Genomic DNA, 281402 nt, shown 5'->3' with positions numbered 1-281402 from the left:
GTTCATGGTGTAATGGTTAGCACTCTGGACTTTGAATCCAGTGATCCGAATTCAAGTCTCGGTGGAACCTTTCATTTTGTCCCCCTTTCATTTTATGGGGAGGTGCAACGATTTCCGTTCAGCTTTCACTAATGGAATCAATATTTAATAAGTTACTGAATTGTCACCTTATCGAAGATGGCAGTGAACAAACACAAAATGAGGATGCTTGCAGCATTCTTATAACTTGAGATGAAAATATAAAGCTCTGAAAGTGACAACTTACATGGACCATAAATTAAACAAATGTCTTCACGAGGTTTGCATTGTTTTCTTTTGATGTACAACCCAAAATATCGCAACTTGTTAACTATCTTTGGTAGGGAGAAATAACCTACTTAAAGGATTGCTGGATAATCTTGGTTTAGTCTGAGAAATGATTTCTTTTCAAAATAATTTATGACATTTTTATTTTCTCTTTCTGCGCTTGTGTGTGTGTGTGGGGGGGGGGGGGGTGGGGTGGGGTTGGGTGGGGGATGAGTGGAATAGAAAAAGGAGGCTTTCAAGTTGCCAATTTTTTTGCATTCCGTGATGAGCATATCCTCTCACGATTAAAGCCGGATTTTGAGTTGGCTATTAAATTCCTGCGTCAATTTTCCTGTTGATGACACGGCGGTATAAACAAAATATAATTTTATTTCGTAAGTGAGGTTTTCTAATTATAACCCAATCCGTCATTTAATTAATAGCGTATACGTACGTTGATACACACACTGTATGTTACCGTTTTAAACATGTACGCTGGCTATAGCTAGGCAACTGAGATGTAGAGCTGAGATGCATGCATGCCGGTCATGACGTCACTTATACTCTCTGTGTCCGACGCTCGGTGACCAAAGATGTAACGTGTGTATTACGAATTAGTGACCAATCGTGTCTGCGTGTGGAGTATTCCCATATCACTGTTACAGTTACTAAGGTTATAATATCATGAATATGCACATGTACATACACGGACACACACAAACGCACGCACGCACACGCTGAAGTTTGTTGTAACTATACGCGTGATTTACGCATTTATTCAAATAAGCGCCAACGTCATAATTATGAGATGATATGCTGGTCAAGACACACTATCAACACATTACTGTGCTATCGCTTGACTCGGTTACTCTCTGTGTCTCTAAAGCTAAAGGTTATCCATCAAAATGGGTTGTGTTTCTTCAAAAATCCAGGTCGACTCATCAGCGACTCCATCGGCCCCTAGCGGACGATATGCCAACTTTAAACGGTGGATTGGCCGAAAACGCCGAGCACTGGTGAGTAAAACCATAATATCATATTAGTCACAAGTAGGTCAGCTGTATAACATGAAGCGGAATTTAATTTTACGATATAAGTGACCATATATAACAGTGTCGCATTAAATTCAGTTTATGAATACATATTCTATAAAGCAAATAAACTCTGTTAAAACTGTGGAGAGGGGAGGGGGACTGATATATGCTCCTGACTAAGCAAGTAACTTAAAATCAACTTTGTACCATATAGGCAATATATATATATATATATATATATATATATATATATATATATATATATATTTCTAATTGCCGAATAGATTAACTTGTTCTGTTTCTGTTTTAACAGTTCAAACCCACTGTGCGCCTGACCGATGTTCAGCCCTTCAAAGCATCAGAGACTGAGTGCAGAAGCCCATCTAGTACCTCATCTTGCTCTATCAACCTCTCAGACCACCCAGGAGAGGAATATCGTGCCAACACACCTTGTAAATATATAATAAATAATCAACTCTATTTGACAAAGTAAAGCAAATACATTCCAAATTGTTTCAAAATGTTGTAAAACTTCATGTTCGTATATAATGATATATATGTGCTTTCACTTTATTTCAGAATTAATGATTTGACGAGTTGACTAACAATAAATTACATAATACTTGTTTTCGATCCACACAAGACTTACCGAAATATTGAGGATCATGTAGATGTGTGTTTACACTGACTTGAGCAGGATTTCAAAAGTGGATTGGGGTGGGGGGGGGGGGAGGGCAAATTTAATAATTCCCTAAAAAAATAGAAATCAGTTGGTACATTCTTAGGCATATTTAAACTAAATATTAGATAAATCGAAATAGTTTGATTATACTAATAAATATTTTGTGTGATTTTGAGAAGCAGAGCTGGTTCCCCGTAATAGTGGATTATTTCTTTCCTTGTTGAATACAAAACATCCCCGACTGTACCATTTCCCCCGCTTGACGATGGGAGATGGCGACTAATCGGCACCCCTGTCATTGCGCATGCAAATGATTTTGTACTTCAGGAATTGCCATGCTTAACGAAACTATTTGTATTGTTATCCCGAAAATGTTCATATTTCCTTCTGCGTTCGTCTCATGTAGCAATTCAAACTGGCAATGCCCGATGTGCTACTCGCATCATCCGCCGCGGTCACCGTGAAACTCCAGTAGATCAAGCCTGCGCATGCGCCGCAAACACCCGAAGTTTGGCCAGAACTTCTTGCAATCATCACAGCGATAACATCCATCTTCTCCGAGACATCATGACTTTGAGTGGGAATGCCGTCGGTGAAGAAGAAGCTGAACACCTGCTTGATCAGATAAAGACACAAGTCGAGGGGATGCTCTCATTGAAACTGGAGCAAAGGAAGGTCAATGAGGCTGAGGAGGTGGAGGAGGAGGAGGGGGAGGAGGAGGCTGGGGAGGAGATGGACTTGGAAGGTATCCTCAAGATTGAGGTAGGTATTAATTCAGTTTAGTTGTGTATGTGTGTATTTCTATGTTGGTAGTATCCTTGCTTGTAGTTCGTCATCTTGAGTGACATGAGTGATTTCTGTTAACTGTGACAGAGGGCGCCCCATGCATGCCCTGTAATGAATTGTTTATACGAAATCCTGTCGGCATGATGATAGTTAGGTAGCTGCTCATAACATATGTTACTGCACTATTCTACCTTGAATTATAGTTGGTTTTGCTGCAGCGTTTGCCATGATTTGAAGAGTGAGAAACTTGATTAAGTAGGAATCGCCACCAACTATCTGAATATGCTTCACCTGTCAGAGAGTGTGATTTCCTGTCTTTCCTGACGGGTTTCTGGTTAGAGTCCCATTCTATCGGATAATTTTCTTCTGTCACAGAGCATGACACCTGCACCAACTACTCCCGCTCCGACCCAACTTTCTGGAAGAAAGAGTCGGTTCCAGGAGATGAAGGATGTTTGTCGTGAAATCTTTCAAGAGGATGAGGAACCGGACAATGAAGAGTGGCAGGAGGAGGTAATCGACATCGGCGAAACCGCTGAGATGTCCGAAGAGGAGATGGAGGAAGGAGAGGAGCCGAAATACGCTAACTCGACGGAGGAGTTGGAGGCAACCATCAATGCAATCTTCAAGAGATGGAACCTGTCGATGCCAGATGATCAGGGAGAGTTTGCCAAGATCGACGAGACTATTAGATCGTCCATCAGTAGAGCCGCATCTGCTCGTCCGGTAAGATAAATAGGATTTAAAGTTAGAGGGAAGCAGCTATAGGGGTTAGGCAGGGGGCCTGGAGAGGGGACATTCCTCGTCTCTTTGAAAATAGGCAAAAATATTCGTAAAGTTAATGAAACTGTCGGCATTCATTCCATATATTCCAATATGAAAGGACGAGTTTTGTCTTGTCCCCCCCCCCCCTCCCCTCCAACCTTCACTATCCCGATCGAGTTCCAGTTAAAGAATTCACCGACGACTGACAATTGGAATCGTAGAATGGAATGTACGCCCTTAAAATATCATATTGCATTGATGATTGATGATATTGATTTTCTTAAGTTTTGTAGTTACTTTAACATATATCTTTAATTATATGTAGTTGTTTTTGGTGCATAGTTTCATACCCGCTCACCTACCCCCTACCCCCCCCCGCCCCATCCTCTCTTTGAAATTATATTCTATCTTGAATGATTAATTAAAGTTAATTTCATTAATTTATGAACATCTCGAATCATTAGAAAAATTGACACGAGTTTGACTAACAAATTCATCAAAAGTTGAAAGTTGAATGAGTTTTGACTTTATTTCTGGTTAAACTACTTGTAATATTTTTCTCTCTAATGCAGAAAACGGCGGCAATTAGACAAGTAACTTCACAAGTCTTAGAGCCTCCCACAGCTACAGAAGCAGCCAGTAAACCTTCACAAGAAAAGCTTGAACGACCAAGAGCAGCTCGGTGGCCACGCACACCTTCCACGAAGTGTGGTCCCGAAAATGAGGGTCCCTCTTCCTTTAATAAATTTTAATATTTTTCTTTGACCCTCTATTTGAAAGACCGGAAGTGTAGACGAGACCTAGATTGTAGGAATATTAGTGGACCTAGATGACGTCATGTACTCAGCAGTTTTTGTGTATTGTTCTTTAGACAATGGTTTGTCTGTGGTTTTCGTCTTTGTGTGTATTATTGTTTGTTTGTGAGTATTAAGTAGTATAAGGTATAAGGTATTATATACATATAAATATATTTATAAGGTCAAGTATTATTAAGTAACATGCGAACACCAAAGTATGTAACAATTTTTTTATTTTTTTTTTTAAGTAAGAGTACAGAGGCATTTTTTACCTTTTTTTCCAGAATTAGTATTAACCTTTTTTCCCTAAAAAACATATTTTTTTAATACACTAATCTGTTGTACACACTTTCACACATTATACATTACGTAGACTATTATTATAAGTGTTAATAAGTATTTACATATATTTGTTGAGTATATGTTGAGTATTGTTGAGATATTTGTTAAGTATTTGTTTGTTTTCATGTTTGTTTGTCTTGGAAACTGTTGGGTCACGTGACTAGTGTAGGTCCAGGTATTTAAGAGGAGAGTGGTCTTGTCGAAACTTCCCGGTCTGGATATAGAGGGTCAATTAGGGTTAAAAGATTAAGAAAATTGAAAGCTAACATTAAAAATCGAAACGAGAGCTGCTATAAATAAGTAAAATTGGTATTGTTATTCCAAAATTGTAAATAAATAGATAAAAAATGCATCATATAATTTTTTTATAATTTTTTAATACAGTGAGGGGTGTCACTAAGGTTCGACGACTGGGGGGTGCTAGCATTTTCGTCTGCCAAAATGATATCGAAAAGTCTCCAATTTCTCATAAATTTCGAGATGAAAGTTAAAAAAATAAGTTAAGATGAAGTGTTGTAATGTCTGGCTAAGACATCGACTGTTAGCGATTAACCGTCAAATCTTCGATAGGAAAACGAAGCAATATTTTGAGATGTAGTTTTCTAGATAAAACTTCAAAATTTCGAGCTAACATTAGTTGCGCCAAAAATATAGAAATTTGGGGTTAAAACATCAATATTTTGCCATAAATTGTTAGAATATCAATTTAATATCTAACTGTCGATGTCTTAAACAGACCTGGGAACGTGCCTCCTCTCTTCCCCCCTCCCATTTCTCAAACTTCCTTTCAATACCTAGACACCCTCCCCATAAAATCGTAACAGAGGGTATCGCTAATATGGTGTCATGAACGGTCGTATTATTATTTAAAGCGTTATATACACACCTGCAGTGATAACATCATTAAATTCACTTGTGGAACCAAACTTGGGATAAGATATGCATCTCCACGGATTGCGATAAATTGAGGTAAAACGTAGAAAGTAAGTAAAATCGATAATTTTCGAGATGAAATTCAAATTGTGAATTTTTTATCTGAAATGTCGTAGTTTCGATAGAAAGCTAAACAATTTCGTGACACAACTAAAAAGTCAAAGTACTTAGACAAAACTGCAAAATATTGAGATAGATCTTGAAACGTGTTAGAGAAAACATCAAAATGTTGGGATAAATTGTCAAACTGTTGAGATGAAACGTCTTAATTTCGAGATAGCATCTACAAAATTACAAACACTTCTTTGGAACGGCCTCAAACCAGCTTTCAGCCTTTTTACGTTACTGTTTTATTCTTCTGGCTACATGAAAACTGATCTAACGAGTTCAAATACAAAATCTTGTTTAAATATACAATGTGTTCACATTTCAATATCACAAAATGTGCATGGTCAAGTGTGACCAGGGGCGCAATCACCATGTTTGTACTTGGAGAGTAAAGGGTAAGGTGATATTTTGTGCAAGGAATGGGTCTAAGGAGAAATCTTGGTAAAATGCAAAACGGTGCCATATATTTGCAACTTTGGAAAGTTGTTTAGGTTGTTCCACAGATACATTTTGTATATTCATGTATTGTACACTCTAGATTTTTTATATTCTGTCCACTGTTTTGTGTGTGTGTGTTGGGGGAGGTGAATCCCCCTTAAGTTTTAAGACCAGCCTCCCCGTCCACCCCAACCAGAAATATATGTGGTGGCGTCACTGGGTGCGACTAAAATCTGCCACACAACTGTGTCAGGCAGAAAACGCTCAATATACATATATCTTAGATAAAAACAAACGGTGGTCCCGATAAGTTTGGATCAACACAAGCTGACTGCTGATATAGAACTTGATCTATCGCATATAGTAAGGTTGTAGTTGTATGTCGCAGATATGATATGTACAATCCTAAGATGTACCTTATAAAATGATTGTCATTTATTTCGTAATCGTGTCAGCATTGTGCTCTATGAAAACAGTTCTTCCAGACAATCGGGCGACTAAGAATCAACAGCTTAGATGGATCTTCGCACTGATTTACATGACAATTATTTTTTCTAACAAACAACAGGATATGCCAGACAACCGTTGAGGTACAACCCATAGGAAAGTATTTTTGGGAAAGGGAGAAGCTTCTCTACTCACAACCCCCCCCCCTCCCAAAGTGACGTCCCTGGGCACAGGAACAGCGACAAACTCGCTGTGTATGGAGATCGTAAAAGATAAGCAATCAACTTGACACAGTCTTTCTTAGTGTTAACATGCATAAACATGTACCAAAGATGAAACCTCCCCCGATCATTGATCTGAGAGTGATTAATAGGGCTAAAGGTCACAAACAGTTTGTATCTAAGATGTCATCAGATGTTCGAAACCGTGAAGGTGACACCATTGACACCAAACTACCATTGGGAACCCTACCATCCCCACCCCAGAAGAAAAATGACAGGTAGGCAATCCGTGGAGTTACACATCTCACCCCAAATTTGGGTTTTATATGAGTAACATGATGTCATCATTGCAAGCGCTTAGCCAACATTCGTGGTGCGAGGTGGCCAAAGTTTTGTCCCCATTTTAAGGGTCAGGAAATTTATGTTAAGTAACGCTTTAATTGATGTGACTTTTCTTGTCACCATATAGGCTCTACCCTCTGTTACGATTTTGAATGTTAGGGGGAGGGGTCTAAGTTCCTTCCTTTTTGAGAAGTTTCTTTCGTTAAGGGGACTTTGTTTCAAAATGGTGCAATATGTTTCCATGATTGTATCTTCATTTGTGTACTACAACTTACATTTTGCCAGTGTATACAAATTAATTCGAAGAAAGTTTGCGATAGGGGTTGGAATGAGGCACGTTTACCCATTCCCCCAGTGAAAACGACCCTGTGTACGTTAACGAGAACATTTAAACATAATAATACGTGTGAGTATGTGCATGCAGGTATCTCATATCGCAATATTATATTGACCCAAATGGAGATGTTTTGTTTCTATTAAAGACGGCAATCAAGGAACTTTGATTAAAGTGTCAATAACTGAATCTTAGTTAATTCGTTCAGGGAAATCTCTCTCTTTATTAGTATTGCTAATTAGGACAACTTAGTGAGATGTAGATCACACCGTGCTATAAAGAAAAGTAGCTTAACCAGTATCATATTATATCATGGCTATTTATTTTCTTGTGGCATTTTTATTTTTTATTGCCGTCCACTTTTCGTCCTCGAAAATTTCTGGGAATTTTCCCTTTCACCCCTCCCCCACCCCATCTGGCTACGCCACTGAATTACTGGGTGTGCACATCGTTATACCAAGTTTTAATTATATGAGCCATCTTGTTTGGAGTTTACGGGGGAGTGGGGGGGGGGGCTCTGTTGAGATAATTCATCTTTGTTAAACACACAGTTGTATAAGTACAGAACAGGTTTATTGAGTTGGCTTGTAATTTTGTGTGATAGTTTTCTGTGGATGACTCACTGTTGTGCGCAGACGCAGGAGACCACCTCAACTCCAATCGTCAGTCGGGGAACAAAGTATTTATTAGCATGACATTGCGTTTACAGCTACTTATATAAACAGTATACAGTCTGCATATGCCTCAGAATAAACCATTTGAAGTTTTTCTTTTAGGGATATACCCCCTCCCCCTCTCCACTCTTAATGATCCAAGGGAAAACACCTGCTTTATGAAATCCTTGATTCACATCTCTTCCTTAAATAAAGGTTCGTGCCCCTACCTAAATCAGTTTTGAATTTGCCACCTCTCCCCCTCCCCTTCCCCCACTCTTTTAAATCCTACGAAAATCACTAGGATGACTTGAGGTATATAAGATATACTTCCATTTCGTTAGTGATGAGCTCTCCAGTGGCGTAGCTACGGGGGGGGGGGGCTGGGGCCCCATGAATTCGGCTGGCCCCCCACTGCCCCCCACTGGGATTGGGGTAAAAAAAATGTTGTAAAAAAAAAAACACTCATCAGTGCGATTCACTAATATTTTTTGTTCAATAATTTGGGGAATAGAGTTACACAATTTTCTCGTCTGCATCTGGCAGAATAAGAATAATACAATATCTGTAAGTAATCATGAGAATGGTCACACAGCATGGCATGGCAATGGTCGATGCGACGATTGCGACCATACACCACGAACCTTGTGCATGTGCTGCGCGATATCGATATCTGCTGAAAATATGTTCAGTGCTTCCACCTAGCGCAACAATCTATCAAAAGATTGGCTCCGTTTGTACTGATCATAATCAGTTCCTTTTATCTTCATCTGTCTGTGAAAATATGTTTATATGTATACATAACAGTGGCGTAGGAAGGTACTTTTGAGTGGGGGGCTGAAGACTGATGGCCGGCCTGAGGAGGGGTCTAAGGGGAGGGGGTGTTCCCCTCCCCTTAGAACCCTCCCCAGGAATTTTTTTGCATTTCCAGGTGGCCTCAGATGCAATTTGGTGCAATATAGCACACTTCAACACCCACTCCATTTTGTAAACTTAATTTTGTATTTTCACCTGGCCTTAGATGCAATTTGGTGCTCCAAATGAGGTTTTTTTTTTCTCATGTAGAAATGAAAAAGGGGTTTTCTGACTTGCGAAGCGGCGGGGGGGGGGGCGGAATGATACTTCCGCCCCCACATTTTTCACTGGGGGGGGGCTGGCGCCCCCAGCCCCCGGTTACTACGCCCTTGATACATAATACATTTGAGGTTGCAAGTGCATGGATATTGTTTTGTGTATAATTATGAGGAACTACTAACTACTATAGCATTGTTCTATTTTTGTTTATTAGTAGAAAAGCAGAATTGAAAATTGTCAGTAGCAGCCAGAGGTCTGGGGTTTAAATCTCAGGCTGGTCATAGCAAAGACTTGGTATGAATTGTCGTCAATATGTGCGTGATGCTCCGCTGGGTAAGTTTAATGTTTCATCAGTCTATCAACAATACTACAATATCCACATTGGAGAATTATGACCCTTCTTGTTTGTCAGATTCAAACTCCATGTACAGCATGTTGGTTCCTTCTCTAGGCAGGAATAAATGAATCCGCTTGCTAGGTAGGAGGTAGTCCGAGTAATCAGAGAGTTCGGATGGGCACAACTGCACAAGCTCCAGGCAGCACTGGCCCCGTAGTCTGGACATTAACAACAGTCCGGCTAGGGCTGAAGAAATTTACATACCAATATATGTTATCGGTCATCGATTGGCACAAAAACCCAGATTCTGATGACAGCTGCCTCAAGAAACCCAATAAATGGCCTAATTAGCATCGAGCCACCAATGTGGACCATTACTGAAACATCGATGCGTGTTAGTCTTCCATCCCCTTCCTCTAATGCTATTTAAGTCCACATGTGGGCATATCCTGCAAACCTACCGGTAGCCCACAGGGGTTTGAGTTGGGAGAAAGGCCTTGACACCTTGAAACGACAAATGATGCCAACTTCCCTCAAGTTAAAAGTCTGGCTGAGTTGGCAAGGCCAGTCAGCATGAAAGAGAAAATTTTTTTTTTGCATTTCTGTCACCAAAGTTGCACACCTTTTTGGTTGCTATTTTGCCTCACAGGTGCCATCTCCTGCTATCTGCTGAAATCTCAAATTTTCTCTGTACGCTCCGCGCCAACCAAGGTGGCGCTCCGCTTAGATAGTAACCTCCAGCGCCCCCCCCCCCCACGGCCCCCCACTCAAAAAATCCTAGCTACACCACTGGATCTCTCTAATTGTTTGCCAGCCTGTTTACAGGAATGCAAAAACCCACAAAGGTATATACGTATGCAAGGGGTGTAATTTTCCTCAAAAAGGGTCATGAACGAATAGGTCTGCCAAAGTAAAAGCTATAATCAAGGTCTTCATGAGAACCGTATGATCACTGTACTAAAATGAGTATTGAGAGGTCTGTTGTAATGTATTTTGAATCTGTTGCCTCCACTTTACCTAGAGATACATTTGGCATTGGCATAGTCCCCCTCCCATCACCCTAAACTTACAGGTAGTAACAACTCTACATGCATAATCAATGATTACTGAGTTCGTATCTGTATTGTCAATAATATGAAGTAAATATGTACATTTCTTTGAAAGCCAAATAGCTCATCAGATCTCAGCTTTTCTTGAAGTTTTGTATAATTCTATACATACATGATAAAGATACTATGAAGAAAACAGAAACATTTAATGACATTCATTCTGTTAATGCCAGATGCATTCACAACTTACTATGATCATATTTAACAAATTCATATCTTTCTACAAAAAAAATGGCTTTGAGGATGTGGTTTGACCAGAGGAAGCAGTAATTATCTAAGAATTGATTGAGCCACCCGAATATACCTTATATAAGTAGCCAATCTTGTTGGGAATTACTGAACATTTTTATGTAACAGGTTGATGTACAAACTGACACATCAGTCAAAGTGTGCAATATTATCCAACATTATAAAATGACAAAGAAATCTGCAAAAGGGGTCAAGATATTGGAAACTTTTGTACTTCTTAAGACACTATGTTTACAAAAGTTGTCAGGTTTCAACATCTGTTGACCTCAACATACCTTCATAAAACAAACCTGTTAGAGATTCTAAGAACAATGCATCTTCTACGGAATGCCAAATGTATCAAAAATGTCCAAAACTATATAAGCATGTCCAAAAAAATATAAGCATGTCCAAAAAAATATAAGCATGTCCAAAAAAATATAAGCATGTCCAAATTTATATAAACATATCGAAACTAATATAAGTATGTCCAAAAATAATATGATCATGCCCAAAATAATATGAGAGTGTCGAAAAATTATATGAACATGTCGAATGTAACTGCTAACTTCAACTTTTTAGTGAACATTTTGGCATCTGAATTCACGCCATCTGTTGCAAAATATCCAAAAAAATATAAGCATGTCCAAATTTATATAAACATGTCGAAACCAATATGAGTATGTCCAAAAATAATGAGAGCATGTCCAAAATAATATAAGAGTGTCGAAAGACTATATGAGCATGTCCAAAATATAAAAAAGTGTCGAAAAATAATACAAAAGTAACGAGCGTAACTGCTCGATTCAACTTTGTAATGAACAGTCAGGCGTTTGAATTTTACGCCATATGTTCCAAATATCAAACTTTTTATTTTGGTATGCTGAAAACAAAAACACCATATCCAGCGTAACTTAAGACGATATACAGTTCATCCATTACCGTATTAGTGTGTGTGTTAATATTTTAATGATATTTCGATCAAGAACGATTTTATTTTCGAGGAAATATTAGTTGAGTTGTTTCGTAGCGCGAGTGATCAACCTGGCCCCAAGGTGCTGTAACTATCAGTGAGTTTAATACGAAGAACCACTGTGTCCAACATTCCACGCGGTTTAATCAATAATATGTAGTTGGCGAGTTCTTCCCACGTTTCCATCTTGAAATTTAGTTTAAAGGTGAGAGTGAAGATTAAACGTTGAATACCCCTAAACTAGGCTTATTTTTTTTTTAATTCTGGGCTAGTGTCCGACTTCGCCTGGTAACCGTAATTAAGTGTCACAATTTTCCGTTAAAAAAGTAACACAGTATAGTAGTTCATTTTCACTGCCAACGTACGCATGTGTGATAACTACATGTACGTTGTTAGCGCTTGTGCATGTTTTACGTACTTTCGCACGTGAACTTCTTTGCCGTCGCAACAATATATGAATAATCTCAGCACCTCTAGGCAGGGCGAAACCACTCACATTACGTAGGGATGTAAAAAGGAAAAATGTTAGGTGATGGTCTTGTTTTTACATATTTTGAATTATTTGCGTCACAAAAACAGAAGAATGTTTCAATAATATATTGTCATAATGATAACCATTGTGTCAGTTGATACAAATTACCTCCAAAGAAGGTATTGTAAGCTAATTTTTTTCGACATACCAATATAAAAGTTCGATATTTGAAACATTTGGCGTGACTTCAAACGCCAAAATGTTCATAACAAAGTTGAAGTTAGCAGTTACACTCGAGACTTTTATATTATTATTCGACACTCTCATATAATTTTGGGCGTGCTCATATTATATTTTGACATACTTATATGTGTTTGGACATGCGCGTATTATTTTGGACATACTCATATAGTTTTGACATGTCTATATAAATTTGGACATGCTCATATAAGTTTGGACATGCTTATATTTTATTGGATATTTTGCAACATATGGCGTAACTTAAAACGCCAAAATGTTCAATACAAAATTGAATTAGGCAGTTACATTTGTCCCACTTGTATTATTTTTCGACATTCTTTTAATATGTTGGACATGCTCATATAGTCTTTCGACACTCTCATATTATTTTGGACATGCTCTTATTATTTTTGGACATACTCATATTAGTTTCGACATGTTTATATAAATTTGGACATGCTTATATAATTTTGGACATGCTTATATTGTTTTGGACATTTTTGAAACGTATGGCATGCCGTAATCTTCCATATGAAAACTGTCAAAGTTACTGTTGTTCTAATATAGGAGTTCACATGTTGCCATTTGCTGAACTTACATAACCTTCAAGTACCACCAAAACAATCACAACATTGTACTCACAATCAGGGGGGTAGGAGCCATGGGGGGGGGGGCACGTGCCCCCAACTATTTTGCAAAATAGCAAATGTGCACTACTGGCAAATAAAATGTGCCCATTTGATGAAGAAATGCATTTTGAATATCTTAAGCCTTTGTTAATTTTAATATTTTATTTTAATTATTCACTTGCACCATAATAGTATTGATAGCATACCAACACATCATATATATTTAAGTGATATGGCCGGCGTGTATCTGTTTATAGCATGACGAGTGGTGGTTGTGGAATGAGAAAATGCCACTCTGAAGTTGTGTTCCACATTTTTTGGAAGCTTCCTACCCCCTTGCTCACAATAGGGAAGCTATACATCCATATTATCAGGTTTGGGCCACATACTCGCACACGCACAAGCTGACATTTCTGTATATGTTACTGTAATTGTTTGCCTATTAAAGGCAAGTATACCAATATGGACTTAGTCACATAGAGTATATACATACATAACAGTGTTAGATAAGTGAAGTGAAGAATATTTTATGTAACTCCTGCAGGTGTAATTACACTTATATATAGTCCTGTGTTTATAGCTCTGACTGTAAATAACAGTTTGTACAAAAAGTCTCACCGACTCCGTCCCCCCCCCCCACCCCCTTAAGTGAATAAATTCCTGGGTACAGCTCCACTGGTAATATGATGTTCGTATTAATCATTATTTGGTTACAATAAACCAAATTATGAATTCAGTCATTATTCTTGGCACATTGTTGCTTGAACTACAGGATTTTTCCATCTGAAATCTCTGACAAGTTTCGCACACTCTTCATTTCCTTGTTCTGTTAGGGCATTTTCCAATTTTGTGATGTTTGTGGGAGATATCAGTGAATTTTTGGTCAGCTTCTCTAATAAAAGAGTTCCCGGTGTTTTGTGCTTCTTGATTTCAGTAATTCCTTCCTCGGGAAGTTGGAAAATATTTGCCAGCAGGGTAGATTGGTCTACATCAAGATGTTCTGATAAGTTCTGCTTTAGCTGATCAAAAGATTTGATGATGGCTGTGATGTTGAAAGAAGAGGTGGAACTTGCAAATACGTTAAATGCATTACTCTACATACAGTAAATTCCTCAGAACCTGTTTCATGCAAACAATATTCAGAATTGTGAGACAACAGTGATGTGTATCTTACACACACTGGCAAAATAAACCTTAAAAGCTCAGAGTTTTCAATGAGACTAAATTTAAAATCTGATATAACTCCAGAATGTATATTTTCAAACAGGTGGTTGAATTTCATTAATTTTTATTTTTTACTGCATTGAGACTTCAATACAGTGTATATACTCAGTCTTTAAGTGTGTTGCTTTGGTGTCAGAACTGATTTTCCTTAATATCGAGTATAGCAAATAGCTGATAGTTGGTCCACTAGTTGACATGGCAACTAAAGCCTGGACTCCTCTATGCAAAGTAGGATAAGGTGTACACATCTCATATGTAAGGATTGTAAAGCAAACATCAACACTTTACATATAAAGGCCTACATTTAATTAACATGATATTAAATTTTAATCATGTAACTAATTACTCACATTCAGGTAGGACGAGCTGGAATGGAGATGTGATTTGGTCAATATGTAGTAATTTGTCAATCTGTGAAGAGAAAAGGAAGAGGAAAGCTTGATGATTCTCCTAGAAAATTAGTTTGTGAATATCTCATCTCTATCAATTGACAGTGTGTATCAAAATGTGGTTTAAGTGATAATATTAAGATATGCTATTTAGTAATTACTTTTAGGATAGTTTGTACGTATAACATTTGTGATATAAAGACAGCTTGTCATAAAGATATTTGCTTTGTTGAAAATTGTATCATATTTCAAACTTGTATTATGGAAGACAGTTCAATAATTTAGGCAAACAAAGTTGAAATTTCAATAGATGTAAAAAAAATGACTTCATTAGAGAATGTAAAAATGGTAAACAAATAAAGAAAAGGTAAATATAAAAAGTCTCAGTAGCTTATATAAATCCAAAGTGAAACATTAAACTCCAAGTATTCAAATTTTTCTTTGTGTCAATTTAAACCAAAATCAAGTTACCTGCAACTGAATATTAAACTGGAATAGATTCTTCACTGACATCCCATATCTTGCTTCTATTTCCAGGTTTATAGTATCTTTGATCCCTTTGTTCTGAAGACGGAATTCTACCTTGTGCCTGTTCTTCAACCATAGGGTTTCCATAGCAACATCCTTGAAGAGAGAAAAATCAAGTGATGAGTATTCATTTATCAACCTTTTGAGAGCCTTTAACATGGTGGTCAAGTTGTTGGCACCAGGCTTGCAATTTAAAGAATGCAGGTCCCAGTACTGGTCGACTGGGTCGTTATGATCTGGCCTTGGGCAAGGGAATTAACCTAAACTGCCTGTCTTTCTCTCTCTCTCTAAAGGTGATCTGCCTTAAGGCAGGTCCCTCACCAAACACAAAATCATAATAACCGCTCTTCTGCATTCCTCTTCATAGTGAAATAATTTCTACCTGTCTTTATCCAGGTGTAAACATTGGAAAATGCAAAGTAATTTGTAAATATAGCTGTGTGTTTTACTTTGACAGCACCTATAACCCCCAGTGGACACATATATGGTACACTGAAGTACTCTATGACCAACTAATGGAATTATGCATATTGAGATTGATGGATGTTGTAAAGTCAAGGCGTTGGGCTTCAGGCAAGGCTATAAACTATCAACAAAATATTCTTTTCAGCTCTTATAAGCTATGAACAGAATGATTATTCGTACTACCAAAAAAATAAAAAAATAATAAACAAGAGCATCAATGACGCAGTATCTCAATACTGGAAGTTCTAATTTCAATTCCTAGTTTCATATCTTTGCTCTGTCTCTACAATTATCAATATCAATCATGGTACAACAAATACAGAACTTGCATTTAAGCTACTTTGCCACGAAAAGTCTATGCAGGTTACACTTCATCCTGAGAGTGTTGCCTTTAGAGCCCATTTCCTGTTTGTCGAGAGAACGGCGTTGCAAGGTTTAGTAATGTCATAGAATATTTAAGAACTTGTTTTTTATGTGGTATCCTTCATCTTGGGTCAGTCTCTGTTGGTCTTTTTGGTCATATAGTTTATGATGTATCAGGTTCCTAGACATCAATCAGCTTATCTTCGTGATGAATTGAAAAGTATTTTCGGATATGTGAAATGTACATCTTATGTAGGAACTTCTTGTTAATTTCTCTTCACACTGGTGAATATGGGTGTACGATTTAGTGCAAAAGAATATAACAGGAATGTGTTTTTTTCAAGGTTAATCAAAGTTTATTGAATCAAGGCAATGAATGTAATGGCGTGAAAAGTACTGAATTAAATTAAGAAGTCCAAAAGTTACTATTATCCCAAGTGCACACATAGGAGAAACCAACCTGCAGATGCAGAAAGAGTCCTGAAAATGAAAGAAACAAAAATAAATGTTAACAGAACGTTGGATAATAGGAGACAATATGTAAAGTCACATGACGAACGACTTCACATTGCTTTTAAATGCAACAGGCCCATATTACATAACATGTTGTAGTGGAACTTGTAAATACATTTTCTCTCTGAAAATGACAGAAACATACAGCATTACAGGGTGAAGAACTTCGAAACAAAGTGAAATAGGCACATGCACAACCAAAAACCAAAAAAAAAAAAATTAACTGCAATATGAATTCACAAACAAAAGAATACTGCCAAAATGCGTTGCAAACACTGTACGAAAATTCAGTGCACACTTATCCATTGGGCAAAGAAGAGAACCAATGTTAACTTGTCACTGACTCAAGCAACGTGTAACGTAGCCTACAGTGACTTTATCCAGAATTAGCAGGTGGGCCTATGTATCTGGGTACACCGGATAAAATCACACAAGGGTAAAACTATACTTAGTACTAACCAGAGCCGACCAAGGCAGTACTTTTTTTAATATAAGCTTATTTAATTTTCAAGTACTATTATATGTACTGGGCATGAAGGTATTGCCAGTGCTGAATACCACCAGTGACAGTTCTAGTAGTGTTACACGGGTCCAAAAAACAGGAACCGGATACCCGAGAGCCGTTACCCGTCGGTTATCCGGATACCCGGAAAAAATTGTTTACCCTCCAGTATCACGATTTTCAAGAAATGACATATTGGATGCTATTATAAATGAATCATATTCTCTACTGACAATGTTTTCATGTTCAAAAACGTAGGTGTAAGATAAGGTATAAAACTTTCCTCAATAATTTCTATTTGCTATTGTTTCTTTCATTAACTTGTTAATAACTTCATATAATTAACATTACTACTAACATCGCACTACCGTCGCTGCTTATGCTTGCTCTCCACGTTTATTGATCACACCATGTAAATATCCAATTTAGCTCGTAAACAGTTGTTACTACTACTATCTATTATGTAGGCCCAGGGTTCGCATTAGCCGCGAGATTGCGCGAAATTTGATCGCATTTGGCATAAACGATTAGTAAACAGCCACTTGCGATTATTATTTTTTAGTTATGCCGTCTATAATCCGTAAACATCTCGTAAAATTCCTTGTCAGCCTTTCCTTCCATGAAATAAACGAAGGAATAAATAATAATTTCTTCCTCATGGTAGCCTAACACCACACTAAGTCAATAAGAAATCTAGCTAGGCCTTACCATCTGTTTATTCGCTGAAATGGTGACGCAGTAATATAAGATATCCATGGATATTTTCATAATTGCTGTTACGTTCGACCACATGGTTGCCTAACACCACACTAAGTCAATGGGGGAAATCTAGCCTATACCGATGAAATTGTGACGCAGTTATAAGATATCGATGGAATACTTTCGTTATTGCTGTTATCTTCGACACATGGTACTGTAGCCTAACACCACACTAAGTCAATGGGAAATCTGCATAACCATCGGTTTGCCAAAAAAAAAAAATCACAATTTGCGTAGGATTCGGGTAACAATTTAAGAACCGGGTAGTATCGCGTCGGGCGGGTACCTTCGTAGTTGCTGTTATCTTCGACCACATGGTAGCCTAACACCACACTAAGTCAATGGGAAATCTGCCTAACCGTCGATTTGCCACTTTTTTTTTTTTTTAAATCACACTCCGTAGGATTCGGGTAATAAATTAGGAACCGGGTAGTATCGCGTCGGGCGGGTACCCCGATAACCCGTGAAAACACTAAGTTCTAGTCAGTAGTAAACTAATAATACCAGCATAGGCTTAGTATTGTGTAGTTGTACTGTCACTACCCTACTACTAAGTGCTTAAGTCCTCCAAAATTCAAGGCAACGACATTGTATTCGTAAACAATGTCTTGAAAGCAAACATCATAATTCATAAACACACGGTCCCGTAATATGAATACACTGCACTATAGAATACTTAAAACTACAACCATAGGCTACACACTATGGTAACGTGCATATTCAAGTACATATGCAATTAACCACGATAGGATACGTTGATGCCCGTTAACAAGTAAAACCTTAAAAATGTCACTTTAATTCAACCCAGAATGCTGGAACAACTCCGAATTTGGCCTCAAATCATTGTTTAACTTGTTTTAAACAATCGACCGGACGATGCAGGTGGTAATTTCTTGAAAACGGAAAATGTGCAATTCGAAAGATGAAAGGATTTTACTTACGTTTCGTTTTTATTTTTCAAGCCGAGGAAAAGAAATTTCCGAATTTCATCCACATTGTGAGTCCGACATCGTCGCAAACAGATATTTAATGAATATTCAACTTCTTTTGTTCAAAGTTTTGCTTGAAGCAATTCGATTGCTGCTTTATGAATATGTATTAAAACGGATTTTCAGACGATATCCAAGCCGCAGTGTACTAAAATATAGTGATGGGCTAAGCTCCTACAATGCATTTCACCGCTTTTGCGAAGTGTTTAACGATTGCGCAATAACACAAGTTTCGGAGCGTGTGCAAATATGGCTTGCAAAAACTGTTTTTGGGGCCGATTTGGACATAAATCGGTGAAAAAGTCATAGAATGAGATAAAATTCTCCAATAAAAAATTAGTAACTTTTGTCGGCCTATATGATATATGCTTGCTCTGGAAATTCCAGAGAAAAAGAACTTCGTATGAAGACGCTGAAAAATTTTTAAGAGAAGAGAGAGTCCCACTTACTGTTACAATATCTCACTACATGTAATGTATTGAGATAATAAGAGACCATAACAGTTACACACATTACAAAGTATTTATATAATCAATACATGGACATTCAATGAGGATGGAATGAAGGACTTGTCCAGAATGAAATCAACAGGAATAGACAACTGTAGCTGGGACCATCTGACCCCTTTTTATTAATTGAATATCATAGGAATGTCAGAAGGAGACAACTTTAAAATAAGATGATGTTTATTTCAATAACAACATATGCTTACACCATATGCATACCACTCAATAGATGCATATAGCTTTTCTTCCAACAAATGCAAATTACCCGTGGAACAGGAATTAGCTGCATTCTTTTCATGTTGCCAACAAAGAAATAAGAATATTTAACAAATATTACTAACCACTTTTCTAGGATGTGGGTTACACTGTGAGGTACTGGAGTTGGTGCTAACATGTAAAGTTGAAGTCATAGACTTGAGATGAACAAACACAGGATCATGAATTATGGTTCCCTTTTGCTGGTAGATTTCTTCATTGATAAGACTCTATTAATTTAAAAAAGAAACAATTTAATATTTTATTATTAGTATGTATGTAAATTTGAATATTAACATCAATTCACACACTGCTTTGTTGTTCTATGTAAGATCAGGAAGCAATAACTACTCCCTGGTATGACCCTCTTTTGGGTGGCTATTGTTTCATAAATAAGGGAGATGTTAAAAATATCTTATATAATGGAGTGTCTGGTAGGATGTATTATCAAAGACCTTTAATAGTCTGACAGCCTATGTTCTGAAATATAAATCTTTGTCTAATCTTGAACACCTGGACAAGGTGTGTTTACAAATGTGTCTGCACCAAGCTAGAACTTTATCATTTCCAACGCTACTAGCTATGGTTAACAATGTATCAACCCTGTACATGTCTGTGTATGAACCATTTGTCATTGTATTGAGGGCTCCTCTAGAAGCAGTGCTTTTGCACTGAGCAAGACTACCCTCATTAAAGATGACAATAATAAAAAATAAAAGTAAAAATAAATCAGAAAGGCAGACAACTGGAATCCATGAGATAATAAGCATTACCACTTGAGCTACCAAAATCTGCTACTTACTTTATGTTCCAGTGTGTCATCATTATGAAACCAAAGATGGATTGTCAATTGATCCCCTGAATCAAAAACTCTGTTTATAATCGGTAAAATACAAACACGCTTCCTCATCTTAGGTACGAAAGAGACATGAAGACCAATGAGACAGGGTTTCTGAGCTCCAACTGCAAGGTGCTGACTATTCATAGAGCAGCTGAGGTGTTTCCTTTCTAAGCTCCATTTGACAGATTTATCTGAAGGAAATTTTAAAACATTTTTCTAGTAAATTTTATAACATGGTGAGAGGTACAACACCAGTCCTAACCTATACCATAGATGACTTTAAAGGGTCAGTCTGGTGGTAGAATATGCAACATTGCATACATAGAACATCAAAATAGTAAAATATTATACTTCTAACTGTATGTATGGATGCATGGTCAGTTGATAAAACCCTGAAGTTTAACACAGCTTGAAGGGTATTATTTCCCTCTGGAAATATTGTTTATTTCTCCCTAAAATGTTTGCTCTCAAAGTTCAACTAAAAGGTTTCTTGAAATGGAGATGATATGTCTGGACCTTACCTCTAGCTTCTTGAGATATTGACTTTTACATTACACAGAGCCAGAAGGCTTAGTGATTTTCTTCCCATTATTGTGTTTGTGTACTTAGGTGGTTTCACATATCAAGTGTGACTTTCATTCTAGCTTTACTTTAGCAGTTATGAAGGCTTGGAAGGTTTTCAGGCTTTGACACATATTGACCTCAAATGACCTTTTGAGCACCACAAAGCACTTAAAAATTTGTTTTATAAACCCCACTAGATTTAAATAGTTCACACTTCCTGTTTTGAATGATTGTGACCTCTACAGAATAACGGGTTTTTTGTATTCATTTAACATCGAACCAAACACCCAGTGTCAAATAAAACCAATATGCACTTTTAGGCATCTCATGTTTTCAAGTCAAGACGTGGTACACACAAGCTCATATACATATTTATGTTGATTATACAAATGTTAGTGACTATATATAACGCTCACTGGAGTAGAAAAACACACGGCAAAAAAAACACAGACCTGTTTGTAAGACACCAGAGTACGCATCAATACCCATCTGGTTAGTTGTAGTAAAAGCACAGTGTGGAATAATCAAGGTGACAGGCTTGTGTAAGGTAAGGCTTTCTGGACCAAATTTCACAAAGGGGGTCAACCTTAGATTCTTGTTTGAGAAAGGTCCTTTAATGGCAGGTTCAGTAGAAACCCACAGACTAACAATCCTTCCAGTGTGTAGTGCCCCAGCTGGTATAAGGAGATTAACACCTGCGATAACCAACTCTCCTCCATGCTGATCAAAGTATTGTTCTTTATAAAGATTTGACCCAGGGAACAAAGGAAGTCTCTCTGGAGGAGAAAAGTAATATATTTTATGTGAAAGGTAAGTATTTTTGCCACTTTTATTAAACATGTGTTAATTGCATATACTGTTCAATTCACATTATGAAAATAGCCTCTTTTACACAAATCTGCCTTAATCTTTTGGCTATTTGTAGAAATTACAATAATGAAAGGTGGAACAGTGAACATACGACATATTTGATGTGATAAATGGAAATAGATGTAGAAGAGAATTTTTCATGAACAGTATCAAGACTTATTTACAAGGTTTATTTACAGCATCTAGATTATATTTCTATTTTTTCAGCTATTTTGTGCGTAATACTCCTACAAAAATAAATAACAAAATCCTTTTCCTTCCATGAACACTGAAATAGACAAGGGCATGAAATGTTGTCCTAGAATGTCATATAAGATTGCATGAGGTTGATTAAATCAGGAAGACATAAATAAGAAATACCAATGTAGCTGAATATATGGGTACTTTACCATGCTCTTCCTTAGCAAGCAGCAATAGCCGTCTTCCCAAGTCCAGTTTTCCATGAGACAATTTCAAGGCTCTTTGGACATCCAGTTTCTTGTATCCCTCTTCTATCAAAATGTTGAAGTTAACTGACAATAGTGGTTCCCTCTTTGAAATGACTACTGGTTTCTCTGGAACTTTTCCCTGAACAATAATGTTGAAATAGTACAAATTGTTTATAAAATTCACATTTGTTATCATTATTTTATGAAAATTACTGCATTTGGTTTGGCTAAGTAAATTTCTTCACAGACTTCTTGTACGTTTGATATCTATACACGTAACTTTAAGTAAACAGAAACTGTCACAATTAGTGGAAGGATGAATTTTCAGACAGACTTGCACGACAGCAAAAAGAAAACTTTTCATATCAGTAAGTACAGTCTGTACTAGACCTTCTAAACTTCTAAGATTTTGACTTCATTCAAAGTGACTTTTGTTTTGCTTCACGCTTAACATGTTAAGTCTTAACAATGTTTTACTAAGCACATACTATTTTCTTATCATCTTTCGCTCCTTCCTTTTCCTTTCCATTCTTCTTCTGTGACGTATCAATGTATTTCAGCACCTTTGTTGCCACCTTATTAAAGTGAATAGCTTTCAATCCTCCATACAGTCCAATCATTCTATCTGACATGATGAGCTCTCTTTCATCCAATATTTTCATCAGTATCTCTCCAGATTTTGCTGCTTCCTGAATTTTTTCTTTTTCTGCTGGTGTGAGCCCAAAGAACATGCCTAGCTGTTCACAATGTTGTTTATCCAGAAGCTTTGCAATCTCTCCTCTCAACTCTTCATATTTGTCTAAGTCTGAAAGTGAGGACAACAACATCCACATTACATTCAAAGGAGAGAAAAGACTAGATTCGCATGTATAACTAAGAGTGCATGAATCACAGGCTAATTGTGTGCCAGGTTTGAACAATGAGCAATGTTCACAACTAACATAAACAAGTAAGTACACAACTTGCCCACAAGAAGCATGCAACCTGCATGGAGGACGTTGGTGCGTGCATATAATAAATTGGTTAAGCTTATTGTCCAAAACTTTCGTGCAACTTTTCAACTATTAGCACTCGTCTTGTGCATAAATTCTAGTCTTGTATGCAGTTTCACTTTCAAAAGTTGCTTTGAGCTACAAAGTAGTTGCTGATTAAATGTTTCCCAATAACCTTAGTTGTTATAAGTGACACTTAGGTGTGTCTACTTCTAAAACCAAATGCTATTACATTTTCGCCTCTACTTAGACACTCACCTGGGTCCATGTTCTGTATGTATGCTTACCTTTTCATCTCCACTAATGCACACTTACCTGGTGCATATCTAAGATAAGGAGCATTCATTTTTTGTTCCAACTTCACTTAGAAGCAGGTCAGGGTGGATTTTAAAACTAAGTACAACCATTTGTTCAAATTCCACTTGAAAACTCACCTGGATTTTGTTCTCTAAAAAGAATTTCCTGGCTTTCTGGAGATAAGAGAATGTTTTTCACCTGAAGAAAAAAAAAACCCCAAAATGTATGACCAATGAAACTTTACATGTATGAATGTTTGACGTACAGTAGTGTTCACTATCTATCACACCCCTGTGACTGAATAGGATTAAAGAAGAAATGTAATGTAGAAAAATTGGGCTGCGTCAAACATGGAACAACACATAATAAATGAGTGAAATCCCAAGGAAAGGAATCTTGATGACAACATACCTATCATTTATGGAGTATCTAATTTGTACCTAAGATACCCACAAAACAAAGTTTCCAAAAACTGTTGACCAGTGCATTGAATAAAACACAGGTGATATGTACATTTTTTTTCAGCAATTCACTGCATTTTGAGTTACTCATTAATTACAGAATAACAGACTACTATAATTAAATTCAATTGTCATCCACAGTGAATATTACAAAGAAAAGGATCCATGAGAGAACATTTAGTATGTATTTTAGATCCTCCTGCAAGCAGGAACTCGCGCAGAAGCCATCACTGGCTTATAAAAGCCGAAAGCTGACCAAAGTCAGTCTCTTATATTCTTATTTAATATCCATGATTATGAATTGTCAACAACTCTGTAACTGGACGACATACATTAATCTGGAAGTGCCTCGAAACCGGGACCTTATGATTGAAAGGCACCGGCGTTAACCACTGAGCTAATTCACTGCAAACATGCCAACAAATAACTAAGAATTCAGTCTCAGCACTGACATCATTCAGTCAGCCTGAAAACAGTTGCAAGACTTCCAGCAGACAGGACATTACTAAGCAAAGGAATGATCAGAAGAGAGAATTATGTAATGAAGAGTCATATGAGAACACAAACACTGCTGGAAGAAAATTAGCAGACATAACTCACCTTTGATTGGAGGATAAGGGCTGTCTGGTTCTTCTCGTGTTGTGATACTTTTAGCTTCACATCAACCATGTCAGTGTTTCCATCGTTGTTTCTTTTAAGTCTGAACTGATGAGAGACTCTACTGGCAGCACAGAGGTGATCAATGTCTACATGCTAATGGATAAAAGATATTGAAGATCAATTATAATGAGGATGAGAATGCTTGATATGTACTCAAAGAAACAATTCCACACATATATAGAAACAAATTAAGGAAAACCTGGTAATTGTATCAAAGAATTCCATAACAAAATATTTAGGTTAATTTTGTCCAATGGGGTAGAAACCCTACAGGAATAAAGTTGAGCCATAGATGGTCCTGTCATTGTAGATGTATACCGGCTTATATCAATCCTTTTTTTTTTTGATAAGTGTTCAGAGAATTACTGGGAAGGCATGTAATTGTCTCACTCATTCCTGCTCACAGGACAGCCACCTAATCAACAACCCACCCCAGCAACTGTAAATTTGCCACAGCACCTGAACACTAACTAAAAATACAAAGGGAGGTGAATTAAAGACAACCTCATTCATGATCACCTAAGTGCAGCCATGGTGAGTGAAGCTTTTTATCAAACCATGTGAAAGAATATAGGATCAAACTTTACTTCCTACTTCATGAACTGAAAATACCATCCCTCACAAGATTCTGCTGTTACACTGCCCACCAGACGTTTGCATAGATTATGGTCACTGTTGGGTATTTTTAACCACATTCTAACCACTACAACATTTTGATCCACTTCAGGTAACCAATCCTTAACTACAAGTCTTACATGTAATGTTAGAAGACAAATTTTAATAGCATTGGTGATTACAAACCTTTCTTGATTCTTCCTTCGTCAGATGGTAACTATCACCGGGCGATGACATCATCAGATCAATGTAAGAAGCATAATCTCTGCCGTCATTCAATGTCCGGGTAACTTGAAATGTTGTATAGTTTCCTAGACTCAGTTTGGACTGGTGGTCCTCTAACAACAACTAAAACATAAGAACATGGATAAGTAATTGAAAAAAAAAGCAGAGTCAATTATGCAATTTGTTGTGCAGCTTCACTATTCTTCATCAATACTGCTATAGCAAGTAACAGCAGCTTCTGTTCCCTTAAGGCCTTAAATGAATAAAATTACCAATTAATGTTGCTTGTTTTTATCAGATCCTCTAAATCATGATTGCAAATTAAGAGTAAATGTTTGGTATTTCAAATGCAACAGTGTTTTCTTTTTGATAACCCATAATGAATCAATAAATATGTCACACAAATGTACCCTTAACCAATCACTTCATAATTTGCCAGTAATACATGATAACATTTTGTTATGCAAATCATGAAAGTAAGCAAGATTCCCAGTATCCGACCTACAGATCACAGCACAAAGCATAATTCACCTCAAACTGTTACACATATCACCATGGTAACAGGAGATTATCCTCACCTTGTACTCTTCATCACTGTCCTTACAGAAACAAACAGTTATTAAAACATCATCTTTGGCATCCAGTATCCCGTCAATAAATGGAACAATACGAAATATATGCTTCTGTTCTGTTTCTTGGCTGACTAAATTAACAAAGACGTAGCTCAGAATGTTAATATCAAGACTGATCTTCTCCGGTTCTAGCTTCCAATCAACAGATTTCTCTTCATTCCAAGTGATTTCACCTATAATAAGTAATATTATATAAATATTCAATATTAGTAACTTGGTAATCTTAAATACAGTAAAGACAAAAAGAGCTTATTAAATTAGATATAATTTACCGTACTGATTCTCAGAATTTAACTCAATTTACTTCTCCTTACATCAAATGCATTTAAAGTGCTCTTAGGTCACCATCTTTACCTTCTTGTAAATTTTCTTTCAGACCAGTGAAGATAATAACATCATGTCGATCTGGTTCAGGGATAATAGCCGAGTGAGGAATAATCAGCTGGGCTGGCTTGTTGAGGGCGAGTCCTTCTGGCTCTAGTTTTATCAGGGGTGTCATTCTGCCTCTATGAGCACTTCCAGGGAGGTGCATGTCAGGATCATAAATCACTTTAACAGAAATTACACCTTCATAGGATAAAGCGTCTTCAGGAATAGTGAGATGTACCCCCATGACGCTAATAGTTCCACCTTCACATTTTATCCTGTGTTCAATGTATGAGTGATTGTGCCTCATTCCAAGTACAGTTGAATCTTTTCTTTGTTTTGGTAGTTCTTCTCTCTCTGTTCTCTCCACCAAACTCTCCTTACTATGGTCGGGATCTTCCTCTCTTTCATCAGAGGCTTGTGATGGAGTTGATCCATCATCAGGTACAAATTTGACATTTTCAACTAAAAATAGAATGATATAAATACAATCACCAGTAACTAATGCTTTGATATAGAAACCAGAATACAAAAATGCATTGTAGTTTCGATGATGTAACATGAGCAGTTTTCTTCCTGAAGCTGACATGTTTACGAAGTGAGGGTCTACAACATACTTGATCTATTAAGAGTAGAGTGAAAAGCAGTGTGATATAACAACAATAACTTCGCAATGACACAGGCTGTCCTGAAATGACCATTGACCTAAACAACAGGCTTCTTGTACTAAATGTGATAAATAATGTACATCAACATACTAAATATGACATCTGTCCATGTTGAAATATTGTGTAAAGCATGGTTTTCACAATTTGTCCCCTGGTGAACTCAAACGACCATTAAACTCTTACTCTGCCCACAACATTAGGCTTCTTGTACTCAATGTGGTACAATAACATACCCAAAAAATGCGATCTATCTAGGCTTCCCTTGTGATATTATGTTTAAGAATACCTGTTAGTGTAAAGAGACAGGTAAGAGGGGAGTGAGGTAAATGTTTGGCATTTGTTGACTTCAAATGACTGTTGACCTTGTCCAAAAGCAATAATAGGCTCCTTAAATTTGATATGGTACATCTAAAAACCAAATATTATATGTGTCCAAGGTTTTTTTCTTGCAATATCAAGTTTAGAAGGCTTTCACAATTTGACATGTTGTCCCCAAAATGACCTTCGACCTCCACCAAAATCAAAAGCATTCTTTTGCTTTATGTTATACACCTTCATACTAAATATGAGGTCTTCCCATACTTCCCGTCTTGAGATATCATATTTACAAGTTTTCACAATTTGACCCCTGGTGACCCTAAATGACCTCTGACCTCCACAAAAAAAGGCTTCTTGTACTCAATGTGGCTTCTACTGTTTGTAGCTTTAATGTATTTTTCTATCCTTTTATAAGTTTTATGATATATACCTTAATAGGCAATATTTTTGTACTATTTGCTTTTGAATGTTTCCTGTATTTTATTTGTTTACTGTGTATTAATTGTTTCAATTCCTGTAAAGCGCTTCGACAGCCTTGCTGATGAATGCGCTATATAAGTACTATTTTATTATTATTTTTATTATTACTGTACTATTTTTGTTTTATGTATTCTGATTGCATCCTTTCATTCGTTCTTACCTGGCCAGTCAAGCAGTTCTGGTAATTGGTTTTCTTCAAACTGAAACGGGTCAACTTTAGACTGATATGGAGCTAAAAGGTTTTCATTTGTTTGGTTTAGCTGAATATAAACCAAACCCTTTTGTAGGTTAGTGACATCGTACATGTTGATGATGTTTCGTGTTTTCATGAAGTTAATCAGAGTGATTCCTGGTGTCTCTATCAGAGAAACCCGGCGTAGCATATCAGTTTCTGCCGGTGGTAGACCAAATAGAATTGCTAATTTCAGAGTGCTGTCTAGAGTAAGATCGTCGGCAACATCGACCATTAATCTACCGTAATCAGCTGAAATGTAAATAAAAGTAAGAATAAAATATAGTTAAAGATAACACTCAGCTCAACAAACCAATTGATAAAATTGATTATTAAATAATGCATGAGATCACATTTTCCAATTATTCATTTGATTATTAGATTGCTTTGTATCTCATTAATCTATAACAACAAAGTACATTTCTTTAAAATCAGTTCAATAGCAGAAGGAGATATAATCAATGAGGAATATGAATAAATTCCTGTTGATGTAACTCCTCATCTATACAACAAGCATCTGTGTTACCCTAGCAACTTTAACTGTCACCTTTTTTGATGAAAATTGATTTTCAAATCATAAATATACTCTTCAGCTTTTAGGAGGGTGTGATGACAGAAAAAGTAGAAACATTATAAAGAGGTATTAGATGAGGCTTTTATTTTCTACAATATTTTACAAGAAAGACATTGCAGGTGTTGATATGCCTTACGTTATTTGCTTTTTGACCCTGGCGATATGTATATAAATCTATATGTCACACTTTACACTCAGAAAACATACCAACCATCAGGGACTTGTGATGTGCCCCTGACGCTAATAACCATGTATGTTTTTAACACTTTGTCTTTTCGAAATTGTCAGAGTTTTGTATCCAACAGAAAGCACCTTAAACAGGGATTTACTGTACTTTTGATATTAATATCTTTAGTTTTGGATGATAACAACATTGAAATTGATTTTCTTGTGTCAGAAAATGCTTGATCTACGCTTGTAGTGCATTTAAGGCAATTAGGCTTGTGTTGCTAAGGAACTGTGAATCCTGTCGTCTGCTACATACGTCAATGTACACTGTACACATACAGTCCTGATATGCTGCATGTGTTTCATCTGCAGTTCAATCTTGTAAAGGAACTAGCGTCTTAGCAATTTAAAAATTGCAGTAAACATTGGTATGTGCATTACTTAGCTAAATTTCTAGGTTTCCCAAGTTTTTCTCAGGACTGTGGTAGTTATCTGATGATGACAATAGTTGTAAAAGGGATACATTTATACAATAAATATGATACCAGATTGAAATGTTACCCTGGAGCACATCACATGACCCTCCATGGTTGTTATACATTTCAAACATCTCCTTATTGACATTGAAGTGGTCTAGCCTTCCTTAATATGTCTATGATTGACTCCCAAATGAACTTAGTTTAATTGCAATAAATTTGTATCAGTTATACAACAGATACCTAGATGTGATATTTTGTTTTTATTCGATAGTGATCACACGACTACCAGAGGAGTAGTGCAAATTTTGAAGTTTCATAGCAGTTTGGTGATTAAAAGACTAAGCTAAATTAGTGACAGTGTATTGCTTCGGGTGAGAAAGAAGAACCAGGAAAAGATTAACAAGGAAGACTACGCATCTTGTACAGTCATTCCCATATCAAATCCGCATTGGCATTTAATGTCACAAATCAATTAATTCCCGGACTATCCATTTAAACAGATTTAACTTGTTTCCATGATACCCCTTGATTTATTTACACCTTTGCATAGCTCACTTGAATGTTCAATATCTCAACATGATTGACAGTTTGACAATGCATCTACACTAATTAAATAGACTCAAGGAACACCCCCCCCCCCCCACCTCCTATGTCCCTCTTCCTACATCTCCCCTGACAGCTTTGAAGATCTGCAGGTAAGACTATTTAAAAACAGACAGACTGATATAATGAAACATTGTACTGCCTGCTTGATATTTACATTGAGCAGCAGCAATTATCTTTTCATTGTGATCCTACCTGCCAAAGTTGATTCCTGTGATACGTCTGGAGTTTCACACTCTTCAAGTAGGGTTTCTTCCGCCGTAACAGATGTATATGAAGCCTGCAAATAAATACATAGAAAAGATATCTTATTTGATGAACTGAAACTTTGGACCAGAGGGAAACACCTCCCAGCGGTTACTTGCCTTGACATCCACCCAAAATGAAAGGTTTCTTGTACTCACTATAAACAAGACCCATGCCAGATATGAGCTTTGTTATGTACCACATTTTGATATATCATGTTTACAAGGTTTTTGTATAAGGCTTTAAAGAATATGATCTTTGATGATCCCAAATGACCTTTGACCTCCACCACAAGCAATAATGTTCTTGTATTCATTATAAGGAAGCAACAAAATAGAGCCAACAATGTTTCCTATTTTGAAGATATTTTTACCCCTGGTGACCTTAAATGAACTCTTGACGTACACCAAATTGTGAAGAAAAACTACATAAGGCTATCCTACAATGCATATGAACTCCTTTGATCTCGGGTTCTGGAGATTTTTTGAGATTTTCATATTTTGCCCTCTGCTGACCCCGAATGACTTTTTGACCTCCACCCAAACCTATAGGGTTATTTTAACTAATTGTGGGGAAGCCACGTGCCAAATATGACAACTGCAGAGGTTACTGATCTTTAGATATTGTGAATTACAATCTAGGGTGTCATATGTACACAGCACACCCGTGCGCACCAACACAACCCAACTTGACTGCATAGTCTGCCTATGATAAGTAACCAAAAGAACCTCAGTTTTCCTATCTATCAACTGTCAAGTTAAACCAATATTGTCTTTAGGTGATACAACTACTGATTTTAGCGTAGGTGAATGTACTCATACATACTTCACACTGCATGTAATCAAATCGAGCATGAATTTAGAACATTTTTAAACTCATTGAACTATTTTCTGTAAAGCTCAAGATTATGTTGTCACCTTGTAATACCTTCAACAGTGGAATATTTGTCATAAATTCAACACATTAATAGTTTAGTCACAATATGATCCTAACTTCATAAACTTCTTGTCTACTGGTGGTACAGTATACTGGCAACACATACCTGTACACACTGTTCTAAAGTAATAATTCACTTACTTACAGTAACTTAATCATACTTTTAGAGCACATTTCACACTTTCACAGATTGCGAGCCCGGTCTTGCCTGAACGGTAAATAAGGCACATGATCCGTGATCTGATCTACCATGAATTGGGATGTTCTGTAGCTATCTGTGGCAACCCGTACCGATCCGGCCTTCGGATACGTTGACAAATATTGAACTTGCTTTACAAAAATATGAGTCTAACCCACAGATAAACAAGAGCCCAAGGCATTGTGGTTCCTTGCGTAGGGGTATATGACAATTCACATAATATTATCATAGCAAAATTGGGTTCAAATAGTCCAAGTAATTGTGGTCCTACATGTACCCATAAAGGAACCAACACTATAGCCAACACTTTTGTGATAACAAATTGTGATCGGATTTTTGATCGGAAGGCACTTTTGAGATCTGAAAATGGCGTCAAAAATGTAAGAAATATAAGGTCACCTACAAGCGGGTCAACAGATATGATAACATTGGTGACCTTAGATCACATGACCGTTAAGTTTGAAAATGTTCCACCACCCCATTCACAACTTGTCCCAAAATATCAATCGTGTCAGACCTTGGCACTGAGAGTTAATTGCATTAAATGTCTAAAAATTAACTTTAAACTTGCACACCTGCACACACAAAGGTCACCCGGGGGTCAACCCATTGACATTTTTGATCGGTGAGACCTAAATAGAGCATCAAAATCTTTGATCTTCTGATTCAAAAAATGAACACGACAGGTCTGTACAGCCATCCTAACTCCGACCAAAATTTTGACCCCATTATAACTTCACACACAAAAGTCACACAGGGTCAACCTATTGACATTTATGATCAGAAGGTACCACACACATACACGCACACGCCAACCTGACTACATAGGTTCCTTTTGCTAAAGCAAGGAACCGCAACCCTATGTAGAGGACCTGAAGCAACCCATAGACGACCCATAGACAATATATAGCAACCCTATGTAGTGGACCTAGTAAGCCATGATCACATGATCTGTTGGTGCTGATAAAGGTACATATTGGTACATATGGAAAAGGATCGCGCCATGTATTGGTACATATGCACTACGGCTGATACAACTTGCTATGGGTTGGATCTTGTTGTGACAGCTTTGTAATAACCCGTCATGGATAAACAGCCTGTAGAACGCCGTAGTAGAACCCTAAGTTTTCTGTTCATATACGGGATAGACCGGGGAATCTATCTGTAACAATCCTTATCAACCCATAACAACGCCGTAGTACACCATACTGGACCCATATCAACCCGTCCTGGATACTCATCATCGCCTTGCGCTACGGATCGTTCAAAACTGTCACCCGATCTGGGAAAGTGTGAAAGGGCTTTACCAATTCTTGTTGATTCAAGGCTTCCCTAGTCTGTTTCAAGACCTCTTGTAAGGCCATGGATTCTTTGGCATATTCCAGTTGAGACTTCACAAGTTCATCTTTTGTAGCCCTCAGACTTGATTTAGCCTCTTCCAGCTCCTGTAATGTAAATAGCACAGTGAATGAGACACGAGGGACGCACCTCCCAGTGATTACTTGCATATATATACTAGCAGTAAAGTATGTCATGTCTGAAGGGAACATATTTACCAAGCTGACAAATTTATTCACATTTATTACCAGGCAGGCTGAACTGATAAGGTTTTGATCTTTACTTGAGGCCGAGTGTGTCTATTACAATATTATTAACTGGCTCAGAGTAGTCACTTGTTCAATGTAAATTAGTGCAGAGAACTAGGATCTCTTTCAGAGGGAACGGCCAGGAATTGTGGAATAACTGTTCTAGAAAAATGAATGTAGGCCTATCTTATTGTAGCACAAACGTTTGATTATATTAATATAATTCCTTTTGTTTAGTTTTGCATATAAACTGTAATTCTCTGAAAGATCTGCCATTTAGACAAAGGGATTAAATATTTTTACCTACAGTGGGTAAAGAGAGACCTGTATTCTAGGTGTAGAACTTAAAGATTTAAATACAAATGGGATCTTGTACTTGTCATGTAAAAGTTTCGTGCCTACAGTAGAAGAATCTTTGTCAAATTTCCACTTCTTGATTGTTCCACTCCTTGATCTTTTACAAGTTTTGATTTACCTCAACTCATCTTAATTAGTGTTCAACCGATTATGCATAACAGAAAATACCGATTACCGATTATTTTTTTCATAATCATTACGATTCCGATTATTTGAAAATGAGAAAATATCCCGTTTATACAAAATCGGCAATAAAGTTTGACAGAAACAATTATTGTTGTGATTTTCCCGTTTCCTTTTGCTTCGTTGTTATACAAGATTCTAAGGTATCATTTTGTATAACATGTACCAAATTACCTCTGGAGTTTCTCGGAAAGAAAAAAAAGGTTTTTGATTTAATTTCCAAAATACGGAGATATGACATCCTACCTAGTCAGCACTGTGCTAAGCGAATGGCCTAACCACCTCGACGTGAATGTCACCTGTTAATGGCTTGAAATGGGCTAAGAATAGTTACTCAAAATATCCATCTCAAAAAGTATCTCAGACAAACCATCCATCTTCAATCTTTACCAAAGTGTAAATTTTAATGACATATTGCCTTCATTCCGACATTATTTTGTACTTATTTTCAGTATTATACCATTTATGAACAAATAGAAATGTTACGAACTTGAAGTTAAACATACCTATTCGTTACCTACATAACTCCATTCAGGTTCAATCATAATATGTTCATCATTGGACCTCTACTGTTGAACATCATAAACATTCCATAATTTCTGAAAATACATGTTGTGTTTGCAAACTGGTAAACTACAAATTCACTTTAACACCACCAGATCAAACAGAATGGTCATCTTGTTGATAATAAATACATTTCTCATGACCCAAGTTAGGTAACTTGGTCATCAGATATCTATAATCATATGCTATGTGAAGTCTAACCTCTTTCTGCTGCTGCAGTAATTCTTCCTTCTCATCCTTCAATATCTTCAGTTTGTTCTCAGTTGTATTCAATCTATCGGAGAATTGTTGTCTTTCCTCCTCTGTTATATTTAGTCTTTCAGTCAGCTGTTGTCTTTCCTCCTCTGTTGCCTTCAATGCATCTTTGAATTGTTGTCTTTCCTCCTCTGTTGTCTTCAATGTATCTTTGAATTGTTTCCTTTCTCCCTCTGTTGCCCTCAATGTATCTTTCAATTGCTGTCTTTCCTCCTCTGTTGTATTTAGTCTTCCAGTCAGCTGTTGTCTTTCCTCCTCTGTTGCTCTCAATGCATCCTTGTATTGTTGTCTTTCCTCCTCTGTTGCCATCAATGCATCTTTCAATTGTTGTCTTTCCTCCTCTGTTGTCTCTAGTCTTCCAGTCAGCTGTTGTCTTTCCTCCTCTGTTGCCTTCAATGCATCTTTGAATTGCTGTCTTTCCTCCTCTGTTGCCTTCAATGCATCTTTCAATTGCTGTCTTTCCTCCTCTGTTGTCTTTAATGTTCCTTTCAGCTGTTGTCTTTCTCCCTCTGTTGCCTTCAATGTATCTTTCAATTTTTGTCTTTCCTCCTCTGTTGTCTTTAGTCTTCCGGTGAGCTGCTGTTTTTTGTCTTTTGATTCAATTAGTTTGTGAGAGAGTTCCTCCCTTTTTTCTTCTAATGCCTTTAGTTGATCTTTTAGTACTTTTTTGGTCAACTTTGAATCTGAAACAAACATATAACATGCAAAAATGGTTAAAGATTGTCTTCCACACAAGAAATTTAGTTATGTAAATAAACACAGTTCAATGTATCTTAATTATCTATGCTGTACAACTTCCAGGAAAATATTGTGACAAACTTACACCAAATTTAGTGAGCTCACTTTTTGGTCCAACTTTAGCATGTTATTTGAGGTGACACTGCAAATCTTTCACTTCCCTTGGTGCTGATTTTGCCCAGTTTCTGAGCAATTGAACAAAGTCAAGCCCCTTCAATGATCCTCCAACATACAGTATCAAGGATATTAAATTACAAATTTCAAAAGTTTACCAATCTTGTCTGAACATATCCCAAGTCAAACTTTTGAGTATATCCCATAATAAGTTACAGACTTATGCAAAGATTTGACTAATACACAAGACCTTGACTTTGCAGGAAACATGCAGTGTGGAATAATTACACTTCTGAACATCCAAATTGGATTCTCTTTCCGGGCTCGAAGTACTTTACATGCCATTGCAGTTATTGAATTTCTTGTCAATTTATTAATCACATTATTTGTATCAAATGGTATTGATGCATGGTCCTTCTCCTATCATCAATGGGTTAATTAAGTTAAGCTAATATAATGGTATATTACCTAAAATTGCATCTATTCTTTGTGTGGGCAATGCATTTGCCTGTTTGTCAATTCATAATATGTTAAGCTTGTGAAGCTCTCTAATATAAACATACCTTGAGCCTGTTGGTAGATGGTCAATACTGCCATCAATTTACTCAGTCCTTTGTCAGAGCATGCTGTCATTAAATAGTTGATGTCATCAAAATAAACCTTCCCTGCCTCTCTGAGATGGTGGACTAGAGATGAAAAGGGTGTATCACTCTCAATAATGTCCTTTGATTCCTTGGCTGGAACTTCAAGGTAGTCAAGTAGCTTCTGACAGTCATCTTTCTCAATCAATAACTCCAATGATGTGAGGCTGTCAAAGAAGATGTCACTCTGTAACAAAATCGAAAAAAAAAACATCAAATAAATATACGGGTGAAAGCAGACTATGAAACAAAATAGATGTTTGAGGCATTGAGACAGCAACACATATTCTTAGAAGGGATTTCTTTTAGTATGATGAAGGTGTGGATAATGTGACTGTGATTTACCTGAGTTACTTCAACTACAATATTTATTTTAGAAAAAAATAATAGTATTATAAGCTGACAATTGGATGGATTGATTGTTAAGTTGTACAGGTACATACTTCTATATATGAAGCTGTATCAGTCAGATTGTTGTAGATTTCCTTAATGATGCCACCAACTTATAATTATTCTTGATTGGGCTAAACTTTATTCTTTAAATTTAACCAATAAAGCTACATGTACAGTACATTGTGACCCATGTTTGCATGGGAATGTAATCATGGACATGGAACTACTTAAATTGTCTTCTACTCTGGGCAATGTACAGTAGGTGGTCAGTAACATTAAAACACACACAAATCACCCTCTCCCTACCCCCTTCTTACCTCTTACATTCTCCTTAATTATTAACAGTGTTGTTTTTCATGAGTTAACATATTAATTACTATGTCAACCATTGAGGCAGTGTTGTATTTTACACAGGTTTTTACTTACAGATTCATTTATTTAAGCCTACAATCTTGCAGAAGACATGTACTGAAGGAGTACACAACTTACTTAGAAGCACTATATAGGCTGGAAGATATGGTTTATGCTTGTAAGTTGTACAGCTGAACCACATGTGCTGCAGCACAAATGCCTGAATAATCAAAGTCCATGTGCACTGTCAAGACTTCTTTAAGATTGGTGTATACACTAAACTTTATGTGAAGCTACCGCACTATGAGCTTTACACAGCTTCATGACAAAGAATGCATGTGAAACATGTAATTATTGAAAACTGTTCGCAGTTATCAACTATACTGTAATGCTAAACCAAGTTTCCTGGGTTACTTAATCCTGTTAGACATAATTTACTAGTATATGGTGTGGCCTGGTGACATTAATAACCAGAATGCAAAATGAATAGTGGTTTCAATGATGTAACATTCAGCTATTTTCTGCATTAATCTGACGTAATGTATAGTGAGGGTGTACAACAAACTTGATATTAGTAATACAGTGAAAAGCAGTGCGATGTGACGAACAATAAATTCACAATGACACAGGCTGTCCTGAAATGATCATTGACCTCAACAACAAGCTTCTTGTACTCCATGTGATAGATACATCAACATACTAAATATGACATCAGTCCTTGTTGAAAGATTGTGTAAGACATGGTTTCACAATCTGACCCCTGGTGAACTTAAACAACCATTGACCTCCGCCCACAACATGGCTTCTTGTACTCAATGTGGTACAATAACATACCAAATATGCAATCTGTCCAAGCTTCCCTTATGATATTATGTTAAGGAGATGTGTTAGTGTGGAGAGACAGGTAAGAGGGGAGTGAAGTAAATGTTTGGCATTTGCTGACTTCAAATGACCTTTGACCTCCACCAAAAGCAATAATAGGCTCCTTAAAGTTAATATGGTACATCTACAAACCAATGAGATATGTCCTTTCTTGCAATATCATGTTTACAATGTTGTCACGATTTGACCTGTTGTCCCCAAATGACCTTTGACCTACACCAAAAAACATTACCCTTCCTGTACTCAATGTGGTACGTCTACACACTAAATAAGAATTGGTCCGAGCTTCCCTTCTTGAGATATCGTGTTTACAAGGTTTTCAAATTTTGACCTCTGGTGACCCCAAAAGACCTTTGACCTCCACCAAAAACAACAGGCTGGTTGTACTCAATGGGGTACGTCTAAACACTAAATATGAGGTCTGCCCACGCTTCCCTTCTTGAGATATCGGGTTTACAATGTTTTCAAATTTTGACCCCTGCTGACCCCAAATGACCTTTGACTTCCACAGAAAACTATAGGCTTTGTGTACTCAATGTGGTACTTTTACACATTAAATATGAGGTTTGCCCCAACTTCCTTTCTTGAGATATCGTGTTTACAAGGTATTGACATTTTGACCCCTAGCGACCCTAAATGACCTTTGACCTCCACAGAAAACAATAGGCTTCCTGTACTCAATGTGGTACTTCTACGTATACATTAAATATGAAGTCTGCCCAAGCTTCCTTTCTTGAGCTATTGTGTTTACAAGGTTTTCACAATTTGACCCTGGTGACCCTAAATGATCTTTGACATCCACAGAAAACAATAGGCTTCTTGTGCTCAATGTGGTACGTTTACACACCAAATATGAGGTCTGCCCAAGCTTCCCTTCTTGAGATATTGTGTTTACAAGGTTTCCACATTTTGACCCCTGGTGACCCCAAATGACCTTTGACCTCCACAGAAAACAATAGGCTTCTTGTGCTCAATGTGGTACATCCGCACACCAAATATGAAGTTGGTCCAGCTTTCCCTTCTTGAGATATTGTGTTTACAAGCTGGGAGTCACAAACGCACACACTCACACACACACATACGCCATCATGAATGCATGGGTTATGATATTCATCGAAACCAAAAAGGCCTTACATGAAGACCATTGTTCTTACACTGGTTGACATGTGGTATAAATGCTCTCTTATGCAATGGATATAATAGCAATGATCATGTTTAATCCATGTTCATAACAATTGCATACATTACACTGTATGCTTGGTCAATACAATTTAAAAGTACTAATTTACTGCATATTTAGACGATTGAGCAGGATATTGTGTATCGTCACTTGCACAAAGTGATGTCTATAATCGTTACTGTCACAAAATTGACAGGAATACACTGCACAGTCCATTTTCCATTTTTGCCTCCATTTTCCTGCTTATTCCTATATGACCTTCTTTATGAGTGTAGTACAACTAAATTGTACCTACTTGGAATTTCTCAGGAATTAATCCGAAATTTGTTACTTATATTGTTACTTATAAGGACTACATTACACTGCGCATTACTGGAAATCATTGGCCATCGGCGAAGTGAACTAATTAGAATAGAACTGACATATGACTTCCAACTGACTCAATACAATCCATATTAAAGTAAAGCCTGTACTTAACTACAACTTTCTCTCCTCAAAAGTAATGAAAAATGATTTCAATGGCTTTGTGAATTTTGCAGTCTTAACTCTGTTGACAATGTGAAAATTAGCACCACAAGGCTAAAATCAAATTTTTTCCCTTCTTTATCTGCAATTTTGACTAATTTGCACCTGAATAAACCACCCTAAATCCCAAAATAGAAGCAAGCTTGTGTCATATCATTTTTATCAAGACTTTACTACAATCATCAAATCAAGGTCTCATCACTACAGTATTTGCTATACATGTGCACTAGTGCCAAGCTAATCACCATGGCCTAAATTAAGATAAAAATATTGCCCATACTTTTTCTTGAAATTTACTTCATTTCATGGGAAATTGCACCTCTGGTGTTTTAATGATATGTCACATTGATTTATGTCACATTTGTATATTTGACAATCAAAAGTATTGATAAAGGAACAAATACTTTTTTGTCTGAGCTGTATGCAATGCAACATTCATCTCGCATCACTTTTCATAGAATTGTTGGCCTAGATTTTCATTAAATAGACATCATTGCAAAACAAAATAGCACTTATTGCACTATTGAGACTATTTTGCATTCACTTATACCAAATTTTGACAGCTTGTAAAGCTCAGAAAATAAGAAAAATTCTTTCCAAGTTTAGTGTATACTGTAGCTCTAATATTGCAAAGTGCAACAAGCATCCAATGGCCTAAACTTTTCATAAAATTTTGCACTCATTTTTCCACCATTTTGATCTCCCTCTGTACAAACCAGTAATAGTTGTGTTCTTAATAACATTCCACATTCACTGATACCAAATTTGTAAAAATTAGCAGCTTATAAGCTCAGAAAAAAAAAAATATTTGCCAAATTTATTGTGTTGCTTTAATATTGCAAAGTGTAAGAAGCATCCACTGGCCTTATTTTTCCTAAAATTTTGCACTATATTTTCCACCATTTTGATCTCCCTCTGCACAAACCAGTAATAGTTGTGTTCTTCATTATATTCCGCATTCACTGATACCATATTTGTAATAATTAGCAGCTTGTAAGCTCAGAAAGTAAGAAAAAATATTTGCCAAATTTAGTGTGTTGCTTTAACATTGCAAAGTGTAAGAAGCATCCAATGGCCTAATTTTTCAAAAAATTTGCACTCAATTTTCCACCATTTTGATCTCCCTCATAACAAACAATTAATAGTTGTGTTCTTAATAAAATTCTGCATTCATTGGTATCAATTTTGTCTACATTTGAAGCATGAAGACTGAGAAAATAAGGAAAAAAATTTCACTTTTATGAACATTGACAGAAACACTTCGATGACAACCTTACCAGAATCAGCAAATCCCAAGGAAAAAAATGTTCTTATTTTTCTTTAAATATTGCAAAGCAGATCTCAAAACATGTAAGAGTGTCTTCTCCTTACTTGTTCGCATAGAATGACACCCAATTTGTTGTGCTTCAATCAAAGGATTGCTTTAATAAAAGTGATAAATAGTCCTAATTTTTACCATAGGCCTATATATCCTGTATTAGTACTTACTGTGTGATATTCATGTACTTCTCCAGTTGTAGTAACCAAAAACAATCTGTTTATGTTATTATTGATCCTGATTCCCAAGAAATTACCAGGACCTTTAAAAGAAGCCAAGATATGACCCCCAGAGATGGAAGAATGACCTCCAGATAGAGAGTAAACAACAACTTGACTACCCTCACCACCAGCCCATAATATAAATATTAATCCGTTCTCTTCACTGACTGTTATACTCCAAGCACTGTACTGTGTGTGTGTATATTCCTGTTCTATTTCTCCCTCACTATTACACATTAAAGCTCTATCGTCCCTGCCTGTACAGATAAACAGTTTATTATTACTAACTGTTATCTCCCAGGGATAGTCTCTATCTTCTAATCCTGTTAAGGTGATTGTCTTCTTTATTCTCAATTCTCTCGCATCTAAGACAATCACCTCACTGGATGTTAAACCGACATAGACTAAACCATCTCTGGTTGTCATACAGTAGGCTTCACCGTTAAACTTCCCTCGATTGACCAGACCGCCATTACTACTATCGTACAATGCAATCGTATCATTACAACACGTTAAAAACAGACGATCATCCAGTAAACAAACAGACCGCAATTCTGAACCAAACTCGGTAAATTCCTCAGAATAATACGGCTCTGACGTCAATAATGACGGTTTTTCTTGAGAATCAGGATCAAATTGTAACATAAACAGATCTATAAAGCTGCATTCTGTCTTGTCATTATATCCAGCGACAGCCAAACGGCCTGTATCTAGCACGTCCATGACGAGCACCTCGTAACCATCTTGCACAGTGAATCGTGGTATCGTTGTATGCACTCTGTGTGTGTGGAAGGCAAAAAGTGAAAAGTTAGGTCAGGGTTGGAAGGTTGTATCCGTGGTAACGAAGAATTTAGAGTTGATTTTTAGATCGAAGGAATGATGATGATGAACAGCTCTCAGCCTGCGAAATATAGCCTAGGTCTTAAAAACCGCACTAATTTATTTGAAAAGCTGTTGATTTATGCATGGAATTACAAAGTCGAGAACCACAAAAGCACTAAATGTTCCCATCAAATTAGTCGGCAAGGAAATCTCGAAGATATAAAAATAAGACGTTCAAGACCTAATTATTAGGATACTAGCTAGCCTGTAGCCTGTTATGCTGTATTGGCCCCAAATATGCTAGATATTTAAATATGGTCACCTTTGGTCAAATTTTTTAAACTGATTTTATTACAACCTTCGAAAAAAAATTCCTCATTGGGACATTCAGTCATCTTGTGTATTCTTAAAAAAAATGTTTGAGAATAATTTGGAGAATAAAGACCTGCAGGAAAGTACTTTTCGAAAACTTCTAGCAATTATAGCATTTTCCAGTTAAGAGCCCTCTCCCGCATAAACGTGAAGAAAATACGTGTCCGCATGAATGTATATATGGCGAGCGGAGTAAAAAAGTGCTAGAAATTGGAGAATCGACCGAATAAAATAATTTCCTATTAAAGTATCCTCTTAATAGACAAACATTTGCAATTGATTACTGTGGATATTAAATATTCCTTTCACAAAATTTCTCTTACATATATATAACAACACCGACTATAAGCCTTGTTAATATGCAGTTTCAGTAAAATTGATGAAATTGCGTAGGCTATATTTAGTTTGCTTGAACACGATTTACTTATCTTCAATATTAATCGTTATAACATGTATGTACTGATGTAACGTTCTGATTCAACTATTTCTGTGTGTTGACCACACGCATGCAGTACATTCTAATTCATTCGCATTTAGCGCCAAAAACTGAGAGAAAGAGGCACATGCTCACAAGTTGTAAATGATGGCGCTATACCAAAAAGCTAACTTTGATAAAAGGCTCCGCTAATGATGATTGATGGCGCTATTAGAGAAAGCCAACTTGGTCTAAAGTTTTCACGGGGTGAATTCATACTGAATTTTAGGCGGTATTTAAAATAAGTCCTTTTTTGAGACATTTAGGAAAAATGTAAACAGGAAGTGTCCTTTTGCTAATACATTAAAGTAATCAATCAATAGGTGCTGCATCGTTGTCGTATTAAAATAATGGAATTTGTGGCACAGAATGCAGAGAGGATCCATTTTATCGGCGATTTGAGATGGCTTTGTGCTTTACCACCCCAAAGAATCGACGCAGTGATGTCTTACTACCCTTAGGAGTTTTGTGCCCCACCCCTATTCGATATTGAACTGTTTCCCACATTTCAGGAGTTCTTTATGTATGTATGTATGTATGTATGTATATGTGATCTTCCCGCAAGCAGGAACTCGCGAAAGAAGCCATGGAGGCTTATAGACTCGCAAGCTGACCGAAGCCAATCTCTCGGCACACATTCATTTAACGTCCATGTCAGGAAGTTGTTATTGAACAACACCCTTGCCAGACGACACACATTGCTGTCGGCGGGGAATCGAACCGGGGATCTCATGACTGGGAGACGCCGGCGTTAACCACTAGGCTATACACTCCGCCTTTATGAGAATGTCTTTTATCTGTTCATGAAAAAAAGGTCAGTTTATAACATTGCTTGTGCATAGATTAATGCAAAGTAAAGAAATAATACTTTTCTTAAATACTGTCATTTATAAAAACATTTAAATCTTGTATTAAAAAATACTTACGAGGTTTTTGTGCTGGCCATTTTTGATATGTGCTTGATTAGTTCTACGAGAATTATATTAAAGCAGCTGGAGTCCCGATCTGCGCATACAATTAGAACAAAATGTAAGAAACAAATATGACTTTCTAAAGAATATTCTTATCGAGGAATATCGCAATAGATACAGAGTTCATCGGAACGGAAAGAAAACTTCTTAAGGGGTGAATGTTGTGGCTTTTATTGAATGTATAACGAACAACCTTGAATTTAATATGATAATGAAATTATGGTTTTGGTCATTCCCGATTCTAAAATTACACTTTCCACGATCAATCAGGAATTTAACACCAAAGTTTTATATTTATTTCATGGTGAATTGCGAGGAAAAAAAAAACGAAATCGTGAGAAAATATGTGAAATTTCGAGAAACTGATAAATTCATGTATGCGATGGTCAAAAGTGGAAATTTTATTTAAAGAAATTATATTTTTATTCAAAATTTCCCGTACAGGCATGTTATACAATGTAGCTATGCTTACCTTCACTGGAGTGCTGTGAATAACCAATGCTAAATGCATTGAGGTTTCGATGACTTCAATGCACTAGACTTCTGCTTGTTAGTATATATAATCAGAACTAGCTGTTACAATACCACTATGGCAGAATAAACTCAGGTCAATCTACTGTACGTGGCTATACACACCTCCACCAAAAACAATAGGGGTATTGTACTCAATGTTATGAATCAACACTCCAAGTATAAGAGGAATCCACGATTTCATCGTTAGATACCATGTAAAAGGTTTTTCAGAGTTTGACCTCTGGTGACCTATAGGAGATTGACCTCACAAGCAATAGGATTCTTGTACTCAATATGGCAAATCCATATACCATGTATGAGAAGTATCCATGATTTCTACCATGAGAAAACAGGTTTTGAAGGTTTTCAGTCCTGGAAAAATATTTTTAAAAGTACTCGCTATTTGACAACCGTGGCTAAACATCTACTCGCCAAATTTCACTCGCCCACTAGGCCTATATGATTGTTGTTCAAGTCTCCAAAGTACAGAACTGCAAAATCAATACTTTCTATGAACAAAGTTTAGGCAGTTAGTCAGATACATGGCGCTACGTAATTGCGCATTGGAAAGTCATGTTTCTTTGCAGTATGAAATTTAACTTGAAACAATGAAAATCTAAGGTTTTAAGAGCCATCTATCTTCCAAAAGTCCTAGCAGCAACAACAGCAAGCTTTTCTCAAAACTCCTTAAATTGTTCGATACTTTGCGTATTATGACTGATAGCCAGTATGAAAATGCCTCAATAAATAATTGAGGAGATGTTTTGCCATCTTAAGGTGTATTAGTATTATGACTGGATTAATTCACGTTGTTGTGTTAACGAACCCTATTCTACCCAACCGTTGCTGGACTAGACAACATAAAATTGCTCACAGGCCTAGCCAGGTTTGTTCAAGTTGTCCCATAATCATAAACGTGACGAAAGTCGAACGTTACCAGGCGCGTATCCAGGATTTTCGAACCCGGGGGGCACGAATTACTATCTAAGCGGAGCGCCACCATCGGTTGGCGCGCAGCGTACAAGAAAATTTCTTGTTTTGAGACCCCCCAGATCACCGGAAACGGCACTTCTCGGGCTTGAAATGACCAACCAGATGTACACTTTTTGCCTGAGAACCAAGTATTTCCTAATTGTTGTTTTTCCATCCATAACCTTTTTGAAGATTGTCAACCCGACACACATCATGTTCGACCTGATCGCATCTCCTGTGGGTCTTTGCTTTTGTAGGTGATTCTACGTCGCGGCCCACAATACCCGTCAGCCCCACTTTTCAAGGTTTTAAGCCCCATATTTGTTCAGAATTTGAAAATTCACATTTCACTTCAAAACATACCCATAATGTTGTACAAAATTTCATCTATGGACAACCAATATAGAAAAAACTTCCTTCAACCCCTAACAGACCGGTCAAAATTGCACGAGTAGAGGGAAGTGTGATGCAGAATGTTGGTCATAAATTTTCTAAAATTCAGACACAGTTAATTTATTGGTGTACAAATATTAAAACCTCTTATTACGGCTATTATAAAACTTGGTTGAAGGAAATGAAAAAATAGCAGATATTTCCGAAACCGAACACTATACACATAGGCGTAGGAGGCGCGGCGGAAGTGGCGGAGCTAGGGGTATTGGTCAGGAGGGGCGAGAATGGTCTGTAGGGGCGCTTTCAACACTATCTAAGCGGAGCGCCACCACTGGTTGGCGCGTAGCGTACAGAAAATTTTTGAGTAAAGATACTCCCTATATCGCCGGAAATGACCCTTTCCGGGCCTGGCTAATTTGCAGATAAACAAAGAATAAATAGGTGTCATCTCCAAATTACACCAACAAAATGTGACAAATGTCAATAAGTAGATGAGAGCGCAATGAAAAAGTCAATAATCTAGAATAAGTAAAAAGTGGTAAAGAGCTGAAAAAGGCGCCAGCAGTCCATTTGAGTCCGTCAGGGGGAGGGGGCATGCGCCCCCTGACCGTATGGACGCTCCGCCACTGCGCGGCGGGGGTGCAGCCCCTAATTCGCCATTACTAATGTAAAAGAGAGTTTTGACATAATTGGACCTCCATGCTTTTTATACATCTACATGAGACATGTCGTTGTTTACATTAGCATCCCGCGGTTTACTGCGCAATTTGAACGGACCGTACGGTACATGATGGCATGCGATGTAATAACCGATGCTTGCTTATATGATATTGACATAAACACGTTGAATGCGCGCCTCGCGCGCGAAAATTTTTGGTTATTTTTTCAGGCAAGTCGGACAGTTTTGAGGCTTTTCATCCTGGAACGCCATTTTCATGCTCACTGATATGATGTGATATCTGCTGTTTGCGTTACAAATTCGAACAGGCACGTAGCGAGGAATTTGCCAAGGGAGGGGCGAAGCCTGTAGGCAAATTATCTAAGCGTAGCGCCACCATAGGTTGGCGCGAAGCGTACAAGAAATTTTGGCCGAAAATGTCTCCCAGATCGCTGGAAATGACACTTCCCAGGCCTTGTAAGTTGCCTCTAAGCACTTTCTATTTTGAAATTACTTAGCGATATCATTTAAAAAAATGCTGAATGGGGGGGGGCCGGCGGTCGCCCCCATTCCAAAATGCGTCATGTTCCCCGACGACACGGTCGAGTTCGAGACCAGCCACAGTTGGTTTCATAGCACAATTCTACACACGCGTTATGATAGACCATATATAGTATATATATAGATCATTAGTGAGAGAGAAAAATGGAAACGTCAAAAATGGAGTTGTCGGTGTAAGGGGTAGGGTGAGTCACGAAATCATTGATCCGTCACTGGCTACCCTTCAGCGCTGTAATGATGTCACTGTTCCTCTTTCTCTTCCCGGTGTCTTCGCGTTTTTCTTTTACTCCCTCCTTTTCTCCTTTTTCTCTCTTTTTTTCTTTTTCTTTTCCCTTCCTTCCTCTCCTCCTCCTCCTCTTTTTTCCCCTCTTTTTTCCTTTTTTCTTCTCTTTTTTTTCTCTCCTCTTTTTCTTACCTGGGGGGCGCGCGCCCCCAACGTCCCCCTGGATACGCACCTGGTTACTATTAGGGCCTAGCTATGCTGAAACTGGTGGAAGAGACTACACAAATTGAGATCAACAGCCGATGCAGACAAAGGCTCGTGAACTCACTGCCAAACTAAGACCGTCTTACATAATTATTTCGCATTGAGATTGGTCATAGTAAAAAATCTAACTAGACGAACTGTTAAGTTTCATTAACGCTGCCTGGTCAAAACGAAACTACATCCAACCTGAAATAAATACGACGGAAAACGTCCAATAGAACTGCTGTACTACAAAGTACACCTTTCCGCACGCGAAATAAGGCTTCCGAGCGGCACGTTGAAGCCAATGCAAGTTTGTTCGTATTTTCAGTTTTAGATTCTAAGAATGCCCATAAGCTCATTTCGAATCGCCAATAGGCTTCCATTCGTATGAGGCGTAACCCACATGTTATCTGATAGGCTGGTATGTGGGAGATACGGTAGCTAATAAAACAATGTTTCAACAATTTGGCGTCTGGTGACTCCGACTGACTTTGACCTCAACAAAATATTGTACTGAGCGTATACCAACTACATACTAAAAATGAGATTCGTCTGACCTTCCCTTCTTAAGTTATCGTACGTGTTACAAGGTTTTCACAATTTGAATTACAGTGACTCCAAATGGACTTGGACCTCCACCAAAAACAATAGGGATCTTAAACTCAATGTGGTACTCCTTCACACGAAATGCGAGATTGATCCAAGATTTTTCTTCTTGAGATATCGTGTTTACAAGGTTTACTCACTTTGACCCCTGGTGACCCCCAAATGACCATTGATCTCAAAAAAAAAAAAATAAACTATAGGCTGTTGCTCCTTAATATGGTACTGGTATACACCAAATATTAGATTAGTCCAAGCTTCTCTCCTTCAGATATGGTGTTTTCAAGCGAGGCGTCACGCACACACACGCACCCTCACATGTTTGTGTTTCATTCAGACCGAGGACCCCATTGTATTTTCCATTGTTCAAATCCACGTACCCTAACTTTAACAATACCCCATACAATAGAATTCTTCCGAGGACGTGGTGATTCTTTAGAAATCACAACCGAGGACCTGAAATTCTTTTATTCAAGTCCTCGGTCAGATAGCAAAACAAACGCACACATACACACACATACATCGTACGTACACACACTCTCCACATGCATGTGTGCATAGGTTACGATTATCATCGAAACCAAAAAATTCATAAATGTTTTACTTTACTTACAATGACAGACGTCTGTGTAAGACAGGTGCAGGTGATGTACAGCTAATATTCTTCGAAAGGTCTTGAATATAAACTTGTTCTTGATATAATTCGATACGTTTTTTTATGCTGAGTCGCTGTCCCGTTTACGAAGCGTGAAGTGATAACACAAATTTCAAACAGAGAGCCCTTAGAGATAATCTAAAAGACAACTAAATACTATGACTTCGATCAGAGGATGAGACAAATTCTCAACTGAATATTAGATAATAAACGCTGAAGAGTGGAGCACGAAAGAGGTAACGGAGGGTTGAATGCTGTAGTAAGAGAGGAGGACAGGCTTGATATGATTTGGTATCTAGCAAATGAATAAAACAATTTACGCCCACTAACCCTTGATCTCTTAGATATAAACCATATCGCGTGATGTTTGAGTCAATATCGAACTTAAAGCAGTTCAGTGAGATTTTTGTTTTTGTTTTATTGAACCTATATATTTGAGTGTTATCTTGAATTGTAACCTATGATGTACTTTAATAAATACATCGAATTTCCAAAACCGGAGGGAGAGGAGTGGAAGGGGGGGTGGCCTAATATTAATACAGGTGATCTGCCTGTAAAGTCTACAGACCATCGAGATAATCTTCCCCAATTTAACTTCCATTGAGTAACTGTGCCACCTTATTTGTCTCTCTAACCATCATTAGTCTGGAAAAGGTGAATAACGTTATAGAATCTTTCATATAGTTACGGACGACTTGTGTGGTAAACGGTCCCATAGTCTTATCTGATAGTGGACTATTGGAGAATTCTCTACGAATTTCCGTTATCATTCAAAATAGAAACCTGACAAAAAGAGGAGAGCTTTTCACATCAGAGGGGAGGGAGTGAGATTGGGGGATCTCAGACAGGAGTAAAGAGAGTGGATGAAAATATGTTCAAAAATTGGTTCATCGTGTTTGTCAGTGCACATGCAGGCAAAGGATGCTGAGCGTCCTGTATGAGCTTCGTTCTGATATGAATCATCCTTAACTTCCATTCCTATTGGGACACAATTACGCCCTCTAAATAAATTTAACATGGTAAACCCTTATCAGATTATACCGGTTTTTAATAGAAACCTTAAATATATTTATATATATTTTACTGCTTTAATTCTTAATTTCAAAAGTTCCCAGACAACACTGGCGTTATCTTGCACTTTGAACTAGCCATGCACTAACGAGGCTTTGTTTTAGCTCGAGCTGGTTGCTTAATTACACACTTCTTCAAGTCCAACAGTCTATGTGCGTCACCAAGAATGATAACAAATTCGATAACCCTGTCTTCTTCATTTAATAGAATTATAAAAATAGTTTTCTGTAATATTTTATGAGGATATTGTTTCGCGCTTACAACAGAAGAAGGGGGAGATGTGGAAGAGAAGGGGGGAGTGGTTCCTCAATCAATTCTGGTAATTTCCATCCAATTTTCGGTTACAACTTGTCCAAGAACCTATAGCTGTCGTGACTGTGTCGGGGAGAGCCTACAAATTATGATTTCGTATTCAAATAAAACTGTATTTGTGTTCAAAGATCGTATTGTTCTCACTTAAATATGGAAAGTAAATATTTGAGTAGTTTGGGTAATGCTGATGATACTTAGCCTATAGGACTGCAAGTTAATTGATTTCACACTGCTGTTCCAATACAGCATATTTAACACAATACCCTATACACTTGGCACCGTTTATGGAAAGTTCACAACGAAATTTCCTCATGCTGTATCTATATAGCAAGTCCCTTCCCATGCTGCGTGTGTACAAATAGAAACATCCGGATGAAGCTTAGCAGTGACGTAGATTTATTTTTAACCCCCCCCCCCCCTTCAGAAATTTTAGACAACCGAGGTAGTGAATTATGAAAAATGGTGAAATTTGGAGATGGTTTTTTTTTGCCTTTTTTGCTCACATATACCACACAAAATTTTCATATTGAGATGTGCAAATGAAAATATCCAACTTTGTAACAACTCAACACAAATTTAGCCGCTTCAGTCAATGTTTCAATGAGAGACCGAAAGTGTCTGTTATGGCCATATAATTTATCAAATTGATTGTGACCAATCGTTAGTTTGAAGATTATATTATTGATTGTATATATGAGACGGAGAGAATACATCATCTTGAAATGAAAAGAATTGTTTATGGTTTCTTTGAGTGGAGCTTCTTAAGAAATGGAGCTAGGCTTTCCGTTAATAGCCTACCAAATAACGTTTCCCAAGGACAACGATAGTACCAGTCTACCTACTAAATGCACAGTCATAGCTACATAGTCACGTAAATTACAGTATCTAACGATATCAACTTTGTAACGGGCTATCTGTACATGAGGGAGATGATTACATGGGTCACCCTCCTCCCCACCCCCCCCCCCTCAGTCAAATTTTGGTGAATACATTCCCATTCCCCTGATCTTGTAACCTTGTTTCAAATATTAAAAACACATTTTAAATGAACACTTTTTTAATTAATCATCATTTTTTTCATGTGAAGAAAAATATGCTTTCTGGCACACGCATATCCATAACATTGAGAAGGATGGATGATTACATGGGACATCCCCCTAGTCAGATGCTGGAGGATACGTCCCCCGCCCCCCCCCCCCCTCCCCCAGGATCTACGCCAATTAAGGTTAATATTAACAACGAACATCAAAAGTGATAATTCAGAATGGAATGAAACTAAAGATTACTCTTCGTGTTGTTTCACATACAGCATTGTCAAAGTTTAAGCATGATCATCGTGTAATATGAGGCATTCTTTCATTTCCTATGATGGCATTGCCGAACAAGTTGTCAAACATAGTTTGTTTGGTCAGACATTATTTCATTAGTAAACTATGGCAGGCCGTCTGTATCAAATCACAGAAAACCTATGAAGATCAATGTTAATCGATATATGTCCATATATGTCCATTTTACCCATGTATACTAGTTTAAATCTACATATCATGAAACAGAATTCCTCATTTATATATTAAATAGTATCGATGTCGAGAATGGCTTCCAGCCCTGACGTTTTACAGTTTATACGTAAGCCTGAATTTGGCTAGCGTGGAGATAGTATCTGGAAAGTCCCATTTTTTAAATCAACCCGCCCCCCCCCCCCTTCCCATACGCAATAAGTATATAAACTCAAACCCTTTTGTAGGTTAGTGATATCCAACATGTTGATGATGTTTCGTGTTTTCATGAAGTTAATCAGAGTGATTCCTGGTGTCTCTATCAGAGAAACCCGGCGTAGCATATCAGTTTCAGCCGGTGGTAAACCAAACAGAGTTGCTAATTTCAGAGTGCTGTCTAGAGGAAGTTCTTCATGAACATTGACGATTAATCTGCCGTAAACAGCTGAAATGTAAATAAAAGTAAGAATAAAATAAAGTTAAAGATCACACTCAGTACAACAAACTAATTGATAAAACTGATTATTAAATAATAGATGAGTGGACCCTAGCGCAATCTTAGTAAGGCATGATCACGTGATCGGTGACGGACCCACTACGGGTTGGTACGTATTGGTACATATATAAAAAAGATCGCGTGAAGTATTGGTATGTACACACTACGGCTTGATACAACCAGTCTCTTCAATTGTATCGCTGATATCAAGCAATGGTCCACTTGCAACAGTTCGCTCCTTAACGATTCAAAGACCAAAGTCATCCACGTCACCTCCTAGTTTAGAGATTCGAGTAACCTACCTGACCTCACTGTTGGTACAAATGTCATAACTCCTTCCGAAAGTACACGTGATCTTGGTGTCTTGCTCGACGATAAACTCGATATGCGAAAACATATTCAGAACACTTGTCGTTCAGCTGCGTATGGTATTTACAAAATTGGTAAACTCAGGAGGTATCTAGATCAAGGCTCAACTGAACGACTGGTTCACGCTTCTGTTTCCTCCTATTTGGATTACTGCAACAGTTTGTATGTGAATTTGCCAGTTTCTCATATAGCTCCCCTTCAGAGAATTCAGAACGCTGCTGCGCGCCTAGTCTGACTCACTAAAAAGTTTGATAACCTCACCCCTGTACTCAGTTCATTGCATTGGCTTCCCATCTCGCAGCGCGTCCAGTTTAAGATCATACTTCTCACCTACAAGCGATCAACGGGCTTGCTCCTCAATATATCACTGACCTTATTACTCCTTTGCGTATAGGTCAACTACAGTTACGCTTCACTCTTCCAATCATGCGCATTTGCAATTAACTCCTGGTCCACGTACCCGCACTCGTTATGGCGATTTCCTATTTAACATTCGTGACTCTCCCTACATTTGTATTTTCAAGAGACAACTTAAAACATTTCTATTCGATACCTAGTTTTTTTTCCCCCTTGGTTTCCTTTGTCTCTTTCCTACTTTGTAAAGCGCTTTGAAACGCTGTATTAATCGCTTTATAAGTGTAATTTATTATTATTATTATTATTAACTTGATATGGGTCGAAACGTGTTGTGATGGGTTGATACGGCTTGGTACGGGTTGCCATACGAATCGAGGCACCCGATGCTTGTATCAAGTAGTGAGGCTTGTTCAACTATTCAATCATTCTGCCTTTCTCCATTGATCAGAGCACATCTCTACGTCACAGCAGTTCATCATACCATACAAGAAGAGGTCACCACGAGGGAGAGGAAGAGCCAATATTAGCCGCTACAGAGTCATCAGAGGCTGGATGCAACGATGAATCAAGGCCTGGATCCAGATCTGCATCTACTTCTGGCGAGTTTTCCAGAGGTCCTTCAATGTATGAAGCAAGGTGTGGAATGAATGGCTACATCGGGTGGAAGGTCCCTTTGATAGTACCGTACCATGCCGTAATAACCCGTACGGAATACGTAACTGCCCGTAGAAAGCGGTAGTGGAACCACTGACATCAAACCGTAATTAAGAGAACCGTATAGCAATCAGAAAGCTGCATCCTTGCACATACTGATGGACCCCGGAAGCTATCCGTAACAATCCTTTGTTGCCTTCAATGTATCTTTGAATAACTGTCTTACCTCCCCTGTTTTATTTAGTCTTCCATCCCAGCTGTTGTTCTTCCTCCTCTGTTGCCTTCAATGTATTTTTCAATTGTTGTCTGTCCTCCTCTGTATCTTAAGTCTTCCATTCAGCTGTTGTCTTTCTTCAAAGCATAGAGAGAAGTTTTCAAATGGCATAACCTACCCACCACATGATAGCTGAGATCTTGGCCTATCATGGCACTCACAAACTTCCATATCATGACCGTTTAGATTTTGAGCTAGAAGATGAGCAAGTTTAGCATACTGAACTCCCACCCTTCCATCTGCTCGCTCGGAGTAATATCAACATTTATCAAAAGATTTTACAAAATGGTTTATATCACCATCGATCCTCCCTATATTTTCACACCATCTGTACTTTAAATTATGCTCTTTCATATAAAGGCAGAACAAACGATGATAGTAACTGATTACATGTTTAAACAAGCTTTACCTTAGGTACTTTTACCTCTTTCTCTGACAATGGTTAACCTTTCGAGCGGATGAACACTACTCTAATTGTGGTGCATTACCTTTGGCACAAAAAAGGAGAGAAGACAACTAGTTGTAAATGGTGGCGCTATTAAAGAACCCTAACTTTGTCAAAAGGCTCCGCTTGTGATGAATGATGACGCTATTAAAGAAAGCCAACTTGGTCTAAAGTTTTCACGGGTTGACTTAAGACAGAATTTCAGTCTTGAGTTCTTTGAAAATGAGCGCCCCTCTTCCTTTAATACATGTTAATTATTTTCTTTGACCCTCTATTTGAAAGACCGGAAGTGTAGACGAGACCTGGATTGTTGGAATATTAGTGGACATAGATGACGTCATGTACCCAGCAGTTTTTGTGTATTGTTTGGTATTGTTCAGTATTAAGTAGTATAAGTATATATATATGGAAGGTTTTTCACTGTTCTGGATTTTCCAGCTCACTACGATTTCAATTATATACATATATTCATTTGCCTTTGTCGTTTACCTTCATTTCATTAACAAAGTCTGTCCCAGGTATCTCTTGCGAGATCCGGCTTTAGGAATCACAAATGATTTCGAGTTGGTTAGCATCATGTTTGATCTCTAGGGTAAGGCAAATATGTCACCAAAACAGAATACTATTGTTCGATACAGGTGACAAACCTCTACAGTGGAATTAAGATCTTCCTTACCGGATTCGAACCTCTGGACGTACAATCAGCGTCCATATCCTAGTGGTTAGGGTATCCGCATATAAAGCGGGAGGCCCGGGTTCGAATCGCGGTGGAAGCTGGAAGTTTTTTCACTGTTCTGGATTTTCCAACTCACTACGGTGTCAATTAGATATATATATGACACATTGTTTTTCTAGCAGAAAATTATTTTCACATGTTTGTACATTGGCAAAATTATTATCTAACAAGTATGATTCTCTGCTATCATTAAGATAAAAGATATTTTCAATAACTTACTCTTTTGCTGTGAGCGAAACTATTTTGCATATATTTACTACGTTACTCTTCACACTGTCACATTGTTTGAAAGTGATATTAATGACCACATGCAAAATGAGATTTTACCGTATAAATGTAAATTACCAATATTGCCAGATTTTCTTCATGTGAAGAGATTGTTCATAAATTATGTACATTATTGTACGTTTTGTAGCAACAGCTGTGTGACTTCCGATATTATGCCGTTTGGATAGAGATATCGCAAACATCTAGATTTTTATATATTATATTCTCTCTTTGTTTCTTCTCAGGGAGGGTCATATTTATTTCTTTGTATTAAAAATGATCATAATAATAATAATAATCAGCAGTTATTTTTACGACGCTTAAGCGACCACAAATGTGGGAGAGACACGCAAGGGCTAATGGATTATAACTTACACGTCGGGTGGCTTCCAATGCAACATTTTAACTCAAATTTGGAATCTTTTCAATTTAGAAAGTCATTTCAGATGGGAAAACCGTACATTGCTCTTGGATGAAAAACCCGCCTTACTATGACCCGGCCGGGAATCGAACCTCCCGATTGGTAAGCCTCATTGCTTCAAATGCCACCGCCTTTATCCAATCGGCCACAGCACCAGTCTAAAATGAGTTAAGTCAACAAAGTTTCTTACTTCTCTGATCGTATTTTCGTAGAGGGAGGGGTGGAGGAGGGGTTGGATTGGATCAGGATGAAGAAGCATTGTATGTTCTTAAACTGGGAGAGACTTCTTAATCAATAATATCAAATTTCAGAATTTCTTTATATACCTCTTGCTTATTCAGTTTGCTGTTGATGAGTTGCATAGGATATTAATGTCCAGTATGTTAGTGACGAACTCTCTTAAAACGCCGCCTGTAATCAAACATAGTGTATACAGACACTGATACACATACAATATGATATGATATCGTTATTGAGAGTACATTGGCTATAGGCTATACGCTACTGATGTATAGAGATGCATGTATCCCAGTCGTGACGTCACTACCCGCTGTGTCACTCCGTTAGATAACGGTATGTGACTGTGTATTAGGAATCATTGACCAACACTTTCTGTGTGTGGAGTAGTACTTTATCTCGGTTACCATTACTAAGGTTATAATTTTCACGAATATGCATAGATACATGGTCGTCTACCCACAAATACACGCACCAACACGTTGAAGTTCTGTTGTAACTATACGCGCGTACGCGTGATTTACGCATCTATTCAAATAAGCGCCGACGTCATAATAATGAACTGATCCGCTGGGTTAAGGTAGAAAAACATTGTCAACACATTGCTGTGCTATGCTATCGCTTGACTCCGTTCCTCGCTGTGTCTTTAAAGCTACAGGCTATTCATCAAAATGGGTTGTGTTTCTTCGAAAGTCCACTTCGCATCAGTGAATCCATCCGCCCCAAGCGGACGATATGCCAACTTTAAACGGTGGATTGGCCGAAAACGCCGAGCACTGGTGAGTTAAACCATCATAATATATTAGCTGTAAACAGATCAGCTGTAACCACAGAGCGACATGGAACTCAACATTACAACATCAGTAAGAACGTACGTTTGATATTCATATTAATACAAGTTAAACCCTGAACTGGGGAGGTGGAAGGGTGGGGTAGGGGGATACATCTGTTTTGCAGTGGTACTATTTATCCCCGACAAAACGACATTATGTATTGCACTTCAAAACAAGTCTATACCATCTATGGGTTTGCGTTTACCTGTACAGCTGTAAATGCAGTAACAACTCTGTATCGAGATCGTCCTTCATAAACTATAATGATCGTTTGCTGTAGTGAAGTCATTCATAGCTAACTGTCCCACACTGAAATCCCTATTCGTCTGCCATCCTCTGCCCCCCCCCCTCTCCAAACACGACCCCGGCTAAGTGGGTTCTCAAATTCTCAATCAAGTCAATTGCCAACATACACACATACATACGCACACATACACACACATACAGCATTTATAGCTTCTAAACTAAACTCCCAGCTAGGAAAACGCGGAGCCATTTTCAATCCACAGTGCTTGTATTTCAATGTTTGATATCAATATTGTACATGTAGAAGTTAACTGAAATTGCCAACATGATACTCATATGAAGTTGCCCTTTTATCTCGTAGTACCCAGTGCAAATTGTTGAAAATAATGATTTTTGTGTAGTAAAATGTTTTTTGTTGTTGTTGGTTTTACTCAATCAGGACTGATGAAATGATATCATAATGTGTTTCAATGCTTTGTTTGGACAAGTTATCGGTACAAATGTTTGTCGTCATTTTATCGCTCTATGACCTTATATTTTTGGAATATAATTATATATTTCGTTCACCCTCATTTTTCATATAAACATAGGCCCTAAATATGCTAGGCAATCAGCTAATGGTCAACCCCCCCCCCCCCCCTCAAACAATATTCCTCTTTCTGAGACGTATTGCAATCATAACTCTTCGATGTCTGAGCTTAATTGGAGCTCTAGGTAAAGAATCTCCGTGAAAGTACTTTTGAAAAGTTACAGCAATATTTAGCAGCTGAACCTGGGTAACATTAAATTTATTACGCTTCTTCTGTTCATGTATATGTGCAGATAATGTTAGCATTTTCTCCTATAGCGGGTGATTCGTCAGTCCTACAAGAGGCTCTATGTAAATATTAATCAATGGATAGATGATTTGGGAACAATATGACGATGTTTATATGAGCGTGAAGGTAAAAAAATCCCACAAAAAATTGTGTAAAAATATGATATCATGACAAGTTATTTCTGTATTGTAAAACATACTTGTTTCACTGGGGACGCACAGTGGGTATAAAAAAGGTTCTGATAAGATAATGATCCTGTGCTACAGTGTATCGTTCATAATTGATTGCCCCTATTCGTCTGCTACCGTCTGAACACCCCCCCCCCACACTCTCTGCCACCCCTGCCAACAGATTCCCCAGTAAGTTTGGGAGAAACATGCAAATGGGTAAAAATTGAAATAGTGGGAACTTTTAACGTAGCTTTGCTACTAAATAAGAATGATTTATTTTTTTGTTAACACAACTGTTCCTTGGGGACGAAAAGTGGGCTGGACCGAAGGGAGGGGGAGGGGCAAGTTTGTTAATAAAGATCCTTGCAGGATAAATGCTGTTTTCAGCTTATTATTTTCCATCTTTTAAAGGGGGCGGTGTTACAGATAGATAAAATGGTTCTGTTTCTATTTTAACAGTTCAAACCCACTGTGCGTCTAACCGATGTACAGCCCTTCAGAGCATCAGAGACTGGGTGCCGAAGCCCATCCAGTAGTCCACCATGCTCTCACAACCTCTCCGAGCACCTAGGAGAGGAATGCCGTGCCAAGACATTTGGTAAAAAAGTATATATTTTCTTTCTATTTGAACTTGTACGTGACGCATTAAATGTGCTCCCATTTTATTGTGAAATGTGATCAATTTAATTGAGAATCTTCATTTGTCCATTAAAAATATAGAGGATAAGATTCACGTTCGCTTAATGTGACGCAAACTGTCCCAAAGGCAAACACTTACTCATACAGGACACGATAGGATAATTTGCTATTTAATTCATCTTGAAGTAGGGACAAACAAGACAACTTTTAATCAATCTTACGTAACAACCTTTTTGTAGTGAATGTCCTTAAAAAAACGTTGCACATGAAAGAATGGTTAATGATTTTTATCCTCATAAAAATCGAGTTATGTTGTCCAGATAGTAATTCCAATTTGCTTTTCTTTGTTCGTCGTAGCACCTGAAACTGGCAATGCCCAATGTGCTACCCGCATTATCCACCGTGGTCACCATGAAACTCCAGTAGATCAAGACTGCGCATGCGCCAACAACTCCCGAGGATTGGCCAGAACTTCTTGCAATCATCACAGAGATAACATCCAACTTCTCCGAGACATCATGACTTTGAGTGGGAATGCCGTCGGTGAAGAAGATGCTGAACACCTGCTTGATCAGATAAAGACACAAGTCGAGAGGATGTTGCCATCCAAACTGGAGAAGAGGAAGGACAAGGAGGCTGGGGGGGAGATGGACTTGGAAGGCATCCTCAAGATTCATGTAGGTCTTACATAGCAATCATACCGTGTTTCAAATTGCTTGATCCAGATATTCCAGTAAATTGAAAGAAAGAACTTACAAAGGCGTAGGAACCAGGGCCCCCCATTGAAAAATATGGGGGGCGGAAGTATCATTCCGCCCCCCCCCCCTGCTTCGCAAGTCAGAAAACCCCTTTTTCATTTCCAATGAGAGAAAAATCTCATTTGGAGCACCAAATTGCATCTAGGGCCAGGTGAAAATGCAAAATTATTAACAAAATGGAGTGGGTGTTGAAGTGTGCTACATTGCACCAAATTGCATCTGAGGCCACCTGGAAATGCAAAAAATATCCAAAGGGGAGGAGGACACCCCCTCCCCTTGGCTTCATAACAAGGGGAATTTTTTTCAGGCAAATGGGTTCAATTGTTGGAGGTACAGGGCTCAATCACTGCTGACGTCATTGGCGCGAATTCTGTTCCCCACAATAATTTCTGCAGTCTTTAAAACCATTCTATCGGACATTTTTTATATATCTTTATCTCACAGGGCATAACACCTGTACCTTCTACACCTGCCCCGATCCCACTCTCTGGAACAAATAGTCGGTTCCAGGAGATGAAGGGTGTTTGTCGTGAAATATTTCAAGAGGATGAGGAACCGGACAATGAAGAGTGGCAGGAGGAGGTAATCGACATCGACGGTACCGCTGAGATGTCCGAAGAGGAGATGGAGGAAGGAGAGGAGCCGAAATACGCCAACTCGACGGAGGAGTTGGAGGCAACCATCAATGCAATCTTCAAGAGATGGAACCTGTCGATGCCAGATGATCAGGGAGAGTTTGCCAAAATCGACGAGACTATCAGATCGTCCATCAGTAGAGCCGCATCTGCTCGTCCGGTAATTTGGAAAGATGTGATCCTCTTAGAATTACAATCAATTCCTTAGTTTAGTATATAATATATTGTTTCTCTCTATCAATTTCGCCCATACTTAATGAACAGGAATGGATACGAGATCATGAGGATCGGGGAGGGGGGGGGGGGGGTGATGTTACCAACATTTAAAGGCTGTCTTCACTTGATAAACATCTTGAAACATCTTGAAATATTTTCGAACATTTCACTGACAAGTTCTTTTGATAATCTCCAGTTGTTTTTCTTAGGTGCCTTTGTCAGTTCCATTTTGCGGACTTTTCTTTATTTATTCTCACACAGAAAACGGCGGGTATTAGATCAGTAACACCACAAGTCTTAGAACCTCCCACAGCTACAGAAGCAGCCACTAAACCGTCACAAGAAAAGCTTGAACGACCAAGAGCAGCTCGATGGCCACGCACACCTTCCACGAAGTGTGGTCCCGAAAATGAGGGTCCCTCTTCCTTTAATAAATTTTAATATTTTTCTTTGACCCTCCATTTGAAAGACCGGAAGTGTAGACGAGACCTAGATTGTAGGAATATTAGTGGACCTAGATGACGTCATGTACTCAGCAGTTTTTGTGTATTGTTCTTCAGACAATGGTTTGTCTGTGGTTTTTGTCTTTGTGTGTATTATTGTTGTTTGTAAGTAATAAGTAGAATAAGGTAATTATGTATATAAGGTTAGTAATATTAAGTATAAACTAAGTAGGCCTTTTTTTTAACTTAGAGTTCAGAGGCCTTTTTTTACCTTTTTCCGGGATAAGTATTAACATTTTTCTCCTAAGAACACATTTTTTTTTATTACAGCCTTTTTTATTAACACACGTATACATTACACACTTTCACACATTAATATTATAAGTTTGAACAAGTATGTACATGTATTTGTTTACTAACTATAAGTTAGTTTGTTTTCATGTTCGTTTGTCTTGGAAACTGTTGGGTCACGTGACTAGTGTAGGTCCAGGTATTTAAGAGGAGAGTGGTCTTGTCGAAACTTCCCGGTCTGGATGTAGAGGGTCAATTAGGGTTAAAAGATTAAGTAAAGTGAAATAAAAAATATTAAAATTGAAAACTGAAATCAAAGTTGCTATAAATATGAAAATATTGCATTTTAAATTAAAGTTGTAAATAAAATGGACATTCATTGAAAATAATATTATTGTAAATTCGAGTCTTCCAGTCTCGTGATGCGTATAAAAAGTACTAGCTAATAAATGCATCAATATAATGTAACTATATGTTGGTCATGGTTATTAATGACTTATTTGTGGTACATACTTGGCTACACATTTTGTAGTTAAGGTAGAAATGTATATAGCTATGTGGTCACATTGTCATGATGGTCCAACCGATACTGGGAATTAGGACTGAACACAAAGGTAGACGTTATCAATCATAACAAACAAGGTATGTTGGCTGTGAGATATTAATAATGTAGCCGTTTATTTCCCCCCATAACAAAAGGTGTCAGGGGAGGGGGTGAGACAATTTTTTTTAAATCCCCTTACTGATTTAGAAAAAAGCATGAAACTTTATGGATTGTCCAGTGGCGAATGAAGGATTTTATATAGGAGGGGCTATAGCCCTGATATTTTTTATTCTACTCCCACCTGGGGGTTGTACCTGGGTCCTCAAGCCCCGCCACTCACCCCCCCCCCGAAAAATAAACGTTTAGATGTCAAATTATGTATTTTGAGGCATGGCTAGATCAAAAATTAGGTTCATAATTAGCTATAAACGCAACTCTGTACTAATCAGGTCGGATGAGATTCCAAAGTTGATTGGGAGGGGGTGTACACCCGTAGCAGTTAGTCTCATTTTACCTGGCATATATAGCAAACAATCCGGACTGAACTGCTTTCTCTGCTTCAAAAATGACGTCAGCTAACCACATGTCGTAAGTCAAACAATTCCCATCTCTGCATATGAATTGTACACTTGCTCTTGGAGATTGTTCCGAACTTGGTGCAAAATTTCGGAGTGCCAAGCAGTTGGTTGAGTAAACATGAGAGGAAGGAGCAGGGAAGGGAAAACGATATTATGTTATTCCTGACGGGGGAAGGTTTTTAGAGAAATGGGACGTACAAAAGGCACAAAAGCGCCAGGTTTTCCCCTTCGTCGCAGAACTGTTACTAGTGTTGGCAGTACTAGCATCAGAGTAACTGCCAGTGTCGGCCACAGATGCGATCTGTTTAGCAAGCTCTAGGTCTCGTTGTCTCAGTTCTTTCATCGTGTATTCAGGCCCGATTTGATAGCAACCAAGTCCAAATGCATCCATGTTTTCTTTTTTTCTCAAAAATTCGGAAGAATAATTTGACTAGATATTGCAGTAGTTATTGTGAACGGCGCTTAGGAAATGTTAGTTCAATGTGTTGAAATGAGATATGTGGCTCGCCTACGTCACGAAACAAGTGGAAATTGCCGGAATTCAAACAAAATTGCGAATGCCATGGGTGACAATTAAATCGATTATTAAGGTTGAAAAGCATTCGTGTTGCTTCTGTCGAAAAAAAAGCGTACTTCAAAACGGTATTCTCTAAGCAGAAAAGGCTATAGCGTTTATTTCTCCTTTAATATGAACTTGATACTGAGCTGTTGATATCTACGGCTCTGTATCAAGTTAATATATAATAAAATAGCGCCATCGAAACGGCGTGATCTATCGTTTAGCATGGGAAACGCGAAATGTGTTTAGGCACGTACAGTATTACAAAGCAGTAATTCGTATCCATACAATGCTGTAAACCAAACTGACATACTGCCATCTCCAGTAAACTATCCCACTCTTGTCCCTAAGTAAATTTCTACAATTTTACATCTTGCTTAATGGGGCTGATGTCATTAGTCCAGTCCGACATCCTCCACCCCCCTACCCCCTCCCGCCAATAACAAATATATAAGAGGCAAAAAGTAGTCTCCGTTATGTTCAAACTTCGGCAGGCGTCTCACAGTTACTTTCAAAGGCACGCTGCATTTCCCTTCATTGTCTTCTCATTGTTTAATTTTACAATCGGTATTGTCTTCAAATATTGTACGTGCAGATCCTGCAAATAATGTACTTTTCTCAGCACCCTATCAAATATTACTAAGTGCACTAAAGTTGTGATGAACTTGGTTGATCACCTTAAGAGTGGGTGTCTGTATACATTAAGGGCGGAACCCCAGCTTGATGCGGACGCCTCAATCACTGTATAACGTGGGTGGTAAATTGCCAGCATAGAGATCAAATAATGAGAGTACCTGGGGGTAAATTAATAGGGGTATTGTTGTCTATATATTTACTTCAAAGTTTCTTTGTTCCGATGTTATCACGTGGTTAATGTACAGGAGGATGAGAAAATTATACATGTTTTTTCGGTGATTACAAACTTCCGAGCGTTTTTCTATCTTAACTGACATACTAAGTACAAGTGTGGTTTCTGTTTCGTTCACAGAAATCCCTGTTGTCATTTAATGTCATTCATTAGGGTATATTTAGTATTCGCAGTATCTCAACTTTAGGAATTCCATTGTTTTTTAGGTGATAAAGGATTCAGAGATAGTCATTCTTATAGTGTACCCACGATAAATTACGAGCTCTGAGCTGAAAGATTAACTCGAGAGAATGGGCGAATAAAGACCATATCAAAAATCCAAGTCCGAATCTAAAACATTATTTGAAAATTTAAAAGTGAAAACGACAATGACAATGACAACAATTTTGGCAAAATCTTGTGAAATCATGTTTCATCAAGGTTAAAGGCGGCTATCATTTAAGTCGTTCAAATTTGACAGATATGGTTGGGGTGAGATAGCAACGGTTTTCTGACACGATTCTTGTTCTTCAAATTCTATTCTAGCTGAACAAATTACAGCTTTGCTCATTCGACAGAACGACTCGGGAACAGCAACAATAACATAACGTTACACTGTGGTATACTAGGAAGCAAAACAGACAGAAAGAAGCCTTCTTCGGGATTCAACAATTATTAACCTGTTTTCCCAGGTTCTTTATTTTCTCTCCCTACGGACTGTATTCGTGTTCCCATACTCCTCAACTGAAGTGTCTATGTGTTCCATCGTGTTCTGTTTTTAAGCGAGGAATTTCGTATAAACCAAAACAAGAATATACAAAGTCGAATTCAGAATGTCGCTCATAATATTTGATTTAGTCAAATACATCAGATTTTCAAATATTTCTCGAGAAATGTAAATATTTACATTCCATTTTTTTTGGGGGGGGGCGGGGGGGGGGTAGGATGCATGAAAAAGAGTCTATATTAGTATAGTGTCTCAGTGGATCAATAATAGCAGTTATACGTGAAAGTAAATTTCACACAATGATGAAACATGATTTATAAGTTAGTGACGTAACTCCGATCTCTTGTTGTGATTTTCAAATACAGCGGTGCACATGCATATACGGTGGGGGTGGGGCATTGAAAGGAATTAATGAACGCGACTATATGTATTTAGCATTTAACAGCACACTCATGTTTAATTTTTTTTAGGGCGGGGGGGGGCAGGTCTCTCAGACCCCCTAAATTGGAGTTGGCATTAACAAACCCCAGGGTGACATCCCGCTAATGATGGATCCACCCCGTGATGTATAATTGATTTCATCCACGGACCGTATTGATCTCAAGAACAACGAAAGAGCAGCAGCGGACATCATTTTTCAAAAACGTTAGCAAATTTAACTTGTTGTCATGTTAATCTGCTGTTGCTGAAGCGCATAATACTGACGAATGTACTGGTGGTATGAAACTTGGAGAACCTGAGGCCATCTCGGGATATTTGTGCATTTTGGTGTCTGAGCAGCAAGAACTGTCGATGACGCAAGTGTCAAACTGTATTGGGCCATGTATGGTACACTCGGAATGCAAGCTGGAAGAGATTGTGAAAGGGCACCCTCTATTTTGGTTAAGACGCCGCCTTCTTCGCCATGCAATGAAACAACCTTGGAATGAACAAACAGTGTGTTTCCGACGATACCATGCAACATCACGCTGATTTTGAATGTTATAGCTTAAGTTAACTTGAGCACCTCTGTACATGTGAAATAAAAAAATTGTTGCATAAATGTTGTATACCATATATCCTTTATCGGCGTATATGAACGGAATGGATATGAAAGGTTGAAATGTGACAGCATGCATTTCCATATTTAGACAAATATTTATTGTATTGTACATATGTTTTCTGTAAAGTCCCCGTCTTGCGTTTTCATATTAATTTGGTATGCCATACATATTTACTAATGTTTCTCCGAAGTTATAGTTTTACTCATTTTCAAAACTTATTAAAAAAAGACTGTTCTTCTTGTATAGTTGTGTCACGACAATTTTGCTATTTTGGGTCATCCAGCATCACTTTAAGTTTCAGAAGACTAGCGCAAAAGAGTTTGTCAATACGTTGATATCAGCTTCTTCTTGCTACCAGCATGCACTGCGATGCTTCCACAATAACAGTCTCTACGAGTTGTGACAATTGTAACGAAGACTTCATAATAACCTAAAGTGCAGGCGCATTAAGTCTATTACCAAACACTGGATTTAATTAGCAAGCTTACATCCTATACGAGTTGAAAGTCTTCTTTCATTACAGAGTTTCTATGACGTGTCTGTACTATAGCCTCGTGTTTCTAATTGCTTCAGATAGTTAGATCTTCAGGCATTAAATTTCCTAATGAATTGAGGTTTTATCCACAACATCTAATTAGTGAAACCTTATGGCAATGACCATCATCAAATGTTGGTTCCCATTTTATATGGCTTCTCGTAAATTTAGTAACGAAATTGGTATTGCCAAGCAGGCTACTATATAGCAGACATATCACGCTGGAATAGAATAGAGTGTGTTAAAGTAGTTTTAATTTGAAATCTTCTTCAAAGGTTGTGGTTGAAGTGACGTGAAGAAGGGATTTAGGGAAATGTCTCAGAAAGTAAAAGGCGGTCTAATAATGTCCTCCTCAGAATTGTTAAATTGCCTTTCCATAGCCGAACAGAAGCAAACGTCTTGAAATATTCCAAATTGTTAAGATACTGAATTTGTTATAACTTGTTTGTGTGAAAAGGGTCGTTCCTGTTGCTTGGTTGTCATTAAATAATTGTCTTTCCTCTGAGTTGTCTTTCAGTGACGTAAAACGATTTGCCGATTAACCTCGGTACTTGAGAAAGTGGTTAGGCGCAAAGATTGTGCTCGTTCATGCATGATCATAACACGAATTTGAATTTTCAATGATTTGCGTGTATTCGTACAGGGCTACATGATCAATGATGCAAGTAACCTTCATATTGATTGACTTCTAATATATCCATGGATAAGATGAGACTTTAATACATCGTAACATTGTATCACTTATTTTTTTCCAGATATTACATAATAAAAAAAATACAATTTCACATTGAGCATTGTCAGTTCGAATAAAGGAAATGCTCAATAGAACATGAATGAATTCCAAAATATAAGCTGTATGGAAAACTGATATAGTGCAGGCTAACAGGGCTATAATGGTTGTCTACCACGCTTACTGGAAACAACCAATCAACGCAGCTTGTTCACTCATGTCATATATACTCGAAGCAACCAATCAGTGCAGCTTGTTCACTTATGTGATGTACTCAAACCATTCAATAAGTACTGCTTGTTCACTGATGTGATATACTCGAAACAACCAATCGTTGCAGCTTGTTCACTCATGTGACATACTCGAAACAGCCAATCAGCGCAGCTTGTTCACTCATGTGATATACTCGAAACTACCAGTCAGTGCAGCTTGTTCATTCATGTGATATACTCGAAACACCAAATCAGCACAGCTTGTTTACTCATGTGATATACTCGAAACACCCAATCAGTGCAGCTTGTTCACTCATGTGATATACTCGAAACAAATAATCAGCGCAGCTTGTTCACGTATGTAATATTCTCGAAACACCCAATCAGTGCAGCTTGTTCACTCATATTATATATATTTTTGGCAACGCGTAACATAACTTACCAGAAAGCGTTCAATTACGAATGTCATTCGAGTGTTACAAGCTACATTAAAATGTTAAGCCTTTTCTATGTGGTAACGTCACAATATATACATCACGTCACACTTTAGAGTTTTTAGATAAACATATGTATAACTTTAACAACAAATAACTGGTCTTTTTCTTTAATAAATCACATAACAATTATTACGACCTATCCACCGCCGGTCGCTGCACAGGGGAATTCTCGATTATGGGTCTAACCAAAAAGAAACGCATCGCAGATAACTGCGTTTCATGGAAATGGTTAAATTTCCGTTCATTTATTTTGGCTAAAAGCCCTCTCGCTTTGCGGTTAGCATAATAATGAGTTTAATGTGGATATTTTCCATTGACGCTATTAAGATAAATTGCTGCTGATTACATATTTCTCATGATATCTTGTTATACATATAAAGGAAAGGAACTGTTTATAGTAGTGTAGAATGTATGCATTGCATGCATGTGACTACAAGTATATAGCTTAAAGCCGAAACGATATTGTCCACATGGTGGGAGAATATATACCTTAATCTACATCTTACACCCCCTGGTATTCAAAGTGGGGAGGGGGGAGGGTCGCGGGCCTTTTATGGATGGAATTGGGAAGAAAACGTAATGTGCGTTATTGTGTTTGCGGGGGGGGGGGGGGCGGGGGTAAAAGGCAAAGTGAAAAACTCTTTAACATAAAATTACTTTAGAAACTGCAAAACATGATCCCTTAATCTTATGAAAATTCCCCAAAGGGAAGGGGATACCTCCTCCTCCTCATAGACCCAAAGTGCTCAAAACATTCGCCACCGGAGCATAGCCAAGATGATGGACAGAATTGGCGTTGCCAAGTAATATATAGTTTGAATACCAGGGGCCTACACGATTGAACACGCTTTGAAACTGTTTTAAGTAACACTATTGCAAAATCTTGGAAACCTGCTTTGTCGGTAAGGATTTTTAACAGAAATTTGTTTGTTCTAAGTTATCCTCTTTCAGTGCACTACTGTATTCATAATTTGCTAAATTACATCAATTGTATTTGAATTTTTAAGGGTTAGAAATTAACGAGTGTTTTAGGGTCACATAAATTCATGTAGGTCATTTCATTAAGCGAGGGCACAATTTCCAATGTAAACCTTTTCTCTTAAAGAGTGTGAAGACTCGCGCACAAAGAAACGCCTCATGCCCGTATTCTGACCTAGTTTCGAATGAGGTGTAACAGAAGTGTTAGACACCACCATCGATCCCAGAAAATACACACACAGCTTGCTGCCATCGGTATTTAGACACTAGTGTACATTCAATACATACAGCTACGGTCAATACCCACAACACAGTGTACATAGCAGCGTGGCCATCTCAGGTCTAGATAAAAGATAACAACGTAACACGTTTCATTACTGTCTGCATTGTGTAGCGACAAGAAGAAAACGTCATTTGTAAGCAACGGAAAGTTAACTTTTTCAGAGCGCGGCACGCGGTTTGGGGCGAGTCTTCGATGCCTTTAAATAAAATAAGTGTTTCATTGCCTGCCAGGGGGCAGTATCCCTGTAAGATGTATATGTGGTAACAACAGTAACGTTGTGTCACTTTCAGCAGGCCATATAATATACATAATTGGATATTCCCCCTAAATGGGCCCGCTGGACTGTGATTCCAGTATGAACGTTAACAAAATGCGAACATGTGTGACGACGTTTAAATGATACAAGATAAAACTGAATGATATTTACCTAACCGCGGTAACCAATGATTTTCATGTTACAACAAAGCTGTTTAAACTACTACGCGTCATATTTGAAGGTCAGGTCATGTGACACAAGCAAGCATCACATTTGTACCATGCCGCGTATTTATAAATATACAATATTCAACTTTCTTTTACATTTTCATGATACAGGCCTCATCTTAGCATCATAAAACGTCCAATTTACGGATAAAGCCCTCAGGTTAAATCACTCTTAATAGAGAGAGCGGCACAGATGACAGAAAGATGATGCACATATTCATAATTTTAACGTTACACCTGTTAGCCGCCCTTGGCCCCATATATATATATATTTATAGTATTGAGTTACATATATATATATATATATATATATATATATATATATATATATATATATATATATATATATATATATATATATAGTATGGAGTTGTCTGACGATCGCTAAAACGCGTGAAACTCCGAGTTACAACCTACTAGTGTTCCACTAGTCTCAACTAGTATCAACCCATATTCCGCTCTGTCCATTGGACATAGAGCACTCTGCGCCAAGATAGACGCCAACCAACCAACTCTAAATATAAATATATATATATATATATATATATATATATATATGTATATTTATACATATATATATATATATATATATATATATATATATATATATATATATATATATATATATATATATATATATATATAAATTTTGATTTTTGCAACCAAACCTCTACTCAGAGTTTCATGCTTACTAGCAATCGTCAGGAGGTGTACTAAAAAGCTATCTTAGTCTTGACTTTATTTTGGGGGTGTTTTGGTTGGTGTTTGCAGCTTGCAAGGATTTCTGATCTTTTGTTCAAGAGATTAGGGCTAGAATGATCTATTATTGCTAGTTTCTCGGCCTGGCATAGATTACAAGAACCTGAGCTGTTGATCAATGTGTTTGATCTCCTGACAATGGACCAGGAGATTTGGAAGGCTCTATTACCTTCTTTTAGAGACCAAACATGTTTTGAAAGCTCAGTTTCTCCGTGATAATTCTTCAAGTTGAACGACTTTTTGTGGTTATTGAACCTAGTTTTGAACTGCCCTCCGCACATACCAATATAAATAGACTTAGAATCCCCAGCAGTCACTTCAGCTTTGTATACTATGGAGGGGGTCAAGCACTCTCCTCTGAGGGGGCAGGTCTCTCGCATTCTGCAGTTGCATCCATGGTTGGGTGGGTTTTCAACGACCTTTGATAGAACTTTTTTATTGTGGCTGTTGATAATAGCATTTGCGTTTCTCATGCAGCTGTAGCTTTATTTGAGAGTATTTTTGTTGAATATTTGATGGAGCCTGTGTCCTGGGTGAAAGTGCTTGGCCACTACCTTCAAAAAAGTTTTTCCAATGTTTGTCTTTAAAGTTTTGCTAAATGGGGGGTTAAACCATGTGATTTTTCTGGTTCTTTTGTTCCTTTTTGTTGAGGCAGGCCGGGTTTCTGGTTCGAATTTGAGGTCGCAGTCGTAGCCACTTGAGTTGAGTGCCTCTTTGTATGCTGGTGACGCTTCATTGAATATGCTTTCTTTGCATGATAGGCTGCTTAATCTCTTGTTTACGGCTGGGGGATGTTCTTTATGATGCCTGGTGGGTGATCCGAGTGTGAATGGATGAAGAGGGGGTTGTCGCCTGGTTTCCTGTAGGGGGCGAACGATCCATTAGCAAGGTTCATTGTAATGTCTAAGTAGTTCACTGCCTGCAGGTTGGTTGCAATGGTGACCTTCAGGCCAAGCTTGATGAAAAGTTGAGTGACCTCTTTTCGTTTCTTGTCGCCTAATCGGCCCAAGCGGGTCCTAAGTGCGGCCAGGCCGTCATCACGGTACAAGCCCACGTCAGCTGGGTTGAGGTGCTGTTTCAGATTGTGTAAGATGAAAAGGCCAACTAGTTCACACACTTCCGCCCCATATATATATATATATATATATATATATATATATATATATATACATACATATATATATATATACATACATATATATATATATATATATATATATATATTGAAATAAACCAGACTGAGGTGATTATTTGCTACCCATTCGACACAATTGGATACCATAACTGTTGAAATAAATAAAATAAAAGTAAAAATTTCATTGCTGTGTGTTTTAGCGATTCTTATAATATTATTTTTTATTTATATTAAGCATCGTTTGAATATAATACAGAGACGATACAACGTAATGCATGCAATTTACACTTAAAGTTTAACTTAGCTTCAAGTAAAATGTACACACAGTATATCAAAAGATACTTTTATATCGTGTTTGTTGTTCTTATTATTTTTGCTCGTGTATAGTTCTTCAAATACTTAACGCTTTGAGCCCGTTCTACTCATATTTAACTAAGTGGGATGCCATGCAACTAACGATATTTCACAGTGGTGGGTCAATCGACTTGGAACAAGTTGAAGCAGTAAAATGAAGACCACGCAAACCTTTTGGTTAAGGCACGGAGTGGTTAGCGGTGGTACTTATGCCTGCATATATACATATATATATATATATATATATATATATATATATATATATATATATATATATATATATATATATATATATATATATATATATATATATATATATATATATATGTATATATAAGTCTATATATGTATATATAAAATATATATATACATATATTCATTTGCCTTTTATATATATTCATTTGCCTTTGTCATTCACCTCCATTTCAATAACAAAGTCTATACAAGTATTCCTTTCGATATCCGGCTTGAGGAATCACAATTGATTTCGAGTTGGTTGAAATAATGTTTGACCTCTACAGCAAGGCAAATTTGTCACCAAAACAAAGTTTGTTGATCTCTATTTATAATTAGATGCAATCGTACTTCGGGGTTAAACATAAGCCCGTCCTAAAATTTAAACTTAAATGTCTATGTTTTTCTTAGATAACGGTTCTTTTGTTTATTCGTTGTACGCAAATGATCTTTGGAAATGTTTATACAATTTGATAGTTTAGAACCTTTATTATAGTTTCAGTAATGACTATTTCATCATTTTATGTTTAAACCATTTAACAATCTTATTTCTTTCACTTACCATTTACCATATCATTTGTTTAATCTTAACAAGAACTGTTTTTTGATGTACGCCTATTTATAAATATTTTATACTTATACTGGTTTAAAATAAATCGAAATCGAATACAGATTATGATGGTGCACCAGCACATGTTCTCATAACCGCATATTGTAATCATGCATGTGTATCATATATATAACCAAGGACATAATAACATAAAGTTTGGTACATAATTGGTTCAATCATTCAATAATATCACAAAATCTTTGAAACGGAAAGTTCCCTTCATGACCCAATTTTTTTAAAGGTCATCATGATAATGCCTCATTTGAACATAATAAAATTACTAGAATTTTCAAAAGTTCTTTCATCCAAGTTATAACCCGCCAAATGTTCTCCGAATTATTATGTCACCTTCAATGTTAATTATCGATAGGCCCTTATTACACCACACAGCGATATAAGCGTATATATATATATGGTAGAATTATATAACAAAAATATATAACAAAAATAATACAAGAGGATATTATACGTCACGAGCAGAAACATGAATGAACATTAGCGAATGTGATATAATATGTAGCAAGGGGAACATGACTGTACTCAGTCATGGCCATAGTTTAAACATAACCTATAGACAAAGGTCAGCGATTTACCGCTTAAATATGGTTACTCGTTAGAGTTTTGAGGGTCATTACACTGTGATGTCGATCATTGCTGAGCATGTATTTAGTAAGGAAAAACAACAGTTATAGTACCTTATGCATGTAGCATAACATTTAAAACAATATGCGTTGGTGTAAAGATTTAAAAAAGAAGCACTTTCAAAATGATGAAAGCAGTTCGTTATGACGTAGAAAGTACGACGACGACGACGACGTCGTGAGATGAGACGTTACTTCAGCTTTTAAGACAACTTGGTCATTCGCAAGAATAAAATGTACAATTATTGTTTCTGTTCCGTTTGCAAAAATCCCAGAAATGTTTGTATATTTTCGTAAAATTTAGTGACCGATTTTATTCAAAAGGCAAACCAAAAAAAAAAAAGCAAAACGAAAAGAAAGAAGAAGTGACGAAAAGGAAAGAAACAAAATAATTGCTGGTTTCCGATTATTTAGAAAACTAACAATTTGGAAGAAACAACAAAGTTGTGCAACATGGCATCTCATTAACACGCTATTCCATAATTAAGGCCCGTATAGTAAACAGACATCATGATACAATGAATGCAGCCATATATTGCAGTGAACGCATATAATATACTGAAGGCATATCGCAGTATGTGAAGTATGACTGGCCGCTATAACCACTTATATCAATATGACCATACTGTCAGTTGGGGTTATCCATTGACCTCATTCAAAATAGACCAATTTCGATCGAAACACCAATATTATGAAATCAGTAATTAACAAGGTATGCAAGGTATACTTAAAGTTCCCGATAAATCGTGGCGCAAGATACGCACTATAGTAGGTATACGATGATCCTTCCCTTGAAGAAGAAAAAAACAATATAACAACAAAGTAAGAAAGAGAAAACAAAGAATGATAAAGATGATGAAAAAATGACCACCTCTTTAACATTTTCCTAAATTATATTCCCATTCTGGTTACATTACTAAAAAGTCTCCTACTTATTTACAATTTCCGTTTTTACTCGATTAAATCCAATCGGCGTCCCATGCAAGAGTTCTGCGATTCTTTTTGTCTCTGAATAAAATGCTGGTGTGTCCTTGGAGTACTGATCATTGAGCGAGTCACGTGTTCTCATCATCAAAAACCAACATCATTAACTCGATTCTTCTTCCTCTTCGATCAAATTGTTCGAGCTAGCCAAAGGCGATGCTGTAGACAAAAACATATACATATATGGATTAAGCTAAATATCTCAAATTATATATATATATATATATATATATATATATATATATATATATATATATATATATATATATATATATATATATATATATATATATATATATATAAATATATAAATATATATATATATATATATATATATATATAAATATATATATATATGTCATATATATATGTCACATATATGTCACTAGCACCCTTTAAATATTTCCAGCTTACATTCGTTTGAAAGACTTGTCGACTTCTCTGTCGGTATCTCTTCCAGGGCCAACATAGATAACTAACTCCGTAACTCAACTACATAAGGTTGTTTGAAGCTATCTAATATTTAACTATAGATGTGAAATTTGGAAGAAGTAGAATATTTGGAATCCAGTTTTCAAGACAACATTTGCTAGGCCTATATATTAAATTACACGTTGTTTTGCCTAGAGAGATAATACAATATATATATTTGCTGGTTGATATTATGTACATATCCATATTTGTTAACTATATTTATAACCAGCAAAATATGGTTAGCTACTGACTCATCTAAGCTCCTGTTCTATTTTATTGTTGTTATTATTATTATTATTTATTTCTCTGTTACCATATATACGGTACGCATGAGTTACAAGCGGTACAACACTGCAATATAGTAACGTTGTACACCTGTGCTATTGGAATCAGTTGATTCAAAGGAATTGTTGATGCTTTGTCAACAAGTTTGCCAAACCTTACTAGAAGTTCTAAAAATAACAGGCGTAGATCGGGGGGTGGGGATGTATCAACATTTGACTATTGGGGTTGGCCCATGTAATTATTTCCCCCCCCCCCCCTCCCCTCAATTATATGGATATGTGTGAGCCCGAAGTACAGTTTTTCTCCACATGAAAAATAAAGATAATTTAAGAAAGCGTTCATTTGTAACATGTTTTATATTTTGAAACAAGGTTACAAGATCGGGGAATGGGGATGTATCCCCTAACATTTCTCTGAGGTGTGACCAATGCAATCATCTCCCCGGTTTTATAGATAGACCATAACAAATTTTATATCGTTAGAAAGCTAAAAGAAACGTCAATACTGTAATGTACGTGACTATGTCGCTATGACTGTGTCTGTAGCTCGGTAGAGTTGGTACTATCGCTGTCCTTGGGGGTAATATTACTTGCTTGGCTGTTAACGGAAGCCTAGCTCCTCTTCTTAAGAAGCTCCACCCAATGAAACGATGAAAAAGTTATGTTGATTTCAAGATGATATATTCTCTCCGACTCATAAATAGATTATACAGCTCCTAACAGACACCTTTGGTCTCTCATTGAAAGATTGACTGAATAGGATAAGATTTGTGTTGAATTGTTACAAATTTCTTCATATGAAAGTTTGGTATTTTCATTTTCTCTTCCCAAATATGAATATTTTGTGTGATATATGTGAGGATAAAGAGCACAAAATGATCTCCAAGTTGCACTTTTTGCATTATTCAATATCTCGATTTTTAAAAATATCTCAAGGGGACAGCCCCTCCCCTCAAGCCCCCCTCCCCGGCGATCGCTTGGCGTGGTTCGCAGCCCCTCATCTCAAAATATGTGGATAACCTAACCCCACCCCACCCCCCTTCCCATGTAAAAAAGAAATCTACGCCACTGCGCCATTGATCAAACTGGACATCATCCTAATTTTTCACAAGCGTAACAGTTGAGATTGTTGTGATGAACATTAGACTCCGACCTAAAACAGCAAACAAATGACTCCATTTGGGTGATATCTAAGTTAAAACGTAGTGTAGTACCTGGGACTGTCATTTTGCAAATCTGTGATGTCATAATGTTAACATCAGGTTCTGAAAAGTTTGACGTTCTCTTTGTTTACCAATTTTCAAAATGAGGGTAAGCAATGAATTGACACTGAAACCAATGTAATTATTAGGTAACGAGCTCAAATACTTTTAGCTATAGAATTTACAAGACCAATTTTCATTACAGAGACTAAATATTGTGATATGTACGACAAAACATAAAGAAGAAAATAAACCATTGAAGCACATGTTTTGCTAGATGACGTCATATTTCGACTTACTCAAGTCTTCAGCTTTGTGTATGAACAGTGACGGTACATTACACCTATAGAATAGTATTTTGATAGCTGTTTTGTGAAGTTATTTACCACAGTTTTCACTATCATATAGAACAATGATGATGGTTGTCGGGTGTGAATCTCCTTTAAATAACAAAGCAAAGCACATGTATTGCTAGATGACGTCATATTTCGACTTACTCAAGTCTTCAGCTTTGTGTATGAACAGTGACGGTACATTACACCTATAGAATAGTATTTTGATAGCTGTTTTGTGAAGTTATTTACCACAGTTTTCACTATCATATAGAACAATGATGATGGTTGTCGGGTGTGAATCTCCTTTCAATAACAAAACAAAGCACATGTATTGCTAGATGACGTCATATTTCGACTTACTCAAGTCTTCAGCTTTGTGTATGAACAGTGACGGTACATTACACCTATAGAATAGTATTTTGATAGCTGTTTTGTGAAGTTATTTACCACAGTTTTCACTATCATATAGAACAATGATGATGGTTGTCGGGTGTGAATCTCCTTTCAATAACAAAACAAAGCACATTTACTGAGAGTAACGTCATATGTCGGCTTACTCAAGTCTTCAGCTTTGTGTATGAACAGTAACGGAACATTAAACCTGTTTCATACAGTATCTCCTAAATAGTTTTTTGATAGCTGTTTTGTTAAGTTGTTTGCCACAGTTATCACTTTCACTGACGGAACATTAATCTGTTCATATCTCCCAAATAAAATATTTTTTGGGGATAGATATTTGATGAAGTTGTTGACCACAGTTATCCCTTCCATAGACTCTAATGCTGACTATTGTCGTGTTTGTGTCTTCTCTAATGAATGAATCGTTCAATTTGTTCCTTGTTGAAAAATTGATGCCAACCAAATTTTACACCGCAGAAATTCTATTCCTTTTCATCTTTCATTTTAATAGTGAAAAGGAAAGTTGATTATCCAAGATAATTACCAATATTCTTTGCCATGAAATGTCAATGGCATAACATTGACATACCTATCAATTCGTAAACTAAAAACCCTCGCCTTTCAAGCTTCAATATTTAAACTTTACAGTTTACCCATCAAGTTTTTTCGTCTTCACAAATTGATATAAATTAATAATTTTCAGAGGGATCTAATATTTACTGATTGCACTCAACGGGACCATTAATCAGTCAATAATTGATGTGATATATATATATATATATATATATATATATATATATATATATATATATATATTCAGATGTGATAAGAAACTTGTCGGCCGACACTTATGTTTTTCGTTAGTATAATTTCAGCAGTGTTTAAGTTTTGAAAATATGCCAATAACTACTGTGTTATCTGATCGATTGCAGGTGCATTTGAAAAGTCTAAGGCTGACATAAGTACTAGTACTTCTGGCTAATTCATATGAAATTGAAACTAGATCGACTGATGTTTAAGGGCCATAAATATTCCCCCTAGTAAATGTAAAAAACTATAAAAATGTCTTTTACTTTTAAACGTCAACTTTGCATCCTTTTGTTGTAACCCTTCAAAAGCTTAAACTTGATTGCTTAATTGCCTAAAGAAATCCTCCTCAAATTTCAAGGGGAAACTATATTTCTGATCAATTTAATGATTAATAGCATGCTACAATAGAATAAACTGATATTTTGTAAAAAATGTGAAAACAAACACAGCTACATTGATACTTTTTGTATAAAAAAAATTAAATCTTTTAGAAATGATATTTAAACAACTGTGGTTCATCAATTAAAGTGACTGAACTATATATTCTAATATACAGACCATGTAGGTTAGTTCCTCAGATGCTAAAAAACAAACACACAAACAACAACAACAATGAATCATAGACCAACCCTAACATTTAAGCCTGTACCGAGGAGCTGACGTCATCATCAATTTAGTATTTAAGAAGCATTCGCAAGACTTAGTACATTTTAAAGGTGAATACCTTAAACAATGGAACAGCTATAAAGAAACATTACAAGCACTTCAACTTTCTTTGACTATATGTTATATGAAGACTAAACTTCTGCCCAAGTCACCCTTTAATGAATGCTTTGTAATAGTGGGGGGGGGGAGTGGGGGAGGGGAGGGGAGGGAGAAAGTTTCATTTTATACCACATGTCCTTGACAGTTACCTCACATTTTAAGAGTATGGCATCACCAGATTACGTTGTCAAGTTGACTCCAACTATTTTATCCATATACATTATTATTAGATATATATATATATATATATATATATATATATATATATATATATATATATATATATATATATATATATATATATATATATATGTATATATATATATATACCACACATGCACAACGGTGACACGTCCAAACTGGCGGTTGTTTTGAATATGAAAGTATTTGGGGTATCCATGTTTCTGATACTACAGTGTATTTTTTTTATTGTAATAGACGGTAAGATATAGAATGTCACATATATTATAGAATAGTGTGAGTCTATGTGTAGAGTAAGCTAGTTAAGTGACATTTTGAGCTGGAACTTTAATGAATGATAAAGGCATACTGTTAAAATGTATATTTAGTAAGTGATATTATACAATAAACGTCTAGACCACTTCAACAGAATAGCTCGAATGGGTGGATATCGTATCGGGATAATGCTGAGAGCTTAATATAAAACGCCCGTATGATGCAGCCTGCAGGTTTTATGATACTATGTAGGCATAGTGACATACTTTGTCATTCTTAAATATATCTTCACCATTCTTCGGAAACGCGTAAGTGCTTGATATTTGTAAAACACACAATTTGTTTATACTTACTCACCGAAGAAAGTTTCAGAGACAAGCCCTGGTTCAAAAGTTTCTTTTGTTTCATACATAAGTTTTATTTAACCGATGAACTGATCATATATCTGTACTACAGATAGAATATCGCGTGTTATTTTACTTGCGATGTGCATTGCTCTCTTTCTAGTCTTCATATATAGTGCTCAAACTATATAGTTTTACATCAGAGATATCCATCCACATGTCATTTAGCTTACGTGATATTGAAGCACACGTCATGTGTTGTTTACTATTCTATATGGGTCATTTTGAAGTCAGTCATGGAATGTGAAGGGATGATACTTACAGCTTTACCCAGTACAGTCTTTGAATGCAAAGTCTAAAATTATAAATGAGCACTTGGTGTAGTGCATTCGCAGCAAGACAACTAAAAGTCACGTATGGCTATTGTTAGATCTGTATTAGATCTTTTCTAGAGGAAAGGTAGAATACACAATCATGAGATTTTTGGGCCACCTAAGTACAAATTCGTGTAATATCACCCAAGGATAACTCCTCGATGCAACATAAGGCAAGATCAACAGGTTTCAACAAAGCAGAAACATTTCAAAAAATATATATATATATATATATTGTGAGGGTATTAACATATGTTTGGGTCGATCATTGCTACAAGTGTTTTTTTGAAGAAAAGATATACACTGTTAATGATATATTTGTTGAAGTTTGAAATTGGACTTGCTAGTATATTCGGAGGCAATACCGCACTAGCCTTTACATTAATGAAAACAAATTAAAAAAAAAACGTTCTTGGGCCTACATCTTTTACACCTTTTAGAAAAATGACAGATAAACAGAATTGAAGGAAACACAAACCTTTCTTGATGAGTCCTGGAGGTATTTTCAAGTTCATTGGCGTCGGCCGTCTAACGAGCGGTCTCATCGGAGGACCAACGATTCCATTGGCCTTCTTATCGGCGGGACCGAATACGTGCTTTTCCGAAATCTCCGTTCCATTCGAGGCACTCTGTGAATTTTGTGGGGCTACTCGGGCCGGTATACTCTCTGTTTGGGCACTCATGGTGTTTGGTATATATGCTAGACTGAACACTATATATGCAATAGTGATAAATGTATGATACAACTTCGTTTCGGGTTGGTTCGAGAAAACGTTTAATTGTTTATCTTCAATGTTAGCTGATGTCACAATAACTTTGTGGTTTTTAACAATTAACAGCAATTTTTCAGTTACCTGCAAAGAAAAGAAGAGAAAAACCTTTCTTCTGTAAAGTTTCGTAAAACTTAAAACTACAGACAATACATTGTGATTGACATTGTGAGAATTGTTTACTTAGCAAATATTATTCATAATGTGGTAAACACCACGTAGTTACCGATACCCGATACGTCTCCGTTTGATTCTGAACTATGGGCTCGTTAACCGGTTCAGGTTCGCAGAACATGTTGTTCACAACAAGTCAATTGTTTTGTTTTTTTTCTCCATGCAGGTAGCCTCACAATCGAAACCGTATTGTGACAAATATACATTACTCGAAATATGACATAATTTTAATGGAATGGAACGGAAAGTAATTAAAACAGATAAATGGTCACTCACTGATATTGAATAAAATTTATTCATGCCGTATACTGACGTTTCGTCCTTATTCTCCAAATTTTTAAAGCCTTACTATAAATGTCCATTATAATGTCCATTATTAAGGTGCTAACCAAATAGGACAAGCCCCAATCAATACATTAAGATACATAAATAATAATAATAATAATAAAACTGTTAGCAAACTGCTTATCCGCTAGCAAGCCCGTGTAAGAGAATGTGTCAAAGTAAGATCCTGCCAGGATCGAAACGTCAGGCCAACTTACCTTTACACATAAATAATAATAATAATAATAATAATAATAATAATAATAATAATAATAATAATAATAATAACAATAATAATAAACAACTCCGTTGTCTTTTCAATGTGTTATACTGTTTGGCACCAACTCAAAATGTCGAAGAGAGGGCGCTGTCGACAACCCTACTCGGGGGAGTGAAATATCAAAGACTTGATAAACCAACGACATAATGTAATATTCTGTTACATGTTATCGTGGTATTATATGAACTGTCCTAGTCAGTCAATTGTTATTAAAGCATTACACTTTCATTTTCGTCATTGACAAACCATTTACAACGTTCAAAGACACTTATGTCCTAAACAGTTTAATTTCATCGGCCAGACACTTAATGCATTAATAGCAGTCAAGTGTTATAATGCATTAGTAATAGTCACAGAGTCACTTTGACTCCATTATATGAAACAAATATTTATACTATCTAAATGAACTGCATGCATAATTCATAGGATTTATGACTATCCTTTTAGAATATGTTGAGAATCGAAAGAAAAAGTAGCCAAATCATTGTTAGGTTAGGTTGGTGCACGTAACTATTATTGGCAATCTTTAACACTCCATAACGCATATGTACCGGTATACATTGTGCTCACCCAAACAAACAATGTCTGTCTTTGTATTCTCGTTAATGTAATGGATATCGTTAATACGTAGTGTAAACATTGAATTATCCAGCACTGCAAAGATAATTAGCATAATGTTAGTTTTGTTACTTGTACACGTTCGCAAGACCTCGAGTGTGGAATTCATTCGATGTTCTGGGTCATTCTTCACCTGATAAACATGCTGGCTCATTCAGGTATATACAAAACGTAAAAGTGAGAATAATGAAATGAGCTGCGAACTTAGCCAATTTGAAATTAACATAAGGATGTAAATAAAGCTGATGAGTTTTATTCAAAACTTTGCTAATGTGTACATGTACAAATCTAATTTGAAAGGTAATATAAAGGTAACATGTATGCATTTCTTTGGAAAAGGTTAAATAATGTCACGGGGATCCAGTTGTAATCAAAGACGTTGATACGGTTATACCAACATAAACGGGGGCGGGCGTATATATGCTACGCCATGTTAACATTTATTCAATAATTAGAGATATCTTCAATTTATTTCAGTATCTCGAATTAAATTGAAGATATCGCTAATTATTGAAGATATCTTCAATTCAATTTGAGATATCAGAAATTGCATTTTCGATATCCTGAATTTTATTTAAGATATCAAGAATTGATTTAAAGATATCAAGAAAAACATTAAAGATATCAAAAAGGAAACATTATTTAAGATATCTCGAATTAAATTCGAGATATCAAAAATTGAATTCGAGATATCTCGAATTGAATTCGAGATATCCAAAATTGAATTCGAGATATCCAGAATTGAATTCAAGATATCAATAAGTATTCCAGATATCTCTAATTCAATTTTGGATATCTCTAAATCGAATTCTTGATATCTCGAATTCAATTTCTGATATCTCAAATATGTTTCAATTAGAGATATCTGGAAATGAATTAGAGATATCTGGAAATGAATTAGAGATATCTGGAAATGAATTAGAGATATCTGAAAATGAATAAGAGATATCTGTTATTATTGAATAAATGTTAAAATGGCGTTCCATACGCGCACATGTGAACATAACTCGATAGACATGAATTAATACGTGAAAACTTGAACAGCGTCACTCAGCTGTAATTTTCTTCTTAAAGGCATTCTCGTCGAATATAATGGAGATGAGAAATTAAATGAAACCAAAAGAATAACATAAGCAACTATATGAGAAAGAATTGCAAGCCTGGGACACACCAGGGATTGTGTTTGTTTTTGTTTTCATTGAGTATAGCACTGTTTTTTTTAGAATAATAACATTCAATACGGTCACACGTTTTCATCCTCTTACACTCGTTTGAAACTTAAATAGCAATACATAAGTATGCCTATTATATAACGGTACTGTAGACATTCCCTTAAATTTGTAGAGTGAAATTTCAATCGAATTGACTCAAATTTATATCTAAGTTTCAATGGAGTTTGTGATGGTTCTAATTGGATTAGACATTGTGTAGGCTTTGTCGCATTACGTGTACTTCGAAATAGAATATTTGATTGATAAAACAGTGTCATTTTTATCAGTTATACATTATAGGCCTTTGCCTAATAATTCGTTGATATAGAGTGCACTATTTGTCGTCCAATATAGTGTTACAGTGAATTGTAGCCTGTATATACATATATCTATAACACAAACGTATACCATTGTGTATGGGTGATTACGTCAATCACCTACACTGGTCTAGTGAACTTGTTTTTACTTCTAGACAAAAGCGCAAAAAACAAAAGCATTGTCTCACGAACAATCAGTCATCTCTACAATTCAATCAAATACCAAAGGCAAACACCAAACTACTGAATTCGCACAAAAGAAATCTAAAAATAAACCATTCTTTTATGCAAGTTTATGATTTTAGCGACTTTTCGTGTGAACCGCCTTGACTAAAATATACATTTACGTATATTAATGATATAATTTGACGTAATGGGTTCGTCTATATACCGCAGAGGGGAAAAGTTCTTAAGACTGCCCATAAATCACCATCAGGAAGTTGATAGTTCTTTTTCCCCAACAAACTGGCGTCACACAGTAACGATTAGTTGACTTTTAGCCTTGAATATATCTCTGTCATGTGTCATGTTTGTTGGCCTTACGATGCTAGATAAAATCTAAACAGTCTACGATAAGTTTTAACTTCAACTTTGTTACTTGTACAGTCACTTGAAGGGAAAAAAACACGAAAAAATTCAATTTGCATACCGAAGAGTGTGCAATGGTATGTTACGTCATATACAGACAACACAAGCAACAGCTTTTGTCCTCCTGTAAAATTGATATGATAATACAAATTTAATTAGCCTTAAACACAAGAGGATGTGTGAAGGGATGTTATTTCCGTGTTGGATAGTTATATGCTCAAGTAACCTCATCAACATTTATAACTGATTTTTAACTTTGGAGTAGCTCTAAGTAAGGTATACATTAATGAAAATCAATGGAACTCAAATTCAATTGTTTGGGAGTCCCATTTTTAGCAAACGGCTACATTTAAGGTTCAACCCAATTTATCATCGTCAAATATCGGGTAAATATGTATTAATATGAAATATTATGATTGTAAGAGTTTGTGAATATTCTTAACATTCGTAATACATATCTTTGTCGTCATAATGTCAAAATAAATCTAAGGAACGTCAAGGAATGCGGATCACAAATTTCGTAAGCTGCCATGGTAATGGAGAGGTGATACATTAAATGGAAATAATTGTAAATCAAGTTATACTGATCACTAATCCTAGACGATAAAACTGATTTATTGATTGATATATTGGCGGCTTGACTGATTGATCGATTGATATTTCAGTGATCTATAAAAGAGGGTGCATGAGGTTCAGTTGCAGTCTTCTCAGTTCAGAAGCATCGCTCCATCTTCTCACTTGGATCTGTCATATTTTGTAAAGGTGTGTTGAATATAACTAGTGGTTATTTAAGCAGAGAAATGGCAGATTTTGAGACCGACAGAATGACCACAGACTTACTTTAAGCATGCGGCTATTTTCTTTTTCAAATACGTGTCTACTTGTATAGCCTATCACGTCGTGAGAAGCGGACGGGAAGTAATAACCATGACCCATACCTAGTCATGATAACGGTTTACTTTCATAACGTCAACAGATCAATATAACCCGTACAGGGTTACTTTGGTAAAATACATGGCATTGGACAGTATGTGATCTAATAAACCCATTATTACGGTAACCTTGTGGTACGTATATATCCTATAATGAGCAGATATATACACGGGAGGCAATTCATTAGGAAAAACAATGTCTGCAGATTGGGGTGCTTTTTGTTTTGTTTCATAAGTGATCTAAATAACAGGTGCTTATTTTAAGTGTATGTTACGCTCCACCAAGCACACAGACTGCAGTTTTAAGTAGCCTACCTTAGTACATTGCACATTAGCGTCATCATATATATATAGTGTGTGTGTGATGGCCTAGATCGGTGCAGTTTGTGATAACTGCCGTATTGTTTTACGATAATTTGCGATGATATATACGGTGGTAAATTACTTCTCATTTATTTGCCATTTCTGTCACCTTTTGTTCTTGGGTTCATTACCTTAAAATTTTCGTTCTCTATAATAAAGTTAGCAATGAAAAAAATCGATTTCCCTATACTGCGTAAAGGCAATAGTAAAACTCGAGTTCTTATACTGAGTAAAGGCATAAAAATCGAGTTCTGATACTGAGTAATGACAATAATAAAACTCGAGTTCTTATACTCAGAAAAGGCAACAATAAAACTCGAGTTCGTATACTGAGTAAAATATATCTCGAGTTCTGATACTCAGTAAAGGCAATAATAAAACTTGAGTTCTTATAATCAGTTAAGGCAATAATAAAACTCGAGTTTATACTGAGTAAAGGCAATAATAAAATTCGATTTCCCTTTACTCAGTAAAGACAATAATAAAACTCGAGTTCTTATACTGAGTAAATGTCTTCCCATAAAGTACACGGTACAAACAGGAAGGCGAGAAGTGGTTGCATTTGTTGCAATGTTTCGAGTAGTTATGAATCATTGTAGAACTTGTTTCTTTGCGATGATCCTGAAAATGTCATGTTTGCGTCTAATTCACCGACATTATGTATTGATTTTCCATTAAAATCATTAAACATCCAATTTAGAGCAGGTAACAATATATAAAGTCAACAAATCTATAAGAATGATATGACGGACCATTTGTTATTATTAATAAGTACTTGTACTCTTTAACTGCAGTGTCCCAATTGCATTAAGAAGAACATATAAAACATGTCACATGATCTAATGCCTTCATGACGTAATTTGTTCAATGCCTCTATCACTTCCATCCCCAGTCCCTTTACTTCTTTTGCATTGCCAGATCCAATTAGGTCTTTTTGACGTAATTGGCCCGAATCTGATGTTAATTCCGGTCCCAGTCCCCACACCCTCCGACTCTTCATAGCGAGGATGTGCCTATAGGGCAGTTTCACGATTCCATTGGCAAAAATAAATAATTATTGATCTTATCAAAACAGTAAGGTTTGATAACTCTATAAATATAGTTGGCTTTGCTCCAGTGACGAACTAAAAGATTCAAAACTGATTAAGCTACAACCAAAATGAAACGGCTGACTAAGTACCTAACAAGTGTTTTACAACAATGAGATTATTATCAATGATCGGTGCTTGTCACTTCCCTATGGACAAAGCTGTTATCCTGCATCTAAAGCTATTTATAACAAGGTAGTAGAATACGCTGATTCTCTCAAATTGTGGCACGCTTACATTCATTCCGAGCAACCTGGCATTTTGTGCATCACAATTCACGAAATGGCAAATTCATCCCGTAAAACTTTGTTGTTGGATGCAGAAGAAACAACTTGGAGACTTGGAGATTTGAATGCGCTTGAAATAAAACTTACAAAAACTTGTTATTCTTATTTTTTCAAGCAAAACTTCAACCTGTAAAGGGAGGGGTAGTTGAGGGGTAGTTGACACATCACATTCATCAGTGGTTATAAATAAATTGTCCTGGTCCAGCTATTTTTATATGGACACTGGTACTCAACGTTTTTTTTCATAATCCATCAAGCTAAAAATAGATTTAACTTCCATGTATTCTAGATATGTGCAGTAAAAGTTAGTTGACTAGACCTACTAGCAGAACATATTGCTGAGACAAGCCCATACTCTACCCCATCACCTGTCTCCAAAATACTTTCAAAACAAAAATTAAAATAATTTGAATAACCAAACAATATATTTTAACTAATCTTTATACATAGTCAAATAGGCCAACATTATCATTGTCGTAAGTTAGCCTATACATACTACACACAGTATATAGTTGTCAACGCGAAAGGTTCATCCTACGTGGATGTACACGAAAACAAATAACACCTTCCGTAGGATTTGCTCATCGTTAGCTCATGCATGCACGATTTGCACTTATCTCTACAAATAGATAGGGCCATTACTTTACGATATGTAATCTTCTCATTTCGGCAAATCGTTTTAGTTTACTGTTTTTTTTTCATAACGGATTTTACTCCCGTTCTAATAAAAAGTTAAAAGAAAAAAGTAAAAAGTGAAATGAAGAAGAAAAGAAGACGAGAGAAAGAATTGCCTGAACCGGAGTAATCAATTTTCAAGTCCTAGTGTATAGTACTTAGGACTTCTATAGGCTTTGAAAGATCTTCTTTATATAACGACATTGCAGATGGAATGAAAGCAACACGAAACGTAGTAATTTATTGCCGGAGGGCAAATGGAAGTGATTTCAAAACAGAGTTGGCTGGACTAAATAATTACCTCCATGGAAAGTCATTTAGAAAGAAAGCGAAACCACGTTTATTAGAAGACAGACTTTGTCAAAGTGCTTTAACTGATGAATTGCTTGGTAAATTTCAGCATCGAAAGGTTAGGAAAACGTAACGAATAATAATTATACCTTATACATAAGCCTTGACCATGCAGCTTTATTTTTCGTTTGTTTTTTTGACGGATTGATTATATAAAGTATTATAGCAAATAATAGTCTTGAAAAGAGTCATGTCTGATTTATATATATATATATATATATATATATATATATATATATATATGCAATCCAATGCATTAGTAAGCGTAAAGTGCTGGGCCCCCATGCAGTATTGGCAATGTTTAATATGTGATATGCAAAACTAGAAATACGATCTGACTACTGATGAAGTCTTTTACACTTTCTCTTTTCAGTTTTTGATGTTGCAGTGTCTGGCTAAAGACAAGCTTACTGAAATAGGTTAATAGATGCATCAAAGTATATATACAACCATCGAAGGAACTAATAAATAATGTATATCTTACACCATATGTATAACTAAAGAATATACAGAACTTAAAGCAGCATTTTGCGTCCTTTTCTATGATTTTTCTTATCCTCACTGACTCCACTATGCCATAACGACATACATAACTAGCTTATCTATTCAAATCTTACTTCAAATGGGGGCATAAAAGTCGAAAACTTTGCAAACTTTCAACTTTGTTTTTCTCCAAGATATTTTCCGTTGGGATCACAATAAACCTCGCCCGTAATATGAATATTTAAACACTACGAACGTCATTGACCAATACGTAATACAACACCATGTTTGATTTGCGTACAGTCTATATGGCAGTTGTACCAGGGAGTTCCATAACGACTCCCTGGTTGTACCAACGCAAAGTCTTGAATCTATTTTAAGCAACAGCTCATAACTAAACCTGCATCTCTGATTGGTTGAATTCAAACTAGTGGATTTGGGGGAACTGTATGCGATTAATTTTAAACGTGGAATTTGTCGTCTCATTATCTGCAAATATCCTTAATTACTCGCCAATTAACGTTGTTGGCAGGGAAAAACTTGGCTAATATCTTAGTTTGCTGTTTCGTGATTGATATATGTAAAAAACTCGATGGACATGTCAAAAAAGTAGAAAACGGCGACCAAACGCAAAATGCTGCTTTCAAAACTTTAAAGTAATACGTGGAATGATCATGTGGCGGAGTTCTTAGCAGGGTAGTACAAATTTATGTATTAACAGAAACATAGATCATATACCCGAAACGAAGAGCTCCTACCGAGAAAACAGTGAATAGAAGTGTAAACATTGCAGAAAAGCACGATACTCTCGCGAGCATTATTTTTAGGATACAGAAGCGGGGTGAGGGTGCAGATGGCTGGGGGTTGGGGTATATAAAGGGGTCGCAAGGGACTAAAGATTTGTTATGTATAGAGTTACTCACGAAAAACTACAGTCGGGAACTGAAAGCGAGAAGTATTAGCTTGAATAATAAAATAAACCAGTAATAAACCAATCACTTGTATTCCAATTAACACATTACAGCGTAGAATAACTGATTATTATCATCGTCATCGTCGTCGTCGTCATCGTCATCGTCATCGTCATCATCATCATCATCATCATCATAGTTTTGTTTCTTGGGGGGGGGGGGTGGAGTTTATGGGGTTATAAAATCGAGTGCTACTGTCACAATCATAAATACCCAGTAGCTATTACTTCGAGAAAAAAAACCCCAGCAATCCTAAAACTGGGATTAATCACACAGTTCCAGTCTTTGTCTTTCACACTGTTCCTTGCGAGTGCCTACGTAATAGAATATTCGCGAAAGCAATTTATAATTCACTATCAACATATACACACCGCTTTCGAATGTCAAGTCTTGAAAGGAAAAGTGAGGAATCTTTTGAAAAACAAATTGACCCAGAGCGATATCATGGCTGTTAAATTTAAACATTTACGTCTTGTAGAAAGAAGATCATTTCGACACAGACGCAATGACGTCATAGTTCGCTGCAAATATCGAGCCCGAGAAAGGCTGGAATAAAATTCATAGGCTAAGTGTCGTCCATTATATCTGAAAGAGCGTCAAATACTTCTTTTTAAACTCTACACCTCCACTCTCACATACATTTTCTTCCCATCTCGTGAATAAATCTTTACAGTATTCTTTACCCATTTTTTGTTTGTGTTTTGTCAGAGATAAATGGCCACGGAAGAAGAATGGAACAAATTAGCTTTGTAGTCACGTTATAGAGTTACGCTAATAGCCAAACTACACATCAATGCCACGATTTTTAACGCCCTTAATAGTGAGTCGGAGAGCTTTTTGAATCGTATACATGAGAAGTCTTAAGTGAGTGTATTGTGTATAGACTGAAGAAAATCTTAAAAACACACACGAACAAATTTTGCGGAATGTTTAAAGAATATCGATCACAAAAAAGTTGACATGTCAACTATAACGTAGCGGGCAATAGTGTTAAGTTAATGTATTGGTATGTGTGTTTGCATTACATACATACATGAACTTGTCAATGCTTGTCAACATTTATACCTTTGTTTTACAATGGAACACATACCATAGGTATAACATTTCTAACCAGTAAGGACAAAATAGTTCCATAAAATCCTTACCTCTTATCTTATCGGTGGTTCCGCTATCCTGCATTAGTTTATACACAGATATTGAACAACACACTCACGCATACTCGCGCGCACAGCATATCTTGATTGTAGTACACATACACCTGCACAAAGATATTGTTGTTGACCTCATTAAGAGACAACTTGTTCAGGCATACAGAAAAGTGTTTGATAGAACACTCATGGAAAGCTAATCAGATGAGTGATTTAGTAGCAGAGAGGTGATATAAAATGATATATTGGAATGAGTCATTTGAAAGTCAATTATATACCCTCAAATAAAAGGTTTGCATGAATATCAATCATCGGAAATTAGAGAGTCAAAAACAAATTCAGTCATGCATTTTTATTCACAAGGTACATCATACACGCTCTCGTGTTTGTAGAATTTTCAAAATGAGCAGAAAATATACTGCACATTCGCAGTCGGACTCATGAAACGGATATTTGCGAATGCAGTTTCCATTACAAAATACATTAATGTGTAACAAGTGTCGTACAAAGTTCTATGTAGTCATGTCATGTGACGAGTGAGACGGGCCCGTAGCCAGAAATTGAATTGGGGAGATTCCGGGAGGGTTGGTTTGGGTTTGGGTTACGAGACCTTAGGTGCTTAATGGTGCTATAATTGTCATCACTTTAACGACATTTATGTAGTATACAAACTATTAGCACATGTTGCTAAATGTAAGGCATGGTAAGTTAAGTCTGTTTTTAGGAGTGTGTGTGTGTGGGGGGGGGGGGGGGTAAAGGGAAATATCACTCCTGCACTACGCTATACCGCCTTGGACTGAGATAACTTTCCAAATTATGTCTCTCGAACTGATCTGTTATGGATCGAGCAGGGAAGGCCCCGACGCTCGGTGGAAAACCGAAAACTCAACCGATTCCGAAACACGGGAAATATGTTTCTTACTTGTCTATTGAAATGAGCCTTCCTGTGAACTAACATCTGGAGGAAGTAAACTTGACTGAGACGAAGAAATGCGGAAATTAAGATTCACAGTGTTATGTGCGAATGCTTCGCTTGATTTGATTACACAGTCATAGTTTAATAAAAAGTTAATGCATACTAAAGAGAAATAAGGAAACGAAATAGTTACGTGCTCATGAGAATGAGTGGTTCATGTTACTTTAGACGCATATATATATATATATATATATATATATATATATATATATATATATATATATATATATATATATATATATATATATGTGTGTGTGTAAACGCAAACCGTATATGTACTAAGACGTTCCCTTATTGCGAATCTTTCGTAGTTACAAAAGAAAAATATAGGTGGGGAAAGTATTGAAATCGTTTGATTTGTATAATTCTCTCCTGGCGCCGTTCAAAATAATGCCGTAAGACCGACTTAAATTGTTGAGAAAAATTACTCGCGAAAGCGTTTCCAGAACAAATTAAAGACCCTAGTGTTATCTTGGAGTGGATATCTTCCTCAGATTTATTCATTGATAAACTATTTGTTTTTTCTTGTTGATACTAGCTTGATAAACGAGCATTTTGTTCCCTATTTTCCATCATAAGTATACTAACTTATCCTTGTACACCAGACACCTTCCTGCATTGCCTGTTGTGCACATTTGAGAAAATCAATTTGAATTGATCATTTTTAAATTAAATGTTACCAGCATTGCACCAGGAGTTTAGCTGGCTCAATTGCTAAAAAATAACAAAAAGGCCCGTTATAGGAGATTCCCTTTGTTTTGTTTTTTAATTATTATTTCAGAACATCGTGTTGTGTTCGATTAGCCGTTTACATGTTTCGGTACGCGAAACTAAGTCGGTGCACAGACAGTATACGATCTATTCTTTAATGTTATAGAACACCGCAAACCGAAGCTTACATTTAAGCTAGAAACATAAAGTCTGGTTTGTTTTGTTCGTGTAACGCAATCTTCACTCTATACGATATTAATCTGATAAAATAATAATTACATTAAAACTACCATCAAGCTTACGATTGAATATCGAATTTCGAGACGTAATACGTAATATTCGTCATGAGCTAGATATGATATAAGACCTTAAATTCCTGTTTGATATCGGTTTATTTGATGAGGCTAGACCTATATCAAACTTGAACGCCGACTCAAAGTGAAACAGTCAAATCAACTATAGACCCAAGTTAACAAATAATCCTGATCGTAAACAGCATCATTTTTTGACTGAAATGATTACATTCTAGTCTTCCCTTTTTACGTTCATGTATACCATTTTCTTGCCAAACCTATCGCACTCACTACATTAAACTTATCCATGTTACATTGCATTCAGCAGGTGGTAATTCAAACACTAGGTAGCTTACACATCTGCCTAGACACTGAAACCATTACATGATTTATACAGTATGTTAGGCTACAGGTCATTGTTTATCTACCTTGGCAATGAAACATGACATGCAGGCTAGAATAATGACAATAGGTGACCTATTCATCTTTTTTTAAGCATTACATGAAATGTAAGTTAGGCTGTAGAGTACTGGTAGCCTACATCTCCCCTGAACACATGTATATTGTAAGTATCAATCCATCAGACAGACTAAGGCGGTGCTTTCGGTAGCTGAGCATTTACTACACGATACTTTGCAATCCACGGAGAACAAGGCCTATTAGTTTTGACTCTTTTCGGGGTGGTGAACCGTACGATTTGCTATAAACAAATCAGTCACCTGGTTTCAACTGTTAGTCCTGCAGGCTCGTCAACCACTCACCTGTTATAATATCAGCATACTTTAACTTAGAGTAGGCTTAGTAAATACTGAAAGAGCTTCAAGCTTCAACACGTCATCCGGTTTATATTTGTTCGTACTGACTATATCTGTGTGACAGCATATACAAGGCAATATGTATAGGCCTACAAGGGTTGTATGACGCAAATGAGAAGTGGTTCTAGCCACACAGCAGGAATTACATATATATAGAGCTACCGGTCCCGTTTTAAAGTTTAGAGTATTTAATTCATACATGGTAATATTATATATAAACTTCGATATTAGCACGTCAGGGTTATGACATGCAAAACAAACATGCATCAAACTTTACTTATCGACTTTTGAATCTTTAATCAAAAAACGAATTTCACAAAAACATGCACCTATAAAGTCTATTTCGTTTGATAAACAGTACAATTATTCTGTTGTATATAGGAAATACCGCTATGCATCAATACCTCAGCTATTAGTACAATGCGTATGAGAAAGTGTCATAACCATTTACACATACTACTAAAAAAGAAGCTTTTCGTGTTTTCCTTGCCACTTATGCGGTCTTTCAGGCTTTCCGAGGGTCGCAGCAAATTTGCCTGGTTCCTCCAAACGGCCCGTACTTTGCCCACTTGTGGTCTATTATGATGATGAGCCAGTGATATGATTATTCAAATATTCTGAATTATTCATCGAAGAAAACTTTATTACCAAACGTTATGAACAATCGAGGTATTGTGTTTCAACTAAGGCGATTGCCAACTCATACAATTGAAATTTGCTGTATATGTTATAACAGTGTCGCATTGGTTTATACATTTCTGCACACCGACTTGCAGTCTTGCATATGCAAATTTATTTAACGTAAGAGATATTTACACGTCTCGCGTCATTATTCCCTAATTAGAGAAATACATAAACCGTTTAGTCAAATACTTAATATGTTGTGTCCCACAAAATTAATGTAGAGTTTTATCATTTTCATTTGCAAGCTTTTTGGGGGTTTTGACTTATGTTTATCTGTTTCCGTATTGGTGGAATATTAGCAACAAATTATGTTTTCAGTTTAAAAAAAAAACCCATCTGGGCCTATATCTTTCTTTAATAGCCAAGTACAGTATACCAACGTGCAGATCGTGACAAGTGCAACGCAAAATTCTTCTTTGATCCGAACGACCATGCCTGCTTGCAGTCACGAGAATGACGTCATAATGAAGGTGGTCCTTTTCACTTCCCCGGATTAATGTAGCAGTACGATATAGCACTGCACATAATGCTTCAGTCGGCCTTAACGCTACATGGAGTTACGGTATATACGTGCATCTGCTGTAAAACATCTAAATTGTGAGGCTTAAACCATCAAATGAACAATTAAACGGTAATAACATCAGCACAATAAAACAATGAGATGCTCGTTAGTGGAGGTAAAGTATATAGATACAAGTACGTTGCATGGTTAACTAATTGGATATAAATATACGTGGATTTAAGTCATTGAATTTAATGCAGTAGATATAGGCCTAAACAGAATAACCGGACAAGTGTATACAGTAGTATTAAACGTAAGAAGAATACAACAAAGTTGAGTGATATGCATGGTAACGACTGTAAGAAGGATCAGACCTCAAATTCTTGTCGACCGTTCATTCATACTTGTTAAAATCTCGAATCTGATTGGTCCGTTGTCGTCAGTTGACCGTTTAACCGTTGCATAATGCACTGTAAACTCACCGGCGGATGAATATACAATTGAGTTATCTCGGCCGAACGAAGTAAAAAAGCTAAGGCTAAATATTCAATGTGATAGGTTTACTATGTAACATAAAGTTATCCATTTGTATCATAACAATGTTTTAAACCTCTTAAGATGATAAAATACATGTTTCGTAATGTTCGTGTATTTTATGAACCAATCTGACACCGGTCCGAGACGTGTGGATATGCAGGTTTCGTAAGTCTGAATTATGAAAGTCAAATTATTGAAAGTATTTTACATTCATATGAAATTATTTATATTGTTTAAACCTGTACACTATAAGTTACTCGATAAGTAAACAGAACACTGTTTGTGACAATTCGTTAGCATTGCTAATATATGACATCTATGTAGGTGGAATATTTGCTTCTATAGTGAATTGGACAACAGTCTTAAAAAATTAGATAATTTCTTTAAATTCAACCTGTCTTTTAATTAATAACAAAGGTTGCGTATAAGTCAGTCGTATTTTTAAACGCAATAAGTACTGTCAATTTAGTGACCACATTCATTAAAAACTTCAGCTCAGACATTTATTGCAGCAGTATCTACTTTAAATCAAAGTCGTAATTTACTCAATTTGGGATAAAACAAAACAATAACATAAGAGGTGTATGTGTGAAGTTCGTATGCCTCCTAGATTGTTATACCACCTTTCTTCACTGATTTCTTATTAGCCTTTTTTCATGGGTGTCTCTTTTTTTTGTGACGTAAATCATTAAAAGATTCACTTTCAAACAAAAAAGGCGATAGCTAATTAAAATCGCCCGAAAGAATTGCTGACTTTATAATGTGAGTCAGTATATAAGAAGGACGGAGTTGTTCTCGCAGTTAGAGAGCATTTGTTTACTCTTCGCTTTAAAATGAAGGTAAGGTTTAGGTTACCGTGGTTACGGCTGATTGATATGTGAATAGTACGGGGCGAGACATCTGACAGTTAATTATGAAGTACACTGCAGAGAGTTACACGTTGTGCTGTTACGTGGCCTCTTATCCACAAGCATCCTATAACTAAGCAAATCTGCTGGTTAGGTTTGATGGAATGGCAGAACGTTTGCGTGTTCATACTGTATGCGAAATTAAGCGTCGATAACCTTTTTATCTCAATATGTCTTCATACAACTGTAGAAAATTCCGGTATGATAAACAAACATGAAGGCTTACAGCCTAACACTATGTAGCCATGAAGGGGAGACCTAGGAGCAACACCAACGATGAAGCTAAAAGACTCCTAATATATTGTTTTAGGGGTAACTAAGTTTTCATTGTCAAAAGGAAGCTTCATAACTCCAAGCACTGCATGGTTGTAGTAGCATAATGAACACTATACGTGATGTGTCGAGGGGAAATGATCATAAACAGTTTTCATTTTTTGGTTTCAGTCTTTTAGCTTTCTAATTGATCTCTTATTAACCTAATTAATCATTCCCATCAAATAATACGGTAGTATATGCTCATTAAAAGAACTACGTCGAACATCATGGAAGAACAAATTCTCATATCTCTTTGGGTTTCTTTTTCATTTTTTTGGTTGTTGTCAAGTTAGTATATTAATAACGTTGACCTTGGAACCGATCCATCTCATTGACAGACACAATTCAACATTGTAAGAAATATGGAAGAACATAGAAAATTGAGGCATGTGTGGCTCGATGATGTCATATTTAGACTTGATCAAGTCTTCAGCCTTGTGTAAGAAACATTTAATCTGCGATATCTCTCAAATAGAAGATACTTCTTGGCTGTTTGGTGCGGGAGGGGGGGGGGGGGGGGGGCTGTTCTTGACAATTATCTTGACAGTCGCATAGACCAAAAATGTGATTTGGTCTTTGTCTCCTTTAAGGCTTTTTCATCACTATTAATATTAATATATCTTTGTCACTGGCAGGGCCGGACTGGGTCTTAAAACCGGCCCGGGCATTTTTCACCTAGACCGGCCCATTATTCATTAATATATTACTAACATAGTAATCGCCGTCCTGGGGAGGGGTCTATAGGGAAGTTAAGGAATGCCTAGATGCAAAATGGTGCGATATTTCTCATTTTTTATGTTACAATAATCCTTTAAAAAAGACCCCAAAGTAATTTTCTAGAAGCAACACTTGATTAAACTGAAAAAAAAGTTAAAACGTTAACCAAAATAGACAGAAATATATGTTTTTGACTGGATTTTATTTAGTTTTTCAAACATTTTGTGACAACATGCTTGATAAAAATGAAAAAAAAAACTAATAAAATCCACTAAAACATATATGTTCAATAACACGAGCATAAGAGTACGAGCCTACGCAGTTCGCTGCTTCTGCATGGCAGCCACACCATCCATGATATTTTTAGTGTCAAGTTTGGCCAACATCCTCTTTTTCCACAGACATCAACATGAACGCCTCAAGATGTTCGTCGACGTGTAACATTCGTCTAATGTTGATAACCAAACAAACTGTATGTGGGTCATTTTTATTCATACATCATCTCTCGGGAATTAGCTACTGAGTGATATCCAAATAATCTAATAAGATTTTACCTTTTTTTACCTCCTTTTCTGGAGGACGAGGTGCAGATAAATAAAATCTGTATTCTCTGCCAATGAGATGTATATGTCACAATACATTGGTCATCGTACTTGTATATCTTGTCGTAAAAATATTAGCACGGACTGGTTGCCAATAGCACGTTCTTTTGTTACAAACTAACATACTAACTAACATGGTGATTTCATGAGCTGATTCCCACAGTTAAAAATATATTTCTACACATCCCGTCTGTATTCTATTAACTACTGTGAAAATGGGCTGTAATTTTTACCAGGCTCCCAGCCCACCGGCCCACCGGGCCACCGGGCATAGCCCAAACGCCCGTGTGGCCAGTCCGCCACTGGTCACTGGCAACACACATTTCAATGGCATCCTAAACGACGACTGATAGGACATTACAGCGAGGCCGAGATAAACTACAAATGAAGTCAGATATTAATTAATTAGGTCTTGCTTTTATAGTATAACTAGGACATAAACCAACCTCTGATATATTTTTTCTTCAGCCTAGCCCAACAAAATACAAATGTTATAGTAAACCATATTGTAACTTCCTTCAACTTTTGACGTATTTTGCAAACTTTCTGTCGATGAAATATAGTTTAGTTTCCGTTCCTGTCTTATTCAGCTGTTATCGTTTGATATATCATGCTTTAATATGCATGGACGGTAGAGAACTCTTTTTTGTTTTTATAAGTAGGCTTAATGCTGCATCTGAATATTACTATTTCAACAGATTGTAAACGTGACGAAAGCAATTATTATTTCCTAAAAGAGGATTTTTTTGCTCTCTATTGTAAAACACACCTTTAAATATGCAAGACCCACGGTGCATTTTTTTATACATTTTTTTTTTATTATCTTCCATGAATTTTTATTTCCCCCGGATAAAGAACTTAAATCTGCCATGTAAGGTTGAAGGTAAATATTTGCATATGCCTTGATATGTTCAGTGTTCCATTAAGCATCAAATGACGTACTTAATATTAGTATACAGGAAATTCTCATAAATAATAAAAACACAATTTGGGTTCTTTATTTTTTATTTTTTTTTATTTCCTTCTTGTTTGTCTTCTTAGAGTAATTACCGAGATGAATTATTTATATTGTATGCTGCTAGTGGTCGATGGGAGACCTGTTTAACGGTAACATTCAGTTGCACAATTTGATGAAGCATTTCACTAATTAGCATCCAAAGGGAAACATAAAAAGGTTGGACGTATATATGTAAACACATACAGTTGTCTTAATAATACACGAATGACTATTTAGTATATACTATACAACGGTGTAAACCTATATAAACCTATGTAAACCTGGGTAAGCCTATATAAACATTTGTAAACCTATATAAACCTATGTAAACCTGGTTAATCCTATATAACAGGAATTAGATCAAACGGAGAAGAAAGGGGATGGAGTCGGGATCATTTCATCCCCTTCAGGCCACTGTATATCGCTATAAGGCTGATATACGGTATCTTTATAGTGTGATATGATTAATACCCTACTTGCATGCGTGCAGTTTGAAACCGACTATATATATACACAAATACACACTATAGAACCCTTTATATAGGTGTTGAATTTTCATGAAGCAGTTCTTTGGGTTGCTATTACCTCACTTTAGCTTCCAAAATATGGAACGATAAGTCGATTACCTCTGTATATACCGTACTTAGTTTACACACAGGCTATATCCTTGTCCTTATTGGTTTGTGACGTTGCACAGTTAAAGATTGCGTCACATCAACGGAGGGACTCCCTCCATCTTCTGATTGCGATAAGTGACTTTGATTTACCCAAACAAGCATGTATAAGGACATCACCATCAAACCTGCATCGCCATTTTCTTTACTTTTCATAGAGACAAAGTCACGAACAGTTATTGAACACAATCATTAGATTTATGCATGAGAGCACAACACTCACTGTGCTGTACATCGCAATGCATGACAACCTGCCTATATTTTCTTCGCTAAAGTGCCTTTTATGTAAACAAACCAAAAGTCAAATTGCTTCGTCAATGCATGGTATCCAATTAATACGGTATATATACTCCATAAGAACGTTACAGCCAAACTAAAAAAACAAGAAATATACGGATTTATGCATAGAAAAAAAAATTAGACAGAGGCACGCATGTCATACCTAGAGGAATCTTAAAAAATTTAGATTTCTGAAATTACATCTTTTAAAATCTCAACATGATTTGTTGAAGTGTTTATATAATATTTCATCATTTTCATTCGTTATGATATATATCACATGTATGATATGACTGGTATAATACGAGTAACTGGTAAACTATTTATCAAAATATATATTCATTCTTTCCGGAGCTGTCGAAGTTGATTTTGTATCCGAAATGATTGCTTTTTGTTTAACTGATTTCAACAGTAACGAATTGCGAATACGCGTGTCCACAAATGTGAAGGACGTTTATGCAACGGTTCATAAATCATAAACCACTTTAGATACGCCTCAAATTGCCAACAAGGCTTCCATGTTGTGCACATTGGCCCTCGAAAGCAGAGACAGAATAAGATATGATAAGAAACATATCAATAAAATATTCAACATGATTGGATATCAAAGGATTCAGCGCTATAGTTAGAGGGGTGGGTGGTAAGTTGAGGGTCTGTGAGGGTTTTACTATACTATTTGTGATTATCTTAAAATGAAAAGTATAATCTTGTGTTCAAGAAGACTATGTAGTGTCATGTTTTGCTTCCTGCGATTTTTTTTTCTTATCATGTCTTTGTATTGCAATTGAATGATATAAGTCAACGTTTCCATCAGATACATAAAGCAAACACTTTGTCGTTTCTTAATAAATGTATTAAAAAAAATCACAATCAAATTCCAAATTACAAGCTATGAAATATTGTTTGCTAATATCGTGAATGGATTAGATCCCATCGTTTGGAAGTAATTTAACTTCACTAATTCAGTAAAATTTATACTTTGTTTTTATGGGCAAAAGTTGAACTTTTGCGTGCATGACATACATTATTCTTACTCCTGCTACAATTGTGATAAAAGTAAGGATGAAACGATTATATTACCCGTCTTCCTTAATCCTTTGGTACTCAACAACATGTCACTTAGATGACAAACAACCTGTAGTGTGCGAGCTCACACATGTAAAGTATATTTCCATTTTGATTTTGACTATATAGACACATCAACTGAGACCCTGAAGCAAATACTTCATAATATATATATATATATATATATATATATATATATATATATATATATATATACATTGGCTGTTTAACATATATATATATATATATACATATATATATATATTACTTGCATTACATATTATTATCCTACATACATACAAATACATACAAACAGTAATAGATAAGAACAAAAACAGGGTCCGATGACATGATCATAGCACAGACATTGTACACCAAATAGCTAATATTTCGGACACGCTTGTGTCCTACAGCGCAAGGAGTGAAGTGCAAAAAATAGCACAACACACAGTGCAATGAACTAGCAAATAAAACAATGAACTTGAAAATCAATATCGTGAAAATCAAATTTGTCGACACATTTGATCTATATCAGAACGGACTCCCAATGGACCTTTGAATATGGGTAATTAGATCAACGGTCAAGTATTGTATTGCTTGCCAAGTCTACACACTGTCAACAAAGCAAAATGATAAATCCGACAATCAAGCAAAACTTGCGATTTATTGTACACATTGTTTTATTGTTTGCTAGTCTGTAAAGATATATTGCATCTTTAAAGTGTACTGCAATATAAGCCCAGCATCGTATGTCATTTACAATGCCCCTAATATTCAGGGCTGCGAAAATCAAATGGCAATGCTAAAAGAAATCAAAACAAGAGTGGGTTCTAATCCTCTATATAATATCTAAACATATAGATGATTGTTAAATTAGGAAACTATACATATATATCAGTATGAACACTACATGAGGGGACAGGTGCAGTACCCATCCATTTTATAGTTTGAAATTGTGTAACTATTGTTTGACTTTTTATCATATTTGAGGATATTGTGCAAGCATCTGTAAAGAAATCACTTGTCCAAGACCTTGTGACTTGCCGTTAGTATAACCCATATTGGTTATTGAGTTGCTAACGACTCTCTTCGTATAACACAGCAGAATCCGCTATATCAATGAGACAACGTATGTTCCACTCGTCTGGAAGATTACGTTGTAAGATTCAAGACTAATGCTTTATGAGTGAGTTAGTAATGTATGTCTAATCATTCGTTTAGGACATCTGTCCCGGTCTGGATGTTTAAGAATGAAGAGCTTACCTGTCTGCCTCACACCGAAAGTATTCTAGATTACAAACAGTTTCGTAAGATTCGACCAGATAAAATCCGAGTAGAACTAACAACAACAAAACAATGCTCTAAGCAGAAGGAAAGTCATTGACCGACGAAAAGGGTCTGGTCAAAGAGGGTGTACAGTGCTTAAAAGATTACCAGTCCACTCTAGCCACGGCAGAGCGAGAGTGATTAGGTTGTAAGGAGACAGGTAAGCGAGGAGTGAAATAAATATGGGGAGTACAAAAGAAATATAATTCAGCGTGATAACCTTTCTCAGTTGCTAGCAAACGTTTAGGCCCACGACTCAGGAGCTTCCATGAGGACTGAGCAAGGACGCATCAGACACCCCCCCCCCCCCCCGCCTCTCACTATGACGAATCATTTTAGCTATTGATACATGACAAATCTGCAAAATTGTGTTCAGAATGTGACAAAGAATTCAAGTGAATCGTAGTTATTACTTCGACTAACAGGTCTTTATCATCTATTGCTAGAGCAACAAAATAGTATTTTGGCACTATTCCAGCCGGAAAAAAAAACAAGTTTGCAGAATGTATTGTGGGTTATTTATACCCGATTGTTGTTTGTTGTTTTTGTTGTTGTTGCTGTTGTTGCTGTTCATTTCTTTCCTTCTTTCTGATGGGGTTTATTCATGGAAGTGTAATGGTAATACTTCCATAGTGTATTCTTGTACCGAATACAAACGCAATGTTACAGCATGTGGACGCATCGAGCTTGTTTCCAACAATCACTGCAGTGGTTTCTCGTAAACAGACGCAGCAATCAAAAAGTGCAGCCTAAGTGACAGTCTGTCTAAACGCCGATAAATGTCCATTGCTGTTTCGTTGAATTTTCATCAGTTACCATGACAACGTTAACTATGTTTGTAGCAACCTTTAGAGTGCTAATATTAGAGCTCATTAGAATTGTGTTTGACAGATATAAGAGAGGTACACATACAGTAGGCAGTCTATATATATATATATATATATATATATATATATATATATATATATATATATATATATATATATATATATATAATTAGAGAAAACCAGAGAAATAAGATATGACTCATAATTGACAAATAAGGAGTAAGTTTTACAAAATATATTGGAATTTTCGGTCCCCCTGGAACCTTCGTCAGCAATACTTGGCAGTCGAATGAGAAGTACAAAATGTGACACAATGAAAGTATGACGCTAGATAAGAGTAAGTTGCAATGATGGAATTAAAACCAAATAAACCATGACTATACAGGAAGCGGATTAAGGAGCAAAGAACGGATTACATATGCTTGTAGAACTGGTAGTTGTTAAGGGGTCCCAAGTCTTTGTTGAGGCCGGTGATGTGAGACTTAATACGAAAGATCCAATCGATTTCTTTACGTTTACGTTCAGTAGTTGATTTGAAGTTCGAGGCAATTAAAATACATTTTAGGTTTTTTAGAGAATGACCATGAAGATTGAAATGTTCGGACACTGGGAATCCTGCAAAATTATCACGAATAGATTTTTTGTGATTATTAAAACGTAAGCGGAATCGGGAGCCTGTTTCACCTACATAATTGCCCTCTTTGCAAAGTACACAATAGAAAATGTAAATAACATTAATAGAATCACAAGAGAGGGAAGGGGGTCTAAGACTAAAGTCAACATTGGGAATCTTGACTACGGTGCCTGGGGTAATATGGGGGCATATTTGGCATCTAGGTTTACCGCAAGGAAAATTGCCTGCGGAGGTGGAAACTGAGCGGGGGAGTCTGGAGGAAGTGAGAAGAAATTTAAGGTTGGGGGGTTGACGAAATGCTAGCATGGGGGGTACCTTAAACGATTCTCCTACAGACTGATCGTCTTGAAATACAGCAAATTCCTGTTTGATGGAGCGAATGAAAGATTTGATGAGGGGGTTGTAACTGGTAACGAACGGAATGCGTGTGTTGGGACTTTTAGACTTGTATTTTAATAAGTCCTCACGGCTCAACTTGTCGGCCCTGGAAATACCCTGTCTAATTAAGTGAAGGGGGTATCCGACGTTCAAGAAATAACCAGTTAATATGGATACCTGGTGTTTAAAATCACATGGGTTGGAGCAAATGCGTTTAAGTCTAAGGCATTGGCTGTAAACAATTGCTGTATTTCAAGACGATCAGTCTGTAGGAGAATCGTTTAAGGTACCCCCCATGCTAGCATTTCGTCAACCCCCCAACCTTAAATTTCTTCTCACTTCCTCCAGACTCCCCCGCTCAGTTTCCACCTCCGCAGGCAATTTTCCTTGCGGTAAACCTAGATGCCAAATATGCCCCCATATTACCCCAGGCACCGTAGTCAAGATTCCCAATGTTGACTTTAGTCTTAGACCCCCTTCCCTCTCTTGTGATTCTATTAATGTTATTTACATTTTCTATTGTGTACTTTGCAAAGAGGGCAATTATGTAGGTGAAACAGGCTCCCGATTCCGCTTACGTTTTAATAATCACAAAAAATCTATTCGTGATAATTTTGCAGGATTCCCAGTGTCCGAACATTTCAATCTTCATGGTCATTCTCTAAAAAACCTAAAATGTATTTTAATTGCCTCGAACTTCAAATCAACTACTGAACGTAAACGTAAAGAAATCGATTGGATCTTTCGTATTAAGTCTCACATCACCGGCCTCAACAAAGACTTGGGACCCCTTAACAACTACCAGTTCTACAAGCATATGTAATCCGTTCTTTGCTCCTTAATCCGCTTCCTGTATAGTCATGGTTTATTTGGTTTTAATTCCATCATTGCAACTTACTCTTATCTAGCGTCATACTTTCATTGTGTCACATTTTGTACTTCTCATTCGACTGCCAAGTATTGCTGACGAAGGTCCCAGGGGGACCGAAAATTCCAATATATTTTGTAAAACTTACTCCTTATTTGTCAATTATGAGTCATATCTTATTTCTCTGGTTTTCTCTAATTATATATATATATATATATATATATATATATATATATATAGACTGCCTACTGTATGTATATATATATATATATAAATATATATATATATATATATATATATATGTATATATATATATGTATATATATGCCCAAATTATTGACCTTAATAAAAACTATAAAAAATAAACCTTTTAATAATATTGACGTTGTTATGCATGCATTGTCAAATTTATCTTACTCGAGAGTGTTCCAAACAGACTGCATATCCATATGTGATATATTGCCACATATGTTTTATTTTACGACTATGACATCTCATCCAGTTTTCTACAAAATTATCTGAGTGAACTCCGGCAATGTAGCAGAGCTTATGCAGTCGTTGAACGTATACATTGACACGACAAAAATAAGTCGCAAATGATAATAGCAATAATAATAATAATAATAATAATAATAATTATATATATATATATATATATATATATATATATATATATATATATATATATATATATATATGTGTGTGTGTGTGTGTGTGTGCAGTGTGTGTATATAAAGTAATCAATTCTGCTGAACTACATAAATGCATTACTTCAAGAAACGCCAAGGAAATGATTGGAAACCCATCGTTTGCCAATGTGTCGTCCATTCAGTATAACCTTTCATGGAATGTCAAACATCGAGCGCTGATATTTTAGGTCAACCACTCCATTTTTTTCCCATTTCGATAAGCTTATATGTTTCCCCTGTCTATCACGTCATGTTAACACAATTTACATAAAAGGTTTGTTCAAGATGTCGCATAAATGGTAAACAATCGATTGTATTCAGTCACTTAATGTCAAAAACACCGGACGTTTCCTAACCTATAATCCCTGGAGGTAGAAGTCAAGGCATGAAAGATATTCAGCGTTTAAAAATAGCACCTTAAACGGAAAAGGATCTGACACCCAGATTGTGAGAGATTTTTGTTTACAATTTTGAATAACTTCATTTATGTGCATTTGCAACAGGTGATTCTACTAGAAACTGAATCTCAGTCATAAAGTGGTTATTACTTTAGAGTTCGATGCGTCAATACCAAATTTTACTTTCATAAAGAATAAAGTAACTATTTCACTGTTATTAATTAACTTTAGATGAAATAGCACCTGCACTTGTTGCAGAGCAACGGATGTTATCACTAATTGTTTAGCTGGTACAGGGCGGGTTGCAGGAGTATCGTTCAAAGGGGTTTCAGTTAAAGTAGTTGCTCTGTTGTTGCAGTAATAAGATTAACAAAAAAGTTAACAACATAAAAATTTTTAACAATGCTCGTTTTTCACCCATGCTGTAGATGCATGAAGTTGTGAACTATTCGGTACAGAATAATGAAATCATTCCTTTCGCTATCAAAAAAAAAGTATATACATCCACATTAAGGCAGTTCAAGTAGTAAAACAGCAATAACCTTTGGCTTGTATTACCTTCATATATGCAAATTCAATTAAGGTGTATGTAGGTATATACATCTGTATGTAGGAGTCATATGTCCATATGTTAGGTTATGACTAAATGCATAACATTAACCTTACTAATTATCAGGCACAGGAAGCTTCATCGATGTTACACATGTTTTGTGTCTCTAACAACAAACTAGAAAGTATCTGTTTACAAACTAGAATACAGTTTATGCCCAACCCTGCGCGTAGGGAAACGTAAAGAAAAACTGAAGCCGTTCAGATGCTTGGTAACGATGGACAGTCGAAGACGTAAACAATAATGTAGTGTGCATAGACAATTGAACACATTCGTGCGTGTAACGAAACCATTGCGTCTACGGCATGATAAACTGTTCATTAAGAAAGTATCATGTCGACATATATGTTATTTGTACCGTTTGTGAAATATGACGTCATACGACAAGGCTATGACTTCAACCTTTAATAAGATCATGTGATCACTTGTAAACAGCAAACTCAGGAGATCGTTCAGCACCCTCTAACCGGATCATGTGTAGATTATGTATTCTCTTTCAAAGGTACTCGTGATTTTGACGCTTGATTTGACTTCGACATGATTATATGGTTACAGTCTCGATGTAAGTGGATTGTGGGTTGAGAGTGGATCCAGTTGAGAAATGTCAAATCGATCATGCTTGGTAATTGGTGTTTCAGCCTACCTGACAAGATAATGTAACTTTTAGTCCTTTCTAAACTTAGTTTCCAGTGAGAAAGAAAGGATCGGTTCAGAAAAAGTGAAGGAATGCTGTTTATGAATCAGTTTGATGATAATAACCCTATGTAGGTGTGGTAAACGGGGGGAAAGAGTGCAATCCAGGGGGGTGGGGTACTACTCGGGTTCAGGAGGCCAGGGGAAATATAGATAAAGAAGAATGTATCTCCATTTACAAAATGAACTTAAGAAATAACTGAGGCTTCAAAAAGGGGATCCGGTGACATTTGTCCTCGACCCCGACCTGGCTAATGATTCTACTGCCCCTATATAAACTATACAAATATAGTTACCTATTACTCACGAGTCCCTCAGTTGAAGTTGGAAGAGGTGTGCAGACTTATATACCAGCACTCCCCTGTGATACTGTATTTACACTCCGTGTTTCCATAGGCCTCAGAAAAGTATATAAATATTCCAAACAAAATTTACAGAAACGCCAGACATCTTGTTTACACAAAGGTGCACCGTAAAGTTAAAACATGAATATGAAATGAACATTGGAAGAATATATAACAACATGGTATCGACATGAGCTGTTCATGGATGCAGTGCAGAATATTAGTATGACCGTGTACGATCAGTATATGAGAACCTGCATATCGAGTTGTATATTGAGCCAGGTTGTAAATTTGTGTCTCTCTGAAGCGGACATGCAATATTCACTCATAAACTTGTTTGTAACAATCACTTGTTTGTTCCTTTTAATCACCGTTTAATATATGATTAAACATGAATAGAAAAAAGTGTGTCCCACAAAGTTAATGTAATAATGTGTTTTTGCGTTGTACAGTTTGTATATAGGGCTCATTGAATAATTCCCTGGGGAAACATTGATGGTAAGTGAGATATTATGTTTCAATGATGGAACTTTCACGACCCAGTAAGATTCAAGGAGGGGAATATGGGGGGGGGGCACAAAATGCCACACAAATGTATATAGCTGTAACATGCAATTAATAGCTAGATTCAGCTAGAAAGTTGCACATAAACTGACACTATTTATATAGAGTTTGCTCATAGCAAATACACGAATCTTCAAATAGGACAGCGAGAAATTCCCATCATTTAGTGAATGTGTTTTCTCTATGGGAGTATTATGCATTGTGTATAGAAGCTGGTGGAGTTTCTCAATTACAAACGTGTGATAGCAACGTTAATCATATATGCTGAATCGATGCATTCAGATTCTTTGATTTAGATACGAAATACTTTTCTCTCGATCGATGTGAAATTTCTTCAACGCCCTTTTGCGCGAACCAAGAGAAGGGACTATAGACATCTGTTCACTCTTGTGCTTAATAAGTCAAGTGACATTAATTTGAAATCTAATTTCTTCTATGAGAGCACGAATTAGTGAAATATTTCATAATATGAACTATGTAGCCGGATTGTATATATATAAGCGTACAACAATACCTCAAATTACAAGAACACGTATGATCGCTTCGCACTCTAGCCAACTCTGTTACAGATTATGTACTGGTTTGTAGTTTATTGTTGCATGTTATTGGTCAAACCGATGTCCTGACCTAAGTGTTTCAGTATTTGTCAATGACACGGTACTAACGGGAGCACAATTGCCATTAAGAAGCAATTCTGGTGTCTATTTAACACAACCATATCCGCTGTAGTTGGAAACGTACAAATAAGAGCACTCAGGGATAATTAAAGATTCACTCACATAGTCTTATACACTGCTATACACTTAACAAAGCTGGTCAGTCGAATCGTTACACTAAACACTAAAGCTTAGTTGAGTTGGTGCAGGAAGAATTAAACAGGCTTTATAGCATCTAAAGCTTAATATGCATCAGTTCATATATACATGCTGGCTATTCTGTCTTTACGTCACAGCTTACTGTTATTCTGTTGTAAACAGCGTATAATATGCCGTTCAAATTATGACGTCACACGAACAGACGGCCGTGGTCCTTGGCAATCACAAATACGGAGTACAACCTGGTTCTAATATAAACTAACTGTACATCTCAGTTGAGGTCATTTATCCAGGCCAGAACGTATAAACATAGTTCAATCTCTTTTCGCCCATCCCGCCCCCATCCCCCAGGCATCTTCGCGCCCCCTCCATCTCGTCTAAAATCATTCTTTGTACGTATTTTGTAGCTATATTAATATATGCTTATGCGATACTAAGATCTCATAGCAATTCCATTCATTATTTATAGCAGAGGCGTTTCAACATTGGCTTAATAAGTGACTTCCGTGCAATAACATAAACTCATTCCTTGATGTTAACGTTTCCGCATCTTTCTTAACCATGAGAGAAAATAGGTTTGATTGCGCAAGGCAGAACGTAACGTTATATGACGCAGCAGTAGGTGAACTACAATGTTTACAGGAAATTTGAACATTACTTATGACACCCTGGTTTTGAGGCATTAACTATTGTTAATTTCTGAAGTGATTTACTCATAGCGAGCATTAGGACAGTTCATACTTTCATGTATTACTCAGTCACTATATACTAACCCATTGGGTCTCTTGTCTTTGTTGTATAGAGAAGTACTTTTACTTGTGTCGTAGCAATGTGTCTTAGAAACTGCGCATTCAAGCACATTAGTCGAGAAGAAGGCCAGACTGTTTCACATATATCACTGTTTACTTGATAAGGAAGCATTTGCGCCCTTAGGTTACATTCTGGTAGTTGTCGTACATATGTTCATATGTAGTAGAATAAAGAGGCTTATGACTTTTAAATAGCAGTGATAGTGTGGTAACCTATATTTATCATAAAAACATATGGTTAAAGTTCTTGTACATATTTCTAATGGCTGTTCTCTGCTAAAATTGTTCGAAGTTTTGTCATTCCTTAAAGGGGTACATTGTCTTCTTCAAATTACAGAAAGACGATTGCACTCTATATAGAAAATTCACTGGAAAATGAAAGTTAAAGTAAATATTTGGCATTTTCACAAATACTTAAATGAAGATAATATCGGGGCGAAAGTTTGCGAACAAGCGAAAAACCAGATCGTTGCATAATTGTTATCATCATCTAGAAATATTCATTCTTCAATTTAACTCGTATAAAACTACTATTTCATAAGTTACTTGCGAGGCGTAAAAGTCATTCGTCATTTGTGTTGCTGTCTTTATTTCTCACTCTTAAGCACACTGTGTCATTCTTCAAAGTATAGTACTACCTTGCGCTATGTGTAATACATGCTTACGCGCAATACATTTACAAACTGAAGTTGATGTACCTATAGGTATATAGTACAGAGTGATGTATACCATATACACATGCAACTTTGACGAAGGTTGTCATAAAGACATCAATTTAAAGGTACAGTAGGTGACAAATCTAATATCGTATGGAAAGTTAGCTAATTACAGAATATATATGACGAAGTTCATATGAAATATGACCTTGATTTTACTGTACATACATTACTAAAGTCCTTACACTTATCTTACATGACTTCATGATCTCCATTTTGTGATTTTTAATAGCAGGTATAGATGTAAACCGCACACTACTTAAAACACACATGTGTGTATTTATTATTCACGCTTCCATTGGCTCCCTGTTGCTAATGGTGTGTTGTTGTTTGTTTTTCATTTTTTTTTTGCTAACAGTCATCCGTCATATAGATTTATAATTTTCCTAGAGATATACATAAACATTAATTTGCAATAAGTCTTATCGGAAATGTTAATGTTACATATAATGCACAGTACAGAGATCCTTATCAGAAATTCGCATATATTAATGCGAGATTAGCTACAGTATTTGCATTCAAGGGTATGTAGTGTGCGTAAAGCAAGAATGAACACCAATTTTAAGAGCCCTAAAGTATATTTGCATAACAACGATTTAATAGCGGAAGTAACAGGGCTATTTCAGTGCGAACTTTTCTTTGGTACTTACTTTATTTTATTTGAAATATCCTTACATGCTCCAAAGTGTCCTTAAAGTTTGTAGCGCGCAGTAGCTGATATATGTAACATTTCTAATGGCAACACAGTAGTCTTTATCACGTGATCTTCACAGACTACAGACCAGTGTCATTATACCTACATCGTCTGGTTCATTTCAATTTCACTTTCAACTAATTTTTCCAGTATAAATATAAACAGATTTATACAAATGAGCAATAAAATACAATTTTAAAGCAATATACACAAAATATAAGTTCATGTAAAATATAGGATATAAACTGCAACAATTCATTTAATTTTTTCGATATAATTGAGAAGTGTAGCTCTATTTTAATAAAAGAAATTCTTAAACACTGTATTTTACTGTGGCAAAATATTTGGATTTCTGTTTGATTGCACGTTAAGACTCCTTATAGGAAGCATGCAAGGGGTGATTTTATTCATCATAAAGTGGCCATTGTTATAAATTCAGCTCTAGCATAAGCTGCAGTCACTCTCGTTGCAACGTGTTTATTGTCTGTGATTGGCTTAAGTTGATTTGCAGACTCGTGCAGACTCATGCAGACTACGATGGTGTATATTATAAAGTTTGCTTGATTGCAGACTTATATCGTTAGTGTCAATGGCTTTTGAAACAAATTTAAACATGCAAGATTATGTACTCGAGGATTATGTACTTGAATTGCTTTATTAACTTGGATGTATAACAACCACCCCCCCCCCCCAAAAAAAATATTCAGTTCTCGTAATGTCTCATTTCATTTGCTGTAAAGATTCAGACAGCCACTTGGAGGTGAACTGTGTTGACGGGCATCGTGTTCAGATGCGCAATTAATTTAATGTGACCATTGGCAACTGGCAGGATAGACTTTTGACTGACCTGGTCTGTGTGCACGTTGTCAATTGTATTTCACTGGTTATGTCAATTAGGGAATCGATAAAGAGGGAAGCCATTGACCTAGAGATAAATCCGTCACTCAATCCAAACGCCAACCCCTCTCCTACCCCTCTCCAAAAAGATCCCCTAAATTCTATTCTTAGATAGAAACAAAATCAGCTCGAATTATAACACCCACTCCACTCCTACACACACAAACACGCGCACAAACGCACATCCTTACTTTCACTTTCTCATAACGTTTTAAATGTTGCAACTGGAAATTCATTTACGACAAAAATAACTAAACAACTAAATAACTAAATAGGTAAATAAACTTGAGACAAGAAAAGAAAAACATCTTTTACCCTGAACGTCATGATTTAGCATGAGAATCGACGATTGTCCAACTAGGGCTCTATATTGTTATGAGATTTTAGTATCGAACAAATTCATCAAAGCCCAAACCTTAATAGTAGTTCGCATGTTGCAGTTATGGAGGCATTTAGTGTGAATTCATTTAGAAGTAGGTTTCTGCTCTTGGTCAACATGTTAACTAACCTACCGTACCGTGTATAACTCAAAACAAGGTTGCCACTGGAGTCACATTAAGACACTTCTGTAGATTATTTTACGACCCTCGAGTTACTAGTAGCAGGACAAACTGTACAGCATGATTAACCTCCAAAACGTTCGTTTCTCTTAAATACCAAATCACTGACCGCAATCCTAATCCTGCAATGTATCTTACACATAAATCTTTGCACATGTGGAGTCGAGGACTAGAAGTTTGATTAAGTTTCAATTTCAGCTCATTGGACCTTTGAACAGTTACCTCGTGAATGAATCTAATTGAACATGAACATGACTGTATAGACCATACTTATGTAATGCTAGAAATGAAACGCAAAGAGCTGCATGCTCCACACGTTTAAGACCGCGTATGTATCCTACCGTTGACTTGTATAGAGCTTAGGCTGGTATACCTACAGTATTCTATGATAAGAGATTTTCTTGAAGGAACAACAGAGAAATATATCTGTAACAGCAAACCTATATAGAGGATAGTGTACTTGAGGCATATACCATAGGCCTATACCATGTACCACACTGCACGGATATGTAACTATAAGTTATAAAGAAATGAGTAAGAATACAGGCCTAGTCTATAGGCATATATAATTTGAAACAAAATGTGTACAAATGCTGTACAGCCTAGACATCGTATATAAAATAACAAAATGTACCTGTACACTGTGTCATCATCACAACGGTTTTTTCGTGCGTTGAAGACAATAACTGGAAAGCTTTTCCTTGTACAAAATAATTGACGTACTGTAGTCTACAACATCAATGTATATAAGTGTGTAACAGTATGACCTATTACCCGAATAGGGATATAATTAGAGCTGTCTATGTGAATATATAAACAGATAAATAGGATGTGCAGGAAATGAAAGACGTTACCTTATCACTTATATTTCCTTAGAATGACAAGTATACTTGTGTATCTATAAGAGTTATCAATGTCAACAGCGGTGACACGATTCCTGGGAACAATGCTCCATTGTTCGTAAGTGTGAGGTACTAGTTTATAATTCAAAGTGTAGTTTGGCACTTTCTGTTGGCTTAGCAGAATTATTATTTTGTAATAATTGGCACTCGTTTGCAAGTGCATCGATAATGCATTCTGTTCTCATTTACAACCTCCTATTGAAAATTCTGGGCAAGTCTTATACAACATAAGCGGAGTAATATGACTTAACGTCGTTTGGATATAAGACGATTTTATGAAGTAACAGGCATTGAATGTGTTCTTTTTTTATAGAACAAGTTGAATTACTTTCGAAGGAAGATCACAGGTGGGACAAAGCTTAAAGAGAATGGTCCTGGGTGGGACCTGCTGTTTCCATGAGAGAGCATTCAAATAGCCGTGAACGATAGCAATTTCAGTGAGTGAGAGTAACAAACTTCACTATATCATTTTAATTAAATTTGGAACTCTAACTTCTTTTGCGATGTTTCTTTCTAGGCAGTATGGACTCGATAAAAACTTGTTTTATCACATACGTCATATTAAGTATGTGTCTTTCTTATAGTTACTACAAGAACCCTATTATGTTGGTTGGAGGTCAAAGGTCATTTGGGGTCAGCAGAGGTACATCAGAGTACTTAATCTTGAGAACTTTACCTTCAAATGGAGGTTATATATGCATGGTAGATCACCGAAATGATAAGTAAAATTGCTGCACTATTTGGTATAGGTGAAAGCTCATTGGAGGTTTGCAGAAGTCAAACCTTACGAACTCTCTAATGGTCCGGTCTAAATGAAGATGTGAAACTTATGCTGATTTTACTTCCCTGTATGTAGTAGAAATCTCCTTGCTGTTTGTCTGCTGAGGTATACATGCAGTACGAACTTCAGCCAGGGTTAGCTTGAAAACTACTCTTGTGCTGCATATGTAATCTATTTACAGGCAAGTAACGGCTGGGAGGGGTTTCCTTCTGGATTTTCCATATGCACTTTCGATTACTTTGTATTCATCACATCACGACAGTCAACAAAACCGAAAATGATACTTAGCCTATATAGTAGCCTACCGCATTAACACATACAATGCATTAAATGACATTGGAATTTGGTAAATTATGAGATTTTGTGCTTAGTTAACTGTTGCAGCAGAAAATCTTGAGGATGTATCAATTTTTCTCTAATGTCGGTAAACTATTAAGTATTCCAGTTTAAATATATAAAATAGTGAAGGAAATCATAATTTACTTAGATTGAACAACCCCCCTCTCTCTCTCCTTAGACAATACTGTATAAGAATTTCATGTTTGGTCAAAAGGACCATACCACATTTCAAATCAGAAAGCCAAAATGCTTAGTGATTCCTTACCCAAATGAATATTTTTGAATTACTGTGATTTCAAATTGACATCGTTTCCATCGTGAAGTTACTTATACACTAAGGTATAAAATGCTTAAGATCCATGGGCATTGACTAATATTTCTGTGAACCATGAATCCCAGTATTAGTCATCAAAGGTTTACCACTGAGATATCCTGTTTACAAGGCTTCCACAGTTTGACCTATGATCTCCACCATTTTTTAATAGGGTTGTTGTACTCACCACAGGTCTTTTTTAATAATTAAATGATTTAAGATCAAACTGGATTTATGTCATGCTCACATGGTCATAAACCAGCTTCTTGTATTCAATTTCGGCATTACATGCCCAGATATAAGATCCAGACATGTGTTCCTGCTTGATATACCGTGTTTACAAGGTTTTCACCTCGCATAAATTCCGTTTGTCTACGGCAAGGAATCAACAACCAGGAAACTAATAAAGCCTGGCAAGTAAAGAACGGTTAATTCGGGAATTCCTCATTTGTCTAGGGTTGATCATCAACGAAAACATAGAGTAGCATCGCCTACCTCAGATTTACCCAAAACAGAGACCATAGTTATTTTACATACACTGGTACTATCGTATAGTGTTTAAATTTCCCAACCAGTTGCATTTGAAAGAGAACTTGAAATTAGTAGGAATGAGTTCTCAGCATGTTAGAGTAACTACTTTAGCCAACAATAAGCTGGAATTTTTTTCACGTATTGTGTTTGGTGATAACGTCACCCTAAACAAGCGAAAAAAATATACGCCGTCACACTTTACCTGATTGAAAATTAATCGTTTAATGTTTGTGAATGTAAAACAAATTTCAGTGCTTATAGATTGTTTGGCTGCTGTTTTGTTGAGGGTTGTTATGCTAGTATAACTGACGTGATGAAGCAATGTTAATTACATAACGAAGGCAATGCTATTCCAATACGATCCAAACGTGTTACGTTACTAATTACAACGATGCCTCTCCTAACCCAACTAATCATGAACATGTAAGAGGCGGGAGATGAACGTATCATAGATGACCTCAGCCAAATTACCGTGACGTCATATTTAAGTATGAGCGATACTCTACCGGATAGTGTCTTCCCTGACAGGATACTGTCAGTCCAATTCCCAGAAAAATCAAGTTTGTTGCGAACATAGGGCAACCTTTTGAATCCGAATCTTACTAAAATACCCGCTTGTATATTTCTGTTATTTATTTACCCGTACTAAACATAGTTGTTCTGGGAGGGGCATATATAAAGGTTTCGCAGAATGGGTGCATACAGTGACGAAAAGCCTATGCTTGTATTTTTTCTTTCCTTCAATGGATTCAGCACATGAACGTACAAGAATAATTGAAGGACTCATAAACGGACATATGTGTGTATGATCTCGTAATCACACTTACACTAGACGGTTTATTGACAGAGTTTCGATAAGCCTGTTGTTCTCAGTCCCGCCATCCTGTAATAGCCTAATAGATACTGAAGGCTATACTTCTACGTTAAGCCTTTCTACAGTCGAGTAATTAGTGTAATGTCCAAGAGCAATTTGTTTAAAAGCTGCAAAGAGCACCGAATTAGTTTTATTAACTGAGCATAAAACAATGTTATATTATACAGATATGTATTTGGTAATATTTATAAGAGGACGGGGATATGTTTGAAGGCGGAGAGGAGGGAGACTTGGAAAGAAAATCCAGAGTCGAAAATATCCTTGAAAGTGGACTTAATAACCGAATTCTAAATATATAGTGAACAGGTATCTATATCATTGCAAATAACTGAGAAGTTAGGAGAGAGGGAAGGGGATCTCCCTTCAAGGCTTCAACCCATAGCAAAGTGTTTATAAAGCCACAATAATAAGTACTATATATGATTCCTTGCGTTTAAAATCCTGTCAGAAAGTGATTTATCAAACCGTGAACAATGTCTACGCCTAACACTGTATAATTGCATGATTTGCAGGTTTGGTAACGGTATATTGATTGAGAATATTTCACTATAACTAACAGCTCGGTATGAAACGGGTTACCGAGCCCTCTTTGTACCTAAGCTAATTCAATTCCCTCACGAAGCTTATAATAGTTAGTTGTCACGGTGGTCTATTGTCAAAATGTTTCAATGTTACGGTTAGAGGTCATAAATCATTGAAGTTTATCAACATTGCGTACAAATTCAAAAATACTTTCTTATAAATTCTACCCATTAATTCCAAAATATTCTCAGATATAGATAAAGATGTGTGTATTTTATCTCAGACCTTTTAGAAGTCTCAGTGATGGACATGATGTGTGCCGTCACATTGGTTGTAATATGATATATGCTGTATGATGTATCTTGTGTGACGTTAAAGTGTAATACGCGGTAACAAGATACAGTTTAAACATTGTGACTCAATGCATGGACAACCCACTTTTCACTCCAGCCGACCGATTGAAAGCAGAATGTGATATCGAACATATTTATTAAACTTTCATCAGATACACATATAATGATACTAACATGAATAAGGAAGTTTTTGCAAGGCAAAGCACGATACACTCCGGTAATCTGTTGAACTATCAGGATACTATTACACAGTAGCTGATATATATATATATATATATATATATATATATATATATATATATATATATATATATATATATATATATATATATATATATATATATAATATATATAATAATAATATGTAATAATATGTGTGATGTCTTGCACTGGACACAACAAGGATGAGGTCGTTACATTGTAGAATGGTCCATTGCACTGTTGAACTATCAGGATACAGACGGTACTGTGTTGTACCGTGCCGTGAATATGAAGGACTGTACATTGTCTTCTACTGAATCTAACCAGGGAGTTCCATAACAACTCCCTGATCTAACAATGGTGAGGTCGTGGGACAAACAGAAGGGTTCACCTGGTCTAAATCTAATGCCCATAGACTCAATAATACAGCCTGTTCTGGTAATCTCCCTGCAGGATAAAGAGTATGATCTTTGAATGGCAGCAAGCAGCTTTTTAAAGGGGTACAACTGGAGCCAAAATCACGAAAAATACACCATGATTGTACGCGCCGATTCATAGCGTGTTCAAGTGGAATAGCTTATCTTGGTACAGACTACGCCGGTATATCAGTGCTTCGGTAGAATCCGAAAGTAATAAATGCTTAAACTCATCAGTATCTGAAGTCAATAGACTCCTTTAAACATTGTTAAATTGGGGGTAATGCATTGATTATCAGCAACGAACTAATATTTATAAGGTATACCCGGATGGTGAAAACTGCGTGATGATCCTTTGTTTTCTTTATAGGTTCTTCCAGGGTGTGCCTATTGCAGTACTACTTTTGTGTGAATTCGGTACACAATTTTACCTAACCTATACCGAGCTAACCCCCCCCCCCCCCTTCAAAATAATAGATCAATATTAATGAGGAACCATGTTAATTTACTCCATTTGATGCTCAGCAATTCGTCGCACAGACACCTGTATAGTATAGTATTATAATTACACTTAATAAGGAAATTGGGTAATTAAAATACTTCCGGTTTTACTGTACACATTCTTAACTGTACTTCACTATTCGATATATATATATATATATATATATATATATATATTTGTTTATGGCATCGATAACCTGTAATGAATTACATTGTAATGGGAAATATCTTCTTCCGTTTGAGAGATACTTGCTATTGTATTATTCTTAGCCACAAAGTAAACACAGTACACACTACACTAGATAATGTACAAGTGATTCGGATCTACGAGGGAGATGTACCTCCCTTGTCCATTTTCAATCCCTCACCAAATAAATGAAAACAAATTAAAGTAGTTTTTGGCACAACTTTCCATGTAGACATATCACTAAATATCTACATTATATATCGTATAAAGATGCCTCGGATCGCACCATTTCACTCCTAAAATATCATTCTCCCTCTATATTAAACATTGCATATGAAGGACTAATTGACGAACCATGAAATGAATTAAACTTCAAATTTTCCATTTTCCCCCTTGGTTTTCCCCCCTTAGTCGTCAGTATTCTTTTAATCTCTTCTGTCCATTTCACTTTAACTATGCTCTCATGTGGTTTGGCGTCTGACTGCTATTTGACCCTGCATATTATGTGGTCGGTTTATACGTTGACCGCCTAACCCGAAAATGTCATAATACAATATAAACACACACACACAAACGCATACATCTACGTAGAGAGAAATTGCTATCCCTGTTCATATATATGGCCGAGTCATATCCTGTTTTCATTAATACACTAACGTTCAAATAGTTTTTATTTTCTTTACAGAGCAGGAAAGGGAAATAGTGAGGGGTGGGGGTAGACGGAAAGAAGACTGTTGAACATCTAAGTGCGCAGTGGGCAGTCTAGAAGAAGTAAGCTTGTCCAACGTTGACATCAAGGAGCCCCCTAGTGTTCGCAGAGTCCCGGAGGTTGAAGAGTTCCCGGTTAATTAATATGTCCATACGGTCATGCTACTACTGTACCACCACGACTTCACTAAAGAGCAAACATTAAACTATATATCACCGAAGACATACCCATTTGATATCTCCCATTTTAAGCCGAAAGGGCATATGGTGGGGGGTGCAGGGGGAGGGTATATTATATATATTAAAAAATATCTCTGTAAGATAGTGACATGGTAATTGGGTTTGTTGCTCCACCACTATATCGTCCACATGTGGAAAATATCATTGCAATGAGTTTGTATACGTTCCGTATATTCATACAAATATGATGTGACATAATCACAAGATCAAGGAGTGATGACCTTTATCATATCTACTCTTCCCCACCCCCTCCATGGGCCCCTACGAAGGACCTACTGTAGTTTGACCCCATCATCGATCGTCGAATCTCTATAGTCGTCACCGAATCAACCACAGGTCCTGCATGCACCTGTACCTGTCGAGTTCTCACAAGTGTCAACTACCATGACATAAAAAAGTTACGTTGCTGTTATGGCCAACTTCGACAGATATCGTAAACTGTACAAATAAAGACTGATTTCTTGCATACCCCAGCATCGTTGACTTCTTAACAAATCAAAGGAAACACACCACAAGTAATTACATACTACAGTACACAGATTGGTACGTAGCATATATATATATATATATATATATATATATATATATATATATAATTTTATATACTCATAAACCACACAGCCACCCCTGCACGAAGCGGGGCTCACTATATATAATAGTGTGTACGTTTGTGAACCGTTATCCATGTGGCAGCTCGCTCATCTGGTACATAGCAAATTCTTTAACAGTTGATAAGTTGCCCTTGATCGAAAGTGAGTTGCCATTACCTGCCTTCATTGTCAACGTATGACGTTCATAACACGTAGTTGGCTGAGCCCTATGATGTATTACTTTGCAAATAGGCAGCTATTCATCTCGCTATGCTGTATGCCCGTTTACACCTCACATGAAGTTTATGACAGATACTTGTCTTTATCGGGCAACCGTTGCTGAAGCAAGTTGGCAGCAGGAACGTAAAAGGAATTGCGTGTGGCTAATAAAGACCCCCCCCCCTCACCCCCTCTCACCTTCTCCGAGCACCCATTGGCCCCTGACTTGAAAAATATCCATATTTGTCGGTTAAGTTAAGGTGATTTACTGGCATATTGCTGTCAGTGGATCGAAGCTATCAGCAATGAGCGTATACTGACGGTCACAAGAACGTGCCCCCCCCCACCCTCCCTTCCACCCTCCTCACCCTTTCCATGGATTCGACCGAACGACGTGGAGATGTCACTGCTCCTTCGCCTACTGTAACAAAACTCCTCTAACTGAAGAAAAACGAAAGTCGCAGTCACGCCATACAGAAATTACCACGTTTCTGTGTTATTGCGTACGTGGTATGATGTTGACACTATTCATTATTTTCAATTAGTACCTGTATGTTACCCACGAAAGGTTTGTTCAAGGAGAAACATTTCCTTGGACAATCAGTTTCAACTGAACGGAATACAAATTAATCAACAATTAAAGCCGTTGTGGTGACGCAATAAAGATCTACCCTGAATTATAAGAGTGTTATGATTTCAATGTTATAGACTGGTCTGTTGCTGTTTGCATTCTCATTCCTCACACATAAACAGTAAATCACGCTGACGAGTAAGTTAAGCAAATATTTCCTTAATAATCAAAGATTTTAACTTTTATTATAAAAAAAATAGGCATAGATTCTTACCTTTGTATGTATTCCCATAGATCCAGCCACGTGAATATATATATATAATCCCTTGTACATTTGCTGTTCTTTAATGTACACTGCTGAAGTCAACCCGACAGAGTGTTCATCACCATACCAAGGTAAATATCGCTAAAGTGTGACGTAAGTAAAAAAATATATTCACAAACCTGCACAATATCATAAAATCCTGTAACTGGATATAGTCAGTTCTATAAAGTGTTTACGAACTGTACTTACTAAGCTACTGGTATGTGCGTCCAACATACAATTCAGTCCAGTGTGCGCACTTTGCACCGAGCTATATACGGTTAAGTTGGTAACAGTCCGGGCTCTATTGTTGCGGGTTTGAAATAAGAATGCCCTGGTACGGTACAGTTTTATCTTTCCACGCATCACTGGTTGGCTTCACACACTGCAGGAAGCTAACCCATCGACCAATTAACTGATACGGTGAATGATTTCCGGCCTTATATATGTATAAAGTAGCTAATAGGGAGGTATAAAATTTTAGTCAATGCCGGGTGAAATATCGAAAAATGAATAGTTCTTTATACGTATGATACCTTGGGGGGGGGGGGGGTTAAATGGAAGAACTTGTGTGTAAACTGAATAAGAAATATTTCGACTTGTACCTGTTGGCCGTGATTTGGTGAATGAATGATATTACAACGTCAAGTGTAATAATTCAGTAAAGTATTCACAGGAATATAATAACAAGCAAGAAAACTGGGAGGGAGGAAATGGTGGGGGGGGGGGGTATCAGAGGGAAACGCAGCACAGGATAGGCCTACACGAAATCGGATCACTTGCATACCGTTTCGATATCACACGGCGTATATGCACACTGTAAACACTCTTCGAGTGTACTAAATATGCGTACGTTAGTGACATCAGTAATAGAGGACGCACTGTACTTTTAGGATTTGCAATCTCGTTCGTGGTTGCGATCTTATTTCTGGTGCATGGGTGTCTTTGTAAATTCAGGAGTAATAATATTCACAGGGAAATGCTACAATAACACGAAAATGACAAATCATAAAAGGATTAAAGGTTATGTTGTGATATAGAATGTGTCAATTTAGCCATGTGCTGGGAAATAGCTAATGAAGGAGATTTTCTTCAGGCCTAGGGTGAAAGAAATCCAAAGCCATTCTTACTATTAAGCAACATATGGATTTTATTCCAATGGCTGCTATTTAACTCACACACAAATTGCACTTTTTGTTTTGATGTATCATTTAGTTACCAAATATACAAATTACTACAATTTAATATGCATATGTTAATGGTTGTTTTTTTTTTTTGGGGGGGGGGGGGGAATGATATTACAAATATGTTGTATTAAGAGAAAATTACTGGTATAACAGTACTTTATAATGAGTTGCTTATTCCTGTAGGTCTATAAACTAGAATAGAAGTGTGTGGGAAATTGTCAACGGATATTCGACTGGATGGAAATCGTTGTACCTCCCTGAATTGAAAGGAAACAAGAAACAAAGGTTCCACTACGCGAACGTGGTGAATTGTGTGAATATCAAGATCCATTCAGAATTTGATTTAGCGTGTCACACTTGGTGGGAAGAAAAATATAGTCAGTTCTAAACTATTCCACACTGTTAGTGAAATTTGGGTTTTTAATATAGGCCTATTCACGAAATTTGTTTGAAGGGGACTAATGCATTCTATAGACAAACCTGTAAAGTGGACTGGATTTCTTGATACCACCTTGTCATGTGAGCGATGTTCTTTTTATTATTCAAGGTCCCGTTGGATTCCGATCGATCTAAGTTCGATTCCACTTTCTCTGAATGTCAACTTGGAAGCAAGTTTCACGCAATAATATAGGTAATCAGTAATTAAACTGATGACCGAATACGTGTTCAATGCCATCCAAGTTCCAGGGCATGAAAGAGGGACATATATACGATTACCGTATCCTATATTAGGGAAACGTTTTTCCAATTGCTGTTAGGATAATGTTTACTGTGTTTGAAAATACAAGTTTAGATCTTCGTGTTAAGCAAATGATAACACTTTGTATTTCCAATAGTTGCCAATAAAAAATGTGGTTACAACATCCCTTACAACAATGTCCGAGAGTATTGCTCCTTAGTGTTTGTTTATGGTGTTGGAACCTATGAAATTCGGTTGTACGTTACCATTAGCCGTTTTTCCTGTACGTCGTCGAAATTGGTCACTTTCACTGATGCTGGCGGCAAGCAAGATCTTGGCGATTTACATTTGCTTATCCCGAGAGTAACTGGTCGAAATTTCCACCCAGTTGTTTTCAATAGTTTAAATACATGTCGTACATCTGCCATTGAACGAGTTCATTTCCTGCCAACTGGTGGCGCTAACAATGTATATCAAATGTTACAAACACATTGGTGTGCATTTTTATTCCCCGACTGCCGACTATGCAGGTTATAAAGCAATAACAGGTTTAAAGGTGACTCTGAAAGGAAGACTCACCACTCTTTAATATCCGTGAATTTCAATGTACAATTAGTATCTATTGGAATGTATACTCTTACAAATTTCAAACAGGTTTTACGCCTTTTGTTAGATGACACTTGACCTTAAAGGAGTCACACACCCCTTCCATTATTATTGGTCTATGCGATAAAGATAAATGACAGGAACAACTTCCCCGATCTTCGAAGAAAATCTTATGTCATTTGTTAGATATCATGGGTTTAATTGTTTTCTTCTTTAAGTTTCTGTGTTGCAATGAATGGCAAGACACCAAAGTAAGATAAGTGCCTCCTTTTAACTTAGTTTTTGAAAAATAATTATATCGAAGTTGTAATTTTGTCATCAACAGTCATAGAATATTGCTAAAACCCTTGCTTTAGTTCGTCATAAATGAGACACGATGTCAGGCCTCCGGAGCTTAACGATGATGGCACAGAATGTTGGGATTACAATACCGCCGACTCGTCAAGGTATACCTTCGGTGTGTGAGAGGATTTTGTTTGGTGAATCTGGGACATGAAGTTAAAAAACTAAAGGGAAGTGATGTTTTCTCCACTATTCTTGTAAATACTTGGCTTTTGTAAGCATATCTTTACCTATAACCTTTTGTTAATCGCGTAATAAGGCAAATATGACAAAGTATAACAAGATAAATAATAACGGAGAAGAATAAAGGAAAACAAATGTAATAACTTCCGATCACCTCCAATCACGAGGGCATGGGCTCGAATTCAAGCTTTACCAAGAGACAAAAATATATGTCATCTGTATATGGTACAAGTTAGCATGCTTTTCAAAGGTATTTTTCTAGAAATTGTATCTTTATAGTGGTGTGATCCCCTGATTAATTTATTCCTCTGTTACCTGACAGTTCACAACCTCCCGACCCCCCCCCCCTCTCCCCCTCTCTCTCACCCTTTCTTACCTCTTCGTTTCATTTACCTTTCTTTTTTTCATATTTCGTCATCGTCCGTTGACCATCATATCCGAGACGTCATTCATTGTGTGACACTAGTTGACTGCCACGTATGTGACTTAAATGTCCAATTCACTAGAAAGATACCTATATCGGATATTAGGGGTTCCTGGCATTGGTGACCTGCGCCTTGAGAGTGTTTTAGAAGTAGTTGCAAGCTGTTTCCGTGATGTCAGTTATTTTCTCCACTGCACAATAATCCAGTTCTCTTAGGGATGTCTCTGTGTTTGAGACTGCCCTTGATATAGTCCTTGAAACGTTCGTAATGACGTGCTATCTTGTTTTGGGCCATGCGTAAGAACTCTATAGAGGTGCTGGCGTATTATGGGGGGGGGGGGGGCTTGGCTAGGCGGAATCCTGTCGTTGTAATGCACAAGATGGAGCGTATAGAGCACTCCTGTTAGAGCTGTCCTACTTCTTGACACTACAGATGAGATGACATTTCTATAGTGCGGGAATCAAAATCGACTTCATGCGTCGACTTTGTCACAACACCTCCTAAACAGACAGTATTTTCGGGGGTACTATTGGAAATGCCATCAAAAAGGCCAAAAGCAAACCCCGTACCGAAACTTTGACGTACAAAACTCGTCAAAACCGGTTCCAAAAGGGTACCATTGGTTACTGAATTCCCCCCTGGTCTCCCCATTACTGGCTAATATCATTCAGAAGAATTTTTATCTACTTCAAAGCACCGAAACGCCTGATATCAGTTTTCTCAGAACTACCTGTCATCTCATTTGAAAGACCCAGCAACCTACGGGATATTTTAGTTCGGGCATCCTATCAGGATGACAACTCATTAGGGGAAAGCAAAACATAAACTACAGGATCATCGCCCTGTACACAAAATTGCCAAACGTGCTTACATGTCTATTCGACTGGGGACTTTCAGAGCAACCAAACCAAACGCACGTTCCAAATTCGGCATAAAATAAACTGCCTATCCAAAAATGTCATTTACCTCATCTACTGCAAGATTTGCAAGTTACAATACGTTGGAGAGTCAGAAAAACACTCTAAGAAAGAGAGGCGATCAAAACAAAAAAGAACAACCAACCTGTTGCAAATCACTTCAATCTCCAAAATCATTCAATTGAGAATTTGCGTGTTATTGCCATTGACCAAAACGATTCTTGGACAAATAAATCTAGAAAAGGGAAAGAAAATATCTGGGAACTAAACCTCAAGACAACGACAACATTCGGTTTAAACATAAGAAACGATTTGCCTTCCTAGATAAACCAAAACAATTCCTTTGAAATTACGACGGAATCGGATTAAAATAATCCGACACTGATTAAAATAATCCGATTTTCCAAAACTTCTGCTAAATCCAGCAGAAACCAGTAAGTCGCATTGACTTCACTGCCATGCCGACACTCTTCTCTATAAAATAGTTTCAATTCCTGCCACTCCTTGTCAACAAATATTTCCTCTCCTGGGAAAGATGGGGTAATGTACATAATGCTAAAAAAAACTGCCCAGATAACTCTTTAAAACTAACTCAACATCTCTTTTACGAGACACTCGGAACAGGTTTTTTTCCAAAGCCATTGAATCATGCGCTTACAATATTGTTACAAAACCCGAACAAACCAAGAAAACTGCAGACCTATAAGCCTACTTTCAGCAATAGATAAAATATTCGAGAAAAAATGATGGATAACAGAATAAGAACCCGCCTAGAAAGCAATAATCTCTTAAATTACTGCCAATCCGATTTCAGAACAAATAAATCTACATTAAACCATGCATTGCTAGATTAACTGAAGGAATCAAAATAGGATTTAAAAAGTAAACTAAACACATGCAGCGGCAGTCTTCCTTGATGCACAAAAGGCATTCGATTAAAACCTGGCATGATGGTCTAAAGTACAAATTATTAAAATTTAACCTTAAATACAATTCAATCCATTCCGATCCTTTCATTCTAGAAGCTGGCACTCCCCAAGGCTCAATACTAAGTCCTCTATACTCTTTGTATGTAAACGACCTACCCACTAATAAAGTCAGTACTACCAAAATTAGCCAATTCGCCGACGATATAGCCACGTGGAACACTTGTAAAACAGTCACAAATGCATTCAATTATCCACAAAACTCAATTTATATAATAGAAAAATAGTGTTACCAATGGCGAATAAAAATAAACCCAATTAAGAGTAAATTCAAAATTTTAAAATATCCGTTTAGTAAAAACGATATAAAAACCAAGAAAATCAACCTCTTTAATCATACAATAACAAATAGCAAAGTAGCTTTTTTTTACTAGACGTAACAACAGAACTAACATATAAAACTCATATAAATAAAGTTGCGGGGATAGCGTGAAGAACTCTTAAGACTCTAAGAATAACTCTCCTCAAAATCAACCACGCCAAAATCAAATCTATTCTTTTGTATGGTAGTTTCGCCTTTATAAGCTTTCCGAATTTAACAAAAAAAAATACGTAGAATACAAAATTCTGCCTACCGTATCTGCCCCAAAACCCAAGGTTTACTTCCAATAAACAACTTAACGAAATTGGCAAAATATCCAGCATTAATATTACTATCAAAAACTTTGACACCAAATTTCTCAAAAATAACTTAAAACATGACCCTCTAATACAAAATCTACTCCTTGATTATATAATCTCTACTACCCATTCTAAGCTTAAGTCAAACAGATTTAAAGTACCCAGGATATCCTTAAGCACAGCCACCGGGAGGGTTCTGAATGTTCCTTCTCTTGAAATTACTCCAGCCAGTATATAAGACAGTACATATAATGAGTATATATATATATATATATATATATATATATATATATACACATATATAAATATATATAGGCTATATATAGCCTATATATATAGCTTATATATATAGCCTATATATATATAGCCTATATATATATATATATATATATATTTATACATATATATATATATAGGCTATATATAGCCTATATATATAGCTTATATATAGCCTATATATATAGACTATTTATATCGCCTATATATATAGCCTATAGATATTGCCTATATAAATAGCCTATATATAGCCTATATATAGCCTTTATATATAGCCTATATATATCGCCTATTTATATCGCCTATATATAGCTTATATTTAGCCTTAATATATAGCCTATATAAATAGCCTATATATACCATATATATATATATATATATATATATATATATATATATATATATATATATATATATATTTATAGATATATATATAGGCTATATAAAGGCTACTTATATAGGCTATACATATAGGCTATATAAAGGCTATTTATATAGGCTATATATATAGGCTATACATATAGGCTATATAAAGGCTATTTATATAGGCTATTTATATAGGCTATATATAGGCTATACATATAGGCTATTTAAAGGCTATTTTTATAGGCTATATATATAGGCTATACATACAGGCTATATAAAGGCTATTTATATAGGCTATATATATAGGCTATATAAAGGCTATTTATATAGGCTATTTATATAGACTATATATAGGCTATATATAGGCTATATATAGGCTATATATATATATATATATATATATATATAATATATATATATATATATATATATATATATATATATATATATATATATATATATATATATATATATATATATATATATATATGTATATATAGGTTCCCTTACTGGGGTGAATGAAACCCCAGTGGGTGCGTGAGTCCATCCCAGGGAGATGTTTCTGAAAGTCAAAACTAGAGTACTTTTTGTTGAATTAAAATATACAAAAGTCGTACCTATCGACACATTCCTTTCGCTTTCCATAAGCATATTTGCCATAGTAGTACCGTACTGTGAATGTGATAAATAACTGAACTATGAAATAGACACAGACCGCATGACTTTGGTGGAGTTGGTGTACGCATGGCAGTACGTCGTGAAGATACATTCCGTAACTAAAACGTGCCTTGCACTTACAAAAACGTTATCGTTACACTGTAAAGATGACATATGTTTTGTCTCTGGTAGGGGAGGGGACCCAGCGAAAGAGGTCATTGAAATAATGCCGGTAGTATGGACGCAGAGGATCCGTGACGTCACAGCCATGTCCGTATAATACTTGACGTTTTGAGGGTCTGTGGTATACAGTTTTCAACTTGTAAATCAAATCAAATTTTACTGTTTTTTCTAGGTTAGCTATGGTTAATATGAGAACCACTGAACTGTTCTTTTAAATTGAAGTAAGATGTGCCACTTCCCTTCCAAGTCCGTGCCCCCCCCCCCGCCCCGTCCCCCAAAATACCCTTCTTCAAGATGGAATCCTCCTCTGTCGTCACTGTTGCTTGCTTATTTTGTACGGCCTCCTACTCCGGGAGGCTTACCGCTGTTCGTTTTGTCTCGCTACATCTCTCAATGCTCTTTGTGGACAGCAGCAGAGGGGTAGGGGAGGGGAGGGGAGCAGGTGGTATGCTTGTCATTAATATTAATTAGTAGGTAGATGAAACATTTGTACCAATGAAATACTGCACTGTAATAATTAGATAAATCTAAGGGAGGGTGGATTATGAATTTTAATTAAATTACAAAGATTGCAATGATAAAATATTTACAAATTTGCATTCATGATTCTGTTTATTTACAATTTTGAATATTTTCATCTTTATAGCAGCTCGTATTTTTAATTTTAAATGTTTGCTTTGATATTTCTTAATCTTTTAACCCTAATTGACCCTCTACATCCAGACCGGGAAGTTTCGACAAGACCACTCTCCTCTTAAATACCTGGACCTACACTAGTCACGTGACCCAACAGTTTCCAAGACAAGCAAACATGTAAACAAACAAATACTTAATCAACTAATATATGTAAATACTTCTTTCTACTTATAATAATAGTCTACGTAAAGTATATTGTGTGAAAGTGTGTACAACAGATTAGTGTATTAAAAAAAAATATGTTTTTTAGGGAAAAAAGGTTAATACTAATTCTGGAAAAAAAGGTAAAAAAATGCCTCTGTACTCTTACTTAAAAAAATTACAAAAAGGTGTTACATACTTTGGTGTTCGCCATGTTACTTAATAATACTATACCTTATATATAACTATACCTGATACTACTTAATACTCACAAACAAACAATAATACACACAAAGACGAAAACCACAGACAAACCATTGTCTAAAGAACAATACACAAAAACTGCTGAGTACATGACGTCATCTAGGTCCACTAATATTCCTACAATCTGGGTCTCGTCTACACTTCCGGTCTTTCAAATAGAGGGTCAAAGAAAAATATTAATATTTATAAAAGGAAGAGGGACCCTCATTTTCGGGACCACACTTCGTGGAAGGTGTGCGTGGCCACCGAGCTGCTCTTGGTCGTTCAAGCTTTTCTTGTGAAGGTTTACTGGCTGCTTCTGTAGTTGTGGGAGGCTCTAAGACTTGTGGAGTTACTTTTCTAATTGCCGCCGTTTTCTGCGTTAGAGAAGAAATATTACAAGTAGTTTAACCAGAAATAAAATCAAAACTCATTCAACTTTCAACTTTTGATAAATTTGTTAGTCAAACTCGTGTCAATTATTTTCTAATGAATCGAGATGTGTATAAATTAATGAAATAAACTTGAATTTATCGTTCAACGTGGAATACAATTTCATAGAGAGGAAAGGAGTGGGTGAGCGGGGTATGAAACTATGCAACAAAAACAACTAAATTAGCAAATAAAGATATGTTTCAAGTATCTACAGCATTTAAAAAAAAATTATTACTTTGATCGTTTAAGGGCGTACATTATATTCTACGATTCCAATTGTCAGTCTTCAGTAATTTCTTTAACAGGAAATCGATCGGGATAGTGAGGGTTGGAGGAGGGGAGACAAAACTCGACATTTCAGACTGGAAACTATGGCATGATCGCTTCTAGCCGACAGTTTCATTAACTTTACGAATATTGCTGCCTATTTTCAAAGAAAAGAGGAATGAATCCTCTCCAGGTCCTCAGCCTATCCCTATACAGCTGCTACCCTCTAACTTTAAATCCTATTTATCTTACCGGACGAGCAGATGCGGCTCTACTGATGGACGATCTGATAGTCTCGTCGATCTTGGAAAACTCTCCCTGATCATCTGGCATCGACAGGTTCCATCTCTTGAAGATTGCATTGATGGTTGCCTCCAACTCCTCCGTCGAGTTGGCGTATTTCGGCTCCTCTCCGTCCTCCAACTCCTCTTCGGACATCTCAGCGGTTTCGTCGATGTCGATTACCTCCTCCTGCCACTCTTCATTGTCCGTTTCCTCATCCTCTTGAAAGATTTCACGACAAACATCCTTCATCTCCTGGAACCGACTCTTTCTTCCAGAAAGTGGGGTCAGGGCAGGTGTAGAAGCCACAGGTGTTATGCTCTGTGAGATAAAGATAAATCAAAATTGTCCGATAGAATGGTTTTGAAAGACTGAAGAAATTATTGGGGGGTGTGGGGGGGGGGACAGAACTCGCGCAAATGGCGTCAGCAGTGATTTAGCCTCGTTCCTACAACAATTGAACCCATAGTCCCCTGGTTGTGAAGCCAAGATGAAAACATAAGTTCCCTTTTTTAATTTACGGGAATATCTGTATCAAGCAATATGAAACACGGTATATGATTGCGCGGTAAGATCTACCTGGATATTGAGGATGCCCTCCAAGTCCATCTCCTCCCCAGCCTCGTTGTCTTTCCTCTTCTCCAGTTTGGATGGCAACATCCTCTCGACTTGTGTCTTTATCTGATCAAGCAGGTGTTCAGCCTCTTCTTCACCGACGGCATTCCCACTCAAAGTCATGATGTCTCGGAGAAGTTGGATGTTATCTCTGTGATGATTGCAAGAAGTTCTGGCCAATCCTCGGGAGTTGGTGACGCATGCGCAGTCTTGATCTACCGGAGTTTCAGTGTGACCGCGGCGGATAATGCGGGTAGCACATTGGGCATTGCCAGTTTCAGGTGCTACGACGAACAAAGAAAAGTAAATTAGAATTGAAATTATTATCTGGACAACATAAATCGATTTTCATGAGGATGAAGCTCATTAACCATTCTTTCATGCGAAACGTTTTTTATTTAAGGAGATTCACTACAAAAAGGTTGTAACGTAAGATTGATTAAAATTTGTCTTGTTTGTGCCTACTTCAAGATGAATTAAATAGCAAATTATCCAATCAGTATTAGTTACTGTTTGCCTTTGAGCCTCAAAATAAATTACGCCACATTTTAAGCGAACATGAATCTTATCTTCTGTATTTTTAATGGACAAATGAAGATTCTCAATTAAATTGAATATATTTCACTAAAATGAGACCACAGATGATGGAAGTTCAAATGGAAAGAAAATATATTTCTTACCAGATGTATTAGCACGCCATTCCTCTCCTAGGTGGTCCGAGAGGTTGGTAGACCATGAGGAGGTACTAGATGGGCTTCGGCACCCAGTCTCTGATGCTTTGAAGGGCTGAACACCGGTCAGGCACACAGTGGTTTTGCACTGTAAAAATAGAAACAGAACCATTTTATCGATCTATAACACCTCCCCCTTTCAAAGATGGAAAATAGTAGCTGAAAACAACATTTATCCTGCCAGGAACTTTATTAACATTCTCCCCCCCCCCCCACCCACCCCTCGGTCCAGTCCACTTTGCGTCCCCCGGTGAACAGTAACACAAAATAAATCATTTTTATTTAGTAGCAAAGCTAGGGTGAAAGTTCCCATTATTTCCAATATTTACCCACTTGCATGTTTCTCCCAAACGTACTGGGGAATCTGTTGGCAGGGGGATGCAGACGGTGTGGAAGGGGGTAGTCAGACGGTAGCAGACGAATAGGGGCAATAAATTATGAACGATACACTGCAGCACACGATTATTATCTTATCAGGACCTTTTTTATTTAACATACTAACTGTGGACCTTGCGCCACCCCCCCCCAACCTACTGTGCGACCCCAGTAAAAAAGATATGTTTACAATACAGAAATAATTTGTCATGATATCATATTTTTACACAATATGTTTGTGGAAATTTTTTCTGTTTGTGGAATATTTTTGACTTTCACGCTCATATAAACATCGTCATATTGTTCCCAAATCATCTATCCATTGATTAATATTAACAACGTGGCTTTGTCTGGGATAAATAGTACTAGTGCAAAACAGATGTATCCCCCTACCACCCTTCCACCTCAGTTCAGGGTTTAACTTATATTAATTGAATATCAAACGTATACGTTATTACTGATGAAAGATTGAGTTCCATGCCGCTTTGTGATTACAGCTGATCTATTTACAGCTAATATATTCTGATGGTTTTACTCACCAGTGCTCGGCGTTTTCGGCCAATCCACCGTTTAAAGTTGGCATATCGTCCGCTTGGGGCGGTTGGAGTCACTGATGCTAAGTGGACTTTCGAAGAAACACACCCATTTTGATGAATATCCTTTAGCTTTAGAAACACAGCGATGAACGGAGTCAAGCGACAGCACAGAAATGTGTTAACAATGTTTCTTGACCTCCAGCGGACTAGTCCATTATTATGACGTTGGCGCTTATTTGAATAGATGCGTGAATCACGCGTACGCGCGCATATTTACAAGAGAACTTCACCGTGTGGGTGCGTGTATTTGTGCGTATACGGCCATGTATATATGCATATTCATAAAAATTATAACCTTAGTAACGGTAACGGAGATATAGTACTACTCCACACGCAGACAGTGTTGGTCAATGATTCTTAATACACAGTCACATACCGTTATCTAACGGAGTGACAAAGCGGGTAGTGACGTCACAACTAGGATACATGCATCTCTATGCATCAGTATCGTAGCCTATAGCCAGTGTACTCTCAATAACGATAACATATCATATTGTATGTGTATCAGTGTTCGTATACACTATGTTTGAATAGCTTTACATGCGGACACCCAACCACTAGGCTATGGACGCTGATTGCATGTCCAGAGGTTCGAAACCGGTAAGGAAGGTCGTAATTCCACTGTAGGCGTTTGTCACCTGTAACGAACAATACTCGTTCTGTTTTGGTGACATATTTGCCTTACTCGAGAGATCAAACGACAAAGGCAAATGAATATATATATATAATTGAATTCGTAGTGAGTTGGAAAATCCAGAACAGTGAAAAAAAGTTCCATACATATATATATATACTACTTTATACTGAACAATACCGAACAATAAAAAAAAACTGCTGAGTACATGATGTCATAAAAATAATAATTATAATAATAATAACGCCATCTATGTCCTCTAGTATTACTACAATCCAAGGTCTCGTCTACACTTCCGGTCTTTCAAATAGAGGGTCAAAGAAAATAATTAAAATGTATTAAAAGAAGAGAGACACTCATTTTCAAAGAACTCAAGACTGAAATTCTGTCTGAAGTCACCCCGTGAAAATTTTATACCAAGTTGGCTTTCTTTAATAGCGTCATCACTCATCATTAGCGGAGCCTTTTGACAAAGTTAGTTTTCTTGAATAGCGTCATCACTTACATTTTGGGGTCGTATCTCTCTCTCTCTCTCTCTCTCTCTCTCTCTCTCTTGGCGCTAAAGGCGCTCTAACACACTTAGAGCAGTGTTCATCCGCTCGAAAGGTTAATCATTGTCAGAGAAAAGAGGTAAAAGTACCTATGGTAAAGCTTGCTTAAGCATGTTATCAGTAGCATGTTATCAGTTACTGTTTGTTTAAGCATGTTATCAGTTACTGTCATCGTTTGTTCTGCCTTTATATGAAAGAGCATAATTTAAAGTACAGATGGTGGGAAAATAGGGAGGATCGAAGGTGATATAAATCATTGTATAAAATCTTTGGTTAAATGAAATTACTCCGAGCGAGCAGATTGAAGGGTGGGGGTTCAGTATACTAAACTTGCTTCTCTTCTAGCTCAAAATCTAAACCAGGCGCGTATCCAGGATTTTCTAACCCGGGGGGCGCGAATTACTATCTAAGCGGAGCGCCACCATCGCTTGGCGCGGAGCGTACAAGAAAATTTCTGGTTTTGATACCCCCCAGATCACCGGAAATGGCACTTCTCGGGCTTGAAAATGAGCAACCAGATGTACACTTTTGCCTGAGAACCGCAGTATTTCCCAAAAGTTTTTTTTCCATCCATAACCTTTTTGAAGATTGTCACCAGTTACACATCATGTTCGACCTCATTGCATGTCCTATGGATCATTGCTTTTGTAGGTGATTCTACGTCACGGCCCACAATATCCGAAAGCCCGACTTTTCAAGGTTTTAAGCCCATTATTTGTTGAGAATTTGAAAATTCACATTTCTCGTGAATAAAATCACTTCAGAACATACCCATAATGTTGCACAAAATTCAATCTATGGACAACCAATATAGAAAAAACCCCTTCAACCCCTAACAGACAGGTCAAAATTGCACGAGTAGAGGAAAGTATGATGAAGAATGTTGGTGAGGAAATTTTCGAAAATTCAGACACAGTTAATTTATTGGTGTAAAAATATTAAAACCTCTTATTATGGCTATTATCAAACTGCGTTGAAGGATATGAAAAATACCAGATATTTCCGATATCAGGTATATCGAAACCAAACACTACACACATAGGCGTAGGTCCCGTAGGAGGCGGGGGCTGCAGCCCCCCCCCCCCCCCACCCCAACCAAATTTTCCCCATCTTTTTCTGGCACCTACTGAAAGAAAAATAAATAGCAATGAATAGCTTAAAAATTATCTCCTTGGTAATTAAAATGAAGTTCTAAGCTTGGCCGATATTACTACTGTAAAAGAGAGTTTTGACATAAATGGATCTGTATGCTTTTTCTCCATCTACATAACACATTTGGTTGTTTACATTAGCATCCGGCGGTATACTGTGCAACTTTCACGGACCGTACGGTAAACGATGGCATGCGATGTAATGACCGATGCTTGCTTATATGATATTTGCATCGATATGTTGAACGCGCGCGAAGCGCGCGAATAATTTTGGCTTTTTTTTCGGGCAAGTCATTACAGCCCCCAAATCCAATTGGGCTCCTACGCCTTTGACTACACACATAGACAGTTTTAGGGGCTGTTCATCCTGGAACATGCATTTCAATGCTCACTGATATGATGTTATATCTGCTCTTTGCTTTACAAATTCGAAAAGGAGTGTAGCGAGTAATTGCCAAGGGAGGAGCGAAGCCTGTAGGCAAACTATCTAAGCGAAGCGCCACCATGAGTTGGCGCGAAGCGTACAATAAAATTTTTGGCCGAAAATGCCTCCCAGATCGCTGGAAATGACACTTCCCAGGCCTTGGTAAGTTGCATCTAAGCATTGTCTATTTTGAATTACTAGCGATGTCATAAAGAAAATTTGCTCGGGGGGTTGGGCGGCCGCCCCTTCCCGAAATGCGTCATGTTCCCCGACGACTCGGTCGAGTTCAAGACCAGCCACAGTTGGTTCCATATAGCACAATTGTACAATTGTTTAAGGCGTCCATACACACACACACGCGTTATGATAGACCATATATAGTATTTATATAGATACATTAGTGAGAGAGGAAAAATGGAAACGTCAAAAATGGAGTTGTCGGTGTAAGGGGTAGGGTGAGGCGCACACCCCCTCCGTAATCCTTGATCTGTCACTGGCTACCCTGTGTATATAGTAGGGATCAGCGCTTTAACTATGACTGTTCCTCTTTCTCTTCCCGAGGTCTTGGCTATCTTCTACTCCCCCCCCCCCCCTTTTCTCCTTTTTCTCTTTTTTTTCTTTTTCTTTTCCCTTCCTTCCTCTCCTCCTTTTCTTTTTTCCCCCCTCCTTTTCCCTTTTTTCTTCTCTTTTTTTTCTCTCCTCTTTTCCTTACCCCCCAACGCCCCCCCCCCCCTGGATACGCGCCTGTAAACGATCATGATATGGAAGTTTGCAAGTGCCATGATAGGCCAAGATCTCAGGTAAGACATTCAAGAAGTGGAAATTTGACAAAGATCCTTCTAGGCTTGGAACTTTTACATCACGAGTACAAAATCCCTATTGTATTAATCTGTAAGTGAAACATCTAGCCTACACGTCTCTATTTTCACCCACACGGTAAAAATATTTATTCACTTTATCTCATGAACAGATCTTTCAGAGAGTTTGCAACGCATGGCGGAATGTGTTGTTGATGGGGAAGTTCTCTACTGAACTGAAGTTACACCGTATTGTTCTAATTGTTTAGTCGCAACTGATAGTTTAAGTTAATTAACAAAACAGGAATTCTGCATGTGCTATGGCAAAATATGAGTAGATTGAAGCATATTATGGGACTTATTGATAATCAAAAAATAAAATTAATAAAACAAATTGATTTAAATGAAGGTTTGTCCTTCAATGTGATAGGCCTACATTCCTTTTTATAGAAAAGTTTTTCCACCATTCCTGACCGGTTCCTTTTGGAAGTATGTATGTATTTGTATGTATTTTAGATCCTCCTGCAAGCAGGAACTCGCAAAGGAGCCACCATTGGCTTATCAAAGCCGCAAGCTGACTAAAGTCAGTCTCTTACATTCATATATAACGTCCATGATTATGAATTGTCAACAACTCTGTAACCAGACGACATACATTAATCTTGGAGTGACTCGAACTCGGGACTTATGATTGAAAGGCACCGGCGTTCACCACTGTGCCAACTTTTCTTACAGAACTTGTGAAGTCTTAGCCAAATAATCCATGGCCTTACAAGAGGTCTTGAAGCAGAAATGGGGAGCATTGAATCAGCAAGAATTGGTAATGCCCCTTTCACACTTTCCCAGATCGATTGGAACGATCCGTAGCGCAAGGCCATCAGGCAGCCTCCGTGACCGGAAAGGCGATGCTGCTAATCCAGAACGGGTTGTTACGGGTCATATGAGTCCAGTATGGGTTACTACGGCGTTGTTACGGGTTGATATAAGAATTGTTACGGATAGCTTCCGGGTCTACTCATTATATGCAAGGATGACTTACGGATAGCTATACGGTTCTCTTAATTACGGTTTGATGTCAGTGGTTCCACTATCGCTTTCTACGGGCAGTTACGTATTCCTACGGGTTATTACGGTTTGGTACGGTAATATCAAGAGGACCTTCCACCCGATACAGCCATTCATTCCACACCATACTTCATACATGAAGGACCTCTGGAAACCTCTCCAGAAGTAGATGCAGATCTGGATCCAGGCCTTGATTCAACGTTGCATCCAGCCTCTGATGACTCTGTAGCGGCTGATACTTGGCTCTTTCTCACCCTCGTGGTGCCATGTTCTTTGATGGTATGATGAACTGCTGTGACGTAGAGATGTGCTCTGATCAATGGAGAAAGGCAGAATGATTGGATAGTTGGACAAACCGCACTACTTGACACATGAATCGGGTGCCTCGATTCGTACCAACCCGTACCAATCCGTATCAACCCGTCACAACACGTTTCGAGCCATAGCAAGTTGTATCAAGCCGTAGTGCGTACATACCAATACTTCACGCGATCTTTTTCTATATGTACCAATACGTACCAACCCGTAGTGGGCCTGTCACCGATCACGTGATCATGTCTTACTAGGAGTGCGCTAGGGTCCACTAGGGGTTGCGACATATCGTCTACGGGTTGCTACGGTACTGGTTCACTCAGGGTCCTGTTCGTGCTTTTAATCCGTGGTTGGACTCGATTTCTTTTTTAAACATGTTCAAACTTTTCCGGATCGGAAGGCCACTATGGATCGGTACGGACTGCCATAGATAGGTACGGAACATCCCGGATCATGCCGGGTCAGACTATGGATCATGCCGGATGTACATGTAGCCTCGATCCGGCAAGACCCGACGCGTGATCCGGGAAAGTGTGAAAGGTGTCTACGTATTATTACGTATAGTAAGTGAAATAGGACTATAGAACAGTAGACCTATTTATTATTAGCCATCATACCATCTTTAGAAAAGAAGTGTGTATTTATAAAGTTAGGAAAATATTGTGACTAGACCATTAATGTGTTGAATTTATGATAAAATATTTCAATGTTGAAGGTATTACAATGTGACAACATAATCTAGAGCTTTACAGAAGTAGATCAATGAATTAAATAAAATTCATGTTCAAAAAATGTTACATGTAGTGTGATGTGATCATGAGTACATTCAACTATGTAAAATCAGTTGGTTATATCAACTGAAGGCAAGTGAATATACATTCAAGTTCGTGTGTATGTTAACCTATGCAGTCAGGTTTGCGTGGGTGCGTGTGTTTGTGTGTTTGTTTGTAACATCCTAGACTGTAAACACAATATCTCAAGATCGGTAACATCTGCAGTTAACATATTCATCATGTGGCTTCCCCACAATCAGGAAAACGACCCTATAGGTTTGGGTGGAGGTCAAATGTCAGTTGGGGAAAATGTGAAGATCTCTACAAATCTCCAGAATCTGAACATCAAAGGAGCTCATATATGCATTGTAGGATAGCTTTATGTAGTGTAGAGTTTTTGCACAATTTGGTGTACCTCAAGAGTATATTTCAGACTCACCAGGGGGCAAAACGTCAAATCTTTGCATGTAGCTTTCCTACAATGAATTCAAGAACCTTATTGTTTGTGGTGGAGGTCAAAGGTCATTTGGGGTCATCAAAGGTCACAATCTGTAAAGCCCAATAAACACAAGCCTTGTAAACCCAAGATAACCCAAGAAAAGTTACATCACATAGCTTATATTTGACATATGTCTTCTTATAGTGAGCACAAGAACTCTATAATTTTGGGTGGAGGTCGAAGGTCATTTTGAGTCACCAAAGGTCCAAATGTCAAGATATCGAATGTCCTCATCTTGAAAACTTTCCTGTGAAAAAGATAATATATGCAAGGTAGATATATTCATGGTAGTAAACTTGCTGCACAATTTTATATAGGTGAAAGCTCATATACGTTTGCAGAAGTCTAACCCTAAAAATGTCTAAAGGTGGGGTATGGGGTATGGGGTATGGGGTGTGGGAATGATTGTACAAAATATGTAGTCTTCCTCGTTAATCTATTCCTGGTTTTGGTGGATCTTCGTTCTCACCTGAGATCATTGAAGCAATACACTGCTACTAATTTACTCCTAAAGTTTCTCCTTTCCCGACTGTGTATTGATGAGTGTTTATGAAGATGGAAACAATAATTGTAGGTATGTGTCAATGTTCACCTGGGTTTAATCATCAAGCTGATATGAAACTTTAAATGTTGCACTATTCCTCTGGTAGTCATGTGATCATTATCTAATACAAAAAAAAAATCTGGGTATCTGTTGTATATCTGAAACAAATTTATGGCAACTAAACTAAGGTCATTTGGGAGTCGATTATAGATATACTAGTGAAGGCTAGATCACTTTAATATGTCAATAAGGAGATGTTTAAAAAGTAAGCATAACAACCATGGAGGGTCTTTGATGTGCTCTATGGTAACACTTCTCTAACTTATATAGTATTCATAGTATAGATGTATCTCTTCTACAACTAGTTTCATCATTGGACAGCTGTAAAAATCCTGAAAAAAATAGCAAACCCAGAATATTAGCCAAGTGATGCACGTATCAATGTTTATTGCAATTTGTCAATTGGAAAGTTGCTTGTTCCTATAAAAAGATTGAACTGTAGATGAAGCACATTCAGTCTATTGGGACTGTGTATGTACAGTGTACATTGACGTAAGTAGCAGACGACAGGATTCACTGTTCCTTAGCAACACAAGTCTAATTGCCTTACATGCACTCACAAGCACAGATCAAGCAATTTCTTACACAGAGAAAATTAAATTTCAACATCGTCATCATCCATTTAAGTGCAGTAAATACATGTTAAAGGTACGTTCTGTTGGATAACAAAAGTCTACAGTGTCGAACTGACAAAGTGTTACAAATGACATACATGTTAAGAAGCGGTGGGGGCACATCACAAGACCATGATAGTGGTTGGGGTAAACAAGCAAATAACATAAAGCATAACAACACTTGCAATGTCTTTCTTGTAAACTATTGTAGAAAATAAAGCCTTAGCTAATTCCTGTTTATCATGTTTTTACTTCTTTTTTCATCAAGTGAGGTAGATCACACCCTCCTAAAATCTGAAGAGTATATTTAAGATTTTGAAATCCTTTTGTGTTAAATATTATCTTAAAAGGTGGCACTTAAAGTTGCTATAGTAACACTGATGCTTGTTGTGTAGATGAGCAGTTACATTTACAGTACTTCTAAAAGGAATTTCTTTATTTGTATTCCACATAATCGTCTCCCGCTATTGAATTGATTTGAAAGAAATGTATTTTGTTGTTATAGATTAATGCGATATAAAGCGATCTAAAACTCAAATGATAAAGAGGAAAATGTGATCTCATCGATTATTTTTTATAATCAGTTTTATCAATTGGTTCTACCACCGGCAGAACTAATATGCTACGCCGGTTTTCTCTGATATAGACACCAGGAATCGCTCTGATTAACTTCATGAAAACACGAAATATCCATCAACATGTAGGATGTCACTAAGCTACAAAAGGGTTTGCGTGTATATCCTTATTGCGTGTGGGGGGGGGGGCGGGATCATTTAAAAATGGGACTTTCCCGATACTATCTCCACGGCCTAGCCAAATTCAGGCTAACGTATAAACTGTAAAACGTCAGAGCTGGAAGCCATTCTCGACATGGTTACTATTTAATATATTGATTAGGAAATCTGTTTCATGATATATAGATTTTAACTGAGTATACATTGGTAAACATGGACATATATCGATAACATTTATCTTCAGATATTTCCTGTGATTTGATACAGACGGCCTGCCATAGTTTACCAGTGAAATAATGTCTGACCAAACAAACTATGTTTGACAACTTGTTCGGCAATGCCATCATAGGAAATGAAAGAATGCTTCAAATTACACGATGGTCATCCTGAAACTTTGGCAATGCTGTATGTGAAACAACAAGAACAGTATAAGCTTTAGTCTCATTCCATTCTGAATTATCACTTTTGAGGTACGTTGTTAATATTAACCTTAATTGGTGTAGATCCTGGGGGACGTATCCCCCAACACTTGAATAGGGGTGATGGCCCATGTAATCATCCACCCCCCCCCCCCACACCCTCAATGTTATGGATATGCGTGTGCCAGAAAGTTTATTTTTCTCCACATGAAAGAAGTGATGATTAATTAAAAAATTGTTCATTTAAAATGTGTTTTAATATTTGAAACAAGGTTACAAGATCAGGGGAATGGGAATGTATCCACCAACATTTGACTGAGGGGGTTGGGGAGGGGGTGAACCATGTAATCATCCCCCTCATGTTTTAGATAGCCCCTTACAAATTTGATATTGTTGGATGGTTAAAACACGTAAATGCTGTAATCTACGTGACTACGTAGCTATGACTGTGCCTTGAGCTAGGTAGACTGGTACTTTGGTTGTCCTTGGGGAAACTTTATTTGGTAGGCTATTAACGGAAAGCCTATCTCCACTGCTTAAGGAGCTCCACTCAAAGGAACGATAAACAATTCTTTTTATTTCAAGATGATTTATTCTCTCTATCTCATAATTAATCAATTAATCAATAATAATACCTACTTCAAGATAATCATTGGAAACAATCAATGTGATAAGATATATGGCCATAACAGACACCTTTGGTCTCTCATTGAGACATTGACTGAAGAGGCTAACTTCGTGTTGAGTTGTTACAAAGTTGCATATTTTCATTTTCACATCTCAAATATTAAAATTTTGTGTGGTATTTGTGAGCAAAAAGAGCAAAAAACCATCTCCAAGTTTCACCTTTTTACATAATTCAGTATCTCGGTTGTCTTACATTTCTGAAGGGGGAGGTGTAAACATAAATCTACGTCACTGTTAAACTTTATCCAGATGTTTCTATTTGTACACGCGCAGCGTGGGAAGGGCCTTGCTATAGATACAGCATGAGGAAACTTCGTTGTGAACTTTCCTTAAACGGTGCCAAAGTGTATAGGGTATTGTGTTTAATATGCTGCTTTGGAACAGCAGTTTGGAGTCATGAACTTGTAGTCTTATAGGCTAAGTATCATCAGCATTACCCAAACTACTCAAATATTTACTTTCCATATTTAAGTGAGAACAATGGCGATCTTTGAACACAAATACAGTTTTATTTGAATACGAAATCATAATTTGTAGGCTCTCCCCGACAAAGTCACAACAGCTATATGTTGTTAGACAAGTTGTTACCGAAAATTGGATGGAAATTACCAGAATTGATGAGGAACCACCCCCCCCCCCTCCTCTCCTCCGTTCTCTTCCACATCTCCCTCCTTCTTCTTGTGTAAGCTCGAAACAATATCCTCATAAAATATTACAAAAAAAACGTTTTTATAATTCTTTTAAATGAAGAAGACATGGTTATCACATTTATTATCATTATTGGTGACGCACATGGACTGTTGGACTTGAAGAAGTGTTTGATTAAGCAACCAGCTCGAGCTAAAACAATACCTCGTTAGTGTATGGCGAGTTCAAAGGGCAAGATAACGCCAGTGTTGTCTAGGAACTTTTGAAATTTAGCATTAAAGCAGTACAATATCTATATATTTATATATTTGAGGTTTCTCTTAAAAAACGGTATAATCTAATCAGGGTTTACCATGTAACATTTATTTAGAGGGCGAAATTGTTTCCCAGTGGGAATGGACGTTAAGGATGATTCATATCAGAACGAAGCTCATACAGGAAGCTCAGCATCATTTGCCTGCATGTGCACTGACACACACGATGAACCAATTTTTGAACATATTTTCATCTACTCTTTTTACTCCTGTCTGAGATCCCTCAATCTCAATTCCTCCCCCACCTATCCAAAATGCAAAAAATACTCTCATGTGAAAAGCTCTCCTTATGTTTTCAGGTTTCTATTTTGAATGATAACGGAAATTCGTAGAGAATTCTCCAATCGTCCACTATCAGATAAGACTATGGGACCGTTTACCACACAAGTCGTCCGTAACTATATGAAAGATGCTATAACGTTATTCACCTTTTCCAGACTTATGTTGGACTGGTTAGAGAGACAAATATGGTGGCACAGTTACAATGAAGTTAAATGGGGAAGATTATCTCGATGGTCTGTAGACTTTACAGGCAAATCACCTGTATTAATGTTAGGTCAACCTTCCTTCCCCTCCCCTCCTCTCCATCCGGTTTTGGAAATTCGCTGTATTTAGTAAAGTACATCATAGGCTACCATTCAATATAACACTGAAATAGATTCAGTAAAACAAAAAGATAAATCTCACTGAACTGCTTTAAGTTCGATATTGACTCACACATCAGGGGTTTTGGTTTATATCTAAGAGGTCAAGGGTTAGTGGGCGTAGCTTGTTTTATTCATTTGCTAGATACCAATTCATATCAAGCCTGTCTTACTATAGCATTCAACCCTCCATTACCTCTTTCGTGCTCCACTCTTCAGCGTTTATTATCTAATATTCAGTTGAGAATTTGTCTCATCCACTGATCGAAGTCATAGTATTTAGTTGTCTTTTAGATTATCTCAAAGGGCTCTCTGTTTGAAATTTGTGTTATCACTTCACGCTTCGTAGACGTGACAGCGACTCAGCATAAAACACGTATCGAATTATATTAAGAACAAGTTTATATTCAAGACCTTTCGAAGAATATTAGCTGTACCTCATCTGCACCTGTCCAACACAGACGTCTGTCATTGTAAGTAAAGTAAATCATTTATGAATTTTTGGTTTCGATGATAATCGTAACCTATGCACCCATGCAGGCGGAGAGTGTGTGTACGTTCGATGTTTATATGTGTGTGTGACGCCTCGCTTGTAAACACGATATCTCAAGAAGAGAAGCTTGGACCAATCTAGTATTTAGTGTATACTAGTACCATATTAAGTAGAAGAACACAACTGTTTTGTAGGGAGGTCAAAGGTTATTTTAGGTCACCAGGGGCCAAATAGTGAAAACTTGTAAACACGATATCTCAAGTAGGTAAACATGGACAATCTCATATTTCGTGAGTAGGAGGACCACATTTAGGAGCCACAGCCTATAGTTCTATTTGGAGATCAATGGTCATTTGGGGTCACCAGGGGTCAAAGTGAGTAAACCTTGTAAACACGATATCTCAAGAAGAAAATCTCGGATCAATCTCGCATATCGTGTGAAGAAGTACCACATTGAGTTTAAGATCCCTATTGTTTTTGGTGGGGGTCCAAGTCCATTTGGAGTCACTGGAGGTCAAATTGTGAAAACCTTGTAACACGTATGAAGGTTGGACGAATCTCATATTTAGTATGTAGTTGGTACACGTTCAGTACAAGATTTTGTTGAGGTCAAAAGTCAGTTGGAGTAACCAGACGCCAAATTGTTGAAACATTGTTTTATAAGCTACCATATCTCCCACATTTATACCAGCCAATCAGATAACATGTGCGTTACGCCTCATACGAAGGAAGCCTATTGGCGATTTGAAATGAGCTTATGGGCATCCGTAGAATCTAAAACTGAAAATACGAACAAACTTGCATTGGCTTCAACGTGCCGCTCGTAAGCCTTATTTTGCTTGCGGAAAGGTGTACTTTGTAGTACAGCAGTTCTATTGGACGTTTTCCGTCATATATATTTTAGGTTGGATGTAGTTTCGTTGTGACTTGGCAGCGTTTATGAAACTTAACAGAAGTTAGATTTTGGGCCAATCTCAATGCGAAATAATTGTGTAAAACGGTCTTAGTTTGGCAATGAGTTCACGAGCCTTTTGTCTGCATCGGCTGTTGATCTCAATTTGTGTAGTATCTTCCACCAGTTTCAGCATAGCTAGGCCTTAAAAGTAACATTCAACTTTCATGACGTTTATGATTATGGGACAACTTGAACAAACCTGGCTGGGCCTGTGAGCAATTTTATGTTGTCTAGGCCAGCAACGGTTGGGAAGAATAGGATTCGCTAACACAACAATGTGAATAATACCAGTCAGAATACTAATACACCTTAAGATGGCAAAACATCTTATTAAGGCCTTTTCCCACTGGCTATCAGTTATAATATTCAAAGTATCGAACAATTTAAGGTGTTTTGAGACAAGCTTGCTGTTGTTGCTGCTAGGAATTTTGGAAGATAGATGCTCTTACAACCTCAGATTTTCATTGTTTCAAGTTAAATTTCATACTGCAAAGAAACATGACTTTCCAATGCGCAATTACGTAGCACCATGTATCTACCTAACTGACTAGCCTTTGTTCATGGAAAGTATTGATTTTGCAGATCTGTTCTTTGGAGAATTGAACAACAATCATAGGCCTACTGAAATTTGGCGAGTAGATCTTTAGCGGTTGCCAAATAGCGAGTACTGAAAACCTTCAAAACATGATTTCTCATGGTAGAAATCATGGATACTTTTCATACATGGTACATGAATTTGCCATATTGAGTACAAGAATCCTATTGCTTGAGAGGTCAAATCTCCTATAGGTCACCAGAGGTCAAACTCTGAAAAACCTTTTACATGATATCTAACGATGAAATCGTGGATTCCTCTAATACTTGGTGTGTTGATCCATTATAACATTGAGTACAATACCCCTATTGTTTTTGGTGGAGGTGTGTATAGCCACGTACAGTAGACCGACCTGAGTTTATTACTTCCATAGTGGTATTGTAACAGCTAGTTCTGATTATATATACTAACAAGCAGAAGTCTAGTGCATTGAAGTCATCGAAACCTCAATGCATTTTGCATTGGTTATTAACATCACCCCAGTGTAGGTAAGCATAGCTACATTGTATAACATGCCTGTACGTGTAATTTTGAATAAAAATATAATTTCTTAAAATAAAATGTCCACTTTTGACCATCGTTTACATGAATTAATCAGTTTCTCGAATTTTCACATTTTTTCTCACGATTTCGTTTTTTTTTTCTCGCAATTCACAATGAAATAAATATAAAACTTTGATGTTAAATTCCTGATTGATCGTAGAAAGTGTAATTTTAGAATCGGGAATGACCATAACCATAATTTCATTATTCATATTAAATTCAAGGTTGCTCGTTAAACATTAAATAAAAGCCACAGCATTCACCCTAAAGAAGTTTTCTTTCCGTTCCGATGAACTCTGTATTTATTGCGATATTCCTCGATAAGAATATTCTTTGGAAAGTCATATGTGTTTCTTACTTTTTGTTCAAATTTTATGCGCAGATCGGGACTCCCGCTGCTTTAATATAATTCTCGTAGAACTAATCAAACACATATAAAAAATGGCCAGCACAAAAACCTCGTAAGTATTATTTTTTATTCAAGATTTGAATGTATTTATAATGACATATATAAGAAAAGTATGATTTCTTTACTTTACATTCATCTATGCACAAGAAATGTTATAAACTGACAATTTTTCATGAACATATAAAAGACATTCTCATAAATAACTCTTGAAATATGGGAAACAGTTCAGTATCGAATAGGGGGTGGGGCACAAAATTCCTAAGGGTAGTAGGACATCACGGTGTCGATTCTTTGGGGAAGTAAAGCACAAAGCCATCTCAAATCGCCGATAAAATGGATCCTCTCTGCATTCTGTGCCACGAATTCCATTATTTTAATACGACAACGATACAGCACCTATTGATTGATTACTTTAATGTATTAGCAAAAGGACACTTCCTGTTTACATTTTTCCTAAATGTCTCAAAAAAGGACTTATTTTAAATACCACCTGAAATTCTATTTGAAGTCACCCCGTGAAAACTATAGACCAAGTTGGCTTTCTCTAATAGCGCCATTAACCATCATTAGCGGAGCCTTTTGACAAAGTTAGCTTTTTGGTATAGCGCCATCATTTACAACTTGTGACCGTGTGTCTCTTTCTCTCAGTTTTTGGCGCTAAATGCGAATGAATTAAAATGTACTGCATGCATATGGTCAACACACAGGAATAGTTGAATCAGAACGTTACACCAGTAGCCTACATGCGTATGATAAACGATGAATATTGAAGATAAATAAATCGTGTTCAAGCAAACAAAATATAGCCAATGCAGTTTCATCAATTTGACTGAAACTGCCTATTAACAAGGCCTATAGTCGGTGTTGTTTTATATATGGAAGATAAATTTTGTGAAAGGAATATTACATAAACACACAGTAATTAATTCAAAATGTTTATCTATTAATAGGATACTTTAATAGGAAAGTATTTTATTCGGTCGATATTCCCATTTCTAGCACTTTTTACTCCACGTAAAAAAAACCTCCTACGTATTTTCTTCACGTTTATGCGGGAGATGGTTGCGGAAATGCTACATTTGCTAGAAGTTTTCGAAAAGTACTTTCCTGCAGGTCTTTACTCTCCAAATTGTTCTCAAACATTTTTAAGGAATACACAAGATGACTGAATGTCCCAGTGAGGAACAATTTTTCGAAGGTTGTAATAAAATCAGTTTAAAAAATTTGACCAAAGGTGACCATATTTGAATATCTAGCATATTTGTGGCCAATACAGCTAACTTTAAGTCACGGATCTACAGGCCAGTATCCTTATTATTATATTAGGCCTTGTACGTCTCATTTCTTGTATCTACGAGATTACCATGTCGATTAATTTCCTCTGGACATTTAGTGCTATTGTGGGTCACGACTTTGTAGTTTCATGCATAAATCAACAGCTTTTAAAGAATTTAGTGCCGTTTGTAAGACCTAAGCTGTATAGCTACTTCGCAGGCTGAGAGCTGTTCATCAACATTTCCTTCGATCTAAAAATCAACTGTAAATTTTCTTCGTTACCACGGATACAACCTTCCAACCCTGACCTAACTTTTCACTTTTTGCCTTCCACACACACAGAGTGCATACAACGCTACCACGATTCTGTGTGCATGATGGTTACAATGTGGCGGTGATGGATGTGCTAGATACAGGCCGTTTGGCTGTCGCTGGATATAACAACACGACAAAATGCAGCTTTATTGATCTGTTTATGTTACAATTAGATCCTGATTCTCAAGAAAAACCGTTATTATTGACGTCAGAACCGTATTATTCTGAGGAATTTACCGAGTTTGGTTCATCATGGCGGACTGTTTGTTTCCTGGATGATCGTCTGGTTTTAACGTGTTGTAATGGTACGATTGCATTGTACGATAGTAGTACTGGCGGTCTGGTCAATCAAGGGAAGTTTAACGGTACAGCCTGGTGTATGACAACCAGAGATGGTTTAGTGTATGTCGTTTTATTAGATTCCAATGAGGTGATTGTCTTAAATGCGAGAGAATTGAGAATAAAGAAGACAATCACCTTAAAAGGATTAGAAGATGGACACTATCCCATTGATATAACAGTTAGTAATTATAAATTGTTTATCTGTACAGGCGGGTATAGAGCTTTAATGTATAATAGTGAGGGAGAAATAGAACAGGAATATACAAACAGACAGTACAGCCGTGCACGTAGTATAACAGTCAGTGAAGAGAAAGGATTAATATTTATATTATGGGTTGTTGGTGGGAGTAGTCAAGTTGTTGTTTACTCTCTATCTGGGGGTCATTCTTCCATCTCTGGGGGTCATTCTTCCATCTCTGGGGGTCATATCTTGGCTTCTTTTAAAGTTCCTGTTGATTCCAGGAGAATCAGGATCAGTAATAACATAAACAGATTGTTTGTGGTTACCTGGAATACTGGAGAAGTATATGAATATCACACAGTAAGTACTAATACAGGATATATAGGCCTATGGTAAAAATTAGGACTATCACTTTTATTAAAGCAATCCTTTGATTGAAGCACAACAAATTGGTTATCATTCTATCTGAACAAGTAAGGAGAAGACACTTTTACATGTTTTGAGATCTGCTTTGCAAAATTTAAAGAAAAATCAGAACATTTTTGTCCTTGGGATTTGCTGATTCTGGTAAGGTTGTCATGGAAGTGTTTCTGTCAATGTACATACAAGTGAAATTTGTTTTCCTTATTATCTCAGTCTTCATGCTTCAAATGTAGACAAAATTGATACTAGTGAATGCGGAATTTTATTAAGAACACAACTTTTACTTGTTTGTTAAGAGAGAGATCAAAATGGTGGAAAAGTGAGTGCAAAATTTTATGAAAAATTAGGCCATTCGATGCTTCTTACACTTTGCAATATTAAAGCAACACACAAAATTTGGCAAATATTTTTTCTTATTTTCTGAGCTTAAAAGCTGCTAATTTTTATAAATTTGGTATTAGTGAATGCGGAATTTTATAAAGAACATAACTATTACTTGTTTGTTACTTGGGAGATCAAAATGGTGGAAAAGTGAGTGCAATTTTTTTTTCTCCAAATTTTAGGCCATTGGATGCTTATTGCAAAGTGCAATAATAGAGCAACACACAAAACTTGGCAAATATTTGTTCTTACTTTCTGAGCTTACAAGCTGCTAATTATTACAAATATGGTATTAGTGAATGCGGAATATAATGAAGAACACAACTATTACTGGTTTGTGCAGAGGGAGATCAAATTGGTGGAAAATAGAGTGCAATATTTTAGGAAAAATTAGGCCAGTGGATGCTTCTTACACTTTGCAATATTAAAGCAACACAATAAATTTGGCAAATATTGTTTTCTTATTTTCTGAGCTTATAAGCTGCTAATTTTTACAAATTTGGTATCAGTGAATGCGGAATTTTATTAAGAACATAACTTTTACTGTTTTGTTACGAGAGAGATCAAAAATGGTGGAAAAATGAGTGCAAAATTTTATGAAAAGTTTAGGCCATTGGATGCTTGTTGCACTTTGCAATATTAGAGCTACACACTAAACTTGGAAAGAATTTTTCCTATTTTCTGAGCTTACAAGCTGTCAAAATTTGGTATAAGTGAATGCAAAGTAGTCTCAATAGTGCAATAAGTGAAATTTTGTTTGGCAATGATGTCTATTTAATGAAAATCTAGGCCAACAATTCTATGAAAAGTGATGCGAGATGAATGTTGCATTGCATACAGCTCAGACAAAAAAGTATTTATTCCTTTATCAATACTTTTGATTGTCAAATATAGAAATGTGACATAAATCAATGTAACATATTGTTAAAAACACCAGAGGTGCAATTTCCCATGAAATGAGGTAACTTTCAAGAAAAAGTAAGGGCAATATTTTTATCTTAATTTAGGCCATGGTGATTAGCTTGGCACTAGTGCACATGTATAGCAAATGCTGTAGTGATGAGACCTTGATTTGATGATTGTATTAAAGTCTTGATAAAAATGATATGACACAAGCTTGCTTCTATTTTGGGATTTAGGGTGGTTTATTCAGGTGCAAATTAGTCAAAATTGCAGATAAAGAAGGGAAAATTTGATTTTAGCCTTGTGGTGCTAATTTTCACATTGTCAACAGAGTTTAGACTGCAAAATTCACAAAGCCATTGAAATCATTTTTCATTACTTTTGAGGAGAGAAAGTTTTAGTTAAGTACAGGCTTTACATTAATATGGATTGTACATATTGAGTCAGTTGGCAGTCTTACTGTATGTCGAGTTCTATTCTAATTAGTTCATTTCACTGATGGCCAATGATTTCCAGTAATTAATGCACAGTGTAATGTAGTCCTTATAAGTAACAATATATAAGTAACAAATTTCGGATTCATTCCTGAGAAATTCCAAAGGTACAATTTAGTTGTACTACACTCATAATGAAGGTCATATAGGAATAAGCAGGAAAATGGAGGCAAAATGGAAAATGGACGGTGCAGTGTATTCCTGTCAATTTTGTGACAGTGACGATTATAGACATCACTTTGTGCAAGTGACGATACACAATATCCTGCTCAATTGTCTAAATATGCAGTACATTACTTAATTGTAGTGACCAAGCATACAGTCTAATGTATGCAATTGTTATGAACATGGATTCAACATGATCATTGCTATCCATTGCATAAGAGAGCATTTATACCACATGTCAACCAGTGTAAGAACAATGGTCTTCATGTAAGGCCTTTTTGGTTTTGATGAATATCGTAACCTATGCATTCATGATGGCATATGCATGTGTGCGTTTGTGACTCCCAGCTTGTAAACACAATATCTCAAGAAGGGAAAACTGGACCAACTTCATATTTGGTGTGTGGATGTACCATATTGAGCACAAGAAGCCTATTGTTTTCTGTGGATGTCAAAGATCATTTAGGGTCACCAGGGTCAAATTGTGAAAACCTTGTAAACACAATAGCTATAGAAAGGAAGCTTGGGCAGACTTCATATTAAATGTGTAGAAGTACCACATTGAGTACAGGAAGCCTATTGTTTTCTGTGGAGGTCAAAGGTCATTTAGGGTTGCTAGGGGTCAAAATGTCAATACCTTGTAAACACGATATCTCAAGAAAAGAAGTTGGGGCAAACCTCATATTTAATGTGTAGAAGTACCACATTGAGTACACAAAGTCTATTGTTTTCTGTGGAAGTCAAAGGTCATTTGGGGTCACCAGGGGTAAAAATTTGAAAACATTGTAAACCCGATATCTCAAGAAGGGAAGCATGGGCAGACCTTATATTTAGTGTTAAGACGTACCCCATTGAGTACTACAAGCCTGTTGTTTTTGGTGGAGGTCAAAGGTCTTTTGGGGTCACCAGAGGTCAAAATTTGAAAACCTTGTAAACACGATATCTCAAGAAGGGAAGCTCGGAACAATTCTTATTTAGTGTGTAGACGTACCACATTGAGTACAGGAAGGGTAATGTTTTTGGTGTAGGTCAAAGGTCATTTGGGGACAACAGGTCAAATCATTATACATTGTAAACATGATATTGCAAGAAAGGACATATCTCATTGGTTTGTAGATGTACCATATTAAGTTTAAGGAGCCTATTATTGCTTTTGGTGGAGGTCAAAGGTCATTTGAAGTCAGCAAATGCCAAACATTTACTTCACTCCCCTCTAACCTGTCTCTCCACACTAACACATCTTCCTTAACATAATATCGTAAGGGAAGCTTGGACAGATCGCAATTGTTTTGGTACGTAATTGTACCACACTGAGTACAAGAAGCCATGTTGTGGGTGGAGGTCAATGGTCGTTTGAGTTCACCAGGGGTTCAGATTGTCAAACCATGTCTTACACAATCTTTCAACAAGGACTGATGTCATATTTAGTATGTTGATGTATCTATCACATGGAGTACAGTACAAGAAGCTTGTTGTTGAGGTCAATGATCATTTCAGGACAGCCTGTGTCATTGTGAATTTATTGTTTGTCACATCGCACTGCTTTTCACTGTATTACTAATATCAAGTATGTTGTACACCCTCACTATAATTACGTCAGATTAATGCAGAAAATAGCTGAATGTTACATCATTGAAACCACTATTCATTTTGCATTCTGGTTATAAATGTCACCAGGCCACACCATGTACTAGTAAATTATGTCTAACAGGATTAAGTAACCCAGGAAACTTGGTTTAGCATTATAGTTGATAACTGCGAACAGTTTTCAATAATTACTGTACATGTTTCACATGCATTCTTTGTCATGAAGCTGTGTAAAGCTCATAGTGCAGTAGCTACACATAAAGTTTAGTGTATACACCAATCTTAAAAGAACTCTTGACAGTGCACATGGACTTTGATTGTTCAGGCATTTGTGCTGCAGCACATGTAGTTTAGCTGTACAACTTACAATCAAATAACCATATCTTCCAGCCTATAGTGCTTGTAAGTAAGTTGTGTACTCATTCAGTACATGTCTATTGCAAGAGTGTAGGCTTAAATAAATGAATCTGTAAGTAAAAACCTGTGTAAACTACAACACTGCCTCAATGGTTGACATAGTAATTAATAAGTTAACTCATGAAAACAACACAGTTAATAATTAAGGAGATGTAAGAGGTCAGAATGGGATAGGGAGAGGGTGATTTGTGTGTGTTTTAATGTTACTGACCACCTACTGTACTGTACATTGCCCAGAGTAGAAGACAACCTAAGTAGTTTCATGTCCATGATTACATTCCCATGCAAACATGGGTCACAATGTAGCTTTATTGGTTAAATTTAAAGAATAATGTTTAGCCCAATCAAGAATAATTATAAGTTGGTGGCATCATTAAGGAAATCTACAACAATCTGACTGATACAGCTTCATGTATAGAAGCATGTACCTGTACAACTTAACAATCAATCCATCCAATTGTCAGCTTTATAATACTATTATTTTTTTCTAAAATAAATATTGTAGTTGAAGTAACTCAGGTAATCACAGTCACAATATCCATACCTTCATCATACTAAAAGAAATCACTTCTAAGAATATGTCTTGCTGTCTCAACACCTCAAATTTCTACATCTATGTTGTTTTATAGTCTGCTATCACCAGTATATTTATTTCATTTTCTTCTTGCTGTCTTTTTGCTATAGAGTGACATCTTGTTTGACAGCCTCACATCATTGGAGTTATTGATTGAGAAAGATGATTGTAAGAAGCTACTTGACTACTTTGGAGTTCCAGCTAAGACATCAAAGGACATTACTAAGAGTGATGCACCCTTTTCATCTCTTGTCCACCATCTCAGAGAGGCAGGGAAGGTTTCTTCTGATGATATCAACTATTTAATGACAGCATGCTCTGACAAAGGACTGAGTAAATTGATGGCAGTATTGACCATCTACCAACAAGCTCAAGGTATGTTTATATTAGAGAGCTTCACAAGTTAAACATGTTAGGAATCAACAAACATGCAAACGCATCTATTCTTTGTGTGGGCAATGATGTAATATACCATTATATTAGCTTAACTTAATTAACCCATTGATGATAGGAGAAGGACCATGCATCAATACCATTTGATACAAATAATGTGATTAATAAGTTGGCAAGAAATTCAATAGCTGCAATGACATGTAAAGTACTTCAAGCCTAGTTAGAGAACCCAATTTAGATGTTCAAAAGTGTAATTATTCCACACTGCATGTTTCCTGCAGGTCTTGCATTTTAGTCAAATCTTTTCATAAGTCTGTAACTTATTATGGGATATACTCAAAAGTTTGACTTGGGATATGTTCAGACAAGATTGGTAAAATTTTGAAATTTGTAATTTAATATCCTTGATATATTGGAGGATCATTGAAGGGGCTTGACTTTGTTCAATTGCTCAGAAACTGGGCCAAAATCAACACCAAGGAAAGTGAAAGATTTTGTCACCTCAAATAACATGCTAAAGTTGAACCAAAATGTGAGCTCACTAAATTTGGTGAAAGTTTGTGACAATATTATCTTGGAAGTTGTATAGCACAAATAATTAAGATACATTGAACTGTGTTTAGTTACATACAGTAACTAAATCTCTTGGGTGGAAGACAATCTTTAACCATGTTTGCATCTTATATGTTGTTTCAGATTCAAAGTTTACCAAAAAAGTACTAAAAGATCAACTAAAGGCATTAGAAGACAAAAGGCAAGAACTCTCTCAAAAACTAATTGAATCAGAAGATGAAAAACAGCAGCTCACTGGAAGACTAAAGACAACAGAGGAGGAAAGACAACAATTGAAAGGAACATTAAAGACAACAGAAGAGGAAAGACAGCAATACAAGGATGTATTGAAGGCAACAGAGGGAGAAAGACAACAGCTGACTGGGAGACTAAAGACAACAGAGGAGGAAAGACAACAATTTAAAGATACATTAAAGGCAACAGAGGAGGAAAGACAACAATACAAGGATGCATTGAAGGCAACAGAGGAGGAAAGACAACAGCTGACTGATAAGCTTAAGACAATAGATGAGGAAAGACAACAATTGAAAGATACATTGACGGCAACAGAGGAGGAAAGACAACAGCTGACTGGGAGACTAAAGACAACCGAGGAGGAAAGACAACAATACAAGGATGCATTGAAGGCAACAGAGGAGGAAAGACAACAGCTGACTGATAAGCTTAAGACAATAGATGAGGAAAGACAACAATTGAAAGATACATTGACGGCAACAGAGGAGGAAAGACAACAGCTGACTGGGAGACTAAAGACAACCGAGGAGGAAAGACAACAATTAAAAGATGTATTGAAGGCAACAGAGGGAGAAAGACAACAGCTGACTGGGAGTCTAGAGACAACAGAGGAGGAAAGACAACAATTGAAAGATGCATTGAAGGCAACAGAGGAGGAAAGACAAAAGCTGACTGGGAGACTAAAGACAACAGAGGAGGAAAGACAACAATTGAAAGATACATTGAAGGCAACAAACAAAGACTTCAGACATACATTGAATACAGCTGAGAACAAACTGAAGACATTGAAGGATGAGAAGGAAGAATTACTTCAGCAGCAGAAAGAGGTTAGACTTCACATAGCATGTGATTATAGATATCTTTTGACCTAGTTACCTGACTTCATGAGAAATTTATTTACTATGAACAAGATTACCATTCTGTTTGATCTGGTGGTGTTAAAGTGAATTTGTAGCCTACCATTTGCAAACACAACATGTATTTTCAGAAATTAGGGAATGTTTATGATGTTCAACAGTAGAGGTCCAATGATGAACATATTAACAGCTCTTTGTCTCAAGATTTGATAAAAGCATGATATTTAGTTCATATGATGTACATTAACTCTTTACATATTAATAGAGGTCAAAGGTCATTGAGGTTAAGTGAGGTAAATCAAAACATGTAAAGGATCAAGGAGTGGAACAATCAAGAAGGGGAAATTTGACAAAGATCCTTCTAGGCACGAAACTTTTACATGACGAGTACAAGATCCCATTTGTATTTAAGTCTTTAAGTGCTACACCTAGCCTACAGGTCTCTCTCTTTTCCCACTGTAGGTAAAAGTATTTAATCACTTTATCTCAATGGCAGATCTTTCAGAGTGTTTGCAATGCATGGTTGTATCCTTTGTTTATATGCAAGTTCTCTACTAAACTGAAGTTAAACCACATTATTCTAATTGTTTAGTACAAGTTACAGTTTAAATTAATTAGCTAAATAGAGGAATTCTGCATGTGCTATGGTACAATATGTAGTAGATTAAAGCATATTATGGGACTTATTGAGCATCAAAACATACAATTAATCAAACAAATTAATATAATAGAACGTCTGTCCTTCAATATGATAGGCCTACACTCCTTTTTCTAGAACAGTTGTTCCGCCATTCCAGGCGGTTCCCTTTGAAAGAGATCACAGTTCTCTGCACTAATGTACTTTGAACATGTGACTTCCCAGAGCCAGGTAGTAATATTGCAATAGATACACCCTCAAGTAAAGATCAAAACGTTATCAGTTCAGCCTGCCTGGAAAAAAATGTGAAGAAATTTGTCAACTTGGTAAATATGTTCCCTTCAGACATGACATACTTCAATGCTAGTATAAACTTTAATATGTTGCAAGTAATCACTGGGAGGTGCATCCCTTTTGTCTCATTCACTGTATGTCAGGAGCTGGAAGAGGCTAAATCAAGTCTGAGAGTTACCAAAGATGAACTTGTGAAGTCTCAACTGGAATATGCCAAAGAATCCATGGCCTTACAAGAGGTCTTGAAACAGACTAGGGAAGCCTTGAATCAACAAGAATTGGTAAAGCCCCTTTCACACTTTCCCAGATCAGGTGTGGGTTTTGAACGATCCGTAGCGTAAGGCGATGATGCGTATCCAGGACGAGTTGATATGGGTCCAGTATGGGTTACTACGGCGTTGTTATGGGTTGATTAGGATTGTTACAGATATCTTCCCCGGTCTATCCCGTATATGAACAGAAAACGTAGGGTTCTACTACGGCTTTCTATGGGCTGTTTATCCATGCCAGGTTATTACAAAGCCGTCACAACACGATACAACCCATAGCAAGTTGTATCAGCCGTAGTGCATATGTACCAATACTTGGCCCGATCCGTTTCCATATGTACCAATACGTACCTATATCAGCACCAACAGATCATGTGATCACGGCTTACTAGGTCCACTACATAGGGTTACATATTGTCTACGGGTTGCTACGGGTCCTCTACCGGGTTTTTCATCTGTGGGTTAGACCCATATTTTTGTAAAGCAAGTTCAATATTTGTCAACGTATCCGAAGGCCGGACCGGTACGGGTTGCCACAGATAGCTACGGAACATCCCGATTTATGGTAGATCAGACCCACGGATCACGTGCTTGATGTACCGATCAGGCAAGACCGGGCGCATGATCTGTGAAAGTGTGAAATGTGCTATAAAGTTAAGTCAGTGAATTATACAGTGTGTATGTGTAGCCAGTATACCACCAGTAGACAAGAAGTTTGTGTTTATGAAGTTAGGATCATGTTGCGACTAAACTATTAATGTGTTGAATTTATGATAAATATTCCACTGTTGAAGGTATTAAAAGGTGACAACAAAATCTTGAGCTTTTACAGAAAATAGTTCAATGAGTTAAAAAATGTTCTAAAATCATGCTCGATTTGATTACATGCAGTGTGAAGTGAGTATAAGTACATTCATCTATATTAAAGTCAGTTGCTTATATCACCTAAAGACAAATTTGGTGTCATTTGACAGTTGATAGATAGGAAAACTGAGGTTCTTGTGGTTACTAATCATAGGCAGACTATGCAGTCAAGTTGGGTTGTGTTGATGCGCACGGGTGTGCTGTGTACTTAGACACCCTAGATTGTAAACACAATATCTCAAGATCAGTAACCTCTGCAGTTGTCATATTTGGCACGTGGCTTCCCCACAATTAGTAAAATAACCCTATAGGTTTGGATGGAGGTAAAAAAAGGCATTTGGGGTCAGCAGAGGGCAAAATGTGAAAATCTCAAAAAATCTCCAGAACCTGAACATCAAAGGAGTTCATATGCATTGTAGGATAGCCTTATGTAGTTTTTGGTTCCTTGCTAAAAGCAAAGGAACCTATGTATTCAGGTTGGCGTGTGTGTGTGTGTGTGCGTGTATGCATGTGGGTGTGTATGTGTGTGTGTGTGTGTGTGTGTGTGTGTGTGACGCTTTAGCTTGTATGCACGATAACTCAACAAGGGATTGACTGATCATGATCAAACTTGGTGGGTGGGTGGCCCATAGTGAGTAGATGAACCCTATTGTTTTTGGTGCCCACAAAGGTTACCAAAGGTCAGTTATGGTCCAAAAACCCAAAACACTATAACTGCAATAACTCCCAGTGCCAATGTGCGACAAGGTTGATATTTTGGGACAAGTTGTGAACTGGTTAGGGGAACATTTTGAAACGTAACGGTCATGTGATCTGAGGTCACCAAAGGTCAATTAGTGTTAAAAACTAGTATTTTTGCGATAACTTGAAAACGAATTGTCCGTTAGGGTTGGGAGTTGCTTCAATGTAATCCAATTGTCGACCCGCATCTGGGTGACCCTTGACCTCAATTTGACCTCTGGTGACCTATAGTGTTTTGGGGATTTTTACAGTTTCGATGCTATTTTCAGATGTCAAAGGTACCTTCTGATCATAAATATCGATAGGTTGACCCCTGTGTGACCTTTGTGTGCGAACTTATATGGGGACAAAGTTTTCGGTCGGAGTTAGGATGGCTGTACAGACTTGTCGTGTTGATTTTTGGAATCAGCAGATCAAACTACATTTGAAACCAAGGTCAAAAGGTCAAAGGTCACATTAGAAAAAATGTGCTTAGTTTGGGAGAAAACGGGCGAAAAAGAAAATGTTTGGTTTTGATGCTAGATTTGGATGTCAAAGGTACCTTCCGATCAAAAATGTCAATGGGTTGACACCCGTGTGACCTTTGTGTGTAAAGTTATACAAGGTCAAAGTTAATTTTCAGACATTTAGTGCAATAACTCCCAGTGCCAAGGTGTGACAAGGTTGATATTTTGGGACAAGTTGCAAATGGTATAGAGGAATATTTTCAAACTTAACGGTCATGTGATCCGAGGTGATCAAAGGTCAATTAATGTTAAAAAACTAGTATTTTGGGTGAGAAAATGGGCAAAGAATTTTTTTTTGAATTTTTATAGTTTTGATGCTATATTCACGTCTCACCAATCAAAAATGTCAATAGGTTGACCCCAGGTGACCATTGTGTGTGAAGTTATATGAGGTCAAAGTTAATTTTCAGACATTTAGTGCAATAACTCCCAGTTCCAAGGTGTGACCCGGTTGATATTTTGGGACAAGTTGCAAATGGTATAGGGCAATATTTTGAAACTTAACGGTCATGTGATCCGAGGTCACCAAAGGTCAATTAATGATAAAAAAAACTAGTATTTTTGCGATATCTTGAGAACAAATTGTCCGTTAGGGTTGGGAGTTGCTTCAATGTAATCCGATTGTCGACCCGCATCTGGGTGACCCTTGACCTCAATTTGACCTCTGGTGACCTTTTCATGTTTTGGGGATATTTTCAGTTTCGATGCTATTTTCAGATGTCAAAGGTACCTTCTGATCATAAATGTCAATAGATTGACCCCCGTGTGACCTTCGTGTGCGGAGTTATACGAGGTCAAATTTAATTTTCAGACATTTAATGCAATAACTCCCAGTTCCAAGGTGTGACATGGTTGATATTTTGGGACAAGTTGCAAATGGTATAGGGGAATATTTTCAAACTTAACGGTCATGTGATCCGAGGTCACCAAAGGTCAATTAATGATAAAAAACTAGTATTTTTGTGATAACTTGAGAACGAACTGTCCGTTAAGGTTGGGAGTTGCTTCAATGTAATCCAGTGGTCGACCCGCATCTGGGTGACCCTTGACCTCAATTTGACCTCTGGTGACCTTTTCGTGTTTTGGGGATTTTTACAGTTTCGATGCTATTTTCAGATGTCAAAGGTACCTTCTGATCATAAATGTTAATCGGTTGACTCCTGTGTGACCTTCGTGTGCGAAGTTATACGAGGTCAAAGTTAAAAAAAAAATTTAATGAGGTCACGGGTCAAACGTGAAAAACTCCCAAGTTGCAATAACTTGGCTACTATTTATTGGAATTTCGTCAAACTTGGTATGATGATATTGGTAGATAGTCTCCACACACTGATGTGTGTTGCAATTGATATCATGCATATTTATGGGGGGGGGGCCTAGCAATATTTCGTTATGAAAAGTTTGTATGCACAATAACTCAACAAGGGAATGACCAATCATTACCATACTTGGTGGGTGGGTGGCCCATAGTGAGTAGATTAACCCTGTTGATTTTGGTCATGAATATTACTGAGGTCATGGGGTCAAACGTGAAATACTCCAAATTGCAATTACTTGGCTACTATTACTAGTCGGAATTTCGTCAAACTTGGTATGATGATAATGGTAGATAGTCTTCACACACTGATGTGTGTTGCAATTGATATCAGGGCTTAGCATTACTTTGGCAACGAAAGTTTGTGAGCATAAATTGCTGTTGTTGTATTAGGGCTATGTTAGAAATTTCCCTATGAATGGAACTAATGAACAGCAGCAAGGAACCATGAAATGTTTTCATTCTGGTTCTTCACAGTTTGGTGTATGTCAAGAGTTCATTTAAGGTCACCAGGGGTAAAAAATGTCTTCAAAAAGGAAACTTTGTTAGCTCTATTTTGTGGCTTCCTTATAATGAATACAAGAACATTACTGCTTGTGGTGGAGGTCAAAGGTCATATGGGGTCATCAAAGATCATATTCTTTAAAGCCTTATACAAAAACCTTGTAAACATGATATATCAAAATGTAATACATAACATAGCTCATATCTGGCATGTGTCTCCTTTATAGTGAGTACAAGAACCCTTTTATTTTGGGGGAGGTCAAGGCAAGTTACCGCTGGGAGACGTTTCCCTCTGGTCTAAAGTTTCAGTTCATCAAATAAGATATCTTTTCTATGTTTTTTATATGCAGGCTTCATATGCATCTGTTACGGCGGAAGAAACCCTACATGAAGAGTGCGAAAGTCCAGACATATCACAGGAATCAACTTTGGCAGGTAGGATCACAATGAAAATATAAATACTGTTGCTCGATGTAAATATCAAGCATGCAGTAAAATAATTCCATATACAGTCTGTCTGTTTTTAAATAGTCCTGCCTGCAGATCTTCAAAGCTGTCAGGTGAGTTGTAGGAAGAGGGACACAGGGGGTGGGTGGGGGTGGGGGGGAGCCTTGAGTCTATTTAATTGTTGTAGATGCATTGTCAATCATGTTGAGATATTGAAAATTCAAGTGAGCTGTACACAGGTGTAAATAAATCAAGGGGTACCATGGAAACAAGTTAAATCTTTTTTAAATGGATAGTCTGGGAATTAATTGATTTGTGACATTAACTGTCAATGCAGATTTGATATGGGAATGGTTGTACAAGATGCGTAGTCTTCCTTGTTAATCTTTTCCTGGTTCTTCTTTCTCACCCGAAGCAATACACTATCACTAATTTAGCTTAGTCCTCTAATCACCAAACTGCTATGAAACTTCAAATGTTGCACTACTCCTCTGGTAGTCGTGTGATCAGGTATCTGTTGTATACTTGAAGCAAATTTATAGCAATTAAACTAAGGTCATTTGGGAGTCGATCATAGACATATCTTGGGAAACCTAGAATTTTAGCTAAGTGATGCACATACTAATGTTTACTGCAATTTTTCAATTGCTAAGATGCTAGTTCCTTTCAAAAGATTGAATTGCAGATGAAACACATGCATTGACGTAGGTAGCAGACGACAGGATTCACTGTTCCTTAGCAACACAAGCCTGATTGCCTCACATGCACTAACAAGCACAGGTCAAGCATTTTCTGACACAGAGAAAATAAATTTCAACATTGTCATCGTCCAAAACTAAAGCAATTAATATCAAAAGTACAGTAAATCCATGTTTAAGGTGTGTTCTGTTGGATACGAAACTCTGACAATTTCGAAAAGACAAAGTGTTAAAAAAGCATACATGGTTATTAGCGTCAGGGGCACACCACAAGACCCTGATGGTTGGTATGTTTTCTGAGTGTAAAGTGTGACGTATAGATTTATATACTGTACATATCGCCAGGGTCAAAAAGCAAATAACATAAGGCATGTCAACACCTGCAATGTCTTTCTTGTAAAATATTTTAGAAAATAAAAACCTCATCTAATTCCTCTTTATAATGTTTCTACTTTTTCTGTCATCACTCCCTCCTAAAAGCTGAAGAGTATATTTATGATTTGGAAATCAATTTTCATCTAAAAAAGGTGACAGTTAAAGTTGCTATGGTAACACAGATGCTTGTTGTGTAGATGAGGAGTTACATCAACAGTACTTCAAAAAGGAATTTATTCATATTCCACATTGATTATATCTTCTTCTGGTATTGAACTGATTTTAAAGAAATGTACTTTGTTGTTATAGATTAATGCGATACAAAGCAATCTAATAATCAAATGAATAATTGGAAAATGTGATATCATGCATTATTAAATAATCAGTTTCATCAATTGGTTTGTTGTGCTGAGTATTATCTTTAACTTTATTTTATTCTTACTTTTATTTACATTTCAGCTGATTACGGCAGATTAATGGTCAATGTTGCCGACGATCTTACTCTAGACAGCACCCTGAAATTAGCAATTCTATTTGGTCTACCACCGGCAGAAACTGATATGCTACGCCGGGTTTCTCTGATAGAGACACCGGGAATCACTCTGATTAAATTCATGAAAACACGAAACATCATCAACATGTACGATGTCACTAACCTACAAAAGGGTTTGGTTCATATTCAGCTAAACCAAACAAATGAAAATCTTTTAGCTCCATATCAGTCTAAAGTTGACCCATTTCAGTTTGAAGAAAACCAATCACCAGAACTGCTTGACTGGCCGGGTAAGAACGAATGGAGTTATGCAATCAGAATACATAAAACCAAAATAGTACAGTAATAATAAAAATAATTATAAAGTAGTACTTATTTAGCGCGTTCATCAACAACGCTGCTCGAAGCGCTTTACAGGAATTGAAACAATTAATACGGTAATTTGAAGTCAACAAATGCCAAACATTTACCTCACTCCCCTCTTATCTGTCTCTTTACACTAACAGGTATTCTTAAACATAATATTACAAGGGAAGCCTAGATAGATCACATTTTTTGGGTATGTTATTGTACCACATTGAGTTCAAGAAGCCTAATGTTGTGGGCAGAGTTTAATGGTCGTTTGAGTTCACCAGGGGACAGATGTCATATTTAGTATGTTGATGTACAGTACCTCTCACATTAAGTACAAGAAGCCTGTTGTTCAGGTCAATGGTCATTTCAGGACAGTCTGTGTCATTGTGAAGTTATTGTTGTTACATCACACTGCTTTTCACTGTATTACTAAAAGATATGTTGTAGACCCTCACTACGTAAACATTATGTCAGCTTCAGGAACTACTCATGTTACATCATCAAAACTACAATGCATTTTTGTATTCTGGTTTTCTATATCAAAGCATCAGTTACTGGTGATTGTGTTTCTATTATTCTATTTTTAGTTGAAAATGTCAAATTTGTCCCTGATGATGGATCAACTCCATCGCAAGCTTCTGATGAAAGAGAGGAAGATCATGACCATAGTAAGGAGAGTTTGATGAAGAGAACAGAGGGAGAAGAACTACCAAAACAAAGAAAAGATTCAAATATACTTGAAATGAGGCACCATCACTCATACATTGAACACAGGATAAAATGTGAAGGTGGAACTATTAGCATCATGGGGGTACATCTGACTATTCCTGAAGACGCTTTATCCTATGAAGGTGTAATTTCTGTTAAAGTGATTTATGATCCTGACATGCACCTCCCTGGAAGTGCTCATAGAGGTAGAATGACACCCCTGATAAAACTAGAGCCAGAAGGACTCGCCCTCAACAAGTCAGCCCAGCTGATTATTCCTCACTCGGCTATTATCCCTGAGCCAGATCGACATGGTGTTATTATCTTCACTGGTCTGAAAGATGAAGAAAATTTACAAGAAGGTAAAGATGGTGACCAAAGAACACTTTAAAATGCATTTGATGTAAGGAGAAGTAAATTGAGTTAAATTCTGAGAATCAGTACGGTAAAATATATCTAATTTAATAAGCTCTTCATATTTACTGTATTTAAGATGACCAAGTTAAATATTTATATAATATTACTTATTATAGGTGAAATCACTTGGACTGAAGAGAAATCTGTTGATTGGAAGCTAGAACCGGAGAAGATCAGTCTTGATATTAACATCCTGAGCTACGTCTTTGTTAATTTAGTCAGCCAAGAAACAGAACAGAAGCATATATTCCGTATTGTTCCATTTATTGACGGGATACTGGATGCCCAAGATGATGTTTTAATAACTGTTTGTTTCTGTAAGGACAGTGATGAAGAGTACAAGGTGAGGATAATCTCCTGTTACCATGGTGATAGGTGTAGCAGTTTGAGGTGAATTCTACTTTGTACTGTGATCTGTAGGTCGGATACAGGGAATCTTGCTTTCTTTCATGATTTGCATAACAAAATGTTATCATGTATTACTGGCAAACTATGAAGTGATTGGATAAGGGTACATTTGTGTGACATATTTATTGATTCATCATAGTTTAACAAAACGAAAACACTGTTACATATGAAATAACAGACATTTACACTTAATTTGCAACAATGATTTAGAGGATCTGATAGAAACAAGCAACATTTATTGGTAATTTTATTCATTTTAGGGAACAGAAGCTGCTGTTACTTGCTATAGCAGTATTGATGTAGAATAGTGAAGCTGCACAAATTGCATAATTGACTCTGCTTTTTTTTCAATTACGTATCCACGTTCTTATGTTTTAGTTGTTGTTAGAGGACCACCAGTCCAAACTGAGTCTAGGAAACTATACAACATTTCAAGTTACCCGGACATTGAATGACGGCAGAGATTATGCCTCTTACATTGATCTGATGATGTCATCGCCCGGTGATAGTTACCATCTGATGAAGGAAGAATCAAGAAAGGTTTGTAATCACCAATTTAATTCACCTCCTTTTGTAGTTTTAGCTATTGTTCAGGTGATGTGGCAGATTTGCAGTTGCGGGAATGGGTTGTTGATTAGGTAGCTGTCCTGTGAGCAGGAATAAGTGAGACAATTACATGCCCTCCTAGTAATGAAACTGAGCACTCATCAAAAAGAGAAGGATTGATATATGCCAGTATATATCTACAATCACAGGACCATCTATGGCTCGACTTTATTTCTGTAGGGTTTCTACCCCATGGGACAAAGTTAACCTAAATATTGTTATGGAATTCTTTAATACAATTACCAGATTTTCCTTAATTCGTTTCTATATTTGTATGGAATTGTTTCTTTGAATACATATCAAGCATTCTCATCATCAGTATAATTTATCTTCAATATTTTTATCCATTAGCATGTAGACATTGATCACCTTTGTGCTGCCAGTAGAGTCTCTCATCAGTTCAGACTTAAAAGAAACAACGATGGAGACACTGACATGGTTGATGTGGAGTTAAAAGTATCACAACATGAGAAGAACCAGACAGCCCTTATCCTCCAATCAAAGGTGAGTTATATTTGCTGATTGTCTTCTAACTGTTTGTGTTCTCATATGACTCTTCATTACATAATAAACAGCGGCGTCTTCTCTCTTCTCACCATTGCTTTGCTTAGTAATGTCCTGTCTGCTGGAAGTCTTGCAACTGTTTTCAGGCTCACTGAATAATGTCAGTGTTGCGACTGAATTATAATTATTTGTTGGCATATTAGGAGTGTTAGCTCAGTGGTTAACGCCGGTGCCTTTCAATCATAAGGTCCTGAGTTTGAGTCACTCCAAGATTAATGTATGTCATCCAGTTACAGAGTTGTTGACAATTCATAATCATGGACAATAAAATATGAATCTAAGAGACTGACTTCGTTCAGCTTGCGGCTTTTATAAGTCAGTGATGGTTTCTGCGCGAGTTCCTGCTTGCAGGAGGATCTAAAATACATACTAAATGTTCTCTCATGGATCCTTTTCTTTGTAATATTCATAGTGGATGACAATTGAATTTTATAGTAGTAGGCTGTTATTCTGTAATTAATGAGTAACTCAAAATGCAGTGAAATGCTGAAAAAATGTACATATCACCTGTGTTTTATTCAACACACAGGCCAACAGCTTTTGGAAACTTTGTTTTGTGGGTATCTTAGGTACAAATTAAGTACTCCATAAATGATAGGTATGTTGTCATCAAGATTCCTTTCCTTGGGATTTTACACATTTATTATGTGTTGTTCCATGTCTAACTTTGCCCAATTTTTCTACATTATATTTCTACTTTAAACCTATTCAGTCACAGGGGTGTGATAGAAAGTGAACACTAATATATTGTATGTTAAACATTCATACATGTAAAGTTTCATTGGTCATATATTTGTGGGGTTTTTTTTCTTCAGGTGAAAAACATTCTCTTATCTCCAGAAAGCCAGGAAATTCTTTTTAGAGAACAAAATCCAGGTGAGTTTTTAAGTGGAATTTGAACAAATGGTTGTACTTAGTTTTAAAATCCACCCTGACCTGTTTCTAAGTGATGTTGGAACAAAACATGAATGCTCCTTATCCTAGACATACACCAGTTATTGTGTATTAGTGGAAATGAAAAAGTAAGCACACATAGAGAACATAGACCCAGGTGAGTGTCTAAGTAAAAGTTAATGTAATAGCATTTGGTTTTAGAAGTAGACACACCAAAGTGTCACTTATAAAAGATAAGTTTATTGGGAAACATTTAATCAACAATTACTTTGTAGCTCAAAGCAACTTTTGAAAGTGAAACTGTATACAAGACTAGAATTTATGCACAAAACGAGGGCTAATAGTTGAAAAATTGCAGGAAAGCTTTGCACAGTATACTTCACCAATTTATTGTGTGCACGCACCAACATTCTCCATGCAGAGGTTGCATGCTTATTGTGGGCCAGTTGTGTACTTACTTGTGCATGTTAGTTGTGAACATTGCTCATTGTTCAAACCTGGCACACAATTAGCCTGTGATTCATGCACTCTTAGTTATACATGCGAATCTAGTCTTTTCTCTCCTTTGAATATAATGTGGATGTTGTTGTCCTCACTTTCAGACTTAGACAAGTATGAAAAGTTGAAAGGAGACATTGCAAAGCTTCTGAATAAACAACATTGTAAACAGCTGGGTATGGTCTTTGGGCTCAAGCCAGCAGAAAATGAAACAATTCAGGAAGCAGCAGAATCTGGAAAGACGCTGATGAAAATATTGGATGAAAGAGAGCTCATCATGCCACACAGAATGATCGGACTATATGAAGGATTGAAAGCCATACACTATAATAAGCTGGCAAGACTGGTGCTGGAATACATTGATACGTCACAGGAGAAGAATGGAAAGGAAAACGAAGGAGAGAAAGATTATAAGAAAATGGTTTGTGCTTAGTAAAAATTTGTTAATTAACATGATCACGGTGAAGCAAAAAAAAAGTCACTTTGAATAAAATCAAGATCTTAGAAGCATAGAAGGCCTAGTACAGACTGTACTTTTTGATATGAAAAGTATTTCTTTTTGCTATCATGCAAGTCTGTCTGAAAATTTATCCTTTCACTAATTGTGACAGTTTCTGCTTATACCTAAAGTTACGTTTATATATATCAAATGTACAGGAAGTCTGTGTAGAAATTTACTTAGCCAAATCAAACGCAGTAAATAGTTTTATATCTTCATAAAGAGTTATAAAAAATGTGAAATTTATAAACAATTTGTACTATTTCAACATTATTTTTTCAGGAAAAAGTTCCAGTGAAACCGGTAGTCATTTCAAAGAGGGAACCACAATTGTCAGTCAATTTCAAAATTTTAATAGAAGAGGGATACAAGAAACTGGATGTCCAAAGAGCCTTGAAATTGTCTCATGGAAAACTGGACTTGGGAAGACGGCTATTGCTGCTTGCTAAGGAAGAGCATGGTAAAGTACCCATATAGTCAGCTCAATGGGTATTTCTTATTTATGTCTTCCGATTTTATTAACCTCAATCTTATATGACAATCTAGAACCACATTTCATGCCCTTTGCTGCTTCAGTGTTCATGGAAGAAAAAATATATTTTTATTTATATTTTAAGGAATATTATTCACAAATTAGCTCCAAAATAGAAATGTAATCTAGATGCTGTAAATAACCTAATTCTTGTTACTCACTGTTAATGTATAATTCTCTTCTACATCTATTTCCATTACTTACATCAAACATGACTTATGTTCACTGTTCCACCTTTTATTATTGTAATATCTACAAATAGCCAAAAGATTAAAGCAGATTTGTGTTAAAGGGGCTCTTTTCATGATGTGAATTGAAACAGTATATTTAATTAACAGATGTTTAATGATAGTGGCAAAATACTTTCCTTTCACGTGAAATAAATTGCCTTTCTCCTCCAGAGAGACTTCCTTTGTTCCCAGGGTCAAATCTGTATAAAGAACAATACTTTGATCAGCATGGAGGAGAGATGTTTATCGCAGGTGTTAGCCTGCGTGTACCAGCTGGGGCACTACACACTGGAAGGATTGTTAGTCTGTGGGTTTCTACTGAACCTGCCATTAAAGGACCTTCCTCAAACAAGGGTCTCAGGTTGACACCCTTTGTGAAATTTGGTCCAGAAAGCCTTACTTTACACAAGCCTGTCACATTGATTATACCACACTGTGCTTTTACTACAACTAACCAGATGGGTCTTGATGTGTACTCTGGTGTCTTACAAACAGGTCTGTTGTTTTCTTTTGCCGTGTGTTTTTCTACTCCGGTGAGCGTTATATATAGTCAATAATATTTCTTTTATCACAGAAATATGTTTATGAGCTTGTGTGTACCACCTCTTGACTTGTAAGCATGATATGCTTCAAAGTGCATAATGGTGTTATTTGACACTGGGTGTGTGGTTCCATGTTAAATGAATAAAAAAAACTGCTTTTTCTGTAGAGGTCAAAGTCTGAAACATTGTAAGCAGAATGATTCAAGAAAGGTTGTGTGAACTTCACATGTACTATTTAGAGTCACACTTGATATGTGAAACCACCTGAGTACACACACACAATATTTGGAAGAAATTCACTAAGCCTTCTGACTCTGTGTAATGTAAAAGTCAATATCTCAAGAAGGTGGTTATGTCCAGACAAATCATCTCCATTTCAAGAAACATTTAGTTGTACCTTGAGAGCAACCATTTCAAAATAAAATAAGCAACATTTCCAAAGGGAAATACCCTTGAAGCTATGTTAAGCTAAAGGGTTTTTTCTAGTGACCTTGCATCCATACATATATAGAGTTAGAAACATGATATCGTACTATTTTGATGTTCTATGTATGCAGTGCTGCATTTTCTACCACCAGACTGTCCCTTTAAAGTCATCTATAGTTTCGATTATGATTGGTGTTCTACCTTACATCATGTTATAAAAACTTACAAGCAAAATGTTTCAAAATTTCCTTCAGATAATTCTATCAAATGGAGCTTAGAAAGGAAACACCTCAGCTGCTCTATGAATAGTCAGCACCTTGCAGTTAAAGCTGAACAACCCTGTCTCATTGGTCTTCACGTCCCTTTCATACCTAAGATGAGGAAGCGTGTTTGTATTTTACCGATTGTAAACAGAGTCTCTGATTCAGGGGATCAATTGACAATCCATCTTTGGTTTCATAACGATGACACACTAGAACATGAAGTAAGTAGCATATTTTATCAGCTGAAGTGGTATTTTTAATTATCTCATAGATTTCAGTTGTCTGCCTTTCTGAATGACACATGGTTCATACACAGAATTGTACAGAGTTGATTCATTGTTAACCAAAGCTATTTAGCGATGGAAATGATAAAGTTCAAGCTTGATGCCATACAGGGCTGAAACATCTCCGCAGTCAAATAGTGATGAAAACGTTAAGGGAAGGGTCAAGTGAGATAAGCTGGTTAAGGCTTTCTATGGTGATTAATTGGTGAAAATTATAATTTTGCAGTGGTCAAAACACACTGATCCGATGTCCTAGAACAAAATTGAATGTTCATAACTTATTGCGGGTGGTCATTGACAACAAGTCACTTGTAATTACAGACACATTTGTAAACACACCTTGTCCAGGTGTCCAAGATTATACAAAGATTTATATTTCAGAACATAGGCTGTCAGACTATTCATGGTCTTTGATTATGCATCCTATCAGACACTGCGTTTTATTAGATATTTATAACATCTCCATTTATTTATAAAACAATGGCCACCCAAAAGAGGGTCACATCGGGGAGTAGTTATTGCTTCCTGGTTATACATAGGACAACTAAGCAGCGTGTGCATTGTTGTTAATTTTAAAATTTGCAAAAGTAATAATATAATATTAAATTGTTTCATATTTTATATTAATAGAGTCTTATCAATGAAGAAGTCTACCAGCAAAAGGGAACCATAATTCATGATCCTGTGTCTGTTCAACTCAAATCTATGACTTCAACTTTACATGTTAGCACGAACTCCAGTTCCTCACAGTGTAACCCACATCCTAGAAAAGTGGTTAGTAATAATTGTTACATATTCTTATTTATTTGTTGGCAACATGTAAAGAATGTAGCTAAGTCCTGTTCCACAGGTAATTTGCATTTGTTGGAAGAAAAGTTATATGCATCTATTGAGTGGTATGTATATGGTGTAAGCATATGTTGTTATTTAAATAAACATCTTATTTTAAAGTTGCCTTCTGCTGCCATTCCTATGATATTCAATGAATAAAAAGGGGTCAGATGGTCCCAGCTGCAGTTGTCTCTACAATTGATTTCATTCTGGACTAGTCCTACATTCCTTCATCATTGACTGTCCATGTATTGATTAAATAAGTACTTCGTAATGTGTGTAACTGTTAGGGTCTCTTATTTATTTAGTTTCATTTTGTTGCTTATACCAATAATCATTCTGTTCAAAGCTTATAAGAGCTGAAAAGAATATGAAGTTGATAGTTTATAGTCTTGTCTGAATGCCAACGCCTTCTCAAATGGCTTTACAACACCCATAAATATCAATACGCATAGTTGGTCATAGATTACTTCAGTTTACCATATATGTGTCCACTGGAAGACATGAGTGCTGTCAAAGTAAAGCACACGGCTATATTTACAAATTACTTTGCATTTTCCAATGTTTACACCTGGATGAAGACAGGCAGTTGAGGTTAATTCCCTTGCCCAAGGTCAGATCATAACGATCCTGTCGCCCAGTACTGGGACGTGCATTCTATAAATTGCAAGCCTGGTGCCCTAACAACTTGACCACCATGTTAAATGCTCAAAAGTTTGATAAATTAATAATCATCACTTGATTTTTCTCTCTTCAAGGATGTTGCTATGGAAACCCTATGGTTAAAGAACAGACACAAGGTAGAATTCTGTCTTCAGAATAAAGGGATAAAAGATACTGTCAATCTGGAAATAGAAGCGAGATATGGAATGTCTGTGAAGAATCTATTCCAGCTTAATATTCAGTTGCAGGTGACTTGATTTTTGGTTTAAATTAACACAAAGAAAAAATTGAATACAAGGAGTTTAATATTTCACTTTGGATTTATCTAAGCTACTGAGACTCCTTTTATATTTACCTTTTCTTTATTTGTTTACCATTTTTACATTCTCTAATGAAGTCATTTTTTTGTTTGCCTAAATTATTGAACTGTCTTCCATAAGACAAGTTTGAAATATGTTACAGTTTTCAACAAAGCAAATATCTCTATGACAAGCTGTCTTCATGTCACAAATGTAATACATACAAAATATCTTAAATAGTAATTACTAATTAGCATATCTTAACATGATCACTTAAACCACATTTTGATACACACTGTCATGTGATAGAGATGAGATATTCACAAACTAATTTTCTAAGAGAAACATCAAGCTTTCCTCTTCATTTACTCTTCACAGATTGACAAATTACTACATATTGACCAAATCACATCTCCATTCCAGCTCATCCTTCCTGAATGTGAGTAATTAATTACATGATTAAAATTTAATAGCATGGTAATTAATGTAGGCCTGTATATATAAAGTGTTGATGTTTGATGCTTTACAGTCCTTTCATATGAGATGTGTACATGTAATCTTACTTTTCATACATCAACATTTAACATACTGCCTGCAATTCCTTACACATCAGATGTGTGCACCTAATCCTACTTTGCAGAGAGGAGTCCTGGCTGCAATTGCCATGCCAACTGGGGGACTAACTATCAGCTATTTGCAATATTTGATATTAAGGAAACATCAGTTTTGACACCATAGCAATATATAATATATACTGTATTGAATTTCTCACTGCAGTGAAAAATAAAATGTAATGAAATTCAACTACCTGTTTGAAATTACACATTCTGCAGTTAAATCAGATTTTATGTTTAGTATCATTGAAAACTCCAGTGTGTGTAAGAAACACATCACTGTTGTCTCACAATTCTGAATATTATTTGCATGAAACAGGCTCTGTTGAATTTACTGTATGTAGAGTAATGTATTTAACGTATTTCCAATTTCCTTTTCTTTCAACCTCACAGCCATCATCAAATCTTTTGATCAGCTAAAGCAGAACTTATCAGAACATCTTGATGTAGACCAATCTACCCTGCTGGCAAATATTTTCCAACTTCCTGATGAAGGAATTACTGATATCAAGAAGCACAAAACACCGGGAACTCTTTTGTTAGAGAAGCTGACAAAGAATTCACTGATATCTCCTACAAACATCACAAAATTGGAAAATGCCCTAACAGAACAAGGAAATGAAGAATGTGCAAAACTTGTCAGAGAATTCAGAAGTAAAAATCCTGTAGTTCAAGCAACAATGTGCCCAGAATAATGACTGAATTCATAATGTGGTTTATTGTAACCAAATAATGATGAATACGAACATCATATCACCTGTGGTGCTGTACCCAGGAATATGTTCACTTGAGAGGTGGTGAGGAAGTCGGTGAGACATTTTGTACAAACTATTTTTTTACAGTTGGAGCTTATAAACACAGGACTATAAGTGTAATTACACCTGTAGGAGTTACATGAAATATTCTCTTCCCTTGTCTAACAATGTTATATATGTATATACTCTATGTGACTAAGTCCATGTTGGTATACTTGCCTTTAATAGGCAAACACTTACAGTAACATATGCGGTCATTTCAGCATGTGTGTTTGCGTGTATGTGGCCCAAACCTGATAATATGGATGTATAGCTTCCCTATTGTGAGCAAGGGGGGTAGGAAGCTTCCAAAAAGTGTGGGACACAACTTCAAAGTGGCACTTTCTCATTCCACAAATACCACTCGTTATGCTAAAAACCGATACACAGCGGCCATATCACTTAAATATATATGATGTGTTAGTATGCTATCAATACTATTATGGTGCACGTGAATAATTAAAATAAAATTTTAAAATTAACAAAGATATCCAAAAGACAGTTCTTCATCAAAGGGGTACATTTTATTTGCCAGTAGTGCACATTTGCTATATTGGAAAATAGTTGGGGGCATGTGCCCAGTGACCCAACTACATCAACCTATTACTTAAAGATGATTTTCAGTAATTGCCATCAAGATAGGCTACTGATAAAGGTATATTCGGGTGGCTTAATCAATTCTTAGATAATTACTGCTTCCCCTGGTCAAACCACATCCTCAAAGCCTCTTTCTTTTTAGGAAAGATATGAATTTGTTAAGTTTGATCATAGTAAGTTGTGAATGCATCTGTCATTAACAGAATGAATGTCATTATGGTTATTGAGCTGAAAATGTTTCTGTTTTTCTTCATAGTATCTATATCATGTATGTATAGAAGTATACAAAACTTCAAAAAACGCTGAGAGCTGATGAACTATCTGGCTTTCAAAAAAATGTAAATATTCACTTTATTTCATTGGCAATACAGATACAATCTCAGTAATCATTGATTATGCATATATAGTTGTTATTACCTGTAAGTTTAGGGTAATGGGAGGGGGACTATGCCAATACCAAATGTATCTCTGGATAAAGTGGAGGCAACATATTCAAAATACATTACAACAGACCTCTCAATACTCATTTAAGTACAGAGATCATACGGTTCTCATGAAGATCTTGATTATAGCTTTTGCTCTGGCAGACCTATTCGTTCATGACCCTTTTTTAGGAAAATCACAACCCTTGCGTACGTATATACCTTTGTGGGAACAGAATGAATGATTTAGGTAGGGGCACGAACTGTTATGTAAGGAAGAGATGTGAATCAAGGATTTCATAAAGCAGGTGTTTTATCTTGGATCATTAAGGGAGGAGGGGGGATCCTTGAAAAAACAATTATTTAAACTTCAAATGGTTTATTCTGAGGCATATTCAGACTATACTAGGTCAATATAAGTAGCTGTAAACGCAATGGCATGCTAATAAATACTTTGTTTCTGACGATTAGAGGTGAGGTGGTCTCCTGCGTCTGCTCACAACACTGAGTCAGCTACAGAAAACTATTACACAAAGTTACAAGCCGACTCAATAAACCTGTTCTTTAGTGATACAATTCTGTGTTTAACAAAGATGAATTATCTCAGTCCGGTACATTGATGACATTCACCGATGTGTATATGACAGTCGACAGTCACAGTATGTTTGTGTTGAGATCAACATACCTCAATATTCAACAGACCCCCCCCCCCCCGTAAACTCCAAACAAGATTGCTCATATAATTCAAACTTGTTATAACAATGTGTACACGCAGTGATTCAGTGGCGTAGCCAGATGGGGTGGGGGAGGGGTGCAGGGAAAACCCCAAGAAATTTTCGAGGACGAAAAGTGGACGGCAATAAAAAATAAAAAAATGCCACAAGAAAAATAAATAGCCATATCATATGATACTGGTTAAGCTATTTTTCTTTATAGCAAGGTGTGATCTACATCATGATCTCACTAAGTTGTCCTCATTAGCAATACTAATAAAGAAAGAGATTTCTCTGAACAAATTAACTAAGATTCAGTTATTGACACTTTAATCAAAGTTCCTTGATTGCCGTCTTTAATAGAAACAAAACATCTCCATTTGGGTCAATATAATATTGAGATATGATACCTGCGTGCACATACCCTCACGTATTATTATTGTTTAAAAATGTTCCTTAACGTACACAGGGCCGTTGTCACTGGGGGCATGGGTGAATGTGCCTCATTCCATCCCCTGTCGCAAACTTTCTACGAATTAAATTGTATACACTGGCAAATGTAAAGTTGTAGTACACAAATGAAGATACAATTATGGAAACATATTGCACCATTTTGAAACAAAGTCCCCCTAAGCGAAAGATACTTCTCAAAAATGAGGAAACTTAGACCCCTCCCCCTAACATTCAAATCGTAACAGAGGGTAGAGCCTATATAGTGACATGAAAAGTCACATAAATTAAAGTGTTAATTATCCTTAATATTCTGACCCTTCAAATGGGGACAAAACTTTGGCCACCTCGCACCACGAATGCTGGCTAAGCGCTTGCAGTGATGACATCATGTTACTCATTTAAAACCCAAATTTGGGGTGAGATGTGTAACTCCATCATCCATGGATTGCCTACTTGCCATTTTTCTTTTGGGTGGGGATGGTAGGGTTCCCAATGGTAGTTTTTCTCTATGTCACCTTCACGATTTCGAACATCTGATGACATCTTAGATCCAAACTGTTTGTGAACTTTAGCCTTATTAATCACTCTCAGATCAATGATCGGGGCGGTGTCGTCTTTAGTATATGTTTATGTATGTTAACAGTATGAGAGACTGTGTTAAGTTGAGTGCTTATCTTTTACGGTCTCCATACAAAGAGAGTTTGTCGCTGTACCTGTGTCGAAGAGCGTCACTTTCGGGGGGGGGGGGGTGAGAAGAGAAGCTTCTCCCTTCCCCGAAATTACTTTCCTAGGGTTTGTACCTCAAAGGTTGTCTGTCATATCCTGTTGTTTGTTAAAAAAAATAATAATTGTCATGTATATCAGTGCGGAGATCCATCTAAGCTGTGGATTCATGGTTGCCCGATTGTCTGGAAGAACTGATACCGTAGAGCAAATTGCTGATACGATTACGAAACTAATGACAATAATTTCATCTATACGGCACATCTTAGGACTGTACATATCATATCTGCGACCTCCAGCCATAATCTTACTATGTGCGATAGATCAAGTTCTATATCAGCAGTCAGATTGTGCTTATCCAAACTTATCGGGAAACCCGACAGTTTTTATCTAAGATATATGTATATTAAGCGTTTTCTGCCCGACATAGTTGTGTGGCAGATTTTAGTCCCACCCAGTGGCGCAACCACATTCTGGTTGGGGGTGGGGGGGGGTGGAGGGGAGGCTGGTCTCAACAATTAATGGGGATTCACCTCCCCCAACACACACACAACAGTGCACAGAATATCACAAACCTATTGTGTACAATACATGAATATACAACATGTATCTGTGGAACAGCCTAAACAGTTTGAAATTATTTTCTTTTTCCAAAGTTGCAAATATAGCACCGTTTTGTACTTTACAAAGATTTATCTCCTTAGACCACTTCCTTGAACAAAATATCACCTTACCCGCTCACCATCCAAGTACAAACATTGTAATTGCGACCCTGGTCGCACTTGACCATGCACATTTTGTGATATTGAAATGTGAACACATTGTATATTTAAAAAATCTACATTTTGATTTTGTATTTGAACACGTCAGATCAGTTTTCATGTAACCAGAAGAATAAAACAGTGACGTAGAAAGTCTGACAACTGGTTTGAGGCCGTTCCAAAGAAGCGTTTGTAAATTTGTAGATTACATCTCGAAATGACGACGTTTCATCTCAACATTTTGACAATTTATCCAAACATTTTGATGTTTTCTCTACACGTTTCACGATTGATCTCAATATTTTGCAGTTTTGTCTTAGTTATTTGACTGTTTAGCTGTGTCACGTCATTGTATAGCTTTCTATTGAATCTACGACGTTTCAGATAAATTCAGAAAATTTGAATTTCATCTCGAAAATTATCGATTTTTCCCTTACTTTCCACGTATTACTTCAATTCATCACAATCCGAGGAGATGCTTATCTTATCCCAAGTTTGGTTCCACAAGTGAATATAATGATGTCATCACTGCAGGTGCGTAAATAACGCTTTGATTAATATGAATTTTCATGACACCATATTAGCGATACCCTCTGTTACGATTTCGAATTTTATGGGGAGGGTGTCTAGGTATTAGAAGGAAGTTTGAGAAATGGGAGGGGGAAGAGAGGAGGCACGTTCCAAATGTCTGTTTAAGACATCGACAGTTAGATATTAAATTGATATTCTAACAATTTATGGCAAAATATTGATGTTTTAAACCCAAATTTCAATATTGTTGGCGCAATTAATGTTAGCTCGCTATTTTAAGTTTTATCTCTAAATTTAGCGATGTTTTGCGGCTTCGTTTTTCTCTCGAGGTTTTGACGTTTAATTGCTAACTGTCGATGTATTAACCAGACATTACAACACTTCATCTTAAATTGTTGTAATTTTCATCTCGAAATTTATGGGAAATTGGAGACTTTCGAGATCATTTTGTCAGACGAAAATACTAGCACCCCCAGTCGTCGAACCTTAGTGACACCCCTCCCTGTTTTGCTTCCAAACTCTGTAGATGTTCATGGCGGATGGCAGTATATAGGGGAAGAAGGGAGGTGTGTGGGTGGGGTGTTCTTTTCAGTAAAATGAATGACTAGGTAGTTGAGATGATTGCTTCTTTTCGAATATTGCACTGTAATAACTTGAAAATCGCTGATGGGAAGTGGAATATGATTCTTAATTAAAGTCATAAATACGTAACAAACTCTATACTACAGTACAAAAATTACAATCCACCCAAAACGTTTGATGATGCATTTATGATCTATATATTTACAAATTTTGGAATAACAATACCAATTTTCCTTGTTTATAACAGCTCTCGTTTCGAATTTTTGCTTTCAATTTTCTTAATCTTTTAACCCTAATTGACCCTCTATATCCAGACCGGGAAGTTTCGACAAGACCACTCTCCTCTTAAATACCTGGACCAACACTAGTCACGTGACCCAACAGTTTCCAAGACAAACGAACATGAAAACAAACAAACAAATACCTTAACAACAAATATTTGTAAATACTTATCCTTACTTATAATACTAATGTGTGAAAGTGTGTAATGTATAAGTGTATTTAAAAAAAGGCTGTAATACAAAAAAAGTTGTTCTTAGGAAAAAATGTTAATACTTATGCTGGAAGAAGGTATAAAAAAATGCCCTCTGTTTACTTTTAATAAAAAAATATATAAAAAAAATGTAAAAAAGTAAGTTGTTACATAGTTTGGTGTTCGCATGTTACTTAATAATACTATACCTTATTTACATAATACCTTATACCTAATACTACTTAATACTCACAAACAAACAAAAATACACACAAAGACGAAAACCACAGACAAACCATTGTCTAAAGAACAATACACAAAAACTGCTGAGCACATGACGTCATCTAGGTCCACTAATATTCCTACAATCTTGGTCTTGTCTACACTTCCGGTCTTTCAAATAGAGGGTCAAAGAAAAAGATTTAAAATTTATTAAAGGAAGAGGGACCCTCATTTTCGGGACCACACTTCGTGGAAGGTGTGCGTGGCCACCAAGCTGCTCTTGGTCGCTCAAGCTTTTCTTGTGAAGGTTTACCGGCTGCTTCTGTAGCTGTGGGAGGCTCTAAGACATGTGAAGTTACTTGTCTAACTGCCGCCGTTTTCTGCGTTAGAAAAGAAATATTAAAAGTAGTAGTATTAAAAGTATTTTAAACAAAAATCAAATCAAAACTCATTCCAACTTCCAACTTTTGATTAATTTGTTAATCAAACTCGTGTCATTTTTTCTAATTATTCGAGATGTTCATGAATTAATGGAATCAACTTTAATTAATCGTTCAAGGTGGAATATAATTTCAGAGAGAAGAAGGGGCGGGGGGGGGGGGGGGTAGGTGAGCAGGGTATAAACTATGCAACAAAAACAACTACATTAGCAAATAAAGATATATTGAAGTAACTACAGCATTTAAGAAAATCATTAATTCAATATGATATTTTAAGGGCGTACATTCTATTCTACGATTACAATTGTCAGTCTTCAATGACTTCTTTAACAGGAACTCGATCTGCATAGTGAGGGTTAGAGGGGGGGGGGGCAAGACAAACCTCGTCCTTTCAGACTGGCATATATGGCATGAATACCGACAGTTCCATTTACTTTACGAATATTGTTGCCTATTTTCAAAGAGACGAGGAATGACCCCTCTCCAGGCCCTCAGCCTTACCCCTATAGCTGCTACCCTCTAACTTTAAATCCTATTTATCTTACCGGACGAGCAGATGCAGCTCTACTGATGGACGATCTGATAGTTTCGTCGATCTTGGCAAACTCTCCCTGATCATCTGGCATCGACAGGTTCCATCTCTTGAAGATTGCATTGATGGTTGCCTCCAACTCCTCCGTCGAGTTGGCGTATTTCGGCTCCTCTCCTTCCTCCATCTCCTCTTCGGACATCTCAGCGGTTTCGTCGATGTCGATTACCTCCTCCTGCCACTCGTCATTGTCCGGTTCCTCATCCTCTTGAAAGATTTCACGACAAATATCCTTCATCTCCTGGAACCGACTCTTTCTTCCAGAAAGTGGGGTCGGGGCGGGAGTAGTTGGTGCAGGTGTCATGCTCTGTGACAGAAGAAAAGTATCCTATAGAATGGGACTCTAACCAGAAACCCGTCAGGAAAGACAGGAAATCACACTCTCTGACAGGTGAAGCATATTCACATAGTTGGTGGCGATTCCTAATTAATCAAGTTTCTCACTCTTCAAAACATGGCCATCGTTTAACCAAACTACACTATAGTTCACGTTGTAATAGTGCAGTAACATATGTTCTGTAACAGCTACCTATCTATCCTCATGCCGACAGGAATACGTAACAATACGAAACATTTCATTACTAGGGATGAATGGGGCGCCCTCTGTCACAGTTAACAGAAATCACTCAGAGTCACTCAAGTTGACGAACTACAAGCAAGGATACTACCAACATAGAAATACAACTAAACTGAAGTCAGACCTACCTCAATCTTGAGGATGCCTTCCAAGTCCATCTCCTCCCCAGCCTCCTCCTCCTCCTCAGCCTCCTTGTCCTTCCTTTGCTCCAGTTTCAATGAGAGCATCCCCTCGACTTGTGACTTTATCTGTTCAAGCAGGTGTTCAGCCTCTTCTGCACCTACGGCATTCCCACTCAAAGTCATGATATCGCGGAGAAGTTGGACGTTATCTCTGTGATGATTGCAAGAAGTTCTGGCCAATCCTCGGGAGTTGGGGGCGCATGCGCAGTCTTGATCTACTAGATTTTCAGGCTGACCGCGGCGGATTATGCGGGTAGCGCATCGGGCATTACCGGTTTGAAATGTTGTATGAGAGGAACGCAGAAAGGATAATGGTAATTTTAGCACTAATAATACAAATCTTTTCGTTACGATTGGCAATTTCTGGAGGGAATCTTATATAGCTAAACAATCCTCAACATTTGCAAACTTTCGTGTGAGTCGAAATCAAGTATTATGGATCTTAGTTAGGAAGCCAGTCAAATTATTTCCCTCTACCATCACGTGAAATAAAGTGCAAGCACATATATCATCGGGAACATGAACTTACAAAACACTTGATTTTTTACACTCTGGAATACATTTGTAAGATTGTCATAGCAGACAGCAGACTTTTGTTTCACACTGTTTTCACGATGAGACCATTTTTCACCTATAACTCTTTGCTTCTTTACACGTTACTGTACCGTCTGATTAAAATGTCTTTACTTTGTAAAATAGAAATTAAAACGTTTTAATATATATTTACCAGGTGTCTTGGCACGGCATTCCTCTCCTAGGTGGTCCGAGAGGTTGATAGAGCATGATGAGGTACTGGTAGGGTTTCGGCACCCAGTCTCTGCAGAAGCTTTGAAGGGCTGAACACGGGTCAGGCGCACGGTTGGTTTGAACTGTTGGTGCATAAACCAAACATAAACAGATCTTAACAGAATTCGTCTCCTTTCATATTATGGTTGTGGCGGGAGTGCCATGGTGTGTTAAATGTTAGAGCGAGGGAAAAGGATCAAGGGGTGCCACTAAGATGTCACCATTATCTGCATTAAAACTATTGATCTGTTGGTCAGCGATCTCTCTGTCTGAATGGCAGGCCATTTTTGGTCATATTCAACCCACGCTGGTTTGAAGTTAATGAGCATGACGATCAGCGATTTGTCACAACGGCACATCGCGGTAGTACGGTATCGTCATACTTTTAGAGCTCGCTTGATAGATCTTGAATGAAGTCGCTACAGCCAACGATAATGTAAGATATCTAAACAGAGCACATAGTATAGTTGCAGCTGTGCCGCTAAACGCAGATGTAGGCTACACCAAAATATACCGTCGTATATGCGTATCATAAATTTAAGGGGGGGGGGGGGGGGACTGACGTTTCGATCCTGGCGGAATCTTCGGAGGCAGATTGAACCAAAGCAGACAAAAAGTTGTCAAGTATTCACTCATTGCGCGCGCTGTATAGTTGCAATTAATAAAGATGATGTGCTTGACAATTGTTTTTTCTTTCTTTTCTACTCACCAGTGCTCGGCGTTTTCGGACAATCCACCGTTTAAAGTTGCCATATCGTCCGCTTGGGGCGGATGGAGTCACTGATGCGACCTGGACTTTTGAAGAAACACAACCCATTTTGATGGATAACCTTTAGCTTTAGAGACACACAGTGAGTAACCGAGTCAAGCGATAGCACAGAAATGTGTTGACTATATTTCTTGACCTTAACCAGCGGATCAGTTCATGATTATGACGTAGGCGCTTATTTGAATAATGTAGAGACCATGAGCACACGCATTTCAACAACAGACGTTACACGTGTGGGTGCGCGTACGCGTTCACGTATACATCTCCATATATAGACATTGCATTGATATAATCACCTTAGAAACAGTAACAGCGATACGAGAGCGACGCACTGAATACTGACGTAAGATTGTGTGTTGAACGTACATGTGTCGGCCTGGCACAGAAAGCATAAGTCGCACAATGTACTTTTGCGTAGACTCACTAGTAAACAGCGCCAATTGAGCTATAGGCCCTATACTGAACTTCTTACTGAAAGTGAAACATAACTGTTAATGTCTTTCCGTATTAGAAATATGGTTTTAAGCAGTCCACATACGCGTATACACGTACGCCTCATGATTTTGTGTGTAAGAAGTAGGCAGTCATCAATCTAGAGCTAATTCTTATAATATTAAATATATCTATCGTTTCATAGGGTTCATGAAGAAAAGAAAAAGACGGACTTTATTTTGCAATATTTATTTTATTTGTGCGATTGTTTCTGTTTCTACTAACAATTATTAAAATGAAAGCTTGGTGTAAATCGGTGTTCATCCATTCGTCCTTCGGATAGAGCTTCGCAGATCCGTAGAAAAGCATAACATTATATATAGGGACAAACTGCGACTACTTTTCTTGTGGGTGGGGAGCGGAAGGGATAAGATTCGAAGGGGAAACAAATTGATCAATCGGCTACTGATTATATGTTGGCTATGCAGGGGCGTATCCAGGATTTTCTATAACTGGGGGCGCGAATTACTATCTAAGCGGAGCGCCACCATCGGTTGGCGCGCAGCGTACAAGAAAATTTCTTGTTTTGATACCACCCAGATCACCGGAAATGGCACTTCTCGGGCTTGAAAATGACCAACCACATGAACACATTTTGCCTGAGAACCAAGTATTTCCCAATAGTTTTTTTTCCCTCCATCATCTTTTTGAAGATTGTCACCAGTCATAAATCATGTTCGAACTCATCGCATGTCCTGTGGATTATTGCTTTTATGAGTGATTCTACGTCGCGGCCCACAATATCCGTCAGCCCCACTTTTGAAGGTTTTAAGCCCATTATTCGTTGAGAATTTGAAAATTTCCATTTCTCGTGAATAAACTCACTTCAAAACATACCCATAATGTTGTACAAAATTTCATCTATAGACAACCAATATAGAAAAACCTCCTTCAACCCCAAACAGACCGGTTAAAATTGCACGAGTAGAGGGAAGTGTGATGAAGAATGTTGGTCAGAAATTTTCGAAAATTCAGACACAGATACTTTTTGGGTGTAGAAATATTAAAACCTCTTTTAACGGCTATTATAAAACTTGGTTGAAGTAAATGAAAAAATAGCAGATATTTCCGAAAACGAACACTATACACATAGGCGTGGGAGCCGGGGGGGGGGGTTCGCCATTACTAATGTAAAAGAGAGTTTTGACATAATTGGGCCTACATGCTTTTTCTCCATCTACATAAGACATTTGGTTGTTTACATTAGCATCCCGCGGTATACTGCGCAACTTTCACGGACCGTACGGTACACGATGGCATGCGATGTAATAACCGATGCTTGCTTATACGATATCGATATTAATGTTGAACGCGCGCTTAGCGCGCGAAAAATTTTGGTTATTTTTTTCGGGCAAGTCGGACAGCTTTATGGCTTTACATCCTGGAACGCCAATTTCATGCTCACTGATCATGTGATATCTGCTATTTGCTTTACAAATTCGAACATGCGCGTAGCGAGGAATTTGCCAAGGTAGGGGCGAAGCCTGTAGGCAAATTATCTAAGCGTAGCGCCACCATAAGTTGGCGCGAAGCGTACAAGCAAATTTTGGCCGAAAATGCCTCCCAGATCGCTGGAAATGACGCTTCCCAGGCCTTGTTAGTGCATCTAAGCACTTTCTATTTTGAAATTACTAGCGATATCATAAAAAAAAAATATGCTGAAGGGGGGGGCGGTCCCCCCTTCCCGAAATGCGTCATGTTCCCCGACGACACGGTCGAGTTCGAGACCAGCCAGAGTTGGTTTCATAGCACAATTCTACAATTGTTTAAGGCGTATACACACACGCGCGTTATGATAGACCATATATAGTTTATATACAGATCATGAGTGAGAGAGGAAAAATGGAGTTGTCGGTGTAAGGGGTAGGGTGAGGCACACGCCCCTTCCGAAATCCTTGATCCGTCACTGGCTACCCTGTGTATATAATAGGGATCAGCACTGTAATGATGTCATTGTTCCTCTTTCTCTTCCCGATGTCTTGGCGTTTTTCTTTTACTCCCTCTTTTCTCTCTTTCTTCTTTTTCTTTTCCCTTCCTTCCTTTCCTCCTCCTCCTCTTTTTCCCCCTCTTTTTTCCTTTTTTCGTCTCTTTTTTTTTCTCCTCTTTTTCTTACCCAGGGGGCGCGCGCCCCCGACGCCCCCCCTGGATACGCCCCTGCTATGACAGGTCAAGTTGCAAAAACCTAACTGTCATTTAAAGTGACTACTTTAGAATGCCAATGGTTAAATTAGATACCGCGTTTATAATTCCATTCTAAGCGTTACAGAGAGAGTCGTACTTCCGGTTAGGTGGTGTGGTGGGTTTCGGTGACGTCACGTGTTTCCTAACTTCGCGTAGAGCCTTTTGTTTTATACAAACGTAGCTGCACTGATAGACAGGGATGAGACTGAGCCGGGGAAAAAAATCTGAAATTTATCGATCGCCGTCCTAGGGGAGGGGTTTAAGGGGAGGGGGTGTCCCCCTCCCCTTTAGAATTTTTTTGTCAGGTAAGGAGGGCTTAAATGCAAAATGGTGGACTCTAGATGGAATCTATCACATCACGTAACTCGCCAAAAAAGTGTGGAATTTCTGCTTATATAATTTATCCATTAGCTTTTTTGAACCAAAAAAAGGCTTTTTTGCTTGCTTTGTGCTACTTGATTCCACCACTGGTCAAATTCGGTGTTCCTTCCCTTCACAGTCCAGCATGTTCGGCAAAAAAAATATTAAAAAAAATAAAAAAAAATTAATAAAAAAAATTAATAAAAAAAATAATAAAAAAAAATAAAAAAAATTTAATAAAAAAAATAAATAAAAAGAATAATAAAAAATAATAAAAAACGCGAATTACGAGAAAAAACGCGAAAATGAAAAAAAAAAAAATCGGAAATCCGCGGAAGAGTCTCATGCCTGGATAGAAAATGTCTGTCGTGTTTGATAGTCAAACATGTAATCACTTTTCCGAGCGTAATTTTAATCCAAACAGTATCGACGAAACCAGCTAAAATTTGTACTCTGAGGCATTTACCCGAATTACACCTCAAAATGTAAGATTTGTACGAAGTTAGGGAATGTTGTTCCTTGCTGAGACTAATATATTGACTCAAGAAACTATACAAGCATAACAAAGATATATTTCTTGCAAAATTTGATAAAAGCCAGCAATTAAATCACAAACTTGAAGGATAGAACTTAACCACAGAGCAAATCACAGGTATCACTAGTACATTTCATGTTTGTATACCATCCTACAAACACAGGTAAGCTTTTTTTTCTTTTTTTTTTGTTCCTTTCTTTCCAGTGTTTTGCTTTAATTGCATGTCTGACGCTTACCCACCCAGACTGCATAAGCCGGTCCAGGGTGTGAATCTTTTTTTAAGGATTTTGGAAGCCGTTCTTATTACTACTATTATAACCATATTTAATGCAGTAGATTAGGTGAGTTTGCTATATGCAGTTGTGTGATATATTGTCTCATATAGGGATATATTGTCTCATATAGGGATATATTGTCTCAATCGAGAATAAAAAGACAGTTGGATGCAAGAAATTGTTTACATTGACGAGTCACTGCCTTTAATTACGACCAATGAAATCTTAGGAACTCAACCAATAGAGAAAAACGAGAGAAAATAATGGAGATAAAATATGTTTTCTGTGTAGCATTTTATTCAAAAATAATGCACTCAATCCTGGGAGAAGCTCTTTACAAACAAATGTTATCGTTATCTTCAAATTCTATGGTTTGGTAAGATCTTTAATAAGGAGCCTGCAAATATTATAACATGGATATCATAAACATGGACATATTATATTGTCCCTTACAACTTGTGAGTCGAATACAGCCTGTTGCTCACTAGTCTCAATAACAAGATGAAATGAGAAGAAAAACAAAACTTTTGCTATATGTAATGGTCTTTGGAAAAGCTTAAGATGTTATTTCGTTGAGCCAATATACTTCATTGGGGGGTTAAGAATAACATGAATACATTAACTGCTTGAACCTGATTGGTTAAAATTAAAAAAACAAAACAAATATAATTCAAAAGGACAGACAACATGTGTGACTCTAGACATTAACCTATACCAGTAAACCTTGAAAGGGCAAGAACAAAAGTAAGGCTACAGCTGAATTACCCTTTCTCTTCTTTACCCCTGGACGATATTCATTTCTGTATCCTTGCATGGGGGAGGGGGCAGGGGATAGATGGGGTAGGTTTCACAACCTTTTTCCACATCTTATACGCAAAAAAACCCCATCTCGATCTTAGCATGATCCTCATCTTGTTGGTATTCTAACTTCCTATGCTCAGTCACCTGCAGCCCCTCCTTCCCCTCCATTGCACCTCTCCATTCATCTGAGACCACCATCCTCCCTTGTTCAAAGCTTTCAAGATGATGAGATCAAATGATCGCTTTGCATTTTCTTCCTGGATCTTACCCTTCATCTTCCTAAATGCATCACTACCTCAAACAACTTCAATATGATCCTCCTACTAACATTCCTGCATAAATTGAATCCCTCATGACCCATCATGTGTCCTCTGTATGGTCATTGGTTCCCCCCCCCCCCCCGATGATCATGGTCACTCAATTTGGTGATTGTATGCTCCTTTGTCCAATCATCGTCCATCTCTGCAAGGTTCCAGGAATGGGTACTACACCATTTTACTTGTAAGATGCAGCTCTACCACTATTCATCGTGAGTTATGTCTCATTCTTCGGATCTTCACTTTTCGTTTTCTTTCTACAATATCTACATCTAAATGACTTTCATAAAACCATTCTACATTTGAAGTATCTATTACATAACCTTCCAAGGTTAGTAGCTCAATAACTATAACCATTACTAATTCCAGTTTTTACAAATCAATTCATTTATCCTTTTTCTAACCATACACATTGCCACACAAGTCACGACATAAGATATTTAAAAACATATCTTTACAATTCTGTCAGCATGCTAAACGAATCCAAAATATAACATGGCATGTTAACACAACACAAAAAAAGTAAATGCTGTACACAATAAATAAATAGCCAGGGCGTGATATACATTTATGTCGGTTTCTTTGTACACCTTGTTTACTTTTCATGCACATATTTGAGCAAAAGCATTTAAAATTACATTCTACACAAAGCTCTTTTTTATTTTCCTTGTAACATACAAACTAAAATTTTTATAGAAAACAAAAAAACTGATATAATGCAAAACAAAGTATCACCCCAAGTTATAAAATCATCATCTAATAAAATATTTTACACTCTGAACTATCAAACTAAAACAATAATGGTTGAAAAAATTTATATCTTAAAAGTCAAAAAAATTAGTTTGCTTTGGGGTTTTGCCAAAAATAGTTGTTTCCCCCCCCCCCCCCCCTGCTTTTTCTATAAAACAAAAAGACAAATGGATAAATTCATTTCTTGATGAAATAAAACAAAGAAGTTTCTTTAAGAGTGGTAACCTATTTTGGCCCAAGCCAAGGGTTTGCTTCTTAAATATGAGTTTCTTTCACCAGATGTTGTTTATGATCTTTTAAAATGGTTACTGTGTATATTCTATGTAGCATATATGTTGTCTTTGGTTTCTAAAATCTTCACTACACTTTTGTCTTCCCACAATGTGGGAAGAACTGGCAAATCAGCACACATATTGTTCCAAAAATGCAAACCATATTTGTATCAGCTTTATATTAATATCATTCTTAGAGTAAATTTTTAGTTAGACAATTATAATAACCTATTAGTTATAACATACAATTATTCTTAAATTAGTCAGAATCCAATTAAGTTAAAAAATAATATTAAAGTTACTCACTATATATTTTGCATTTCAGAGCTAACTCTCCAATAATATGATGGTACAGGAAAAGAATGCTATTTTGCATAAAATTGAAAGGGTGCAATCTTCATCGATATTTTCACTACAGTATCATTAAACATGCACCTTTTTTAAGAAGTAGGCCTTATTTTTTCCTTACCCTTTAAGGTTAGATTAAAAGATCACTATGACTAAATACAGTCCAGAAGAATCAAGTATAACTGGAGAAAACATTCAAGTAAAAGCTACAAGTTGGATAAATGCATCAAAAATACTGAATGTAAATGTTCAGTGACACTTTTTGTTGTTGTGTTCACATAAGGCATACTCCAGATCCAAATATCTGATCTTCATATTTTTACAAAAAATTTCCCGAGAATTTATCTCTAAAATTCTTGTAAAATGAAGGTTATGCAAAGGTCTTTTGGAATAACTTTAAAGATAAACAAATGATCAAAAAGCGTACAAGGTTGAAAACTAAAAGCACCAACCACAATAAAACTCCCTGAATCGACGATCTTAGATTCATAGTTCATAAGAAACACTAACGAAAACTTGTAGCAATTCATGGTTAGTTAGCACTAGAAACAACAGCTTTTTGTTAATGAAAACAAAACTCCAACCTTTGCAACTTGATTTTTATGAAATTTAAATATTTTCCTTTTTTTTTATTTGTTTTGTGGTTGTTACATATTTACCTTATTTGACTAACAATAGACAAGGTGTATGCAGTTAACATTTGGAAAAGCACTGTACAAGAAATGCTGCACGCGAACTATTGAATACTGAATTGTTGACAATTATTTTAACTTTTTACAGAAGTTCACAAATATTGTAGAAACACCTCCATATAAAATAAATTTCAATGTGTCACATTTAGGCACTTCCTTGACTCCCGAGTCCATTCAGTGGTTTAGTTAATTGAAGAGGTTACTAAAGTCACTGTAGTATTTAATATAGCATAATACAATCGTGAATATTCATCACTTTACACCGCTCAATTAATATTTCAGCCATTTTAAAAGTTCAAACTAATTCCTTCCTCTTCTGTCGCTCACGGCGTCTTGATCTGCTTTGAACCGAGGAGAACCTTGGTGACAAAACTAACGATGGCCGAGGCCGGCTGCTCCACTTCGTGTTCGGCAAATACCATGCACTGGTTGTCTGTGAGACTGCCCGGCTTACGAGAGACAAAACCGAAACACCTGAATAAAGGAGAAAGAGAAAAATCAGTGGGATTGAAAAGGTTTCTTAATTTGTAAGCTTCTTATCACATTCAGCAGTAAATATGCCACAAAGAAGATAGTTTGCTGCATTGTGAGGGAAAGCTGTACCTTCATTGGGGAACTAGCAACCCCAACGGGCGAGTGGATGGGTAAAGAGGTTTTAACGAGGAAAAACTAAAGAGAGGAAGATGGGTGAATTGTGAAAGACATACAGGATTGATAACCTTTGAAATTGTCACAAATTGCTTGTGCAGCTTTTTGTTTTGCGATTTGTTAGCCATTCCTCCCCTCTATCTCTTGATCAAGAGAATCATGTGGAAAATCACATTATAAATAGTGTGAACTAAACATACAATGTTAGCACTAGTACACCAAAAATGGCTAGTGCCCCCTCTATCTCTAATAGCTAACTTTCAAGTCTCAATCTCCCTCTCAATCCCCCCCATAATCTTGACCACCCACCCACCTTAACCCCCCCCCCCCTCCCTCCCTCCTCCTTGATCCAAAAAAGAGGACAAGTAGATCATATGAAAAGGGTTAGACGTATTTATGGAAACACCACACTGATCATTTGTGTAAGAATTTAATCAGAACTTAAATATATATGTATGTATGTGTCAATTATAGGCTTGAAATCAGGCAATGTTAGATTGCTTTCCCTGGAGTACTTACACCAACAAACTCACGTTTATTTACTGGGGTCAGAAACTTCAAAAGCATCATTGTACAATTTGCCTCGCCTTCCTTATATCAATGATCACAATGTGCACAAACCCTCCACAGACTGTAGCAAACATTATTTTATATGGCCGGCAGACGATACAAGCATCACATGGGAGGAATCTACATTTCAGGAATTATTTCTCCAGCCTGTTTGCATTTTCATTCATTTTTCCCGTCTCTACAGCGAGCTTTAGTATTTACTTACTTGGCATCAGGGCTGTCTTGGCCTTCCATTCTTGGAAACCTGAAATTGAATAGCAGAGCATTGGAATGTGTTAGGCAAGCAGTTAGGAGCGCCCATGAGAGACCAATAATACAACATTTTCTTTTTCCATTCCAAAATGTCCTGATGTTACCATGAATGTGGACATTTCTTGGCCTTTTGACTTGCTGCAGAGGTGCAGGCTCAATGATTAGATGGGTTGAACAGGTGGGTTGGAATGAATATGTTAATACCATTAGTACATGAACAATAAGGATTAAGCTAGCGCGAATATCAGATGTGTGTTCGCACTTATCAAACAAGCATGGTTGCATCTGACTACCCAACATAATATGCAAAACTAGGGCACTTTCCAACAAATTCACTAGTGTTTCAATCAAATAATGAGTGAATTGTTTTGTAGACTATGGCATTCTTCTGCCTATTCCTCGAGATGGTGAAATTAAGTGGAGAATTAACAAGACTCCTCCCTGAACAGACTTTGGTCTTCAAATTGAGGTAGGTCTGGTAGGAATGTGTTAAGGATCTAAATAATACTGACTTGCTAGAGGACTAACTCTGCAAATTACATCATTGACTTTGTTATCCAATCATAGTATGGAAGGATGTGTCACCAATCAAAACATGATCAGTCCTGTTATCAAACTAACAGAAAGGTGGCCCATATTGTCAAGAATATGAGAAAGGTATCTTATTGGACTAGTCAATTTAATACAGCTAGTACAGCATTCAGGGTTAATGCAGAGTGCTTGACAAATAATACAAGGATGATATTTCTGCCAAGTGAAAAAATAAATGTAGAAATATCCTTTTTGAAGGATTAACTAAAAGTAGTAGCTGGTTACCTCCGATAACTAACTCTGTTTACTTACCAGATTCACTAAATCTGGATAGGCTTTTTGTTCAAAAAGACAAAGTTTTTATCAGGAGTTAGCCTAAACAGGTTCTCACAAAGAGGTGATAACAATTTACAAAACATGTTTACTATTCAAGCAATTTTTGATGAGGAGAGAAATTAAGCTGTAAACACAAGAAACTGACTTAAGCCGCTGTCACTTATCAATTGGGATAAATGTATGACGTAGGAAGGATGCAGGAAGGAAAAATCAGCTGGAGAGGATGGAAAGGTTTATGAAACACGAGGAGTCTCTGTGTCTGAAGAAATAGCATGCAGCTACAGCAACAGAAGGGTGGACACATTATACGGTGATGTGAACAACAGATTTGTTTAAAACAGTGTAAAGGAAAGACGGAAGTTGTGCAGACAAACTCTGAGTTAAGGTAAACGACCTTAATAAACTTTTACTGTTAAGTGTAAAGTGAAAAAAGACTTCGTCTATGCATAATGAGGCATGAGTATTTGGTTAAGAGTATATCAGAGGTCTTTGACAGTTATTCAAGAAGAGCAGGAAAACATAAAGAATGAAGCAGCAACTCTTAATTCCATCATTACAAAAAATGATTATTCTGAAAGTAGAGCCATAGAAACTACTAACTGCGGAAGCTCTTGAAACTAAAAGGATTATTTTAACGCAAATATTAACAACACTTTTTGCCTTGTCACATTTCATGATTCTTGTCAAATATATATATATATATATATATATATATATATATATATATATATATATATATATATATATATATATATATATATATATATATATATATATATATATATATATATATATATATATATATATATATATATGAAATATATATATATGTATGAAATATACATCATGAATCTTTTAACTTTTGCAATATAAACCATCTTAGAATTCCATCTATAATTTGCACAGTCAGAATGCCTGTGACTTCAATTGTTCAATAGTTCCATGTTACTACCCCTTCCAAACTTTCCCTGGTTTCCTTTTCTTTCTTTTTTTTCTTTCCTTTTTTCTTCTTTGCTTTGACATTACTTGAAGATTCCAGCAGACTTAAGAGAAAAATGATTCTATCACTGAATGGTCTTACCAGAAGGTGCATGCACATTTGGAAAACATTTTGTACTACAAATCAACATCCTTGATATCACTGTAGCACTCAAAATCATTCACACACTTTTGCTTTTCTATCCACAAAATGAAATTTGAATGAAAGATGGCAGAACCCAACATGACATAAGACCATGATAACCAGCAGATTGCACACAAACCATGCATTTGTGAGAGCAGGGGTTAAGGCAGAGCAGTAGTTGAGAAAAACAGAATTACTCACTTCCTGGAACCGGGATCCATTCCACAGTACAAGATGGACTCCACTGGGTAATGTTTACGGAAAAATAGTCTGGAGGCCAAGAAAAAAATACATGTTTTAAAATAAGAGGTCAAAGGGTATCAAATATAAAATATATAGTGGAAGACATTCATGAAAGTAACAAAATATGGAACAAAATAGAAAATCCTGTGACCATTGCTGATGTTGTCAGTCAAGAAATAAATTGATGTTTGAATTTAGCAAAGTAATTTTTGGCTGATTCTATTTCTGTTATAGAAAAATATTGGTACAATGCTGAGCTTACATGTACAAAATAAGCAATGAATTTTTGTATTTGTGCAAAACTTTGACAATGGTGTATTGTTGTCAATGAGGTGATGCTGGATAAATTATTACCAATTAATGTCTTAATGAAACAGTCTGCATGCTTTCCTCAAGATGCTGTTTGAGGTGAATTCTACTCACCCCCCCCCAAAAAAAAAATGAAGAAAAAATAAAGAAAAGTGAAAGAATAAAAAGAAAGATATTAAATACCAAAAGAGTTCAATGACTCCAAACATTCTTCCAAATTAACTATTTCATTATTAAACATTCATTTTGAAACAGACACTTACTTCCTCCCACTGTCTGTCAGGGTCACACCTTTCAGAGAAACTTTAAAGTGAACTTTGACCCCTTTTGGCCTATCCTTCTGATTCATGACCCTCGTTATGGCCTCCCTTACTGCACTTGGGCCGGTCAGGGATTCCATGTCCACACACTGAAGATACAGCACACTACATGCTAGAGGGGAGAAAAGAACAGAAGTTTATCATAAGAATAATAATAATAATGATAATAATAATAATGTGTCTCTATGACCTGCATTCTTCCCTTCCATAAGGGGATGGGAGATATCTTTCATTTTCCATTCCCAGCTGTGAGTATTGATTTTCTTTTTATCTGATTTGTTTTTACCCTTGTTGTACTTACCAGCTCCTTGCTGAAGCAATGCTGCAGCTGATTTAGGGTCAATGGCATCCGGAGAGTCAACTCCTCCAGCTGGATCTGAAAAATAAATAACAACAAAAGCTTGAGGTTTCCTGTGATCTAATGCTTCCCACATCTACAGACATTAGCACCTCCTCCCACTACCACAGACAATACCCATTCCAATACTGCAGACACCTGAACTTAGCCCCTCCAACTACCACACAAAGGTTACCAATCAAACTACTGCCAACAATAGTCAAATAGACTACTAATTAAATGAGCCTCTCCCACTACTATAAAGATGAGCCCCTCCCAACACTACAATGCAAACCTCTTTTCCACCTATTCCAGTCCACCTACTTCAGCAACAGCCACTCCCAGTCTTAAAAGTATTTGCTTCCCCATTAACAATGATCCTTAGCCTCAATTACTACTAAACACACAAAACTTCCCACTACTACAACCATTACCTGCTGCCTCTATTACAAGTATTATCCTCCCACTAACCACAAATATTACCCCCCCCCTCCAATATTACCCCCCTACAAAAAAAACCCTATAACTAATTCACCTATAAAATCACCTATAACTACTACAAACTGGAAAACATGCATGATTAACCCCTATCAAGTCTGTAGACACAAAGTCTTGCAACATGTACTCCAGCCATTGCCACAAACATGTCCCTTCCACTTTCTATCAAAATATATTCACTTTAACTGAAGTTGTTAAGCATTTATCAATTGCTGACCTCATACTCTCCTGATTTCACCTAAGCTTGCAGACATTACAACAGCATACACATTAAATCCCCTAAATGAGTGATGTTATACTTGTCGTTTTTGAGAAATATGATTCTTTTTCAATTTTTGGGTAATCAAAACTGAACTGTATTAAAAGTTGCTTCAATATTCTGCTGCCTCAACACATTTATATCCTTTTCATGCTGCTATTATATGTCTGTTAGTTCAGGCTTCAGGGCTTAGAAACGCAATCCTTTGCTAACTAAATGTCAGATCTTTACTTTCCCCTACACTTGTAGATTTTTGAAATTCCTTCCAGGTCTCAAACAATTACATGTTTCTCCCCTCATTGAAAGTTCACACAGCCACAAATGTGGCAGTGCAAGTTACAATTTTTGCTGCAGTGTACAACCTTTTCAAATCATATCTGTCTTAATTTCTTATTGAGGATTAAGTAAAATATAAAATTTAATTCCTCATTTACACATGTAAGTATCTATAGAGTCGCCATAATTTTCTTTAAATCTATCCTGCCGCTTTTTATGTTCTTCTCAACAAAAAAAAAATTGATCTCATGGTTTCTACAGTATATAGTTTTATACAGTTACGAGTAAAGCAACAATGAAAATTCCTTTCCTGTTGATGTCTGGGATGTATGAAACTATAATGTGTGGTTGGACAGTCTGCAGAGGTACTGTGGGTTTTGACAGCCACTATCTGAGGTAAACACTGGTTATACATGGAGTAACTAAGGGTAACTAACTGGTTATACATGGAGTAACTAAGGGTAACTAACTGGTTATACATGGAGTAACTAAGGGTAACTAACTGGTTATACATGGAGTAACTAAGGGTAACTAACTGGTTATACATGGAGTAACTAAGGGTAACTAACTGGTTATACATGGAGTAACTAAGGTAACACACTGGTTACACATGGAGTAACTAAGGTAACACACTGGTTATACATGGAGTAACTAAGGTGACACACTGGTTTAATATACATGGAGTTACTAAGGTAACACACTGGTTATACATGGAGTAACTAAGGTAACACACTGGTTATACATGGATAGTAAGCATAATAAACACTTGACCAACTTTGCATTGCATATGAAGTCTGGTGGCGTTATAGATTTTGTTAACCTTTCATAACAAATATTTCACCCACCTTGGGAGATAATAGATAAATGTTCTCAACTTACCAACATCAGGCAGGACTAGTTTACAGGGTAAGGCAAGCTGAGTGAGGGTGTGTTGGTAAATCAATGCAGAAAGACTGCCAAAGATTGGTTCGTTGGTACAGCCTTTCAATCTTACACCTCTCGTGTTGGGTTCAATCAAAAAGTGTCTGATCAGCTCATTCCCTGGATCTCCACCTGTTGGGATGTAAAATGATCGTTTTAGACATCAGTCAATCCATCTCAATCTTTCTGAAATATTTGATACTGCACTGATACTTGTGTCAGCACTTCATAGCAAGACTTTCAGATTACAGTTTTTACAAACATTTTGGTATTTAGTTCCTTCAACCCTCTTCTTGTGGGTGAAAGATTGGAGGGTATGTTGGCATAGCTGTATTATATTCTGTTTTTTCTGGTTTTATTATCTCTGTTGAGTAACTCCATAAGGTAACTCCACAAGGTTTTCCTACATTACTACGTATTCACACTTCACTCTACTCCTGCTATTTCACTCCTTCATGAAGAAGGAAGAAGGAAAAATGCATCTGCCAATTTTCATATTTGTGTTTGGGTTTAGTATTAACACTATGTTAGATATTTGACTTTCCTTAAAACCATTTAAATATTACAATCAAACTTGTGAAACAGGAATACTTTCATAATAATCATTCCCTATTAAGACCACATACCGGGGGCCAGTCTCACATTGTAAGGAAATGGTACAGTATATCCTGCCTTTTTCACAAGATATCAAATTATTAATAATATTAGTAAATGCAACCTGGACATCTTACCTCAAAAACCTTATTTATTATTATTCTTATTATACAATTATACCAAAAAAAATTCTATAGCGCCTTATCCAATCAGAAATTGCTCTAAGGCGCTTTACAGTAAAATACATACAAACATGATATACAAATATATAAATCGATAATGTAAGGTATAAAAGGGTTGAAAATTTGTTATATACAATCTGACAATAAATTGTATAAAAAACTGCAAATGTGAAATCAAAAATCATACAAATTCTTAAAATTTAAAATATATATAAATGTGAACAATTTTAAATTTTAATACCACTATAAACGCAAAATGGAAAATGCGTTGTAATAATGTGGCAATATATAGTATAGAAAGCACAGTTAATGGATTGTAGATCTAAAAAGAAAGGTTTTGACTAGTTTTTTAAATTCATATATATTTTTGGCACACTTAGCTTCCTCCGATAAACTGTTCCATAATGTCGCAGATGAGTAATCGAATGCCTGTTTCCGTATGTTGAAGTTTTAATGACAGGTTTGGTAAGTAAGGACTTGGATTCTGAGCGTAGAGATCGAGTAGGCTTGTATTTATGTATTAATTCAGAGAGGTAGATAGGGGCTAAACCATTAAGTGACTTATATGTATATAACAGAATCTTATAATTGAACCTGCAATGAACAGGCAACCATTATATTTGTGAGAAAATCTTTTGAAACCTTTGGCAAGCATTAACTAATAATAGAGTGATGCAAAGATACATCTTCCCTAGATTTTCTTTCATTTTTCACTAATTACCATGGAAACATCTACAATTAAACATAAGAGACTTTCTTATTGGATAATATCAATGCTGTGTATGGATAATATGAGTGTAACCATAACCTATGGCTTAATCACTCTGTTTGTTACAAACCCAAATTTCTGAAGATTATTGCACCACGATGAGATCGTAGCGACCAATAAGTCAAAACTTGAAGAATTTACCCTTTCCAAAACTTGTGCACTACATATGCATCTTTGAAAAGTCATTTGAAAAAGAACTCATAGTTTTGTTTTCCACTGCATGGATTTATAATCAAGAAAATTCTCTGTTTACAAAATAAGAAAAATTTTTGTTCTTTTCTCTTGTTTCTTCATTGCAACCTCTTTAAGTTAATGTTAAAAATAATGAGGGTAAATGTTGGACATTCCAGAACATATGTTTTTCCAATGCAACATCCTACCATCTGGTAAAGGCCCTGTTTCCAGTGGGTGTGTAAAATGATTACAAAATGAACATTTTTCCCTACCAAACCAAATGATTTCTTGTTGCCATCTTTTTTCTGGTCTCTTACCTTTCTTCGGAGGTGCATTAACTGGAGCTTGGGAAACTTTGATAGCTAGTCCAAATGCTCCTGGGAAAGAATTGCTATCCCTCACCACAAACGTACCGGGTTGTTTATCACGCAACAGGTGTATAGCTAGTGACAAGAACAAACAGTAAATATATATCACATTGTGGCCACCAATACCATCTACTAGTGTTACACACTACACAAACAGTAAATATATATCACATTGTAGCCACCATTATCACCTACTAGTGTTACACACTACACAAACAGTAAATATTTATCATCGTAGCCACCATTATCACCTACTAGTGTTACACACTAGACAAACAGTAAATAAATATCACATCATAACCACCATTATCACCTACTAGTGTTACACACTAGACAAACAGTAAATATGTATCACCTCGTAGCCACCATTACCACCTACTAGTGTTACACACTAGACAAACAGTAAATAAATATCACATCGTAGCCACCATTACCACCTACTAGTGTTACACACTACACAAACAGTGACTATATATAGCATTGTAGCCAACATTATCACCTACTAGTGTTACACACTAGACAAACAGTAAATATATCACACTGTAGCCACCATTATCACCTACTAGTGTTACACACTAGACAAACCATCAAAACCATAACAATGTTTAGGGAAACCGTGGCTATGAGTGAAATCAGTTCAGAGACAAGAAAGTGTCTCTACTTATTGTGAAGTTTCTATCGCACGTATTATAATAAATGTTGCAGTGAAGCACTTACTATTTGTAATAAAGAATGGAAACTTTTACATGAAAGAAATATATTTCACGCATCCAAATACTTTATTATAAGTGATGATGTAAGAAAACTTACAAAATAACAGGGCTCACTAAACCTGAATTTGTCTGTACATAGCTCAGGGTACAGAATAATACTCTTCAATTTCTCAGAATGCTCAGAAAGCGCCCCCCCCCCCCACAAAATGTCTACCATCACTGTTTGCACATTATTGTCATAATGTATGCCACTGACACTGCTGTACTGTGTGAAATTGCTAAACACACTCTGGCTAATGATTAATTGAATATCAACATTTTGTAAAATAATAAATAATACTAATGAAAGGAAAGAAGTTTGCATATTACAATGTTTTCTTCCAAAAAATGAAAGGATTATAAATACAGGGATCTGACAGAGTGGCAAACCTGAATATTTAGGGAGATACATATTTATGAAAATCTGACTGTTTCATGCTATATATTGAAAATATTGAGTGAAGTGTATTAAGTCCTATCTAGTGTGGTTGTCCTTAGCTTAGTTTTACCTTGAAGGGAACCATCTGTCCCATTACCTTGTTCGGCTATCAGTCTGAAAAATTTAATGATTTCTTAACCAATACACTTCAAAGTGTACCAGAGATTGGCTTACCATCTTCTCTAGTGATGTGTGGCTTGTACCACCATGATGATAAGTCTTTTACAAACCTCACATGTTCCTTGTTTGGATCTGTTGAAAAAAAGAACAAAAAAAAAAAGAAAAGTCTACAATGAATGATTTAGCCTCAATAAAGTGGTGTGCTAATGGAACAGTGAGACACACAGTAAAAGCATACACTGAATCCATCTGACAGTGCCCAAGTCCTGACCTGGGACTCCTGTGTGGTATAAGATCCATCAGCAGTTATGAATTCATGTAGAGGGATATTAATTACCTGCTAGAGAGTTGTTGCTTCCATACGGTGAATTGAGGGGCATGAGATAGAAGTTAGAGGGTGTGCTACGACCACTCTGTATCGGTGATGGGCCAGCAGGGGACACAGCCTGTCTTACTGGGCTTGTAGTACCAGGTGAAACTGCAGAACCGTCACTGTGAAATAAAAATCACAATTCATACTCAGATGAATTTCGAAGAGTTTTATGAAATAATACAGGATACACAAGAACTGATGAATGAAATATGCCTTTGTGAATTGTACTAACTTAAAAGTCATTTGTTAGATCATCATATTCAATACCATATTTACAATTATACTGACCTAAAGAGCAAAACATTAGAATATTATCAACACATTAATCAACAAAAATATTTGATAAAAGGTTCACATTGTGCACAAATAAAGCAAAACAGAGAAGAGCAGGTATGAATCATCTTTGAAGTTTAGTTAAACTCAATTCTTTTTTCAAATTAAACAAAGATTTTAAATTTGAAAACAGATGTGACTGTTCACTGAATACTTGAGAGAATCCTAAGTTTTAACCAAGCTTGCCTAACACCATAACATTCAGCATTATATCAATGGTATGATGACATTTTGGAAACTTGCAACTATCTAAACAATCAGAAACTGTCTGTAAGCTGTCACCATGGAAACTGAACCTAAAATAACAACCAACTTGTTACCTTTATTGTACATATTATGGAATTCAACGCCATATTTTTATTCAACAAATAACTCCTTGTGCTTAGCTTTTGCTGCATATTTGAACGATAACAAATTTCAATTGGAATAAAATTTTCTCTTACAACAGCTAAATTAGATTACTTACTTTTTCATTTCAGAGAACCTTGTGATATGAAGAACTATTTAACATCTCTGAGTTCAAAAATAAAATCCTCAAGATTTGTCCTAACAAAATATCACAACAAAGCAAACTGGTAAACACTTCCCAGCATTCACCATCATTCTCGAAATGAAATGGGTAAACTGGAAGTAAATGACTTCACGAGCAGCAACGGAAGATATGAACGAGGGGATGACAGATACTCATTAGCTAGGAACTACAAAAATGACCCACTGACCTCGCTCGACTGAGTGATTCAATAACAAGGATTAAAGAAAGCAATGCCACAGGCAATTGAATTGGATCAAAGGTCGGCAAATCAGCTTTGAAATCAAGCAAATTAAAAATGCATTTTTTAATTTGATACTTGACAATATGTCTTGCTCCAAGATGGGAAAAATTATTTTTAGATGTTCCCTTTTATTCCTTGGAGAAGACAAGGCAATTACCCTTTTATGGCAGAATTAGCTATATTTGATGTTAAATTTGTAGATATTATCCCATTATTATTAATTTGATACTTGACAAAATGTCTTGCTCCAAGATGGGAAGGATTACTTTTTTATGTTCCCCTTTAGTCCTTGAAGAAGACAAGCCAATGTCACAATCTAACCAAACTCTTGATTTAATCCATATCTTAACATGAAATATGATTGTAATGGCTTTGAGAGACCCCTCACTATTCCATTTTTCAACAACTACAAATATCTTACCTTCCTGAAGAACCCCTTCCTCTATTACCACTCCTGTTGTCATACAGTGTTTTGTAATTCCCGTTTGGTGGGCTAGCGAACGACTCGTCTATCCGTGGATGGCCTCTCCTGTGTCTGTCACTGAAAGTGGGATAGAGAGGTTGTGGCTTGTTCTTCATACGATCACTGTAGGTAGGATACACTGGTGGCGGTCCACTTGTCGGTTCCAGACTCTGGAGATCCGGTGACCTAGCTGATTCCTCCCCTCCCACACCCTGCTGGAAAATGGGAGACTCCTGTTGGTTGACGTGTTTTGGAGGGGGCGTGGCCTCAGAGAAACTAATAGCAGGTGGTTCGCCTCCTGGACTCTGTTGCTGAAGTCGTTGCAACTGAGGATGTTGCTGCCGATGTTTGTATGTTGTCTGCTCTTGTTGTGGCTGTTCTCGTTGATATAAATGCTGTTGCTGTTGTGACTGTGGCTGTTCTCGTTCATATAATTGCTGTTGCTGTGGCTGTACAGGTCGCTGTTGTTGTTGCTGTTGAGGTTGTTGCTGCTGGTACAATGGCTGCTGCTGTTGTTGAGGGGATGCTGGTTGCTGTTGTAGTTGCATCCGAGGCTGATACTGTTGCGACTGCACTGTCTCTTGTTTGATCTCCTGAGTATACAGCACCCTATGAGGTGCATGTTGTTGTGTCGGTTGTACTTGCAATGGTGAAATATGTGCTTGAGGAGGAGAGGCATACTGTTGAGGGGAGGCATACTGTTGAGGAGAGGGATACTGTTGAGGGGTGTGTTGGAGAGCTGTCTGCCTGGGCACATGTTGAGGGGAACTATACGGTGACTGCTGCACAGGCACATTTTGACGTGACCGGGGAACAGACTGCTCTATAACGGCACGCTGCGGCTGTTGCATGTAGTGTGGTACGACTTGTTGAGCATTTGGTGATCGACTTGATGGTGGATGTGGCCCAGGGTTGTCAAGCTGTGCTGTTGGTTGTTGACCTGGGTAAACAGTTGTTGATGTTGGTTGCATCTGTCCTGATACAGCAGGTAGGGACTGTGATGGCTTGACATAAGCAGGAGAAGAGTTCACCACTTGTTGTCTGTTTTCAACCACAACTTGGGCATCAATGGGCATTGTACCAGAGGATGGTGTCGTCTGACCATCCACGGGTGATGGGCGGTTAGGCTGACCCAATCTGTTTGATGGCAAGTCCTCAATGACCACCTTGGTAGGTGACAGCTGAGTTTTGGAGATTGGTTCCTCTACTGGGTTATGAGGCTGTTGTGGAGATGTAACAGGCAATGGGTAGGATGGCTGGGAACCCGCTGGTACATGGTTCCGACACCTAAATGAGGGAGGCTGTGAAAGTTCTAATGATGGCTGTGACATATGCTGATTATTCGTCGGTTTCGCCTGGATGTGGGCATACATTACCGGTTCAGCTGGCTGTCGACTTGGTTGTCTAGATTTTGTCAGCTCAATGTCAACTTGTGCATAGTGAATCTCGGGCTCTTGAGGTCTGTGCTGACTAGAGGGGTATTGAGGTCCATTAACTCCCCTCCCACCCATATCATTATAAGACCAAGGGCTGGTTGGCCTGTCTGGCACTCCCCCTCTGGTCCCCGTGGGTGACACACTCTCCAAAAGTGCCTCCAAAGATTTCACATCCACATGTACATTATTTTGTGGCAATGTTCTGTTTTCATTACTGACAGGAGTCCTCCTCCATGGTTGACTCTCAGCAAACTGACTAGGTTGGGCAGTAACTTTATCCACCTTTGCTTCCAATGGGTATGACTGCCTTCCATCACAGGTCTGGTATTAGTAATACGTTCCCTGGCTGGCTCGGGGTATCTCGGAAACGAGGCATCCATAAGGTCCTCGTTAGCAAGTGTTTCCCTATTCGGGGAGAGTGGGTGAGGCTCATCAGGACCTGTAGATGGAGTTAACAGAGTTACCACTGAAGATCATCAGCACATCTTAAAGTTTCAACATGGCAAATTTACTATTATCCTAGAAAATTACACTTAAATTTACTATACAGGTAATCCGAGAAAATTACACTCCTACTGTATTTACTACAATTCGAAAAAGTTACACTCAAATTTACTACAATCAGTTATGCAATACAATACGTTGTAGTTATCTTCATCTGTCAATCCAAAAAATTAAAAGTCAACATAAATAAAATCAAATACATGCATGAAGGCATTACCACACAGAGTCTGTGCAACATGATGACAAATGTAACTCCCAATTTGGCACTGTCTCAAAAGTCATTGATAGTAATAATTATCACCATATTCAAGAGAACAATTTTTTCAAAACCCCTAGATTTAGCCAACTATGAACGAAAAGAAACATGCTACAGACAGAAAAAGTAACAAAGAAAAATACACACACTAATGCTGGTCACCACTGTCTGAAGTATGGGGAAAATAACAAATATCAAAAGTTGTGAATAATGTTAATGTCTCGATCAATCAACAAATTCCAACTATAGGTTACATAACATACTATAGAAGCAGAGTAAGACAAAATGCAAACGATTTGAGGCTATATCTTAAAAATGCCCCTTTTATCTGATACTAGTTTCAAGGCTTCTTGGCAAAGGTGGGAGGGGGGATGGCTGTGAAGTTGACCTTTGTTTGGTGTTAAGTTCACTGCACAATTATTATACGTACAAATGCTACTCTCCAGAGTTTGTTCCACAGATGATGGGCCAAATCAACTAGGGATCTCCCATACTGTATATGCCTTGTCCTCTGACATATCCACATGAATTCACAGTTAGGTTAAAGGTATGCAATATTGCCCCCAAATATGCCAGAAATTTAAATATTGTCACCTCGGTCATAATTCTCAAATTGGTTTTATTAGCACCTTGGAGAAAATTTTTCTCAATGGGATATTCTGTCATCTCAGGTATACATGTAGAATGACTGAGAACAATTTGGAGAATAAAAAGACCTCCAGCAATTAGCAATTATAGCTCTAGTGCAATAATTTTGGGCCTACACAGACTACCTTTAATTACTAAAACAACTTACATGTACATGTGCTACAAAAGAGAACAAAACAACAGAAAGATGCCCCATATTTTGAACAGTGGCCGTAGCTTTCAGAGCAGTGTTTATTTTAAAACAAATTCAGTAGGACTCAGAATTCTCATCACAGGAACTTCAGAATTTATAAACCTTAGCAAAGGTCAATTAAACAAACAACACATAATGGCTATACCAAGTTTTTTTTTTGGCAAGCTGACTGGAACATTGGTATTTTTACATATTGAAAGAGCAGTTCATAGATATTTTAAACAAATATTTTGCATGGAAACACAAGGCTAAACAGTCAGTAAAGTAGGATATTTTGGTTGTACCATTTATGAAAATTGCACCTATGTAAGTTGGTTTGCATGAATAGGACAATATTCCATGAAAGCACTATTCGCATTGGTAAACTGTGGCCAGGTGACAATATATACAAAACTATTATACTGTACTGTACCTTTGTGTTTTTCAATGGATGCTCACGTTGTGGAACATCTTTAACATCTGACGCATCCAGCAACATAATTTCCCTGTCTGTAGACACTGCATCTTATTTCTCTAACTGTAAAGATGCAGTTCTTTAAGTATTCTGAAAAGAAAGAAATGAATATATTTTATCCACTATTATAAAGGAAAATACACCATTAATGCTACTGGAGGAATAAGTTTTCAGTTTCGAGCATATTGCCATATAGCAGCTAGGTAGCCTACTGTAGGCCCCTCAAGTGGATCATACACTGCATTAAGGAAAGCAGTATGTTATCATTATCAACCACGTCACAGTCCAGAGGGGGAAAATGTAACAATTAACACTAATATAGTAATATTGCAGTTGACACCTACAGTCCCCCACTTCCGCAGCAGGGGCGACTAGGGGAAGTTGGGGGAATTCAATCAGTCAGTGACGACACCAACACGTCTCAGGAGAAAGCAAGTCCTGCCTCACCAGTCACCATCTCTGACTCCTATGCATGCTACTAATGGTGGGGAGGGGGGGTGGGGGTTACAACCCAAGGTGCCGTAGCATTTAGCATTAATACTCAGATAGTGATCAAGAGAAATCATTTTAAACACACATAGACCACTTTTAGAGTTTATTTAGGGTTGAATTACGCCATAACTGGTTTACTTAAAAACAATACCAAGGAACTTTAAATACAAGCCTTGGCTGAGGTGTTAATCTTTGATGTGAATGATATAAGAAAGCAGTCACAGTAGTGATTGAGGTTATCCACTGACTGTGGTACAAGAAAAAATAAGTGAAATGCAAACAAAGACTGGATTTACTGAAAAGCTTTTTTAAATTGTAATGGGAAGCTATGGGAAAATATGCTGATAATTTCATTATTTGTGTCTTAAGATCAATTGAAGTGTAAAGTACACACTAAAGCAAGTTCACTTCAAATGCTGAGCTAATTGCAGGTGGCAAAATATTTCATCCTAATAGTTTAAGGTACCTCTTCTAGTAAGGAATATGAACGATGGGTGTATTCAACCTTCAAGTACTGTACTGTTGTTTCATAATGGCTGATCAGCGACTAGTTCAAATTGTTTACCTGGGGGCTTTTATCTTCATTTTTTGCCCCAAGTTCCCTCAATCATATATTTATAGGCTAGTTTGGGTAGGTATAGTAGCCTACTTGCTCCAGATGGGCAGAGTATAGCTAAAGCACTGCAGAAAGAATAATTTAACAACAACTTAGATTTAGCTCTGGCATTGGTAATTACACTTACAACATTTACTGTGCATCCACGCATCAAGCTGTACAGGGAGGGATGTTTTCCCAATTTCAGTGTATGGCCCTGTATTCTACCTTTACTCTGTTGATGCAGAGTGGTGCATATAAATAAATGAAAGTGAATTGTTCCAATGGTAACTAACATTGAGCAGAATGTATAGCCAACAATTGTTGGAAAAAAAATGTAGTATGCTAATGTTCACATAATACCTGAGTTGATTAAGGATTCACCTATCTTGATGCAGAGAACAAATTATGAAAGGACACCCTGTACAATATTTAGGCTAGACTTTTGTAGGCTTATATTATATAGGCTACAGGTTCATTAATATCAACATGTACTTTAGGCCTCCTTAGTTACACAAGTTACAGACCGGGCACTACACAATAGAGTGAAAGCAGAGATACATCTAGGCTCATTTTCCAATTTAATGTCAAGAGCTAGCAGCACTGTTGACAGTGTTGTTACTTCAACCTCTATTCAAAACATGCCAACACTTGCCTAACTAGTGAAAGTCCATGATAACTCTAACGTATTTTTTTCTAAGCCTATACTATAGCCTAGGTTAGTTCATTACATACCTCAATAACAGTCTTCTTTCTTGTCTTGAATGGGAGAACGAGATGTTCGATTTCTGACTCCATCCATCGAAAGAGACGAAAGCTTCTGTTACAATCTTCCAATTCATTTACTTTTCTATTTTACATGGTGCCCAAATACCCGCTACGTCCACCGCTTCTGCATATTACCAATACAAAACCTAAATGATAGAGGTTTTCGCCATTTGAGTCACACTTCGCAAATCACGAAAGGGGTATATCGTTGCACAGTCTGGTATGATTCATGGATAGGGATGGGTTCCACTACTACTGGTAACGTAAGTTAGCTCTATACATTTTCCCCCGCTGACGCACGAAAGTTCTGTACAAAATGACGTAACATTTACTTTTGACATGTTCGATGTTGATAAACTATGGGGGAAAGTGATTTTTATATAATCCTTTTATTAACTGTAAATTCTGTAATGCGCTTAAATCATTACATACATTAATGTCAATCACTATTGAATTATAATTTATTAAAAGCAGTGGAACTAAATATCATATTAATCTCTTTAATGGCTTTGTCATATTTCAATTCATAACAATGTATATTTTCAACACCAAAAGGTAATGATACAGTCCATGTTGAACTGACGAGATTCAAGTGAAAATAAAGGTGGGAAGGAAGTTTGCCGTGAAGAATATCTGTTTTGAATTGTAAACCGGATTACAAGTTTCGTGAAAAATGCTTTATAGACGACTATTCTTTCGTTATAAGGGTACAATTTCGTACTAAATCGTTCGAGCATTTCAAATTTTGGCATCCAAAATACCATAACCGAGTTTCGTCTGTCGGATTGGAAAGGAATGGAGCATAGGCAATAGCTACGGAAGATCAAATTTCCCGCGAATGCCGCAAGATCCTTATTGAATGCCCGAGGCAGCAAAATCCTTATGTCCGTACCACTAAGGACGGGTTTTCAAATGTGACCTTCAATCGTTCAAAAATTTCTCAATTTCTCTCAGGGGACACCCCCTCCCCTTACACCACTCCCCCATATCAATCGCAAAATGTGCTCCCGCCACCTTGAAATTCCTGGCTGCGTCGCTGATATACATTGAACTGTATTTATTTGCATCATTAAATCTTTTCGGTGGAAGACACTCTTTAGCCATGTTTGCAGTTTATATGTTTATTTCATATTCAAAGTTAGTACCGAACAAGTACTAAAAGCATTGGAAGACGAAAGGTAAAAACTCTTCTCATAAACTAACTGAATCAGACGATGAAAAACAGCAGCTTATTAGAAGACTAAAGGCATCAGAGGACAACAGCTCACTGGTAAACTAACAATATCAGAATGTGAAAAACATCTAATTACTGGAAGACTTCAAGCTACAGAGGAAGAGAGACATCAACTCAGTAATAAACTAAAGGAATCAGAATATATGAGACAACAAGTTAGATGAAGACTAAAGACAACAGTGGAGAAAAGACAGCAAGTCAATATGCATTGAAGGCAAGACAGAAAGAAGGAAAGACAACAATTGAAAAAGATATTGAAGACAACAGAGGAGGAAGAAACAGGTGAATGGAAGACCTAAAACAACAGAGGAGGAAGGACAACAATTGAAAGATACATTGAAGGTAACAGATGGAGAAGAACAACCACTCATTGGAAGACTAAAGACACCAGAGGAGGAAAGACAACAATTGAAAAATACACTGAAGGCAACAGAGGAGGAAGGGAGACAACAGCTGAATGATAGACTGAAGACAACAAACGAGGAAAGATGATAATTGAAAAATACATTGAAGGCAACAGAGAAAGTAAAACAACAGCTGAATGGAAGAAGAAAGTCAACAGAGGAGGAAAGACTACAATTGAAATAAATATTGAAGACAACAGAGGAGGAAGAGAGACAACAGCTGAATGGAAGAATTAAGACAACAGAGGAGGAAAGACAACAATTGAAAAATACATTGAAGACAACAGAGGAGGAAGAAGAATAACAACTGTATTGGAGCATTAAAGACTCCAGAGGAGGAAAGACAACGATTGAAAAATACATTGAAGGCAACAGAGGAGGAAGAGAGACAACAGCTGAATGGAAGAATTAAGACAACAGAGGAGGAAAGACAACAATTGAAAAATACATTGAAGACAACAGAGGAGGAAGAAGAATAACAACTGTATTGGAGCATTAAAGACACCAGAGGAGGAAAGACAACGATTGAAAAATACATTGAAGGCAACAGAGGAGGAAGAGAGACCACAGCTGAATGGAAGACTAAATACAACAGAGGAGAAAAGACAAGAATTGAAAAATACATTGAAGGCAACAGAGGAGGAAGAAGAATAACAACTGTATTGGAGCATTAAAGACACCAGAGGAGGAAAGACAACGATTGAAAAATACATTGAAGGCAACAGAGGAGGAAGAGAGACAACAGCTGAATGGAAGAATTAAGACAACAGAGGAGGAAAGACAACAATTGAAAAATACATTGAAGACAACAGAGGAGGAAGAAGAATAACAACTGTATTGGAGCATTAAAGACACCAGAGGAGGAAAGACAACGATTGAAAAATACATTGAAGGCAACAGAGGAGGAAGAGAGACAACAGCTGAATGGAAGACTAAATACAACAGAGGAGAAAAGACAAGAATTGAAAGATACATTGAAGGTAACAGAGGAAGAAGAACAACAGCTGAATGGAAGACTAAAGACAACAAGGGAGGAAAGACAGTAATTCAAAGATACATGGAAGGCAACAGAGGAGGAAAGACAACACTTCTTAGATAGATTGAATACAACTGAATAGAACTGAAAACATTGAAGGATGAGAAGGAAGAATTACTTCAGCAGCAGAAAGAGGTTAGACTTAACATAACATGTGCTTATAGATAACTAATGACCAAGTTACCTGACTTGTGTGTAAATTTAAGTTTTAATTTACATTTGCAAACACAATATGTAATTTCAGAAATTAGGGAATGTTTATGATGTCCAACAGGAGAGGTCAAATGATGAACATATTAACAGCTTTTGTCTCAAGAATTTTATACAAGCATGATATTTAGTTCAATGATGAACATTAACTCTACACTATATTAATAAAGGACAATGACACATGTAAAAGTAAGAACTTCAAGAAGTGGAAATTTTACGAGTACAAAATCCCTATTGTATTAATCTTTAAGTGATGCACCTAGCCTACACGTCTCTACTTTCACCCACAGGTAAAAATATTCATTCCTTTTAAGAACAGATCTTTCAGAGAGTTTGTAACGCATGGCGGAATGCTTTGTTGATGGGAACGTTCTCTACTAAACTTAAGTTGCACCGCATTGTTCTAATTCTCTAGTCACAAGTGATAGTTTAAGTTAATTAACAAAACAGGAATTCTGCATGTGCTATGGCACAATCTGAAGTAGATTGAAGCAATATGGGACTTATTGATCATCACAACGTCTGTCCTTAAATGTGATAGGCCTGCATTCCTTTTTCTAGAACAGTTGTTCCACCGTTCCTGACCGGTTCCTTTTGGAAGTATGTATGTATTTGTATGTGATTTAGATCCTCCTGCAAGCAGGAACTCGCGAAGCCATCATTTGCTTATCAAAGCCGCAAGATGACCGAAGTCAGTCTCTTAGATTCATATTTACCGTCAATTGTCAACAACTCTGTAACTAGACAACATACATTAATCTTGGAGTGACTCGAATTCGGGACGTTATGATTGAAAGGCACCGGCGTTAACTACTGAGCTAACACTCCTTAAAGAACTTGTCTTAGCCAAATATTCCATGACCTTACGAGAGGTCTAAAAGCAGAAAAGGAAAGCATCGAATCAGCAAGAATTGCTAAAGCCCCTTTCACACTTTCCCAGGTAGTTTGGAACGATCCGTAGCGCACGGGCATCCGTCAGCCTCCGGAAAGGCGATGCTGCTAATCCAGAACGGGTTGTTACGGTTCATATGAGTCCAGTATGGGTTACTACGGCGTTGTTACGGGTTGATATAAGGATTGTTACGGATAGCTTCCGGGGTCTACTCATCCCACACCTTGACATTGACCTCTGGAAACCTCGCCATAAGTAGATGCAGATCTGGATCCAGGCCTAGATTCAACGTTGGATCCAGCCTCTCATGACTCTGTAGCGGCCACTGGCGGATCCAAGGGGGGCCAAGGGGGCCATGGCCCCCAAAGGTGAGCCAAAAAGTGTTTCCGAACATCCGCTAAATCATTGGAAATTAAAAAAATCAAGAGGAATAGCAGTGGTAGACTAGTCTAAACTTTTTCGTTTTCTGGTTTAAAATTAAATGCAGAGCTCCCAACTGACCCGCAATTCGCGGGAATTAGACCCGCATTCTAACACCCAAACCCGCTGACCCGCACAAGCGTCCGAAAAAACGCATTGTAATTGTCAAGTATACATAAAAAAATTTGCATCAAATTTTGACTTAGCAACCATCATTTCTTTAGCATTTAGCATAACAGAGTATAAAACCTCCTTTACAGCATCATTTGAACCTCAAATTAGCCTATAATTCTTTTCATTGGGGCGAGCAGCGAACATTTTCATGCCACGGGAAAGAATGAATTATCACCTACTATTCAATTTATTGATGTTACACACAAAAAAATGCATATTTCTCAGAAAATTGTGGGTGACAAAAGCCTTTCTAAGTGCCACCATTTTACATGTAGGCATCACCAGGATTAAAAAAAAATCAAAAGGGGAGGGGGACACCCCCTCCCCTTATACCCCTCCCCAGGACGGCGATTCGTGGCATGGACCAGCATTTGCCTTCTCAAGAGTTGGGAGCTATGTAAATATATGAGCATGAGGATTTACAGTTTAACACCATTTTGCAGTTACAGGCTGGTTGTAAGAAATTTATAACCTATGAGAAATAAAATTTCTTGAGAAAGATGATCCCAACTTTGTTTTATAAATATTTTAGAAAATTACACCTGGGAAACATTTTTTTTTAGAAGTAAATTAACATCATCATTGTACACTTTTGTCGCACCAAATTGCATTTGAGGGCATTCAGCAATAGAAAATTTCCAAAGGGGAGGGGTGCACCCCTCCCCTTAGACCCCTACCCCATATCACTCTAATGCCACTTTGGCCCCTCCCAAACAAAGGCCCTGGATCCGCCAGTGGTAGCGGCTAATACTTTGCTCTTGCTCTCCCTCGTGGTGCCCTCCTGTTTGATGGATAAAGGAACTGCTGTGACGTAGAAATGTGCTCTAATCAATGGAGAAAGGCAGAATGATTGAATAGTTGTGCAAGCCTCACTACTTGACACAAGCATCGGGTACCTCGATTCGAAACAACCTATACCAAGCCGTATCAACCTCTCACAACACGTTTCGACCGATAACAAGTTGTGTCAAGCCGGAGTGCAGACATACCAATACCAATACTTCACGTGATCTTTTTCTTTGTTTCAATTCGTTCCAACCCGTAGTGGGTCCGTCGCCGATCACGTGATCATGGCTTACTAGGAGTGAACTAGGGTCCACTAGGGGTTGCGAAATATCGTCTACGGGTTGCTACTGGTCCGCTCATGGTCCTCTTCGGGATTTTAATCTGTGGTTGGACTCGAATTTTTTTAAACATGTTCAAACTTATTCACGGATCGAAAGGCCACTATGGATCGGTACGGACTGCCACAGATAGGTACGGAACATCCCGGATCATGCCGGGTCGGACCAACGATCATGCCGGATGTATATGTAGCCTCGATCCGGCAAGACCCGGCGCGTGATCCAGGAAAGTGTGAAAGATGCCTAAGTATTATTAAGTATAGAACAGATCATAGAACAGTTTGTATTATTAGCCAGTAAACCCTTAGTAGAAAAGAAGTGCGTGTTTATGAAATTAGGAAAATATTGTGACTAGACCATTAATATGTTGAATTATGATAAAATATTCCAATGTTGAAGGTATTACAAGGTGACAACATGATCTTGAGCTTTACGGAAGTAGATCGATGAATAAGAAATATGTTCAGAAAATGTTACATGTAGTGTGAAGTGATTATAGGTACATTTAACTGTGCTAAAATCAGTTGGTTATATCAACTGAAGGCAAGTAACCTATACAGTCAAGTTCGTGTGTGTATGTTAACCTATGCAGTCAGGTTTGCGTGTGTGTGTGTATTTGTGTGTGTGTTTTTTGTGACATCCTAGATTGTAAACACAATATCTCAAGATCGGTAACATCAGCAGTTAACGTATTCGGCATGTGGCTTCCCCGCAATTAGTAAAACGACCTTATAGGTTTGGGTGGAGTTCAAATGTCATTTGGGGTCAGCAGAGGGCAAAATGTGAATATCTCCAAAATCTCCAGAATCTGAACATCCAAGGAACTCATATATGCATAGTAGGATAGCCTTATGTAGTGTACAGTTTTTGCACAATTTGGTGTCCGTCAAGAGTTCATTTCAGAGTCACCAGGGGGCAAAACGTCAAATCCTTGCATGTGGCTTGCCTACAATGAGTACAAGAACCTTATTGTCTGTGGTGAAGGTCAAAGGTCATTTTGGGGTCATCAAATGTCACAATCTGTTATGCCTTATAAACACAAAAATTGTAAACACGATAACCCAAGAAACGTTTCATCACATAGCTCACATTTGGCATATGTCTTCTGGTAGTGCACAAGAACCCGATCATTTTGGGTGGAGGTCAAAGGTCATTTTAAGTCAACAGAGGTCCAAATGTCAAAATATCGAATTTCCTCATCTTGAAAACTTTCCTGTAAAAAGATAATATATGCATGGTAGTAAACTTGCTGCACACTTTGGTATAGGTGAAAAGCTCATTTACGTTTTGCAGAAGTCAAACCCTACATATTGTCTAAAGGTCAGGTATTGGTTATGGGTGTGGGAATGATTGTACAAAATGTGAAGTCTTCCTTGTTAATCTATTCCTAGTTTTGGTGGATCTTCGTTCTCACCTGAGATCATTGGAGCAATACACTGGTACTAATTAACTCCTAAAGTTTCTCCTTTCTCTACTGTGTGTTGATGAGTGTTTATGAAGATGGAAACAATAATTGTAGGTATGTGTCAATGTTCACCTGCGTTTATTCATCAAACTGCTATGAAACTTTAAATGTTGCACTATTCCTCTTGTTCTCATGTGATCACTATCTAATAAAACAAAATAACACATCTAGGTATCTGTTGTATATTTGAAACAACTTTATATCAACTAAACTAAGGTCATTTGGGAGTCGATCATAGATTAACTAGTGAAGGCTAGACCACAGTGGCGGCGGAACCGGGGGGGGGGGGCTTGGGGCGGCTCAGCCCCCCAATGAAAAAGTTGAGGGGGCAAATGCATGATAAGTCCCCCAATATTTACCAAGGCTCCGAAACGTCCATCTGCCCATTTTTCAATGCATACTTGTCGATCTGTCCGATGCACACGTATACTATATAGGTGTAATAATTTTAGTAATTGCTGGGGGACCCTCGGCCCGTCCTCTAGCTAAAGACCACATTGTCACCCAAACCGCGTCTTCACGCCCCGTGAAAAGTGGAAGCAGTGAGTGTGAGTACCGGTAAGCGTAACACAACTTCGTCTTAGGCCAATGACTTGCCTCATTTCAGCCAGTTCTCCAACATCCCCTTACTTAGTGGCGGAGCGTCCATATATACAGTCAGGGGGGCGGATGCCCCCCCCCCCCCCTGACGGACTCAAATGGACTGCTGGCGCCCTTTTCAGCTTTTCACTACTTTTTACTTATTCGCGATTATTGACTATTTTATTGCGCTCTCATATACCTATTGACATTTGTCATATTCTGTTGGTGTAATTTTCCGACAAAATGGCGACGACACCTATTTATTCTCCGTTTATCTGCAAATTAGCAAGGCCCGGAAAGGGTCATTTCCTGCAGTCTAGGGAGTATCTTTACTCAAAAATTTTCTGTAAGCTCCGCGCCAACCTGTGGTGGCGCTCCGCTTAGATAGTGTCGAAAGCGCCCCTATAGACCATTCTTGCCCCCCTGACCAATACCCCTAGCTCCGCCACTGCCCTTACTACACTCAAAAACGCCTTTGCGAGTACACTACGAGTAATAGCAACTCTCTTAAAACACTATCGAATATACAAATTACAATGTTTTTACAGACTTTAACGTGCAATCTGAGAAATTGCAGGCTTGAGACCCATATTTTAGGGCTAGGTATTCGCAGCATAAAACATTCGGGAAGTGCCGTTTCCGGCCATCTGGGGGTTTGAAAAAACCCAAAATTTTCTTGTACGCTCCGCGCCAACTGATGGTGGCGCTCCGCTTAGATAGTCTCCACACATTAGCCCCCCCCCCCATTAATTTTTCCGTTCCGCCGCGCCTGCTAGACCACTTCAATATGTCAATTAGGAGAGGTTTAAAAATTAGATGAAGCATTTTCTGACACAGAGAAAATAAATTTCAACATCTTCATTATCCATTCAAGTGCGGTAAATGCATAATAAAGGTATGTTCTGTTAGATATCGAAACTCTACAGTGTCGAACTGACAAAGTGTTAAACATAATATACATGTTTAGAAGCGGTGGGGCAAATCACAAACCCTGATAGTTGGTATGTTTTCTGAGCAGTGGCGTCGCCAAGGGGGGGGGGGGGGGTCAGGGGGGCACGTGCCCCCTCTGGAAAACCTAGTGTCCCCCGAGTGCCCCCACCCCCAATCTGAGATTTGGGTTGGTAAAAAATATATATATATATTTTGTTATATTCAACTCCCATCATCTGAGTTGGTTTTTCATAAGGACAAAGAAGCACAGTAATTCGTATTTTCTTCAAATGAGCTGCGAAAAAAATGAAAAAGTTTATCCTTGACCGTCGGGTATCGAAGTCGTAACCCGCGCCATCACAACAGATGTCGATATTTACATTGAATGTGTCAGTGCCCACGCCATACCAGCGGCTATACACGTCCGCTTCGCGAGCTACATGACTGTGAGAAGGGAGGGTACTGCGGTATGTTGCCCTGGTCTGAGGTTGACAGGTTAGGAGCTGACGAAATGTGAGAATGTGAGGGTCCGCAGGCACCATACTTGCCTATATTTGTGGACCCATATATTGACCCTATTGTGTAGGGGGTGCAGAGGTCATTTGAGGTCAGATGCTTGTAGGAACAAATGGCGAATGTTCACACCTGCATACTGAGCCATACTCGATGTGTGATCAAACTTTGGATTGCATGGTGAGATCTCTGATAGGAGCCAAAAATAACGATGCTGGAACCTGTTACATCTTAATAGATAATGGGAGAAAACGAGAAGGACAAGAAAGGAGTCGGGGGTCATGCACACATTAATTCAACAAATGTAGGTTCTATTGATAGGGTTAGGCATAATATCGACAGCATGTGGTTCATATCCTCTGCAAAATTCTGCGCGTTGTTAAAATCATTACCTCAAAAATAGCAATTTCTGGAGATATCTTCAGATCGAATTAAGCATCATATGTGGCACCATTTTGCATCTAGCCTATCCTCCGTATGCGAAAATTTTCCAACCCCCTCCCCTTAGACCCCTCCCCCAGGACGGCGATCCGTATCCACCTAAGTGCCCCCCCCCATCAAATGCTGGTGCCCCCCCTGTGCCCCCCAGACTAAAAAGTCTGGTGACGCCACTATTTCTGAGTGTATGGTGTTACCTCCAGATTTATTTATATGTGGCTGGGGTAAACAAGCAAATAACATAAAGCATAAAACCCTTGCAATATCTGTCTCGTAAACTATTGTAGAAAATAAAGCCTTAGCTAATTCCTGCTAATCATGTTTTCACTTTTTTGCATCAAGTGAGGTAGATCACACCCTCCTAAATCTGAAGAGTAAGATTTTGAAATCAATTTTTGTTAAATATTACCTAAAAAGGTGGCACTTAAAGTTGCTATGGTAACATAACACTGATGCTTGTTGTGTAGATTAGCAGTTATATTAACAGTACTTCAAAAAGGAATTACTTATTTATATTCCACATAATCTTCTCCCGCTATTGAACTGATTTTAAAGAAATGCATTTTGTTGTTATAGATTAATGCGATAAAAAGCAATCTAAAAATCAAATGATAAATAGGAAAATGTGATCTCATCTATTATTTTTTATAATCAGTTTATCAATTGGTTTGTTGTGCTGAGTGTGATCTTTAACTATTTGTTATTCTTACTTTGATTTACATTTCAGCTGATTACGGCAGATTAATGTTCAATGTTGTTGAAGAGCTTACTCTAGTCAGCTCTCTGAAATTAGCAACTCTGTTTGGTCTACCACTGGGAGAAACTGATATGATACGCCGGGTTTCTCTGATAGAGACACCAGGAATCACTCTGATTAAATTCATGAAAACACGGAACATCATCAACATGTTGGATGTCCCTAACCTAAAAAAGGGGTTTGAGTGTATATACTTATTGCGTATGGGGGGGGGGGGTGATTTAAAAAATGGGACTTTCCCGATACTATCTCCACGGCCTAGCCAAATTCAGGCTAACGTATAAACTGTAAAACGTCAGGGCTGGAAGCCATTCTCGACATCGATATTGTTTAATATATTGATGAGGATATCTGTTTCATGATATGTAGTTAAACTAGTATACTGTACATGGGTAAAAAATGACATATATCAATTAACGTCGATCTACATAGATTTCCTGTGATTTGATACAGACGGTCTGCCATAGTTTACCAATGAAATAATGTCTGACCAAACAAACTATGTTTGACAACTTGTTCTGCAATGCCAACATAGGAAATAAAAGAATGCTTCAAAGTACACGATGATCATGCTAAAACTTTGACAATGCTGTATGTGAAACAACAAGAAGAGGAATCTTTAGTTTCATTCCATTCTGAGTTATCACTTTTGAGGTTCGTTGTTAATATTAACCTTAATTGGCGTAGATCCTGGTGGGGGGGGGGGCGGGGGACGTATCCCCCAACATTTGACTAGGGGATGTCACATGTAATCATCCAACCCTCTCAATGTTATGGATATGCGTGTGCCAGAAAGTATATTTTGCTCCACATAGAAAATGATGATTAATTAAACAATTGTTCATTTAAAATGTGTTTTAATATTTGAAACAAGGTTACAAGATGAGGAGAATAGGAATATATCCACCAACACTTCACTGGGGGTGGGGAAGGGGGTGACCCATGAAATCATCCCTCCCCTTTTATAGATAGACAAATTTCATATCGTTAGAAAGCTAAAACACGTAAATACTGTAATCTACGTGACTATGTAGCTATGACATTCAGCTAGGTAGATTGGTACTATCGTTGTCCTTCGGAAACGTTATTTGGTAGGCTGTTAACGGAAGCCTAGCTCCACTGCTTAAGCAGTTCCACTCAAAGAAACGATAAACAATTATTTTGTTTCAAGATGATTTATCATCTCCGTCTCATAATTTATATAATCAATAATATTATCCCAAGATATCGATTGGTAACAATCTATTTGATACATTATATGGCCATAAAACTATGACAGTTTTGGTCTCAGTGAAACATTGACTGAAGAGTCTAAATTTGTGTTGAATTGTTACAAAGTTGAATATTTTCATTTTTACAAATATGAAAACTATGTGTGGTATATGTGAGCAAAAAATCATCTCCAAGTTTTACCATATTCATTATTGTACCTCGTTTGTCTAAATATTCTGAAGGGAACCCCCTCCCCCCTAATACCACTTCCCGGCGATCTCGTTAGTCTCAAAATGTATGGATTACCCCAAGTGTTAGATAACCCCAACCCCCCCCCACCAAAATGTAATAAATAAATTAAATATCAATAGATCTCGTCACTGTTAAACTGTATCGCTATGCGTTCATTTGTACACGCGCAGCGTGAAAAAGGCCTTGCTATAGCTACATCATGAAGAAACTTCGTTGTGAAATTTCCTTAAACGATGCCATGTGTATATAGGTATTGTGTTAAACACGGTGCATTGAAACCGAAGTGTGAAGGCAATAAACGTGTAGCCCTATAGGCTTAGTATCATCAGCATAACCCAAACTACTCAAATATTTACTTTACAACAATAAACACAAATATACAGTTTTATTTGAATACGAAATCATAATGTAGGCTCTCCTCGACAAAGTCGCAACAGCTATAGGTTCTTGGACAAGTTGTAACCGAAAATTGGATGGAAATTTACCATAATTGATTGAGGAACCAATTCCACCCCACCCCACCCCCCCCCCCCCAATCCTTCTCTTCCACATTTCCCTGCTTCTTCTGTTGTAAGCTCGGAACAATATCCTCATAAAATATTACAGAAAACTGTTTTTATAATTCTATTAAATGAAGAAGACAGGGTTATCGCATTTGTTGTCAATGGATCAATGGACACATGGACTGTTGGACTTTCAGAAGTGTTTGATTAAGCAACCAGCTGGAACTAAAACGAAACCTCGTTAGTGTTTGGCTAGTTCAAAGTGCAAGATAACGCCAGTGTTGTCTAAGAACTTTTGAAATTTAGAATTAAAGCAGTAAGATATCTATATATTTATATATTTATGGTTTCTGTTAAAAACTGGTATAATCTGATCAGGGTTTACCATGTTAAATTTACTTAGAGGGCGAAAGTGTGCCCCAATAGGAATGGAAATTAAGGATGATTCATATCATAGCGAAGCTCATACTGGAAGCTCAGCATCGTTCGCCTGCATGTGCACTGACACACACGAAGATAACATTTTTAAACATATTTTCATCCACTCTTTTTACTCCTGTCTGAGATCCCCCAATCTCACTCCCTCCCCACCTATCCAAAAGGCCAAAATACTCTGATGTGAAAAGCTCTCTTCAATTTGTCAGGTTTCTATTTTGAATGATAACGGAAAATCGTAGAGACTTCTCCAATAGTCCACTAACATATACGACCATGGGACCGTTTACCACATAAGTCGTCCGTAACTATATGAAAGATGCTATAACGTTATTCACCTTTTCCAGACTATATATGTTGGACTGGTTATAGAGACAAATATGGTGGCACAGTTACAATGAAGTTAAATGGGGGAAGATTATCTCGATGGTCTGTAGACTTTACAGACAGATCACCTGTATTAATATTAGGCCAACCCTCCTTCCCCTCCCCTCCTCTCCCTCCGGTTTTGGAAATTCGCTGTATTTAGTAAAGTACATCATAGGCTACTATTCAATATAACACTGAAATAGATTCAGTAAAACAAAAAGATAAATCTCACTGAACTGCTTTAAGTTCGATATTGACTCAAACATCATGCGATATGGTTTATATCTAAGAGGTCAAAGGTTAGTGGGCGTAGCTTGCTTTATTCATTTGCTAGATACCAATTCATATCAAGCCTGTCCTCCTCTCTTTCTACAGCATTCAACCCTCCATTACCTCTTTCGTTCTCCACTCTTCAGCGCTTATTATCTAATATTCAGTTGAGAATTTGTCTCATCATCTGATCGAAGTCATAGCATTTAGTTGTCTTTTAGATTATCTCAAAGGGCTCTCTGCTTGAAACTTGTGTTATAACTTTACGCCTTGTTGACGTGGCAGCGACTCGTATCGAATTATATCAAGAACAAATTTTTATTCAAGACCTTTCGAAGAATATTAGCTGTATCTCACCTATACCTGTTTTACACAGACATCTGTTATTGTAAGTAAAGTACGACATTTATGATTTTCTTTTAACAGCATTCCAATGTAGGGAAATTTAGCTAAATTGAACAACATGCCTGTACGGCACATTTTGAATAAAAAATTTAGCAAAATGTAAAGAAACTTTTAAACTTTTGACCATCGTATACATGAATTTATCATTTTCTCGAAATTTCACCTATTTTCTCACGATTTCGTCGTCTTTTTTGCAATTTCCCATGACATATATAAAACTTTGATGTTAAATTCCTGATTGATTGTAGAAAGTGTTATTTTCGAATCGGGATGACCAAAACCATTATTTCATTCATCATATTAAATTCAAGGTTGCTCGTTAAACATTAAAAAAAGGCCACAGGATTCACCCAAAGAAGTTTTCTTTCCGTTCCGATGATCTCTGTATATATTGCGATATTCCTCGATAAGAATATTCTTTAAAAAGTCATATTTGTTTCTTACCTTCTTTCTTATTTTATGCGCAGATCAGGACTTCCGCTGCTTTAATATAATTCTCGTAGAACTAATCAAACACATATAAAAAATGGCAGGCACAAAAACCTCGTAAGTATTATTGTTTTTTGATACAAGATTTGAATGTATTTATAAATGACATATATAAGAAAAGTATGATTTCTTTACTTTACATTCACCTAATGCACAAGCAATGTTGTATACTGAAAACTTTTCACAAACAGATAAAAGACGTTCTCATAAATAACTCCTGACATGTGGGAAACAGTTCAGTATCGAATAGGGGAGGAGGCGGGTGGCACAAAATTCCTAAGGGTAATAGGGCACCACGGGTTCTATTCATTGGGGGAGGTAAAGCACAGAGCCACCTCAAATCGCCGATTAATTGGACCCTCTCTGCATTCTGTGCCACAAATTCAATTATTTTAATACGACAACGATACAGCACTTTTCGATTGACTATTTTAATTTATCAACCAAAGGGCACTTCCTGTTTACACTTTTCCTAAATGTCTCAACAAAATGACTTATTTTAAATAACACAAAATGAAAACGTACGGTACTTGTCCAAAATGGGTACGGTACATCTAATCAATGCAACAGAGCATTTTTTAACGTCTTTGTTACAAAACATGCCGAGGAACGTTGCCCGTATCCTAGGCATCAGGCATCATCATTGAGCCTGGTAGACATAGAGAATGAATATAGGTGCATCATTAAAGTCGATATGTTTTAGACCATTAAAACAAATATGTTTTCAGCCCATGTTGGATGTATATAATATTTTTCATTTTAAAGAAATTACCCTTTTTACAAGTGAGGTTCATCCCTCTGAAGTGACTGGACCGAATTTAGTCTTAAATACAAAGACCTTTAGGTCAGTTTCCCAAATATAACACAAAACTCAACGTGAATACGTTGATGGCCTCAAATCCATGTAAAGATACATTGCAAATTGTTCACGCACATGTTCGATGTCATCCAAGGAAAAGGGCGGCGGAAGCACTTTTAATCTGGGGGGGGGGGCACCGACGTCAAAGAGCACTTTGCAAAATTCGATTGGACTGATGCAGCCTGATATTTAGTACCCTTTATAACTTTATAGTATTATGTTATTTGCGTATACACATCACTCCATCAAGCCCCCCCCCCTCCCTTCCAAGGGAAAAATGCATACTAGCACTGCAATATCCAATGTGCAAATTGGATAAAAAAAATGCTAAAGTAGGAATCTGCCGAATTAGAGTTTATTTCTTGTTAAGAGCTTTACAAATTTAATAGCTTTGAGTTTGACCCACAGAAATTTATTAATAGTCAGGGGCGTAGCCAGGATTTGCAAAGTTGTAGACACGACTATCTGAGCGGAGCGCCACCATCAGTTGGCGCGGAGCGTACAAGAAAATTTTGGTTTTACAAACCCCCAGATGGCCGGAAACGGCCATTCCCGAGTGTTCATTCTGGTTCTCTGGCCTCTTGCCTACTTGAGACACCTCATTCAATATCACTTTTAAGCCCCCCCCCCCCCCCCCAAAAAAAAAACGAATTAAAATAGTACGTAATTCAATACTACATAATGTATTTAAAATTAGCAAGGTACATGTACAGAGTAGTCTTACTTTTCAACTTCTGATATTTGTAGATACAAAGATAGGCCAGAAATGTCTTTGATACAACTATAGCCAGTATTCGTCTTTGGTACAACTGTAGCTAGTAAATGTTTATCGAAACTTGGAACGCCGATCGTGACAACAACAGGCAACAAAGTGCTGCAGCTCTATACATATAAAGTCCGTTAATCAACGATATAGGCTTATTTGACTGTGGAATGTTGCTCAACTGATATTTTATCTGCGTAAACGGGTTCTTAACTAGATGTTAAAAAACTGACAAGATCGGATCCTAGTCTTTTTTTCGGCGGGTAGAGTGTTGAATGAAACGGCAGGCGATAGAAATGACAGCTTAGATGACAGAAGAATAGGTCACCTAATTTAGCCATATTCTTGCTACGTACATTTCAATAGTTTTTCCTGTCTAGACTCTTAAACTCGTCCAGCAAGCTTATGGATTTGAATTATGGGTGTTTTAAAAAAAGATAACTTGGCCAAAACAGTGTAGGCCCGGGCCTACAGTGCTACATACTGGCTACGCCCCTGATAGTTCTAAATTAGGATTAGATCTCTTACTGAAATATGGCTGACCTAATAAGGTGATCAAGAGTACAATTTTTATAAAGAACAAGGGCACAATTTTAACCTGAGGAAAAGTGGGGGAACGTGGCCCCTGTGCCCCCCCCCCTCTCCCGGTTCCGCCACCCTTGTCCAAGGATGCTTTTTTGCCTTTATGGAGATCTAAGAACTTGTTTTGGTGGAGTTATTAGAATTTTAAAAAATGCATTAACAATGATTTTAGGATTGCATTGAGGCGCTGACGTCATCGATCTCTGGACCCTTTAGTGAGCATTCCAGAGTTTTAGCATATTTTCAAGGTAAATATTTTGGAAACCTGTGTAGTTATAGAAAAATTATATCTAGAAGTCAAACTTGTCCTTTGTTTTTCTTGGACTATATTATGGGAAAGGACTCACGACTAAAATGCTGTCTAAAGTTACCCGTGAAAACTTTAGACCAAGTTGGTTCACTTAATAACGCCACCATTCATCATTAGCGGAGTCTTTTAATTTTGTTTAGCTTTTTTTGAATAGCGCCACCATTTACAACTTGTGACCGTGTGTCTCTTCCTCTCCTTTTTTGGCGCTAATTGCGAATGAATTCGAATTTACTGCATGCATGTGGTCAACACACAGGAAAAGTTGAATCAGAACGTAACATTATGCATATGATAACAATGAACATTGAAGATAAATAAATAGTGTTCAAGCAAACTAAACATAGCCTATTCAATTTCATCAATTTGACTGAAACTGCATATTAACAAGGCAATTATAGTCGTTGTTGTTATATGTGAGAGAAATTTTGTGAAAGCTATATGTTCATAAACACACATGAATTCATATTATGTGTTTTTCTTTTTATAGGATACTTTAATAGGAAAGTATTTTATCGGTCGATTTTCCAATTTCCAGCACTTTTTACTCCGCTCGCCATATATACATTCATGCGGAAATGTATTTTCTTCACGTTGTAACACGCTAAGTCTCACATAGGTTCTTAGTAGGATGGGCGGTGAAATATGATTCAAGGAAGAAGGGACAACGTAAGCAAAACGAGAGTCAAGCACAAAGAATTACAATCGACACAGCATATTCTAAAGATCAAAGTATTTACAGATCGGAAAAATTACATATAAGATCAAATTCAAAATAACACTGTAGGTAGGATTCCATAAGCACGGATACGGATACGGATACGGAAGCGGCAAAATACGCTCTCATTGAATTTCAACGGTTGTGATTCCATCTGCACGGATGCGGATGCGTTTTCGAATGCAGATACGCATGCGGTAACTTTGATCGCTTCATGTAGCGATTGGTACGGCCATCCGGATGCTAGCCGCATACGATGAACAGTTGATATGACGTCATCATGTAAACAGGCAATACTATTTCGACACCACGACCACTTGTGACTTGCAAAACGAAGAAAAATGCCACCAGGAAAACACGATTTAAGTGTCCTAGAAAATGAAACGCTCATCGAGCTGGTTAGGAAGCATCCATGTCTCTATGATGTGAGACTTCCTGAACATAGGTATGCCCAGCTATGTTTTAACGTTTGGCAGAGCATTGCCAAAGTTATGAACAGAGAAGAAATTGACGGTGAGTAGGTCTGAGGCTTAACCTAACGTAATTCATGGTATTGATGCCTAGGTTAGGTCTAACGTTAGAAGTCTGGGCCTACTTCGTGTTGCTCGCATAGTCGGTTTATGGCCTATTCAATATCATCATTGACCAAGCTTTGTCGTTATCACCGAATTGTGTATGATGGCAAACATAAGACCTGTTTTGTAAGATCGGACGGTTTTATAGATCGGCAGTTATACATGGTATTTACTAGTGTTTGCACGGGTTATCCGGGTACCCGGGTACCCGCCCGACGTGATACTACCCGGTTCCTAATTTATTACCCGAATCCTACGCAAAGTGTGATTTAAAAAAAAAAATTTAAAAAAATTGGCAAACCAACGGTTAGGCAGATTTCCCATTGACTTAGTGTGGTGTTAGGCTACAATGTGTTCGAAGATGACAGCAATAACGAAGGTACCCGCCCGACGTGATACTACCCGGTTCACTGAATCCTACGCAAAGTGTGATTTAAAAAAAAAAATGCAAACCGATGGTTAGGCAGATTTCCCATTGACTTAGTGTGTTGTTAGGCTGCCATGTGGTCGAAGATAACAGCAATAACGAAAGTTTTCCATGTATATCTTATAACTGCGTCACAATTTCAGCTAATAAACAGATGGGTAGGCTAGATTACCCCCATTGACTTAGTGTGGTGTTAGGCAACCATTTGGTCGAACATAACAGCAATAACGAAAGTATTCCATGGATGTCTTATAACTGCGTCACAACTTCAGCAAATAAACAGATGGTTATACTAAGCTAGATTTCTCATTGACTTAGTGTGGTGTTAGGCTACCATGTGGAAGAAATAATTATTTACTCATTCGTTTATTTCATAGAAGGAAAGGCTGACAAGGAATTTTACGAGATTTTTATGGATTATAGACGGGATAACTAAAAAATAGAAATCGCAAGTGGCTTTTTACTAATTGTTTATTCCAAATGCGATCACTTTGCGCGAATCGCGCAATATCGTGGCAAATGCGAACCCTGGGCCTGCATAATAGATAGTAGTAGTAGTAACAACTAACAACTATATTGGATATTTATATGGTTTGATCCAATAGACGTGCACGAGCAAGCATTAGCAGCGGCGGCAGTGCGATGTTAGTAGTAATGCTAATTATAATTAAATAATTAATTTATTAACAAGTTAATGAAAGAAACAAAAGCAAATAAATATTATTGAGGAGGGTTTTATACCTTATCTTATACCTACGTATTTGAACATGAAAACATTTTCAGTAGAGAATATAATGCATCAAGGGCGTAGGAACCGGGGGGGCTGGGGGGCGCCAGCCCCCCCCCCGGTGAAAAATGTGGAGGGGCGGAAGTATCATTCCGCCCCCCCCGCTTCGTAAGTCAGAAAACCCCTTTTTCATTTCCAAATGAGAAAAAAATCTCATTTGGAGCACCAAATTGCATCTAAAGCCAGGTGAAAATGCAAAATTATATACAAAATGGAGTGGGTGGGTTGAAGTGTGCTATATTGCACCAAATTGCATCTGAGGCCACCTGGAAATGCAAAAAAATTCCAAAGGGGAGGGGGACACCCCCTCCCCTTAGACCCCTCCCCCAGGCCGGCCATCAGTCTTCAGCCCCCCCACTCAAAAGTACCTTCCTACGCCACTGTAATGCATTTATTACAGCATCCAATATGTAATTTCTTAAAAATCGTGATACGCGAGGGTAAACAATTTTTCCGGGTACCCGGATACCCGACGGGTAACGGCCCTCGGGTACCCGGTTCCCGATTTTTGGACCCGTGTAAACACTAGTATTTACTGTTACTAGGCTAGGCTAACATGTAGAAGTACTACTAGTACTAGCATCATCATTGATTGAGAAGCTTTGACTATGATGATTATGAATATGATTATGAACTCACCTTTAGCTTGTTAGATGTATGAGCCTAGTCCTGGTCTATGTTGCATGGGGGAGAACTAAATATAGGCCAAAATAATGATGAACTCAGAAATCAAATTAAGTAATTTCTGTGATAATAGAAATGCCAACATTTGAACTGTAATAACAATTATCAAATTAGGCCTAGGTCTATGTTTGGAGTCCCTTTTTCCAAAATTGTGCGCAAAATAACGATTCCTTTCGACCGAATGAGCTAATTATTTAATCAATGCAGTTCACATTACTGTTAAAAATGCCTATGGTGCCTAATTTCATGCATGGTGCTTTGCTTTCTCCAAAAATCCACAACAGTTTAAACTAATTACATGATCTTTATTTTCTGTGCTGGTTTAGCCAACCTTAGAACAAAGCTTAGGCCCAGGTCCCACATGCTTATAGTGGCATCAAAGCAGACAATTTTGGAGTTCTAAAACATATTTACATTAGGAGTCATCATTTTCTCAAGACAAACACCGCAGGTTAATGTAGTTATAGTATAGGCCTCCCTCACTAGGTGCAAACAGTACACATTGGGGTGCATGAAATTAGGGGACACACGAAAATAGGGACATTGCTGTATATATAGTAAGGGCATATGTAGTAAGGACTGGTCATTGTGTTCAAGTACAGTTGCTTTATAGCCATCAGATATTTGTGTAGTGTTAAGATACATATTTAGCGATTGAATTAGCAAATGTGGAGAATTACAGTCCTTGTTCCTTTCTTTTCATCTTTATCAATTAGCATATATTGATACACTGGAAAAACTTATGTAGGGTATTTCCTTCATCATTTCAGCACCGGAGTGGAAGAAAAGGTGGCGAAATCAAAGGGACAGCTATATGAAGAAACGACGCGAATTCAAAACAAAGAAAAGTGGACAGGCTGCCGAAAGGGCAAAGAAATGGAAATATTACGAGATGATGTCTTTTCTTGACCAGTTTATAGAAGAAAACAAGTAATAATTTAAAATCAGTAAACTTTCTGAGATAATTAAACAATTTTCATCAAAAGTCCATATCCTGGCTATATATTAATTGGCAATGATCTATTTGAAATGCTGACAAAATTACATTTTGTGCTTGCTTGCTGAAGGAAAAATTAATTTGGCTTTAAAACGTTGGTAATTACTGCAGTCAAACTCAATGGGGGGATATGATCAGATTTTTACAGGGTTCACTTTGTTTTATAACCAGAACAACCATCCTCTGTTATTGAAAAGGTCTCGTACAACTGAAGCAATATGTTGTACAACACATTTGCAAAATCTTAATCTCTTTCTACTACAGTACTGAGAGCAACGTTCCATCTGGGGGTGAGCTATCTCTTGATGGTGAAGTGTATGGTGGTTCGACTTCAATTGGAAGGTAAGCATATTCTGCTGGGGTATGTTTTCAGTTTGACACTTCATGCCATGAAAATACCTCGAGTCACGTGGGATTCTTGCCATTCAACTGGAGCTACGTTGCAGAAATACTCCTTAAATATTTCCCTGCATTGGATGGCCTCTACCCCAGCTCTGTTTCCAATCCGAGGAATGTCTCTTAGGCCTTCTACTGCCATTCTTTCAGATCCTTGGTTTAGTTCAGTAATTTGGGCTGGGGTTGTATCTCTTTGTATAAGATTGTGAAGAACACATGTTGCCTTGACAATGTCGTTCACCCATTCTGCTCGAACAGCAATTTTTGTGTGGTAAACTCTCCACCGAGCAGCCAGTATACCGAAACAGTTCTCAACAATCCTTTGTGCTCTTGACAATCTCATATTAAAAATTTGCTGATCGTGCCGACAACCCCTCCCTGGGTATGGACGAAGGATATGCTTTTGTAGTGGAAACGCCTCATCACCTACAAACACATAAGGGACTTTTCCAAGGTGTTCTTCTTCTGGTAGGGTTGAATCATCTGGTACCTGTAAAGTATTGGCTGCAATAGCTTTTCCCAGGTTTGAATTGGCAAAGACACCACCATCACTATTTCTGCCATATGCACCAATATCAATGCAAATGAATTGTAAGTTCGCATCAACTAATGCCATGAGGACTGTAGAGAATGTGTTCTTATAATTGAAATAAAGTGATCCAGAATTTGGTGGCGCCTTCATAACAATATGTTTGCCATCTATAGCCCCCAAGCAATGTGGGAATTGCCACTTTGTCAAAAAATTAGCTGCAATCAATTTCCATTTGCTACTGGTGTTTGGAACTGGCATGAAAACGGTTGACAACCGATTCCATATCACCTTACAAACTTCACCAACAATATTACCAACTGTGGTGTATCCTACGCGATAGTCAAATGCGATGGAACGAAAAGATTCCCCAGTGGCCAGAAATCTGAAGAAAAGGGTAAATATTGAGGAGAGTTGTCAGTCCATTTTTTTTTCAAGGAACATTGAGATTGAAAACAAAGTATGGAATATTGAAGTGAGAGGGAATTATTGCTTTGTTTTATTATTGGCTCTTTTCACAGCACAAGTGAAGCAGTGTCGCCTGCCCCGTCACCATCACCAGGCGAGCCAACCTTGGACGTCAGACCATCCACAAGCTCATGTGATGCTGATGAAATGCCTGTTCCAATTAAAACTAACAGAAGGAAAACAGACGGACAAGAAATGGATAGTGGGATAGAAAATGCACTAAAAGGCCTCATACAACAACATAAGCGCCGTTGGGAGGATATGGAGAAGGCTATGCAGGAGCCACTAGTAAAAGATGGCGATGAGTTATTTTTTCAAAGTTGTTCAGAGAGAATTAAGAGGCTGTGTCCCCAATTTAGATCCTGCTTAAAAATGCAGATTTCCCAACTTTTGTTTAATGCAGAAAATCCAGATTTGATTCAAGTCCCCATTATGCCATTGCCATCGCAACTTACAGCGACCCTTTCTACAGCATTAATAAATGAATTATAGGATGCATGAACCACTTCAATTCTAGATTTGTTATGGATAAGTACCACTTTGGTTACAATAAGCCTATTGTTTTTGGTGGAGGTCAAAGGTCATTAGGGATTACGGGGAGTCAAATTAGGAAAACTTTGTAAACATGATATCTTAAGAAAGGAAGCTTGGGCAAATCTCATATTGTTATGTAGGTGTACAAAACCTGACACCACACTAAGTCAATGGGAAAATCTAGCCTAACCATCTGTTTATTTGCTCAAATTGTGTCGCAGTAAGCTGGCACTAAAAATTTACACCGAATACTTTTGTTATTGCTCCTATCTTCGACCACATGTTAGTCTAAACAACACACTAAGTCAATGGGAAAATCTAGCCGTTTGGTGACAATAATAGTGTGCCCTAATGGTAACATTGATGATACAGGTGATTTGCTTTCTCTGTAATAACACTTAAGGTGGCATACTCCTATTAGAGTCTATATCCATCCGCTCGATTATTCTCCTTCAGGAAAAGTGCCAAAAAGCAGCAGTAGAACATCTTTTTTGACCTGTTATCAATCATAATCTAGTTTTTTGTGGCTTGCATGTTAAAGAACTTGAATGGAAGTACATGTGGTGCAAAAATTGGGTCAATTGAGGCAATTTTAGACCCCTTTAGGCCTTCCAGGAGCAGCGTAGGAAAATTGTTAACTACTGAGTGAAGAGGTTTGTTTACAAGTGACGAAAAAACTTCCGGCTCGGTCAGCCAAAAATCTACATGGTCATAATACGGAAAATTGATAATGTCATGAAAGGCCTTCTTGTTAGCTATCTGGTGATGGGTAGCGTTTAGCTAGTGAAAACTTCTATCTAGACTAAAAGACCACATTACTTTTGTGATTTAGTGTGTAAGTCAATGGGGCTTTAAATGGGCGTATGCTACCTTAATATGATGGAATTTTTAAAAGTAAATTCAAAGTTAATCTCTTGAAACATGCGTGAAAGAACGACGAATTATATTGTTTTGTTTCATATTTTGTTCTCATAGTCTTATCATTTTGTACATACCTTATACAAATTGCAAGTCTTTGTCGAGGGCATATAACTTCCCTGCTTCTGCAATGCTTTACTAAAGCTTCTTCAACCGTTGACAGGACTTGTGCAAACTGATCTTTAGTTAGACGAAAATATTGCTTGAATTTTTCGTTGTCAAACCTGAGCTCATTAACCAAAGTATGATAGGCCCCATATCTGCGTCGGGTACGGAACAGTTGATGAACCCACCATCGGTGTTTTCTGTTTTTCACTTGCCGTTTCTTCAAATGAAAACCGAATACAGTCATTGAATACAATCATTTAATAATCCAGTATTCTCTTTCGGGTGCTTAGTCATTTTTAACGAGGGGCAGCTAGCTGGGGTTGAGTTGGTTAAATTTAACAAACCTTTTAATAAGTGTGAACAGAGAAATAAAGAAAGACACGATTAAATAGCTTTTAACAACGAATTGGACTCGAGCCAACCATGGGCGGCGATCCTGGGGGGAGGGGGGATATCCGCCCCATGAAAATGGGTGGAGGGGATGTAATACACCATATCCCCCCCCCCCCCACCAAATGCCAGGGATAAGCATATTTTCATGCCTACATTTATGCATCATCGTGAATGTACGGCTCTTTTTTAGCTTCATTTCTCGCCTACCATAAACGCAGTGCGATCTTTTCAAATAAACCGTCTTTATATAGCAAGTATATTTGACTGTAGGCTTCATTGGCCCTATAACAACAAAATGTATTATTGCGCCCACAGTATTGATATAGTACATATATGCACCCTCATAGTATTCATATAGGCCCTATAGTAGGCCTACAAACGTACATGTTCCCAGCTGAGAATCTCATGTTTCCAGGGTAATGCTTAATACACGTTTCACCTGGATGCCCTAGCAATCGGTACCTAGGAATGTAATTATGTGTAATTGTGTATTGCATGTGTATAGGCCTATCATAGCCTGCAGGAGGCCATTTTCTTCATCGAATAATATGAAAGAGCTCTCGAACATTCTAACGTAGCGCCTGAAACAAGATTGGATAGGGCAAGTTTCCCAAAATAACACCCAAAATTAAAAAAAAAAAGTATTTTGGATCCTGATTATGAGATATTTCGGACATGATATCCCTATTTTAAAGTTGGGTATATGCCGCTTGGAAACCTCGGGAAGTGCCTTTTCCGGCCACCTACAGGGTTTGTAAATCCCAAAATTTTCTTGTACGCTTCGCGCCAACTCATGGTGGCGCTACGCTTAGATAGCCAACAAGGTCATATCCCCCCCCCCCCCCACTCGGAAGTACGGATCGCCGCCCATGGCTCAGCCAACAAATCTCTATGAAGTCAAGAGACCTTCATATACATAGGTCATAGCTAGGATATTAGACTTTTGAAAAATACGACTAGTGCATGAACTGCGCCGGGCATATCACACCTCTGCGGATTAAGGTATATAATGGAGATCGAATGTTCTGTGATCCTACATGAGGAGATTTTCTGGATAACAACCACAGACGATGTAAACTACGGCAGTTTCAACGTATTTAACATAAGCCTAGGCTATTATAAAACTTTCTTATGGAACAGGTGAAACCTAGAAATGCTTCCATTGATGATCAAAACTGTTTCAAACACCAACCTTCATCGTCAGATACATCGAAAGCATCAAGGTCAGGTGTTCTTCCTGTGCATACAGTCGATGTAAACGCATTCTCGACGTGTTTGGTGCCATATTGCTCGTATATATTCAGATCCCTTAAGCACGGTCCCTTAGTAACGACCGCATCAGTATCAGATTTTTATCCGCATTGTTGGAATCGCAAACGTACGCATCCGCACACCGCATGCCGCAACCGCATTCCGTATCGGTATCCGTGCTTATGGAATCCTAGTCGAACTCCTATTCTTTATACGGTAGCTGGTCGTCGCGGACGCACGCACCCTCTGTAAGTACAACTTCCTCTCGACGTGACGCACGCACGCACCCTCAGTGAGATTCCCTGTACGATGGACGCACGCACGCACCCTCAGTGAGATTCCCTGTCAGTGGCGGCGGAACCGGGGGGGGCTTGGGGGTGCTCAGCCCCCCAATAAAAAAGTTGAGGGGGCAAATGCATGATAAGCCCCCCCCCCCCCCAATATTTACCAAGGCTCCGAAACGTGCATCTGCCCATTTTTCAATGCATACTTGTCGATCTGTCCGATGCACACGTAAACTATATAGGTGTAATAATTTTAGTAAATGCTGGGGGACCCTCGGCTCGTCCCCTGGCTATAGACCACATTTTCACCCCAACCGCCTCTTCACGCCCCGTGAAAAGTGGAAGCAGTGAGTGTGAGTACCGGTACACTACGAGTACACGCATTGCGTGGAACATGTCTCTTTGTTTAAACGCAATCAATTATTAAACGAACAAACTCACAATATTAGCATTTCACCTGTACTGTATAGGGTACTAAATCGCGACAGTGCGTGGTTCATAGAAATTTGTTGGCAACTGCACATAGTTTTGGACTTACCCATTTGTTGACATTAAGGAATGCTTTCTGTTTTTTCTTATGACATTTATTTAATTATTGCATTTAATTGCAAGTAGTAATTTACTACACTCAAAAACGTCTTTGCGAGTACACTACGAGTAATAGCTACTCTCTTAAAACACCATCGAATATACAAATTACAATGTTTTTTACAGATTTTTACGTGCAATCTGAGAAATTGCAGGCTTGAGACCAGGGGCGTAGCGAGCGGGGGGGGGGGGGGGGTGTCACACCCCCCCCCCCCAATAATTTGGTCGCTGTCGGCAAATTTTGGGTCTGTCGGCAAAAGGAGAAAAGGTGAAGAAAGCGGAAGGGGAAGAAAGAAGGAAAGCTGAATAGAGAAAAGGAGAACGGGAGCTTCTTCAGCGCCAAATTTGACTTAAAATATGCACCAGATTGCATCTAAGGACGTTTCAAAACTAAAAATGTTCCAAAGGGGAGGGGTAGACTCCCTACCCTTAGACCCCTCCCCCATTTTAGTCACCACTTCCAGATCCGTCGGCAAATCAAATTTGACTTAAAATATGCACCAGATTGCATCTAAGGACGTTTCAAAACTAAAAATTTTCCAAAGGGGAGGGGGATACCCCCTCCCCTTAGACCCCTCCCCCATTTCAGTCACCACTTCCAGATCCGTCGGAAAATCAAATTCTCCACACCCCCCCCCCCCCCAACGAAAACAACTTCGCTACGCCCCTGCTTGAGACCCATATTTTAGGGCTAGGTATTCGCAGCATAAAACACTCGGAAAGTGCCGTTTCCGGCCACCTGGGGGTTTGAAAAACCCTTGTACGCTCCGCCCCAACCGATGGTGGCGCTCCGCTTAGATAGTCTCCACACATTAGCCCCCCCAATAATTTTTCCGTCCCGCCGCGCCTGTTCCCTGTGCGATGGACGCACGCACCCTCAGTGAGATTCCCGTTACGATGGACGCACGAACGCACCCTCAGTAAAAATCCCTGTACGATGGACGCACGCACCCTCTGTAAGTACAACTTCCTCTCGACGTGACGCACCCTCAGTGAGATTCCCTGTACGATGGACGCACGCACGCACCCTCAATGAGATTCCCTGTGCGATGGACGCACGCACGAACCCTCAGTAAAAATCCCTGTACGATGGACGCACGCACCCTCTGTAAGTACAAAAAAAAAACTGCCTAAGTATTTAGAGAGACAAAGATACAAAAATCTCACCCATAAGTGATGACAAACATCCACCAAACCCTTTTTTTTTGTCAACCAATTAACGGTGAGGGCCTCGCGTCCGCACTTGTTCGAGTCTTGCCGTGCACTGGCGATCTATTCAGCATGAGGCAGATTATCAGAGACGCGCAAGTTGCATGAGTGTCCACATGAGTATAACATGTCACGCTAGTGAATAAAGAAAGGTGTCGGGCGCCCTCGATTCAGTTAAATCGGGATGATCCGAGCTTCGTTACAACGTTTTATGCGGAAGAGGGTTCTTAATAGGAAAACGCTAGCATTGCTAGAAGTTTTCGACAAGTATTTTCCTGCAGGTTTTTATTATCCAAATTTTTCTCAGACATTTTTAAGGAACACACAAGATGACTGAATGTCCCACTGAGGAAAATTTCCTCGAAGGTTGTAATAAAATCAGTTTAAGAATTTTGACCAAAGGTGACCATATTTGAATATCTAGCATATTTGGAGCCAATAAAGCCTAAGTTTAAGCCATGGATCTACAGGCTATTCTTATTATTAAATTAGGCCTTGAACGTCTCATTTCTCATATCTTCGAAATTACTATGCCGATTAATTTGATCTGTACATTTAGTAATATTTTGGTTCTCGACTTTGTAGTTCCATGAATCAACAGCTTTTAATGAATTTAGTGCCGTTTGTAAGACGTAAGCTATTTAGCTATTTCGCAGGCTGGGAGCTGTTCATCAACATGCTTTCGATCAAAAATCAACACCGTTGTGAAGTTAGATACTTATTCCCCGTTCCTCGTTCGACATTCGCAAATGAGTAACTGCTACCTATTCAGTTACGTATTCGACAATGGTATCGACGTAACACCTCTGGCAAGAAAAAAACTTTCTTACAAGATGTTCAACATTTGGTCGTGGAAAGAGGTTTATCTATGGGTCATATGAACTCTAATGACTATGTAGAAGGGTACCATAATGCATCTTGCCCTGTCCAAAGAGTGCTTGACCAATTTAAATGACCACTAAATCATTACTTCTTCAATGAGTATAACGGGACCACGAAAAAAGCTTTGGGCCCTAATCCATGCAGAACGCCTTGGAATACCCAACCAATGGGTCATATGAACTATAATGACAATGTAGAAGGGTACCATAATGCATCTTGCCCGGTCCAAAGAGTGCTTGACCAATTTAAATGACCACTAAATCATTACTTCTTCAATGAGTGTAACGGGACAACGAATAAAGAACATTTGGGTCCTAATCAAGACCAGCACGCCTTGGACCACCCAATTAATGGGTCATATGAACTCTAAAGACATTGTAGAGAGGTACCATAATGCGTCTTGCCCGGTCCAAAGAGTGCTTGACCAATTTAAATGATCACTACACCATCACTTTTTAAATTAATGTCCATCTCATATGTTATGTTTCGTGCGCTTGGTGTCAACCGGTAGCATTACAAATAGCACTTTGGACCCTCAATGAATGAAAAAGAAAGAACTCGTTTCAAGTGCATTCCAATTAATAGCCGCATGTCTATATATGGCCAAATTCTGTAGGAAAGTTTTTACAATTTTAAAAAGTTACCTCTAAATGACTTCCGAATTCATCGATATGTCCGCATATATAACACTTTAACTTGCGCAAATTACTTACAAAATTTCAGCCTAATCAAAGGGGAAATATTGCAATGTGGCAGTTATTTGAACACAATAAAGCGACAGCATCTTTCCAGGGCTGTAGCAAGGCTGTAGCAGGCTTGTAGCAGGCATACTGTCATAAAAGCTCAACTGAAGCTTACAGCCGGACAAACAAACAAAGAAATATACCATCCCCTAGGCCTACCACGTATTAATGGCACATGCAGTAACGTTCAAACATTGAACAATATCACTTTAACTCTCCTATAAGGTGGGTCAGAGCATGGAGAGACATTCGTAGAAGGAAAGAAGGAAATTGTGACTATTTCCGATATTTAATTCATTTGGGAATACAAATGCGAAAAAGCAGTTAAAGTATCAACATGCTGCAGATACTTTCAGTTATCTATCACTTAAGAATTTTAATGGTTCGACGCAAGGGAGGAATCACGCTATGATAAATATGAACTCTCAGCCGTTTAAAGGTAATTCCATGGACGTTAAATGATGGTAGGCAGTCAGTTCGTACACCGGTATCATTTAGTTCGAGCTTAATGTTCAAGCGCATTTTTACGAGAGAAAACTTCTAGGAAACATCCTGAATGAATCATTCAATTACAATCAGAACGCATGGTCCTTTGTTTCGCTCCTTCACATTTATCTTATGAAGTATTGAGTAATAGTGAAATGGAACATTTTTGCACATAGATCGGTAAAAGTGTATCAATTCTACCAGATGAAAGTAAGTTTGGCAAAACTTCTCTTCTGCAAGTATACATTCCAATCCAATCAGAGAATAAATGGGGATGGGGTGGGGGAGAGGGGGGTGGATATTAAGCATGTAATATTTCTCCTGGCTTCTATACTTCCATAATTGACTCATCATATAGCCTAATTTATATTTACCGAAGAATTAATACATTAAATACAATGGTGTGTACGTGTAATTTTGACTTAATTTAACAAACGCGAAATTGACTTAAAATCTGGGACTTTTGTTAATGGATTGAATGTGTATTGTTTCTTGAGTAAAATTTGTATAGCTAGATTATGGAAGTTATATTTAATATTTAGGGAAAACTGAATCAAAGGAAATTTACTAAAAATCACACTACTCTGGTCTATGTTTAGTTGGATTAAACTCAGTGAAACTTCTTATGGTGGATGTGCCTTTTACACTCCAAGAGAACTTTGCATTGAAAAATCGCTAAGGGAAAGGACAAGCACATGGGAACACGATAAAATAAAAATGCATAGAATGGCACTATAGGGTAACTTGGATTGGTTCATTACCAAATATGACTAATGGAGACCATAAATGAATCAGAAAGGGATTTCGGCATAGAAAACATGTATGGGTAGAACTATTTAACTTGAAGACTATTTTGCTAAATAAACTAAGTTTATATCCGCTTGACCCGAGATGACTGATTGCCTTAGTCAGCTCTATATAGAATGTAGCATTGGAATCTTTCAGAACCTACGAAGGGGGTAACAGCGTTCACAAACACTTTCATGGAGAGAGGCTAGAAAACGTGTATGGTGATCATCGTAAAGCACCAATTAGCATTAATCTTGCGCGCCAAAGGTGTTGCTTTTGTTTTGTATCACCACACTGGTACACACCTAGAGTAAAGCTTCAAAAAAAAGAAAATTAATATTGATGAATCTACTGGATAATGATTTTGCATTAGTCATTTGTATTAGTCAAGCACTCTTTGGATCGGGTTAGACGCATAATGGTACCCCTCAACAATGTCCATAGATTTCATATGACCCATTGGTTGCGTGGTCCTAGGCGTGCTGGTCTTGATTAGGGCCTAAAGGGATTTTTTCAGGTCCCGTTACATTAAATTAAGAAATGATGAAGTAGTGGTCACTTGAATCGGTCAAGAACTCTTTGGACCGGGCAAGATGCATTATGGTACCCTTTTTCATTGTCCTTAGAGTTCATATGACCAATTGGTTAGGTGGTCTAAGGCGTGCTGGTTTGATTAGGGCCTTAAGGGATTGTTCAGGTCCCGTTACTTTCATTTAATAAGTGATGATTTAGTGGTCTTTTAAATTGGTCAAGCACTCTTTGGACCGGGCAAGACGTATTATGGTACTCTTCTACAATGTCCTTAGAGCTCATGCTACCCATCGGTTTGGTGATCCAAGGCGTGCTGCATGGATTAGGGCCAAAAGCTTTTTCGTGGTCCCGTTACACTCATGAAAGAAGTAATGCCGCAACCGCATTCCGTATCCGTGCTTATGGAATCCTAGCTTAAACGAGGAACGGGGAATAAGTATCTAACTTCACACCGGTGTTCGTCGACATTCCTTCGATCAAAAATCAACTCTAAATTCTTCGTTACCACGGATAAAACCTTCCAACCCTGACCTAACTTTCCACTTTTTGCTTTACACACACAGAGTGCATACAACGATACCACGATTCACGGTGCAAAATAGCTACAATGTGTCGGTGATGGACATGCTAGATACAGGCCGTTTCGCTGTCGCTGGATATAACAACACGACAAAATGCAGCTTTATTGATCTGTTTATGTTACAATTTCCTGATTCTCAAGAAAAACCGTTATTATTGACGTCAGAGCCGTATTATTCTGAGGAATTTACCGAGTTTGGTTCAGAATGGCGGTCTGTTTGTTTACTGGATAATCGTCTGTTTTTAACGTGTTGTAAGAATACGATAGCATTGTACGATAGTAGTAATGGCGGTCTGGTCAATCAAGGGAAGTTTAACGGTACAGCCAGGTGTATGACAACCAGAGATGGGTTAGTCTATGTCGGTTTATATTCCAATGAGATGATTGTCTTAGATGCGATAGAATTGGAAATAAAAAAGACAATCCCCTTAAAAGGATTTGAAGGAGGAATAGAATGGCCCTATGATATAGCAGTTAGTAATACTAAACTGTTTATCTGTACAGACCATGGGAGAGCTTTAATGTGTAATAGTGAGGGAGAAATAGAACAGAAATATACAAACACACAGTACATATATGCACTGAGTATAACAGTCAGTGAAGAGAAAGGATTAATATTTATATTATGGAGTGATGGTGGGAGTAGACAAGTTGTTGTTTACACTCATTCTGGGGGTCATGCTTCCATCTCTGGGGATCATTCTTCCATCTCTGGGGGTCATATCTTGGCTTCTTTTAGAGTTCCTGATAATTCCAGGAGAATCAGGATCAGTTATAACATAAACAGATTGTTTTTGGTTACCCAGGGAACTGGAGAAGTATATGAATATCACACAGTCAGTACTCATACAGGATTTATAGGCCTATGGTTAAAATTAGGACTATTTATCACTTTAATTAAGCAATCCTTTGATTGAAGATTAACAAATTGGGTATCATTCTATGCCAACAAGTGAGGAGAAAACACTCTAACATGTTTTGAGATCTGCTTTGCAAAACTTAGAGAAAAATAAGAATATTTTTTCCTTGGGATTTGCTGATTCTGGTAAGGTTGTCTTGGAAGTGTATCTGTCAATGTACATAAAAGTGAAATTTGTTTTCCTTATTTTCTCAGTCTTCATTGCTTCAAATATAGACAAAATCGATACTAGTGAATGCGGAATTTTATTATGAACACAACTATTACTTGTTTGTTAGTGGTAGATCAAAATGGTGGAAAGTGAGTGCAAAATATTATGAAAAATTTAGGCCATTGGATGCTTCTTACACTTTGCAATAGTAAAGTAACAAACAAAATTTGGCAAATATTTGTTCTTATTTTCTGAGCTTACAAGCTGCTAATCTTTACAAATTTGGTATTAGTGAATGCAAAATTTTATTAAGAACACAACTAATACTTGTATCTTTTAAGAGGGAGATCAAAATGGTGGAAAAGTGTGTGCAATTGTTTTTTTCCATAAATTTAGGCCATTGGATGCTTATTGCAAAGTGGAATAATAGAGCAACACAAAATATGGCAAATATTTTTTCTTATTTTCTGTGCTTACAGGCTGCTAATATTTACAAATTTTTTATGAGTTAATGCGAAATTTTATTAAGAACACAACTATTACTTGTTTGTTAAGAGGAAGATCAAAATGGTGGAAAATTTTATGAAAGTTTAGGGCATTGGATGCTTGTTGCACTTTGCACTATTAGAGCAACACCCAAAATTTGGAAAGAATTTTTTTCTTATTTTCTGAGCTTACAAGCTGTCAAAATTTGGTATTAGTGTTGGACGCGGCCAAACGGGAGAGGGATGTAATGGGTAAGCCCGTCGGTAAAGATCGGTGACAACAATAAAGGCGACACTCCGATATTATCATTAACGTCTTCTTTGTATTTAGTAAGGGAGGAAAAGCAGCTTCTGAAATGTGTAAATTAAATATACATGAGAATAGGAAAAGATACCATAATATAACATGATATTAATACTTGCCATAAAACACTCAATCTGACATAGCATCCTATTAGACAATAACCATTGATCTATGAAATATCAATAACATCAACACATATACAATTTAAGAATGAATACCCGCAATTCAAACACGAACATGAACATGAACAAGAACATCAAAATCACATTCTTATGTCACAACTAAAAGTATCTTTCAACATGAATAATAGTATTATGGTAAAGTCACAACATTAATCTAAATGACATATAACACCTCAATTATAACAATAAGACTATAACCTCGAGCTTAAATGTCATTGATGACACACTATATCTCAATATCATGCAATGGTACAATACACTTTAATGAACTTAACATTTGGTAATATATAGTTTTAGAAACAGGAATGATAACGTGCATTCATGGAATCAACTTAACCAGGAGTTCAAGTCGTTTACATTCGATGGTAATACACAGTGGCTATCATTTGGGATCTCGACTCTCAACAACTTGCAATACATAACCACCGAAGTACTCACCAACCCAACGAGATCATTTAAGTGGCGGATCCAGAATAACGGATGACAGCGGCCTAGTATAGAATGTTTGTGTACACAGAACCTATACCAAATAACTATACACACAAATAATATAAAAGTACCAATCCACCGGCAATTGACCAGGAGAAACTTTGTATAGATTAGACATAATAACCACACAATTACACTTAAAAGTATAGTATGAAACAATGTAAAGTACATATTCTTCAAAGGAGTTAACATATAAAACAACTATACAGTGAAAGAAATCAAATTGAAACAAGCTTAATAATCCGTAAATCCTCAAAATCATATCTCTATAATCTATACATGGGACCAGGTGGTCGGTATACATAACGTAACAAATCCTTTGTTCTCTATAAACAACATGACGGCCATTCAATGAACATCGACCCTTTTAACATATCTCATGTCCCTCCTAATACACCTAATATAATATCATGTATAAAATCATACTTTACACTTGTCACTTACTTATTTAAGGATCCGATAATCAATACAATGTGACAAAATTATGAAGTTATGAAATAATTATACGTAATGATAGTTAACGTTAAATTTCGTGGATTAGGTAACCTTAGACAAATTCAATACAGATCGTTATACACAGCTGTAACGTTAACAACAATATTCAATTTATGGTTTGAAATACTTCTAAATTCTAACTGTTATATGATTATCTTTTTTTAAAACTCATATAGAAACATCTTATCTTCCAAATCTTAGTTCATATCGAAACGCATTACCTTCTCTTGGACTTCTCTTAAGATACTTTTACTTTACTTCTTTCGTTTATTTGGAAACCCAAGCTCAGAATGTCTGGAATGCACCACGCTAGCGTGCCTACCATTCAGCGGAGTGATACAGTTCGCATCACTACCTACAAGCTGACGGAGTAATGTACATGTATACAATGCCGTTACTACATTAACTACAGTACGATACTATTATGTAGGGTGAAGAAGGTGTCCAGCAATTGGTCAATAGTGTTACCCCCTTGAGGATATAGAAGTAGTACCAAGCTCTGAATATTCAAAACTTCACCTCACTACATTAGTGAATGCAAAAAAGTCTCAATAGTGCTATTTTGTTTGGCAATGTCTATATAATGAAAATCTAGGCAAACAATGCTATAAAAAGTGATGCGAGATGAATGTTGCATGGCATACAGCTCAGAAAAAAAAGTATTTGTTCCTTTATCAATAATTTTGGGTGTCAAATATACAAATGTGACATAATCAATGCAAAATATTGTTAGGATCACCAGAGGTGCAATTTTCCATGAAATGTGGTAAATTTCACGAAAAAGTAAGGGCAATATTTTTATTTTAAGTTAGGCCGTAATCAGCTTGGCACTAGTGCACATGTACGGCAAATACTGCAGTGACGATACCTTGATTTGATGACAGTATTAAAGTCTCGATAAAATGGTATGATACAAGCTTGCTTCTATTTTGGGATGTATTGCAGTTTATTTAAATGCAAATGAGTCCAAATTACAGAAAAAGTGGGGGAAATTTTACTTTAACTTTGTGGTGCTATGTTCACATTGTCAACAGAGTAAAGACTGCAAAATTCACAAAGCCATTAAAATCATTTTTTATTACTTTTGAGGAGAGAAAGTTGTAGTTAAGTTCAGGCTTTACTTTAATATGGATTGAATTGAGTCAGTTGAGAGGACTTTTGTCAGTTCTTATTCTAAGTAGTTCATTTCACTGATGGCCAATGATTTCCAGTAATGCACAGTGTAATGTAGTCCTTATAAGTAACAATAAGTAACAAATTTCGGATTAATTCCTGAGAAATTCCAAAGGTACAGTTTAGTTGTACTACACTCATAATGAAGGTCATATAGAAATAAGCAGGAAAATGGAGTCAAAACATTTAATGTTTTGATTTCTACGTTTGAAAAAGTCTACGCAAGTAACGTGTTACTGTGCTGTGTATTCCTGTCAATTTTGTGACAGTAACGATTATAGACATCACTTTGTGGAAGTGACGATACACAATATCCTGCTCAATCGTCTAAATATGCAATACACTACTTAATTGTAGTGAAGACCCCAATTTATGAGCTCCGTCACCAAGCATATAGTGTAATGTATGCAATTGTTATGAACATGGATTAAACATGATCATTGCTATCCATTGCATAAGAGAGCATTTATACCACATGTCAACCAGTGTAAGAACAATGGTCTTCATGTAAGGCCTTTTTGGTTTCGATGAATATCGTAACATATGCATTCATGTCATGATGGAGTATGAGTGTGTGTGTGTGCGTTTGTGACTCCCAGCTTGTAAACACAATATTTCAAGAAGGGAAAGTTGTACCAACTGTACCTACTGCTTTCTGTGGAGGTCAAAGGTCATTTGGGGTCACCAGCGGTCAAAATGTGGAAACCTTGTAAACACAATATCTCAAGAGGGGAAGCTTGGGCAGACCTCATATTTAGTGTGTAAACGTACCACATTGAGCACAAGAAGCCTTTTGTTTTCTGTGGATGTCAAAGATCATTAAGGGTCAACAGGGTCAAAAATGTGAAAACCTTGTAAACACGATAGCTCAAGAAAGGAAGCTTGGGCATACCTCATATTTAATGTGTAGAAGTACCACATTGAGTACAGGAAGCGTATTGTTTTTTGGGGAGGTCAAAGGTCATTTAGGGTCACTAGGGGTCAAATTGTCAATACCTTGTAAACACGATATCTCAAGAAAGGAAGTTGGGGCAAACCTCCTATTTAATGTGTAGAAGTACCACATTGAGTAAACGAAGCCTATCGTTTTCTGTGGAGGTGAAAGATCATTTAGGGTCATCAGGGTCAAATTGTGAAAACCTTGTAAACACGATAGCTCAAGATAGGGAGCTTGGGCAGACCTCATATTTAGTGTGTAAACGTACCACATTGAGCACAAGAAGCCTTTTGTTTTCTGTGGATGTCAAAGATCATTAAGGGTCAACAGGGTCAAAAATGTGAAAACCTTGTAAACACGATAGCTCAAGAAAGGAAGCTTGGGCATACCTCATATTTAATGTGTAGAAGTACCACATTGAGTACAGGAAGCGTATTGTTTTTTGGGGAGGTCAAAGGTCATTTAGGGTCACTAGGGGTCAAATTGTCAATACCTTGTAAACACGATATCGCAAGAAAGGAAGTTGGGGCAAACCTCCTATTTAATGTGTAGAAGTACCACATTGAGTAAACGAAGCCAATTGTTTTCTGTGGAGGTCAAAGGTCATTTGGGGTCACCAGGGTCAAAACTTGAAAACATTGTAAACCCGATATCTCAAGAAGGGAAGCATGGGCAGACCTCATATTTAGTGTATAGACGTACCCCATTTGAGTACAACAAGCCTGTTGTTTTTGGCGGAGGTCAAAGGTCTTTTGGGATCACCAGAGGTCAAAACTTCAAAACCTTGTAAACACGATATCTCAAGAAGGTAAGCTCAGAACAATTCTTATTTAGTGTGTAGACGTACCACATTGAGTACGGGAAGCCTAATGTTTTTGGTGTAGGTCAAAAGCCATTTGGGGACAACAGGTCAAATCGTGACAACATTGCAACATGATATTGCAAGAAAGGACATATCTCATTGGTTTGTAGATGTACCATATTAACTTTAAGGAGCCAATTATTATTGCTTTTGGTGGAGGTCAAAGGTCATTTGAAGTCAGCAAATGCTAAACATTTACTTCACACCCCTCTTACCTGTCTCTCCACACTAACACATCTTCCTTAATATAATATCGTAAGGGAAGCTTGGCCAGATTTCATATTTGGTATGTAATTGTACCACATAGAGTACAAGAAGTTGTGGGCGGAGGTCGATGGTCATATGAGTTCACCAGGGGTCAGATTGTGAGACCATGTTTTACACAATATTTCAACAAGGACTGATGTCATATTTAGTATGTTGATGTATCTATTACATTGAGTACAAGAAGCTTGTTGTTGAGGTCAATGATCATTTTAAGACAGTCTGTGTAATTGTGAATTTATTGTTTGTCACATGGCACTGCTTTTCACTGTATTACTAATATCAAGTATGTTGTACACCCTCACTATGCATTACGTCAGATTCATGCAGAAAATAGTTGAATGTTACATCATTGAAACCACTATTCATTTTTGCATTCTGGTTATAAATATCACCAGGCCACACCATGTGCTATTAAATTATGTCTAACAGGATTAAGTAACATAGGAAACTTGGTTAAGCATTATACAGTAGTTGATAACTGCGAGTAGTTTTCAATAATTACATGTTTCACATGCATTTTTGTCATGAAGCTGTGTAAAGCTCATAGTGCAGAAGCCTCACATACAATGTAGTGTATACAGCAATCTAAAAAGAAGTCTTGGCAGTGCACATGGACTTGTTTATTCAGGCATTTAAGCTGCAGCACATGTCGTTTAACTGTGCGACTTACAAGCATTTAACCAGATCTTCCAGCCTATAGTGCTTCTTATTATATTGTGTACTCATTCAGCACACTCATTCAGTCTGTTGCAAGATTTTAGGATTAAATAAATGAATCTTCTGTAAGTAAAATACTGCGTGAAATACAACACTGTATCAATGATTGACATAGCAATTAATATTTAAACTCATTTAAACAAAACTTTTAATAATTAAGGAAAATGTTAGAGGTAAGAAGAGGGATAGGAAGAGTGTGATTTGTGTGTGTTTTATTGTTACTGACCACCTACATTGCCCAGACTTACCCAGAGTAGAAGACAATTTAAGTAGTTCCATATCCATGAATACATTCCCATGCAAACATGGGTCACAATGTACATAGCGTTATTGGTTAAATTTGGAGAATAATGTCTAGCCCAATCAAGAATAATTATAAGTTGGTGGCATCATTAAGGAAATCTACAACAATCTGACTGATACAGCTTCATGTATAGAAGCATGTACCTGTACAACTTAACAATCAATCCATCCAATTGTCAGCTTTAAATGCTTTTATTTTATTCTTGCATAAATATATAATATTGTAGTTGAAGGAACTCATGTAAATTACAGTCACATCATACACACCTTCATCATACTAAATGAAATACCTTCTTTAAATATGTGTTGCTGTCTCAATGCCTCAAATTCCTACTTCTATTTTGTTTTATGGTCTGCTACCACCAGTATATTTATTTGATTTAATATTTTGTTTGCTTTTTGTTATAGAGTGACATCTTAACTTTTCATAACCTCCTGATGTGCTCAGAGTCATTGATTACGAAAAATGACTGTAAGAAGCTACTTGACTACTTTGAAGTTCCAGCCAAGGAATCAAAGGGCTTTATAAAGAGTGATAAACCCTTTTCATCTCTTGTGCACCATCTGAGAGAGGCAGGGAAGGTTTCTTCTGATGACATCAACTATTTAATGACAGCATGCTCTGACAAAGGAATTAGTAAATTGATGACAGTATTGACTCTCTACCAACAAGCTCAAGGTATGTTTATATCAGAAAGCTTCACAAGTTAAATATGTTATGAATCGCAAAACATGCAAACCATTTGCCAACACTTAGAATAGATGCGATTTGAGGTAATATGCCATTATATTTGCTTTCTTTAATAAACCCATGGTTGATACGAAAATGACCTTCAATTATAACAATTTCATACAAATATTTTGATAAATAAGTTGTCAAGAAATTCAATAACCGCAATGGCCTATAAAGTAGTTCAAACCCAGTTAAAGAGAATCCAATTTGGATGTTCAGAAGTGTAAGTATTCCACACTGCATGTTTCATGCAAGTTCAAGGTCTTGCATTACAATCAAATCTTTGAAATCATAAGTCTGTAACTTATGGGATATACTCAAAAGTTTGAATTGGGATATGTTCAGATAAGATTGTTAAAATATTGAAATTTCCTTTCCTTTGAAATTTTGTAATTTAATATCCTTGCTATATTGGAGGATCATTGAAGGGCCTTGACTTTGTTCAATTGCTCAGAAGCAGGGCCAAAATCAACATAAGGACAAGTTAAAGATTGAAGTGACACCTCGAATACATGCTAAAGTTGAACCAAAATGTAAGCTCACTAAATTTGCTGAAAGTTTGTGACAATATTTTCTTGGAAGTTGTACAGCACAGATAATTAAGATACATTGAACTGTGTTTATTAACATAACTAAATCTCTTGTGTGGAAGACAATCTTTAACCATGTTTGCATCTTATATGTTTGTTTCAGATTCAAAGTTTACCAAAGAAGTACTAAAAGATCAACTAAGGGCATTAGAAGACAAAAGGCAGGAACCCTCTCACAAACTAACTGAATCAGAAGATGAAAAATATCAGCTCACTGGAAGACTAAAAACAACAGAGGAGGAAAAACAACAGCTGAAAGGAACATTAAAGACAACAGAAGAGGAAAAACAGCAATTCAAAGATGTATTGAAGGCAACAGGGGGAGAAAGACAACAGCTGACTGGAAGACTAAAGACAATAGATGAGGGAAGAAAACAATTGAAAGATACATTAAAAGCAACAGAGGAGGAAAGACGACAGCTGACTGGGAGACTAAAGACAACAGAGGAGGAAAGACAACAATTAAAAGATACATTGAAGGCAACGGAGGGAGCAAGACAACAGCTGAAAGGAACACCAAAGACAACAGAGGAGGAAAGACAACAATTGAGATATACGTTGAAGACAACAGCGGAGGAAAGACAACAGCTGACTGGGAGACTAAAGACAACAGAGGAGGAAAGACAACAATTGAGATATACGTTGAAGACAACAGAGGAGGAAAGACAACAGCTGAAAGGAACACTAAAGACAACAGAGGAGGAAAGACAACAATTGAAAGTTGCATTGAATGCAACAAAGGAGGAAAGACAAAAGCTGACTGGGAGACTTAAGAAAACAGAGGAGGAAAAGAAACAAATCAACGATACATTGAAGGCAACGGAGGAGGAAAGACAACAATTCAAAGATGCACTGATGGCAACAGAGAAGGAAAGACAACAGCTGTTAGAAAGACTAACGACAACAGAAGAGGAAAGACAACAATCGAAAGTTACATTGAATGAAACAGAGGAGGAAAGACAAAATTTCAAAGATGCATTGAAGGCAACAGAGGAGGAAAGACAACAATTAAAAGATGCATTGAAGGCAACAGAGGAGGAAAGACAACAATTAAAAGATGCATTGAAGGCAACAGACAAAGACTTCAGACATACATTGAATACAGCTGAGAACAAACTGAAGACATTGAAGGATGAGAAGGAAGAATTACTTCAGCAGCAGAAAGAGGTTAGACTTCTCATAACATGTGGTTATAAATATATGATGACCAAATTACCTGACTTGGGTCATGAGAATTTATTATGAATAAGATTACCATTCTGTTTGATCTAGTGGTGTTAAAGTGAATTTGTAGTTTACCACTTGCAAACACAACATGTATTTTCAGAAATTAGGGAATGTTTATGATGTTAAACAGTAGAGGTCCAATGATGAACATATTACCAGCTCTTTGTCTCAAGATTTTTATACAAGCATGATATTTAGTTCATATGATGTACATTAACTCTTTACATATTAATATAGGTCAAAGGTAATTGAAGTTAAGTGAGGTCAATAAAACCTGTAAAGGTAAGACAATCAAGAAGAGGAAATTTGACAAAGTCCTTCTAGGCGTGAAACTTTTACATCACAAGTACAAGATTCCTATTGTATTTAAATCTTTAAGTGCTATACATCTAGCCTACACATCTCCCTCTTGTCACACTGTAGGTAAAAATATTTCATCCCTTTATATAAATGGCAGATCTTTCAGAGAGATTGCAATGCATGGTTGTATCCTTTGGTTATATGGAAGTTCTCTACTAAACTGAAGTTAAACCACATTGTTCTAATGTTTAGTTACCAGGCGCGTATCAGGGGGGCCTTTGGGGCGCCCCCCCCCCCTCCGGGTAAGAATAAGAGGAGAGAAAAAAAGAGAAGAAAAAGGGAAAAAGAGGGGGGGGGGAAAGAGGAGGAAGGAGAGGAAGGAAGGGAAAAGAAAAAGAAGAAAGAGCGAAAAAGAAGAAAAGGACGCACCCATCACCACTTAAGATTGTTCCCATCTGCATGAAAACGCGCGCCCACAACCCTACGCAACCACTCTAATCGCTTCCCGATGATTGACGGAACTTAATTAATGACCTTCGCCCGTAGTACCAAGTCCTTGACAAAATCCGGCAACACACCACATCGTCGATTTCAAGTGATCGGGTTGTGTATTAGAGACGACTAGAGGTCGTGCACTAATCTACATAGTGTGTGACCACTCCCGGCTTTTCAATTTCCCAAGATCAGGCCCCGAAAAATCCAAGAGATCCCAAGGGTACTGTACTGTATGGATATCTAGCAATATCTAGCGATATCTGGGGATGAAAATCTCAAGATCTTCTCTAAACTGAAGGCAGATAGAGAATCGAAGCATTCAGTGTGTTATGAAATTGAAACTGCGCGTCTTTCGAAAAGAAAAGAATGTGGGGCAAAGTAGCGTAACTCCTATGGGCTCGGACCGTTGAGCCGGTGGCCTGACCAAAAGGTGGCCCCCGCTATACTGATGCACATAAAAAGGGTGCGTCTTTGGATAGGGAGGGCCCGTTTTACTGGGGAAGAAAAACTCATGCAAGACTGAACAAGACAATATACATATTTTCACGTCATAAGGAATACGGACATCATGATCATGGGCTCATTGGGTATTAATGTCTGTATATCGAGCTACTTGTGTTATTTATTATCATAATGAAACACGAAGTATATAATTTAAACCCAATTCCAGCCAATTTTGTACTGAGTACAACATCGGGACATATAATTTTTTGAAAAATTCTTAAACAGTAACACAACACCCAACAAACCTGAAACTGAGTTCATTTGCAAAAGAAGGCAGGGCTTTCATATAAATATAATACCGGTAATAAAAAGTAAGAATAAAGATGCCTTTGGTGTATCTGTTAAGTACAAAAGCACAGGAAATAAGGCTTAGATGAAGACAGTGTTTCAGCCGAAGTTAGGCCTATGCGCGGCTTAGGTTTGGGTACTGTATTTGTACAGTAGACTCCATTGTACTCCATACAGTAGGTTGGGGGCGGCGCTTGCCCACCCCCCTGGAAAATCAAAAATTAAAAAAAAAGTTAAAGCATTTGACATTTCAATGATTTCCCCCAACCAACCGTTCTCTTGTTATGTTCATTACATACGGACCCATAATGCATTACTGAAATTCAAAATCCTAAGACATGAGATCTCAAAATAACCGATGTGTAAATGCAACTTGAACGGGAAGTGTCTTTTCCGACGATCTAGGAGTATTTTTTGCCAAAAAAATCGTCGTACGCTCCTCGCCAACCGATGGTGGCACTCCGCTTAGATAGTTTCAAGTAGTGTGTTACACCTATATGACCTAATGATCCCCCCTTGTACACAGGCTGCGGACGCCCTTGCTTGGACCTCCTGATAGGGGGCCCCTTCGGGCCAGGAGCCCCCAGACTCATCGTTACGCCACTGGTAGAGCAATGCACAATAAACAAATAAAAGTTATTTATTTCAGTCTCATTTCAATTATTCGAATTTTGAAAGCAAACAGCAGATAGCACATCGTATCAATTAGCATGAAAACGGCATTCATGGATGAACAGCCTCCAAGCCTCAAAACTGTGGATGTGTATAGTGTTCGGTTTCGGAAATATCTGGTATTTTTTTTCATTTCCTTCAACGAAGTTTTATAATAGCTGTTATAAGAGGTTTTAATATTTGTACACCAATCAGTTAACTGTGTAAAATAATGATGTGTGACTGGTGACAATCTTCCAGAAGGTTATGGATGAAGAAAAATAAAGTATTGGGAAATTCTTGGTTCTCATCTGGTTTGGGCACTTCAAGCCCGAGAAGTGCCATTTCCGGTGATCTGGGAGGTATCAAAACCAGAAATTTACTTGTACGCTGCGCGCCAACCGATGGTGGCGCTCCGCTTAGATAGTAATTCGCGCCCCCCGGGCTAGAAAATCCTGGATACGCCCCTGGTTACAGTTAAAATTAAAGAGCAAAACTAAACAGAGGAATTCTGCATGTGCTATTGCACAATATGTAGTAGATTAAAGCATATTATGGGATTTATTGACCATCAAAACATAAAATTAATCAAACAAATAAATATAATATAACGTATTTCCTTCAATATGATAAGCCTACACTCCTCTTTTTAGAACAGTTGTTCCACAATTCCTGGCGGTTTCTTTTGAAAGAGATCATAGTTCTCTGCACTAATTTACATCGAACATGTGACTTCTCTGAGCCAGGTAGTAATATTGCAATAAACACACCATCAAGTAAAGATCAAAATCTTACCAGTTCAGCCTGCCTAGATTAAATGTGAAGAAATTTGTCAACTTGGAGAATATGTTCTCTTCAGACACGAGATACTTCAATGCTAATATACATTTTAATATGTGGCAAGTAATCACTGGGAGGTGCGTCCCTTTTGTCTTTTTCACTGTATGACAGGAGCTGGAAGAGGCTAAATCAAGTCTGAGAGCTACAAAAGATGAACTTGTGAAGTCTCAACTGGAATATGCCAAAGAATCCATGGCCTTACAAGAGGTCTTGAAACAGACTAGGGAAGCCTTGAATCAACAAGAATTGGTAAAGCCCCTTTCACACTTTCCCAGATCGGGTTACAGCTTTGAACGATCTGTAGCGCAAGGCGATGATGCGTATCCAGGACGGGTTGATATGGGTCCAGTATGGGTTACTACGGCGTTGTTATGGGTTGATAAGGATTGTTACAGATATATTTCCCGGTCTATCCCGTGAACAGAGAACTTAGGGTTCTACTACGGCTTTCTACGGGATGTTTATCCATGATGGGTTATTACAAAGCCGTCACAAGAAGATCCAACCCATAGCAAGTTGTATCAGCCGTAGTGCATACGTACCAATACTTGACACGATCCGTTTCCATATGTACCAATACGTACCTATATCAGCACCAACAGATCACGTGATCACGGCTTACTAGGTCCACTACATGGGGTTGCTAAATATTGTTTACGGGTCGTCTACGGGTTGCTTCGGGTCATCTACAAGTTTTTTATCTGTAGGTTAGACTCATATTTTTGTAAAAAAAGTTCAATAACGTATCCGAAGGCCGGATCGGTACGGGTTGCTACAGATAGCTACGGAACATCCCGATTCATGATAGATCAGACCCATGGATCATGTGCCGGATTTACTGATCAGACAATACCGGGCGCACGATCTGGGAAAGTGTGAAATGTGCTCTAAAAGTATGATTAAGTTAAGTAAGTGAATTATTACTTAAGAACAGTGTGTGTGTAGCCAGTATACCACCAGTAGACAAGAAGCTTGAGTTTATGAAGTTAGGATCATATTGTGACTAAATTATAAATGTGTTGAATTTATGATAAATATTCCACTGTTGAAGGTATTACAAGGTGACAACATAATCTTGAGCTTTACAGAAAATAGTTCAATGAGTTTTAAATGTTCTAAATTCATGCTCCGTTAGATTACATGCAGTGTGAAGTGAGTATGGGTACATTCACATATGCTTGAATCAGTTGCTTATATCACCTTAAGACAAAATTGGTGTAAATTGACAGTCGATAGATAGGAAAACTGAGGTTCTTTTGGTTACTTATCATAGGCAGACTAAGATCAACAAACTCTGCAGTTGTCATATTTGGCCACAATCAGTAAAAATAACCCTATAGGTTTGGGTGGAGGTCAAAAAGTCATTTGGGGTCAGCAGAGGGCAAAATGTGAAATCTCAAACAATCTCCAGAACCTGAACATCGAAGGAGTTCATATGCACTGTAGGATAGCCTTATGTAGTTTTCCCTTTACAAGTTGGTGTACGTCAAGAGTTCATATATGGTCATCAGGGGTAAAAAGATCTTCAAAATAGGAAACTTTGTTGGCTGTATTTTGTGGCTTCCTTATAATGAATACAAGAACCTAATTGCTTGTGGTGGAGGTCAAAGGTCATTTGGGGTCATCAAAGATCATATTCTTTAAAGCCTTATACAAAAACCTTTAAAACATGATATATCAAAATGTGTTACATAACAAAGCTCATATCTGGCATGGGTATTCTTTATAGTGAGTACAAGAACCCTTTTATTTTGGGTGGAGGTCAAGGCAAGTAACCGCTGGGAGGCGTTTCCCTCTAGTCTAAAGTTTCAGTTCATCATAAGATATATTTTCTATGTTTTTTATTTGCAGGCTTCATATGCATCTGTTACGGCGGAAGAAACCCTACTTGAAGAGTGTGAAACTCAAGACGCATCACAGAAATCAACTTTGGCAGGTAGGATCACAATGAAAAGATCATTGCTGCTGCTCAATGTAAATTTCAAGCAAGCAGTACAATGTTTCCTTATATCGGTCTGTCTGTTTTTGAATAGTCCTACCTGCAGATCTTCAAAGCTGTCAGGGGAGATGTAGGAAGAGGGACAGGGGGGGGGGTGGGCCTTTAGTCTATTTAATTTTAAAACTGTCAATCATGTTGAGATATTGAAAATTCAAGTGAGCTGTGCACAGGTGTAAATAAATCAAGAGGTATCATGGAAAAAAAGTTAAATCTGTTTAAATGGAAGTCCGGCAATTAATTGAATATATTAAATGCCAATGCGGATTTGATATGGGAATGATTGTACAAGATGCGTAGTCTTCCTTGTTAATCTCTTCCTGGTTCTTCTTTCTCACCCGAAGCAATACACAAATTTATAGCAATTAAACTAAGGTCATTTGGGAGTCGATCATAGACATATTAAGGAAGGCTAGACCACTTAAATATTAGGAGATGTTTGAAAAATAAACAAAACAACCATGGAGGGTCATGTGATGTGCTCCATGGTAAGACTTAGAACTGTCATCATCAGATAACTGCCACAGTCCTGAGACAAACTTGAGAAACATAGCATTTTAGCTATATGATGTTAAGATGCTAGTTCCTTTAAAAAGATAGAACTGCAGATGAAACACATGCAGCATATCAGGACTGTATGTGTACAGTGTACATTGACGTAGGTAGCAAACGACAGGATTAACTGTTCCTTGGCAACGCAAGCCTAAGTGCATTAGATGCACTAACCAGCACAGACCAAGCATTTTCTGACACGAGAAAATAAATTTCAACGTTGTCATTGTCCAAAACTAAAGCAATTAACATTGTCAATCCAATGTGCGTTCTGTTGGATACGAAACTGTGACAATTTCGATTTGACACAGTGTTAGAAACACATACATGGTTAGTAGCGTCAGGGGCACATCACAAGACCCTGATGGTTGATATGTTTTCTGAGTGTAAAGTGTGACGTATAGATTTATATACATATCGCCGGGGTCGAAAAGCAAATAACATAGGGCATATCAACACCTGCAATGTCTTTCCTGTGAAATATTGTAGAAAATAAAAGCCTCATCTAATTCCTCTTTATAATGTTTCTACTTTTCTGTCATCAAATGAGGTAGATCACACCCTCCTTATAACGGTAAAGTATATTTAAGATTTGGGAATCAATTTTGATCTAAAAAGGTGACAGTTAAAGTTGCTATGGAAACACAGATGCTTGTTGTGTAGATGAGGAGCTACATCAATAGTACTTCAAAAAGGAATTTATTCATATTCCACATTGATTATATCTTCTTAGGCTATTAAACTGATTTTAAAGAAATGTACTTTGTTGTTATAGATTAATGACATACAAAGCAATCTAATAATCAAATGATTAATTGGAAAATGTGATCTCATGCATTATTTAATAATCAGTTTAATCAATTGGTTTGTTGTACTGAGTATTATCTTTAACTATATTTTATTCTTACTTTTATTTACATTTTAGCTGATTACGGCAGATTAATGGTCAATGTTGCCGACGATCTTACTCTAGACAGCACACTGAAATTAGCAATTCTATTTGGTCTACCACCGGCAGAAACTGATATGCTACGCCGGGTTTCTCAGATAGAGACACCGGGAATCACTCTGATCAACTTCATGAAAACACGAAACATCATCAACATGTACGATGTCACTAACCTACAAAAGGGTTTGGTTTATATTCAGCTATACTACACAAATGAGAACCTTTTAGCCCCATATCAGTCTAAAGTTGACCCGTTTCAGTTTGAAGAGAACCAATCACCAGAACTGCTTGACTGGCCAGGTAAGAACGAATTGAAAGATGCAATCAGAATACATAAAACAAAAATAGTACAGTAATAATAAAAATAATAATAAAATAGTACTTATATAGCGCGTTCATCAGCAACGTTGCTCGAAGCGCTTTACAGGAATTGAAATAATTAATACACAGTAAACATTTAAAATACAGGAAACATTTAAAATACAGGAAACATTCAAAAGCAAATAGTACAAAATATCGCCTAAAAGGTTTATAACATTAAACTTATAAAAGGATATAAACATACATTAAAGCTACAAACAGTAGAGGCCACGTTGAGTACAAGAAGCCTTTTTTGTAGAGGTCAAAGGTCATTTAAGGTCACCAGGGGTCGAATTGTTAAAAAAATTGTAAACATATCTCAAGACGGGAAGACCCCATATTTGGTATGAAGGTGTATACATAAAGCAAAAGAATGCTTTTGATTTTGGTGGAGGTCAAAGGTCATTTGGGGACAACATGTCAAATCGTGAAAGCCTTCTAAACTTGATATTGCCAGAAGAAAACCTTGGACGGATCTCATATTTGGTTTTTAAATGTACCATATCAAATTTGAGGAGCCTATTATTGCTTTTGGACAAGATCAACGGTCATTTGAAGTCAACAAATGCCAAACATTTACCTCACTCCCCTCGTACCTGTCTCTTTACACTAACAGGTATTCTTAAACATAATATTACAAGGGAAGCCTAGATAGATCGCATTTTTTGGGTATGTTATTGTTCCACATTCAGTTCAAGAAGCCTAAAGCTGTGGGCAGAGTATAATGGTTGTTTGAGTTCACCAGGGGAAAAATTGTGAAAACCATGCTTTACACAATATTTCACCAGGGGACAGATGTTATATTTAGTATGTTGATGTACAGTATCTATCACATTTAGTACAAGAAGCCTGTTGTTCAGGTCAATGGTAATTTCAGGACAGCCTGTGTCATTGTGAAGTAATTGTTGTTACATCACACTGCTTTTCACTGTATTACTAAAAGATCAAGTATGTTGTAGACCCTCACTACGTAAACATTATGTCAGTTCAGGAAGAAAACTGCTCATGTTACATCATCGAAACTACTATGCATTTTGGTATTCTGGTTTTCTATATCGAAGCATTAGTTACTGGTGGTTGTGTTTCTATTATTCTATTTTTAGTTGAAAATGTCAAATTTGTCCCTGATGATGGATCAACTCCATCACAAGTTTCTGAAGAAAGAGAGGAAGATTATGACCATAGTCAGGAGAGTTCGATGGAGGGAACAGAGAGAGAAGAACTACCAAAACAAAGAAATGATTCAACTATACTTGAAATGAGGCACCATCACTCATACATTGAACACAGGATAAAATGTGAAGGTGGAACTATTAGCATGATGGGGGTACATCTGACTATTCCGGAAGACGCTTTATCCTGTGAAGGTGTAATTTCTGTTAAAGTGATTTATGATCCTGACATACACCTCCCTGGAAGTGCTCGTAGAGGCAGAATGACACCCCTGATCAAACTAGAGCCAGAAGGACTGGCCCTCAACAAGCCAGCCCAGCTGACTATTCCTCACTCGGCTATTATCCCTGAGCCAGATCGACATGATGTTATTATCTTCACTGGTCTGAAAGATGAAGAAAATTTACAAGAAGGTAAAGATGGTGACCAAAGAACACTTTCAATGCATTTGATGTAAGCAGGAGTAAATTGAGTTAAATTCTGAGAATCAGTAGGGTAAAATATATCTATTTTAATAAGCTCTTCATATTTACTGTATTTAAGATTACCAAGTTAAATTTTTATATAATATTACTTATTATAGGTGAAATCACTTGGACTGAGAAGAAATCTGTTGATTGGAAGCTAGACCCGGAGAAGATCAGTCTTGATATTAACATCCTGAGCTTCGTCTTTGTTAATTTAGTCAGCCAAGAAACAGAACAGAAGCATATATTCCGTATTGTTCCATTTATTGACGGGATACTGGATGCAAAAGATGATGTTTTAATAACTATTTGTTTCTGTAAGGACAGTGATGAAGAGTACAAGGTGAGGATAATCTCCTGTTACCGTGGTGATATGTGTAGCAGTTTGAGGTGAATTCTGCTTTGTGCTGTGATTTGTAGGTAGGATACTGGGAATCTTGCTTTCTTTCATGATTTGTAAAAAGAATGATATCAAGTTGTAATGACAAATTATGAACTGATTAGTTAAAGTAGTATTTGTGTGACATATTTATTGGTTATTATAGCTCATCAAAAAGAAAACACTGTTACATTTAAAATACAGACATTTACACTTAATTTGTATCAAGAATTTAGAGGATCGGATGAAAACAAGCAACACAAATTGATAATTTTTATAAATTAAGGGAACAAAAGCTGCTGTTACCTGCTATAGCAGTATTGATGAAGAAGAGTGAATCCGCACAACAAATTGCATAATTAACTCTGCTTTTTGTTCAGTTACTTATCCATGTTCTTTTGTTTTAGATGTTGTTAGAGGACCACCATTCCAAACTCAGTCTAGGAAACTATACAACATATCAAGTTACCCGGACATTGAATGACGGCAGAGATTATGCCTCTTTCATTGATCTGATGATGTCATCGCCCAGTGATAGTTACCATCTGATGAAAGAAGAATCAAGAAAGGTTTGTAATCACCAATGTTATTCAAATTTGTCATCTAGCATTACATGGAAAACTAGTAGTTAAGTATTGGTTACCCAAATTGGATCAAAATGTTGTAGTGGTTAGAATTATGGCCCTACAACAACCGCTTTGTGGTAAAAAATACCCAATATGGTCCAGAATTGATGCAAACGTCTGGTGGGCAGTGTTGTTTAGCAGAATCTTGTGAGAGATGGTATATTCAGTAAAATTAGATAGAAAAGTTTGGTCCTATATTCGTTCACATGGTTTGATAAAAAGCTTCACTCACCATGGCTGCACTTTTGAAATCACGAATGAGGCTGTCTTTAATTCACCTCCCTTTGTATTTTCAGGTAGTGTTCAGGTGCTGTGGCAAATTTTTAGTTGCGGGAATGGGTTATTCATTAGGTGGCTCTCCTATGAGAAGGAATGAGTGAGACAATTACATGCCTTCCCAGTAATAAAACTGAACACTCATCAAAAACAGAAGGATTGATATATGCCGGTATACATCTACAATCACAGGAACTTCTATGGCTCGACTTTATATCTGTAGGGTTCTTACCCCATGGGACAAAATTAACCTAAATGTTGTTATGGAATTCTTTAATGAAATTACCATGTTCACCTTAATTATTTTATATTTATGTGGCATTGTTTCTTTGAGTACATATCAAGCATTTTCATCCTCAGTATAATTGATCTTCAATATCTTTTATCCATTAGCATGTAGACATTGATCACCTCTGTGCTGCCAGTAGAGTCTCTCATCAGTTCAGACTTAAAAGAAACAATGATGGAGACACTGACATGGTTGATGTGAAGTTAACAGTATCACAACATGAAATGAACCAGACAGCCCTTATCCTCCAATCAAAGGTGAGTTATGTCCGCTGATTGTCTTCCAGCTGTTTGTGTTCTCATATGACTCTTCATTACATAATAAACAGCGGCGACTCCTCTCTTCTGATCATTTCTTTGCTTAGTAATGTCCTGTCTGCTGGAAGTCTTGCAACTGTTTTCAGGCTGACTGAATAATGTCAGTGCTGCGACTGAATTATAGTTATTTGTTGGAATGTTAGGAGTGTAAGCTCAGTGGTTAAAGCCGGTGCCTTTCAATCATAAGGTCCCGGGTTCGAATTACTCCAAGATTAATGTATGTCATCCAGTTACAGAGTTTTTGACAATTCATAATCATGGACACTCAAATATGAAACTAACAGACTGACTTCGGTCAGCTTGCGGCTTTTAGAAGCCAGTGATGGCTTCTTCGCTAGTTCCTGCTTGCAGGAGGATCTAAAATACATACATACATGTTCTCTCATGGATCCTTTTTTTTTGTAATATTCATTGTGGATGACAATTGAATTTTATAGTAGTAGGCTGTTATTCTGTAATTAATGAGTAACTCAAAATGCAGTGAAATGCTGAAAACAAAATATACATATAACCTCTGTTTTATTCAACGCACAGGTCAATAGTAATTGGAAACTTTGTTTTGTGGATATCTTAGGTACAAATTAAATACTCCATAAATGATAGATCTGTTGTCATCAAGATTCCTTTCCTTGGGATTTCACACATTTATTATGTATTGTTCCATGTCTGTTTCAGCCCAATTTTTCTAAATTACATTCCTACTTTAAACCTATTCATTCACAGGGGTGTGTAAGACAGTCTGCACTATTGTATGTTAAACATTCATACATGTAAGGGTTCATTGTTCATATATTTTTGGTTTTTTTCTTCAGGTGAAAAACATTCTCTTATCTCCAGAAAGCAAGGAAATTCTTTTTGGAGAACTACATCCAGGTGAGTTTTTTAAGTGGAATTTGAACAAATGGTTGGACTCATAGTAGTTTTAACAGTCCGCCCTGACCTGCATGTAAGTGAAGTTGGAACAAAAAAATATAATGAATGCTCATTATCTTAGACATGCACCAGGTAAGTGTGCATTAGTAGAGATGAAAAAGTAAGCACACATTCAGAACATGGACCCTCGTGAGTGTGAAGTAAAGGTGAAAATGTAGTAGCATTTGGTTTTAGAAGTAGACACACCTAAGTGTCACTTATAACAACTTAGTTTATTGGGAAACATTTAATCAACAACTACTTTGTAGCTCAAAGCAGCTTTTGAAAGTGAAACTGTATACAAGACTAGAATTTATGCCCAAGACGAGGGCTAATAGTTGAAAAGTTGCAGGAACGTTTTGGACAGTAAACTTAACCATTTTATTGTGTGCACGCACCAACGTTCTCCATGCAGGTTGTATGCTCCTTGTGGGCCAGTTGTGTACTCTCTTGTGCATGTTAGTTGTGAACATTGCTCAAATGTTGTTCAAACCTGACACACAATTAACCTGTGGTTCATGCACATTTAGTTATACATGCGAATCTAGTCTTTTCTCTCCTTCGAATGTAATTTGAATGTTGTTGTCCTCACTTTCAGACTTACAAATGTATGAAAAATTGAAAGGAGACATTGCAAAGTTTCTGGATAAACAACATTGTAAAACGCTAGGCATGTTCTTTGGGCTCAAGCCAGCAGAAAATGAAACAATTCAGGAAGCAGCAGAATCTGGAAAGAAGCTGATGAAAATATTGGATGAAAGAGAGCTCATCATGCCAGACAGAATGATTGGACTGTATGAAGGATTGAAAGCTATTCACTTTAATAAGCTGGCAAGACTGGTGCTGGAGTACATTGACATGTCACATGAGAAGAATGGAAAGGAAAATGAAGAAGAGAAAGATGATAAGAAAATGGTTTGTGCTTAATAAAAACTTGTTAACACTTAACATGATAAGCGTGAAGCAAAACAAAAGTCACTTTGAATAAAATCAAGATCTTAGAAGGTTGGAAGGCCTAGTACAGACTGTACTTTCCGAATGAAAAGTATTCTTTTTGGTGTCATACAAGTCTATCTGAAAACTCATCCTTCCACTAATTGTGACAGTTTCTGTATACTTAAAGATACGTTTATAAATATCAAATGTACAGGAAGTCTGTGTAGAAATTTACTTAGCCAAATCAAACGCAGTAAGTAGTTTTCTATCTTCATAAAGAATGATAAAAAATGTAAATTTTATAAACAATTGTAATATTTCAACATTATTGTTTCAGGTAAAAGTTCCAGAGAAACCGGTAGTCATTTCAAAGAGGGAACCACAATTGTCAGTCAATTTCAAAATGTTGATAGAAGAGGGATACAAGAGACTGGATGTCCAAAGAGCCTTGAAATTGTCTCGTGGAAAGCTGGACTTGGGAAGACGGATATTGCTGCTTGCTAAGGAAGAGCATGGTAAAGTACCCATATATTCAGCTACATTTTTATATCTTATTTATATTTCCTGATATAATGAACCTCACTCTTATATGACAATCGAGGACCACATTTCATGCCCTTGGCTGCTCCAGTGTTCATGGAAGAAAATGTATCTTTTATTTAGTTTTGTAGGAATATTACTACCAATAAGCTACAAAATAGATATGCAATCTAGATGCTGTAAATAAACCTATTAGTCTTGTTACTGCTAATGAAAATTTCTCTTCTACATCTATTTCCATTACTCACATCAAACATGACTTATTTTCACTGTTCCACATTTCAGTATTGTAATTTCTACAAATAGCCAAAAGATTAAGGCAGATTTGTGTTAAAGAGGCTACTTTCATGATGTGAATTGAAACAGTATATGCAATTAACACATGTTAAATGAAAGTGGCAAATACATTCCTTTCACATGAAATATATTACTTTTCTCCTCTAGAGAGACTTCCTTTGTTCCCAGGGTCAAATCTTTATAAGGAACAATACTTTGATCAGCATGGAGGAGAGGTAGTTATCGCAGGTGTCATTCTGCGTGTACCAGCTGGGGCACTACACACTGGAAGGATTGTTAGTCTGTGGGTTTCTACTGAACCTGCCATTAAAGGACCTTCCTCAAACAAGAATCTAAGGTTGACCCCCTTTGTGAAATTTGGTCCAGAAAGCCTTACTTTACACAAGCCTGTCACCTTGATTATTCCACACTGTGCTTTCACTACAACTAACCAGATGGGTCTTGATGTGTACTCTGGGGTCTTACAAACAGGTCTGTTTTTTTTTTGTTTTTTTGCTGTGTGTTTTTCTACTCCAGTGAGCATTATATATAGTCAATAATATTTATTTTATCACAGAAATATGTATATGAGCTTGTGTGTACCACCTATTGACTTTTTAGCATGCTTCAAAGTGCATAATGGTGTTATTTGACACTGGGTGTGTGGTTCCATGTTAAATGAATTTTAATAAAAAACTGTTTTTTCTGTAGAGGACAAAGTCTGAAACATTGTAAGCAGAATGATTCAAGACAGGTTGTGTGAACTTCGCATGTACTATTTAGAGTCACAATTGATATATGAAGCCACCTGAGTACGCAAACACAATATTGGGAAGAAAATCACTAAGCATTCTGACTCTGTGTAATGTAAAAGCCAATATCTCAAGAAGGAGGTAATTTCCAGACAAATCATCTCAATCACTTCAAGAAACGTTTAGTTGTACCTTGAGAGCAAACATTTCAAAATGAAATAAGCAACATAACCAAAGGGAAATTATACCCTTCAAGCTGTGTTAAACTTCAGGGTTTTATCTAGTGACCTTGCATCCATACATAGAATTAGAAACATAATATTTTACTACTGTGATGTTCTATGTATGCAGTGATGCATTTTCTACCACCAGACTGTCCCTTCAAAGTCACCTATGGTATAGTTTAGGATTGGTGTTCTACCTTTCACCATGTTATAAAACCTTACAAGCAAAATGTTTCAAAATTTCCTTCAGATAAATCTGTCAAATGGAGCTTAGAAAGGAAACACCTCAGCTGCTCTATGAATAGTCAGCACCTTGAAGTTGAAGCTCAGAAACCCTGTCTCATTGGTCTTCATGTCCCTTCCATAGCTAAGATGAGGAAGCGTATTTGTATTTTACCGATTGTTAACAGAGTTTCTGATTCGGGGGATCACATGGCAATCCATCTTTGGTTTCATAATGATGACAAACTGGAACATGAGGTAAGTAGCAGATCTTGTCAGCTCAAGTGGTATTTTAAATATCTCATGAATTCCAGTTGTCTGCCTTTCTGAATGACAAATGGTTAATACACAGAATTGTACAGGGTTGATACCTTGTTAACCATAGCGATGAAAATGAAATAGTTCTAGCTTGATGCTCTACAGGCCGAACCCTTCTGACAGTCAAACTGTGATGAAATAGTTAAGGGAGGGTCAAGTGAGATAAGCTGGTTCCTGTGGCCATTAATGGTTGAACATTATAACGTTGTAGTGGTCACAATGCACTGATCAGATGTCCTAGAACAAAACCGAATGTTCATAATTTATTGATGGTGGTCATTGACAACTGACAACAAGTTTTGTAATTACAGACACATTTGTAAACACACCTTGACCAGGTGTCCAAGATTAGACAAAGATTTATATTTCAGAACAAAGGCTGTCAGACTATTAAAGGTCTTTGATAATGCATCCTATCAGCCACTCAATTATATTAGATATTTGTAACATCTCCATTTATTATCGAAGAATGACCACGCCAGAGAGGGACATTCTGCGGAGCTGGTATTGCTTCCTGGTCATACATAGGACAACTAATCAGTGTGTGCATTGTTGTAAATATTCAAATTTACATAAATAATCATATATATTATCTGTTTCATTTCGTATTAATAGAGTCTTATCAATGAAGAAATCTACCAGCAAAAGGGAACCATAATTCATGATCCTGTGTCTGTGTCTGTTCAACTCAAATCTATGACTTCAACTTTATATGTTAGCACTAACTCCAGTACACCAGAGTGTAACCCACATCCTAGAAAAGTGGTTAGTAATATTTGTTAAATATTCATATTTATTTGTTGGCAACATGTAAAGAATGCAGCTAATTCCTGTTTTAAGGGTAATTTGCATTTGTTGGAAGTAAAGTTATATGCATCTATTTACTTGTATGTATATGGTGTAATCATTTGTTGTTATTTAAATAAACATTATCTATTTTAAAATTGTCTCCTGTGATTGCTATGATATGCAATGAAAGAAAAGGGGTCAGATAGTCCCAGCTGCTTTGTCTATACAGTTGATTTCATTATGGACTAGTCCTTCATTCCATCCTCATTAACTGTCCATGTATTGATTATATAACTACTTTGTTATGTTTGTAAATGTTATAGTCCCTTGTTTATTTTTATTTTGTTAATATGCTAATACGAATAATCATTCTGTTCAAAGCTCATAAGAGCTGTACAGAATATGAAGTTGATATATTTGATAGTCTTGCCTGAATGCTAACCCCTTCTTAAATGACTTTACAAAACCCATGAATATCAATATACATAATTCCATTAGTTGGTCATAAAGTACTTCAGTTTACCATATATGTGTCCACTGGGGTACATGGGTGCTGTCAAAGTAAAGCACACAGCTATATTTACAAATTACTTTGCATTTTCCAATGTTTACACCTGGATGAAGACAGGCAGTTGAGGTTAATTCCCTTGCCCAAGGCCAGATCATAACGATCCAGTCGACCAGGATTGGGAGCTGCATCCTTTAAATTGCAAGCCTGGTGCCCTAACAACTTGACCACAATGGTCAAAGCCCTCAAAATTTTGATAAATGAATAATCATTACTTGATATTTCTCTTTTCAAGGATGTTGCTATGGAAACCCTATGGGTAAAGAACAGACACAAGGTAGAATTCCGTCTTCAGAATAAAGGGCTCAAAGATACTGTCCATCTGAAAATAGAAGCAAGATATGGAATGTCAGTGAAGAATTTATTCCAGCTTAATATTCAGTTGCAGGTAACTTGATTTTGGTTTAAATTAACACAAAGAAAAATTTGAATACAAGGAATTTAATGTTTTACTTTGGATTTATCTTAACTACTGAGACTCCTTTTATATTTATTTATTTTGTTTTTTTACCGTTATTGCATTCTCAAATTAAGTCATGTTTTTATTTCTATTGAAATCTCTACTTTGTTCGCTTAACTTGATGAACTTATTTCCGTAATACAGGATTAAAACATCATGTATCCTTATTATAAGTCTTCATATCACAAATATAATACATACCAAATATCCTAAACAGTAAGTACTAATTAGCATATATTAACATTATCACTTAAACCACAGTTTGATACACACTGTCAATTGATTCATTTCCTCTTCACAGATTGACAAATTACTACATATTGACCAAATCACATCTCCATTCCAACTCGTCCTACCTGAATGTAAGTAATTAATAACATGATTAAAATTTAATAGCATGTTAATTAAATGTAGGCGATTATATGTTAAATGTTTGATGTTTGCCTTACAGTCCTTACATATGAGATGTGTACATGTAATCTTACTTTTCATACATGAACATTTAACATACTGCCTACAATTCCTTACATATCAGATGTGTGCACCTAATCCTACTTTGCACAGAGGAGTCTGGCTGCAATTGCTATGTCAAGAGGGGGACTAACTATGAGCGTTTTGCAATATTTGATATTAAGGAAACATCAATTTTGACACCAAAGCAACACACTTAAAGACTGGGTATAAAGAATGTATTGAAGTCACACTGCAGTGAAAAATAGAAAGTAATGAAATAAAACCCTCTTTCAAAATATACATTCTGGAGTTAAATCAGATTTTATATTTGGCATCATTGAAAACTGAGCGTTTAAGGTTTATTTTGCCAGTGTGTGTAAGAAACACATCACTGTTGTCTCAATTCTGAATGTTGTTTGCATGAAACAGGTTCTGTTGAATTAACAGTATGTAGAGTAATGTATTTAACGTATTTGCAATTTCCGCCTCTTCTTTCAACCTCACAGCCATCATCAATTCTTTTGATCAGCTAAAGCAGAACTTATCAGAACATCTTGATGTTGACCAATCTGCACTGCTGGCAAATATTTTCCAACTTTCCGAGGAAGGAATCTCTGATATCAAGAAGCACAAAAAACCAGGAACTCCTTTATTAGAGAAGCTGACCAAAAATTCACTGATATCTCCAACAAACATCACAAAATTGGAAAATACCCTAACAGAACAAGGAAATGAAGAATGTGCGAAACTTGTCAGAAAATTCAGAAGTAAAAATCCTGTAGTTCAAGCAACAATGTGCCCAGAATAATGACTGAATTCATAATGTGGTTTATTGTTACCAAATAATGATGAATACGAACATCATACCAACAGTGGTTCTGTACCAAGGGATGTATTCACTTAAGAGTCGGGGGGGGGGGGGGTCGGTGAGACATTTGTACGACAAATGTTACTTACAATCGGAGCTAATAATCACAGAACTATAAGTGTAATTACACATGTAGGAGTTACATGAAATATTCTCCTCCCCTGTCTAACACTGTTATGTATGTATATACTCTATGTGACTAAGTCCATATTGGTAAGCTTGCCTTTAATACGCAAACAATTACAGTAACGTATGCAGTCTTGTCAGCATGTGTGTGTTCGTGTATGTGGCCCAGACCTGATAATATGGATGTATTGCTTCCCTATTGTGAGCAGAGGGGTAGGAGGCTTCCAAAAAATGGGGGGACACAACATCAGAGGGGCACTTTCTCCTTCCACAACCACCACTCGTTATGCTAAAAACCGATACACACTGGCCATATCACCTAAATGTATATGATGTGTTAGTATGCTATCAATAATATTATGGTACACATGAATAATTAAATAAAATATTAAAATTAACAAAGGCTTAAGATATCCAAAAGACAGTTGTTCATCAAAGAGGCACATTTTATTTGCCAGTAGTGCACATTGCTATTTTGGAAATTAGTTGGGGGCTCGTGCCCCCCCCCCCCTCCTGACTCCTACCCCCCTGACTGTGAATACAAGGTTGTGATTGTTTTGGTGGCACTTCTATATAGAACAAAAGTAACTTTTACAGAGTTTTCATATGGAAGATGCATTGTTCTTAGAATCTTTTTTGTTTTATCACGGTAAGTTGAGGTCAACAGATGTTGAAACCTGACAAATTGTGTAAACAAAGTGTCTTAAGAAGTGCAAAAGTTTCCAATATCTTGACCCCTTTTGCAGATTTCTTTGTCATTTGAAAATGTTGTATAACATTTCACACTTGGACTGATGTGTCAGTTTGTACATCAACCTGTTACATAAAAATGATGTTCAGTAATTTCCAAGATTGGCTACTCATAAAAGGTATACTCGGGTGGCTCAATCAATGCTTAGATAATTACTGCCTCCTCCGGTCAAACCACATCCTCATAGCCTTTTTTTGTGTGGAAAGATATGAATTTGTTAAATTTGATCATATTAAGTTGTGAATGCATCTGTCATTAACAGAATGAATGTCATCATGGTAATTGAGCTGAAAATGTTTCTGTTTTCTTCATAGTATCTTTATCATGTATGTATAGAAATATAAAAATCTTCAAGAAAAGGTGAGAGCTGATGAACTATCTGGCTGTCAAAGAAATGTACATATTCACTTTATTTCATTGACAATACAGATACAAACTTAGTAATCATTGATTGTTCCTATAGATTTTTTATTACCTGTAAGTTGAGGGTGATGGGAGGAGACTATGCCAATGCCAAATGTATCTCTGGATAATGTGGAAGCAACAGATTCAAAATACTTTACAACAGACCTCTCAATACTCATTTAAGTACAGAGATCATACGGTTCTCATGAAGACCTTGATTTTAGCTTTTACTTTGACAGACCTATTCGTTCATGATTCTTTTTGAGGAAAATCACAACCGTTGCGTACGTATATACCTTTTTGGGAACAGAATGGGTTTTTTGCATTCCTGTAGACAGGCTGGCAAACATTAAGAGAGCTCATCACTAACGAAATGGAAGTATAGTTTTTATACCTCAAGTCATCCTAGTGTTGTTCATAGGATTAAAAAGGGTGGGGGAGGGGAGGGGTGGCAAATTCAAAACTGATTTAGGTAGGGGCACAAACCTTTATGTAAGGAAGGGATGTGAATCAAGGGTTTCACAAAGCAGGTGTTTTCCCTTGGATCATTAAGGGAGGAAGGGGGGGGGGGGGTATCGTAGGGAAAAAATGATTTAAACTTCAAATGGTTTATTCTGAGGCATATTCAGACTGTATACTAGGTCTATATAAGTAGCTGTAAACGCAATGTCATGCTAATAAATACTTTGTTCCCCGACTGACGATTAGAGGTGAGGTGGCCTCCCGCGTCTGCGCACAACACTGAGTCATTCACAGCAAACTATCACACAAAGTTACAAGCCAATTCAATAAACCTGTTCTGTAGTTATACAACTGTGTGTTTAACAAAGATGAATTATCTCAGTCTGATACATTGATGACATTCACTGATGTGTATCTGACAATCACAGTATATTTGTGTTGAGATCGAAATACCTCAATATTCAACAGAGCCCCCCTCCCCGTAAACTCCAAACAAGATGGCTCATATAATTCAAACTTGGTATTACAATGTGCACACGCAGTGATTCAGTGGCGTAGCCAGATGGGGTAAGGGTGCAGGGGAATACCCCCAGAAATTTTCGAGGACGAAAAGTGGAGGGCAATAAAAATAAATGCCACAAGAGAAATAAATAGTGTTATGACCCGGATATCTCAATCCCACTGGCAGCAGGGACCCAAGCACCAGCCCACCAAGTTACATTTAAAGCTGTGAGACGGAGAGAGGAAAAGCAGTTTAGCTTTAATTGTTGTAACGTTAAGGCACATGTTAATCAATCGATCTATAATAAAACAATAACTATGCAGTCTCACAAATTATACCTAACTGCATATTTGGATAAGGCATCTGAATGAATTTTCATCCTGACATACACAAAGGCTACTTCTAGTTCTTAAAATAATAAAATGAAACCTGCTCAATCTTTCCAATAATTCAATATATAACAATACAATCAATCTCACGGGCCGTAAATACTCATTTCTATCTGGATCATTTCGGGTAATCCCTTACTCTTGCTAATAAGCAATGACGTCACCCCTCATGACAGTTCTAAGGACCAAATGTACACGCTGTAGCCTACTCATAACGCTAGGTCACTGAGCAACATTACGTACAAAGAAATTACCTAAAATGTCACATCTACGGCTGATACATATAATATACTATTATTAACAACATCAAGAAATAAATCACTTTTGTACTGATATGACTCGTGTAAATTATGATTTTGTACCACTAATCGAACTTTAACGACAACCAATTGTTATGCGAATATACGTAGGCCCATGATAACACAGACATATCCTACATGCAAACCTGACGGTCTCGTTTAAAACGAATATTAACTCTCAAGTATCGATGGCAAATCTAGACCATTCGTCATACTGAAACACTTTTAATAACGACAAATATTTAATCAACAACCTAGTAATACTTTCATATTCACATGAAAGGGATTTAAGCATCGTCTTACCTGTGAGACGGAGAGAGGAAAAACAGTTTAGCTTTAATTGTTGTAACGTTTAGTAGTAGTGGTGGTGGTGGTGGTGGTGGTGGTGGTGGTGGTGGTGGTAGTGGTAGTGGTAGTGGTAGTAGTAGTAGTAGTAGTAGTAGTAGTAGTAGTAGTAGTAGTAGTAGTAGTAGTAGTAGTAGTAGTACTTGCGCAAGGTTTATTGCTTCCTCGAAATTGTTAATGTTAACGTCCTTAAATTGCGACTTTATTTTTCCAAGCAAGCAAGCAAGGTAGTAACGTTAAGGCACATGTTAATCAATCGCTGAGGCTCCCCCCACCAAACGCGCTATTGAACGCCAAAACAAACAAAGAAAAAATAGGTAGGGCACCGCTAATCATATCCATAACAATAGTCATGATATAATATGATACTGGTTAAGCTAATTTTCTTATAGCACGGTGTGATCTACATCTCACTAAGTTGTCCTCATTAGCAATACTATAATGAAAGAGATTTCTCTGAACGAATTAACCCTATTAATCACTCCCATATCAATGATCGGGGTTGTTACATATTTGGTATGTGTTTATGCATGTTGACACTATGAGAGACTGTGTTAAGTTGATTGCTTATCTTTTACGGTCTCCATACAAAGAGAGTTTGTCGCTGTACCTGTGTCCAGGGCGTCACTTTCGGGGGGGGGGGGTGTGAGTAGAGAAGCTTCTCCCTTCCCCGAAATTACTTTCATAGGGTTTGTACCTCAAAGGTTGTCTGTCATATCCTGTTGTTTGTTAAAAAAATAATAATTGTCATGTATATCAGTGCGGAGATCCATCTAAGCTGTGGATTCATGGTTGCCCGATTGTCTGGAAGAACTGATACCGTAGAGCAAATTGCTGATACGATTACGAAACTAATGACAATAATTTCATCTATACGGCACATCTTAGGACTGTACATATCATATCTGCGACCTCCAGCCATAATCTTACTATGTGCGATAGGTCAAGTTCTATATCAGCAGTCAGATTGTGTTTATCCAAACTTATCGGGAAACCCGACAGTTTTTATCTAAAATATATGTATATTAAGCGTTTTCTGCCTTACATAGTTGTGTGGCAGATTTTAGTTCCACCCAGTGGCGCAACCACATTCTGGTTGGGGTGGGGGGGGGGGGGTGGAGGGAGGCTGGTCTCAACAATTAATGGGGATTCACCTCCCCCAACACACACACAACAGTGCACAGAATATCACAAACCTATTGTGTACAATACATGAATATACAACATGTATCTGTGGAACAGCCTAAACAGTTTGAAATTATTTTCTTTTTCCAAAGTTTCAAATATAGCACCGTTTTGTACTTTACCACGATTTCTCTCCTTAGACCCCTTCCTTGCAAAAAATATCACCTTACCCGCTCACCATCCAAGTACAAACATGATGATTGCGCCCCTGGTCACACTTGACCATGCACATTTTGTGATATTGAAATGTGAACACATTGTATATTTAAAAAATCTACATTTTGATTTTGTATTTGAACACGTCAGATCAGTTTTCATGTAGCCATAAGAATAAGACAGTGACGTAGAAAGGCTGAAAGCTGGTTTGAGGCCGTTCCGAGGAAGTGTTTGTAATTTTGTAGATTACATCTCGAAATGACGACGTTTCATCTCAACATTTTGACAATTTATCCCAAAATTTGGATGTTTTCTCTACACGTTTCAAGATTTAGCTCAATATTTTGCAGTTTTGTCTTAGTTATTTGACTGTTTAGCTGTGTCACGTCATTGTATAGCTTTCTATCGAATCTACGACGTTTCAGATAAATTCAGAAAATTTGAATTTCATCTCGAAAATTATCCATTTTCCCCTTACTTTCAACGTATTACTTCAATTCATCACAATCCGAGGAGATGCTTATCTTATCCCAAGTTTGGTTCCACAAGTGAATATAATGTCTTCACTGCAGGTGCGTAAATAACGCTTTGATCAATATGACTTTTCATGACACCATATTAGCGATACCCTCTGTTACGATTTCGAATTTTATGGGAAGGGTGTTTAGGTATTAGAAGGAAGTTTGAGAAATGGGAGGGGAAGAGAGGAGGCACGTTCCAAATGTCTGTTTAAGACATCGAAAGTTAGAGATTAAATTGATATTCTAACAATTTATGGCAAAATATTGATGTTTTAAACCCAAATTTCAATATTGTTGGCGCAAATAATGTTAGCTCGCTATTTTAAGTTTTATCTCTACATTTCGCGATGTTTTGCGGCTTCGTTTTTCTCTCGAAGTTTTGACGTTTAATCGCTAATTGTCGATGTCTTAACCAGACATTACAACACTTCATCTTAAATTTTTGTAATTTTCATCTCGAAATTTATTGGAAAATTGGAGACTTTTCGAGATCATTTTGTCAGACGAAAATACTAGCACCCCCCAGTCGTCGAACCTTAGTGACACCCCTCCCTGTATTGCTTCCAAACTCTGTAGATGATCATGGCGGACGGCAGTATACAGGGGGAGAAGGGGAGGATATGGATGGGGTGTTCTTTTCAGTAAAATGAATGACTAGGTGGTTGATATGATTGCTTCTTTTGGAATATTGCACTGTAATAACTTGAAAATCGCTGATGGGAAGTGGAATATGATTCTTAATTAAAGTCATAAATACGTAACAAACTCTATACTATAGTACAAAAATTACAATCCACCCAAAACGTTTGATGATGCATTTATGATCTATATATTTACAAATTTAGGAATAACAATACCAATTTTCCTTGTTTATAACAGCTCTCGATTCGAGTTTGAATTTTTGCTTTCATTTTCTTGATCATTTAACCCTAATTGACCCTCTATATCCAGACCGGGAAGTTTCGACAAGACCACTCTCCTCTTAAATACCTGGACCTACACTAGTCACGTGACCCAACAGTTTCCAAAACAAACAAACATGCATACAAACAAACAAATACTTAATCAACAAATATTTGTAAATACTTATCCTTACTTATAATATTAAAGTGTGAAAGTGTGTAATGTATAAGTGTATTTACAAAAAGGCTGTAATACAAAAAAGTTGTTCTTAGGAAAAAAATGTTAATACTTGTCCTGGAAGAAGGTTATAAAAAAAGGCCTCTGTTTGCTTTCAACAAAAAAAAAAAAAATAAGTTGTTACATAGTTTGGTGTTCGCCATGTTACTTAATAATACTATACCTTATATATAACTATACCTGATACTACTTAATACTCACAAACAAACAATAAAACACACAAAGACGAAAACCACAGACAAACCATTGTCTAAAGAACAATACACAAAAACTGCTGAGTACATGACGTCATCTATGTCCACTAATATTCCTATAATCTAGGTCTCGTCTACACTTCCGGTCTTTCAAATAGAGGGTCAAAGAAAAATATTAAAATTGATTTAAGGAAGAGGGACCCTCATTTTCGGGACCACACTTCGTGGAAGGTGTGCGTGGCCATCTGGCTGCTCTTGGTCGTTCAAGCTTTTCTTGTGAAGGTTTACTGGCTGCTTCTGTAGTTGTGGGAGGCTCTAAGACTTGTGAAGTTACTTGTCTAACTGCCGCCCTTTTCTGTGTTAGAGAAGAAATATTAAATGTGGTTTAAACAGAAATAAAATCAAACTCATTCCAAATTCCAACTTTTGATTAATTTGTTAATCAAACTCGTGTCATTTTTTTTTCCTAATTATTCGAGATGTTCATAAATTAATGAAATAAACTTTAATGAATCGTTCAAGGTGGAATATAATTTCAGAGAGAAGATGAGGGCGGGGGGGGGGGGGTAGGTGAGCAGGGTATGAAACTATGCAACAAAAACAACTACATAAGCAAATAAAGAAATGTTGAAGTAACTACAGCATTTAAGAAAATCGTTACTTCATTATGATATTTTAAGGGCGAACATTCTATTCTACGATTACAATTGTCAGTCTTCAGTAACTTCTTTAACAGGAACTCGATCGGGATAGTGAGGGTTAGAGGGGGGTGGGGGCAAGACAAAACTCTTCCTTTCAGACTGGAATATATGGAATGAATGCCGACAGTTTCATTAACTTTACGAATATTGTTGCCTATTTTCAAAGAGACGAGGAATGACCCCTCACCAGGCCCCCTGCCTAACCCATATAGCTGCTTCCCTCTACCTTTAAATCCTATTTATCTTACCGGACGAGCAGATGCGGCTCTACTGATGGACGATCTGATAGTCTCGTCGATCTTGGCAAACTCTCCCTGATCATCTGGCATCGACAGGTTCCATCTGTTGAAGATTGCATTGATGGTTGCCTCCAACTCCTCCGTCGAGTTGGCGTATTTCGGCTCCTCTCCGTCATCCATCTCCTCTTCGGACATCTCAGCGGTTTCGTCGATGTCGATTACCTCCTCCTGCCACTCTTCATTGTCCGGTTCCTCATCCTCTTGAAAGATTTCACGACAAACATCCTTTATCTCCTGGAACCGACTCTTTGTTCCAGAAAGTGGGGTCGGGGCGGGAGTAGTTGGTGCAGGTGTCATGCTCTGTGACAGAAGAGAATTATCCGATAGAATGGGACTCTAGCCAAAAACCCGTCAGGAAAGACAGGAAATCACACTCTCTGACAGGTGAAGTATATCCAGATAGTTGGTAGCGAGTCCTACTTAATCAAGTTTTTCACTCTTCAAAACATGGCAACGCTGAACCAGACTACACTATAATTCACGATGTAATAGTGCAGTAACATATGTTCTGTAACAGCTACCTATCTATCCTCATGCTGACAGGAATACGTAACAATACGAAACATTTTATTACTGGGGATGAATGGGGCGCCCTCTGTCACAGTAAACAGAAATGAATTAAGACCTACCTCAATCTTGAGGATACCTTCCAAGTCCATCTCCTCCCCAGCCTCCTCCTCCTCCTCAGCCTCTTTGTCCTTCCTTTGCTCCAGTTTCGATGAGAGCATCCCCTCGACTTGTGTCTTTATCTGATCAAGCAGGTGTTCAGCCTCTTCTGCACCGACGGCATTCCCACTCAAAGTCATGATATCTCGGAGAAGTTGGATGTTATCTCTGTGATGATTGCAAGAAGTTCTGGTCAATCCTCGGGAGTTGGGGGCGCATGCGCAGTCTTGATCTACTGGATTTTCAGGGTGACCGCGGCGGATTATGCGGGTATCACATCGGGCATTACCAGTTTGAAATGCTGTATGAGAGAAACGCAGAAAGGATAATGGAAACTTTAGCACTTACAATACAAATCTTTTCGTTACGATTGGCAATTTCTGGAGGGAATCTTATATAGCTAAACAATCCTCAACATTTGCAAACTTTCGTGTGAGTCGAAATCAAGTATTATGGATCTTAGTTAGGAAGCCAGTCAAATTATTTCCCTCTACCATCACGTGAAATAAAGTGCAAGCACATATATCATCGGGAACATGAACTTACAAAACACTTGATTTTTTACACTCTGGAATACATTTGTAAGACAGCAGACTTTTGTTTCACACTGTTTCACGATGAGACCATTTTTCACTTATAACTCTTTGCTTCTTAACACGTTACTGTACCGTCTGAATAAAATGTTTTTACTTTGTAAAATAGAAATTAAAACGTTTAATATAAATTTACCAGGTGTCTTGGCACGGCATTCCTCTCCTAGGTGGTCCGAGAGGTTGATAGAGCATGAGGTACTGGTAGGGCTTCGGCACCCAGTCTCTGCAGATGCTTTGAAGGGCTGAACACGGGTCAGGCGCACGGTTGGTTTGAACTGTTGGTGCATAAACAGAACATAAACAGATCTTAACAGAATTCCGTCTTCTTTCATAATATGGTTGTGGGCGGGAGGCCCAGGGTGTGATAAATGTTAGAGCGAGGGGGGAGGGTCAGGGGTGCCACTAAGATGTAACCTATATATGCATTAAAACTATTGATCTGTTGGTCAGCGATCACTCTGCTTAAATGGCAGGCCATTTTTGGTCATATTCAACCCACGCTGGTTTGAAGTTAATGAGCATGACGATCAGCGATTTGTCACAACGGCACATCGCGGTAGTACGGTATCGTCATACTTTAAGAGCTCGCTTGATAAATCTTGAATGAAGTCGCTACAGCCAACGATAATGTAAGATGTCTAAACAGAGCACATAGTATAATTGCAGCTGTGCCGCTAAACGCAGATGTAGGCTACACCAAAATATACCGTAGTATATGCGTATCATAAATTTAAGAGGGTCTGACGTACGTTATGATCCTGGAGGAATCTTCGGAGTCAGATTGAACCAAAGCAGACAAAAAGTTGTCAAGTATTCACTCATTGCGCGCTCTGTGTAGTTGCAATTACTACAGCTGATGTGCTTGGCCATTTTTTTACTTTCTTTTCTACTCACCAGAGCTCGGCGTTTTCGGCCAATCCACCGTTTAAAGTTGCCATATCGTCCGCTTGGGGCGGATGTAGTCACTGATGCGACCTGGACTTTTGAAGAAACACAACCCATTTTGATGGATAACCTTTAGCTTTAGAGACACATAGAGTAACCGATAGCGAAGCGATAGCACATAAATGTGTTGACAATCTTTCTTGACCTTAACCAGCGGATCAGTTCATGATTATGACGTAGGCGCTTATTTGAATAATGTATAGACCATGAGCACACGCATTTCAACAACAGACGTTACACGTGTGGGTGCGCGTACGCGTTCACGTGTACATCTCCATATATAGACATTGCATTGATATAATCACCTTAGAAACAGTAACAGCGATACGAGAGCGACGCACTGAATACTGACGTAAGATTGTGTGTTGAACGTACATGTGTCGGCCTGGCACAGAAAGCATAAGTCGCACAATGTACTTCTGCGTAGACTCACTAGTAAACAGCGCCAATTGAGCTACACTGAAAAAATAAACTAGTCAATATTGCCACGGACTAACGTTAAATTAGTCTTTAACGTTAGTCAATGCACCCGGACTAGCAAAAATCTTCGTTTCATCGCTGCTTCTTAGTTAGTTTACACTGACTAAGGAAAATATAATCGCAGCTTAGTCGGTGGCGACGGACTAAGGTATTTTAACCCATGGACTAAGAACGATACGGACACCCGATTTACGCCATAATCGTAGCTTAGTCGGTGTCGACGGACTAATGTATTTTAACCCAATTCGATTCACTTCAATTTGGAAACCGAGAGGCAACGGCAGCTTGCTGGGCTTGGCATAGTTTCATACGATCACTCTAAGCAACTTTCAACCGTAAATCACCCAAGAAGGTCTTTAGAAGAATGGAGGTATTAACTGCATCATCGGCCTACCTGTTATTCCTTTAACTAGAGGTAAAATTAAAGTTAATTGTTAGGCCACTGGCACTAGTACTGTATTATGGTTAGTGTAACGCTACCGTTGTCACGTTGGCGTTTCGCAATACACAAGTGCAATGACAGTGAGTAGCCTATAGGCTTCTACTGGGTACTGCAGTGCATTCTCAACACTAAAGTGTGCATTCTAAACACCAATTAACAATGTGTTATGTGTGTATTGGGCTAGATTGAACAGTGGCACATAATCTTCTAATTTATTCCCAAACAAATGCTGGAACTATAAGGCTCAATAGTTTATTTGAAGTCTACACTCATTTGGTAAAGATTTCCTGTAATTTCCCATGTGAATCTAAATGGGTAGGCTTTGTGATATTGAATAAGCAAGGCTAGACCTTCAAACGTACAGTCACAGTCGGCTGAACACATTATGTTGGCTAGTCAACGGTATTATATGTTGCGAGCAGTCAGGATGCACGCTTCAGTTCTATTTAACCTTTTCATTTATCATTTTTTAGTATTTAATTTCCGGTCACGCCCAGGAAACAATTGCGACATTCCTTCACGGTCGACTTGCTTACTGTAAGAAGTATTAACCGTTTTTTTCTCAGGAAAGCTTGATAGTCTGAAGTTATTATAACATGTGCTTTTAGTATACTGCCAAAAGAGTAAGTTGTTGTATTTGTATTGATATTTTATGTAGAAGTATGTAAAATTTAGTATGTTTAGTTTGGTCTAATTGCACGTTTTTTTACTGTCCAATGTAGTGCAGGGTTCACTTGCGCGAATTCAAATTATTCTGTTTATGTGTATGTATATGCATCGATTCTTAGATTATGATGTTTTTTTGACATTTATTTGTAATTCAAGCATATCTGTTTAGTAGCAAAGTTTAAAGGTTAAGATTAATTAGTTTTCTCTTTTTGAACCTAGATTGAATGAAACTCATTGGCGTAAATAATAGATCAGATGATACAGTTTAACGCAGTTGCTAAAACTCTGGGTATTCTCTAGTCTTCGCCGGTCCATTATATACTTTAGTACTACTAGTAAGACTAAATCAAAACGACCGTAGACAAACTTAGTGTAGCAAAGTACTGATTCTCCTCTAGCCTAGGGCTAAACAGGCTTGTTATGTGAGCAAGCAAAATAACAACTAAAAACGATTAGGCCTATAAATAAGTTGGCTCAGTGCATTTCTGTTTCTAAAATTTTATATTTTTAAAGATCATAAAAACAAACAAAGATTTAGCCCATGTTTTATTATCTCTGTATTCTGGGCATTTGATTCTGGTTGCAATGGTGATGACACTCTCGTTCAAATTTTCAGCTTTATACAGTCTGCTTCAAACTTTGGGATTGTTTTTTTGAGACTATAGTGGAAGCAAATCTCACATAACTTTGTGGTGACAACTTTATTTATTTATTTTTTCAAATGATGAATACTTTGCTGTTTCTTTTTTCCAGCAGGAATTGAAAAGCCAAATATCTAAGTCAAGGGTGAGCTTTCCTGTGATGTACGACACCAGTGTGGAGGCAACAACAGAAGAGGAGAACTGTGTTATATATGGCTTAAAGACATGTTTTAAGATGATATATTGGTACCCTTCGCAGAACAAAAGAGTTTATCCAAGAGTCCAAAAAGCAAAGGAACAAGTACTATAGAGAAAAAAGATGGAAGAGTGAGTTTAACTATTGTACCCAACTGTTTAATGATATTTAAGATACTTTTCATAACCTGTTTTTAAAAAAAAAACAGTCTAGTTTATCATTTACGTGCAAGCTTCATAAGTTTGGTCAAATTTTCACTGATCTGTAGAGCGGGAGTCCAGAGGGTTTGGTTAGCTGGGAAGGTAACCAATTGCCTTGTACATCACAATGTTCACAGTGCATTCCTGTATATGAAACCAGACGACTGGCAAACCGACTGTGGTGGGTATGGCTGGGAGAGCAATTTTAAAGTCACCTGATAGCTAACCTAGATCAGTTTTCATGGTAACACATCAAAGTAAGTACAATATGTCAGGTATGGCCCCAAGAGCAACAAATGGCCATTGCCAGTAATTATTGGTGGTGGGGTAACCCTGCCAGTGATCTATAATTGACCCCTCACGGCTGACCTAGGTCAGCTCATGAGGTAACCACTTGAAACCTACTGGAAAATGTTGGTTAGGACTTCAGATACAAGGGATGGGCATTGCCAGTAATTTTTATTGGTGGGGTACCCCTGCCAGTAGACCCCCAATATGCCCATCCCCTCATTGACCTAGGTGAGCTCATGATTTGACCAGTTGAAACCTACAGGAAAATGATAGGTATCACTTCATATGTAAGGATGGGCATTTCCAGTATTTTATATTGGTGGGCCACCACTGCCAGAGTCCGCCCATCCCTTACATATAGAATCCTGTTAATAATTTTCCAGTAGTTTTCAACTGGTTAAATCATGAGCTGACCTAGATCAATGAGGGGGGGGGGCTTTTTGGGGGTCTACTGGCAGGGGTACCCCACTAATATAAATTACTGGAAATGCCCATCCCTTACATATATATAGAGTCCTGCCAATCATTTTACAGTAGTTTTCAACTGGTTACCTCATGAGCTAATCTAGGTCAATGGGGGATGGGCATTTTGGGGGTCTACTGGCAGGGGTACCCCACTAATATAAATTACTGGAAATGCCCATCCCTTACATATATATAGAGTCCTGCCAATCATTTTACAGTAGTTTTCAACTGGTTACCTCATGAGCTAATCTAGGTCAATGGAGGATGGGCATTTTGGGGGTCTACTGGCAGGGTTACCCCACCAATGTAAATGACTGGAAATGCCCATCCCTTACATATGAAGTGATACCTATCATTTTCCAGTAATTTTTCAACTTGTTATCTCATGAGCTGACCTAGGTCAATGAGGGAATTGGCATTTTGGGGGTCTACTGGCAGGGGTACCCCCCCCCAATATAAATTACTGGAAATTCCCATCCCTTACATATGAAGTGATATCATTTTCCAGTAGTTTTCAACTGGTTACATCATGAGCTCATCTAGGTCAATGGGGGATGGGCATTTTGGGGGTCTACTGGCAGGGGTACCCCACCAATAAAAATTACTGGCAATGCCCATCAGTTGTATCTGAAGCCCTAACCAACATTTTCCAGTAGGTTTCAAGTGGTTACCTCATGAGCTGACCTAGGTCAGCCTTGAGGGGTCAATTATAGATCACTGGCAGGGGTACCCCACCACCAATAATTACTGGCAATGGCCATTTGTTGCTCTTGGGGCCATACCTGACATATTGTACTTACTTTGATGTGTTACCATGAAAACTGATCTAGGTTAGCTATCAGGTGACTTTAAAATTGCTCTCCCAGCCACACCCACCACAGTCGGTTTGCCAGTCGTCTGGTTTCATATACAGGAATGCACTGTGAACATTGTGATGTACAAGGCAATTGGTTACCTTCCCAGCTAACCAAACCCTCTGGGATCCCGGTCTATTGGGATCATTATTAACATGATTAACATAATTATTAAGCTTTGAGAAATAACTTGGTGTTATGCTGTGCAAAGCTAATAATAATTTGGTAAAGCTGCTATTCCTGGCTTATAATTTGAGGGACCTAGATTTAAATGTATACCTCCCAATATGTTATAAAATTTTAATGTAAATGTATGTTTATGATGATGTGAGTTATCATGTGCTATATCTGTATCTGTGCTTACACGTATATCATATTTTCTGTTCACAGGTCAATAATGGTGCAGATTTTGGCTTCCTGAAGACAAGTGGGAGGCCATTTGTAATTAAGAGAAACACTCTTTGTTCGTGAAGACTTAACTGGTGTCGATTTGGGGTACCACTTTAAAAGGAAAGTCATGAGGAACCCTTGCCCAAGATTCAACTTTGCATTATTGTGCAGTGCTATACTTTTGCGATTCATGTTTGATCCATTAACTTGTCTTAACTTTGTTGGAAAAAAAATCAGATTTTCAGATTTTATTTACAGTGATTTCTTCTCTATCTGTCGAAAGTCAGCCTTTTGTAGACATCAGAAGTTTTATCAGAAATAAATACTGCCAACGTACACATTATTTGTGTTTCTTCTTCTCTCTTTTCTTTCAGTGATGCTAGTCAGTGAAACTAGTCGGGTTTACTTCTTTCAGTGAATCTAGTCGGTGCAACTAGTCAGTCGATATGGACTAAGAAAGGTTAGTCGGGAGAGGCACCATCCTGACTAATGTAAAACCTGCTATAAACTAGTCGGTGGCTCATATAAATTAGTCGGTAAAGACCGACTAATGTCACCAACTAATGTAACTGACTAATATACATTTACCGACTAAGAAATTGTTGATCGACTAAGCTGACGGACTAAGATGACCGACTAAGAAATCCAACTGACTAAGGAATAAATTAGTCGGTATAGCAACTGACCAAGGCTATGTTAGTCGGGAGAGGCACCAGATGGACTAACGTTATGTTAGTCGGTGAACCAATTTAAGTTTTCAGTGTATAGGCCCTATACTGAACTTCTTACTGAAAGTGAAACATAACTGTTAATGTCTTTCCGTATTAGAAATATGGTTTTAAGCAGTCCACATACGCGTATACACGTACGCCTCATGATTTTGTGTGTAAGAAGTAGGCAGTCATCAATCTAGAGCTAATTCTTATAATATTTGATATATCTATCGTTTTATAGGGTTCATGAAGAAAAGAAAAAGACGGACTTTACTTTGCAATATTTATTTTATTTGTGCGATTGTTTCTGTTTCTACTAACAATTATTAAAATGAAAGCTTGGTGTAAATCGGTGTTCATCCATTCGTCCTTCGGATAGAGCTTCGCAGATCCGTAGAAAAGCATAACATTATATATAAGGACAATACTGCGACTACTTTTCTTGTGGGTGGGGAGCGGAAGGGATAAGATTCGAAGGGGAAAAAAATTGAAGGTAAGGATTGGAGATAGTTTAGGATACTTTACAACCTCGTTAAAATGTGCAGATCTCACCATGATAGGAGAATGTGACTGGGGAAATGCACAAGCTCAAAGACGGTATGATAATCGAAAATCAATCGGCTACTGATTATATGTTGGCTATGCAGGGGCGTATCCAGGATTTTCTAACCTGGGGGCGCGAATTACTATCTAAGCGGAGCGCCACCATCGGTTGGAGCGCAGCCTACAAGAAAATTTCTTGTTTTGATACCACCCAGATCACCGGAAATGGCACTTCTCGGGCTTGAAAATGACCAACCACATGAACACATTTTGCCTGAGAACCAAGTATTTCCCAATAGTTTTTTTTTTCCCTCCATAATCTTTTTGAAGATTGTCACCAGTCATAAATCATGTTCGAACTCATCGCATGTCCTGTGGATTATTGCTTTTATGAGTGATTCTACGTCGCGGCCCACAATATCCGTCAGCCCCACTTTTGAAGGTTTTAAGCCCATTATTCGTTGAGAATTTGAAAATTTCCATTTCTCGTGAATAAACTCACTTCAAACCATACCCATAATGTTGTACAAAATTTCATCTATAGACAACCAATATAGAAAAACCTCCTTCAACCCCAAACAGACCGGTTAAAATTGCACGAGTAGAGGGAAGTGTGATGAAGAATGTTGGTCAGAAATTTTCGAATATTCAGACACAGATACTTTTTTGGTGTAGAAATATTGCAACCTCTTTTAACGGCTATTACAAAACTTGGTTGAAGTAAATGAAAAAATAGCAGATATATCCGAAAACGAACACTATACACATAGGCGTGGGAGGCGGGGGGGGGGGGGTCGCCATTACTAATGTAAAAGAGAGTTTTGACATAATTGGACCTACATGCTTTTTCTCCATCTACATAAGACATTTGGTTGTTTACATTAGCATCCCGCGGTATACTGCGCAACTTTCACGGACCGTACGGTACACGATGGCATGCGATGTAATAACCGATGCTTGCTTATACGATATCGATATTAATGTTGAACGCGCGAAAAATTTTGGTTATTTTTTTCGGGCAAGTCGGACAGCTTTGAGGCTTTACATCCTGGAACGCCATTTTCATGCTCACTGATCATGTGATATCTGCTATTTGCTTTACAAATTCGAACATGCGAGTAGCGAGGAATTTGCCAAGGTAGGGGCGAAGCCTGTAGGCAAATTATCTAAGCGTAGCGCCACCATAAGTTGGCGCGAAGCGTACAAGCAAATTTTGGCAGAAAATGCCTCCCAGATCGCTGGAAATGACGCTTCCCAGGCCTTGTTAGTGCATCTAAGCACTTTCTATTTTGAAATTACTAGCGATATCATAAAAAAAAAATATGCTGAAGGGGGGGGGGGGCGGTCGCCCCCTTCCCGAAATGCGTCATGTTCCCCGACGACACGGTCGAGTTCGAGACCAGCCAGAGTTGGTTTCATAGCACAATTCTACAATTGTTTAAGGCGTATACACACACACGCGTTATGATAGACCATATATA

The 281402-nt window shown here is 37.3% G+C and overlaps 11 protein-coding genes and 3 long non-coding RNA genes across 20 annotated transcripts; 7 read left to right on the top strand and 7 right to left on the bottom strand.

Annotated features, from left to right (window-relative positions):
- Positions 1-1116: 1116 nt before the first annotated feature.
- LOC139965027 (uncharacterized) lies at positions 1117-4744 on the top strand. The gene is made up of 5 exons (XM_071967188.1): positions 1117-1301; positions 1633-1771; positions 2408-2763; positions 3163-3513; positions 4125-4744. The coding sequence occupies exons 1-5, from the start codon at positions 1191-1193 to the stop codon at positions 4302-4304; spliced, it is 1137 nt and encodes a 378-aa protein (XP_071823289.1). The 5' UTR covers positions 1117-1190; the 3' UTR covers positions 4305-4744.
- An 8384-nt stretch (positions 4745-13128) lies between these two features.
- Positions 13129-48658, bottom strand: LOC139964498 (uncharacterized). The gene is made up of 21 exons (XM_071966092.1): positions 48307-48658; positions 43480-43558; positions 40834-41662; positions 35937-36201; positions 34468-35204; positions 32884-33021; positions 30391-30475; positions 28300-28623; positions 26662-27138; positions 26254-26480; positions 25637-25798; positions 24776-24928; positions 23852-23912; positions 22914-23230; positions 22387-22564; positions 21580-21903; positions 20525-20754; positions 19809-19952; positions 15314-15466; positions 14804-14864; positions 13129-14271 (listed from the first exon to the last, which is right to left on the bottom strand). The coding sequence occupies exons 2-21, from the start codon at positions 43497-43499 to the stop codon at positions 13970-13972; spliced, it is 5187 nt and encodes a 1728-aa protein (XP_071822193.1). The 5' UTR covers positions 43500-43558; positions 48307-48658; the 3' UTR covers positions 13129-13969.
- A 7447-nt stretch (positions 48659-56105) lies between these two features.
- On the top strand, positions 56106-60456 carry LOC139964497 (uncharacterized). The gene is made up of 5 exons (XM_071966091.1): positions 56106-56262; positions 58010-58148; positions 58547-58866; positions 59392-59742; positions 60060-60456. The coding sequence occupies exons 1-5, from the start codon at positions 56155-56157 to the stop codon at positions 60237-60239; spliced, it is 1098 nt and encodes a 365-aa protein (XP_071822192.1). The 5' UTR covers positions 56106-56154; the 3' UTR covers positions 60240-60456.
- A 10176-nt stretch (positions 60457-70632) lies between these two features.
- Positions 70633-120115, bottom strand: LOC139964496 (uncharacterized). Of its 2 annotated transcripts, none has more exons than XR_011791992.1 (3): positions 119708-120115; positions 79187-79562; positions 70633-73424 (listed from the first exon to the last, which is right to left on the bottom strand). It is a non-coding gene; the product is annotated as an uncharacterized lncRNA (long non-coding RNA). The 2 variants fall into 2 exon arrangements; XR_011791993.1 differs by lacking the exon at positions 119708-120115 and adding an exon at positions 111820-111976.
- Positions 101619-103543, top strand: LOC139964726 (uncharacterized). Its single transcript, XR_011792073.1, has 2 exons — positions 101619-102429; positions 102486-103543. It is a non-coding gene; the product is annotated as an uncharacterized lncRNA (long non-coding RNA).
- Positions 120116-127772: 7657 nt separating the features above from the next.
- Positions 127773-142888, bottom strand: LOC139964908 (uncharacterized). Its single transcript, XM_071966964.1, has 7 exons — positions 142854-142888; positions 136324-136480; positions 131490-131717; positions 130525-130663; positions 129809-130128; positions 129200-129550; positions 127773-128622 (listed from the first exon to the last, which is right to left on the bottom strand). Exons 1-7 carry the CDS (start codon positions 142886-142888, stop codon positions 128443-128445), a joined length of 1410 nt encoding a protein of 469 aa, XP_071823065.1. The 3' UTR covers positions 127773-128442.
- LOC139964460 (uncharacterized) lies at positions 142586-265680 on the top strand. Of its 4 annotated transcripts, none has more exons than XM_071966044.1 (21): positions 142586-142889; positions 145385-145463; positions 236728-237580; positions 244437-244707; positions 245455-246518; positions 249768-249905; positions 251508-251592; positions 253130-253453; positions 254617-255099; positions 255270-255496; positions 255940-256101; positions 256828-256980; positions 257853-257913; positions 258551-258867; positions 259226-259403; positions 259873-260196; positions 260931-261160; positions 261836-261985; positions 262813-262965; positions 263339-263399; positions 263997-265680. In XM_071966044.1, exons 2-21 carry the CDS (start codon positions 145444-145446, stop codon positions 264296-264298), a joined length of 5556 nt encoding a protein of 1851 aa, XP_071822145.1. In that variant the 5' UTR covers positions 142586-142889; positions 145385-145443; the 3' UTR covers positions 264299-265680. The 4 variants fall into 4 exon arrangements, with proteins under 4 accessions (XP_071822145.1, XP_071822146.1, XP_071822144.1 ...); XM_071966043.1 differs by lacking the exons at positions 142586-142889; positions 145385-145463 and adding exons at positions 218537-218850; positions 219335-219413; XM_071966045.1 differs by lacking the exons at positions 142586-142889; positions 145385-145463; positions 259873-260196 and adding exons at positions 218536-218850; positions 219335-219413.
- On the top strand, positions 147567-172449 carry LOC139964464 (uncharacterized). The gene is made up of 19 exons (XM_071966050.1): positions 147567-147884; positions 152579-152843; positions 153558-154495; positions 155600-155737; positions 160003-160087; positions 161632-161955; positions 162607-163089; positions 163261-163487; positions 163931-164092; positions 164510-164662; positions 165538-165598; positions 166219-166535; positions 166896-167073; positions 167547-167870; positions 168598-168827; positions 169521-169664; positions 170480-170632; positions 171062-171122; positions 171691-172449. The coding sequence occupies exons 1-19, from the start codon at positions 147570-147572 to the stop codon at positions 171990-171992; spliced, it is 4860 nt and encodes a 1619-aa protein (XP_071822151.1). The 5' UTR covers positions 147567-147569; the 3' UTR covers positions 171993-172449.
- On the bottom strand, positions 175528-181048 carry LOC139964953 (uncharacterized). The gene is made up of 5 exons (XM_071967062.1): positions 180851-181048; positions 180083-180224; positions 179302-179639; positions 178553-178903; positions 175528-177947 (listed from the first exon to the last, which is right to left on the bottom strand). The coding sequence occupies exons 1-5, from the start codon at positions 180956-180958 to the stop codon at positions 177768-177770; spliced, it is 1119 nt and encodes a 372-aa protein (XP_071823163.1). The 5' UTR covers positions 180959-181048; the 3' UTR covers positions 175528-177767.
- Positions 185033-205439, bottom strand: LOC139964465 (uncharacterized). 3 transcript variants are annotated; one of them, XM_071966053.1, is made up of 13 exons: positions 205210-205438; positions 203346-203477; positions 200344-201771; positions 199855-200301; positions 198292-198446; positions 198009-198086; positions 196593-196718; positions 194515-194688; positions 192567-192641; positions 192209-192377; positions 191595-191663; positions 189357-189395; positions 185033-188407 (listed from the first exon to the last, which is right to left on the bottom strand). In XM_071966053.1, exons 3-13 carry the CDS (start codon positions 201405-201407, stop codon positions 188257-188259), a joined length of 2547 nt encoding a protein of 848 aa, XP_071822154.1. In that variant the 5' UTR covers positions 201408-201771; positions 203346-203477; positions 205210-205438; the 3' UTR covers positions 185033-188256. The 3 variants fall into 3 exon arrangements, with proteins under 3 accessions (XP_071822154.1, XP_071822152.1, XP_071822153.1); XM_071966051.1 differs by having other exon boundaries at positions 199855-201771; positions 205210-205437; XM_071966052.1 differs by lacking the exon at positions 189357-189395 and having other exon boundaries at positions 199855-201771; positions 205210-205439.
- Positions 222675-228984, top strand: LOC139964473 (uncharacterized). Its single transcript, XM_071966062.1, has 4 exons — positions 222675-223098; positions 225829-225988; positions 226320-226397; positions 227502-228984. The coding sequence occupies exons 1-4, from the start codon at positions 222927-222929 to the stop codon at positions 227938-227940; spliced, it is 849 nt and encodes a 282-aa protein (XP_071822163.1). The 5' UTR covers positions 222675-222926; the 3' UTR covers positions 227941-228984.
- Positions 226025-229252, bottom strand: LOC139964466 (uncharacterized). Its single transcript, XM_071966054.1, has 2 exons — positions 228978-229252; positions 226025-227365 (listed from the first exon to the last, which is right to left on the bottom strand). Exons 1-2 carry the CDS (start codon positions 229250-229252, stop codon positions 226438-226440), a joined length of 1203 nt encoding a protein of 400 aa, XP_071822155.1. The 3' UTR covers positions 226025-226437.
- Positions 265681-269661: 3981 nt separating the features above from the next.
- LOC139964471 (uncharacterized) lies at positions 269662-274238 on the bottom strand. The gene is made up of 5 exons (XM_071966060.1): positions 273987-274238; positions 273229-273367; positions 272463-272800; positions 271783-272133; positions 269662-271188 (listed from the first exon to the last, which is right to left on the bottom strand). Exons 1-5 carry the CDS (start codon positions 274092-274094, stop codon positions 271009-271011), a joined length of 1116 nt encoding a protein of 371 aa, XP_071822161.1. The 5' UTR covers positions 274095-274238; the 3' UTR covers positions 269662-271008.
- Positions 274239-274938: 700 nt separating this feature from the next.
- Positions 274939-279008, top strand: LOC139964482 (uncharacterized). Its single transcript, XR_011791982.1, has 3 exons — positions 274939-275582; positions 276382-276596; positions 278666-279008. It is a non-coding gene; the product is annotated as an uncharacterized lncRNA (long non-coding RNA).
- Positions 279009-281402: the final 2394 nt, after the last annotated feature.

The sequence above is a fragment of the Apostichopus japonicus genome, chromosome 23 (assembly GCF_037975245.1).
Source record: "Apostichopus japonicus isolate 1M-3 chromosome 23, ASM3797524v1, whole genome shotgun sequence".
NCBI classification, from domain to species: domain Eukaryota; kingdom Metazoa; phylum Echinodermata; class Holothuroidea; order Aspidochirotida; family Stichopodidae; genus Apostichopus; species Apostichopus japonicus.
Note: the sequence above shows the minus strand (reverse complement) of the source record. Positions and strands in the feature narration are given on the sequence as shown.

Excerpts from the sequence above, each read along its gene's own strand:
- LOC139964464 (XM_071966050.1), top strand. The coding sequence starts at position 147,570 with ATGTATAATAGTGAGGGAGAAATAGAACAGGAATATACAAACAGACAG. Across the intron at positions 155,738-160,002 it reads CCTTGAATCAACAAGAATTG|GCTTCATATGCATCTGTTAC; the intron begins GTAAAGCCCCTT and ends TTTTATATGCAG. Across the intron at positions 168,828-169,520 it reads ATGACACACTAGAACATGAA|AGTCTTATCAATGAAGAAGT; the intron begins GTAAGTAGCATA and ends TTATATTAATAG.
- LOC139965027 (XM_071967188.1), top strand. The coding sequence starts at position 1,191 with ATGGGTTGTGTTTCTTCAAAAATCCAGGTCGACTCATCAGCGACTCCA. Across the intron at positions 2,764-3,162 it reads AAGGTATCCTCAAGATTGAG|AGCATGACACCTGCACCAAC; the intron begins GTAGGTATTAAT and ends CTTCTGTCACAG. Across the intron at positions 3,514-4,124 it reads GAGCCGCATCTGCTCGTCCG|AAAACGGCGGCAATTAGACA; the intron begins GTAAGATAAATA and ends TCTCTAATGCAG.
- LOC139964465 (XM_071966051.1), bottom strand. The coding sequence starts at position 201,407 with ATGGGTGGGAGGGGAGTTAATGGACCTCAATACCCCTCTAGTCAGCAC. Across the intron at positions 198,447-199,854 it reads GGAAGGGGTTCTTCAGGAAG|TGACGGTTCTGCAGTTTCAC; the intron begins GTAAGATATTTG and ends TTTATTTCACAG. Across the intron at positions 188,408-189,356 it reads CAAGACAGCCCTGATGCCAA|GTGTTTCGGTTTTGTCTCTC; the intron begins GTAAGTAAATAC and ends TCCTTTATTCAG.
- LOC139964466 (XM_071966054.1), bottom strand. The coding sequence starts at position 229,252 with ATGACTGTATTCGGTTTTCATTTGAAGAAACGGCAAGTGAAAAACAGA. Across the intron at positions 227,366-228,977 it reads AGACTTGCAATTTGTATAAG|ATTTCTGGCCACTGGGGAAT; the intron begins GTATGTACAAAA and ends CCTTTTCTTCAG.
- LOC139964473 (XM_071966062.1), top strand. The coding sequence starts at position 222,927 with ATGCCACCAGGAAAACACGATTTAAGTGTCCTAGAAAATGAAACGCTC. Across the intron at positions 223,099-225,828 it reads GAACAGAGAAGAAATTGACG|CACCGGAGTGGAAGAAAAGG; the intron begins GTGAGTAGGTCT and ends TCATCATTTCAG. Across the intron at positions 226,398-227,501 it reads GGTTCGACTTCAATTGGAAG|CACAAGTGAAGCAGTGTCGC; the intron begins GTAAGCATATTC and ends CTCTTTTCACAG.
- LOC139964953 (XM_071967062.1), bottom strand. The coding sequence starts at position 180,958 with ATGGGTTGTGTTTCTTCAAAAGTCCAGGTCGCATCAGTGACTCCATCC. Across the intron at positions 179,640-180,082 it reads ATGCCGTGCCAAGACACCTG|CATTTCAAACCGGTAATGCC; the intron begins GTAAATATATAT and ends CCTCTCATACAA. Across the intron at positions 178,904-179,301 it reads AAGGCATCCTCAAGATTGAG|AGCATGACACCTGCACCAAC; the intron begins GTAGGTCTGACT and ends CTTCTGTCACAG.
- LOC139964471 (XM_071966060.1), bottom strand. The coding sequence starts at position 274,094 with ATGGGTTGTGTTTCTTCAAAAGTCCAGGTCGCATCAGTGACTACATCC. Across the intron at positions 272,134-272,462 it reads AAGGTATCCTCAAGATTGAG|AGCATGACACCTGCACCAAC; the intron begins GTAGGTCTTAAT and ends CTTCTGTCACAG. Across the intron at positions 271,189-271,782 it reads GAGCCGCATCTGCTCGTCCG|AAAAGGGCGGCAGTTAGACA; the intron begins GTAAGATAAATA and ends TCTCTAACACAG.
- LOC139964908 (XM_071966964.1), bottom strand. The coding sequence starts at position 142,888 with ATGACAGACGTCTGTGTTGGACAGGTGCAGATGAG. Across the intron at positions 131,718-136,323 it reads CTGCATCTACTTCTGGAGAG|CGCCAACGTCATAATAATGG; the intron begins GTTTCCAGAGGT and ends TATTCAAATAAG. Across the intron at positions 130,664-131,489 it reads GCCGAAAACGCCGAGCACTG|TGCAAAACCACTGTGTGCCT; the intron begins GTGAGTAAAACC and ends CTATTTTTACAG.
- LOC139964460 (XM_071966044.1), top strand. The coding sequence starts at position 145,444 with ATGGCCAGCACAAAAACCTC. Across the intron at positions 244,708-245,454 it reads TCTCTACCAACAAGCTCAAG|ATTCAAAGTTTACCAAAGAA; the intron begins GTATGTTTATAT and ends TGTTTGTTTCAG. Across the intron at positions 257,914-258,550 it reads TTTTGGAGAACTACATCCAG|ACTTACAAATGTATGAAAAA; the intron begins GTGAGTTTTTTA and ends CCTCACTTTCAG.
- LOC139964498 (XM_071966092.1), bottom strand. The coding sequence starts at position 43,499 with ATGGCCAGCACAAAAACCTC. Across the intron at positions 20,755-21,579 it reads CTCTGGTGTCTTACAAACAG|ATAAATCTGTCAAATGGAGC; the intron begins GTCTGTGTTTTT and ends AATTTCCTTCAG. Across the intron at positions 15,467-19,808 it reads ACCCACATCCTAGAAAAGTG|GATGTTGCTATGGAAACCCT; the intron begins GTTAGTAATATT and ends TCTCTCTTCAAG.
- LOC139964497 (XM_071966091.1), top strand. The coding sequence starts at position 56,155 with ATGGGTTGTGTTTCTTCGAAAGTCCACTTCGCATCAGTGAATCCATCC. Across the intron at positions 58,149-58,546 it reads ATGCCGTGCCAAGACATTTG|CACCTGAAACTGGCAATGCC; the intron begins GTAAAAAAGTAT and ends TGTTCGTCGTAG. Across the intron at positions 59,743-60,059 it reads GAGCCGCATCTGCTCGTCCG|AAAACGGCGGGTATTAGATC; the intron begins GTAATTTGGAAA and ends ATTCTCACACAG.